Source organism: Panthera pardus, unplaced genomic scaffold, assembly GCF_024362965.1.
Source record: "Panthera pardus isolate Hobbes unplaced genomic scaffold, ASM2436296v1 HiC_scaffold_15, whole genome shotgun sequence".
NCBI classification, from domain to species: domain Eukaryota; kingdom Metazoa; phylum Chordata; class Mammalia; order Carnivora; family Felidae; genus Panthera; species Panthera pardus.
This window is the reverse complement of record NW_026526710.1, coordinates 44,687,875-44,976,232: the sequence shown is the minus strand read 5'-3', so window position 1 is coordinate 44,976,232 and position 288,358 is coordinate 44,687,875. Positions and strand designations below refer to the sequence as shown.

The 288,358-nt window shown below is 38.4% G+C and overlaps 2 protein-coding genes and 1 long non-coding RNA gene across 4 annotated transcripts; 2 read left to right on the top strand and 1 right to left on the bottom strand.

Moving 5' to 3' along the window:
• Positions 1–14,734: 14,734 nt before the first annotated feature.
• On the top strand, positions 14,735–40,993 carry LOC109276454 (uncharacterized). The gene is made up of 4 exons (XR_002084676.2): positions 14,735–14,909; positions 31,621–31,732; positions 33,030–33,208; positions 40,247–40,993. It is a non-coding gene; the product is annotated as an uncharacterized LOC109276454 (long non-coding RNA).
• A 4,401-nt stretch (positions 40,994–45,394) lies between these two features.
• LOC109276455 (serine/arginine repetitive matrix protein 1-like) lies at positions 45,395–55,703 on the bottom strand. 2 transcript variants are annotated; one of them, XM_053902523.1, is made up of 3 exons: positions 54,754–55,703; positions 51,288–51,356; positions 45,395–46,369 (listed from the first exon to the last, which is right to left on the bottom strand). In XM_053902523.1, the coding sequence occupies exons 1-2, from the start codon at positions 55,545–55,547 to the stop codon at positions 51,332–51,334; spliced, it is 819 nt and encodes a 272-aa protein (XP_053758498.1). In that variant the 5' UTR covers positions 55,548–55,703; the 3' UTR covers positions 45,395–46,369; positions 51,288–51,331. The 2 variants fall into 2 exon arrangements, with proteins under 2 accessions (XP_053758498.1, XP_053758499.1); XM_053902524.1 differs by lacking the exon at positions 45,395–46,369 and adding an exon at positions 47,369–50,525.
• Positions 55,704–55,865: 162 nt separating this feature from the next.
• Positions 55,866–270,717, top strand: CDH2 (cadherin 2). The gene is made up of 16 exons (XM_019465485.2): positions 55,866–56,041; positions 84,158–84,269; positions 207,785–208,011; positions 209,727–209,873; positions 211,599–211,754; positions 216,181–216,325; positions 218,937–219,109; positions 226,865–227,002; positions 227,678–227,863; positions 230,300–230,553; positions 231,874–232,016; positions 235,192–235,425; positions 235,718–235,951; positions 238,400–238,539; positions 258,316–258,480; positions 269,313–270,717. The coding sequence occupies exons 1-16, from the start codon at positions 55,982–55,984 to the stop codon at positions 269,517–269,519; spliced, it is 2,721 nt and encodes a 906-aa protein (XP_019321030.1). The 5' UTR covers positions 55,866–55,981; the 3' UTR covers positions 269,520–270,717.
• Positions 270,718–288,358: the final 17,641 nt, after the last annotated feature.

The following is a 288,358-nucleotide window of genomic DNA, read 5'->3' as shown; positions in this document are numbered from 1 at the left end:
AAGTTACTGGCAGTGAAGCGGGGAAAAAAATGGACAAAGTACAGAGATAGTTAGGAAGTAGAAACAATAGAACCTAATGACTGATTATATCAGGTTTTAGTGAAGAAGACTGAGAAGTCAAATTTAATTCAAACAGATTTATAGCTTGAACAACTGAGTGCATGGTACTGCCATTTGCTTAGTTATGAGGAGCTGGTTTGTGAAAAGGGAAGAAGGTAATGAATTAAATGTTTTCTATCTGGAATTTTCTGCATTTTTGTGATAGTCAGGTATAAATGTTCGATAGACAATTGGATATACAGGTCTAGATTTCAGGGGAGAGATATGTGGAAGAGATCTAGATTTGGGAGGTTACAAATCTTTATACAATCTGCACATTTGTAAGAGTTTATACAACTTTATGTCTTTGTTCTTTCCATTCCTATTTATATATCCACCTTTATACTAGATACCAATGCTTCCCAGCTTCTCAGGGACCTATCAATTATCCATTATCCCATGTCTACATCCTCTTCCCTACTGGCTCCTTTCCATCATCACTTATATATGCTAAAGCTTCTCTTATGTTTATCAACAAGTAAGCAAATAAGCAAATCCTTGTCTCCCAGCCAACATCCTGTATCTCTCCTTCCTAACAGAACTGCTTATATGTCCTTTTTTCATTTCCTCCTAAAGTCTGGCTCTGTCCTTCACCCCCATCTCCATCACCATTAGTACACTAAAATCACTCTGTCCATTTTTCCACCAAAATTATACTGCTTGCTTTACAGTGAAGTTCAGTAACTATTCTCAGTCCTTATCTTTGGGGACTCTCAGCGTCACTTGACACTGCCGACCACTCCCTCCTTCTGGGAGCCCTTTCTAGACTCTGTGACTGGTTATTCTCCTGGTTACTTCTCTTACATCTCCTTATGATGGTCCTCTCCTGTCCCTCAAGGGTTGGTACTCTATTCTTGCTACACATATCCCCATGTGATTGTCATCTGTTCCTCTTTATTATTATTTCACATCAATGATTTCCAAATATTTATCTCCTGGACGGAACTTTCTCTGAGGAGCATATATGGCTACAGGGTGAAATTCTGTTGCAAACTCCCTAGCTAGACATCCTCTTGTCTGTCAACAGTTTGTAATGCTGCCAGTCCATCTTGTTCACTGACTATTTCCATGACACACCACAAGTGAGGTCCTTTGTTCTCACCTATTCTCTAATCCAGAATGCCCTGCTCCCTTATTCTATTAATTTATGTCTCACCCCTCTTAGGTATAAGCTCAGAACTGACTTCTCAGTAGAGAACCATTCCATCCTCTGAATTCCTATCATATCACTGTATCATGGAATACATGGAATATAGGAATAGCAAATAGGTTCCATATTGAATGAAAATGCTAATTCACTGGTCACACCAACCTAGAGCTCGGTAACAAGGAAGATTCCCTCTTCTCCATTTCCATACACAGCATGAAAGTATCATGATTAATTATCAATGGATACTATAAGCCCAAGGGAAAAAGGACAGCCTCAAGTCACATAGTTACCATCCATGTTATGGTTCTTGATTTTCGCTACCTTGAATTCTTATTTATTTTTATTGTAAATGTCCTGTCCTCATAACCAGATTTGAAATCACAACAAATTAAAGACTGGATCATACTCTTCATTTTACTCTCTTGCAAAAAATTAATGATCAATAAATGTTTGGCGAAGAAAAGCAGGAAGAGATGCCATAGAGTAAATGTTAGAAGTGGAAACAAATGTGGTATACAGAAAAAGTAAGCTTTCTAAAAAAAGAAATTGATGTCTTATTATCCATTCTTTAAAAATACATTCCAAAATTAAATCACCTTACTGTCTACAGATCCAGATGGGATAATAATATTTTTAGAAAACATATTTTCCATTCGAATCTCATGCAATTTCTTTTTAAAATCTATCCATTTTAAAATATATGCTGTGGTTGAAATGGCTCCTATGAATTTATGCACATGGCCTCTATTAAATCCAAAGTCAAGCTTTATTGTTAAATATCCCTGTTCACTTTCCATTTTACTAAAACAACATCTTTTTTTTTATTTTTCAAGTTTATTTATTTATTCTGAGAGACAGCACAGGAGGGGCAGAGGAAGGGGGAGAGAGAGAATCCCAAGCAGGCTCCACACTGTCAGCACGGAGCCAAATCCGGGGCATGATCTCACAAACTGTGAGATCGTGACCCGAGGCGACACCGAGTCAGATGCTTAACCGACTGAGCCACCCAAGTGCCCCAGTAAAATAATGTCTTGAGATGTAGAATGCATTCCGATTTTTAAACATATCTGAGAAGAAATGAAATACGTAGAAGATGTTATATACTAAAACAATGCTGCAAAAATGAAAAATGATAGGGCAAAAAATACCTGAAAAGGAATATTCTCTCATACCTCCCCTTTCCTGCCACCTCCCAAGACCCATCTCATTACACATACTTTTTGGGAAATGCTCTCACAATTACAAAATACAAAACATATGCTTCATATCATAGATCAAGAAGGGCTCTAGACATACAGGAAACGAAATTCATGAATCAAACATCTAAATATTTAATATTTTAACAGGGTTTTCCAGTTGAAATCCATTGTTGTCTTTAACATCTTTTGTACAGTTTTGTCATATTAATGGTTGATGGACTAAAGTTTATTTCAAGCAACAAATCAGAATAGCTAGTTTCCCAATTTAGCTTTTTAAATTGTTCCTCCTTCATTACATACTGTATTACTTTTCTTGTAACACTGGAGAAAGAAGCATTGTCTTACAGAGACACAGTTCTGAAATAATGCTGAGATAAATATGTATCAAAGTACTGTGCTTGTTTGATTCAATACTGTGTTCCAAAGAACACAGTCTTTGGAATCACACAGGTCAGATGTGAATCACTCTCCAATACTTACTCTATTATCTCAGGTAACTTGTTTAACCACCCCATGACTTTGGACAAGTGTCTCATTTGCAAAGAAGGAATAATACGAATCCTATAGAAGTAGGCTGCCATCAAATGAAATTATGAGTATTGTTTAAAAAGCACAATGCCTAGAGATATTAGCTCTGATTTGCTAGCTCTGATTATTGTTTCCTTCACGATCCAAAATAAAATTACAAGCTGAAAATATGGATTTGGACACCTCTTATTATTTTTTCTTTACATACTCATTAAAGTATTTGCTTGGTTGGAATGGGAAAGGACAGTACTAAATTTTAAATATAAAAAAATTTTATAGTAGTGGTGGTATCAACATATATGATTTAACATGTTTGCTGGGTTAGTACAGATTTTTTTCTCCTCCTTTCTTGCTGCTTAATAGTTAACAGATAAACTGACTAATATAAAAATTACACTGAAGTTATTTACAACACACTATTATAAGTAATATGTGTTGTAATACTTTTATAGCCCAATAGATAGTATATGGGAAGAACACTTATAAAAGGAACTGTGCCATTTATTCTCCAAAGATGTTCATTAAAAAATAACAACGTTTAAAATGTTATTCAATTTTCACAACTCTTGATAAATTCCCACAGTATATCTTTTTTCTCTCTTTTTCTCAAAAATTAATAATGAAATAGGAAGATCATGATTGGTATCGAGTAGATCCATCTTTCAATTTTTTTTCACGTAATTTTTATTTTTTTTTATTTTAGAGAGAGAAAGAGAGCGTGTGTTGGGGAGAGGGGCAGAGGGAAAGAGAGAGGCTCTTAAGCAGACTCCCACACTCAGTGTGGAGCCCCATATGGGACACGATCCCATGAACCTGGGATCATGACCGGAGCCAAAATCAAGAGCCCAACAATCAACCAACTGAGCCACCCAAGCATTACTCAATTTTTTTTAATGGAAATACTTTTATACTTCTATAAGAGGTTTTAATAATCTCCTTATTCCTGCTGCCACTGACTGATCTGGGGTTATCAACAGATGTTAAGTGATGCCAAAAATCTATAAATAGCCTAAGAAATGGTAAAAACAAAAAACAAAAACACTTGGAGCTAAATTGAGGCACTTGGTCATCTGGTATACTGCACTGCCCTTCATCACTTCTAGAACATGAGAAAGATTTTACAGAGATATTTTTCCCAATTATTGTAATACAAATTTTGACAATATTCATTATATAATATAGTGATCTCTGGAGATGTGAGGACTCCCTTGATATCATGAAGCCTTAATAAAGCACGAGACAGAAGATATCACTTCATAAATTTCAAGAAGACAGTAACTTGATATTATTAGTAGTTTATATGAAATAATAATTATAGGCAAATAATTTTATGTATTTTATTGTGTTCCAGAGTACGTATACAAAACAATATCTTGGATATTTTTAACTTTACTTCTATCTAGCCTACCTGTCTAAGAAAAGCTACCATGTTCTAGTTGGTAGAATAACAGAATGGGAGAATGTGGGTTTTGCAATAAATAACCGATCATCAGACCCTGTAGGATTTGGTTATTTCCTGAGCATTAATATTCAAGAAAATCATAAGCATTATGTTTTTTTTCCATTAAGTAATAATAGTGATAGTGATCTCACTCAAACACTATTATAAGAATTAATGTGGCAACACATTGCAAGCCTCTAAAAATGATAGGTTTTATGTAAGACCCAAAATAGTAATAACATGTTAAAAACCTGAAGACTGCTCTTGAAGGTAAAAGACAGGACTTTCTGTATAAAAATAACACTGCATTATGCTCTTTGAAGCTGCAAACAATTTGAGAGGGTGAAATTTTATTTTCTCAGATGTTCCAGTAACACATAATTCTATGAAAAAAAAAAAATAGATCTAGATATGAAAGAGAGGACACCTGGAGACAGATGAATTGAAAAGCTAAATTTGAAATGAATCATTGAACTAATGCATAAAAGCTATGGGTTTAAATGTTTTTACCCATGTTTCCTTTGCTAATTGCATTTGTTTCCTGCTGCTGCCCTTATTGTCATGATGTTTGTTGTACTAAATCTTTGTGTGTGGAGAATGAGTCCTCTTTCATGTTTAGAGTTCCTGGAGAACAGGGACCCGTATTTAGTTCAATGGTGAAAAGACATGTGAATGCTGGGCAGTGCTGATGGCCCAACTATCACTTGCCAACCCATTTTTTATCAATCTGAGGAAATACTGATTGACAATTTGATCTGAGAATCCATATGTCCTGTCCTCTTCCCTTTCTAAGCTGCCCCAAAGTAGAGCAGTCATGTGATGATCTATAATACATCGTAATTCTTTTTTTTTTTTATTTTTTTAATGTTTATTTATGAGGAGAGAGAGACAGAGAGAGAGACAGAGCGTGAGCACGGGAGGGGTAGAGAGAGAGGGAGACACAGAATCCAAAGCAAGCTCCAGGCTCCAAGCTGTCAGCACAGAGCCGACTCGGGGCTCGAACTCACGAGCTGTGAGATCATGACCTGAGCCGAAGTCAGCCGCGCAACCCAAATGAGCCACCCAGGCACCCCATGTATTTTCTAATTCTAAGGTTACATGAAAGAAATAAAAATCTCACCATGCCAATAATAAATATTTGCAAAACCTATGACTTCACTCTGTTGTATTTTTGTACTATCCCAAAGTAGAGGTAAATCCTGGGAACAAAATAATCAGGACACTAAAAATCTAGGGTAAATTAACTTAATGCCTAACTTGAAACTAATCATGAAACTATTTTTCTTCTGGTCAGTATAGATGACAGTCAGACAACTGATACAGTCAATGTAATTGATGTTCATTGAAGCCAATGATCCATATTGTTTCTATAAAAGACTGAACTGATGTTAGAGATCTATTGGAAGTTTTTAAAAATAGGCATCTGGTTTAATCTTCATTTTTACTTCTTTTTCATCGAAAATTTTCAAAGAGACAGAAAAAGTGGCATTGGAGTAAATGTTTGAGGAAGTTGGATTCTAGTTTGCATATTTCTGCAATAAGAAATTAAGGGGCGCCTGGGTGGCTCAGTTGGTTAAGTGACCGACTTGGGCTCAGGTCATGATCTCAAGTTTGTGAGTTCGAGCCCCGCGTGGGGCTCTGTGCTGACAGCTCAGAGCCTGGAGTCTGCTTCGGATTCTATGTCTGCCCCTCTCTCTGCCCGGTCCCCTGCTCACACTCTGTGTCTCCCTGTCTCTCAATAATAAATAAACGTTAAAAAAGAAAAATTAAAAAAAAATTAATAAATAAAAGTCTTTATATTTGTCACTTTAAATTAGAATAAATGTGATGATGATCAAGTGTGCAAGGAGTTTAATATACATCCAAATAATTTCTGCAATTTAACTCACTGAAGCTATAATTAACATGCTATTTTAATGCCTGGACAGGTTAAATCTAACCACACAAAAGGATCCAAACATCTCTCAAATGTTTGAACAAGGGAAAGCTAATCCCCTGAGCAATCTATACCATAGATTTTTTTCGTTAATTATTTTTATCTTTGTCTCCTTTTGTATCCTATTCTAGACTATATAAATCATGCAAGTAACACTATACAACCAAATAGATTGTTAATCCCACATTTTATGAAGTATAATAATCATAAAATGATTTAAAACTATGAACCATAAGTTCAGTACACTTTCAGATATGAAAAAAATTTGAAATGAAGTTTTTAAGAACTATAAGCCCAATAGTTGCACATAGTAGATGTTCTATATGTGCCTTTTGTTAATGAAAACATCCAAAGTATTAATTGATACCTGTCTTAGAACAATACAATATTAATATATTAATCACATTAATATTAACATTAATAATATAAATATACTAACCATACTCATATTGACATTAACAACATAACATATTCTTAACAAGATAATAATATGACATATTCTTAATATGTCAAACTCATGTTATTAATGTTAATATAAATATTATTAGCATATCCATATTATTAATATTAATATGATTAGTATATTTACATTAATGTGTATCATTAATAATACAGTATTAACAGAAATACTGAGAAATCTTGAATTCTTTCTATTCTTATCACATAGCAATGCCTGGTACATAGCAGGGCATTTAACTTTCTTAATAAGCAAGTAATTGGATAAATTGATTCTTAGTAAAATATCTTTTTTTTTTAAGTTTACTTATTTTGAGATAGAGAGAGCAAGGGGCAGAGAGAGAGAGAGAGAGAGAGAGAGAGAGAGAGGGAGAATATTAAGCAGGCCCGACACTATCAGCACAGAGCCCAATGCAGGGCTTGAACTCATGAACCGTGAGATCATGACCTGAGCTAAAGTTGGACACTTAATTGACTGAGCCACCCAGGTGCCCCAACAAAATATCTTATTAAACACCTATGAAATATGTTCATATATTTAACCAACTGAGCCACCCAGGAGACCCAGGAGCATTTGAAGTTTTAAATAATGTTTTATCTGATTGGAAATATGGTCTGTGTCCAATAATATTTATCAAAGCATGCACCTACTTTCCTCTTTATAATTAAATATTTTAGTAACTTCTCTTTTTATAACCATATTACTTATAATTGCTCTTCAAGTTGAAAGGTGACAGATAAGAATTGCTTTTTATTTTATTTATTTTAACTTTTTATGTTTATTTATTATTGAGAGACAGAGTGTGAGCAGGGTAGGGGCAGAGAAACAGGGAGACACAGAATCTGAACAGGAGCCAGGCTCTGAGCTGTCGGCACAGCGGCACAGAGCGGGGCTCGATCCCATAGACTGTGAGCCAAAGTCGAACGCCCCCTGACTGAGCCACCCAGGCACCCCACTTTTTATTTTATTAAAAGATAATGTTTTTAAAGACAAAATAAAACTTTCATGCAAATATAAAATCAATGCATGTTCAAGATCTTATTCGACTCATTAATTAATGAGGGAACCAGCAAGATTCCAAAGAATTCAAAGGATACATGTGTAAAGGCAATTATGAATGCTGAGATGAATTTACCAGTAGATTGTGTCTTCTCTGGGCACAAGTTATTGGCATTTTTATGAACAAAAATCATCTTGTATTACTAATTTTTCTATTATTTGAACAGCTATAAAAATAACTCAAAGACAACTTAGAAGAGTGGAGGGTGCCCAGGAGTGTGTGTGTTTGTGTGTGTGTGTGTGTGCTGCCCACCTCAAAGTCTCGTACAATATTTCCTGCCACTGTTTAACACAAAACAATCTCATTTACTTTAACCACTATTTTTAAGTGTCTGTGTCCATCACTCTTTTCAAGACCTACATACTTTGTGCTTTCACTTTAGTCTACTGATATCTCTTTTATGGAGTGATTATTGTATACCTAAAACAATACTAGATGCTTGCATGCATTATTCCATTTAGACCTCACAAATATAATGTTATCATCAGACGAGGATAGGCAGACTCAGTGCAATTAAGTTGTGAAGGTCGCACAGGAAATGAGAAGCAAAACTAGGTCTCAAACTCTAAGGTTCACGCTCCAAACCTGAACATAGTGCTTACCTATGTCCTACAAATAGTAAAACAAACTCACCTTAAGTTTAGCATGGACATTGGCCTTATCAAGTAAAAGTGTCTCAACAAGAGCCTAATTACCTATCCGTTTCCTGACCTCACCTCTTTCTTGAGGCCAAAACTTTCTTGAAGCAGTTCAAGAAACTTATTCTACTACATCCTTAATATTTCACTTGGATGTCTCATGAACATCTCAAATTAACATTTCCCCAGCCCCATATCTTATCCATCAGTAAATTTCAACATCTTTTCTTCTAATATTTATTCCAAACTTCTCTGCTCTTCTCTGTATTCATTGCTGCCACTCTACTTCTTTAAATTATCATTTCTTACCTGAACTGCTTCAATAACTTTTCTTTGTTAGCACTCAGACCCTACCTGAACAGTGGAAAAAGAATGGACCAAAATAAAATTCTTTCATTGTTTTCAACTGTCTTAGATTATTTGTTCACATTGCCAAGGCAACCAGTTAAAAATGAATAATGAAATAGTAACTCAAATAATTATTCTTTTGGAGTTCTACAAATCCAGATAATGGCTTTTCCCACTGAATAGCATGCATGATTGCTTCTCCAAATGGGTCAAGTGAACTAGTTATCATCTGGAATGTAAAGTTCCCTGAATTTAGGAACAATGTCTTATTCTTAGTGTTTTTTTATTCCCAGTTCCAAGTTCAATGCAGAGCATATATTAGATAGTCATTAAATAGCAATGAATAAATGAAATGTCATATTAGATGCAGGTCGTTGATGGTACATCCAATCAATTGTAATATGTATAATAATCAAACACTGGTGTCAATGAAAAAGAAAACTCAGGGGCTGATTTAGTTGTTTCTCAGGCAGCCACAGACGTTAAGAACTAAATGGTAGGTAATTTTAGATCATTAAAAACATTAATTCACTTTTCCCAAGAATTGCCAGATCTCATTTCTAACCCCCATGATGGAATATTTAAGTATAGTGATTTTATTAAATGATGAATGAAGCTCAAGAAGAATAGGGGCTGACGCACTTTTAATGAGACTGCTTGCTTAAAAATCTGCTGAGGTTTTTGCAAGAAATTAAATTTCCAGTTTCACGCAAAAAATCAACTCTGTCATGAACATTTACATAGCTATTTTGAGCAATGTTATATACCTTCTAGTATGTTTTTATGCTTTTTTATGCTGTTTTATGCTGTTTTTATGTTTTTATAACGGTTCATAAGGTTTCTCCAGGATATTTTGGTATATTTTTCAAATCTTCACAGAAAAGACAAAAACTATTCACAAAACAGGTAAGAACTTGCTAATACTGAAATGATAAACTCCAAAAACTTTTTCACAAAAGCAAACTGAATGGAGAAACAGGAAATCAAGTCAAAATTCAAGGCAAAGAGTATCAGAGTCAAGCCCTTAAATCCAGGAACGGGCCTTAACACGAACCAATGAAGAAGCCAAAAAAGCTAAGTAGTATGAATATACTGATTTCATGTTCGAAACCAAAAAGGGTAACACAATCCAAGTGTACCTCAGGAAGCACAATGGGAGCAAACACTGGAAACTAAAATTGTTCTGGAAGCTCTAAATATATGGCTATCCTGAATATAAAATCAACATGTTAAGACAACAGAAACTAAGTTAAAAGTCTGCAGTCGGCCTCAGGGGAGCTGACAACAGCAGTCTCAGCTTCCAAATGAGGCCTCCTAGAAAGCGAGAAATCTAGAAAGATTACTCAACCCTTATCACTCATTATCTATATCTAAAAGATTAGCCTTGTCAATCAGACGCTGAGGATAATTTAATTTGTAATAATGAAGACTATCAAGTGGTAAAGACACTAAACAGTTGATCTAAAAGGAACACAAGACTTTAACAACTTAAATTAAATATGCATAAGTTACTTACTTACTGTATAAAATGGGATTCAATTGTACTAAATGGTAACCACCTGACTCAGAGTAATTAATGATGGTAGGAGTAACATTTTCATTTGGCCTTTGGTATGGGCCAGGCATTATGGTACCTCCATTATTTGATGTATTTCTTAGAACAACCCTGCACATATGAGGAAACTAAGGCTCAGAGAGCTTAAATAATTTTTCCAAGATGACACGACTATTCAATGATTACTAAAAGAAATGAATGTAGGCCAAACTCAGACAGTCCAACAGAAATCAGGACATGTGGTTACTCTAGAAAAAGGCCTCTGTAAACCTAATTTTCATTCTAATGGATATTATGAGAAATTAAATTATGACTTTTTACAGCCAACAAGACTTTAGGAAGATAGGAAACTACTAAAATGGTTACTTTTATAATTCAATAAAATCATTGTACATGATTACTGAGATGTAACACTGTTTGGCCTGGAATGATGGACTACATTCTTCATTAAAGGACCACAAAACCTTCCACGACTGCTGTAGGATCAGGGACCACTCTCTGTCCAGCATCTGCAGTGTTCACAGCCCATGCCATCCATGCTCCATTTTCCTCCACTCTCCTACACTAACCTCCACCTTTAGGGATGTGTCATCACCTTTTCTCACAAACAAGAAAATAAATATCTAAAAGTAAGGCTGGAACTAAAAACTCCTTAGAGTTCTCCTTCAGAACACAGAATCATAAGTGCTTAATAAATATGTTTCTAAAGAGGAAAGAAAGAAAAAGAGAGAAAGAGAGAGGGACGGAAGGACGGAAAGAAGGAAAAGAAGAGGGAGGGAGGGGTATAGCAAAGAGCAAGAAGTGAGGAGTGAGGTGAGGGGATACAGTAAGGGGGAAAGGAAGGATGGAAAGAAGGGAGGAATGAAGGAGGGAAGAAAGGGCTATAGTTTACATTATTAAGAATTCATCTTGAATTGTTAAACCAGTTCTTTAAAAGACAATTTTTCAACAAATATTTCTAAGGAGCAAGAATCAGTAAAAGTAACTCAGATTTATAGTTAATAGATAATATCAACGTAGTTAATTCTATTCCTTGTTAAGTATTATAAAGATTTAATCTAAAATATAAAAAAATGTAAAGACAGTATAGAATGGCATCAAATCTAATGGAAGAATAATATTTTTTATATTTGCATATCCAATAATATTTGTGAAAACAGAACAAAATTAAGTTTTGTTATTTTAAACTGATCTTGGCAGCTTCAAGTATACTTTCACTTGAGTTAGCAATTATCTTATAATGATAACATGAACTTTTTTATAGTTGTAAATGACTTTTTAAAACTAAATCCTTGTATACCTACTTTTAGGCAAAATATGTCATGAGAAATGAAATAATCAATTGTTATAACAAGGAATTACAAACGGAAAATTATTAATTATAATTTCATTAAAATTTAATGTTTAAATTGGCATGCATCGGTCTTCTGCTTATGTTATAAACCAAAAGAACTCAAATTAAAAATTTTTATTTCTAATTTTTAAGTTTTACTGAAACTTACTCTCTGTATGAATCCATGAAAACCATTAGCACAATCAAACTAATTAGTGAAAATAACTTTGATAATAATCAAAATAACATCTATCATACTCAAAAGTTTTCTCATACCCCTTGGAATCTCTCTCTCCTGCCCAGCCCACCTCTTGTCCTCATTCCCTTACCATCACTGATTTTCCTTCTTTCACCATAGATTTGTTTGTGTCTTCTGGAATTTTATATTAATGAAATAATACAGTATTCACTCCTTTTTGTTATAGCTTCTTTCACTTGCCATAATCAGTTTGAGGTTTATCTACATTTATCCACATTTATCGACAGTTCATTTTCTTCTTCACTAATCTTTTAATTGAGATATAATTAACATACAGTGTTATATTAGATTCAGGTGTACAACATAACGATTCAGCAATTCTATATACATTATTTGGTGCTCACCACGATAAATGTGGTTACCATCTGTCACCAAACAACATTATTACGATCTTATTGACTATATTTGCTGTGTTGTCCTTTTCATCTCTGTGACTTATTTATTTTATAAGTAGTTGACTTTTCTAAGTGCTGAATAGTGTTCCATTGTATGGATATACCACAATTTGCTTATCCATTCATCCATTGATGGACATTTGCATTGTTTCCTATTTGGGGCTATTAAAAAATAAAACCACCTATGACCATTCATGTACAAGTGTCCACAGGGACATATATTTTCACTGATCTCAGGTAAGTACCTAAGAGTGGAATGGCTGAGTTTTATGATAGGTATACAGTTAACTTCATAAGAAAATGCCAACCTGTTTTCCAAAATGATTGTGACATTTTACATTCCCACTAACAACGTATGAGAGTTCCAACTGTTGTAACACCCACACTAAAGTTTGGTATGATCAGCCTTCTTAACTTTAGCAATTCTATCTAATAGGTACATAATGATATCTCATTGTAGTTTTCACTTGTATTTCCCTAATGGTTAATGATGTTGACCATCTTTTTATGGGCTCATCTGCCATCTGTGTATCTTCTCTGGCGGTACCAAGTGTCTGTAGAATCTTTTACCTATCTTTTTATTGGGTTGTTGTTTTCTTATTATTGAGTTTAGACAATGATTTATATATTTTGGATAGAAATTCTTTATCAGATACATGCTTTGCAAGTATTTTCCCTCAATCTGTGGCTTGTCTTTTTATTTTAACAGTGTCTTTCAATGAGCACATACGCTTAGTCTTAATGGAGTCCAATTTAGCATTTTCTTTCTTTTATAATTTCTGCTTTTGGTGCTTAAGAAATTTATGCCTAACTCAAGGTCACAAAGATTTTCTCCTACGTTTAATTTTAAAGACTTAGTTTTCATTTTTACATTTAGGTTCAGAATCCACTTATAGAACATTTGTATACATAATGCAAAAAAGTTCATGTTTTTTTCATATATACATATATGTATATACATATATACAAGTGTTTCAGTATAATTTGCTGATATTCTTAATTTTTTTATATTTCAAATCATTATGAGAGGAATAGTATATATCATATATATATATTATATATATTATATATATATATATAATATATATATATACACACACATAATAATGAAAACTTTTAGTAGGTATTTATATATAAGGCTAGCGAATAAAAGTTTACCTTATATTTCTTTCCTTATCATTCCATGTATCATTCCATGGAAATTGATTTGAAAATACACAGTAATGAGGTTAAATTAATATCGCCTATGTAAGTACATCCTAAAACACTCAAGTAACTATAGAGCTCACTATCTTAGTGTCTATTTTTCAATTGTTAACAGAGGTATATTAAATTCAGAACAGAAAAATTAGAAAAATCAAGAATCAAGTCAATTTTTATAATCTTTATAAAATGATTAGCCATCTGTTAATTCTTTCCCCCTTCTTCCTTGCAGAAATGGACCTCCTTCCTCACAGAAGCACACAGTCTTAGCTATTCAGCTAAGGATTACAATTCCTTTGCAGCAGTGATGGGATCTGGACAACAACCGAGGGCAAATTGACATGAGCAACTCTCAGATCACACTTCTATCACAAAGCTCTTCTTTCCTTTCCCCCTTCTGCTGGCTGATGGAGAAATGCAACCCACACGCAGCGATGGATTCTGGGGTGATATTGAGGAGCAGGGCTGCCTACCTTCCTTCTCACCCTCCTGCCCTTGAACTGTTTACGCGAAAGATAACTTTCCGTTACATTTGAGAGACTTGGTCTCTGTCAGAGCATCATAGTCTATGCTCTAATACTGGCGTTGGTGCACAACCTTGGGATTTTTTGCTGGAACTTGTCAGCTATATCAGCAAGTTCAGTGGGCGTGTATATTCTCTCAGCATGAATGATCCCTGAATTGGGGGCTGCTCCACTGGCTGGGGTTACAGTTGCTTTCCTTTGTATTAGGAGTCAGACAACATGGGATGCTCCCTCCGCTTCCCTGTCAATCGCCACCACATCCTTCCCATCACTCTCCTCACATTTCCAGGGATTCCACCTCTTAGCATCCCAATCAGATTGTGCCACAGTCAAGGCCTTGTCATATGCAGTTGGACCTTAACCCGTGGCATAAGCAGCAGGCTAAGGTCACCCCCCCAAATGATTATCCTGCTCTTGCGCCTTGTCTGCCAGCCAGGAAGCTTGCAGAGTGGCAGACACCCGCAAAGCCTCTTCTCCCAACTTTCGACGTCAGGCGGGGCTGGTGGCCAGCGAAGTGCCCACAGGAGAGGCCAGCCCTCTGCGCCCCCTGTGCTTCCCCTCCCGGCCCCAGCGCGCTCTGCGCACTTCCTCCAACCAGCGCCACGCAGCCCGCGCCTCCGGGGCGTCCCAGCTCACGCGGGGCCCACAGGCGTCCGCGCTACAAGCCCCCCCTCCCCGCCCCGCGCATAGAGGCCTGACGGGCAACTTGGGGGTTCCTCTAAGGTGCCTCCTGCCCGAGGCCCATTTGTTCCGTCTCCAGACTCAGCAACTGTTCCACCACCCGGTGAGTTGCAGGCGGAAGGTCGGAACCTCCCTGCCCGGAGGGCAAGGAGAGAAGCAAGGGAGAGGCAGTCACGCCAGACTGGTAAGGTGGCAGGTTGAATAAGCAGGGGAACCTACCGAGGCTTGTCCGGGGCCGCCGCAAGGGGAGTGCGTTTCCATCCCCGCCTGCAAGACTGTTGAGTTTATACAGGGTCGCTCACGGGGTGCCAGTCACGTACACAGCGCGGACCATTTCCTTAACGCTGGACTCTCTCAAGGTTGCGCCCTTGAAGTGCTTCCGGCTACAGGGATAGTGAGCGGAACACACGTTCGTTAGGAGGCCAGGAGAGGGAGGGAAAAGCCTCTCAGTTGCCCATTCCCCGCGGGGCCAGCTCGCAGGTCAACCAGAGGTCACGTTCCCCCGTTGACCTCTTCCAGCCACTGGACATTTGGTGCTGCCCTACCTGAAACTATGTGGCAATGTTGTTTTGATAAGATCAGAAAGATGGTGACTTCTGTCGTGCCGCAATAAAAATTTGGCAAAACCGTTACCCATGATTCTTGGGGGACAGACCCTTTCCATACTAAGACTATGGCTCTAGGAGACATGTTTGGAAAATGTCAGTGTTGGTGCGGTGCGCTACGTATGCCGTGTAACAAGGTACTGAAAGGAGAGAATTCAAGCAAGAATTCACCGTGGCACGTTTCACAAGCAGAGAAGGAAAGAAAGTTCTGCTAAGGGGCGCCTGGGTGGGTCAGTCAGTTAAGCTTCCAACTCTTGATTTCTGCTCAGGTCAATGTCTCAGGGTTGAGTTCCAAGTCCTAAGAAGGGCTCCACACTGCCAATGTAGAGCCTGCTTGGAATTCTGTCTCTCTCTCTCTCTCTCTCTCTCTCTCTCTCTCTCCCTCTCTCTCCTTGCCCCTTACACTCTCTCTCTCTCTAAATAAATAAATAAATAAACAAGAAAAGAAAAGAGAAAAGAAAATTCTGCTAAAGGAAACTCTCAGTCCATTTGCTGACAGTGCAGAATTTGGGGGTAGGACAGAATTGGAAAAACCAACTGCTCTATTCCCCAAACAAATAAGATGACTCTACACAGCCTTTCTCCAGAAGCTTGGTTTAGGTATTCTCAAATGTGACTCAATCAGTGACAAAAGCAGATTAAGGATTGCCTCCTCACCAATGCTTATTGTTTCAAATGGCCTCAAGGTCACAAACAGTAAATTGAGGGGAACACGGATGGTCAAGAGCAGCAACGAACAAACAAATGAGAGTCTATACATCAACAAGACAGGAAGAGAGCTTTGAGCATGGTGGTTCTCAAATGAAACTTACTGGAAGCACTTAACTAAAAGTCTGCCTATAAGAGACAAGTTGGCATTACAAGTATGCCTTCCTGGGGCGACAGAACTTTCACAGCTTGCTGTCTTAGAGATCCAGCTAGGAAACCTGGGGACTGTTTTATGGGTCAGTACGTTAACCCCTAAAGCCTTTGCCCCTTGTGGCGTCCTTCTTTATCAATGCAATTCCCTTAAAATCTTAGTCAGAAATAAAAAGGCAAATATGGGAACAATAGAAACAATGAGCTACAGAATTTCACCATTGCTATGGATCAGTGATGTCTATGTTTTTCCCGATCTTCCATTTTCCAAACAGAAAAAATTGTATTAGGCTATTTTGATCCTACTCTACCATTCTTTATTGGATGTGGCATAGGAAGTAGAAAAGTGACATTTTTCTAGGTCATAGGGGATCCAGGAGCCACTTCTAAGCCTGTCGAAACATCAACATATCACTCAGAGATCCTGGACTTTTGAGTTGGATGCAGTTTAGTGGATGAGACTTCAGTCTTTCTTTGTTACTCGGGGCAAGATGATGTGGTCTCTGTGGGAAGAAGGGTGCACAAGGCAGATTGGGTGGTCATAGCAGTAGATTTGGGTAAGTACTATTCTCCTATTTCTTTTTAACAGTAGAAACTTCCCTTGTGTTTTAGCTAGGCATGGGGTTGCTTGGCTACAGACTACATTTTCCAGCTTAATTTACATCCATTTCCTTTATTCCTATAAATTTAAAGTTTATTTATTGCACTTAAATATACATTAAGATACCATTCTCAAAGGGCCATCAAAGTAGACTGATTAATATATGAGGCTGTCTATAAGGAATGGTGGAATGAAGAGTTTAAAAATTAGTTGGATAACTCAGGCTGAAATAGTGTCAACAGGCAAAAAAAGACCATTATTTATCTGAAAATATTCAACAAGTTCTTTAGATAAGCCTTCATTTAATTTCTCTGTGAAGCAGTCACTTTAGTAATATTGCATTGGCCTTGATAAATGTAAGAACTGGTCTTTCTGTGTAAACAATAGTCACTTAGAGATCTAAAAATATGTGACTTTCTCAGCATATCTAAACTTTTATTAGACTTGGCTTACTGTGCATGTGTGCATATATGTGTTTATTTATTTTAGGATTATATATGTGTGTACACACACACACACACACACACACACATATTAGGGTTGTAAATGTTTTTTTGAAAGGCAGCAAAATTTTAGCTTGAAAAGATAAGTTCATATATATAAAATAGTTGATACCTCAATTAAGATAAGCAGTTATTAGAAAAGAATGAAAGGCTGTTTGAAATAGATTCATGAGAACTGGCCCAACAATTAATATCATATGCTTTGCTCATAATTTTCCTTTTTGGAAAACAATGAATAAACATAATGTCATGTCACAATTAAGTACAGAAAATCATGAAAGTAACATTTATTGTTGCCACTAAAACAACATTAAGTACTTTGGAGGAAGAACAAAGAAGCTGAGGAGACCCCGACTGCACAGTTCAGATGGTAGTATTGTTCAATACATCTCAAGTACAAAGACTGGGTGGTCTGAGGCTCATGCCTCTGCAATGCTGAAAGAGCTAACCAGTGTTATGTATTCAGTATGAGAGGAGATAGACCGTTTACTTAAAAAAAAAAAAAAAAAAAAGAACTTATATGGACTGTTTTTAAAATGTCTGACATAACAGTTAAGAATTTTAAAAATCATAAGGTTGCGGCTAAATAGAAAGAACAACACTTTTACAAAGACATAATTTTCACAAGGCAAATACATTTTTATCATCTTTTACGTATAATGTGTTCTAATGCTCTATAAATCCAGATGGAATATGGAAGTGTTTGGTGATTCTGATTTTACTAAAGCAATTGTTTCATGAACAAAGAAAATAACTCAGGATTACAAGGATGGTAAACTATTAAGGAGATCTGTGGTTAGAAAATCCATTTTATTAAATATCACATCAGATTTATTCCTTTACAGGACTTCTGGATAGAATATGAAGGACAGCATTTCTAAAACTGATTGAGTATTAAATAATTCACAACTCAAGAGTTGTGATCAAACAGATCTGTAGGCATATGTAAGTACCACTGAGGTGAAAGTTCCAACCACAGCAATTAGACTGCAAATTAATGTCTGGAGGTAATCAATGGAGGAACTGGCCACGGGTCTTCACATCTGCATCATCTTTGTTTATTGCCGTTGCTGGGTATCACAGAAAAACCAACTCATTTTTCAAAGGCAGAGAAGAGATGTTTCCCTCAATTTAGGCATTCCTAAATTAAATTGGAATCTATAGGAAGTGATTCTGTGCTCAGATCTTAAGCTGATTTTTATTAATGTTGCTGGCCAGTAATGAAGATAAATGGTAGGCATATTCCACTTAAGTCGGAAACTACAAATGCAAGGTTGGGACAGTTGGGAGTGATTAATTATATTCTCTCTGCAAGGGTTCATGGGGGACTGGGGTTACCTCTTCTTCTGATGGTGTCTCTTTCCCTGACACTAGCAGCACTGATATAGGAATTGGGTATTTGACATTCTCTTCAGTATCCAAATGTGACTTAGAGGGATCATAATGAATGTTTCAAGGTGAGCCCATCTTGGACATGTTCCTTACATTCCTTACTGTGTATTATTCCCACTGGTAATTAAAATCCCAACAGTACCCGTTTTGGCACTCATTAGTATGATACAAGAACCTTCATTAACTTCTCATAAAGATAATTTTTCTGGATAACTGAGGGGTTAAATAGAAAAACCTGTTTTGTTTCAACCTAAGTGGCTAAAAAAAATCTTTGCAAAATGTATTAGTCTACTTTACAGCCTTGCTAAATAGGTATTGTTAAGATAATTTAATATTTCTTTTATGATTGATGACTTTACAGTGCCTTGGGGTCAGTATGAATTGTTGTTGAGGTAATAAGCTGTAGTATATTGAACTCTAAATCTGAACTGACCAGATATTGGTTTATTTCATTGTGCTTTGCTTCTTTCTTCCTTACACAGAGTACAGAAAAGAAATTCACCGGTGTTATGATTCCAGTTAGAGCTTTTTATTATAAATGTGTGTCACATACTGTGTTTCTTAGGACAGGTGTGGCATGTAAAATATTGAAAGTTTTCAATGTTCCTGCCGTACATCCTGAAATGGATGCACCCACGAAGCTGTTACTGAATGTGGGACGCTACTCCCTGCCCCACTCAGTTTATAGGTACCTCCGTGCTTTTATATCCTCCCAAATTGCCATGATTCCAATCAGTGACGAAATAAGCACAATTGTAATTGAACTGTCAGTATTGCTAATGGTTCCATGGTCAAATTGGCAAGCATGACCGTTTGTGCTCTGAATTCTGATCTTTTAATCTTTTAATAAGGAGATAATAATAATGATTTACTGTCAAATTATGCTATCAATATAAAATACCATCCTCTAGAACAGTGGTGTCCCAATCCAAATACGCATATCTATACAAGCTTTCTCACCTTCTTTGGGAAAGACTGTAGAAACACAGCACGTAAGACTGCTCCTAAAGCTTCTTCTTCAATGGAGTAGGAAGCAGCTGTTTCTGTTTTTGTTTTAGGATCTTTTCATTTTGTTCAGACAAAGGAACCACAACTCTAAAAAATTCTTGGGGAACAAATATAGAAACTACATAATGGAATAGGACTCCTCAAGAATACTATTTATAAGTTTTAAAGGGTTAATTCTCTTTGCACCATTGAAAATCGAAGAATGGAAACACCCATGGGAAATAACAGAATGCTGTGTGGTATTGGTGATGAGAGACATGTGAAGGTTGTTCCAAATGCTTCCATAACTTTTCTAACCTCAAAACCCAAAGTCCTTAGGCTTTCATTTTTGCTAAAATTTCACAACAGCACAACACACTCAAGAGTTAGGGAACTTTTGAAAATATCTCTTTTGAAAGAACAAAGAGGGGTACCTGGGCGACTGGCTCAGTGGGTTAAGAATCCAACTCTTGACCTTGGCTCAGGTCATGATCTCACAATTCATGATATCAAGCCCCGCTTTGGGCTCTGCCCTAACATCGCAGTGCCTGTTTGGGATTCTCTTTCTCTCCCTCTCTCTCTGCCCTTCCCCTGTGTATTCTCTCTCTCTCTCTCTCTCTCTCTCTCTCTCAAAATAAATAAATAACTTAAAAAAAAAAGAACAAGGAAATTCCTACTTTGTTATATCAAGGAATAAGATGTGGGAAAGGAAGTAAGGGAATAAAGGATAAAAATCATGTGTGGATCACCTACTCTGTGAAGGACATTTTGATATGAACTTCCTGTATGTAACTGAATCCTCTTTTTAATCATGTGAATAATGTAATGTTAGCCCTTTATATATGTAGAAATTTATATACAAAGAAATTGAGATTTAATGGTATTAAGTAATCTGTTCAAGGTAATAATTTTTTAAATAGAAACAATAATAATTATCAATAGTTACTATTTATGGAAAGCCTCCTATATGTCTTTGTGCTTTACATACATTATATAATTTCATTTCCACCAGAACCAAATGGGGTAAATATCCCTCACTTTTTACAGAAGCAGACTGAGGTTCAGAGAGTTCTAAGTAACTCCCAATATCAAAGTAAAAGACAACTGCAATTAAAATTCAGATTTGACTGAGCCTAAAGCCTTTTTCATTTCCACTATACCAAACTTAAGTGGGAGAGATCTACATACCCTGGTTCCTGTAAGTATTAAGTCTTACAGATCCAATTCAGGTTGGTGCTAAATGGGAAGTTTTGCCCATCAGTAAAAAATGGGATTTTCAGAATATGTAATGCACAACTTTAGGCATTAAAAGGGATATCAAAGGATGCCTGGGTGGCTCAGTCAGTTAAGCGTCTGACTTCTGTTCAGGTCATGATCTCACCGTCCATGAGTTCAAGCCCTGCATTGGACTCTGTGCTGACCCCTCAGAGCCTGGAGCCTGCTTTGGATTCTGTGTCTCCCTCGCTTTCTGACCCTCCCCCTCTTGCGCTCTCGCTCGCTCTCTCTCCCTCTCTCAAAAGAATAAACATTAAAAAAAGTCTAAAGAGGGATATCAAGATGCATACAGCACAGTCTTTGCCTTGTAAGAATTTATGATCTGTAAAATACCCAGAAAAAAGACTAGCTTAGCAGGTTTATGAACTATACCAAATGGCTTCTAATAATAGCAAACATTTATTGAACACTTATTTGGTGCCAGACATTTGTTCTTAGATTTACCTGTATTAGCTAATTTATTCTATAAGCAAGATAGGTAGGTTGTATCATTATCCCACACCTCTCCTCCCCCATTTTAGATAAGGGAAAACTGAGACACTTCTCTAGCACTTACTAGCACTTCTCTAGCTTCAGAACAGATAAAAAACACAACAATAAAAATTTTATCAATTTCAATAGCTTGTTAAGCCCTTCAGTAATAGTGGGAATTTCCATAATGGAAAAATTCAGGTATCCTTGTATACTAGTGGACAGTAACAAGAAAAAAAGAAGTTTAAATTTAAACTTCTAGTTTATCATTTAAAATCCTACATATCTATATGTAAAAAGCATAGGCAAAAAAATCCATTTTTTTAATATGAAATTTATTGTCAAATTGGTTTCTATACAACACTGAGTGGTCATCCCAACAGGTACCCTCCTCAATAGCCATCACCCACCCACCCTTCCCTCCCACCATCAGTTTGTACCCATCAACCCTCAGTTTGTTCTCAGTTTTTAAGAGGCTCTTATGTTTTGGCTCCCTCAAAAAAATCCATTTTTATTTAAATTTTAAAGGAATTATGGAAAGAACCCTTAGTAAAAAGACTGAACTCTTGGTTAATAGGAGAAAAAAGAGATGGGAGGAAAAGAATATAGATGACTTGAAATCATAATAAAATATCCAGGGGAAAATTTGGATAAGAAGCAGAAGTTTCATTGTTAGAACCTTCTTATTTTACTGAGGGTCTCTGGATAACAGAGACAATAATAGGTAAAACTCTTAAACTCACCCCAGCTCTAAGCAGAGTATCTTTTTTTCCCAACCCTGTGCAGAAGATGGCATAGGGTGGAGCTGAGCATGAATCAGAATTACTCTGCTTTGCCTAATTTTACTGAGTTTCATTGGAGAGCTAAGTAGCACGTATTATCTAATCTAAGAAACTGTCTATTGAATACATAACATTAGCCTAAATGCCACTAAGAAAGAAAAACTAAACTATCATAATCAAAGTATGCCAGATACTTCCTTATCATCAATTATAAGGCCATCCTGATTTCAAAAATGTTAGAATGTAAGCAAATGAGCATATTCTAATCAATGAAATAGTATACAAGCCAATTTTCAACCAGATCTTAACCTCAGTCAGTCTGCAAATCTATTCTGGATTAATGAAAACCTCACTATACCTATGACCAGGCATAATTAAGGCTAGAAAAGTGTAATCAATAATCTACTTGAAAAGAATAATATAACTAGAAAGAAATAGCAAACTGTTGTAAAGAGCATGGATTTTGTAATTAAACATGCTTGGCTTTTAACTCTGGCCCCATGCTGTATATATAAGATGAAAAAAATAATCGTTTAATCTTCAAATGTCTAATCTATAAGATGAGAGTAATAGTTGCTGGGTCATCAAGGTTCTTGTGAGGATTGAATAAATTCATTTACGTATAGTACTTACCACAATTTCTGGCACAGCGAATGATTCACTCAACAGACCCTCAGTAAAATAAGTGAGGATTTACAGGCTATTAAATCACACCATCAGATGAGTTGTCAATATTAATATTAAAGGCACAAGGTTCTCTCTAATCCTATGAGTAAATTCATCGTCCCTTCCTTCCTCACTGATATCACCATATATTTCTCTAGTGATTGCGTGCCAAGGTATGGCACCAATGGAAATAAACATTGAACAAAACAATGAGTAACTTCCAAGCTGACTAATTTCTAGATAAACTGGTGAAATAAAAAATGCATTGATTATATCACAAATGCAAAAGTGAAGTATAAAATATTACAATTGATTTAATGAGTCCAAGATTTATGGGTAATATTTGGTGTCACTATTGGTGGCCACAAATTTTAGTATATTAGTTTTTCTGAAGAATAATCTGCTGTAAGATGAGTTTTGTTTGCTTGTTTTGATTTGTTCACGTCTCTTACAGTTATAATGATCTTTAGACTCAGATTTTGTTTCTCCCTAAGGGTATAACAGATTAAACTTTCTTATAACGTGGCTGATTACATTTCCCTACATTAAATTCATTCCGATCTCTGTTGTACTGGACTGTAACTTAGAAATGCTCTAGTAGACTTGATTTTTTTTTCTTTTTTTGTCAGTAATAGGTGCTGTCATAATGACTTGTAGCCAATATGAATAAGAAAAGTTTTGGAAAATCAGACCAACAAAATTCTGGGATGTCAAAAAACATTTAACAGGCAAATTTCCCTCTCAAAGAAAATGCTTTTATGAAAACAAGGAGGGTAATTTCTTGGAGAAACCAGCTTTGAAAAACAAGACACTTGAAATTTTTAAAGAAATGTCTTATTTTCAATTATATCATTGAAGCAAGGTTCACTTATTATATTTCATATCATCTACCTGGAAACTTCAATGTATGTTTAAGTTTTTAGCACTCTTTGGATAAATTCACATTGCCGTGGTTAGAAATCATAAAAGTAATTTTGTTTATAGCAAGCCAAGTCAATCCTAGACCTAATGGCTATTTCTGGTAGCTGTTTAAAATAGATAATTAATTAAAACCAACTTAATCCAAGCCAAATGAAGTAGATTATGTGTATTGATATGAAGTACAGTTAAGTAAATATTCCATGTAGCCACATCCACAGCCTTTGTAGGAAGTGTGGTGAATCAAAATTAAAGCAACTACCATCAGGGGCACCTGGGTGGCTCAGTAGGTTAAGAATCTGACTCTTGATTTCAGCTCAGGGGGTGATCTCATGGTTCCTGAGATGGAGCCCTGCATCAGGCTCTGCACTGTCAGTGGGGAACCTGCTTGGGATCCTCTCTCTCTCTCTCTCAATCTCTCTCTCTCTCTCTCTCTCTCTCTCTCTCTCTCTCTCTCCCTCTCCCCCTCTGTCTGTATACCCCTGCCCCCACTTCAAAATAAATAAGTAAACATTTTTAAAAATTATAATAAAGAACTACCATCAGATAAAAATCACCTAATGCTCTATTGCTTAGAATTTTTGTCATAATTATTAAACATTCAACATATATAAATAAAACCGGTATAAAATATAGATTGAACTCTGATTCTTGGATCCAATATGACATGTTAATGAAATTGGTGCTTTTGAAAGGATCAAAGAAACAATATAAAACCACAGAGAAATTATTTCAATTCAAGCCTTGCTGGGCCAAACTAGAGTGTTTATGAGCCCCATGCCCCCAGGTACATAAAGAAATGAAGATCAACTATCAGGACCTCTTATTTATTTTTTTAGTGCATTTTTTTTTTTTTTAATTTGAGAGAGAGAGTGAGAGAGAAATCTTAAACAGACTCCACACTCAGTGCAGAGCCCAACATGGGGCTTCATCCCATGATCAAGAGTCAGATGCTCAACTGACTGAGCCACCTAAACATCCCAACTATCAGGACCTCTTAATCAGGAGATAACCTAAAAATAAATAAATAAATAAATAAATAAATAAATAAATGGAGGTAACCTGAGTTTCTGAAAGATGATTCTCCAGGACTTTGCAGAGATCTAGGGTAAAGTTCTGTACTTTATGTTTTTTATTTTTATTTTTTGATGTTTTATTTATTTTTGAGAGACTAAGTGTGAATGGGGGAGGGGCAGAAAGACAGGGAGACAGAATCCAAAGCAGGCTCCAGGCTCTGAGCTGTCAGTACAAAGCCCGACATGGGGCTCGAACTCAAGAGCTGTGAGATCATGATCTGAGCCAAACTCGGCTGCTCAACCAACTGAGCTACCGAGGCACTCCGTTCTTTACTTTATTTTTTAAAAATGTCCCTATGATTGGGAATTATCCAGCAATGCGATTGCTTCTCTCCTCCCCCAGTTAGTAGCTATGACTGGGGGTACTGCTTGGAATGGCCCTCAAACTAGTCTTCCAACAGACTAGTTTAGATTATTCTAATAGAATAATGCATATCTTATGCAACCATCATAGTCTCAAAGGATGGCAGACATGTGGCCTAAGATTATCCAATTGGGTATTTTCTTTGGTGGACATGAATGAGGAAACATGTAGCCCTAAATTGGTGCTAAGTAGCCTTTTCATTCATGCCAATTCATTGCAGGGGGCAGATCCAAAGTGTTAGAGAGATGCAAGACCTTTTCTAAATTCTCCTCTATCTTTGAACATTTTAGTTGCATGGTACAATAAAGTCCATTTAGTATTTAAGCCAATTTGTTATAACTTCAAGCATCCTAACTGAAGCAGAGGGATGGGCTTTTCTGTTCATCCAGTACCTGGCTAAAGTCAGTAAGCATGCTTTCTATTTTCCAAGATCAAAGGTAAGAATTACAGACCCAGAACATGCTGTACCCTGAGAGCAGGACACCCTCTGATTTATCATCCCACTGAAAATTTGGACATATTGAGCTACCAATTTGTGTCCTTCCAGCTTCTGCTGCCTAAGCAATCTGCTTTAAGTTATCACATGAAGTTGTTACAATGAAAGAAATTTCCTTCCTATCCAAGCAGATCTCGATATATTCTCTTAAAACAGCCAGAATGTCGATTTGAAAGTCAGGTTCCCCACCACCTTCTCACACTGCTCTCCCGCACCAATGAAAACCTTTGTGCCAAAATGTGAGCATTCCAGAAAATAACTGAGAATGGATAGGTTAATTCTTTTGCAGCCAAACTCCTGAGAATAAATAGAACACCTGAGACTTGTACTTCCAGTTACTCTCTGCATTTTAAGGAGATCTAAGCTTAATCGTTTTCCAAGTAAGAAAGAATGTAGCCAGGGGCACCTGGATGGCTCAGTCGGTTAAGTGTCTTGACTTCAGCTCAGGTTATGATCTCATGGTTTGAGTTCCAGCCCTGCATCCAGCTCTGTGCTGACAGCTCGGAGCCTGGGGCCTACTTCAGATTCTGTGTCTCCCTCTCTGTCCCTCCCTGGTTCATGCTCTGTCTGTCTGTCTGTCTCTAAAATAAATAAATATTTAAAAATTTTTTTTAAAAAGTAGCCAGGAAGAGAAAAGAGAAGAAGCACATAGACGTCTCCCTCCCTTCAGCATTACCAAGATGGCTGATGCAGTCACCAACATTGGAATTCCGTCTATCCCTCCAACCACAGTCTCCAGGACAGACTGGGAAACTGTAAGAATCTTCTAATAGTCCCCAATAGAGCCACTTATCCCATAAACACAGCCAACAAGGAGAAGTGTGTGCCTTTATTTTCTTGAACAAAGTATACATGGATACATAAATAGCCTCTCCATCCCTTAGTTCTCCATGTATTTGAAAACCATCAAGAGAAAAGTATCCCTCTGTGCTAGTGCACAGAAATAGAATGTTAAATTGAAATTTTCCTGTGGTGCCAGAATTAGCAAATATGAAAATCTCAATTGAGGTGTCAGATGAAGATACACATTTCCAGTAAACATTTAAATAAATATTTAAAACTTTTAATATAAATCAAACTCAATCACAGGGCATAAAAGGAGAGAGTTGTTCAGGTGCCCTGAGTCCCATTTCTCCCCAGAAAGAGGTTGAGGGAGCATCAGCTATTCATCGGCTGTTAGTAAAAGAGGCTTCAAAAAGATTACTGGTAAGGAAAAAAACCAAAATACAAATTAAAAACAAAATGACTGGGAAATCTTGGTATATGTTCACTTTCATTGAGAGACACCATTGCCCCCCTGACTTTTGACTTCACACAAAAGCTTCTTTCACAATGTTAAAGGACAGTTTGCTGCTGCATTGAGCAAAGGGTACATATTTGCCTTGAGCAAAAAGTAGTTCATATGCACAGATGAGAGCTGAGGGTAGCTTATACTCAGTCCATCTAAGAGATGAGCAGTCCTTGACAGAGAGGAGCTGAACCAGATCCCTACCAATAGCACAAAGGGAAGTGGTGAGCCAGAGGAGGGAGGATTGTGTGTGAATTTCCAGCAACCCCTTGATCAAAACCCAGACCGATCAGAAATCAAAGTTAACACTCTAGAAGAGGAGGATCTTGGAAAGAAAGAAAATCCTGGCCGCGTCCTCCTCCATCAATAGCTTTCCAGTTGTAACAGGGCTTAGCTGAGGGAAAGGGGAAATTTCGAGTTTGGGAGTTTTGAATTTTATGTGAGATATGACTTTCTAATTTCAGACTTTAGTAATTAAGAAGGACTCTTGGATATTTTATAGTTCATAAGAGAAATTTTGCAGAATTCTCTACTGGTCTTAATCTTCCACCAGAAGTTCTATAAATAGTATGAATCTTGCTTACCTCCCCAAACATGTTGAGGCTGGAGCAGCAGAAGTAGAACTAATGTTTCTGGTACACGTATTGTGTCCTGGGTGCTCTGATAGATGCCCCTGCTTATGTTACCCTGTGCCGCTCTTGGGGCATCCCTAGACAGGGTAGACCTCTGGACTTTTTTTTTTCTTTTTCCTAAGAATGATTACAAAATTTATAGAAATAACCAAGTTTTCATTCGGAGGACTAGGGCCTTAAAAACTTTTCTCATTGAACATAGTTGAAAGGGAAGATGGACGTCCAGTATAAAGGTATTTAATAATTTTTAAACATTATTGAGGATTTTAAAATACATTCATATAAGATCCTTGAGAAGGAGGAAAAGCTTTCTGTTAAGAACATCTCAGCACTACCAAGAGATCAAGAAATAATGGAAGGAAAGCCCCTTGGAGCAAAAGGTTGTCTTTTATCTGGTGGGGTAAAAGCTGCCTATTTTGGAGCAGCGGCAATATTCTAATAGCTGACGGTAGAATTCAGGTTTGGGCAAGACACGAAAGACAGTGAGACTTTAAACAGACCTTGTGGAAAGAGAAGATTTGTTGAATACGTGAACAATATCCCATATATAATACCTAAGCTTTTGAAATTTGTTGTAATCAAACTGTTTCCTCATATTCATATAATTGGATTTAGATAACAATGAAACCTCACAAATATATAAAGTAGCACATGCTTGTTTACTACTATAAAAGTCTGGTATTGTTATCAATACACATTGTAAGACTATAGCCTTGTTACTTCCAAAGGGCTCAAAGAAAAGTAATTATTTCAAGGTATTTCTGTGAAGTAGGTAAGAGAGCTCATTATTATGAAAATAAATAAGGATTTCAACAGATTTGAAATGATTTTCCCAACTTCACACAATGAATTGACTCATGGCAGCTAAAATTAACTGCCTCTTTCTTGATTTCTAGCTCAGTGCTTAAGAACATTAGTAAGCCTGTTTACCATTTTTTGGTACAATCTTTAAAATGTACAGTCTGTATTCATTTTCAGTAATTCAACAAGTATTTATTTGGTACTTATTCTATCCAAGTGCTGTGTTAGAAGATGTCATGGGGATTTAAAGGTTATAAACTATCAAACACCTATAAATATTAAGGATGCTGGTAATTGTGAGAAATCTCATTAAGTGATTTAATTTTTTACTAGTACATTATTTCAATATTATGTTTTCTAAGGATGGAAGAAGGGAATATGGACCTATAAAAGATTTTGTTGATTCACTTTCAGGTTCTACTCAGCCAACATACACTCTATCTTAGTGATTATGAACAACAACAAAAATGTTTTATTTTGGATGCTAAATGTTTATTCTGCTTTCATCCAAATATTTAATTCTTTATTTATTTGACTATATTTTTTTAAGATAGAACTGAACTTTGCAAAAATTTTAGTTGCTTTGCATTGCTCTTGCTTTTTGTTATTTTTTATACATTAATTTGTTTTTATATCACTACAATTGACCAAGAAGTGGTTCTTTCTGTGTTTTCTTTTCTAATCACAAAATAGCACTAGCAGAAATCAACCTAGAATGGATTCATGTAGTCACTGATGCCTCTTTCTTTGTGTTAGTTGAACCATGAACTTTTTTTTTTAATTTTTTTAATTTATTTTTGAGACAGAGAGAGACAGAGCATGAACGGGGGAGGGTCAGAGAGAGGGAGACACAGAATCGGAAGCAGGCTCCAGGCTCCGAGCCATCAGCCCAGAGCCCGACGCGGGGCTCGAGCCCACAGACCGCACCGACTGAGCCACCCAGGTGCCCCTGAACCATGAACTTTTTAATCAACATCCACTGTGTAGCGTATGGGTAAAGATGTAAAGATACCTTTAGTTGTCCCTTTTTTACAAAATCATTAAAAAACCAAACTCATAGACTATGTCAGAAAGGCTTATTATGCTTTCTGTGTTGTTTGTACAAACCAACATGGTTTCTCCACACTTAACCTCCCCTATTTTCAGTGGCTGAAAGCCTGACCATTGCTTTTCTCTGAATCCCTTGCCAGGTGGATTCCAGATTATATTTTGCCAATGAGAGGCATTCATGAAGGATTTGAAAGGTGCAAGAGAGAAAGCACAATTCATATAATTGTTCCTACATCAAGATGGGTAGAAACATGGTCTTCAGCAGATTTGAGCTTCTGCAGTGACCTCCAGGTGTTTCCTAGTGAATCACCTACTTTAGTATTACATTTGTATAATTACTAGTAATTTTTTGTCTCTTGAAACTCCCTGCCACTCTGTAAGGTAGTGGTGAATCTGAGAGTTAACAGAGCTCTCCCATGACCTTTGCTTTTCCAGGCATTCTAGCAATTGGGAAAGCTTCTAATGCCCTCTACTAAATCCTCTCCTGTCTGAAATATTTCAAGTAGCTGCTCTTGTCCAGTAGGAGCCTCTGAGAAAATATTTGGTACTGAAGTGGTCCTAAAAAATAGACTTTGAAAATGAGAAGGATCTGGGATAGTTTGTGCCTAATTAAATTTGAACTTAACGTAACCTCAATGTCATGGTCCATGGCATTCAAAGACTTTTAAATAATCATTAACTTATCACTATTGTTGTCTGAAATGAAGTGGCTATTAAAGGCAAGGATTTGGGATACAAAGAGGCTGTATAATAAAACAATGGGTTGTAAGTGATGACTATAGAGCCTATAGGGTAGCCTATCTGCTTCTGATGTATCACTTCTTTCTACAAAGAGAAATTGAAAAGCTCAGGATTTTACTTTTTTTATTTTTATCTTTTATTTTTTTATTTTTTTATATAGAGAGAACGTGAGCAGGGGAGAAGGGCAGGGGGAAAGAGAGAGAAAATCTTAAGCAGGCTCCACACTCAGCGTGGAGCCCAACACAGGGCTTGATCCCACAACCCTGGGATCATGACCTGAGTCAAAATCAAGAGTCAGATGGTCAACCAACTGAGCCTCCCAGGTGCCTCAAAAAGCTCAGGATTTTTAATTTTCAGTTCATAGCATAATCAGAAAATAAAAGAGGTTCCTAAAATTTCTCCTATTCTTATAGCCAAATATATGGCTGATATATTTGAAAACTGAACTCAAAGTCTGATGATGCATATTTCAGAATTACAAAGCACATTGAATTCACAGCTTTGCTTGGTATCTTATATGAAAGTTAGGGTACTTATTGAAAAAAAGTGGGGATTTGAGGTAGATTCTGACAGATTTGAGACTTCACATTCTACTGTGCCTTCTTGAAAGTGGAAGAAACCCTTTCTCCCCTGTCTGAAGAAAGCATGAGGACTATACTTGAGAAAATGACCTTGCTCGGGATTGCTGACTCTGCACAAGATATGTCTCATCAACTTGCACTGCTTCCAGACTCATAACTACACTCGGATCACAGAAGAATGGGTATGAAGTCTTACTTCAGAGAAGATAGCTTATCCATCAAAAACATTGGAAGATGTTGCTAATTTATATTGATGAAAACCTGGGGCGAAATGGTATGAATGGATCCTGAGGGTCCTAGAACAGGGAGACAGAAACAAATTGTTGGAATAAGTCATATTTATCACCATGATTGCACTTTCCTGGAATTTGTGGATCAAAGATGTTTGCTGTTTGAGTATGCAATTGTGGTTCACCAGATTACTTGGTCAATAGACTAAAATTTGAACTCCATAGTGGTCGAAGCTAGATAAGATTCAAATGCAAGAATTTCTAAGATATAATGTAGATGAAGGTATACAAAGAAAGACAGAATGCTAGTACTGATTTATCAAGTGTGACCTGCCATTCATCTCCTCATTGTGTTACCTGGATGGGCTCCAAGGACATTCCTTTATCAAAGCACTAAGAAACACCCCATAATGCCACGCATGATTATAACAAGTAACTTAATTGAAACAGGCTTCCTAAGTTCAGTGGGGGATAATGAGATAACTGTCTCCTTACAGAGGCCAAGTGGCGGTTCTTAAGCTTGAAGGCCAGAGACAAGTGGGCATGATTCCCCAAATGGGCAGCAGGTTAAAATCAGAATGAGTTCAGCCACAAGAAACATTGGTGGAGGTGAGTAGACCATAGTGTCCACTGGACTGAAACAGAACTGCTTCTTACTACCTACTTGATTTTTATAATTTAAACATTTTAGGTATCATTTTCAGATTTGGGGAGCAATAGAGCTATGGCCTCTCGCCCAGTTTTCATACTCAGAGGCCTTGGGATGAAGAATATACCAGGTTCTTTTGAAGAAGTACCCTGTGTATGTATAAAATAATAAAATTGAGCCTTCCTAGAGATTCCTCAAAGGGACCTATAGTTACCAACCAGAGTGATTTTACATTATATAAAATGAGGTAATAGCCTCACTTTTTTTTAATGTTTATTTTTGTGACAGAGAGAGAGAAAGAGAAAGAGCACGAGTGGGGGAAGGGCAGAAAGCGAGGGGGAGACACAAAATCTGAAGCAAGCTCCAGGCTCCAAGCTGTCAGCAAAGAGCCCGATAAGGGGCTCAAACCCATGAACTGTGAGATCATGACCTGAGCAGAGGTCGGATGCTTGACCAACTGAGCCACCCAGGTGTACCTCCTTACTTTTTGAATGCATAGTAGGCAAAAATAAAGTCTGCCAATGCCAGAATACCCACACTGGTTCTTTCACTTGTGGGATATTGGGAAGGGATGATTATTAGTCCCTGACACTATCTTCTGTCTTCCAAATTGTAAAGTAAATTGAAGGAGGGCACAGACTCATGCACCAAAACAGTACCAGAGTTAGGCAGACATAGGATTCCTATCATATCTACATTTAACTGAATTCATGGCCACAGAGAAGGACAGTAGATTATTATAAACGTATTCAGGAAGTTACTCCAATTGCAGCTGTTTCTCCAAACGTGATCTCTTTTTTGGCATAAATGAACACCTCCTGAGATCTGCTGTTTAGCTATTGATCAGGCAAATGCTTTTTCAATATGTTATTAAAGAAAAAAACACAGCAAAGAGATTTGGTTTCTCTTAGTAGGGCAGCAGTATATCTTCACTTCACCTCAGGAATAGGCCAACTGTCGCCTTTCTGTCATAATCAAATCCCCAGGACCTGATCATTTACCTATCACATAGGATGTTTTGTTGATCCACTACATTGATAGTGGTGGCTTGCATTGTCCGTGATGGAAAAAGGGTCTGTGTAAACTTCTCTTAACTTGTCATGAATCCTGTCCAAAAGACTTGTCTCCTGTGTTTGAGCAAACAGTGTCCTGGGACTTTTGGTTATGAAAAGGCACTAAAATAAGAGAAAGTAAGCTACATGATTTGTTGTAACTTTTAAAAAATCAATTTTTCTTTTCTTCTTTTGGTATCTCCAGAGAGAAGAGTTTTAGAAAAGTTCTGGGACTTGAGGAAAAGAGATGACAGAGAAAGGCCTCCATAGAGAATGAGAGCATCAGTCAACCACAAAGCACAAGGCACAGAGGCTGTCCTCAAAAGAACGATGGAGTCCATGAAGGGAATCCCTGTGGCTTCGAAAGGGTGATATCTGAAACTGGTATGCAGGAGTTAGGTGTTACTGCTCCCTGCTAGCACCGTCATCCATTAACTTCCTACATTTGAGAAGATCTCCATACTTTGTAAAAATGTACAACATATGGGTATTTCTAGTGCTGCACCCATCACCTGGCACATAGTAGTTAAGAAAAAAGAAAAGGGATAAATGACTGGATTAGTGGAGCTTTGGGGATGTCTACATGACATTTGGACTGTGCCTTGGATGAAGTATGAGGAGGGAAGGCTGTTAGATATGTAGATAAAACAACTATAGGTTAAAAAAAACAGAGAGCAAAAAAGATTCAGAGTTCAGAGTAGGCAGTGTATCCAGCACCATGTATTTAGGCATACGTACCCTGTGCCATTTGAGGAATCCTTAGAAATACTGGGGAAGGAACGACACTGAATTTCCATCAGTGGGTTGGGACGGAAGCTCGTGTAACTGTATGAGAGTATCAAAGGAAAGGTTGGCTTCCAGAGGCTGAAAGACTTGGGGATGTTAGGCAACATGTAATAGATTCATTTCAGCTAAGCCTCATAAATGTGCACTCAGCTTCGCAAGAGTTATAAATTACTGACCTAGCTCTTGTCTGCAAAGGGAAAATGCAAAACGGAAGGTGCACAGTCCGATTTGAGGTCAAACCAGTGTGCAAGTGAACAGAGAAGCCCTACCAGCTGCCTATGTATAAATGCCATCTGACAGGCTTTTACATTTTATGTTGGACCCTTGAAAGAAGAGGATCCCACTCCACTGGAGACTGAACATTGTTATTTGCCATGGGTGCACAAGAACCCGGAGCAAGTCATGAATGGGGCACTAAGTCTGTTCGTGCAGGGGCCCAGATGGAGAACTATGTCTGTGGGAGCAGTGTTCCCAGGCACACAGATGTTCTGCCTTCTCGTAGCTCTCAGAAGGGCTGTCCACTCAGACATAGCCCCTATTTTCTCTGTTCTCCGAGGAGGCCCAGGGGATGAGTAGCAGAATGGTGGTACCAGGGCTATGGAAACATCCTACTCCCATGTCAGTTAAAAAGCAAAATGTTGTATGACAAAGCTTCACTGTAACAAAGGACCAAAACATCCTTTCTGGATGTTTCCTCTCCAAGAGTTCTAAGTTTGTTTTTATATCTCAGTACACAGCTTGTGCTAAGCACTAGCAGACTGGGCTCAAATTTTCACAGTAACAAAACTGAGGTGTACAAATAGTAAATTACTTTATTTCTCCATAACTGAACTGAATTTGGCCCCCGAGCCAAATTTCTGCTGATAGTGGTGAATTTTATGTGGAAATCGAGGCTCACTCTCTCAAATCAGTGATTACTTAGTACTTTCAGTTATAAATTCATGCTCTTTTTGGTAACTTCTCAGACTATCACAATGTGTCCCCTTCTCTTTCACATCTCTCTCCAAGGGCCATCTATATTCTGAGTGTCTGTGTGGCGGGGGAGGAGGGTATACCATCTTAAGTTTGGAAGAAAGACATTTAATCTAGAATAGTGCTTTTCAAAGTGAGGTCCTCAACCCGCAATATCTGTGCCACCCAGGAACTTGTTAGAAATGTCAATACTTGGACCCCATTCCACATAGACCTACTGAATCAGAAACTCTGGATGAGCGGTCCAGGAATCTGGGTTCCAACAGGGAGTCCAGCTGCTTCCGATGTTCCCTCACCGTTGAAAGCTTTGGTCCATAGTGATCAGCATCCACCCACCTTGATTTCTGATGAGAGGTATGATCATGGCTGGCCTTTGGTTTTGTGGCACCCCGCTCATTGCATGCATGACTGAAAATGCCCTTCTCTGCTCATGGGCCAAATATGTGCTCATTCTGCTTCCTCCTTAGCTTGACCGGGTGCCAGACTTACATGTAAGAGCTTGCAACACTCTTACATGCTGTTCTGTAGCCATTTCTACTTTCCAACTTGTGTTCCATGCTCCATATAGAGTTTATCTCAAGAGTTGAGGTCTCCCTACTGTATCTGGAATCTGTGAGATGCATCTCTTTCCTGGATTCCCCCAAACATCAGTGGAGTTTTGATCATCTGTACTCATCAGGGATTGACCTGAGGAGAGGGCAGGATGGAAGCCCTGATTCTCAACCTCCTGAGCCTTAATTTATTCTGTTATTCGTTTCTTTACCTTTCCTCTCCTTCTTCTCCAAGGTCAGGAAGTTGTCTTTTAGTTTGTTTTGTTTTTTTGCGTGTGCTTCTGGTGGAAAGGAAAAAAAAAATCCTGGCTAGACACATAGACTTCTAAACCTACCCTTTTTGATAAGACCCATGCTGTTTATACAAATCTTTTTTTTTCTCTCTCTAATAATGTCCACTTTTATTATTGAAAAACTTAACCTGCAATTCTACTGGCCCATAAAAAGTTTCAAAACCTTAGCATTGACTGGTTTTTTGCATCTTTGTTGCAATAATCCTCATTTTCTTTTAGACAATGATACCCCTAACTGAATAGAGGGAGATAAAATATAAGGATGTGTAGAAAAGCAAATCCATTAATTAAAATTTTAAGATATTATCGCACCACACGTGAATTAGAAACACTGAAAGTTTCTTAAGTATACTACCTGATTCTAGTCACTTCACACTGAAATCCTTCTATTAACTAATTCTCCTAAAACACTCCTTTTAACATATCATTTTCCTCCTTGGGTTCTTTCAATAGGTACCTTTTAGCAGAAGTTATAGACAAATATTGATGCTAGAATTCATTTTCCATGCACATGTACAATATTTGAAAATGAATGAATGAATTCCAAACCATGACTGACCTGGTCTTTACTCTTGTACTAAACAGTATTTCTAACATATCACTTACTCCCACAATACTAAGCCTAATTTACATCATAAAGAGATTTCATATTAAAAATGTAGTCCCCCTTGGTGGGCTCAGCCTAACTCCTGACTCCAGGACCTAGCATCAATCTTCAACTTTGGTAAGGAAAATTTAAGCAACATCAGACCAAAACTCCAGACTCAGAATCAAGTCACTCCAATGGCCCATCACGCCCTGTTACAATAAGGTTTCTGCTTTATTCTCAAGAATCAGTCTTTATCATAATTCCAAGTCATTATATGTTTGGCTTTCTTTCTATTGAAATTCAGCAATGGCAGTAACATTAAGTATTCAATGATACTGTTATAATTCATTGGGGTTTTTCCTTTTTTAAAAAAAATGTTTATTCATTTTTGAGAGACAGAGCATAAGCAAGGGATGGACAGAGAGAGAGGGGGACAGAGGATGTGAAACAGGCTCTGCCCTGACAGCAGCGAGCCCCAATGCGGGGCTCGAACTCATGAACCAAACCGCAAGATCATCACCCAAGCTGAAGTCAGACATTCAACCGACTGAACCACACAGGTGCCCCTGGGATTGTTCATTTTATTGGTGCTATTAAAGTATTTCCAATGACATTTGCAAAATCAGGTTTTCCTCCCTTCACTATAGCACTGGTGCTCTGATGTGACCCAAAATGTATTTCATTTGCTAGGATTTCACAGGGCTAGAAGACTGAGCCCTCTTTAGTAATTTATTCCAACACTATGGATTCAATAAAATGGTTATATCTAAATTCAGAATAATCATAATTTATATACTTGTATAGTGTAATATTTGGCTTAAAGGGTTTTTTTTTTCATTAAATGTAATACATAAAGGTTACAATGCAGTTTCTACATTACATTTCTAGTCTTCTGTATTTCATGTTTCACTGCTATATGAGATTCAAGGGGAGCTATCATAGCTCTTTAAAAATTCCTCATAACAGACAGAGTCAAACTTTCTACAATTCCGGCTGTTCTGTTTGATGACAAAATCATTCCCAACTGTTGTCCCAAGTATTATAGAGTGTTTCATTGTAATGATGTGTCCTCTTCTGTTCTATATCACCACTTCTCAATGCACTTCTGTAGGGGGATTGTGGCAATACAGTAGTGCTTCGTGATTACTTTGTGGTTCTCTGTGACTCCTTTGAAACCCTCTTTTTCTCACTCACTCTCCCTCCTGGCAGCCTTTCAGGTTGGAGAAAGATCCACTTGTTCAAAATTACCCATATAGCCATGCGTTGAATTAGTTATAGAGAAAGGATCTCTGTTAAAATCGAATGACTCCATGATAGCCACATTCTGGTCTCCCGGAGAGCTGCATGAAAAACTAAAGACATAGATTAGCTAACATTCTCTTATAAATATAACGTATGAAATGCACATTCAAATGTGTGTACCTAATATACTTCTACTATGATCATGCTAATTCTTACAAAGTTGTTTTAAAAATCTGAAATATATTATGGTATCTAAAATAATTATAAATAACTCAGATTTTATGTCACAGAGTACCATTTTGAAAACACATGTATTTTAGAATATTTGTATTCAGCACATTTTGAAAAGAATCAAGGCCATTTTTTAAAAGTATGTAAAATAGTATACCTATAGAGAAGCTAATGTGAGACCATTTTTAACCTACAATGATTTTACAGCCAAATAATAGGGCTTTGAATAAAAGAACTACTATAATTAACTCGGTTGTCAATGAAAGCAATTTTTCCAGGGCATCTATTCATACTTTGAAATATTTATAAATACTCTAGACTTTTGTCATTACTATGGCTCTTTAGAAAATAATACCTATTTGCACCTGAATCTTTCTTTAATCCTTCATTAAGGAAACTATTAAAATTATTTATCAGATGTATTATAAGAAAATAGCATCATGTAACTAATATTGTGACAAGAACTTTTGGAGACGTTGGTGCTTTTTATTTGCAAAATGAAAACCACAGTTACAACTGTTCTTATGTCAACAAAATCTATTTCATTGTCTGTCTTAAACTGTTATCTGAACTGAGAGCAGCTTTCTGACCAAAAAGGTCTTTACATTAATTTAGTATTTCGGCTCTGACAAAAAATTTACTAAAGCTAAAGAATTTACTTAAATTTAAAAGTCGCCATCAACACATTCAGTAGATTCACCAGGTATAGGAAAAAGATTTTAATGATGAAAATTATAAATTACACTCTTACACACAGGTCTATTTACCAAATCATAGATTAAGAAGTTGATTTTTTAAAGTTTCTCTATAACGTAGACAAATATATCTTCCCTTACTTATTTTTTTACATAATTAGCTTTAAAAAAAAGTCAAGATGAAATATTCATAGCAGTAAAACTGAAATATGAAAGCACTAGAGTATACTTTAAAGAGATTATGGTATTTTGTATTAAAATGTTTCTAGTCTTTAAGTCTTCAATGAAACGGAAAAGACACTAAGCCTTGCTGAGATAAAGTCTTCTTCATACCCTGCTGTTGAGAAAGAGCTCCACTTTTCTTCACCCCATGCTGCTTGGGATGTAATTGCTTGGGAAGGAGAGACTAAAGAGGGAGAGTGTGCAGAGGGGATAGTAAGGGTTCATGCTCCTGGAGCTTGCACTTTCTGACATACCAACATCACCAGCCCGGCCATACCGCACATACCTGGTGAAGGTGGCCTGGGTCGCACCCAGGAGCAGCTGAAGCCAGGTTATAGGAGAGCATCCAAAGAAGGAATAGAAGAGGATGCTAATGTGGCAATTACATGAGCTTCTAACTGGGAAATTAGCAAGCAATTCAGTCTTCAAAAATAAATCTATGTGAACCAACTAAAAGAGCAGTTTTGTTAAGTGAATGTAAGAACATTTCCTTTCGCTCCAAATGTTTGGCATCATGTGAAAAAAGCTGTTGATCAAAGGTCTAGTTTTATTTTTAGAACAGAAAAGAGAATGTAGTTTGGGTACAGTGTGTCTGAACGAGAGAAAAGAGCCTGGCTAAAAGATTTGACCCCAAACTTTTTCCTTTCTTATAATGCGTATGTACAGCATGCGAAACAATGGTGGAAATAATTAAGCTGGTGATAATTTTTCCATCTTTATACTCTTAAAAGGCACATCAAATTTTTTGATCATGCTGGAGTTAAAAAAATTATTATTTTCTAGCTAAATTTAAGGGTCATCTATCCCCATTTAATCTATAAAGGACACTCTTATTATCACGAGGCCTTCTTTACTGCAAAGAGATGTTGTGAAAAAAGACTGCATGGGGAGATGAATTTTATTCCCTATAGACCCCTAACAGTTTTGCTATACTGATTTCTACCACTTTATGAAGTGTATGTCCTCCGGGCAACTTAGCTATGCAGCTGAATTTCCCAGATGCCAGACTGCAGGCTAGCACCCTTTGCAGCAAATTTTTATTAATTCACAGAATGTTTATTTCTGGGAAGGGATTCAATTTTCATCACCTGATGCAAACTTGTGGCTCTCTGCTCATGGCCCAAGAAATCCTGGTGGTCAAGCAATAAGATCCAGAGTTCAGCCACTCAGGGCTCAGGTCCCTGCTCCTACTGGGTACCACTCCCTCCTTACCTCCTCCACCTCCTCCTCCTACTCCTGTCTCTCCTAGGATTTTCAGGTGCTTCATTGAACATGAGTGGTGTAGTATCTGTGCTTTAAGTTTATCCAACCTTCATTACAGGCTTATTCCGAACTAGACACTGCCCAAGACAGGAAAGTCTCAAGGTAAGTAAGAAACTAGCTCTTGCCCTGAAGAGTTTATGGTAAACTGGAGCTCATCCAACACTAACAGACAAGGGAGAACTATCCACAGGGAAGGACCGCATAGCACTAGCCACCAAGGTTTCAATCATAAATTCCTGGAGGGGGTGTCCTTGAGCTAGTCTTGAAAGATGAGGACAAATTGGTCCCTTGATGAAAAGTGGAAAGGGCTTTCAGGCCCAGATTATAGTATAAATAAAGATCTCAAAGGTTACAGTACTGTTATGTGTCCCCCCAAATTCATATGTTGAATCATTAATTCTCAACATGACCGTATTTGGAGATAAGACTTACAGAAATAATTAAGGTTAAATGAAGTTATAAGGGTAGGGTCCTAATCCAACAGGATTGTTGGCCTTATAAAATGAAGATTGACCTCTCTCTCTCTCTCTCTCTCTCTCTCTGTCTCTCCCTCTCTCCTCTGTCTTTCTCTCCCGAAGCACACACACTGAAGAAAGGACATATGAGCACACAGCAAGAAGACCATTTGCAAGCCAGGAAGAGGGCTCTCACAAGATCCCAATCATGCTGGCGCTCTGATCTCTTCCAACCTCTCGAACTGTGAGAAAATAAATCTCTATTGTATCTCCACCCAGTCTATGGTGTTATGGTAGTGAAAACAGATGAAGACCGGTGCTCCCATGCATTTGGGCTACTTTAAAAAGGACATTTATTAGACTGTGAAGCTTGAGGCCAGTAATGGGTGAGATGATACTGGAGATGTAAGGACATTAGAAAGAGGAGAAAAGAAGGAGAGAGGGAATAGAAACAGACATCACTCCCCATAGAATCTTTGGATCAGGAGGAAAGGGATCATTTCTAGGGCTCCTGGCAGCACATTATGAATTTTGGCATCCATAGAAGGGAACCCTTAGCTTCCCCCACTTCCTTATCATTCTGCATGGTGCATGCAGAAGGGTCAACTTCAATCCATTGAGCTGGTTTCCCAGACCCACTAGAATTCTGATTCACTTCCACCTTGGCTCCATAACACAAAGAAACTGGAGAATTTAGGAATACTTCTCTTGGCCTTCAACCCGTGACCATAGTGTTCCAACAGCTGTTGCAAAATGTGATGGCAGAGAATGAAGCTAATACTGAAAACTCAAAATAATTGGCATTATTAGGATAATAAAAATGCAGCAGCTTAAAAACTCTAATCTCCTGGTAAGAGGACTATGTATAAATATAACACTGGCAAAGTTTACATAGTGATATGAATTATGGGATGGAGAAAGAAATAGATAAAAGAAGCCCAATTAATAAACAAGGTCCTCTGTGTTACTATTTTGATTAATGAAAAATAGTTATGAATATATCTTAATAATGATGAAATATCCACTAACAGAATTAAACACAGGAAGTCTGCTTTCTAAAGCATTGGAAAGATAAACATAAACAAAATAGCCTATAGAACAGAAGCCAAATGGTAAACAAACAAAAACTAGGCAACAAAATTATCTAAGACCAAACAAATTAATGAATATAGTTTAAACAGCTCTATTCAATGTTTCTCTGGAACAAGGGAGAGACATGCTTACTGCCATTTACAAAAGGATCAGGTTCGCTAAACTCAGGGTTCCTCTCCTGTAAGATATCACTGTGTGTGTAGTTGTCATCTAGTCCTCTTTACCTTGTCTTTTGGAAATCACAGCCTGAAAAAGTTACATAAAAATGATGATACTCTAGCCACTGTTACTGCTGTGAGTGATAAAATCCTTTCTCTCTGACCCCAGAGTTGCATATCTTCTCCCCACATTTGTACAACCACGGAAGCTAACTTGTTAGCCATCAAGTGGGGTAAATTCTCAACTTTCCACAGTTCTTGACATTACCAGTAACTTTTTTTCACGTAAAATATGTAAGGAGCATGTATTAAAATTGATACCAAACCAAAAGCAAAGTCAGTAATTCAAAGAAACCAAAATGATGCACCATATTAAGTGACAACAGTGGAATAAAAAATATAAATTTTTCTGTACTGAAAACAAGGCTCAACCCCTTAGAAATGAAAACATACTTTCTTTAAAAACTATTGAAACAAGGAAGAGGTAAAAAGTAATAAAAATGTTAAAAGTGGTATTCAAAAGTGAATTCATATGTATCAGTATTCTCTGTACATTGTGAAGAATGCAAATAAACTAAATTTTAGAAGAAGAAAATAAGATCATTTTAAAATAAGGAAAGAATTAGGTCATAAAATTAATTGAAAAGAAAATAAATAGAGAAAAATAGAATAACAGCAAATGTCCACTAACATTATTAGCAAATATTAAATAAAATTATGCAATAAACACAATATGACAGTACTTTTAGAAATAAATAAAATACCAGATTCTGCCAATGATACCAATAGAAGAAAAAAGTCAACATATCTCCAAATAAATATGACTTTTAAAAATCACAAATAAAATGTAGAACTTGACACTTCATAAGAAAAAGATCATCAAGTAGGATTTACTTCAGGAGTGGAAAAAGGATCAATACTACATAATTTATTGTTATAATACATTAAAGCATTAAGTCAAGAAAAACAAAATCATGAGCACCTGGGTGAGCATCTGACTCTTGGTTTTGGCTCGGGTCATGACCTCATGATTTTGTGAGTTCGAATTCCCCCATCAGGCTCTGTACTGGCAACTCAGAGCCTGCTTGGGATTTCTCTCTCTCTCTCTCTCTTTGCCCCTCCCCCACTCTCTCTGTCTCTCTCAAAATAAATAAATAAACTAAAAATATTTTTAAAAATAAAAACAATCATAATTTTTGAACAAGGCACTAAACATATTCAACAGTCTCACAATTCTTGAAAACACCAATGGTATTATTAAAAAATAGTCACCATAATACACTTCAAATGGTTAAACCCAAAGAAGACTGCTATTAAATGTGGAAAAAAATAATAATGATGTCCTTTTTAGAATGCTTCCTTTGTTCTGTGCTGGAAGACATGACACAAAGCTAAGAGCTATAAATGCAAGACATTTAAATAAATGCAAAATGACATCATATGAAAATTTTATACAATTATTTATTATAAGAGAAAAATACAAAATCAATAGCATGCTTATATGCAGGTAATAGAAAATGTGGAAATAAAATTGTGTAAATAAATTTTATTTATTGTAACAAAAATAGGATGGCAAGGACGTATTTTAATAAAATGCATTTAACATATGAATAACATTACAAATATTTTTGAGATATATAAAGGACATATATGGAAGACTAAATATTTTACAGTTATTACCAAATTAATGCATAATTTAATGCCATCCAAACAAAAAACAACTGTAATTCAAGGTAATTTAACAAAAAATATTGTAAACTTCTCCCAGAAGAATAATCAAGTAAGAAAAACACAGAATTTTTTAAAACAACAATTAGAGGAAGAGATAAGTCTTCCCATATAGGAAGCTTATTATAAAACTGTAACAGTTGGGGCACCTGGGTGGCTCAGTTGGTTAAGCGCCTAACCCTCGGTTTCAGCTCGGGTTATGATCTCACAGTCTGTGAGCCCACATGGGGCTCTGTGCTGAGGGTGCGGAGCCTGTTTGGGATTCTCTCTCTCCCTCTCTCTCTGCCTCTCCCCTGCTTACTTGCTCTTGCTCTCTCTTTCTCTCAAACTAAATAAATAAGCTTAAAAAATATATTTATAAAGCTGTAACAATTAAAGTAGCACAGAACTGACACAGACATGGAAAGACCCTGCTCAACAGACAAAAAAAGATATCTCGAATCAATGAGTGACTCTCCTGGGAACGCTAGGCTGGTAGGTAACAGTGCAGCTGGAGATGGAATTGACTTTCAACCTTCATTTCACACTTTTCATCACTAATAACTTGTAACAGACATGCAGTATGTGCAAGAATTAAATCTTTGTTAATTTAAGCCCCTGAGTTTTAGGCCATGTTTGTTAGCACAGCATAATGTAGCCTATCCAAACCAAAAGTCATACTCCAAGATACAGTTTTTCCTGTAGAGTTTATTATTGACTCATAACACAAGCATAGATTTGAAATATCCTTACCTGTCTTAAGTAACAGGGGCTTCAGTGTCTTATGGAACTAGGGTGCAAAATTCTATGCTGCCAGTAGGTGTCATGATCCACACTACGCAGTGCAGACTAAAAAACAAAAAAAGCAAAAAAACAAAAACCAATAAACAAAAAAGAAAACAAACAAACAAACAAACAAACAAAAACACAGGCGCATAAGATTTACTGTGAGTTGGGTACCAAAAATAGGAAAGTAAAATAAATATGTCTGTTCATCAGGAGTTAACTCCAAGTAATAATATTTTTTTTAATTGGTTCTCTATTTTATTAGTTGTACGATTTTTTTAAATTTTCTGTGTTGGCTGATTTTAATACAAAAATTTGAAAACATAATGTTTCAGTGTCAATGTTTTATTGTCACACTGAACTTGATAACTGATAAGAGATTATTGAAGCCATCCTAAAATCATTTGAGTAATGCATGCACAGTGTTCTAAAAGCTTTTGTATTTGTACAGATAGCTATAACCCATTAACAATAACTTCTATTACAAACAACCAGCCTAAAATCCTTTTCTCTCTCCTCCAAACAGTGACTCATTGGCAAAGGAAGCCTACCAAGGATTCCGGGGGCCTTGCTTGTCTCTGACTCTGTATTGTGCCATGCATGTTCATATCTTTGCTGAACACTTGTCAAGGAGCCAGTCAGTGTGGGTCTGATATAGTAAATAAAAAGCAATAATGGTGGAAACAGAATGGGTAGTTCACAGTCTGAATAGTGTCCATAATAAACAGCTGTGAACCTGCTTTATGAGAGTAGACTCTACCCTGGAGGCATATTCAGGATACAAACGTACCCTTCTACTTTACAAAATTAGATGCTGCCCTTGGGAAAACTTCCTGAAGACCACTGCTCTACACCAATTATCATCAGCTTTATCTGTCTGAAGGTAAAGTAGCTGGAAAGTTGTTCCTTCTCAAATACATGTTTTTCCTTTAATCTGATGTGTTTGTCTAAGGGCCTATTGGTGTTTTGTGGTGATAGATGCCATAGAAACATTTTGTGTTTTGGCCTAATTGGATGACCTTGGTTTCCAGACCTGTCAGCTTGACAATTTTTACAAGTGGTAAGTTCGAGTGAAATAAAATTTCTAAAATTAAAGATAAATTTGGCAAAAAAGCACAAAAATGAGATGACAAGTAGCCTTAAAGGTCTGAAGAATTTGTTCTAAACTATGAGCACCTCCTAATGGCTGGCTCATAGAGCCTGGCCACACTACACCCGTTTGAGGATTAGACTTTTAAAGATAGCATAGAAAAAGTCAGCAGTGTGAATAACTAAGTATCTTTTTGTTCTTTCCTCTCCACCTACTCCCTCCTTACTGCCTTTTTTATTCACTGTTTTGTTTTTAAGATATTATAAGCTGACTCAGATATATACAGATTTTTAAAAATAGCATCAGTCACACAGAGCTAAGAAAGTATATTTGCTATGAATTTGACTCAAAGGAGGACAAAGAAAAATGTTTAGGGAAGAAAACTGTGGTCAATAGCAAATATTTTTAAATGAAAACAGGAATTGGGAAACTGGTAACTAAGGATACAAAACATTTATTTTCATATTTGAAAAATACCATAAAGATTTTAAGAATTTGATTTCTGGAAAAACTAGTAATTATGATATTGGTTGTTTAAAATAAATGCAACATTTTGGAGGACCACACATGAGTTTTTTGCTGTTAGTGAAGACTTTTTTTAATGCAGGGGTTTTTTTCTTTTTAATGTTAACTTTGGAAAACTATAAATAGCAATTGTTTTTTTACTTTAATTTTGGTAATAATCCGATTTTGCCATATTGATTATAGGAGATGCCATCAGCAATTTAAACTTTAGGACTTAAAGAGGAATGCAAAGTGATTTCTTAATGGTGTACAACATGCAAGCAACTAGGTTGATTTTGTGATTCTTTTTGGGTTTTTGTTGTTGTTGTTGTTGTTGTTGTTTCAGTTTATTTATTTTGAGGGAGAGAGCACGCACAGATGGGGAGGGGCAGAGAGAGAGAGGGAGACAGAGAATCCCAAGCAGGCTCCATGCTCTCAGCGCAGAGCCCGATGTGGGGCTCGAACTCGCAAACCATGAGATCATGACCTGTGCTGAAGTCAGATGTTTAACCAGCTGAGCCACCCAGGAGACCCTGATTTTGTGCTTCTTAAAAACAAAACAAACAAACCAAAAAACGTGTACTACATGGAATGCCTTTAGGATTTTAGCCAGATTCTAGGGTTATCTTTTCTAGGTTCTGCTGAACAAACTGAAGAATTTCCTGCTTATTCAGATCCAAGCAGGTTGCTTTCCTTCAGGCAGGAGCTATCTCAATTCATCATCTATTCATTGCTAACTTTTGCCAGGCATGTTGAGTTTGAAACTCTCACTGGAGGCTTCAAGTGTCCGTGTTCCTGCTCACCATGGTTCTCCCCCGCTGCCAGCCTGTCACCACCCCTTCGTTTCTTTTCCTACAAATTCTGGAGTCTGTGCAGAGCAGCTCTGACGTCTTCCTGTCCTCTGTAGAGCTAAGAGTAAAAGAAAAAGATTTGCAGGATCTGTGTTATATTTTGTTTCACTCTCAGATAAGTGATCCAATTTGGACACAAGCTTTTTAAAAGTCCCTTATTTTTTTTTAAAGAGAAAGTATTTTCTTAATAATTAAAAATAGGCTTTTTCCTCTTCTATGTTGCTACTAGTGAGTGGTAAGCTACCCAATTTTACTAGAAGATACACTGGCTATTCTAAGCAGAAGAAATACATTTTTTAGAACCGATTCTCTGGAAATATAACTTCTGATGAAATGGTAAACAATTTCTACACAGCTGTTTAATGGATGTAAATATATCCCTTTTAACTCCAAGCTTGAAATCATCATGTGTATAAAATCTTTATAAGTCACTATAAGGTGAAGTGGTGGCACATTGTTGAACAATAAGGTTATGAAATTCAACCTCATTAGACTTCAGATGAGTAATAGAAGGTTCACACTAAGGGAAAGGCAAGAGGAATTAAATATTCAATCAATGATTCTCAACAGCAGGAACATTAGGGAGGATAGTAGTGATGGGCTTCCCCACTAGGAACTTGTCACAATATTTGGGGCAAGGGCACATATTGATTCACATACATTTATAGGATGCTCTTTTCATTCCAAAAAATGATGCTTTTTCTAGGACATTTTAGTACACACATACTGTGTGACAACAGCATCCAAAAAAAAAAGGTTGAAATCATTGTGGCAGATCCCTTAGTTACTGAAGTCTGTTTTTCTCGACTACTCCAGATTTGAGGTTTGGATTACCAATATTGTAAATTTATATTTCATTAGTCTATTGGAAATACTATTCCATCCATATTATATGGATAAGTACTGCATTCTGGATTGTTTTAGCTAGTGCAAACACAAGTGAACACATGAGGGTGAATACACACCTGTGGATTGCTTCAACAGAACGTGGGACAAACTTAAGAATGGTTTTCATAACTATTATTTATATTATGTTGAGGATAGAGGATTTAGAAGGGTTTTGTTTGTTGTTTGTTTGTTTTAAGCTGCAAACTATAGGTGTTAAAACAGTGAAGTGGGACTAGGTAATATGTGAAGGAAACACTATTTCTCCCAGAACATGGAGAATAACAGGACAGTGGGGAGTGGTGGTGGTGGTGGGGGTTCTTCATGAACTTCAGTAAAGGCTAGATCACAATGGTATCCTAAGCTGCTTCCATGGATAACTTGGGGACTGATGTGTATATATCAGTCAGGGAAAAAGTATCAGCAGGCATCCAGCCTCCAGATAATCACCTAGGGCTCCTTCTTACCTCTGTCAAGGAATAAGTCACAGATAAATCTAGAAAGAGAAAAATAAGGTCAAGCCACCAGCAGAGTGCAGTGTGGCTTGAGCCTGTCTCAGCTGGGAAGTCCCTTTAAATACTTCTCCAGGGCAGAAACTAGTTCCAGGACCCATACCGGCATAGGCATGTACTGTAAGGGGGGGTGGGGGGGGGTGGTAATGACTCCTATTTCATCAGAGTGTGAGAAGACAGTGGTTAGGAGACTTGGTTCTAAGAAGGTTCTTGACATCTTAGAAACAGTCTGTGAACCCATCACCGAAACAAAGTGCAGGCCGGGTAGAATGGCTTAAGGAAAACTGGGAGGATCGAATGAAATTCTGCACACTGAACATAATCCACTTCCCCAAGAAAGCCTCTGACATGAAAGACAGAGACAAAAATAAACACTGCAAGAAAAGCAACAGAGAGTAAACTGAGATAATTCAGGAAATGGAAGAAAACTTTTAAAGCAGTATGGAAAGATAAGAGAAGCTCTTACATTTATGAAACAAGAGCAAGTTTCTATAAAAGAAACTATCAGAGAACAAACAAAAACTCTTGGAAATCAAAAATATGACCAAATATTCAACAGAAAGTCTGGAAGGAAAGCTAAAGAAATCTGCCAGAAAATGTATATAAAAGAGAGAGAATGAAGGGGGCAGGGAACAGAGAAAAATGAGAGAGATAAGAAAATTAAGGATCCATCTGTGAGGTTCTACATCCAGAAAATAAAAAAAATTAAAGAAGCTAACTTATATCTTCTTATACTATCTCACTAACATATGGGTAGGGTTTATTTTGAATTAAAAAAAAAAAAAAGGCTATAGCCTTTTTGGTAATTATAACTACCAAAAGCCATTTTACATAATTTCCAACTTTATAAAAACAACTCAAGAGGGAGAATTTTTGAAGTATAATAGGCTTTTAATATTTCTTGATGTAACAATTTGAGAACTGGGAATAGCAGCACACATCCCCACCAGCAAGCATCTCAGAGTGACACTTTCTTACTGCTGATGATGACGTGGCCTTATCTAGAGATGTGCGAATTCTGGGAGAGAATTCTGAACCGCCCTGGATGACTGTTACTTATCAGTTGTCCTGTTATGTGGACCTTCCTGTCAGTTTTGGATGCTACAAGGCTCTCCCACACTCTTGTCCAAATTCCATGTTCTCTCTCTCTCACTCTCTCTCTCTCTCTCTTTTTTTGGTATGACTCACTTCGAAAACTGAACATTTATTGATCAATTACTAGGATTAAGATCTTGCCCCTAGCCTGTAGTTTAGCCATAGTTAACATTCTGTCTACATCATAAGCCCCTTCTCTCATGACAGAGCACAAACTTCAGATGCTTTGGTTCTTTCCTTCTTCTGATGTCCAGCTGTGCTCATTTGTTCCTGCCAGCTGCTCACCCCTTTCCTCATAGTCCTGAGGACCAGAATCCTTGAAGAACTCTTCCTTCACCTGAAGTCATTTCAGGTTCTAGTAGGCCTCAAAGGGTTTGAAATTTCATATGGTTTGGATAACACAAATACATGTTTATTATTGGCTGGCCAGCTACTTTAGAAGTGAGAATATTCCCATCTCCCACAAATAGATTTTCTAAAAAGCTTCTCAAGGATGATTCAAAATAATAGACCTCCCAGAAAGAAAATGCTTATTTATGATAATCACTCAGATCTTTTGAGGTATGGAAAGGATGAATCACAGTGACATACAGTGTAAATTCTGTAATAAATGGGACTATTGTTGATTTTTTACGTTCACTGTTTAAATGGATAACTTGGACTGTATCTTCCCAGATTGTATTGTAATATAAGAAATCCTCTATGAATGATTATGGTGTGTTTAACTGAATATAATTTTCTCAAATATCTATGGATGAGCATGTGTTGGGCTTTGTAATAGGCAGATAAATATATTATTTTTTAAACTTGTGGGTGAGTCCAGGGGAAAAAAGGAGGATGATTTAATAAGCACAAGGCAGCTTGTTGGTTGTGCCACATCATTAAAATGTGACTTAACTTGGGGCGCCTGGGTGGCTCAGTCGGTTAAGTGGCTTGACTTCAGCTCAGGTCATGATCTCACAGATTTGTGATTCTGTGTCTCCTTCTCTGCCCCTCCCCCGCTCATGCTCTGTCTCTCTCTCAAAAATAAATAAACATTAAAAAAAATGTGACTTAACTTTAGGTACCAAATAATCATTCCTCTTGTGATAGCTGAATCCACAGCCTTAAAGAGTACCACATATTTATCTAAAACTTCTCTCTAAAGAACTAAATAGGCTTTACTGACATTATTTTCTTAGACCACTCAGCATTTTGTGAGGAAAGTGGAACTATTTAGGTTGTATAGGTAAGAAAATATGTAAAGACATTAAGTGGCATGTTTAAGATTATCCAGCCAGCCATAGATCTGGGAAGAGAACAATGATCTCCTGAGTCCAAAAAATACTTTATCAACTGCCTTGAATTTCACTGGAGGAAAGGGCACAGAGTCAGTATAAGTTCAGATACTAAATATGTTTTAGTATCCTCTAAACCCTGACAGTTATATTTTGGAACCTTCCAGAAGGCAGATCTTTGCTTTTAAAAGGACACAAGGGCAAAGGTTTGGCACAACCAATGTTACCAAAGTCTTCAGCATGATTTGTTTTATTTTCTGCAGAAACGTTTATCTTGAGAAATAGGCCTTCTGATTCTGAAGTAATCCCAAGTGCTGCTGTTATCCCATAACTACCTCTGCTTCCCAAGCAGAAGGTGGATTTCTTGACTGTCATGCAAATTATATTTTCTCAAATACAGCTGATGTTCAAGCAGGGCTCTGAAATCAACTGTGAAATCTTGACTCTGGGAACACACAGAAAGTGGTTCGAGAAATGACAAATCAGGTTCTCTGGAGAAAGGTTCTAAGCAAAGTAAGTTTTAGTCCCGGTCTTGCTATTATCAATTGATGAGACAATTAAAAAATGAGTTTGTTTTCCTACATAAAATCAATACATTAATATTTAAGATAGTTTCCTACTAATACTTTAATATTCTTAATGTTTTTATGCACCTTTTAAAGCCACCAAAGATTTATTACTTTTGTCAGTCTGTAGAATATTTATTCAGCCATTATTATCTACATTAGAGATTTTGTGTTGCTTTGTAAAATCTGAGCCTCCCCAAAAGCCTTATTTGTTTGTTTTCATTGCAAACAGTACTGCAGGAGGTGAGAGGAACATTCACTGAGTAACTCCATGCCAAATCCTCAATGGAAATAAGGCTATGTAATACACACATACATAAAATGCCAATGCCTTACTATGTTCCACTGTGTTCATATCAGGCTTTCTTAAGAAATACTGATATATTATCCACATTTTAGAGATCATGAAAAAGACCCTTAGAAATGTTGAGAAACTCAACCAAGTTCATAGAGCTAGATCCCCCTGAATTCAAAATCATAATCTGTTTATTATGCCCTTTTACCTTCCAGAAGGGATTCTTCTGGGGGACGAAGGGGTGCTCCTTGTAATATAAAGGCTGCTTGTGAATTGCTTCCCTGGTCATGGAATTTTATCACTCCCTTATTCACTTACTTGACCATAAGTGCTTCAAGTTACTTACTTGGTTATATTTTCCATGGAAACATTGAGTTTGATTTTCAAATACTAAAAGCACAAAAACCCCAAAAACCTAAAAAAGAAAAGAAAAAAATAAAAAATTAAAATTTTAAATAAAGGAAAGAAAGGGAAATAATATCCCCCAAATAAGAGTAGGTTAAAAAAAATAAAGCCGGGTTTTTCTTCTAGTATTGGGACAGATCGCAACTTCCCTGGTAGAGTGCCAAATGAACAGCCAGCTTGTACTCAGCAGCCAGGTTGTATGAAAGATATGAATCTTGAAACGCCAGAATCACACTAAATATGGTGAGATGATCACACTGAAAAAGGCACCGGAGAACTGAGACCCGCAGAGAGAAAAGCAGTTATGTGCCCCATGTTACATACACTGCAAAGAACAAAATATCTAAGAGAAATAAAGGACAAATCCCCAGCCTCATTAAATTTTCTTTTTCTTGTTTTTGTTAAACCTTCCTCTCATTTCATATCATTGATTTTTCTAAAGTTAAAAGGGACTGTTGAGATTAATGTAAAGAGCTTACGTAGGACAGGGAGTAAGAGAACCTGTGTCTCATTGGGGTTCCCTACTTGCCAGTGGGTAGCCTTGTGAACCTCTTTAAGCTTCAGTGTTCCTAGAAAATAAGGGGGTTGCATAGATCGTCTTTAACTTTAATTAAAACATTCCATAACTCTATAAAACGGGCATTACCCAGGCAAGGTCAGCTTTAATATACTAAAGCTAATTGGGGAGAAACTTGCAACGTGCAGGACATTTCCTAAGGGATAAGGGTCAATCCTAGCTTGCAAAGGAGGTTGAGAGAAGGAGGAAAAGTGAAGGAGTGCCTTCATTCAGTATCTGGGAAGGACCTTTGCAGGGTAAAGACAAGTGTTTGGGCATTTGGGAAGAGAGGCTGTATGTGGGGGGCTGCAGGCAGACTACTACTATTTGTGGTTTGTTTCCAAAGTGAGGACCCTTTTATACGAAAACACTGGCATGATGTATTTGTAGGTTTAGCATCTCCAGTTTGAGAAAATACACCAGAACAAAAAATTGTTACGATTTACTTTGAAATAAAATTTTAAAACTGAATCATCATCATGATATCTATCTATCTATCTATCTATCTACCTATCTATCTATGAAGACTGGCTACGGATGCAGGACACATGGTTTATTCAGCCTGTCCATGATGCTTGGTGCACATATTTATTTGCAGACTTCTTGTAGTAAATCAGCAGCAGCCCATGGACCAGAAATCAAGGGATTAGACTGATTTTTAATATATGAACTCAGACTTAATTTTTGTTATTTTCTTGTCTTCTCCCTTTTTCCCCACCACTTGGCTGTTTCCCTGGGTCACTGCCAAGCCCCCTGCAGCCCTGGAGTTCTTTAGGCTGATGGAAAGTTAGTCTTCTGACTGACAGTGCTGTGATCAGAGGCTGAAAATCTTAAGAGTTCGGTCACCATTTGCCTAGTGAAATGAATGGCCCCATTAGATTATCTTAACTATGGTACAATGGAGGCAAGGATGTGTTGCGTGCCAAAGTCAACACTAGATCTAATTTTATGAACATCAAATGGACGCACAAAGTCTCCAATAACATGATTTTAGACTAGGCTATTCCTTCTTGTGATAAAAGGCTGATTAGCAAGATGTGGCTGACCATGTGATCAAGTTAATCTCAGACAAGATTCCAAAGCAATTCACAACCATTGAAAAAGGAGAGCCATGCAAGTTGGACCAAATTTTTAAAAAATGCTGCAAGTTCTTATCTGTATGATCAAAAAACTATTGGAATCAGAGAATTAGTTAGCTGACAGGCATTCCAAAGCAGATTTTGAAGTCATAGTAAGAGTTTAATTTATAAGGGCATGATGTTTAAAGCTTCTAGCAAATAATACTAACAAGCAATAGAGTTATTCAGGCTGAAATCTGTTCTAACTTTAAAGTAATCAGAACAGCAATAAACATCAATGGCTACTGCTGGGAGTGGGGAGGATGTAAACTAAGGTCTCATGTCCAGGATCAAAGCTTAATTCTTAAGCATGAAGACAGGTTCTATAAATGCCACTTGGTAATACAACAAACAGTATATCCATATTGCTACTGAATGTTTTACTATTATGTACAGTTCCTTGAAATTGGAACTTATAAATATCCTATTGCAAGGAGAACTTTTAGGCCGATTAGCAATGGTGTGACAATAATATTTAGCAAAGAAGAGAAAGAGAAAGAACAAGCCTCACCTTTCATCTTTAAATTGAATTAACATGACCTTCCTTATTCTTTTGAGAGGAAAATCCAGGAAATTTTTTTGAGATCCATTTTAAAAATGGCCTACAATATTATGTTTTAATTAAAATTGAATAAGCTTCCCTATGAATATTAAAAATTTAAAAGCCTAGCCAGCAATTGTACATTATTAAAAGCTGCATCACTCATGTCAAAGAAATTAGTACTTGATTTTTAGAGATCATCATCAAGTTCTTAAATGATCAGTATCCTGAAACTCAAATTCAAATAATGTTAGTACTTCAGTTACCCAAAGCAGAGGAATAATGTTCATTAACTGCAACGAAGTTCGACGACCTCCAGAGTATGGAAACGCTTAGATAAAACCGGTATTTTTATTTACCCGTAATACTTAAAAAAAAAAAAAAAAGTTCTGGAAAAAATGTATTATCTTGCCCAAATCAGTTACTCCTCACCCCTCCCTCCATTTCACAAATGTTTGTGACCCAAACTTGCAAAGTCTCTCACTTTTTGTGTCCCACTCCAAGTTCATGCCTTACAGAGAGGAAGCAAAACTCCTTTCCTGGGTGCGAACTCTGTAATGTCATTTTGTCTTTTAGATAATCCTATTTTCACAGAGAGTTCTGGCTTTTAGATTGTTTACCCCTTTCTTTCTATTTCTTCTGGTTTTCTTTGTTGATGATGTTGGAAGGTGGTGTAAGCAAGGAAGTCAAACTCCGTGAAAACTGTTTGCTAAAAATTGTGAACAGTACCACTAACGAGTAGAAATATAAAACGGGAGACTTCAAATAAAATAACGCGCACTCTCAAATTCCCAGAGGGAACAAAAGAAAACGAAACAACACACAAACTTGGGCTATTCCATCCAGTGCATCTGCAAAGGTGGGAGAAGTACTAGCGCCGTAGAGAAACTGCGGCCTCCGCCCTCCCCGGCCCGCAGGTGGCTCGTGGCAAGCACCTCAGACAACAATGGCCAGGGTGGGCTCTGCCTGCGTTGCTAGTTTGCTGTGTCTGTCCCTACCCAGAAAAACCATCTATCTCGAAAGAATGACAAAACAGAGAAGCGTGCGTTCGGCTACCTCGGAGGCATTCCCCCTCCCTTCCTAATCTCTAATTCCTCACCGCGGTCCAACGATGAACCTGCCAACCAAGTTCCTGTGTAAGTTATTTTATTTCCCGCAGCCCCTCCACCTGCCAGGGCGGTGTTCCACGCACCCCAGACTTCCCTCCGGCGACCCCCCGCGGGCTGCAGCAGAAACGGGGTGCTTCGGCGGGGCGGGGGCGGACGGCTGCCGTGGATCTGGCCGGCTACAGCCGCAGCTCGGTGGCCTCCGATTGGCCACGACGCGGGCGGGGAAGCTCGGCGGAGGAGGGAGGCGGGGGCGAGGGCGGCGGCGGCGGTGGCGGCGGCAGCGGGCGGGGAGAGGAGAGGAGAAGAGAGAGGGCCGCGCAGCCTGGCAGCGCGTGCGGCGAGCGCGGGGAGAGCGGCGGTGGCGGCTGCGACTCGCGTCGGTCGCGCTCGCTGAGGCCGAGCAGGGTGCGCGGGCGGCGGCGGCGGCGGCGGCGGCGGCGGGGGGTGGGGCGGCGCGCGCGAGTGAGCGGCGCCGGGCAAGGACCGGCAGGCGGGTGCTGGCGCGCAGGCACCAGGGGCGGCCGCGGCGGCAGCTGCGCCGGACGGAGCCGGGGCAGTAGCGGCCGCGCCGACCCCCGACCTCACCCCCGCGCGGCCGAGGCCAGAGAACAGTCTCCAACTCTCCGGGGGGCCGGAAAGGGGGCCGGGAAGCGGCCCTCAGCCCCCACGCAGCAGAGGCTCCGGGCGGCGGGACTGCTGCCCTTTGTGGGCGCTGCGCGCACGGCCCGAAGCGCCCTCCCCGCGGCGCTCTCCTCGGCATCTTCGTCTTGCAGAGCGGCCCTGGAGAGGGGACCCAGAGGAAGCAAAGCCACGAGCCCGAAACCTCGCGTTGCGGAGCTCCTGGGGAGCGCCAGCCGCTCCACTTCCACCGCCGCATCCTACACCGGCCAAGGTCCCCGCCGCCTGCATCCCTCCCGGCTTCCGCTGCGCTTAGGGCCGGAGCCTAGCCGCCTGCGCTGCCACCGCGGCCGCCTACACACACACGCACACACTCTTTCTCTCTCTTTCTCCCTTTCTCACACCCTCACACGCACACCCGCCTCCTCCCCCGCCCCCTCCCCAGCTTCTTGATCTCTCGGTCTGTTTTATTACTCCTGGTGCGAGTCCCGCGGACTCCGCGGCCCGCTATTTGTCATCAGCTCGCTCTCCATTGGCGGGGAGAGGAGAGCAGCGGTGAAGGGGGTGGGGTGGGGTGGGGAGGGGAAGGGAAGGGGGTGGAAACTGCCTGGAGCCGTCTCTCCGCGCCGCTGTTGGTGCTGCCGCTGCTGCCGCCGCCGCCTCCGGCTCCTCGCTCGGCCCCTCTCCGCCTCCATGTGCCGGATAGTGGGAGCGCCGCGGACCCTGCTGCCGCTGCTGGCGGCCCTGCTTCAGGTACGCGGCGGTCTCCGCGGGCCGGGCCGCGGGCGGGGTGGGGCGGGCGGCGCCGGGTCCCTTTGTTCCCCGCGCCGCTGCGGGGCCAGGCTGCGCACCCGGGAAGGGAGGTGCCGCACCGCGCGGTCGGGAGCTGCGCAGGCACGAGGCTCGGCCGGGCTCAGGGGCAGGGCTGGCCGGGCCGGCTGGTCTCCCGCGCCATTCCCGGCGGGTCCCGAAGGAACAGATCGCGGGCCCCCACTGCTCTTCACTCCTGGCCGGGCGAGCTTGCAGGGGCTGTCTCCAGGCAGCAGAAGGGTGAGGCAGGATAGCTCCCAGGTTTTCCAGTTTTCTACGCTTCTCGCCCCTCGCTTTGCACTTTGCTCCAATTTTTTTGTTTATTTTTGCAGGGATGGGTCGCGAGTTTGCAGTAGGAATTCTCACTCTCGTGTCTTAGTTACGGGACGTGCCTCCACCCCACCCCACCCTGGCACCCGCGCGCCTCCCGGTGCCCGAGGGCTCCACTGTCCTATTGTCTTTACCCCAGCCCAGAGTTGCCTTCTGTTCTTGTTTTCTTGCCCTCACTGTGTTCTTTGTCGGTCCCACCTGGAAAGAAAACCTCATCCCGTTGCCCCGAAGAGTCTATACGGGCCGGGGCCTCCGCACTCAGCCCCTGGCCCCGCACGCCCCTTATCCCGGCGGGCGGGGAGAAGTTCCGTTACTCGGCTATTATTCCTCTCCCTGTGTACGCTGTCTCTGCCCTGCGTGCGTCCACGGGGACGCCTTAGCGAGGAGCCTCTGCACTTTTCACGCTTTCGGGAGAGCGCCAGACAGCCTCTTCATGGAATCAGTACTAGGAGGCTCCTCCGCGGCAGAAAGCACCTGCTTCAGGCAGGTCGCAGGCTTTTTTGCCACTCCGCGCCATCGGTCTCCAGCCCGGCCGACCGCCCAACTTTCCCGCGGCGTCCGGCTGGGGGATACCCCGAGGCCCCTCCCGTCCGCCGACCGGGTCCCGGGAAGCTACGCCGCGCGCCTCAGCTGCGACCCTCGCCGGGAGCGGGGGCTGGGCGGGGGTACCGAACATGCCCCCGCACGCTATGGGTTCCAAAGCTGCTGCAGGAGAGGGGCGTGTCCACACTGAATGCAGGTCAGGGTCCCCCGGGAAATACACCGGGGGGGGGGGGGCGGGCAGCGCACCCTTGTGGCTGGGGGTGGCCAGCGGGTGGCCGCTCTGAAAAGTCCGGGTGCGGCTCGGAAGTGCCGTGGCGCCGGGGGCGGCCCGGGCAGGGACAGATGGTGCAGATCGCCCTCCTCCGTGGTCTTCACGGGTCAGGGCCTGACGCGCTCCGGCCGCGGGGGGGACTGAGGGCGCCGGGGGCGGGACGAGGTCGGCGCCCGCGGTCTCTCACGCTTTCTCCCGCTTTCTCCCGCCGCCCCCTAGAGGGGTGTGGGCAGAGGCCGCTGGAGCCCTGTCCATGGTGCGCCGTGGAGCGGCGCGCCCTGCCCTGCTCTGCGCTTTCCTCCCCCAGGTTGTGCTTTCCAGCTTTCTGGCTCGCTCTCTTTTCTCTGGCTTCTTGGACGCCCGGGTCCCGTCTTTCCTTTCTCCTTTCTTGGGTTTCTCCTTTTGTTCTTTCGTCTCCTGCTGGTCTTTCTCCCCTTCCCCCACTCGCCAGTCCGCCCTCCTCGGCTCTCTCCGGACTCTGGCGTTTTAGAACTATTAGACTAGTTGTTTTTGGCCTCTGCAGTTTTGGGAAGTGGATGGAATTTCTTTTAACTGGGGGAGGAGACCCGTCAGTCACTTGCTAACAAAAGTATCTCCTGTTATAAAACCGCCCTTTATTCTTGGAGTGCACACTCCTCATTCTTGAACCCTCTTGTCACTTCATTTATTGTTTCTTCTTTTCAAATGGGGTTTGCTAAAGAGGTTAGACTGAAGGGGAAGAAGGAAAAAAATGATACTTCAATTGTTTGAAGTTAGGGAGAAGGCGAGATAAACTTAGGAATCCTACGGACAAAAGACATTTTCCTCCTTCTTCTTCTTCTTCTTCTTCTTCTTCTTCTTCTTCTTCTTCTTCTTCTTTTTCTTCTTCTTCTTCTTCTTCTTCTTCTTCTTCTTCTTCTTCTTCTTCTCTTCTTCTTCTTCTTCTTCTTCTTCTTCTTCTTCTTCTTCTTTTTTTTTTTGAACAGGAAATGTCATAGATCAAAAAAAAATCTTATTTTTAAAAGTATTAATTTTGAACATCATTGAGTGGTCTCACAAATTTACAAAGAACTTTTAATAAATTTTCAGAGTGTGAGTCCAGCAGTAGATGGCATGTTTACTAACTTTTTGATCCGAAAGTAAGTTTTAGTTGAATACTGTGCAGGGAAGTTGTTGGTCATTAATACCATGGTGCTAAATTTGGTACCGCTGGAGCAATCCCATTTCCTCTTAGTCATCCACCTTGAAGTCAGGTATGAATTTTGTAAGTCATTTTCTTTTTTAAGCATTTAAAAAATAGCATTTATAAACGGCAAGTAAAGTGCTTATCTTTACTATTGTATGTCCTTTCTCAGTTTCTTCTAGGATGTTACCTTGACTTTTGTAAACCCCCAGGAAAGGGGAAAGTATAACTTTGTCATCAAGTTATTTGTCAGTCTCCTAATTCATAGGTGCAAGTCAAGCAGTAACATTGAATGATTTGCAAGGTCATTAGGAGTGGAAGCAGAGCAGTTTATGCAACATGAGTTTTAGGGTTAAGTGCACCATGTGGATTGTACAACTGAGATTAGAAATGTCTTTGTGCTAATGGCCTGCTTTACACACCAGAATAACAAAGATCTATCTGCAAGGTGAAAATGGCCCCTCTGCAGTCATCTGCTGTTAAAAGTCTATTCTTTTCTTTTCTTTTCTTTTCTTTTCTTTTCGGTCAGACTAAGAAGACAAGAATTTTAGGAAGGAGAATGAGTAGATTACTAGGGTAGATATAGAGCGATCTTATTTTTTTTCAGACCAGTCAAAAAAGAATCATTAAATAATCAAAAGAACTTCATGCCTTTACGTGTTAACTGAAGTATTTCTTGTTTTACTTTGAACATTTTTTTTTTACTTTCAGAGATGGTTTATTAGTTTAGTTATCCTATTATATTTACATGATTCTACTCAATTTTGCACAGTGTGGTATTCAGCTTTAAGATTTTTCTCTATTCTTCTTCATTTTAACTTATGGCATTAGCATTGTCCTTTACACTCAAAATGAAAAAGCAGAAATTGAGCATTAAATTTTACTGATCAAGGGATATCACAAAGTTATGACAAGCTTCCCTTTTAAATTATACAAGTGACTTTCAAGGCCTTAAATAGATTTATCATCAGACAAAAAAAAAAAAATCAATTTTACTTCTACCTACCCAGTAATTACTAGACTAGAAACCTGTTTTGTTTTTTTCATTCACATTGTTCTAATTTAAATACACTTGTATGGGTTATGAAGCATCAAGGACATCACCTTAATGTTTATAGATCCTCTGGATTCTTAGTTTTATCACATGGGTCCTGCTCTCAATCGTGGATGAGGGTATATGAAAAAAGATGCATAAACCATATGTGATTTTTACCTGTTAGGTGTATAGACTTTGAAGAGATTAATTTTCAACACCTGAAACATATAAAAAGAAACTTTATTTTAGGATGTAGAAAATCAAAGATGCAGTAATCATTTTAAGCACAAAAAATGTTTATTCCCAGTGTTTATTTGATTTTCATGTGTCTTTTAACAACTTCTTGTGAAAGTAAGGAAAATTAACATAGTTGGTGTTCACAGTTTATTCTGCTTAGTGGCTACAGTTACAGATATCTTTGCCCTTTTCTTATCTTGTAGCGTGTGGTCATTACTCATAGATGGCGCATTGCAAGCATACTAGGTGTGATCTGGAAAATAATAATTTGTGCATCCTAAGATATTTTATCCTAAAATATTTTATGGACATATTTTAAAAGTATATATATATATACATGTATATGTATATATAATTTGTTAGGCCCCAATTGCAAGTTCAGGATTTACATACAGATTGTACTTGGTGACTTTCATACCTTCATGGAGTCTGCTCTGACCTTCATTAAAAGTTCAGACTGAGATTTTAAGAGGAAATTCTTTTTAGATTGTATTTTTTGCATATAGAGACTAAAGTCTTCTTTGAACAGATTATTTTGGTGACAGTGTATTGCACCAAACTGTCCTTAATTTCCTTTTTCATTAAAAATTCTCACTTCTTAAATTTGTTGTGCCTCATTAAGCTTTAGCGTTATTAATCGGGAAATGTCAAGACTTAAAGTAACAGTAAATCTTGCTTTAAAATGCCTTAAAAAAATCCTGAGTGAACTCAAATCCCCATCCTGTTTTCAAAGGGATATTCGTAAGTTAGAAGAGTGATTTTTAAAGAAAAATCCTAGCTGTTATTTAAGAAATGTAATGTTTATGTATATACTCTACCGTTTTGCCCAAGTTAACATTATTCAAATTTGTTCCTTTGGCCCAAATACAAAAAGTAATCAGGTTTAAGCACTGCACAGACTTGTGGTGAATTTTGTCAATCATTTAAAAATTACATAGATTTGGAGTTTGGATTTTGTCGTTTGAGTATTTCCTATCTGCCATTAGTATACCTTCTAGAAACCTAAGTAAGCATTTTCAAGTTGGGTTAAGAACTATAAGTTGAAATGTAATTTGTATCAACACATCATTATGCCTCACATTTCTGTCTTTCCTTACCAAAAACTTATTTTTCTTTTAATTTTTTAGCAAATTATATCAATTTATTTGAGCAGATGCTAGTCTTCCTGTATTTAACTAAATGTAGATAAGTTTTGATTAACCCTATTCATGCCAGGGAAGAGGTATATACAGATAAATGTTTTAGTTAGAGCCATATCTTCTCCATAGAGAAAGCGATGTCCTTAAAGTACTCAGAAGAAGGTGAATTCCAGAGCTAAATGGGACCTTTTAAAAGATTTGGATTTAAAGATTACAATTTATGTTATCACAGAGTTTTTGAAAGGAAAATTTAGGTTATAAATACATGCTTCTCAGTTCTTATTTCTTGTTACTCTCTTTCATACTCAGTGCACTTCCTTGTCTGAATTTCCACTGTACTTACAGCCCCTAAGCCCTTGGATTGCATGTATATGTGTGTCTATACATATACATATATATATGTGTGTATATATATACATATACACATATATATATATCTATATATATATATATCTATATATATATCTATGTATCTATATATATATATATATATACACACATACACATATATATGTGTGTATATATAGACACACACACACTATATGTATGTAGAGGATTGCTATCTACATATGTGTCTCCTGCAATATTTATCACAGTTTAGCATAAAGTGTCAGTCAATAGCTAATTAATACCTTTGTGTGTGTGTGTCATCCAAGCTGATTTGGGCATCAAAAGTATAATTTTGCTCGGTGCAAATAAGCTGCTGTTACATAATGTCAAGGGCAAGAGCTAGTGTCAAAGGCAGAAAGCCTGGGGTTCTAATCCAGTCCAGATGTAGTTTACTCCCTTAAACTCTCATGACCTCATTTTCTTCAATAGTAAAATATTGGGCCTGGTTGGATAAGTTGATCTCTCAGGGACTTTCCAATTCTACGACTCTTGAGGCTGCTTAAAAATATCCCCCAAAATGATTCCTTTATAAAGATTTCGGAATGACTTTAATTTTTAACATAAATGGAAATATTTTCATATTATCTGAGTGGTAGAATGTCATTTTTGAGGGTCATTAACAATAGTTTATTATATATGGTAGGTTAGAAATCATCTGTATTTTTCATATGCTTGACCTTTAAAAATATTTTTTTTTCATTGACTGTGTTGCATTTACCACTGAAAGTAAATTATATTTTTGGGTTAGACTTAAAGGAAGGGAGAGTGTGATACTACTAAGAATAAAAATTATTCCTTTTATTCCTTTTGTACTTTTATGTTTCTTTGAGAGAAGATAGCTTCCATGAGAACCATTGAATTGAGTGATATGGGTCAGCACTAAAAATATAGCCCATTGACCTAACAAGTCCTTCTCTAGTTATTTTTCTGCAGGTATGTCTGTAATCATGGTATACACACGAAGCGTTGTTTATACTTACCAAGGATTGGATTTGTTGAACTCTGAATGTCATTAGTAGGAAATGACTTAATGTATTATGTGTAATATGCAGTCAGATTTGAGAACCCTTACTATGTGGAATAAAGCATTTTTAGTTCTAGTTCCAAGGCAAAAAAAAAAAAAAAAATGATTGTTAAACCACCCAATGTTTTTGGCATAGGCACACACCTAGAAAACCTTCAAAGAAGGGCAGCCAAAGTAATCAGTGGGATCTACATGAGATATCGGACAAAGACCGTGATAGAAGTTATAACAAAAGAATAGGAAAGCAAGCAGTGTATGAATAAGATGAATATGACCTAAACTAACAGTAGAATGTCCTAAAGTTTGGCTGAGAAGAACCTATAGCAGGTAGCAGGCTGAGCTTCAAGTAGGTCCAATTGGAGTTTGGCCAAATTAATGGGTAGTTAAATAATAGATTAGTCTCTATGTTGTATCATAAAATGACTACATTGTGCTGTTATTTGTGCCTAAGAGATTTGTTGGTTAAACTATTGTAATATTTCTTACATTCCTTTGACCGAATATTTAATTTTTCATCTGTTCTAATGGTGAAAGTGGGGTCTAAAGTGTAGTCTAAAGACCTTACTACCATCTACAACTTGAAACACAGAAGAAATTTAGTAAGGGAATCAGATGTTTTGGTCTCCTGCCTTGATTAAATAAAACTATTTAACTTGGGTTTTTCTCAGGTAGCATTGGGAAAATTAACTGTGTCAACAGCCTTTAAAGCAGCTAGAGCGATTTAAAAGGAAGTGCTATTATAAATACAATATGGCAATCATATATAGAGGTGCTTGGAGAAGTGGTTGATCCATGATTGGTTCTTAAGTTTTCTTTTACAAAATATACCTACGTATAACAAAAATAAACAAATAAGTACTTGAGTAAAGATATATACTTCTCTGTATTGTAATTTTAATATTGGTTTTTATGTTAATTTAAAAAATTTACTTGACTATTGCATACTTAATACATATTGTAGTTTTAATATGGGTTTTTGTGTTAATTAAGGGGGCACCTAAGTGGCTCAGTTGGTTGAGCATTAGACTTCAGCTCAGGTCATGATCTCATGGTTTATGAGTTAGAGTCCCTCATCAGGCTCTGTGCTGACAGCTCAGAGCCTGGAGCCTTCTTCAGATTCTGTGTCTCCCTCTCTCTCTGCCCCCCCCCCCCTTTGCGTGCACGCTTTCTCTCTCTCTCTCAAAAATAAACATTAAAAAAAAATTAAAAGAATTTAATTACTTGACCATGATGTTTGAAAATATTTATACCCAGATTCCCTTCCTCACATTCTGATGTAATGTTTAATGTTTCAGTGGATTAGTAAAAGAAATTAGTAAAACAAAAAGGTTAACTAAAGGGGCATAATTTAGAATCTGTATTATTCCAGAAATTGCTGGAAATAGAAATGTGGAGTGACCATTTTTCTCCCTCATGAAAATAAATTTTTAGCTTATTCACCTTTCTTCTGTTGTATCAAATGCTGAACTTTTGTACTGCTTTCAGTAAGGATGGCCCTTCAGATTTTTTTCCACATATGCAGTTTAAGACCTCTCACAATTTATTTTATTTTTACTAATTGTCAGTAGGTCATTCATGTATCTCTGAAAAGCACATATACCAGAGAAAATCTTGAAACTTTAGATACTTGCTGCCACATCTTCAAATCTTTCTTTTCTTCTTCTTTTTTTTTTTTTTTAACTAATGTCTGGTGGTACTAAATCTTTAAAATACAATATTTTTAATTTCAGTGAAGGAAACTAATATATTGTCTCTGTTAATTATTTCTGTAACCCTGTGAGAGAGGTGGTTTTATTCCCATTTTAGAGTTGATGAAAGTGGAACTCAGACAGTTTGAGTAGTTATTCTGAGAATCCAGAGTAAAACTGTATCTGTCAGAGTAGATGGAGTTTGACTGCAAAACACATGGTTTCCTCCCTCTGTCAGGGGCCGGGACACTTTTCATATGGTACTCAAAGAATGAACATCACATTAGAGAGGAATTTCAATTTTTCTTTACCGAGTTGATAAGATTTTTTTTTTCAGTCATCAACTTTTGACTTATATTCTCTATTAATTTTGGCCTTATATATTTTTATTTATGTTGGCATCTGAAGCCAAAATGTAATGCTTGGTTTTCACCAAGCATTACAATGTAATGAGGGTTTTCACTCATTTTAAAAATATGTTGTCTTAGAGAAAGAAGAAAATATCATAGTGAAATGATTCAAAATCAGTTTTATACTATTCTTCAAATTGTCTTCATAAAAAAATAATATGCTGATAACTGCTCAAAAAAAATTAATGGGTGAATCCTGGAACTTAAAAATACTTCCTAAGGGCCTAGAAGCCCTCAGACTATGCATGTTTTTTCTTCTTTTTTTGATACTATTTTTTTTTAAGCGTTCTTTTCTGGGAAAAATAAATTCAAGAGACTCCAAGTTTTGAAATATGTTTAGCGGTACATTTTCCATGTTTGGATCATCTGAATTACCTTTTATCCCACAAATGAAATTATTTGGGTCTTTTAAAATATACATGTCCACATCTTGAAAGGACCGGCTGTAAAAGATTCATGTGAATGTTTTGTGAAGGGACCAAGTACAGACATGGATTTGTTTGCTGAAGAGAAAGCCTAGAACTATTTGGTTTGTAACTTGACCTATTGTAACTGGGCGGATACAGTTGGCTTGACTATAATCTCCAACAAAATGTTGGTTGGTTGGTTGGGAAGCTATTAAGTGAACTCTGAAATAAATGACTAAAAAGCCATTAATTTATATTAAGTTTAAAGGGATATAATCCACTCCCTCTGCTTAACATAAATCTTTAATATAAACTAGAGACTGTGACCACTTTAATTTTTTTTTCTTGTCTTAATTGGTTAACACAAAAGTTCAAAGTCTGGAGTTCATTCTTTGTGGCTTTCTGGTCCAGTAAATAAAGAAAAAATGTGTTTCCTGCAGCCAAAATATTAGCATTTTGTGGATCCTTTAGCATCCACCCCCAGTAGAGTCCCATTTGGTGCTAACGTGTTCAAAGTTAACTTCTAACGTCCTGCTTCCATTGTACTGAAGAGAATTCAAAATTCAGATTTGACACACATATAAATATACACGCTTGTACTTTATACAACTATCAAATGCATATAGAAAAGTGCTCATAAGTAGATAGCCTGCTGAATGTTCATAAGTTGAACACTATTGAATCAGCACCCAATCAAGACACAGCATCACCAACACTGCATGGGTACCCTCCTCCAATTTTAACCATTTTCCAGTGCTAAGTATTTACTTGACTTCTGCCTCATAATATCTATTACTTTTGCTTATTCTTTATGGAATCTTTGGATTTTATGAAATCATATACTGTATTCCCTTTTGTGTCTGGTATCTTCCACCCAGTTTGTAGAATTGTCCATATATTTGTGTCATAATGTTTTAATAGCCAGGAATTAGGAAAGATTCATGGATGTTATAGAAATATCCAGGAAGTTAAGGAAGTTGAACATTGATTTAAAAAACAAAAAACAGAGTGATTGTTTCACTGCAGCTGAAATTTGCTTGCATACTTCCGGTTTGTCAAGCCATGAAACACCTTTTGTGGGGTTTCCTGCTCAGATTTCTTCTATAGTTCTTGCAATTTTGGCAGTATTGTCTAGCCAAAAGCCAAAAACATTGGGAACTCAGTAAGTTATAGCCTCTATCAGGAGGAGGGTGGAGGCAAAGAACTAAATGTCTTTTTGATTTGAAGTCTTCAAGCAGAAGGTTTGGGTGTTAACAGAGTCTAATCTTTTCATTGATGCTTCTTAATACCTTCTCTGAGCTTACTAGTGACCCACTTCTCAATGAGGTATTACCCAGATTTATTTTTAATTTAAAAAAGGTTAAATCGGGGGGTTATAATGCCACAAACTGCTAGTTTTCCAGCTGTTTAGTGCATCTTTGGGTACAGTTGACCCTCTTTTCTGTTTGTATAGCTTTTTTAAAGGTCTGAGAGGTTGTCACAAAGGATGCAGAGAGCCATGTTTATGCCAAGATCCTTCTTTCTAGGGACCTTTTCTCTCTACTTAAAATTTATTTTAATGGTTGGTTAAATGGTTGGTTAGTAGATCCAGATTCTAGGTGTAGGATTCCATGCATATTGATGAGGACTAAAGAATCAAATTCTGGAGGTAATGACCCACCAAAGGTTTGTTTGCTTCAAGGCAGCTCTAATTTATTTACATTCTTACACACATGGACTTTATTTTACAATATTTAAAGAGATGGTACTTTTTGCGTGTCCTTAGCTTATTGATATATAATTTGTATTTCACTTGTGTTTTGCTCCTACACATAGTTTTTCTCCTGTGAAAGTAATTGTTTACGTATGGTATTTGTGTTTTTGACATTAGATTTTATTTACAGTTCTGTCTTTTCTGTTTGACAAATACTAAGAACATTTGGGGAGACTATCATTATCACTGATTTAATTTACAAATTGATTTATAGTTAACTTTTTTTGTAAATGAAACTGAGATATCCATGATTTGGGTTAGGGTCTTCTCTTTATTTGAGGCTGTCTCTATGAAGCAATGTTTAAAGGGGGTATACTGGTATATTTAAATGTAGACGACAAGGGACTGTCTGCAGATGGCTTATAACATTTTACGACCTAAAATAAAAGCATCATGGAAAACGGTGAGGTTACTTTTTTAGTATTTGCATTTGTAATGGATATTGTCATGATTCTTATTTCTTATTTTGCAAAGTGCTGGTTCTTCTATACACACACACACACACACACACACACACACACACACACCCATGTGTTTCTGGAATACTATTCTGGTATGTGCCAATATATAAGTTGAGACCATCCACCTCCAAACCCAGTCTTCTCAAACCTCACGCTATATCAAATTGTATTTATTGGTTTATATTTTCCACATTTAGATATTTACTTATCTGAAATTTCTTTTTGTACGTGGTATGAGCATAGTGAGTCTTGCTTTCTTTTCCCCCACACATAAAACACATACACCCTAACACATGAGTGGCCGTCAATTTGTCAAGTAAAATTTCTTCTTCTGAACTGAAATGCCTTTATTAAGTTTAACATTTCCATAGACGTTTGGTTCTTGTTCTTTTTCCTTTTTAATTGTACTGATTTAGTTGCCTAGAGAGGCAGTAAAGCACAATGGTTAAGAATGGGGTCTCTGGAGCTAGTTGACCTGTGATTGTGCCCCAATTCTGACACTTGGTTGTTATGTGAACTTAGACAACATGACATTTTTATGATTGTATCTATAGTAAGGTGTTAACGAAAAGCAAGTGGGTTAATATATAATATATACACATCACTTTAAAAAGTGCTTCCATACAGTAAGCAAGATTTAAGATCTTTAACTGAAGACTTTGAGGCATAGTCATTACCACTGTTTTGTACAAACACAGTTAAGGGATCATTTAATTATTTGAATAAATGTGAGCTCTTGAGATGTTCAAAGATTTGTTCTGTGTTCAGCATTATAGCGAGATAACTTGTAACTCTCCACCCGTGTCCCTTAGACCCCACTGGGAAGCCACACTGAAGGGCACACATTTTAACATTCCTCCTTAAATTCTAACAGATGTTGTCTAGGCTGCTAATATTAGGGAAAGGGGTTAATATATATGGAATGTTATTCTGCCAGCAATTTGATTTGGGAATTGCAGGTAATCGAACAGAAGCTATTCTGGTGTCTTTCAGGTCTGTCTCTTGGCTTCTGTGATTTAATTCTTTAATGTTCTGATATTGGGGGGTGTGTGTGTGTGTGTGTGTGAGTGTGTGTGTGTGTGTGTGTGTGTGTGTGTGTGTGTGTTTTGAACTAGCCTGGAAGGAACCAGAGTAAGTTACTGATCTCTGAATGCTTTTAACATGATGATGCGGACCTAATAGAGAGGAGGGGGTTGAAGGTACTGTTGGTTGATACTGTGGCACAGAATCTGCAAAAACAGAGGGAAGAATCATTGTTCTTATGGATGCTAATGATTTATTGGTGATTACATGCAGGAAATGTTACTTTTAACTCAGTTTCATCCTATCCTAATAATAGCACATCATTTTTGAGTAATTACTATGTGCCAGGCACTGCTCTAAGTACTTGAAGTGTATTCACTCATTTAACTCACAAAAAAATTATACTTATTTCATATATGAGGATACCAAAGCACAGATAGTTTAAAATAAGGTGCCCAAAGTGATTTTGTTAAGGGGAGTTCAAATGCCATAAATCTGATGTCAGAACCTGTGTTCCTAGGTTTGGTATTTATTTGAATGCAGGTAAAAAAATTAAGGCAGGATTTTATTTTATTTTATTTTTAATTTTCTTAAGTTTTTTTAAAATTTATTTTGCAGAAGAGACAGGAGGTGGGGAGGGGCAGAGAGAGAGGGAGAGACAAAATCCCAAGTAAAGAATCGCAGGCTGTCAGCCCAGAGCCCGATGAGGGGCCTGAAGTCATGAACCATGAGATCATGACCTGAGCCGAAACCAAGAGTCGGATATTAACTGACTAAGCCACCCAGGCACCCCAAGGCAGGATTTTAAAGTTTATTTATTTTGTATGAGAGAGAGTGCGTGCGCGCACGCAAGTGGGGGAGGGGCGGAGAGAGAGAACACCAAGCAGGCCCCATGCTATCAGTGAGGAGCCTGACTCGGGTCTCGATCTCACGAACCGTGAGATCATGACCTGAACCGAAATCAAGAATTGGACATTTAACCGACTGAGTCCTGAGGCTCTCCTGAAGTTCAACCTTTTAGAAAAACCTCTTTTTTATTTTAAAATGTGGTATGTGTAGAGGAGTATATAAAGCACATATGCACAGTGTAAAAAATAATTAAAGTACACAAATATGCAGTGTAACTATCAGACTGGTTAAGAAGTGGAATATTGCCAGTACCTTGGAAGTCTCCAGAATACTGTTTCCATTCCCCTCTTCCCCCCAGAGGTAACCACCATCTTCATTTTTCTAATAATTATTCAATACTTTTGTTTATAGTGTTACCATTTATGTGTATATTCCATATATATAAGGGAGAAGAAATGTGTTTATGTAAATGTATATGTATTATGCATTTATGCATTAGTGTACCATGCATATGTGTGTATGTATGCGTGTTGTGTGTATATATATGTGTGTGTGTGTGTACATATATCTAAAATGTATTTCTTATGACTTACGTGCAGCATTCTGTAAGATTCATTCATTTGAGTTAATGTAGTTATAATTTGTTCATTTTCACTGCTCTAGGGCATTGCATGCTAAGAATATGGTAGAATTTACTTATTCAACTTATTGTTGATGGGTTTGTGTGTGTGGTTGCAGAATTTTGCTACTGTGAACATTCTTGTACTTCCCATTGGGCGTGAACTGTCAGGGATACTCCAGGACTTCGTTTCTCAAACTTGAGCTTGTATAGAATCACCAGAAAGTCTATTAAACATAGATTCCTGGCCCCACCCTTTGAGCTTCTGATTCAATAAACTAATGGTGGAGCCTGAGAATTTGTATGTCTAGCAAGCTCCCAGGTGATGGAATGCTGGACTGTTCTGGGATATGTACCAAGGAGTAGAATTGCTGGGTTGCAAACCAGAATTTTTTCCAAATTGGTCTGCCAGCGCCATGTACATTTTTGTTTTTCCATAATTCTGTTTGTGTTATAGTCAAACTTAAAAAATTTTAACAGTCTAGTGGACTTTACAATCATATCTGGTTGGTTTCCATTTTCATTCACCTGGTTACTAATGAGTTGAAGATTTTTCTTTTTATGTGTTTTGGCCTTTTTCTCTTCCTTGAGGTGTCTGAATGAATCCTATAGATTCAGATGAATTTTGTAATTTGTCTATAGCCTGGTCTATTATTAGTGCCTGTTCTTTTTGCCTAACATTTTCCGTCATGGCTCACGTGTTGTGTTGTCGAGGATTGTGAGCCTTCTTGAAAGCTGACTAATGTAATTAAATGTAGTATTTGCTAAGTGCTTACTATGTGCCAAGCCAAGGTCTTCACCTGCATTGTCTCCTGTAATCCTCACATCAGCTCCCTGAGATAGGAAGGCATTATCATCACTATCCATTTTACAAATGTCTGAATGAAGCCTGGCTTAACCCATTCACTCAAAGGCACACCTCTAGGATGTGGCCATTGAGGACTTGAACAGTGTTCCTTGGAAGTCTGCAAGAATAGAGCAGCGGGAACAAGATAAGCCTGTCTATTCTAGATTTTGAAGGTTGCAGCCTGGAAGAGAATTTGGACTTTAGAATCAAGACTTGAAGGATTTTAGTTTCAGGGAGCAACTTTGGCCTTAGGAATGGGAAAATTTAGTAGACTGAGTCAGAATTAGGGTCGTCTACCATGGAAGTAGGCAGTTTCTGTCACTGGTCACATGGCCCCTTGGTGGTGATTTTAAGACATGCAAGTAGCTGAAGGATGGTTGACAGTTCTGTGAATTGCCCTGTTTTTCCTGACCCAGCATTGTAGGCACTGAGTAATTCAGAGGTACATGTGACTTTCTGTTCCCAGCACCTGGGTTACCCGGAGCACTTGAAGAGACTTGGCTGTCTGCTCTCAGACCTTCAGCATTCAGACATTCTGGTGGGCTTGTGACCCTGCTGGTGGTATAAAGATGTTATGAAGCCTGGCCTGGTTTTGATCTTTCAGCCTTGGCCTTTGAGAGTATTCAGTAATATTGAGACTTTGTATGCAATTTGAGTGTCTTTGAAGAAACCTAGTAATTGGTGCTTCTTATCCATCTAAGTTCTGGACTATTAAGGTAAAACAGTCAGCAGATCGAAAGCCAAAATACAACCTTTATCGCTGACAAAGACAAGGGTGGAGAATGTGGATTAAATATGTATGATCTTCGAATTAATTTCCCCCTTGCCTCCCCTCTTCAGCAGTCCTGGGTGAGGGCCAGCCTCCTACCTGGGGACCCTGCTCTTGTAAGTTCCCCTGCAGCATAACTATATCTGCACTGAGTAGGCAGGCTGACTCCCAACAGAAAAGACGTAATGAAGGTACTGGACTCTGTATGCCCAGTTGTTTCACACGAACCTGCCAGAGAGGTCGATGTAGGTCAGGAGTGCTATTGCTAGTGTAGCTCCCTCTACTTGAAAGTAGGGAGTAAGGGTTCCATTAACAGTTGGACTAACTGTTGAACTTATGTTCTTAACTACCAAGCATGTGCTCATCTGGAAGTGTGGCAATCGCCCACGGAGAGGGAGATGGGCCTCTGTCAGGTCAGTCTTACTTCCAACCTCATGAGGCCTTGGAAGATCAATAGCTTTACTTTTTTAAGAGTCCTTAAACCTAATGAGGCATGTGGGATGATCATAGCAGTAATTGCATAGCCTACAAAGTTAGAAGGCAAACCCATCTTGATCCTAGAAGATTCATCCCAGGCACAGTTATGACCCCATGGCCTGTCTCTAAGTGTCCCAAAGACCACAATAGAGAACCCAGGGTATCTGAGGGAAAGACTCACAGTGGGTGGAGAAAACCTTCTTTGGTTCACAGGCTTACCCAAATGCAAATCAGGCTAAGCCTCTTGTCTATAATCCTTGACCTTTGAAGGAAACACAGAGTTCAAAGGGGAAATGAATGCTTAAAGCTATTTAATATTCTGGATGAGAAAGAAAGGCACCTCAAAGAAGACAGGGATTGCCACCATCGGATGTTTCTGAACCTTGCACATAGCAGTATCTCAAATGCCAGCTTTCTCAAAGATAATCCAGAATGCATGGGTGGATCCCCTCTCCCCAGGTAAGTACAAAGTCCTTAATATAACCTCCAAATGGGAACCTCTCCCTGATGAGTTTTGGTTTACAACCAACACATTCAACCTCCTACTTTACCTTTCCCTGTGAGCCTCTTGAGACTGACAGCCTGGTGGTGTCACCAGTGTGGGCTCTGTCGGGTAGGTGGCTGTGGGACATAGTGTCTTGGGAGCAGACGTTTTCACTCTCTTGCCACTTGCTGTGGAGTTGCTTTGGCCAGAAAGGCCATCTGCAAGGCAGGAATTCTCCTTCATTTGTAAAGACCAGTCCGGACCTCTTGGTGGAAACTGATCCTTGAGCCTGTGGACCAGTTATGAGAATCCAAGTTGCGCCTTCGTTTGCGTCTGACTGCAGACCAGAAGTGGAGTCGGCCAATCCAGCACTGCCTTCTAGACCTGAGAGTAATAATTTCAAGTGAGAGCCTTTTGATAGGCTTCTGTAATTCAGTGTCTCTTAAAAATAGCAAATATTTTTCTGCTCAGTAGTCTTTAGGCAGTAGATGTTGAAATAATCTCCCTTTTTTGTGCCTCAGCTGTCTCTGCGTCTTTAGCCAGGGGCCCCTGGACACCTCCAGCAGTTCTGAGCTGCCTCAGGCCTTTGCCAGGGCCAAGCTGCAGGGGCCCTCACCCAAAAGTGTTCATCATCTGGCTAAGGCCACCACATGTCCCGCCTCTTTTCTGAGATCCTTGGCCTACAGCTTTTCCTGAGGTCCACTGTCACCGGCTCTAGGCCCTACCTCTGTAAACAGCCACTTTCCTGGAGAATAACCACCATAAGTTGTGGTCACACAGCAAGATCAAAATACCCTGTGGTTTAGGAATTAAAGCCTCTTGATGTTAAAAGCTACCTGCCCAACTATAAAAACCAGCCACACTGCACAATCAAGGCTGCAAACCATCAAGCTGAAAAACATGCAGGGCCATAGTAAAACATCCTTTCTCCCCTGCCTGGAGACCCAGTACCTCCATGAGTATTTTCTTCCCCAAAGTTGGATTCCTTTTTTATTATTTGCCAAGATCCCCAGATAGTATACCAAGTGCAAGTTTCTGAAGGGGCCCAATAAATAAGACCTCTCCTCCTAAACCCAGTTCTAAACCAAGTGAAATATAAACCAGCATAGTCAACTGTTGGGAAAGGAAAATATCACAGGGTTCTGATAAGGGCTGCACTGGAGGGTGTGGCTTTGGTGGGTTGCTAATGGGGAACCCCAAAATTCCACAGACATGCACACTGAGTTGTAGGCAGTTCTGGATACCCTTCCCTACCCCCACATGCTGCCGGGGATCTGCAAACTCCCAGCATGGAAAATGAGATCACCACCCTTATTTTTTGTGGCCTGTGACTCCCCAGTGGGAGGAGTAGGGAGCAGGGCTGGGCACCAGCTGCCCAGATTGTTCCTTTGAATTCAGCCTTCAGATAAATTCAGTTTCTCCTTCTCTCTAGGGTAGTAGTTCACAAACTTCTTGGTCTTAGGATCCTTTCACACTCTTAAAAATTATTGAGTGCCCCCATGAGCTTTGGCGATGTGGGTAATATCTGTTGGTGTTTAACAAATTAGAAATTAAACTGAGAAAATTGGATATTTAATTCATTTAAAAATATTAAACCCATTATATATGTAACATAAATACCAATTATTATGAAAAATAGCTGTATTTTCCAAAGCAGAAAAGTGAAATTCGTGGGAAGAGTAGCATTGTGCTTTTTTATTTTTGTAAATCTCCTTAGTGTCTGGCTTAATAGAAGACGGTTGGATTCCTGTATCTGCTTCTGCATTTACTCTGTTAAGGTATCACACATCACCTAGCCTCTGGAGTATTTCCATTTTACACTTGTGAGAGATTGAGAATGAAAAGACAAATAATGTTATTTTATTATGAAAAGAGTTTTTGCCTTTTCAGATCACTCTCTTAGAAGGATCTTGGGGACCTGTAGTGCTCCCCAGATCACACTTTGAGAACTGCCACCCAGGGTGGGACTAACTGGTGTATTGGAAAGAGGTGGGAGTGTTAAGAGTTAGCAGAGTTCCTTCCACATGGAAAGAAGTTCTGGAGGAGAGGAAGCATTCCCCCTCTACAGGTTACATGGTGAAACCGTCCAAATGCCAGCCTTGAATCACTCACCATAACCATGGGTGGAAGAAAATGCTGGTCTTCAGCCCCAGAGTTGAGTCCGGAACTGATGATATTAGCTCTGTAACCTCTGAGTTAGCATGCAGGGCTCGTGGGCTTAGTTCTTTATTGCTTCACCTATTAGAACACCACTGGACAGGGTGCTACTGGGGGAATGAGTTCAGGAATGACTTTGAACTCTGATGTTATTGACAGTGCCCTCTTCTCAGTGCAGCACATTTCTGGAAGCTGTGCCGTGAATGTTATTTTCTCACAAGAATGATGGTATAATTGGGTTGGGTTTATCTTATCAAGGACTCAGAGTTAGATAAATCATCACGATGGCCAGCTATTCAAATTAATTCAGAGTTATGGAGACTAGAAACCATTTTTAAAAAGTGAAACTATTAAAAAAAAAAAATGAAACCATGCTCCAGGTTTTATGAAACAGGCCTAACTGTGGTTGAATATAAGAGACTCTGGAATATAGGAAGTGCACAAAGAGTCTATTACTATAGACTGTAATTATTTCCTCATCAGCATCGCGTACTGAAAATTAATATACTAATCATGATATGTATTTGCTGATAGTTTTCCATGTGTACTTTTAGAAGAGTTGGAGGGAGGTGGAGGGGCTTTGATTTGGTAGCTTAAAAGAACACATGTTTACGTAAGTTTGAGCTGATGTCTTTTCCTCTCCCAATTTTTTTCCCTAGTGTACAGAAACATTGGAATTATTTTATTGACAAATATTGTCTTGTATTATTTTATTGTGATTGTCCTATCACAATCATTTAAGAATCATTTTAGGAAAAAACAATTATAATGGTAGCAGATCCACTCAGTCTTAATTCATATAGGACAAGTTCCAGTGCCTAGGCAGTCAAGTATTCTGTGTCAGTGTGTGTGGATACTTTCTGATGTTTCTGTCCCTGATCCAGCAGTGGGTAAGGGTGGTCCCCAAAGCCATTCGGTGCTGGTTTGAATACCATCCCTAAATTGACTAGTTAAGTGACCTAGGGCAATTTCCTTTCAATTTGCTTCCTTGCTTGCAAAATGGCACTATTCTAGTATTCTAGTACCTTCCTCATAGGGTTGTTGTGAAGACTGTTGAGATATAATGCACGGAAAGCACTGAAGTGCAGATCCTGGGACATGGTAAGCAGTCAATAAATATTAGTAATCATCAATACTCAGTATATTTAACATACCTAAGTTGATTATAAACACAGTCTGATGCTAAGTAATGCACTGTTTGATGACGTTTTGAACATGGCACGTGAGCATATTGCAGTCTCTGGTGAGTGTAATGAGCTGATGGGCAAAATCGATGTAAGCCAGGATTGGTCATCTCTACTGAATTGCCTTAGGCACTTGTGGAACTTTTAATGACAGTCTAATTGTAGGACTGCCTGAGCCACTGTCTCTCGATAGTGTTACACTTTCACAAGCCAAGCCCATCAGTACATGTAGTGTTGCTACCCATTACATTAAGTCCACGACACTTACTGGTAAACTCGTCTGTGTTCTGGGATTCTGCTGCACGAAGCCTTGATGCCCAGGAAGCCTCTTCTAGCATGGCTGCTGAGATAGGAGATGGCACAGATCTCTGGGGAACTTGACTTGATATGTGTTTGTATGTGGTCCTAAGCTTTGGGAGGTTCAACTCCTGAGAAGTTGACACTCTACACCACACTTTGAATGTGAAACTCAGATTTTTGTCCACCAAGCTGTTGTACTGTGGTGCTGTCCTCTGGCTGTGAGTTCAGTTTCAGTAGAGTTGTCAGCTTCCATGGCCAGCATTGACACTATAATTTGACTATTTGCCATTAAAAGAAATGAATGTCAGAAAAAATAAAAGTGCTGATGCTAGAGATATTCAAGGACCCATCCTCATAATATAACTGAGGCAACGATGGAAATCACTAGGTGGGTCACGGGGGGGCATTGTGTGGCCTTGGTTGGGGATTCCTTGCATCCAAGCTGGTCTGCATTGTATCATGAAGTTAAAGAGTTAAAGGGCCAGTTCAAAATGCTGGGCTCTCCCTCCAGCGTAGTACCTGGCAAATCAAAAACATCAAAGTGCAGGGTTAAACTTCTGCACATTTCAAGCATGTTTCCAGGGATATGAAATTCAAAGTGTCATCAATGGCATGGCTGACACAGAAAAATCTTGAAAGAGTGGCAGCAACTCTTGAATAATCTTCTTAATGTAGCCTCAACATCATGGGTGGAATCCTGTGAAATGTAGAGAATCTGGCAAATGTAATTGTCTGGTGGTAAATTGGATTAAAAATAAAAAATTAGTCATGCAGAATTGGTCTTGAACAGTCCATTATTCTATTACCATGTACCCCATCAACCACTTAAAAAACGTCTTCACTAGTTGTTTATTTTTGCTTATAGCATTTGGAAGACCTAGCCCCATAATAAAAGTATTACCGTGGTTCCCCCCCCCCCACTTTCCGTTCCCAACACTGCCCACCCTCACCCCACAAATCACACATCAGGAAGAGGGTTCCACTTGTTTTCTCTTGTACACATTTGTGAATGAATTTTGATTTGTCACCTCGTTTTGTTTTTTTTTCAGAATTCATCCCTCACAAAATACTTGAAAAATATTTCTCAGGCACTCACGTAGCAAAGAAATAAAAGTCTCCACCAAAGAAAACAACAATATCATAATAATAGCTAACCCTTGTTTTGTGCTGAATCACGAGGCTGATCCCCTACTCCAGTAGTAGCAGTAGCAGTGTTAGTAATGGTAGTAGTAATCCTGGTAGTATAGAGGAAGGCAGGGTACAGGTGAACTTCTATAGCTTGTTAAACTCACACAGGCAGTGGTGATGGGGTTTAAACCCAAGCAGGTTTGCTCCAGAGCCCTGAGTCTTAACCACTACACAGATTACTGCCTTTATTCTCATAAAAAGTAAGGGAGAAAAACCAAGTAAAAGGAGGTTTCAGCTTTGTTGACTGCATGTAATAATCTACTTCGCAGAACTTAAATTGTTACCAGATTCTGTCTATAGCGTATCTGGAAGGGAAAAAAAATGAAGAGATTGATGCTTTGGGGGAAAACATCCAGCTGATTAAATTTGATAACCAAGAGAGCCTCGGCTTTAGTTAGGCGGTCTCCAGAGCCAGGAAGGAAAGATAAAGTTTCTATTAGGTTTGGGCTGCTCTTGGATGTAAAATTTGTAGCCAATAATCATAGATAATCTTGATCAAGAAGAAGATGGAGAGGCAAGGAGATTGAACATCCACTGTGGCTTCAGTGGAATATTTAAAAGCTCAGATTTAGGAGTGACTTGGAGGAAATTGGAAAGCGCAGCCAGTGACCGAGGAAGACTATAAAAAAGAATCACGATAACAGCGACCTGAAAGAGTAGTGGACTTAGAGCTATAAAGCTCACAGTATTGAGACTACAGGAAAATTTCAACGAGACCAAAAGTGACGTCATTGTGAGTTCAGGACCGGAACAGATAGACTAATACTAAGAGGCAAGCAGTACTCCTCAACTCCTATTACACTTCTGTCCTTTCTAGACAAGGAGGTCGATCTTCAGCCTGGGAAGAGTAGAGCGCATACTTGTAAGAGGAAATTGAAACTCAAGATAGGTGAACTGATTGTGTGTGTACGCAGGGCAGCTCTGAATGAGTTCAGCTCCTCTGGCCAGCATGAATTTCATCCTCGCGGGCCAAGCGGACTTTTGCTGCCTGCTTGGACTCTTTGAAGAATTGTGGAGGGGAGGAAAATCAGTAAAGGATCAGGGATGGAATAATGCCCCAATTAAATGCAAAGGAAAACACAAAATGAAGAAAGTGTCATTTTCAGAGAAAAGAATAGAGAGCCCCATGGCTGACCTAGAGCAGAACTCTGGAACCAGTTTCAGTGTTCACATGTACACGGTAGCTAGGAAACAGCCTAGAATTGTTAAAAGCGGGAAAAACAATTGTTTATTGCTTCTTGTTGCTAGGTTATTAGGCTCGAAGGCTAGGGCAAACAGGTATGCTGTGCCTGGAGTCCGGAAAGGTTTCAGGAGGTAGATGGGGGCGGATGTGTGACCACTGCCTGCAGCACTGGTACTTCTTAAGTGTACCAGCTTACCCATCACTTGTCTTGAAATTCTGTGTGAGTGAGTCACGGTTTGGACCCAGGAATCTGCGTTTTAGAAGAATGTCCCAGATTACTTGCTATGCTGGAGCAAGGTTGGGAACTCAGGAGCTGTAAGAAACATGCCGTGAGTTGGATTTGTGTTGTCATAAGTGTTAATACTGTGACTGCCAGCTAATGCATCAAATAACCATGTGCCAGACACTCTCACAAGCGCTTTACACATACGATCTGTTTTAAACCTCACACCTGCCCAATGAGTGGGCGCTGTCTTTATCGTCCATATTGTCTAGATGGGGAACCGTGTCATCTCTGACAGTCTCGGGCAGTCTAGCACTTTGAGAGGCCGTGCTCCACTCCACTCTGCTAACAGCCCCTCTTAAGAGGCCTGGCTTAGGGCTCCGGGGTGGTGGGAAGGGTGATGTCTGGGCATGTGTCACACCTTGTCTTTAGTGTCTGAGTAGTGTCTTTATGAAGACTTTGGGGTGCCTCAGACTTTCTAAATGCAGAGAGCTGGAGGGGGGGATGACTAAATCTAGGTGGAATTATTAATTTATCACCATCAAATCTAGGAAGATTAAATGTAAATTGCTGCCCCTTAGGGCCCAAAATCAGCTGCAAAGATACTGGAAGCCATGACTTAATCGTTTTCCGGTAAAAAAGATCAGGGTTGTTTGGGTTGACTACAAGCTCAATATAAATCAACAAGCCTTTGTCTCTGTGGCACCTTTTGCCTGGAATGCCCTTTTCCACTTCCTCCTCTTTCTCCTGGCAAATTTTTAATCATCTTTAAAGACAGAGCCTAAATGTCACTACAGCTATGGAGTCTTCTTTGATTTCTACAGGCAGATTTATCATCCCATTCTTTCTGCTTCTTTAGCACTTTGTTCTTGGTGTTATAATTTGGTGATTATCTTTCTTAGTTTGTGCCACCCAAGTTCACAGTCACTCAGTTGGAAACGTGGGGGAAGACATCATTTCCTTTCTCCCTCTCTTCCACCATGAATCCCAGGCCTCACTAAGCCTATCAGTTTTAACTCATATCATACTGATACGATCTCCCTCTTCCTCATTCCTGCAGCCCTGTCCCATTCGTCTGTGTCCTGACTTGTACCCCAGCTGTCACTTGTCAATCCCCCCACCCATTTTCCCACAAAGCATCAGAGACTTCTCTGTCAAATGCAGTCTGCCGGTGCTTAAAATCTGTTCCTGGCTCTTCATAGCCAAGAGGATAACCCCAAGCCCCCAACCATTTATGACCTAACCCTGTCTAACTCTCCAGCCTCAACTTTTGACTTCCTGCCTTGCTTCTTGGACTCCAATGACACTGAACTCATTGTAATTCCCCAGGCAGTATGCTGTTTCTTGCCACCTTGTTCCAGCTCAACAGTGACTGTCTGGGATGGCTTCCCAGCCCCCCACACCGCCTGGCTACTCCTGGGTTCTGCTTGGGAGGCCCCCAGACCCCTGCCCTGGGCTCTCCGTATGTCTCTACCTCCCAGCCGCCACTTTCTGTTGCAGTCACTTTTTATTTTGCTCCCATGTTAAGCCTTGAACTTCTTAAAGGCAGTGAGGGTGTCTTGTTTCCATTGGCAAATGGACACTCAGTACAAGTTTCTGGAAAGAATTGTATTGCATTTGTTCTACTTGGAAAGACTTCTTACTTAGCATCTTACTTCTTCCTCTTCCTGGATATGAGGTCTTCAGTATCTTAACACTCCTCTGAGTGAGAACCTATTTGCACACTTCTAAAATGAAGTTAACTTCACCCCCCACAAGGGGCTATTGTGAGAATTAGGTGAGATAGCAATGTTCTATAACACTATTACAGGGATTGCGGACTACAGCTCTGATGCCCATTTTTGTATGGCGAAGAATGTTTTTTACATTTTCAAATGCTTTTAAAAAATCAAAAGAAGAAAAATATTTTTGACACTTGAAACTGAAATGAAAATTAAATTTCAGTGTCTATATATAAAGTTTTATTTGAATTTATAGAGCTGTGTTCATTCATTTCCCATTGTCTATTACTGCTTTTGCATTGCAGCAGCAGAGTTGAGGAGTTTCGACAGAGATACCAAGGCTTGTCAAGCCTCAAATGTTTACATCTGACCCCTTAGAGAAGAATGTTTGCTGACCCCTACCTTATTCAAATAGTAGGAAAATGCATGTGATTCCCAAGCTCCTCTGTGCACCACAGAGAATGTTTTCAGGGAAAAGTTTCTGTCTTTGAACTTTTAGAGGCTCCTCATGGGTCCGGCAGAGTGATCTGTTAATGGTGAGGCAAAGCCACAGAGGAACTGTTTCAGTTTTCTGAAAAGTTTTCTTACTGGATGTTCCAGTGAGAGTTTGGTGGACTGTTTGAAAGGACAGTGAACTTCCCACTGCTGGGGGTGTTATAGGGTAAATTGACCCCCATTTTTCATGGGTTGCTAAAGAAGAGCGTGTCTCACTCTTGGCCCTATTGATGTCTTGGGCTGGATCATTCTCTGCGGTGGGGGCTGGCCTGTGTGTTGTATGATGAGTAGCAGCATCCCTGGCCTTTAGCCCCTAAAAGCCAGTCGCACCCTCCTCCCCAGTTGCAGCAACTGAAAATGTGTCCTTATGTTTAATAATTCTTGGAGCCCGTCTTTAAGAAAACACATTCTAGAATAACAGAATGTTATGTTATGAATCCATTTTGTCTTAGGGAAGAAGAATTTAGAAAAGTGTGGCTGTTTAAGATGAATATGAAAGTCTCATAAAGTAACATATGACCCCCATGGGTATGAATATTGGTAGTCAGCTGTTAGAAATGTGCCTTACAAACATGGTTTCAGAGATTCTCACAGCCTCCTTCTGCAGGTAGGCCCCCTTTCCTAGATGAGACTAAACAAAGAGGTTGGACAAAGGATAACATGTTGAGGACAGAAATGAAATTCCCTTCTCTGAAATAAGGTGGAGACGGAAACTCAGAAGTGAACATTCCCAGAATTACTGACGGACTTGATTCGACCTTGAGATTCCATTCCTGTGGGTTTGGATGAGGAACATGTTGCCGCTTATTCTCCCACCTTAGAGCAGATCCACCAGAAAACAAGACACTAGCAATGGAGCTAAAGAAAAGGTTGCAGTTTCCCTCTAGTCTTTAGACTTTATTGATCTCTGGGTGTTTGTGTATATACCTGCCCACTGCCCTCACCCCAATGCCCATGTTGGAATGTGACCCCTATTTACTGCACATCGCCCATTGTCTGCCTCCGTCCTGCTGCCCCTACAGAGCTCTGTTCCTACCTACCCTACGTTGGAGCCCTGCCACGGCCTCCCTCTGCAGAAGCCTGGACTGGAGGTGAACAGGCCTACCTGTAACCCATCAGTGAGGCACAGATTTACAACACCTTGGTCCATTTTATATGGTGAACTGGAGTGTTCCCTTTAGTTGTTTTGGTTAACCCAAAGCAAAAGCTTTCACTTAATGAGTGCTGCCCTTTGCCAGGTCCAGTACAAGCGCTTGGATATTTCCAGAAGGCAAGAATGAAAATACCATCCAGTGTCCCTAACCTGATGGGTGTTGGAAGCTTGACTCCTGACTTCCACTTAGTCTTTAATGTTTTCTCTTTCTTAGTATGAAATATATAGAACATACGGGATAAGTAGGGGATAATATAATTTGCACCCATGTTCCTATGCATATCTCCACATCTTGCTCTATTTGATTTAAATTCTTTTTGAAAGAAATGAATTATTACAAATAAAATCAAAGCCACTTGTATGACGCTTCCTGACATCTTTCCTATCTCGCCCTCCCCTGGGTGGGGTAGCTGCTGTCCTCAGTTTGGTGTTACCACTACATTGTGTGTTTTTATATTCCTGCTTGATGTATGTCAATAACTTCACATTATCTTTATATTAAACTTTATGTACAAAAATGGAGTCATCAATCATGCTTTAAACATTTTTTTTTTTTTGCAAGATTCATGCTGCAGAGTGCTCTGTCTCCAGTCTGAGTTTGGAATGTTGCTTAAATAGATTTCTGAACTTACCTAAAAATAATAGTCATCCCTAGGTTGATTTATAATTAAGTTTCTCTTGCAGTCTTCCATGGATGTTAAAGAAACTGTTTGTTTGGAGATGTAACCCTGGGGATAAATGTAGCTCCAATTCTTCATTCTAATGCTGTTGCATGTTTTTTGTTTGTTTGTGTGTTTGTTTGTTTGTTTGGTAGTGGGAGAATTTTGATGGACGTTTAGTTAGTCTTTAGGTCCTGCTGTTACAACCGTGCTGCAGTGAACGTGTGAGCATTCCTGCACACATTGACTGGAGCACCCATAGGAAAGTTTCCATAGGAATATACTCACCGTGTAGGCAAGGATGTATCCACAGTCATCTCTACTAGAGTTTTCCAAGTTGTGCTCCGTGGTGTCTGTGCCAGCTTCCACTAATACGTGTGTGAGGGAGTTGGCTGCTCTGGGTCCTTGACTTGATACAGTCCTTTCTTGCACATGACAAACTGAAACTGCTAATTTGAAGGGTCTGAACTAATATCTCACTGTGGCTCCTAATACTTTTTTGCGATTAAATACTGTGCAATATTGAACAAGGTTCAAATTTACTTTTTGCTTTATTTTCCCAGATCTGAAAAGAGCAGTTTAAATATTAGATTAGTGTGGGTTTTTATGGCTTTCGTATTTGCAAAACTTCTCATGCATAATCCCGGTAGTCCTTTCATGGTGAGGCTGCGCTGTATTGCTTTGACAGCTGCTTTCAGGTCTCTCTCTTTCTGGGGCTTCCCTTCCTCCTTCCTCCCAATTTCTGATTCTCCTCACCAGTGCAGATTGCTCCTAATGCTAGCCTTGCCGATACTGCAGTCCCTCCCTCTGTCGGCTTCTGGAGGCTCTTCTTCCTCCTGCATTTGGATCCCCATCACTGCAGGGTGAAGTTTCCTATAATTAATGTCGACACTGCACAAGTGCTATTGAGCGCCGTGATGATGTCAGTAGGGCTGGAAGACATAGTGAAGCTAACTTGAAGGGGTAAGTGGATAGAACTTGGTATGGTTGAGTTTTAGTCGTGTGGGTGGTTAAAGGTTATGTGATAACAGAGAGGAAGATGGCAAGAGAGACTTTCTAATTTTTTTAAAATTTTTTTAGAGTTTATTTATTTTGAGAGAAAGAGAGAGCACAAGTGGGGGAGGAGCAGAGAGAGAGAGAATCCCGCACTGTCAACACAGAGCCCAATGTGGGGCTCGAACTCATGAACTGTGAGATCATGACCTGAGACGAAACCAAGAGTCAGATGCTTAACCAACTGAGCCACTCAGGTGCCCTGAGACTTTCTAATTTTTAAGTATAAAAAGGAAACATAATTGTATTAATCTTTATTTACATTTTTAATGTATCCTTGCCAAAGTAGAGAAATATATACTTTTGATTAGTTGTTTTTTTTTCCTTGGTGCAGAATACTCTATATCCTGCAGTATGTGGTAGTTTTGTTTTTTAATTATCAGAGTATATTGAAACAAACTTCATAGCCTGGGAATTTGATGAGGATATAAAAATCTATATACTTGAATATACATGTTTCTTGAAAAGTTAAGTTGGCGGTGGTGATTTGTGGAGCCTAAAAACTATTTGGCTGTCCCCTACCCCTGGTCCACTTGATAATTCTTCAGTCACAATGACCATTTTAATGGAAATGTGTGGTCTTTAGAAGAACCTAGAATGTGTATTATTTCGATTTTACTGGACAGGACAAGTGGGATTTGTTTCTTCTACTCCAGTTATCAAAAAGATTAACCCTTTGCCCTCTACATTCTAATTGTAACTGTTCGGAAACAAAGGGGTTGTTTGTACAAGATAGCTGAAAAATCGAGGCTTTATGCCAAGTGGAATGTTTCTCGGTTGAAGGAGGTAGCAATCATTGCACACATTTTTTTCTTGTGTTGCAGGCGTCTGTAGAGGCTTCTGGTGAAATCGCATTATGCAAGACTGGATTTCCTGAAGATGTTTACAGTGCAGTCTTATCGCAGGATGTGCATGAAGGACAGCCTCTTCTCAATGGTACTATCTTAAAAGATATATTTGTACATACAGTGTCTATGCTCTTGAAACAAATTAGCCATTAAAAAGTCTCTAAATCATCTCTACTGTATAACAAGTATGAATTTTTCACAATCACTATAATGAGACTGTAGGGACTTTATTTTAGGATTACAGAAGAGCTTATGAATCTCTTATGTACATAATTGGAAGGCTCCTAATCTCTTGAAAACTTCAGAATTCTTCCATTTTTAATTTATGGTAGAAACCATTATGCAATTAATTTTTAGGTTTTTCTGCACACATTTTACTTATGTTGAAGAATACTATTTGCCAAACATGTGATTCTAATAGAGATTCTTTACAGCAAAAAATCCACTTAATATTTTGAGTTAAAGAAATACATTGTTTGTAGAAATTACTGGATAGCTAATTTAGTTGTTAACATGTGAATTTCAAATATAGACACATCTCCTATTTAAATGTGGATCAAGTTCATTGTACTTATCATGACAGTAAGTCTAGATAAAATCCGAAATAAAACTTTGAGTATCATAAACAAACTTGAAAGCCCCCCTCTTTTTTTTAATCTCTAATTGAAAGCAAATACAATTTTGGTTAGTAGTATTTTCATGGACTTATTTATCATTACATAAAATGTCATTGAAATGTGAAAGCAAAAAGAATTGATTAGTAAGTTGTATTTGAATTGTAATTCCCCCACAAATCGTGCATATCTCTAAGGCTGTTTTAGAGAGCTCTTTTTAGAAAATCCGTGCAACCTCAGCTAATTAATTTACATAAGGCTGTACCACACAGCCTTAATTGAAGTGTCTCTGCAGCACTGACAAACCTTAGTGGTGTAATACTTAAGAATACCATAGACAGAGGACTTTGAAATGTAAATGGCCTCTTGGCTACTAAGGTTCTTTAGTGCAGATTATCGTTTTATTTTCATTTCTATTCTAATGTGATTTGCTCATACCTATGTGATCTTTCTGAAGTTGATTTTTTTTTTAAAGATGTCTTTCTGTTCTTGCCTTATTACCTGGTATTTTAATGAGTAAATGTTAAATTAGTCTGTCTCAACACCGAATTGCTCATCTAATGGGTAATGGTTGACATGTTAGAGGCTTAAGTCAAATCATAATTTTACTCACTATGAGTCTTGGAGTTCTTCCACACATTTGTCATTTTCTTTAAATCTTTGAATTGTTATGTGGTATCCTAGGACCTACGGGACCTGTAAATATTATTTGAATACTGAAAACAAAATGTGTTGATCACGCTTCTCTGGAATAATTCAGCCAGAGAATAAATACCAGTGGAATTTGCTGAATTTTTGCAATTTATTTCTGAGATTCATTTTTAAATGGATAATTCTTTCTATTTGTCTCTTTTCCTTAAAGCTTGCTGAAATTTGCTAGTTACAGATCAACACACGGTCTGTCGTTAGAAACCACTGATTTAAGATGAAGTACATTGGCAGGTTGAATGGTTTTGAAAATGAAAGCCTGTTTTCTAATTATTAGATAATGCTGTTGAGGGTAGAAATTGGGCACAGTTGCCTGCCAGGGTCTTGTTAGTATAGCCTAGAAACTGGCTAGAGTTATGTGAAAGATTGAAACTGCTTTTGACTTTGTGCTCTAGCCATCACTGAGACAAGCGTGTATCATGGTCTCTGATAGAACTTCTGTGCGTTGGTATGCCCAACTGTTACCGTTGTTATCTCTTAGCCTTTTTTAAAAAACTGTTTCTCTCATGCCATACCATTACCTTTTTCCTTGTCACTCATAATTAATGCTAAAGGACACCAGTGTCTGAAAGCTTAAAACAAAGTTCAAGATATTGATTAGTAGAAAGAATGTTTTTGGGTGAGGAAGAAAATTGACACAGGCTTTTGTGAAATATCCACTTTTTTTTTTTTTTTTTTAACAAAAGTGCTGTCACCAGTGAAGTTTCCTTTGGAGAATTGTTATTTAGAAGAATTCTACATTTTTACCTTTTCTATCTTTTTGGATGTTTTAGTAGGATAATGATGGCAAGGTGCATCTATACACTGAACCTGAATACCATGCCATGGCCATGTTCATGAATTCTGTGCGCTGAAGTTCACTTACCTTACATTTACTAAATCTGAAAGGGATCTATTGCTCGGCCAACCAGAGTGATCCTTTTTGCCAGGTTTTGTGATTTATGATGTTTAAGGAAAAAAGCAATAGTCCATAAAATGCATGTAAACAGTTTTCTAAGGCATTTGCGTCCTGGCCAGTTCTACCATATTAAAGTTTACTTTAGAGTCTGAATGCTTACAGAAATCTTAACTCCTGACTCTTGATGCCTCCTTTGATTTCTTATTGATGACATTTGGGGAGAGGGGAGCAATATGTAGAGTATGGTTTCATAGGATACATCCCTGACACACCAGACCTTGTACAAAAGTTTGACATTTTGGTGTAGAGGTGTCAAATGCTGATTATTTTTCAAACAATGAAACAGCATAATCTTTGTGAAAGTGCTTGGAAAACATGAAGCATTAGACGGAGATATAAGGTGGTATTAGTCACGTTAGTGAAGCTATGTAGAAGAAACATGACAATGTAAAAGCTGGGCTGTTGTGTGGAGAGCATTCTCTTCTCCCCATCTGCCTTTTGGGTTTTTGTTGTTGTTGTTGTTGTTGTTTTTGCTGTTGTGATGAACTTTATAGAAAGATTGCACCCAATGAACTAGTTGTTTCCCTCCAGTTTCTCTCCCGGTTGTCATTGACATGTTTTCTATAAAATCATGAAGAAGACAGATGTATTTTGTGATGAACCTTTACATTTCATGTTATACCCTGTTGACTATTTCCACTCTTTTGAAGATGGTTCAGTATTTAAAAAATGACCATATAGGCCTTTGTTCTATTTTGCTAGCAAAACCAGATTTTCCTTAACTGTGCCTCTATTTTTGCACTTACAGGTTGTTTCCAATTTTTCTCTCTTACATATAGTGCTGCTATGGAGATTCTTTTTTAGAGAACTTTGATTTTTCTTTAGGGATATTTTTTAGTGGGATTTATGCTCAAAAGTAGGATTACTAGGCCAAAGGGAATGTAGACTATTGACTTTTTTTTTCTTTTTACATTTTTGTAGGACTCTTCCTTCCAAGGCTAAAAGTATGTTAGTTCTTTGCTACAGCCTCATGACCATTTAATTTTATAATATTTTTCATATTTCTGTTTCCCCTCAAGTGAAGAACATTCCTTTTTTATCCTGTGGTATTCTCTGTGTTTGCCTTTGTAAATTAGGATCAATTTTAAAATGTTGAGGGACTCATTTTTACCTTGCATTTTCCTGTTCCATTTTAAAAGCATTTATTATCAACCTCCCTCATTTTACAGATAAGCAAATTGGAGCTCAGAGAGATTATAGGCTTTTCCTATGATTATACAGCTCTTTAGATGGTTAGCTGGAGATCTGGAATTAGAACCCAGGTTTCCTGATTCCTAATTTAATTCTGATGATGGCGATGATTAACAAACAAAGCAAAACATTATGGTATAACCCAGGAAACAATGAGAGCTAACAACAGCTCGCCTAACTGGCCAGGTGTCTTGTGACAAGTTTATCTTAGACCTGGTCTTCTTTATTTCCACTCGCCTCCGTGACTTATGTGTTACTAGACATATTTGGGAATTGGTGACTATAAGGCAAACAAAGCCCCCATAATTAAAAAATTCACTTCAGTTATTGTCACCATTGTCACCACCATATTGTCACCATTGTCACCATTGTCACCACCAATACATATTGGTATTTTGCACACACCTGTTTACGAGCAGAAAAATTTAGGGCTTTGGAAAATAATATTTAGTCTTTAATATTTAACTTCTCCTCCGCTGAACTAGAAAAATCTCTTGTGGTATCACATTACCCGGAAATAAAATAACTGCAATCATAAATTTTCATTTTGTCCCCAGCAGAGTATCTGACACTATGAAATAACCACCCCATGACATTACAGAGAGGAAGCAGGCTGTTTTTAGTATGGATGTCAAGAGTGATTTTCCTGTGTGTTGTGCATTGGTGGTCTGCATGTTTCGACATTTCACTAAGTAAACTCCTCCAACTCTGGTCAACATAAATAGCAACCTGCAATTACCGAGAATATTTTCAGTAATCCATTTATACTCACCAACTCTGGGCAGGACATGATGATTATTTTCAAGTGGAGGGAATTTGATTTAGATTAGTTTACTTACTGATTGAGGCTTGTCTGCATTAACATGCTCTGAGGAAGCTGTAATGTATGGTATCTTTAGATAACGGTACTAAAATACTTTTTATTAGTTTAGCAGGGCTTTGCAACTGCACTACTCTTTTAATAACGTGAGTATTTTTGTATGATATGTGTTACTGAATGGGGAAGCCATCTTTATTTCAAGTAGTTTGCTGTGTTTGAGGCTTGTGTTGAATTGTTATGAAAACCTAGGCGCTGTTTTAATTTTTTTTTTAATTTTGGTACATATTTTTTTGTTATTGAATGTGAAGATGTTTTTAAATATTTGAAAGGTAGGCTTATAAATATCTTATTTATAAAGTGGACCAGTCCCTTGAACTTAGATTTCCAATGGTTGTGGGAAAAGGCACTAAGTACTGAGATTGTTCTCTGGGATATTATGATAAACTCCAAGGAGCTACAGATGAAATGCAGCCACGTAGATTGTTAGGGGTGGGGACCTTGTTTTAATACCATGTGGCGGTAATAAGATCAACGTAAGAACTAAGAAATTTCATCCTTGTCTTCATCATATCATTTGGACTTTATTTAATACTTGGAATTTTTAATATCCCTTTTGATGTATTTTAGATCCATCTTAATGTTATGCTGCAAACCAAGATAAGCCAGTTTGGGTGGTCACTTTTTTTTTTTTTTTTTTAAATCCTTTACAGTTATTTATAATCTTCAGTAATTTAGAGTAGCTGAGGCCTACTGTCTCAAACTTGCAACTAGGACTGTGTTAAAGAAAGTAAGTCACAGTTCACATATGCAAACACGCTGGCAAGCAGGCACCCAAATGGTTTAAAATCTGTCGTCCTAGGAGCAGAGAGCCCCTTTCTCACTGTCCTTTTAGGCTCTTGAGTAAGCATCTAGAGAGGAGTAGAAAATATACATGAGAAATAAGTAAAATTTACTGTATGTTAGATGGTGTAAATGCTATGGAGAAAAATAATGCAGAGAAGGGAAATAGGGAGAATGTGTGGTTCTGCAGTTTAAATAGGGTGCTTAAGGGGAGGCATCACTGCATAGAAGATAGTTGAGTAAGAACTGTTGTTGGAGATGCTCCTAGAACTATAGCTATCTGGGAAAGAGCATTCAAACTAGAGCAAACATCAAGTGCAAAGGCCCTGAGGCAGGAGTGTTTTTAGAATGTTGGCGAAGCAGCGAGGAGCCTGTTGTGATCTGTTTGTGGAGAGAGGAAAGGACTGAGCAGTAGAAGGTGAGGTCAGAGGAGGTTAGACCAGGTATGGGTCACATTGGGTAGGGCCTTGTTGACCACTGTAAGGACTTTGGCTTTGACTATAAGGATATAAAAAACTATTGGCTTTTAGCCCAGGAAAGACATGATCTGACTGACAAAATAGCATCATTCTGGCTATTGTGCTGAGAAAAAACAAAGGGGATAGGTGGGAACAAGAAGACCACTTAGGAGACTAGTAATGTCAGTGAGAGAAGATGGTGTCTTGGACCAATGGGGTAGCACTGGAGTTAGGAGAAGGGGTTGGATTCTGAATATTTTTTTTTATTTTTTTTATGTTTAATTTTTCAAAAATGTCTATTTTTGAGAGAGAGAGAGAGAGAGAGAGAGAGAGAGAGAGAGAGGGATAGAAAGAGCATGAGCAGAGGAGGGACAGAGAGAGAGAGGGAGACATAGAATCTGAAGCAGGCTCCAGGCTCTGAGCTGTCAGCACAGAGCCCAAAGCGGGGCTCAGACTCACAGACTGTTGAGATCATGACCTGAGCCGAAGTCAGATGTTTAAACAACTGAGCCACCCAGGCGCCCCCTGAATACCTTTTTTAAAATGTGTTTTTATTTATTATTTTGAGAGTGAGAGTGAAAGAGCACATGCGAGCGAGGGAACGGACACAGAGAGAGGAGAGACAGAATCCTGAACAGGCTCCATGGAGCCCAATGCAGGGCTCCATTCCATGGCCTGAGCTGAAATCAAGAGTCAGACACTTAACCGACTGAGCCACCCAGTGTCCCTCAGATTCTGAATATTTTTAAAAATAATTTATTGGTGTGAAATTAATATAAACTAAAATTAGCCATTTTATTTATTTTTATTTTCATTTATTTATTTATTTATTTATTTATTTATACATACATTTATTTATTTTTGAGAGACAGAGAGAGACAGAGCGTGAGCAGGGGAGGGGCAGAGAGAGAGGGAGACACAGAATCAGAAGCAGGTTCCAGGCTCCGAGCTGTCAGCACAGAGCCCGACACGGGGCCAGAACCCGCGAACCGCGAGATCATGACCTGAGCCGACGTCAGATGCTCAACCGACTGAGCCACCCAGGCGCCCCTAAAATTAGCCATTTTAAAGCGAATCATTTAATGGAACTTAATACATTACAATGTTTTGCAGCCACCACCTGTGTCTAGTTCCAAATCATTTTCATCACTCCAAAGTAAAACCCCTTATCCATGAAGCATTTTCTCCCAACAACTTCCTCCCTGACCCAGTTCCTTAAACCTTTTGTTATCTGGCTTTTTTCACGTAGTGTAATGTTTTGGAGGTTCATCCACAACACAGCATGTGTCAGTAGGACTTCCTTATTATGGCCAAATAGTACTCCCTTATATGTATGTATGTACGTGTATGATTTACAGTCTGTCTCTAAACTACGTAACTATTTACTCATTCATTAGTTGGGCTTTCGGGATGTTTTCACCTCTTGGCTATTGTGATTAGAGCTAGTGTGAGTATGTGTATACATATGGGGTTTTTTTGTTTGTTTTGTTTTGTTTTGAGTACCTGTTTTCAGTTCTTTGGGGTATATACCTGGGAGTGGAATTGAAGGGTTATATGGTAATTCTGTGTTTAACTTTTTGGGGAACTGCCAAACTATTTTGCATAGCACCTGCACCATTTTGCATGGCCACTAGCAAATACACCAGGATTCTGGGTTTTGTACATCCTTACCAAAACTTCTTATTTTCCATTTGTTTCGACTGTAGCCATCCTAGTGGGCGTGAAGCGGTACCTCTTTCTGATTTTGATTTGCATTTCCCTAAGGACTGCTGATGTTGAGCTCCTTTTCGTGGGTATCATTTGGGTGTGTTCTTTGGAGGAATGTCTATTCAAGTCCTTTGCCCATTTTCAAATTGGATTGTTTTCTGTCTTTGAGTTGTCAGAGTTCTTTATATATTCTGGATACTAGACCCTCAATAGATACATGATTTGCAAGTATTTTCTCCCATTCTCTAGGTTTTTTCACTTTCTTGATAATGTCCTTTTATGCACAGAAGTGTTTAACTTTAATGAAGTCCATTTTTTTTTCTCTTGTTGCTCTTGCTTTTTGTGTCATTTCTTAAGAATCCACTGCAAAATCCAAGGTCATAAAGATTTGCTCCCGTGTTTTTTTCTAAGATTTTTATGGTCTTAGCTCTTACGTTCATGTCATTGACCCATTTTGCGTTAATTTTTGTATGTGGTGTGAGATTAGAAGTCCTAGTTTATTTGGATCTCTTTTGGAACTCTTGCCAGTAGAGCTGGCAAGAGTTGATGGCTTGGGTGAGTGGTGGGGAAACAGAGTCAAGGATGACTCTGTGATATTTTGTCTGAACCCTGGGAAGGATGTTAGCCACTGTGATGTGGAAGATCAGGAATTTGGTTTGAATCTGTGGAGATGAATGTCAGAGATGTCAGGGGGATATTTAGATGTAGGTTTGGGGTTCAGTGGAGTTAGCTAGGCTGCAGCATGGGGAGTCCTAAGTGTGTAAATGGTAAGTAGAGCCAAGACCCAGGCTGAACTCACTAAGGATCCCCGTGTGAGGAGGAGAAAACCAAGGAAAGTAAAGAAATGGTTTCATATCAAGAATTTGAGCACTCCAGTGTTAGGAAGTCAGGATGAAGAGGCAGAGTGGAGACTGAGAGTGACCAGGGAGGTAGGATAAAAATCAGGGAGGTGTGGTGTCATGTGAGGCACGTGAGGAAATGTTTTAAAGGGAGGGCTTGATCATCTGCGTCTGATGCTACTGTGAAGGATCAACTTGGATGAGGACTGAGAATTCACCATTGGTTCTGCAACATGGAGTAACTGGGGTCTTCAATTTGGGCGTGGTCAACAGTCAGGTGGAGGCAGGATGCTGGATACAGATTGAGTTTTCCTTTAAAAGGAAGAAGAGAAGTTGGGTGGTGGTTGGAGAAAAAAGCAGGGTCAACCGAGGATATTCTTTTTACAGAAGGGAGTGACAGGTTTGCAAAGGGACAGCACAGACTCCAGTAGTGAGGGGAATGGCGATGGTGCAGAAGAGAGGAGCTAATTGCTAGGACAATGTCACGGAGCAGACAAGAGAAATGAGATCAAGTGGGACTTAGAAACCTGTGTTGATGACGAGCTCCACAGATGTTTTTATGTACCTGCATTTGGGAACCACTCTAACACATTCTGTTGAGTCACTCCTAAAATGGTTTAAAATCCTTCATTTCAGCTTGATGATTTCATGTCAGCAGAAGGCTTGCTCTACAGAAATGGCAGATAGGATAAAAATGAAACCCTTGTGGTGTTCGATGATGTAAACAGTGTTTTCATTGCTGTAGCATCCTTGACAGATGGTTATCCAGTTTCTGCAAGAATACCACTGCTGCTCCCTCCCCCCCACATGAGGAGGAGATCACTCCCTTACAAAGTCTGCTCTGTCTTTGGAGAGCTCTAACTGTTAAAAAGTGGTTTCTTAAAAAGTTTAACTGGAGCATATGTTCCTAAAATTTTTACCCACTGGTGCCTGTCTCATCTTTTGGCATCATACAGACCAGCAAGTGTATTCTCTTATGCTCCCAGGTCATTTATTTCATCTTTTTTTTTTCATTCAATGAGTATTTTTGCACATTTGTCATCTGTCAGGCCCTTTTCAAGGATCAAGCAGCAGTGGTCAACAAGACAGGAGAAATCCCTGTAATCCGAACTTAACACGTAGAGATGCTTCACGTATCTAAACACAATCACCTTGGTTCCTTAGATCTTCTCTGCCACAGGCTGAACATCAGATGGTTTCCTCAGTGGTGCTCAAGCATCCTGGTCTACTTGTTCTTTTCAATAGAGGAAACTGAACTCAGATCTTCCGTGCCCTGCCCTGTCTTCCTGCCTTTGATGTGGATGCGGCCCTTCCAGTGCAGCCCAAGGTGGCCTTGGCATTGTTTCCTGCTGCATCGTTCTGTTGGCCCCTGTTAAGCCTGTGGTTAACTAAAACTCTGGGGTGTTTTTCAGATGAACTGCTTACCATCTTGCACTTGTAAAAATTGATTTTTGCACTCAAATGTTAGACCTATAAGTTGATTCTTTTTTCAAAAAAGCCCTCGTTTCAACATCATCTGGAGACCCCACTGGCAACCCAAACACATAGTAGCCTCAGAAATCAATGCCAGTACTTACTTTAAATCCTCATCTGAACAAAGGGTGTACAGTAACATCTACAAGTTTTTAGGTGACATATGCTGCCAGATCGATGGAGTAAACCGTACCCCCCGCCCCCCCACACACTTTAAATTGTTAAATGACCAAAAAGTGGTTGATGAGTTTCAGCCTACAGCAACTTCAAGAGACATGTTAAGACTATAGTTCAGTTCATGGCCTATAATTTTCTTAAATAAGATTTCTTAACATCAGGCAATGGAGAAAAGACCTATTGCAGATGTATGAAGGTATAAATAACAAGGGATTTAGATCATCCCAGTTACTGCTTCAGATTCCTGCAGAAAAATGAATTTCATTAACTTTAACAAAAAAGTAAAAAATCATCTGTTTTCAAGAATGCATATATCTTTTAAAGCATATCTAAGTTGTTACAAAGTCTCTACTTCACCTTGAGAATTTTTATGTCAGTCAATGATTGTCCCCTAAACTTCTAGAACATAGAACAAAGGTGAATCCATTATGATGAATCCATTACATTTTCAAATTGAGGATTTTGTTTGTTTTTGTTTTTTTGCTTTTGGTAGGGGAGGCCTTCAATAACTTTATATTTTGAATCCTGTCTCTGCAGGAATTTAAAGTTTGCTTCTTTAATTGTTCCTTATTGAATCTTTCATAGATCACTCTGGTTGGGATTTGCCCACTTGTAAGGGAAAGTCACTGTCACCTTGACCTATTATTTTTTCTTCTTCAATGTGGATGAGGTTTGTTTCATGGGTACTTTACTGTCGTTCTGAAAAAAAAATTTCTTTTAGTCTTTTTTTTCCCAAGTGGAATCATCTTTGATGCTAATATTCAATATCTGAGCTGTACCAAGAATGAAATTGAGGGGAGCCTGGGTGGTTCAGTTGGTTGAGCGTCTGACTTCAGCTCAGGTCATGATTTCACGGTTTGTGAGTTCAAGCCCCACATCGGGCTCTCTGCTGTCAGGGCAGAGCCCACTTTGGATACTCTGTCCCCTTCTCTCTCTCTCCCTCTCTCTCAGCCCCTCCCCCACTCATGCTCTGTCTCTCAAAACTAAATAAATATTAAAAAAGAAAAAGAATGAAATTGAGAATGCCAGCCACTTGAAGATGTGTGTCCTTACACCTGAACATACATGCCCGGTGCCTCCCTGTAGGAGCAGATCGTACTTTAGGACAGTGCATCATTTCAACTCATTTTGAGATTTCCGGTAGTATGAGGGGGTATCCTTTTAACAATTGAACTCATCAGATTTTAATCACGTTGCCTATTAAATTGACTGTGACATGCTTCTGTCCTATTTATATGCTTTTATTGTTTCCAATTTAACTTTTGTTCCTAGTGTCTATATTCAAATGTACAGGAAATAACTCTTCCAGAGTGCCCTTGTTTTAACTTTTTTTTTTAAAGCCAGTATCCTTGGTTTTCACATTTTGGGGTGCTTGAGAGTTGCCCTGAGGGGAGCTTGTTGAAGTACAGATTCCTGAGACCTACCCCAGACTTTAAGGTCTCAGTCCTAAGAACATGCATTGCTACAAGTGAACTCCAAGTGATTCTATAAAGGTGGTTTTCACCAAACTTACACAATTGGGTTTAGTATGTATTTCCATGACAGAAACACAGATCAGATGGATTTTTAGAGATCGTATACTTTGGAAGTGGTCCATTACCTCTTCTTTCTTGTTTGTTTGTTTTGTTTTGTTTATATAGAAGCATACTTTCTGTCTTTGGACAAATATTACCTGCATTTAGAATAAACATTGACTGGGGTGCCTGGCTGGCTTGGTCAGTTAAGCATCCAGCTCTTGATTTTGGCTCAGGTCATGATCTTGCAGTTTCTGAGTACGAGCCCACTGACAGGGCAGAACCTGCTTGGGATTCTTGTCTTTCTCTCCCTCTCTGTCTGCTCCTCCCCCCCCACCCCCTCAAAATAAATAAACTTAAAAAAATAAAATGGACATTGATGAAACCTTTGTTTATGTTAATGATTGATCAGAATATATCTTTATACACTATTATTACATTTTTGTTTGTTTTTAAACATCTTAACATTTATTTCACCAGATGCTCAAGTAAGGAGACTAGTAAATTCTAATATAAGTGTGAATAAATGGAGTAAGATTCTGTACTTATCTGGTTAAAAAAATTATGGAAAAGAAAATGGCTCATAAGTTCTACTTTCGGGTAATTCCTAGCGCTGAAATCTTCTTTCTCTCTCCTTCAATTACTGATATCATGATTTAACGAAGGTCATTCTTTTCTGAGGGGAAGCACCAATATACTGCATTTGATTTTCCTCTGACATCAACTAGCCTTCCTACTGTTCTCCTTTTACATTGGCATTTGACTTTGTTTTGCAGTTTGTTGAATTCCATTTTAAAATGCTACAAACAAGGGCCAGTGCATTATTACTTGGTCTTTTATTTCAGAGACCCACTTTTTTTTATTTAAAATTTTTTAATGTTTATTTATATTTGAAAGAGAGAGAGAGACAAAGCGCAAATCGGGAAGGGACAGAGAGAGGGAGACACAGAATCTGAAACAGGCTCCAGGCTCCGAGCTGTCGGCACAGAGCCCGACGCGGGGCTCGAATTCACGAACCGAACGGTGAGACCATGACCTGAGCCGATGTCGGACACTTAACAGAATGAGCCACACAGACGCCCCCAGAAACTCACTTTAAATTAACTATTCCAGATTAGCAGGTATTAGCATTTAAGAAAGTATTGATATGGAAGTTTTTAGAGCTTCGGAAGTCTTTGTGTTCTATACGTTTATTCAGCAAATATTTGGTTTCTGGCGTGTGTAAGGAAGTCACTGTGCATTGCCTTGGAAAATGTCAGTGTGCAGCTAACACTTACTAGTGTTAGTAAGTAACTTACTAGTGGGGAAAATAGTCACAATCTGTGGGAATCATTTAAGTTATTAACTGTTTCTGCGTAGAATCTCTGTGCGGTTTTAAAGGCCAAAAGGAATGGGCCACCTTTGTGAAATGATCAGGGAAAAATCTCAACGGAGCTGAATACTTATTCTCCTAATTCCTTGGTGAAATTAAATCTTGTGGATTTTCACATTATGTGTCTATGTAATTATTCCTTCAGTTCCGTCACTTAGATCTGCTATGGCATCTTTTGTTGACTTGTCATCTACTCTGTTGATGCTGAAGACATTTAGTAAAGCATCTTGTTGCATTTATGCATAGGAAAATGGTCCCTTATGAGGTAATTTCACACTAACTACTCAAACTGATAAAGCTCTAGTATAGTGTTATTGCTAATGGTTAGCAAATTAGCCAATAGCATGAGTCCTCAGTCCATATTAGTGCCCCAGTGTCAGAGGTTTGATTGTCTTCCATTTCTTTGTTTTTCTTCTGTTTTTTTAATGTTTACTTATTTTTGAGAGAGAGAGAGAGGCAGAGTGTGAGTGGAGGAGGGGCATAGAGAGGGGGACACAGAATCTGAAGCAGGCTGCAGGCTCTGAGCTGTCAGCACAGAGCCCAACGTGGGGCTCGAACTCACAACTGGTGAGATCATGACCTGAGCCAAAGTCGGACGCTTAACCGGCTGAGCCATCCAGGTGCCCTGATAGTCTTCCATTTCAGTGTCCTAATTGTTTAATGCATCTCAAATAATAATTATAATTAATCATTTTTCAGGCAGCCTAAATAAACTAGGCAATTAAGAACAGATGCATCCTTTGTTTGGCGGGTTATTCATAATGATGTCTAGTGATTTCAACATGGACATTTCAGCAGCGCTACACTGAGATTTGTAAGAATCACCTTACCTTTGGCATTCACGTTGTTTTTTTATAAGTACGTTATTTTGCATAGCCTTTCATACATACTTCTTCAGAAGTTTAGGAAATTTTATCTAGCTGCTGCAAACTCTGAGTCAAGTAGGACAAGGGCGTGCAGTGGGGGTGTGGGGGCATTTCTGTTTTCACATAATGAAACTGAGTTCACAGAGGTGAAGTGATTCACTCAGACTTGTAAGATTAAAAAGTGGCTGCATGTGGTCTGGATATTGTCTTCTGATTTCTGTCCATTGTACGGTCCTTTTCTTCCAGCCCTTGAGGTCAGTGCTTCTTATAAAGACTGGTTCAGATGAAGCATTTCATGTACCTTCAACTTCTCATACCCCACTTGCTAGTACTCTCTTACTTGTCTGGAGTATTAAAATTCGTGCTGCCAGTACATGTACATTTATTTGATCAGTCTTTTTTTTTCCCCCTCAAGAATGATTACAAAACCTTGCTCAGTTTCCTTGAGGTATTAGTAAGTGCACCTAGAAATCTTTTTTTCTACCCTTTTGGACTCTGGACATTCTACCCTAAATACTCCTATGCCATGAATATTTTCTACTCAAGAAATAGCAGTTCATTTCTATGGAGGGTGATAGAAGACGAATGTTGCCCTTGTGAAATAGCATCTTGGTTTTGCCAGACACAGTGGCCAACAGTTAATTCAACATAGATATGGAGATGATGCCTCTTGTTTGCCCCAATACTTGTGAAGTGAAGACCTAGTCTGTGAGAACACTAGGAAGAACCAGAACCAGAAGGCTGCATACAAATAAGTGATTTCATGGTTCTGGGGTTCCTGAGTGGCTCAGTTGGTTGAGTGTCCAACTTTGGCTCTGGTTGTGATCTTACAGTTTGTGAGTTAAAGCCCCGCATGGGGCTCTCTGCTTTCACCACAGAGCCTGCTTCAAATCCTCTGTCCCCCTTTCTCTGCCTCTCCCCCACTTTCACTCTTTCAAAAATAAATCAACATTTGAAAAGGGGAGATTTCATGGCTGAATAACGATACTTTTTTTTTTTTAATTTATCAATTGACTGTATATACCAGGTCCTTAATAAAATGGTGGGGCAAAAGTAGTAATATAGTGTTATAGGTAAGGAAATTCAGAGGTAAGCAGTTTTAACGTGATTTGCCCAAGGCATACTTAGCAAGTAGTGGTACCAAGAGTTGAACCCAGGTCTGTGTGATTTCCATTCCTCTGCTCTTCCTGATATACCATGCTGTCTTCATGGAGTGTGCCTGAAAATTCGGGTCAGTGAAGGACCAGCTCTGACAGGGATGACTCATTGAGCGACACTTTGGAGAAATTTAGATAGATAAGGAAGAAAGATGGATAAGAAGTATGTGTGTGGATTGACATGAGAGGAAGATTTTTATTGGAAATTAGTTCCCTAAAACGTACACTGATGGGGCCAAGTCTTGAAGGTCCTGGAGTGCCAGATTGAGGGATTGAGTTGGCTGATGAGGTGAGAGTTATACACAACTGGGAAGGAGAAGTAGGCAATTAGGGATTCTAGAGAGGACATTATGGATAAAGCTGACTTAAAAGGCCTTAAAAAGTAGGTGAATAATATTTTATGTGAAGTCAGTTATGTAATAGACATCATGGTGTCCTTCTCTGAGATTCCTTCCTCAATTACTCCTTGGATATCTACTCCTGGAAACCCCACACAATTCATAACTGTAGGAAAAGCTTAATCCATCTCTGGTTCTGGGAAGAGGCATCATAGTCCTCATCCTCTGACCGCAGTGGAACTCTTTGGAACAGTGAGCTCCAGTTTAAAGAAATACTGTTCCTCTCAATCTGTCTGTGTCTGCCCCCTTATTCCCCCTGCTCCCCTAGCTGCATCCCTTTTTCCTCCACAGTTCTCACGCTCCCCGGATGGGGAGGAAATAATGTCAAGGTTCTTGTTAGCCATCCATTTCCAGGAAGACTGGAGAGAAGAAAGGAAACCTGGATGCAGTTACTGAACAGCTGAATTAATATAATCCAGACCTTTTCCTATTCCGGGGCTTCTGGTCATGTTAGCTGATAAGCCCCATCGATTGTGTAAGGCAGCATGAGATGAGTTTTCTGTTATGGGCAGTGAGTTGCATCCCAGCTGATAGTGGGTTATACTGAAGGTCTCAGTCAGGATGGGAGCACAGACTTCATAACTTGGGAGAATGTCATTATGGCCAGAAAGGGGAACTATCAAGGTAGAGAAATGAAAGGTATTGCTTTGCTCAGAGGTTTGTGGTTTTCTGCCATGGGACCCGAGATAGTGGTCATCTCTGTGAGGTGGAGACTGTGTCACTTATTTATCCAGTACCCCCAGTGCCTAGCACAATGCCTGACAGATCCTGGCCATAACACTAGTTGACAGATGAAAGGAATGAATGAATGCGAACAATAGTTTGGAGATTTACTAACAAAGAGGAAATGAGGTCAAGGAGAGTATAATCTATTGCAGGGAATAATATGGAAATTAAAAGAAAAATGAAGTGCTTAGTAATTTAGAAAGGTAAAAATGAGATGATAGTGTGTGAATTGGTGGAAAGTATTTGGATAAAAGGAAATTTTAACGAGGCTGTAGATTCACACTGTTTTAGGCTATAAAAAACTGCCTTGGGAACAATTTCTGTATCCTTAATTTTTTTCTCTCTCTAAATGGACCATTTTTTTTTCCAAATGTGTTCCAAAATATTTTGATTTTCTTATAAGAATATATTATAAGATAGAACAGAAAGAAAAATTAAGGGCTTTTTCTAGGTCAGATCTTAATAGAAAATCACCATGGCAGTGATTGATGTTGCTATGTGCAGATTCTATCAAAGTGTTCCTGTAACTTGCCTAGGTGGGAAGTGAGGTGCTGTCATTAAAAACGCACAGTGTGCTTTCATAGGGACCTTGCTATGATCATCTCACTCCTGTGGCCTCTTTTCTTACAAAATAGGGATTCAAAAGTCTTTCGGAGTGTTAGATTTTTAAAAATTGAGAGAAAATTCATTCTCTGAGAAATTTTTTTCTGTAGTCCATTTGGAATGCTGTAACAGAATACCATAGACTGACTTATAAACAACAGAAATGTATTTCTCACTGTTCTGGAGGCTGGGAAGTCAGAGGTCAAGTCAGAGGTGAGGGCCTCCTTCCTGGTTCATAGACAGCTGTCTTATCCACTCTGTCCTTACATGGTGTAAGAGACAAAGGAACTCACCATTATTTTTTTTTTTTTTAATTTAAGGACACTAATCCCCTCATGGGGGCTCCACCCTCATGACCTAACCATCTCCTAAAAACGCCCCTTCCAAATGTCATGTATCAGGGAATAGGTTTCAACATAAGAATTTTGGGTGGCCACAAGTATTCAGTCTATGGCAAATTCCTAGCAGAAAACATACATTTTAGTACTTTTGAAAGAAATGATGATTATATAACACTAGATAACATGAAAAAGGGAGAAGAAACTTAAAAGGAAATTATCACTGTCAAATACCGGAGAATTTAGAATATCTTATTTGAGCTATTTTGTGTAGGTCATTCTGTCAACAAATTAGATGGTATTTATTGGTCCAAAGAGACATTTGCTTTCTCAGGGGCACCTGGCTGGCTCGATCGGTGGAGCATGACACTCTTGGTCTAGGGGTTGTGAGTTAAAGCCCCATGTTGGGTGTAGAGATTGCTTAAAAAAATAAAATCTTTAAAGCAAACAAACAAACAAAACAAAACAAAACAAAACAAAACCAACACAAAATGACATTTGCTTTCTCAGAATTTTGGACTTTTTTTTTTTTTTTTTTGGTTATACGTCTGGTTAGCTTAGAAAATGGTGTAAAGGGCTGTTTTTAAAGGTAAAGATTCCAGGAGCATCCGACTTCGGCTCAGGTCATGATCTCACAGTTTGTGGGTTCGAGCCACGTGTCAGGCTCTGTATTGGCAGCTCAGAGCCTGGAGCCTGCTTTGGATTCTGTGTCTCCCTCTCTCTCTGCCCCTTCCCCACTCGTACTCGCTCACTCGTGCGCTCTCTCTCTCTCTCTCAAAATAAACAACATTAAAAAAAGTAAAGATTCCATTGAATGGATGACTGTGTATGCCCATATATGTGTCTGATCGTAAATTTTTAATTAATTCTTAAAGGGAGCTCATCGAAATGTGGGGATTATTGAAGTCTCAGCTTCCCATGGAAATTTAATTATTTCACTATTCTGGAGAAGTCGTTGCTCTCACAGTCAAATTCCACTTTGGAAGGTATTGGCAGCAGTACAGCTCTCTGCGCCCCAAAGGAGGTAACACAATTTTAGACTTTAGTCACTGGGGACGGAGCCCAAATCCTCTCCGAAGGGGCTCCCTAGAAGAGGCCTGCTCAGCTGTTACGCTCACATCTTGAAGCTCTCTGCTGTCTCAGGACTTTTGCCAATTAATTCTGCCTTATACACCTTAGCTAGGCTTGGTGTGATTACTTCACAGGTGTCCTACTTGGCGGGGGGGGGGCGGCGGGGGGCAGGTATATACCTAACCTGTTAGAGCACTGGCTTTCAGATTGTTAGGACTGGGAAACATTGCCACAAATGTGTTTCACATTATGATTCTGTATTTACATATGTATGTGTGTATGTATGTATGTATGAATGTATGTGGGGACGTATACACACACACACACACACACACACACACACACACACACACACACACATATGTATATGTCACAAGACCATACACTTACTCTTGACTGTGATGTATTCCATTTTCCATTTCATTTCAGATGATACTAATAATCTTTTGTTATACCTGCACTTTGAAAAGCATTGCATTTACCCTGCATCCTAGGATAGAGGAGGTCCTCAGCCTCAGAGTCTCCAGAAATGTTTCTGTCTCTTTTCCAGCAGAAATGGGTCTCTGATGACTGGCTATGATGTGCCTACCAGTGTCCATGGTCCCTCTGTTAGTGTTAATACAATGCAAAATGTTCATAAGGCTTCTAACTGATTTTATGTATTGGAATAACTAACTTTATTTATTGGGCACTGTGTACAGATATGCCAGCGGTTTTGTGTGTGTATGTGTGAATTAGCACGTGTGTGCCTCATAGTCATCTGTTAGGCGTGAGCACTGTGATTGTATATGTATTTTACCAATGGAAGGAGAGGTTTATTATTCTGCCACAGAAGTAGCAGAGCAGGGACACTGTGCTTGATACCACATTATTCCAAAAATTCCGCTTTCTGACCTAATAATAGTTTTCTTATGAAACTCTAAGTGTCCTAAAAATGGGTAATAAGAAAGTTATGTAAATTATGATGACTGACATACAGAGTCATCATTCGGTTTTCATAGTTAATACTTTTGTGGCCAGAACTGGAGTCTTAATTGATGTCCATCTGTTTTACAAATCACTGGCCGGACTTGGATTAAGAAAAATCAAGTTTTGATATATTATTTTCAGTTTATGCTTATCAAAGACATCAAGGCCAACTTCTTTCACATATTCTTTTTTCTTTCACGTTTTTGTGATAATTACCACACTTAAAGTGTATTTGCTTAAGTTTTACATAGTTTTTTAAAATGCATGTAGTTATGTTTTGTTTGTGAATTTAAAATCTTGACAGCTGTGACTTAAAAGTATTAAAGTGATGGAAGTAAATTCTTTTTAAAAGAAAAATATCTGCATGTTAGGAATATGCCAGTTTGGACTCAAGGATGTTTTGAAAGGCAAATTATAATTTTCAGTGGAGTAGCTGTCACCTAGATCACACAATGGCAATCCCAAGGTCTGTCTGCAGGTAAAAGGGACAATAATCACATAATGTATAATGCCTAGTTGTTTCGAGTGAAAGATACATATGAAACCGGTATGTAAGAGGCTGATGTCATTAGAGATTATGGGTTGACCTATCCAGTGCGGGCTGCATGTGAAATTAGTTTACAGATTATGTATTTACTTTCAAATATAAGCAAAATGGAAGTTCAGATAGGCTTTGATTTGGACCACTGGCGTATCTGCGAGAACTGAGGAAATAGTGTGTGTTGAACGTGTGGCAAAGCTCGATGTATTTATTGTGCGTTTGTGTCTTTCTGTGGGAGGCAGCCTCGTTAACAATGGTGGTAATGCTACACCCAGCCTTGAGTTAGCTCCTTTAATTCAGGAATGCCATTGAAACATATTAAAATAACACTGGATATTATAGTTTGGCTGTCAAGGTTCTTTGGAGGGAGGCCAAATATATGAGAAATATATGTACATCTGATATTTTAGGCACACTTATTACACTGTACACATAGAGTTCTTGATGCATAATCTACGAAATAATACAAGTGATAAGATTATGAGACTCAGTTACAATTTAAAAAGTTTTCTAGAACCTAATTATATATTCTGGTGTGACCTATTAATTACCTTTATTTTAAAATTCACTTTAATTGTACATTTGACTATGGAAACAAAACAAAAAAGACTTGCTGAGAAATTTCATGATAACATCTGTAAAGTATATCCAAAGTGTAATAATGAGTTGCATAGATTTCCATTTAGTTGTTGGTGGCGTACTCACCATATTGTTTCACTGTGTCCTTTAATCATGTGTCCTGGGAACAATGGCAGTGTCCCAGGATGGCAGCTAACTCGGCATCAGTCACCTCTTTATCTTTTCATTCACAATCTGAAAAGTTTGTCACTGAGTGTTCTTTTAAGATTGTAAGTTACTAGGTCACAGTTTGGCTTTGCAAAATATTTGAGCGCCATCCTTTTCGGCCAGCATCATCATACACTTTGATGCCTAAGCACATAGAGCTTTGCGCTATATTAACCGTACGATCAGCTGAGTTCATGTGTATACATGAAGAGAAAGAGGAAATGTCACACATTTTTGTTCTTTTGTGAAATAATTTCTAATTGCACGTGAACTGAAATAGCCTTGACGGACAAAGCAGCAGGGCAGAGCTACCTCCAACCACTTTTTTTTTTTTTCAGATCTAGTTCTATCTGTGTGTTTGTAGAAGATTTTCTTTACTTGGCATTGCTGAAATGACTGTTGAAATCAGGCTTGGTGCTCTGTTAATTTATTATTTGCCTTAATAAAAAGTGGAATGAGCGTTATTTTGATAAGGTTATATAAAGTCCTAAGTGTATTTTTGAATACATACTGAATACTTTTATTGTTGTTCAGGAAAAGGTATTTTTCCTTTACCTTAGGGTCCTGCATTGTTGGTTGCTTCCCAAATTTTAGATAGGGCTATAATAACCTGTCACTATGGCCACCAGAATTTGAATTTGCTGTTATTAAGGGGAAGCTTATAAATTCCCAAGCCACTCAAAAGGAATCCATCAACTAAATCCGTAACTGCTCCTCTGGGAACTGGAGGAGAGCCCTGTAGATTTTAGTATTATTTTCTCCATATCAATTTGGTGGATTTGGGTGACTTGACAGGTATTTTTTTTTCTACACAAAAGAAGATGATTTAATAAGTAACATAGTACTTGTCTTTTTTTCTTTTTTTAATAATGCAGTTCCTCGTTAAGCTATCTCCCCTACTGCTGCTGGAATTCTTTACACAAGGAGGTCTTGTGTCTGTCTCCTGCAAAAGGACTCAGGATGGGCCTACATGGGCCCACAGTACCTTGAGGAGAAAGTCTAGCCACCTAACGTGGAAGGCCCTTTCTTGCACGATATGGCCCTGGAGCACACCTCTGTAGTTTCCTCGCTCCTTAGCCCGGACATTTTGGGCTCATTTGTGGAACTGTTACTGGTGGGTCCCGGCTATACCTTTTGGTCACATTGCTATATCTATGCTTGTGCTGATCTGCCTCTCCAGAACCTACTAGCTCCTTCTGCCCACCTTTCAATTCTAGAAAGTTGCTTTTCCTTTTTTTTTTTTTTAATATGAGATTTATTGTCAAATTGGTTTCCATACAATACCCAGTGCTCATCCCAACAGGTGCCCTCCTCACTGCCCATCACCCAGAAAGTTGCTTTTCTAGACTCACTTTGCAGTTCTGTCAGTATGGCCTCTGCCTATTCACATTTCTTCTATCTCCTGTGCCAAGTACAGCACACCCAATAATCTCTGAAATCAATGGTGGATATCACTCATTCTCTTTATTTCAGAGATTTGAAAACTGGAGAGATTTACCCAATAATAAGATTTTTTTTGAAAGGTAATTATTTGTAGACAAAGAGATTAGAAAACCTCTGACTGTGTTTTATATTTATGTGAGCACACCACATTTGCTTGAGTTCCAGTTACTGTTAGGGGGCTTTAGATGTGCTATTTAGCTTAATTATCCTAACAACCAGTTGGGGTACATTTTATACATATTTGAAAGGGATTTAGTAAACAGATTTAGAAAAAGCTAGAGAATTTGCACGAGCGCCCGGTTATTAATATGTGGAAGATTCCATGTTTTTTTCCAAAGGCTACATGCCATCGTCTTCAGGCTAGCATGTATACAATACTGAATTTTAAGGAAACGATTCATTTTGATTTTTTAAAATGTATTATGTAGTCATATTACCTCCCCCAATTATTTTATTTAAATTTTATTTCATATTCCCATTTGAGAACAATATATAATTGAACAAATAGTTAAGATTTCTTTAATTATTTTTTTTACTTGAGAGAGTGTATGCACGTGCACACGCACATGAGTGGGGGAATAGTAGGGGACAGAGAGAGAAAGAGAGAGAGAGAGAAAGAGAATGAGAATCTTAACCAGGCTCCATGCTGAGCATAGAGCCTGACACAGGGCTCGATCTAATGACCCTGGGATCCTGACCTGAGCCAAAAACAAGAGTCAGATGCTCAACCGACTGAGCTACCCAGGCATCCCTAGTTATAGATTTCTAAGGTCCATTTTTCTCAGAATGATGACAATCTTCAAAATAAAAATATTTGATCAGTTTTAAAAACATAGGCATCTAGGTATTTCCTCTAGGGTAACAGAATATGACCTTTTAACAATCTCTTTTTATTTAACGTGCACCGTTTTTCTGTCAGTCTGAGCAGCTCCAAGTGTTAGACAAGGCATTTGACCATAGATTCCATCTCTTTTCCTATAAAGTAGGAACGAACTTAAAGTAAGTTGTCATTTTTCCCTACTATTTTCAGTACAAACTTAAGAGAAAAGATTAAATTATCTCTCATATTTTCAATATCCCCCAAATATTTCTTAAATGTAAATGTGTGTAATTGATAAAGCAAGAGTTGTGAGCTCTAGGTTGTAAATGATACCCAAAATTTAGCCCCTTCAGTTTCCTGAGGATGGTAACAGTCCCTATTTTACATGCCTGTTAGGATGAGTAAATAAGTTAATATCTATAAAGTCCTTAAACCAATGCCCTCCACATAGTAAATGCTAAATAAATATTCGTGGTGATAACTTAGGATTTTTTTCTTCCACACCTTCTTTTTCAACATGAAACATTTTCAGAAATCAAGTCAATTTAGTAGTTATGTTAATACATTAATATATTAGGGTAAACAAGTCCACTTTAATAAAGGAAGCATTTGGGTTCACTTCCTCATTACTGACCCTTCTCAATGTATTTGTACTTAATCCTGGACCCCTTTTGAAGAAGAAAATTAATTTAAATATCATCTTTGAGTTTTACTGCCTTCCACCTCCTGTCTTCCCTGGAATCCTTGCTGGCAGATAATAGTCTTTGTATTCGATGTATTAATTGAGCAGCAGCAGCAGCTACTTTATTAATTCTAGGTACTTTGTAAATATTGGTTAAATGAATCAATGGCTGAATAGTAATGTACTGGGTTTCTGGCTTCTTGACCTTCAGAGAAAGGAACTTGAAGAGTTTTCTCCTCTGTGGTGTACTGAAACAGAAATGTTAAAGTAGAAGTCTCTCCCCTCCTCTTCTCCAACTAAAAAGTCCCTAATATTTGTGTAACAGCTGTGGCATTCTCCTGATAAAATGGACATAAAGGTATTAGAATATAAACCCTAGGTGGTTTTTTAAATAACTAATATTTGTATCTAACAGTGCCCTAAAATAATTATCTTAAAATTTCAGAACCAACCCAGTGAGTAGGCAGTGTCTGCTTCATAAAACTGAAGCTCAAAGGCATAGCAACTTGGCTAAAATACTGTATTGCACAGCCCTTTGGAGGCTAAACCAAGATTTGGATTGCATTCAAGTTTGGATTCAGTCCCTGGGCTGGTTCCCCACCCCCCCACTCCTTCCCCACTGAACTACAACCAATTACTTTATTTCGTTAAATGAGTCATATTTTAATCATTATTAGTCAGTGAGGTTGAAAAGACAAGAAGTATCGGAGAGATTAATGTAATCACTTAACTCCAAATTCTTGCCATCCTCTCTTTTAAATACCAAAATTTTGGAGTAGTAATGGTGGAGTAATAGTGAGTAAATATGGTAGTAGGTCAGAGTACTTAACCCTTTGAATTTGGAAAGAAGGTGGAAAAGCTTTCTGGAAATTTTCCCTTGGCCAATGTTTAGAAAAACAACCAGTTTCTCCTTTTGTTTGTTTTAAAATCAAGAACTTTTTGAAAGTGTAAAGACGCACAGTAACGAAATTTGGAAGCACATGCTTGGCCTGTGTTCTGAAAACCAGGATAAAGGGGGATGGTTTCTATTTTTCTGAGATTAGAGCCTCCTGTAAATTTTGGCAGCATTATTTTATTGTAATAAGATCAGTTCGCAGCACATTCAGGCTTATTTTGAATGAAAATTGAGTTAGACTAAAGAAACTCATGTTCCTCCAAATGAAAATGAGCAGATGTACAAAATGAACCTTAGAATTAATCTTGGATTTGCCCCTCCTTGCATGCACCATTTTACGGTAATATTGAAAGTGACAAGGTGGGGGAGCTGCTGCACATTTAGAGTGAAAAAAGTCAGGACAGATATATTTGGGGGGTTTCAAGGGAACAACCATATTAAGGAGACGAAATTGCCTTTTTGTTTAGAAATATGCAAAGAAAATATTCCTTTTCTAAAAGTCATTTTACCTTTAAGTTACTATTACATCATTTTTAAAACTGAGAAATCTTTGAATTTAACACAAGTTTTATCTCCCTGCCTGTTCTCTAACTGAATGCTGTCTATTATTTTAATCATGTTAATCTACTACTTAGTGTAAAATGCTGCTCTGTGGCTGCCCAAGAACAAAAGTGCTTTCTGTTCTTCCTTCTTCAGTGAACCGGCCTTCACATCGTGCGCGGTCCTGCAAACAGTTAGGGGTTTAATCCAAGCTGATCAATACATTTAGAACCCTTTATTTAGTGAGATCAATACAGTGTAATGAAGTCTGTGTTCCAGTTCCCTTCCAAGCATCACTGCCGGGCTAGGAAGGTGTCTGTTTTCCTGCTCTAAAGCACAGTCAGAATTATGTTTGAGGCTTTTTTTCTTATTACCCAGGACAGAGCAACACTTTGGAGCCCCCTCCAGACAAAGCTCCACGAAGCTCACTCCCCAATCTGTCCAAAGACATGTCCTCCAAAGTAATGCAGAAGGAGTGAAGAGAAACCATGTGATTCAGGAAAGAAATATCGGGTATCAGCAAAATACTGTTTCATTTAATATCTATGACTTAATCACATAAGATGATTGCTGCTAAATGGTTTTGGACTAAAATCTTCTGTTTTATGAAAGTATGCCCACAGGTTAGCAGCGTGGTTGTGGAAAGTATATGGATTATCTTAGCATTGGAGAAGTAATCTGTCAACTGTCATTTTAACATAGATTCATTTGTATGCAGCGTGAATAAAACAAATTGGAATCTATTGTACTTTCTTTTTGTATTTTATGCTTTGTTCAGGATTTGCTCTTAATGAAACTTTATACCACTTTCCATCTTAGTTTTAAAAGTCTCTATGTATTTGGAGTAGTGTTTTAGAGTATTTGGGGTATCAGTTTTCTAACACTTGCGTTGAGATAGGCAGAACTGAGACGTGAAAATCGATTCCTTATATAAGGTGCTAAAACACAGTTTGTCACCTTGTTAGCTATTGTATCTTCATACATGTTTTTTATGAACTCTCATCATCACGCAGAAATGTCTTAAGATTCTTTTTGCTGAAAAAATCTTATCTCAGTAGAGGTTGTCCTATTTATAAGAATTACTTATTTTTAGTAGAAGATAGTTAAATCATTAACATGAGACCCATTGAAGAATTTCTGTTTTTTAGTTTCTATTTAAGCATTGTAGGACAATGTTTATATTCTTAGGCAAGAATAAAGTACATGACTTCTGGTGTGCTAAAAAGAGTTCTGTTTAAGGAAGTTTGCAGGAAAAAAAAAAGAAAGTTTAGAGAAATCTCCTTATAAAGTGTTGATTTTAAAATTTACTTTTCAGTATCTTATAATTAGAAATCTTAACAGTAATCATTTTTAGTTAACCATATTTGTAAGATGGAAGGCTAGAATTCCAGACTTGGAAGGAATTTGGCACATGGCCTAGGCCCCTTTCTTCCATGAAGTTTGTTAATTAAAAAAATAAAAGAGAACTTAGCTAACTTAATTTATGATGACTTCACTAATAGAGTGATATGAGATTGTTAAAATACTCTCCTTAAGAAGAGACAGTGCAAAGATGAGTAGGAAACAAAAACATACTTGGAAAACAGGCAGCACCTTTGAGTACCTGGTGTGTAAAAACACTGTGGTGCAAATACAAATGCAAATAGTTGGGCTATCTGTGAGCTGTCTGCCAAATTGTGGTGCTGAGTGCAAACACAAACATCGAAGTATTAGGGACCCCTGAAGGAATGATTGCTTGTGCCTGTGTGGAGACTGGAAAAGCTCCCTGGAGGCATGGCAGTTGAGGTTGGCCTTAAAACTTAGGCATGAGGGGCGCCTCGGTGGCTCAGTCGGTTAAGCATCCCGACTTCGGCTCAGGTCATGATCTCACGGTTCGTGGGTTCGAGCTCCGCGTCAGGCTCTGTGCGGACAGCTCGGAGCCTGGAACCTGCTTCTGATTCTGTGTCTCCCTCTCTCTCTGCCCCTCCCCTGCTCACACTCTGTCTCTCAAAAATAAAGAAATGTAAAAAAAAAAAAAAATTTAAAACCTTAGACATGAATTAGATGAAACTAACTGGGATTTTCTGCTTGGCATTTGTTGGGCATGAGGTATCAGGAGGCCTAAGCTTTTCAAGATACAAGTAACTAGAAGATTACTGATCTTGTTACCTAAACTAAGGAAGCATGCAGACCAAAGGTCAAGAGTGATAAAGAAAGACCATCCTGCTCTTCTGGCACTTTTACTAATAGATCTGCTGAGCAAAGTGTGTATAATTTCTGCCCATCCTCATCTACACACCTCTGTGTATATCACTTGTGCCTTTCTTGCCCTCTGTCGCACTGTGTCCTGCTAACTTCTCTGCTTGTGACTGTTATAAAACCCAGGTCAAATGTTGTAGCTTTGTGTATCGCCACGGGAATAGGTGCTTTCATGCCCCCAGTCCAACCCTTTATGGTTTACCACACTAATGTGAGTGTGGTTTTATTTTATGGCACCATAGTGGCCTTGTTTTTCTTGGTAACCCTAATCTGAGGCACACAATCAATACTCAGATTTCTGTTGGATTGATGAAACAAAAAGAAGAAATTCTGATTGTTAGAAAAGTAACTAAGGGGAGGACACCTAACAGCTGTGACTTGCACATACCTAGAGGTGGAGAAGAGAAGAGGTTCGAGAATCTAAACTATAGTTAGAGTTGGCACTTTGAGGCCAGAATCTAGAGAAAAAAAAAGAATGCCCAGGACTGAATCATGGGACCCAAATGTGGAGCTGAAGGAGATTAGAGGGAAATCAGTACAACATAAGTTAAGGACAAAGAAGATCTCAAGAATTAAGGAATGGCCAAAGAGTTGAAACACTGCAGGGAAGCCAAGAAAAACGAGACATAATGAAAGGTTGCATTCGGTGAAGGCGCAGTCTTTGAGGCCCCTGAGAATAGTGTAAATAGAGTGGTTACGATGAAAATATGTGTTTCTTTAAGAAAACATTCACATGTTTTCACATGTCATTTGAAATGATGTGCTGGACAATTCCGTTTATTTAGGTGTTTTCTATTGACCCTTCACCCCTGAGTAACCAGAAGGCTGAGGATTTCTTGTGGTCGTTTTTAGTTGATTGAAAGCTGGTTATTGAGTAAAATATATTCTAAGTACTGGCTGTTAGGTAAAACTGCACAGAATAACATTAGTGTTTCACTGCGGTTTCCATGGATTTCTCTATTTGTCCTTGACTTGTAATGAGCCTGTTAGCTATCAGCTGACGTGGTGCCTGTGGGTACAGGTAGATTCCATGAGTGAAAGTTTACACTCGTGGCTGAAGGGGCTTTCTCTTGAGAAGGGCTGAAACCCTTGATAAATTTTAATTTTCTAATCAGGAAATTGTTCTCAAAGGAAATAACAACAATAAGACAAGTTCATGATAGTCTGGGTGATATCTGTGTCCAGGGATGACCTGTGTATGTTGTGTCTGAGTATTTCTTAAATACTGTTCTTTCACTTTTAGGTTACAATTTAGAACAGGATAGATGGGGTCGATGAAGTACCATAGGTTTTCCATCTGTCTTGGGCATAAATCATGCCTTGCTTTTATATCTATCTCTTTTATATTACTGCTCATCTGTCTTCTTTATTATGGTCGTGTCTCATCTTGTAAATACATACAGGCTGTCTAGCCATGTACTGTTGGATGAAATATCAATTTTGGTCATAAACAGGTGTATGTTTGTTTAATGCCTATGACTACATAACAGCAAAACTTTGGGAGAAGACTGATGCGTACAACTTATGTTTCAAAATCTGTATCTTTTATATTATTGAATATTCTGTCATTTCTTTGCTCAGATTCTCAACTAGTCATATTTTAAAGCATCCTGTGCAGATGAGTGCATGAGGGAGAGCAAGTTTAAGAAATATGTTGGGACTTTGCTATAGGCCAGATATGGCCTCTGAAAATGCTTGGGCCCTATACACACACACATACAACAGACATGTGTCTGTGTCTGTTGTTCCAATTGTGTGTGTGTGCATATGTGTGTGCGTGTGTGTGTGTGTGTGTGTGAGAGAGAGAGAGAGAGAGAGAGAGAGAGAGAGAGAGAGAGAGAGAGAGATTATTTAGCCAGAGTACTTAGGGATAATTAAAAAGAGTGGTTTTTCCTCACTTGGTTTATGAATCAGGTAATACACAAATTTGGCTGTGTGGAACAAGAACTTGAAATAACAATAACGTAGGAATAGAAATAGAAATAAGCTTCCTCTCACATGTGATCATTTGGAAGTCAGCACTCGGGGAAGGTAGGGTTGCTTTCTTCCATGAAGTTGTCCAGAGATCCAGGCTTCTTCTTTGCTACTGTTTTGCCTTCCTAGAGTGATGCTCTCATTTGCATTCCAAGATGGCTAACGGTCAAGTTCACAGTCCAAGCAGCTGAAAGGCAGAGAATGCCCCTTCTTTTTTAAAGGCATGATCTGGAAGTTGCACATATCACTCATCCTGGCGTCCCATTAGCCAAAGGTTTCTTAGGAGGCACAACAACCTAGAGGAAGGCAGGGAAATGAATTCTTTATTCTAAGCTTCAGTGTGCCCCGCTAAAAATTCTTTTGCTTTAGAAGAAGGTTGGAATGGATATTGGGTTACAGTTTTTGCCCTGAGGCACAAAAGAGTTAGTGTATATAAATAGTACATGCCATTTTCTATATTTACATTATTATAGATCATTTATTGAATGTCCACTCAATATTACTCAATACTAAGGCATTATTGAATGGCTTATAAATTATGCATAAGATATCTCTTTTAATTGGAAAACTTGATGATCTCAAATTCCAGAATTTTAATCTCTGAGGAATTTGGTTGTGTGGTAGATGGTACTTAATTACTGAAGGAGATTCAGTTGTTTCCTAGCAGGCTAAGGGTGGTCTGTGTCTGATTATGCCTTGAATATTGCTTTATTTATTCATTGATTTCACTTCTTTATTGAGCTCTCTTAAGTGGGGGTCCTGTGTCAGGCATGCATGACCTACACAATGAGTTGGACACAAATTCTAAGCATTAAAGCTTTTACACATGTGTGTACATCCCCTGTGAAAAGCTGACCTTGACAACAATGGCTGTACCTGGTAGAAATCGAGGGAAAATTGACCCAAAGTCTCTAACTTACTCACTCAGAATCTTCTCCATGCCATAATCCCTGAACATAATCCACTGTAGACCTCATTGCAATGGTGGGAAACTTTCTTGAGGGTTCAAATTCTTTACGTATGTTCCTTGGAGTGTTTTTGGTTTTGAATTTTCTGTTGATTATGAAGTTGCCCCCAGTGTTGTCGGTCATGTCAGGGAATAAGGAATATAACTTTATTCATGTCTGTTTAAAAAATGATTTTCTGGGGCACCTGGGTGGCTCAGTCAGTTAAGCATCCGACTTAGGCTCAGGTCATGATCTCACGGTTCATGAGTTTGAGCCCCACGTTGGGCCCTGTGCTGACAGCTCAGAGCCTGGAGCCTGCTTTGGATTCTGTGTCTCCTTCTCTCTCTCTGTCCCTACCCCGCTCGTGTTCTGTCTCTCTCTGTCTCAAAGATAAATAAACATTAAAAAATATTTTTAAAAAATAAAAATAAAAAGTGATTTTTAGGATTTGGAAAATTTCTTTTTTTAATATAAAATATTCTTTTAGCTAGTAATTATGCATATTCTCTTTTCTTAAGCAACTCAGATTTAAAAATTTTCCCATTTAATTAGACTGTAACTTTTGTCCTTTTGGAATGGTCTTTAAGAAGTAAAAAGCCAGGGAGCGGGGAGGCTCCTGGGTGGCTCAGTTGATTAAGCATCTGACTATTGATCTCGGCTCAGGTCATGATCTTGTAGTTTGTGAATTTGAGCCTCACATCGGGCTCTGTGCTGACAGTGTGGAGCCTGCTTGGGATTCTCTCTCTCCCTTTCTCTCTGCCCCTCCCCTGCTTTCACTCTCTCTCTCCCAAAATAAATAAATAAATATTTAAAAATATATTAAGAAGTAAAAAGCTGTGGTGCTTGGGTAGCTTAGTCAGTTGAGCATTTCACAACTCTTGATTTCAGCTCAGGTCATAATCCCAGGGCCTTGGGATTAAACCCCACATGGGGCTCTGTGTTGAGCATGGAGCCTACTTAAGTTTCTCTCTCTGCCTCTGCCCTTCTCCCTCGATTGCACACTCTCTCTATTAAAAAAATGTTTTTAATAGTAAAAAGCTCATTGTAATACACATTAATGGATACATCAATAACCATTAATGTATACTGGCTAAACCTTCCTTAGGTACACTCTTTGTGTTTTATTCTTAAAATACCAAACACAGCAAAACCTAGAGTGACCTTCATACTACTCACGACCTAAAGTCGGAGCGCACATACACACACACACACGTACACACACACACACACACACACACACAAACTACTCATCCAACCTTAAATGCATAAAGCAACAAGAGAACACTGGTTCACCCACGTTTGTTTGTTTGTTTGTTTGTTTGTTTGTTTGTTTTCCCTGTAATTCTTTAGTGAGAACTTTGGAACTTGTTTTATTTATTTATTTATTTATTTATTTATTTATTTATGTTTTTTTCTTTAATGTTCATTTATTTTTGACAGGGCTAGAGCACAAGTGGGGGAGGGGGAGAGAGAGGGGGAGACACAGAATCCAAAGCAGACTCCAGGCTCTGAACTGTCAGCACAGAGCCTGTCGTGGGACTCAAACCCATGAACCATGAGATCATGACCTGAGCCAAAGTCGGATGCTTAACCAACTGAGCTGCCCGGGTGCCCCTATTTATTTATTTATAAAGTTTTTTATTTGAGAGAGAGAGTGAGAGACAGAAACAGAGAGGGCACAAATGGGGGTGGGGAGAGGCAGAGAAAGAGGGAGAGAGAGAATCCCAAGCAGGCTCCACTCTCTCAGCTTAGAGCCTGACAAGGGGCTCAATCCCATGAACCGTGACATCATGACCTAAGTCGAAACCAAGAGTCAGACGCTTAACTGACTGAGCCACCCAAGTGCTCTGGAACTTGTTTTATTTTTTAACAGTTCCTTTGAAATAGGTTGATCATTTTCTTTGATTAGAAGAATTGGGACTAATGTTAGTATTATTAAAAATCATGTATAATAATGGTGCCTGGCTAACTCAGTCTGAAGAGCATGGGATTCTTGGTATTGGGGTCATGAGTTCAAGCCCCATGTTGAGTGTAGAGATTACTAAAAGAATAAATAATCTTTAAAAAAATAATGTATAATAGCAGATGGAAAACTTTACTTGTCTGTAAATACATGTCAGGACATGTGGCACAATCAGCACCTCTTCCTAATCCCTTTTTCCCTCTTGCACTTCTGTCCTTTTTCTTACTCTTCTTCCAACCTCAGTCTACTCCTGTGTCCTTTTAACAGAGAGGTGTGTGAATATTAATAATCATACAGACAGCTCTTGAAAGACTTTGTTTCATGACGTGGGTAGAATCATATCATTGGGAAAAAAACAAAACTCAACAGACAAAAAAACAAAAAAGGAAAATGTCTGTGTTGCCCCAGACTTGGCAGGAGGGCAGATAAGGTTTAAATAAGGATGGAGATGTCACATCGCTATTCTTTGTTTTTTGTTTTTTTTTTAATAAGTCAAACAAAGTGCTTAGGTTGATATATATGAAAGCCCTTAAACTCTATCTCCTCCCCCCAGGATTGCATATATTAGTTAGATGACAGGTGGCCTAACCTGCTAGAAAGCAGTAATCTCAGAGTCTGGAAACTTGGGTTTCTGGGTCAGCTCAGGTACTAACTTCAGTATAATCTTACCATGGCGTGTACTCTCTGTGGGAGCCTGTTTCCTCATTTGTAAAATGCAGGGTTTGCACTGTGTGGTTACTAAGATTCCTCTCAGGTCTGTGATTATCATTTTACTGGTCATTTCAATCTTAAAAATAACACAAAATAAAACAAAAAAAAATCAGCATTTTTTAAAGCCATGTCGTACAAAAGCAGGATTTGTGCACAAGTCTGTGTGATTCATCTTAAGGCTGCATAACTTTCTTGATTAAACTCTCCATGGATAAATTTGGTGACCTACTGATGTTAAGCCTCAGTCCCGGGGTTTCAGCACGGAGCCCTTTGTTGATAGTGTATTCTAGGAGCACTTCCATAGAGTCTCCTCGAAACAGCTCACAAGTGAAGCCTGCTGGATGAGCTCAGTGCACGCAGCCCTGCGGTTGCAAAGAAGGGCCAGCTGGCCAGCCTGGAAGGGATATCTCTGACTCTCTGACCTGCTGGTTGTGAACATTTGTCCCAGTTGTGGGTTTGTTTTTTTTTTTTTTTTTTGGTCCATATTCCCCTCAGATCACATGTCTAGGCATATGGACATAGTTTACTTAATTTGAGATTGGTATTTCCAGTTTCAATTAATCTTGTTTAGACCAATTTAGTTTTTACAAATAGGTAAATGGATTTCTCTCTGTGTGTCATCGCTTCCCCTTTTGTCAGTAACAATCAATTTTAATTTCAGGGGAGTATTAAATATCAGCATGAAAAACCTGAATAAGATAAACATGCCACTTTTCAAACTTCAAAAGTTAGAAGATTAATTTCAAATACACTATAATTGGTACAGCAGGGAGAGTACCAAAACCAGATTGTGAGAGATGAAGCCGCTTAATGAACCCTACTCCACCTACAAAAGAGTGTTGACTCTTTCTTGTAACTCAGTTACCTTTAGTAAGGTCTGGTTTGGTTCATGAGTCAGGAGTTCAGACTTGGAGTCACTCAAACATTGAGTGTCGACTGTCACAGGGGTTCTGTGCTCAGGATCAAAGACAAAGAGGGAAAGAGCGTGAAAACTCTTTTAATAAGAGAGAGAGTTGTTTGAAGAAAGTGTGTAACATGCAGTCTTTGTTATTATTGGGTTTTATAGAAAAACTTTGAATGTCAATGGCGTTTGGTATCATCTTGGTTACCACTCTGACCTTTTGGGAGTTCTTTCTAAAATAGGCCCATGGCTGATCATTCACTCCCCACTTAAAATCATGCAGTGATAAGGAACTCACTCCCTACTGAGATCAGAAAATAAGTTCAAGCCATTTCTATAATTTAAAAAATAATGCAAATATATCATCTATTATCATTCTTCTAGATGCCCAGGTTTCAGAGTCATCTAGTCCAAAAATTCTTTGATTATTAAACTCTCTCAGTAGTGATCTCTCCCGAATAACTCTTCCTTTGTAGGCTAGCAATCTTGGGTCATTTGGATTAAAAAATAAGTAAGATTTCAAAAAAGTTTACCTAGTGAAGACTTTTGCTTGGATTTCTCAACTTGGGCATTATTGACATTTTGAACAAGATAATTCTTTGATGGGTAGGACTGTCCTGGGCATTGGTGTTTAGCAACATCCCCAACCTCTACCCTTGAGATGCCCCAATTGTGATAATCAAAAATATCTCCAAAGATTACCAAAAGTTAGCTGGAGGGCAGAGTCACCCACATTTGGGAACCATAGCTTCAAGTAAACAATCGTTATCACCATTTAATACCAGAAATATTATAGTAAAGGCTAAGCCCTCTGAAAGAGGAATAGGGATGGAAACTAATAAAAATGCAATATTGACTTTTATGAGATTTATCGAATTCAGTTGTTTTCGTGATACATGTTTGACAGATCCAGACCACATTGTACAAGGCGAGATGGAGTTCAGATGTCCCTCTTGTTTTGTCACTTAAGAAGGGTCATTGTAGGAGTGCCTGGGTGGCTCAGTTGCTTGAGCATCTGACTCTTGGTTTCCATCAGGTCGTGATCTCGTGGTTTTGTGGGTTTGAGCCCCATGTCGGGATCTGCACTGGCAGCACTGAGATTGCTTGGGATTCTCTCTCTCTCCCTCTCTCTGCCCCTCCTCCACTCATGCTGTCTCTGTTTCTCAAAATACATAAACTTAAAAAAAAAGTCATTGTAAACATTCAAATTCACTTAGGCGTGCTTGTGTAAATGGAAGTAAACATTTTTAACAGCAGTTACTTGACTCTGAAATATCCTGGGCAAACTGGAAAGCTGGCCAGTAAATTGGTTATTGTGATTCTGGTGTGGTTCTAATGAGAGCTGTAGACTGACTCCCTGGTGACCATCAACATGATGCAGCCAGAGGCCCTGATACCAGGAAATTCTCTGAGAAAGATACGAGTGACTGTTGGGAAGCTTTGTCACCAACTGGTGAGAAATCCTGGCCTGTGTTTGAAAATCCTTAGGTGTTGACTAATTTGATTTCCTCTCCCAAGTCACTGATGGGAGCTGAAGTGGTCACCCCCAGATGAGCATGATGATTCACATTAAGGACCTTCCTGTGTCTTCCACTTTAGAGGGTGTGAAGAATAGGGCAGGAATTAGAATGATATGAATCATGCCCCCTTCTCCCATGGCATTTTTAATGGAAATGACCTGTGGCACATTGTTTGTAGGGAGATCTTTGCCAGGAACTTCCTCTAAGATCTTCCAGCCGTAATTCCCATATAGGAGCCAAGCACTCTATGTAACCCCAGTTTTTTCCAGGATATCAATTTTAATCCCAGGCTTCAAGTAGAGGCTGAAAATTCCTGGCACACGTAGGTTCTTGACTCAGTGAGTTTTAACAAATAAGATACATTCTCCAGGAGCGACAGTGGGGGGGGGGGGGGGGGGCGGGGCGGGGAATGGCACTGTCCCCTTAGACATCATCACTTTGAGTCATCGTTTAGGACGACCTGTTATTCTTAGGGATTTGTCGTATCCCTCAGCTGGACTGGGCAAGAAAATGGTTGAGAACCACTAAGGGCTGAGACATTTTTGACAGACAGGAGCTAACCTTAACACTGTTCATTGTAAGATATTTTCCAAATATTTGCTTTCCTTTATGAAGGCAGCCTACAATTTAGAGGGAAAGTATTCCATTGATATTTTTAGAAGACTAGAAGACGGACAGACTGAGCCAAAGGTTACAATGTGCCTAAGGTCATGGCATATTAATAACAGACTCAAGACCTCAAAATTTAGAAGCCGCATAACTAAAACCTCTCATGACATAGTAACCCAAGTATTTTACTGACACCAAATCCAGATAATGTCAGTGCTGAACTATAGCTTGATAGGGGAGCCATTAGTAAAAACATCTGTGACAGCGCCATGGCATAGAAGCTAAAGCAGAAGAACACAGTTTAAGTGAAACAAAAGCCCATTTTATTGCTCCTCGGTTGTCAATTAAACTTAAAAACAAGTTCATATAAAAACTTAAATAATCCAGATATAAAATACTTAATCACTTACATATATTTTTTTATTGAACACAGTGTTTCTGTACAAATTGTATGTTGGAGAATCAGTGGAAAAAATAATTAGTGGGTAAATAAACAGACCTGGAATAAATTGGAAATATTTTTGGATCTGGCTCTCTTACCCACCAAACGTCTTAATTGTTGGAGCAGAGGATGACAGTACTAAATACTATGAAACCTGATCTGTTTCCAAATGACTGCTCTTGTTTTACATAGTCTTTTTCCTTTTTCCTTTTCAATATACTGTCATTTTTCCTTAGGTGTTTTTTTTTAAGAGGAGGAAAATGCATATCTTCATTATGCTCCTTTGGGATTTGTACAAAGGACTCAGTCTCCTATGGAAGGTAACTTTGTATACATTAGAAGTCATCATTAGAAGCATGAGGGGAATATATAGCAGTAGTTTTCCGTGTTCCCCATCTTTTTTTCAGAGCTGATTGAAAGTTACTTTGAAAAACCATGCTCAATTTATACAGTGTTCCAAGGAAGAAGATTCCATATAAATGCCTACAGTAAAAATGTTTCATTCCCAGTAGCTATGAAGTTCTTTCTAATGTCTAAATTTAAGTCATTCACATTTTGTTTATGCCTAATATCTCTCTCTGTTACCTTCCCTTCCTTCTTAGGCAGCCTCAGGCAGCAGAGAATATTTGTGGCCCATCTTTGGTAAACACATACTTTTTCTTTCTTCCTTCCTTCCTTCCTTCCTTCCTTCCTTCCTTTCTTTCTTTCTTTCTTTCTTCCTTTCTTTCTCTTTCTTTCTTTTTCTTTCTCTCTTTCTTTCTCTCTCTATCTCCCTTTCTTTCTTTCTTTCTTTCTTTCTTTCTTTCTTTCTTTCTTTCTTTCTTTCTATCACAGGATATTGACACTTCTGCATTCCAGGCAATTATGTATGTATTTAACTGTGCTGTTCAGTGATATAGTCTGTAGCCACATGTGACTATGGAGCATTTATAATGTGGCTGCTCCAGATTTTGAAGACTGAGTACAAAAAATGAATATAAAATGTCTCCTCTTTACATTGATTACTAATTGGAATGATATTTTGGATATATTGGGTTAAATATCATATGCTATTTAAATTTTTTTTAATGTTTATTTACTTTAGAGAGAGAGAGAGCACAAGCAGGGGAGGGGCAGAGAGAGAGGGAGACACAGAATCCGAAGCAGGCTCCAGGCTCTGAGCTGTCAGCACAGAGCCCGACGTGGGGCCCGAACCCACAAACCGTGAGATCATGACCTGAGCCAAAGTCGGACAATTAACCGACTGAGCCACCTAGGCACCCTAAATATAATATACTATTTAAATTAAGTTCACCTATTTCTTTTTACCATTTTAAACTGGCTGCTGGAAACTTTAAAATTACACGTGCAACTCACATAATATTCCCATTGGGTAGCACAGCTCTAGACTGTGTGTGGTTTCTTTGTACCTTAGCACCCAGATTCGGTGCATTACTCAAGACCTGATAAATACAGGTGGTGTTGAAAGAATACTTTCTTCATGTTCTATGACTACTTCTCTGTACTTTTACCCACACCTCTAGCAGTCTTAAATTTTAACACAAAAAAAGATGCATATATTTGTGCAGTTTTTTGTTGTTCATTCTGCAGATTTGGCCTCCCTGATTTTCTTTCCTGGGTTGTCTCTGTGCCATTGACTTTTCTTCCTTAAGGGAATTAGTGGACACACTTTGAATGGCTGTGTCTTGTTTGCTTGCCAGACTGCAGAGATAAGGGGTCCTAAAGTGTGGGCTTTGATCTGCATGTTTGAGGTTTCTTTTTTTTTGATCTACTTGTTTGAATTTGTAAACCTACTACTTTGAATGTGGGCAAGGATTCTCAGGAAGTTGTTTTTTTTTTTTCCTTCTCCTCCTTTTAAAATAAATCCTGAGTTACAAATTGGAGAACATTTACTTCATGGAAGTAAAGGTTGTTGAATACTAAAAGATGACCAAATGAACACTACAATTTAGTCTTAAGAAACTTTCTTTTCTTTTTTTTTTAACCAGACTGGTAATTTCTTTTAAGAGTGTTTGCAGCTTTAGTGGAGTTTTCCATAAACTTTGCAGCCTTTTGTGGAATCCATCACCTTGGTGCCTCCTTCAAAGGAATTTGGGTCTGGCCTCTCACTGGCCATTTGGTGTCCTTTCTGCTGAGGGCTGTGTGGAAGACTTTTCTTCTCATTAAGATCACAGTGTGGAATTCTGCAGGCCGAGACATCCCTGACCCATTTGAGGACAGCGAGTGCAGAAAGTCAGGTTTTACTTTGGATCAGCGCATTTGTCTGTGACTACGGGGCTGAAATATGAAACAAACCAGCTCTGGAGACACGGCGTCTTGCATGCATAGTGGAAGAGATTAGACAAGTGGTCGGGTAGTGACACAGACATGATTCATGCTCTATCTACTGATGACGAAACTTTCCAAATACTTTCAGTGTACTGATAGTACATTTCTTAGATGCTAAAAATATCTAACTCTTAACAGCCAATTGTCAGGCTCATTGTCTGTTACCCTTAAATGCTAAGGTCAAACTGTCCTTCTAGTTTTGTAGGTATGAAAATATGTATGTGTGACAGAGGCTGGGAAGGCAAATACGTAAAACATAAGCATACACTTGTAAAACCCGGTTAGCTTAGAATTTTAAAAGTACTCACTATGAATGCACTTAAGCTATTGACACTTGTTCAGTGTGGAACAGAATCACAGAACTTTAGGTCTGGGGGCAAAAACTCGAGAGCTCATCTCTTTCAAGCTCTTCCTCTTTCCATGTTGCTTATTAGTAAGCTGGGTTTAAAGAAAGTTAATGCGTACAGGGAGCCTGGGTGGCTCAGTCGGTTAAGCGTCAGACTCTTGATTTTGGCTCCGGTCATGACCTCATGGTCTTGGGATCAAGTCCTGCCTGAAAATTCTCTCTCCCTCTCCCTCTTACCACCCTTCCCCCCCTGCCCCTCTCCACTCACGTGCATTCTCTCTTCTCTAAAAATAAAGAATGAAATAAAAATAAAGAAAGTAAACGCCTTTTTCACTTCTCTATGCTAAGGAACAGCACAGGTTAAGCCAAAATTTGAATCTCTAACATTGAAGTATAGTGCTCTGCCTGCATTTGACTGTTCTCATTCAAAAAGTTGCAGGCGGACCAAGACATCTAAGAACTCAGTGGTTTTAATTTCAAAGAAACAACACCTGCCTCTCTGATCCTCAGTTACTTCATTTATGAAAAGATAGATCTTGGTTGGATGATTCCGGAGATTCTTTTTGCTCACACAAATTATAGCACAGAGTTGCTTCTTTTTTTAAGGTGGACAGTGTTATTACCTCAAACACATATGCTTTTAATCTTCAAAAAAGCAACTTCTATTTCAAGGTTATGTTAAGTAACATCCAAAATCCAGATGAAACCAAAGAGAAAAGAAGGAATGTGAGATTGGGCCGCTGGGGTGGGGGGGAGTGGCACACGTACACATGCGCGTGCGACTAACACGCTCTGACACGTCTCCATCTAGGTCAGCAGGCGGGCTCCAGGAGGGAGGGTGAGGCTGAGGCCAACCTGCCGAGGCTTTGAGATTTGATAATAGAAGTCCTGCTCCGCTGTTTTCTTCCCAGGCGGTGTTTGCCTTGCCTGTTTTCCAAGGCCTGTAAGTAGGCCAGGCAGGGGAGCCACTGAAGGTCAGCCTTGGGAACTGATAGGAGAATTGATAAGAACTCTCTTCCCCTTACAAAATGAAGCAAGAAGGCCCACCTTCTGGGACTCTGCCCAGACTGTCAGATGGGCATGCTCTTTCTTTATCATCCTCTTTAATTTCTCTGCCACACTAACCCAGTTCAGCCTGACTTACCTGAAGTTCTTCTGCTTCTACGAAATCTACTTGGAGACAGTGTGGCCAGGTGAAGAGAAGTCACAGTTTGGAGAATAGCGATTGGGGTTCCATAGCCAGCTTTGTCCTATGCAGCTGGATACCTTTGACCAAGTCTAGCCACCTCCCTCTGGCCTCAGTTTCCACTGCAGCCTGCATAAGCATAGACATGGCTCCCATAGAACTCTTGGTACAGTAAAGAACACATTCAGCTTAGCACTTAGACTTTGCACATTTACTTCATGTTTGTCACTGTCCTTTTGACAGCAGAAGGGCATCGTCAGACTACCTTTAGGTACCTCGAGAGCATTACATTCATTATCCCTGTCCTGATAACCTCCTGTTGCTTCGGGAGATCGGCCCACCAGCTTGTAGAGCAGAGTCATTATTTTAGGATTGGGGAACAAAGGCGAAGGTTTATTTATTCTCAAGAAATAATTGACGCTGTGAAAGAGTGTGGCTGGTTGGGAGTCCCACGTAGGGAAACATGTTTTTATGTTAGTCTTTGGCTGGAACTAAAACAGAGTAGAATTAACCAGAGGACAGTGCTACACAGTGGAGATAATGGCAGAAGTCCCCAGTGTAATTAGTACAGTGTGAACGTCGTCTTATTTTATATGTTAACATGGGTGGCAGCAAGTCCATAATTCAGGAAGGGAATAAACTCCTAAGTGTGTCAGGTTTATTGCCTTTTGCCTCTTATCTCAAGAAAGGACACCATATGGCCCTGTATTTGTATACTCTTGCCATGACAATTCCTTCTGTCAAAAATGATTTTCTCCAGAAGTATGGTATGTAAATTCTTGGCTGATCATTCAAAAAAGGAAGGGAATTGCATTTGTTAACCAGCATTTTTCAAAATACTGTTTTGACATATGAAAAGAATTAATGACTCCCTCTAAGTGTTGGCACCATTTCTGTGGTTTTAATGATAATAAGACATAAAACATAATTTTATAAGCAGTAGAGGAAGCTTTCCTCCTGATCTTCTGATTATCTAGACATGGAAGTTTTTTGTTTTTTGTTTTTCCTCCCAGAGTTTCATATTCCAAAGTAGTAGGGAAAAGTGTCCAGGAGATTTTGACACCAGTTATTTGTGAAATACACAAATTTGTGTATTTGTGTTTCACAAATATTTGTATTTGTGAAATACACCTTGAAGCTAAGACTTAGTTCTGTCTAGAATGATACTGAAATCTGCAATAATAAATCACTTCCCAGTTCTTAAGAATAACAGTCCAAAGTGTCTCATTTGTATGGTTGTTCCATGTCTAACTTATATGTTGTTTTGTTCATTACTATAATCCTTGAAAGGGGATGTGCCAATATATTCCACTTTAAGTTTTCCTTATGCTCGGTGAGCCTTTTTCCTTAAATGTTTCATGAACTGTGTAAGGAAGAAGAAAGCATGACCCTTTACTTCTAAATATGTGGGAATATAGGAATTTTCCAACTTAAAACTAGATGGCATTCCATTTTTTTTTTTGTCAGTTCTTTGTAAAAGAAGTTTTACGACTTCTTTTCTGTCATAACAGTGTTAAAAACTAAAAGAAAAAGAAAGGTGACTTAGGGTCACAGGCTAGTCAGTCTACCAAAACTGTATGTATTTGGGAGCATAGTAATTTTGTTTCTGTTGCAAAGTTTCTTAATTTGTATCGAGCATTTCAAGAATGAAATCTTCTCTTTTGCTCCTTACTAGCTCCGTTAATAGGAGTTTGTAGATACAGTATTTATGTCATTAGTTATCTAATTATTTGGCCATCACACGGTGGCCATGGTTCAGAAGCTGGTTTAATAAGATTAATCATAATGCTTTTAGTACTGGAGAAGGTGCTGTCACGTTGTCAAAGTATTATTCAATGTTTAATGTTCTGAACAAAGCCTGTTGAGGTATGAATGGATTTGGGTTTTTTTTTTGTTTTATTTTTTTTATTCTGCCTTTCTTGACCAGTCAGGTAAATGGAATTCTACAGACCAAGAGAGAAGAGAGGGAAGCTCTTTTTTGTTTGTTTGTTTGTTTAGACATTACTCCGCCTTCCAGTTAAGGTGAAGAAAATTTGGGAAAATCTGTTCTAATCTAACTGTGACCTTGTCTTTTTATAGAAGTACCTCTGGTGTTTTCACAAAGCAGAGCGTACATCTATAGAAAGTGGCTAGTTAAAACCTTCTGATAAGTCAGTGCCTAATGTACAGTGTTATCAGAGAATAAACTAGAGTTTGTCATTTTGTAATTGAGGTGTGTGTATATCGGGCACGCATAAATGCATTTTGAGGACTTAGAATAAACTTGATTTTCTGGAATTCCTTATGGGGCAAGAGTAGTGTTTGACTGTTAAAGGGACACAAATGTGTCTTTGAGCAGCTGCTTGATTAAAAGCTGAGCCCCAGTCTGTCAGAGTGAGTTAGAATTGGCCAGGACTCAAGTGTATGTGATTGCATTTCATCTATTTGCTATCTCAACAGATGGATCTGTTTCTTAGAATATTTGCAGTTTGTCCTTCAGCAATGACTAGCTATACCAATGACTGTAGATTCTATTGACCAGAGTTAATGATGCTTTTCCATAGATGTTATGTTTCCCATAGTAGTTTTTAAATTTATGGATCAAATAAACAACTGAGAGTTTTCAGCACTTTTTCAGATCTTTGGAAGTTGTCTCCAAAGCCTGATCCAAGGAAAATGAGGCCATTTATCTTTCCAGAGGTTTCCATGCCCTCTCAACACCTATGTGTTAATGGGATAAGTAAGAGTGCTTTTCGCTTCTTGGAACCTAGCAGGCTATCAAATGGAGAGGGGAAAAAATGGAAAGGTTACTGCTTCCTCTGTCTATCGGGTTTTATTATGGAAACTGTTCACCAGATAATTGGGTTTAATTTGTAACAGAGGGGAAGATTTGTATTGTAAACAAGAAAGTTCTTTGAAGATAAATCTTGTCAATAGCTGTTGGAAGGATGCTGGAGGAAGCCTTGATTTTTTTTTTTTTTTTTTAGTGGCCTGGAGTGGGTGTTTTTCTTTCTTTCTTGTTTTTTATTTTTTACTTATTTTTAAGGTTTTTTTTCCCCTTTTCTTCCTTTTTGCTAGACTCCAATGTGTTAGTGGGGCCGGAAGGTGATAATTAGTAGTCCTCACCTGATCTTTCTTTTGCAAGCTAGCTAATTAAAATCCATAAAAACTTTTACTTTTTCTTTTTGTTTTTCCCAAAGGGAACCATAACTTCTTTTGACAGCCGCCTTTCCCAATGTTTGTAGTCTTCTTCCCACACTCTTTGTTTTATTGACTGCTTCTTTATATAAATGAGAAGAACTCTTAACGTGCTATTTGTAAGTCCTCAAATTAGGGGAATTAGTCCTACTTGTAAATGCCAAGTTTGTACCAATATTATTCAGTAATATAGCATAGCACATGTATGATACTCCTATTAAGTCATTCATTTTTTTTTTTACATTGGGCTTTTTCTTATTTAGTCTTGTGTCATTTTAAGTGTCCTAGGGAACAGTATTCCTACAATCTTTTGTATTACAGTATACCACGGATTCAGTGGTTTCTATATCCATCCATCTCTCTTTCTATATTCGTGATATCACACAAGAATCAACAAATCTTTCAACATTTCAAACTCAATATCAGTATGTTTTGGGTATGGTTTGTTATAGATCTAGGTTCATTTTTTAGTTTTAGGCACCTGGCTTCAGATATGTTATTCTTGATAAACTTCAATTTTATAGTCTAAAATGATGCTAGGTTTTTATAAGATATTACAACAGCAAATGTACTATAGTGGTACATTCTAGTGTTGCCTACTTTCAATTGTCAAACTTTTTTTCACATTTTTCAGTTTTATTGGTTCCACATTTTCATCATCAAAGACAATATTCATCATAGAACTGGTAATGAATGTTTAGTTTGTGTGTTTGTGTGTGTGTGTGTGTGTATTTTCTAATCAGCTGGGTTGCTTCTTTGTACATAATTTTGATTTTTGTGCTTATATCCAAAATAATTTTAACTAAACATTTGTGTCACTAGATAAAGTAAAAATATAATTATTTCATGCTACCTGTAATATAAATAACACAATTAGAGATGCTAAGTCCAAATTATAAATTATTTTAAGTACTTGAATTTGATTTTTTTAATGCTGATAAATGATACCGTTATATAGGAAAATAGTTTTAAAAATAACAGTTTACTTTAGCCAGAAAAAAAAAGAGTCTATTAAATGAGACAGAGGCTGGGAAACTCGGAAACTCGGAAGCTCATCTTGTGGACTTCCTCCTTGTTTAATAGTTACATGTGACATTATTTTTTTTTTTAATCTATAAATTTATAACTGAGGTGAGTAATTCCTATAGATAATTTTTTTCCTCTGGTGAAAAAATAAGTTTAAACCATCTATCTTGGAGGAAAAAGGACCATGATAAACTGATGCCCATAAGATACATATAACTAACACTTTCCTACCCGACATTTGCTGATGGTGACTGATGGCAGGAAATAAAAATTTTCAATGATCATGTTCCAAATCTCAGAGCAGAGAACTTGTGAATAGCCCCGTGAGTGAAGTAACATTATGAATATTATTAAAGAGCATGTATTCTACTCATTTCCTATCTATTACAACCTGAAGTTATTGCTTTTACAATAAATTCTTAATTAGCACTAATCCACATAGTGGAATGTTATTGTTGTTGTTGTTGTTGTTGTTGTTGTTGTTGTTGTTGTTGTTTTTTCTGGTGAGGTCATGAAGGTGTTTACCAGTAATCCATTTATATTCAAGCTTCGTTTTTAAACATCTTTAAAAATATGATAGGATACTTTGGCTATAATAACACCGTTAATGAATGTGATGTATTTTTAATTAAGGACTCTTCATTGACCTGGGTGCATATTTTTCTGAATTTGAATTTTTATTTTAGAGTTATGGCCATGCCCCATAGGCCATGCCCCAGAAATTAGAAGAGAGGGAAAAAGGTTTGTTGAATGACTGATATAAATTTGCTCTGTTGTCAGATTGAACTTTTCTTCTAAGACTGGAGTAAAAAAAATAATTTTTATACTTTAAATGTATGTAATTGATGGGCTCTGTTTAAGAGTTTACTGTATTTCTTCTGATGAAAAGCTTATTTTGAAAAGGATACAATGAATTTGGAATTATTCCAGAACTCTCTCAAGTTCATACTTAATAATTTGCTTCATTCAGATTTTTTTTTGATTGGCGTGCGATCCCCATGTTGTGTTCTGAAATATCTGAAATCACAACATCTTGATAGAGTCTACTCTATTTTTGAATTGTTTTAAATAGTAACTTTAACATTTGCATTAATTGAAAAGTACCTTGTCATAACATTTGCTTTGTGTCATGAAAGGTTATCTATATTTGGAAGTAACATTTTGGTAAAAGGAAGATTATGGAATATTTATGAACTTTCTCTCTCACAGATTCATAGGTTATTAGAACAGGATGGAACTTTAGAGCTTTGCAACCACAACCTTCTCAGTTTACAGTAGAAGGAAATGAGGTCCAGAGAGATTAAATGACTTGCCCAAGGACACACAGCTGAAGCGTAGTATAAGAACAACTATAATCCTGGACACCTGGGTCCAGGTCAAGTATCTTTATCATCAAAAATTTGCTCCAGTGAAGTAATATAACTTTTCAGAAGATCATGGTGTAAAGCTGGAAGGGAGTCATTATTATTTTAAGTATACTTTATTATGGTAGACTTATTTTTGCATCTTTGTATATGTTTAGGTGGTTAAGTTTTTCCTTTTAGAATATGCTTAATTCGTTGTGAACTAGTTACAAAAATGAGAATAATTTTACTTATTCTTATGACCTACTTTTAGGACTGTGCTCCTTAATAACACCTTCATAATGGGACCCTGTGTAAAACAGTTAGTTTAAATTCTTGGATTACTTCATGGTATTTAAAAAAAATATTTGAAGAAGGATGCAAATTAAATATGATCTGTTTATGACCGTTGATTTCAAGATAGCAACAGTTACAATCAATTTTCATGTAACCAAAATTTATGGTAGAGAACAATACCTGTGCACTTTTAATTAACTTTATTTTAGCTAATTTCTTCACAAGCAAGTGCTTTAGGAACCTTTTAATGAAAATATATGGTAAATATTTTCATAGTCCTAATATAGAACCAACAGAGCCAACAGAAACTCTTGATAACAGTATTTATAGTCTTCCTTCATTATAAATCTGTTTAAGTAACCAAGATCAATAATATAACCAACTGGAATTAACACTGATTGTTTTCTTGGAGAGGCAGACAGGAAGAAGTAACAGCCAGTTGGCATTCGGAAGGTAGTGCAAGAGCTCAGTGCCACTGGCCACAGCTGGTAGAGTTTGCCAGAAAAAGTGCTGTTCCAGCTTCTTCTGGGCCATTGGTATTCAGAGTGTTCAGCCTGTTTTCTTATTATAGAAACAATTTTTTTAATTGCATTTGAAAATCCTGATTTTGGGGGGGAAGGGTCTATATAACTATGTGATCATAAGAATTTATCAGCTGGGCTTAAGATCCTTACGTACATCACGTATTTATTTTTTTAATTGCTATTTCCTGAGTACCTACTTACCACAAGTATCTACTGTTAAATAACTAGTGAAAACAGGGTGTCCTTTCTAGGCAAGTAATGTTTTGATGACTATAGTCAATTCTGCTGTGTGTGTGCATGCATGTATTTTACTTGATTCAGATTTCCACTCTGGATTTTTTGATAATCTGTAGAACCAGTTTCAACTGCACTGTGAGGGATTCTTGGGTATTTAGCATACTCACTATTAGTATACTAATAGTCTATTTTTGTACCTTACACTTCTTTCTAATTTGCATTTCAGTTTCTCAGATAAGTAGTTTGGGGCTACCATCCCCACCTCTCGTCACCTAGCCCACAGATAACCCAAATAAATAAGACCTATAATGACATTAATTCACTCCAAACCATCGGATAAGTTTTAGGATGTTCTGTATTTAATTTACATTAAGTGCCTAAACTCTCGACTTGAAAAGGCAAATATAAATTTGCATATTCATTTTAAAAAAATTAATACTCTACAATTGCCCTTTCCCAAGGTACCAACTACTGTCATTCACTGTTGGATACTCAGTGCGAAAATGGGCCACCTGTCCCGCATAGGGACTGGATATATAGAACCGGAAAGCAGGAATATTGATCTGTGGTACTGTACTCTGTGTTTCTGCTTAAAACAAGCAAAACAAAACATTTCAAGAAGTGATTCTGCAGAGATGGGTCAGAAGACTGCTTGAAATGTTCATTTCTTGATTTTTTTTAGGCACTTTGCAGTCAGTCACTTCGAAGCACCTGGGATTTCATTTCTTCATTTAATAAAGTAAAAAAAAAATGACAATGATAACATCTTTTCTAATACAACTAACTCATGATTTTTTGGTTTATGGAAAACATAACTGTTTCCCTCAAAGTGAGGGAGGAACCACTTACTTTTACTCTCTCTTTTCACTGGGAAACTAGGCCAGTTTCATAGTAAAAGATGGTTTCAGCTCCATGTTAAAGGTGAGTTGACTCGTGGGCATTTCTATACAGATGGCCAGAGAAAATGGGAACATGCTTTATTTAGCTTCTCACCCTGAACAGCCATCACCAGTTTCCTCCTAAGCAGTTTGAGAAATAGGAAGATATGTAGGTAAAAATGGAGAGGACAGAGAAAAACTGAAACAGGTGCACAAGTGGCTATTTTTGGCTTTGACAAGATATTCATAATGGCCAAAGCTAGAAGTCTTTTTAGGGTGAAGTAATTGTTTTACTTCCGTGTATTTGGAATCCTTAAGCAATCAAGGCAATTAGAATAGAAACCCTTTCACACATAGGGCAGATTTTTGGGATCTATTGTGTGCGTCCACATACACCATTTAGTTTCCTGGTTTCCAGAAAAGTTTATTCTTGTACTTTAATCAGTTCTTTCTCTTTTTAAAACTCTGAATCCCCAAGAACTGCTATTTCGGGCAAACATAACATTTTACTGAAATTAAATTGCACATAGGTATTAAATAAGCTGGGTGAGATTGAATTCCCAAACGTGTTATGGCATATTTGTTTATAAATCACAGGTGTGGTTCCAGTTAAGTCTCCAGGTGGCATTTGGAGAAATGCAAGTTAATAGGGTGCTAGTGAATAAATGCATACAGGTGCAAATGACTTAGGCAGGATAATTTACCACTAACTTCATTATGGTAGATGAAAATTTAGTTGTGTATAGTTAGGAGGGTCACACAAATAGCTACAGGGGTCATATGACGTGGCTAGGGAGGTGGAGGTTATCTGTGTACGTGGAAAGCCCTGGGATGGCCTGGAACAAAAGTTTGGATATATAAAATATTAAGTGGGAAACCAAGTACTAAGGTATTCTAGATACAATGTAACTGGAATTAACAGTTGATGAATGAATGTTCATCACAGAAGTTAAAGAATTGTAAGTTTCCATGTATAAATCTGGGAATACTTCAGTTTTTGCTGGTTAAAAAGCTATAACTTCAGATGTTTGTTTGAATTTTAGTATTCTTTGGCCATGTTGTTTAACATGTGAGCTAAGCTGAAGGTCATTCCTACCTTTGAATACTCCAGAATACTGAAAAGGATCTAAACCTTTTTCTTCTCTGAAATTGTACGTTTTTTCTTACTATTTGCTTCCTTTAATATCATACTGCCTCTAAATTTTTCTTACATTTCCATGGCCTCTTTTTCCTTATCAAGGAGATACTTAATATTTATATTTCATTTCATGTCTTTATTTGTATTTGTTTATATTTAATATTTATCTTCTCTTCACCCTAATGCATGGTTGGTTCTGCCTTTATAAACTTCCTTCTAGCGGCTTTTTGCTAATTGCCTTTATTTTTACTGTGTAGATAATAACGTTTCAGATTTTATTTTATTTATTTTTTAAGTGTTTATTTTTGAAAGAGAGAGAGCACCATGCACACAGGGGAGGGACAGATAGAGAGGGAGACAGAGGATCTGCACTGTCCGTGCAGAGCCCTGATACGGGGCTCAAACTTACGAATTGTGAGATCATGACCTGAGTCAAAGTTGGACGCTTAACTGACTGAACCACCCAGGCACTCCAACCTTTCAGATTTTAATTGATGTAAAGGTGTTTGCTGAAATCCCATGACTGACAACCTCAGTGGTGTGACTACAAACAAAAAAATTGAGATACATCATCAGCATTTTGAAAATGAATTGTGTATTCTACTAGTAACGAGTTTATTTTCTTTTAATCCGATATGTGCACCATAGAATTAGGAACTTTTCTTGACTTGCGCTCCTTTTAGATACCACCAGTATTTAGGGGAGGTGATTAATGTCAAAAAAACTCTCAATATTACAAAATGCTTACTACTGTAAGGTAGTTGTTCAAATATGATGGAAGCATCATAATTTAAAGGATTTTGTTAGCAGTAATCTTCTTCCTGTAATCAAGAAGTTAGGTTTGCTGTAGCAAATTTGAATAGATAATCATGTATTTTTTTTAAACAATTGAAGAATGTTAAGTTTACTTTGAAAGAGCAGATGAGCAAAAAGAAGAAAATATCTCATGTGGCATACCTACTTAGCTGCCACCTGGAGAGACTTCTGTTCCTAGATGAGTTATATCCATCCATTTCTTCCCTGCGTTTGTACAGTCAATCCTCATTGTTCGTGCGTTCCATATCTGTGAATTCACTTATTCCATAAAAATGATTTGTAACCTCCAGATCAGTACCTGCAGCCCTTTCAAGGTCATTGGCGGACATGCGCAGAGGGGCAGAATTTTGAGTCACATACTGTCCCAACAGGTGTTGAACAAAGCAACACTCTGCTTTCTTGTTGTGGTTCTCATTTGTAAATAAGTGCCCTTTTTGCCGTCCATTTAGTACCACGTTTTCGCATTTTTGCGTGCTTTGTTGGTGATTCTGTTGTTAAAAATGGCTCACAGGTGTACTGAAATGCTGTGTAGTGTTCCTAAGTGAGAAAGGCTGTGATGTGCCTTTTGGAGAAAATGCAAGTGTTAGGTAAGCTTCATTCAGGCATGAGCTATAATGCGGTTGGCCGTGTGTTCAATGTTAATAAATTAACAATATATCTCAAGGTGTTTTGAAACATAAACACACATAAAATAAGGTTATGTATTGACTGGTGATGAAAATGTTGTGACCAGAGGCTTACAGGACCCTAACTCTGTATTTCTCCTGGGAGCAAGAGTTAAGTATTTGCTAAATCAGCATTTGCCATAACTTTTCAGAACATAACTTCCTTGGACAATGAAAATCAACTTTAATTTTTTTTCTTTTTTCAAAAATTTGAGTTCCACTTTTCCATTTTTCTTTAATAATATATTTTTAATACTTTCCTGTGTCATTACTCTTCAATATCTTTTTAATATTTATGCAGTAGTACAGCATACAGATGGGATGTCAGTTTATTTAATAAACATCTTTTCAGAGAATACTTACAAGGCTCTCTTCCCCACCCCCAACTTTTTACTATTATGCAATTCTGGAATGAACATTCCTGTAGCGTAATCTTGATCAGATCCATGATTATTTCCTCAGGATAAATTTTCGGCAAGTGAAGTTTTTGAAACACAGAATATGCAAATTGGGACATTTGCTGTTTGCAGGATTCCTTTGTGACCTTTTTAATATATTCCTTTCTGGTTTTCTTTTTTCTTTTCTTTTTTTAAAAAAAATTTTTTTTTTTTTTACATTTATTTATTTTTGAGAGACAGAGTAAGACAGAGCACAGAATCCAAAGCAGACTCCAGGCCTCGAACAAGCGTTCAGCATAGAGCCTGATGCGGGGCCTGAACCCACAAACAGTGAGGTCATGACCTGAGCCGAAGTCGGATGCCCAACCAACTGAGCCACCCAGGCGCCCCTTCTTTTCTTTCTTTCTTTCTTTCTTTCTTTCTTCTTTCTTTCTTTCTTTCTTTCTTTCTTTCTTTCTTTCCTTTTGAGAGAGGGAGAAAGCGCTAGCAGGGAAGGGACAAAGAGAGAGGAGAGAGCGAGAATCCAAGCAGGCTCTGCACTGCCAGCACGAAGCAGGATTCAGGGCTCAAACTCACTAATGGAGAGATCATGACCTGAACGGAAGTTGGACGCTTAACCAACTGAGCTACCTAGGCACCCCTCTAATACATTCCTTTCTAAATAAAATGAAATTAACAACAAACTATCCATTTTTATCAAATTAAAACAATAGGAAATTGAAAAAAATGATTAAAGTTATTTTAATCTTTTATTTCAGTGGCCATTTACAGCAAATGTGTTTTTATGTATTTAAGCTGCAGTGCAGTGCTTTTCAGATATGGAGAGAATTCTAGATTAGATAGATAAGAATGCACTTGCAGGAACGGTTAGGTTTTTTTCAGTCCAACCTCCTCTTTTTTATTGATGAAGTTGGAGGCTGACTTGAATCTTTTCTTGTGAATTCAAGTTTTTAAAAAGCGCCGAACTACAGACCTTTGTTTTCTTCTGAGTATCTTAAGCCATAGGTGTAGAGGAGAACTCAGAGCGTTCACCTCCATTTCCAGTCCCTCTTCAGTTTCTTAGTCTTAGCTCTGTTTCAGATATCTTAATTCATTGTAGCTACCGATGCATAAGTGAAGGAGGTGCACCCCGCCCTCCTCACTACAAAACCAAGCAGGTACTTGAAGACCGTCTGCTGTGAGGGAGATCCTCTTTCACGCCTCAGGAGGAATCGAAGCAGAATGCATTGGAAATACAGAGGTTGGAGCACATATTACTTCCTGCCCTGTTGCCAATCCAAAGAGGTGGCATGTGTGCTAGACGTTGAAAGATGACTTATGTTCATGGGGGAAATCATCTAATGCTACAAATTTGCATACTTCTACTACATTGGCACATTTTTAATTTTCCTTATGATCTTTCTCGAGTAGGGAGCGCGTCTAGCCGATCGTTTATTTTTAGCATTGCTGCTACGAGAAAGCAAATGTTGATTTGTGCTATTTAATTCTTATTTACAGAGTGCATATGGCATTTCATAGTTGGCACATTTCCTCTTAACAAATTCTTTGGTTTCTGCAGAGCCTTTGTGATCATAAATTATCAAACATGTAACATTAGATTGTGTCGATATATTTCATTTATTACCATTCTTCCCTAATTTGATAATTTTGGATTTCGTTCTACTTTTTAATTGTGATGTATAATGCCAAGTGAGCAACTTATTGCTTATGTCTTTTTTTATTTCTTGTGGGGTATTTTCAGTGCATGTATTCCTAAGAGCGGAATTACTTGGAACTACTTTATTGCTTTTGTCATTTGTTTTTATATTGCCTTCCAAAAATGTGTTGCTAATTAATAGTAATCCCTACAAGAGTTACCTCGTGATTGTGTGTTATGTGTGGCATATTAAAAAAAAAAAATCCTGCTTTCTTAGTGGCCAGAAAATGGCATCTCAAGGTTGCTTTAATTTATATATCTTTGATAACTAGCAAGGATCAATCTTTTTCTAATAGTATTTACTTTGGAACTTTGTCTTGTGTAAAATCGTTGTTCATAATTTTTACCCAAATATTTGCCTAAGAGAACCTTTTTTTTGGTCACAATGAAGGTCATTCCATTCTTCATGGAGTTATTCCAAGCTAAATATGTTCTGTGTATGTAAAATTTAAGGCCTATAATGTCCAGCTTTCATAGACCCAGTAGTGGAGAAGGAATAGCACCTCCTGTTACTGGGTTCTCCTTTGGATGTAGACACTTCGAGGAATAAAAACATGTCTGAACCACCCTCATAATGACCTGTGAAAGAAGCGGGGCTGATACAAAACGCCGAATTCCCAAATAGTTCATTTTCTGACATTGTAATGCCCCCAGTCACTCACAGTAATAACATCCTATTCCTTACACAAATCCATTTGCCCCTCTTCTGTGTTGTTAGTGTACCTCTCCATTGTGGCACTTAATCCCAGTACATTGTAATTTTTATGTGCCCGTGTTTTTCCCTTCTGGATTTTTCCTAAGGAGTGGAAACCCAGTCAGCTTCTTTTTTTTAATTCCTCATTCCTAACACATAGCAATGTAGTCCCTCCTAAGTGTGTTTATTCATTCAGCGAGCACTTATTGGATGTCTGAATGCTGTCCTAAGCTTTACTGGGCATGGAGTATATACAGGTGAAAAAAAATTCTGGGCCCTGTAATCTGGCCAGATCATTTACAGCAGGGGGAAAGCTTAGGTCCCTATGTAATTAACAGAGTGTGAAGTCGGAGTTAAGAGCATCGAGTGACTGTTAAGCACTAAAATATATGGGTTGAGACACCTTAAGTCTTCAGTGCTTGGGAATTATTGGGAAAAAACATGTTGTAATAACATGTTATAAATTTTTTAAAGGTTATTTTCTCAAACTTGAGAGATTTTTAGTTAAATTGGCCTGGCCAATTGTAAATCCCCACCCTCTTTCGTTAAAAACTTTGTCATAGAGGAATGTAGTATTTAGAACTGGCAGAGATCTCAGAAATCATCTATTTAAAACTCCTTTTTACAGTCGAGGAAAGGAAACTTTAAAGCAGTTGTGACTTTCCCCAGCCTAGCTGAGGTTTTTTTTCCAAAAAGAAAATATTTCAAAAATGTAGAAGGATATATTTCCTCATAAATATGATGAGAACTTCATGCACCTCTTTGCACATTTGAGCCTGCGAGTTTTTAATCAGATCCAAGAATAGTCTAGATGCACTCCTATGTGGGCTATGAGCACGTGTCTGGCTGGCCTGTCCTATCTCTCTTCATCCTATATGTGGCTCTAAAAATGCCTCAGGGATCTGGGAACTGTGGTGTTTCTTACATTTGTATGCTCTTTGCTTTTTGGAAAGTGAGACTTAAATTTGCTTTTGGGGTTTATTCTTGATCCTCTTTGTGACAAAGACATCTATCAATTACTACAGGATTTTGAGTTTTCATTTTTCAGTATAATATATAATACACAAAGGAATGCAATAGAATATGTCAAGGAAATTGTATTAATCATGCAACTGGCTGGCTATGCTGGTGTTGTTCCCAATGTTTTATCTGAACTCTGTGGTCAAGTGTTTTATTGTTTTTGAGAACAATCCAATGCTTTCTTTTCTTTTCTACTTTGCTTAGACTTTAAAAGATAAAAACAAATTTATCTTAATCATACCAGACAAAGCTAACATAGCGGCCCCCATATGGGATTACAATGGTGTAAAGGACAGAAAGAAACCTTCAAAACTTCGTATTATCTCTTCACTGCATTATAAAAATTTAGAACTCCCATCTTATCGCTGTATTGCATGGAAACTTATTACTTTATTACATGGAAAGTCTTTCCATTAAGATGAGGACTCTGGGGCAAGAAACTCCATGTAGCATCTTATTACTTGGGCTTTGTTTTGATCAGTGTCAGAGACGTTTATTCTTGAGTACTTCTCAGGGGAATATTTGATTTCCCTGAAATACCAAATTTTGTATATATGTGTATTTTTTTTTTCTAGAGAACAGAGTTCATAGCATCATCAACTATATACTCAAAACGGTCCTTGAGCAAAAACATGATGAGGAGAACCATTGCCCCAAACTCTGATGCAGTATACCTTGCTGGAATGTGGTAACTTAGGAAATGATAGCTTTGTTGTCACTGTCTTTTTAAACAGGTCCCTCAGAATGACAGAAATCACAGTTCAGTGTTACCTCCACCTGTAATTTGCCCAATAATATGAAAAATAGTCAAATTCATTAAATGTCTTTGGAAAGAGCATATAACTTAGATGGTGGGGGCGTGGCCTCGGTTTGACCACTGACTGATTCCATTTGATTGCCAAGAAAACTTCTGTTTAATGGGCCTCATCCCTCACTGTTAAAATGAGGGGATAGAGGTGAAGAGCTCTGTGTTTGTGTCTCTCTTCTATAATTTCATTCTTTCTATGGTATATAAGTAAAATTAGAACTAAATACTAGAAGTCTGATTTTGATACCACTCCTGAATTATGGATTTTGTCTGGCTCTGGTTTCTTCAAAGACAGGGTCTCCAACAAAAGAATATTATACATTAGAATTTTCAATTGCTCAGTTTCTGTGAGGATTTTAACATTTTTACATGCCTGTATTTTTCTCTTCTGATCAATATTTTATTCCTATTTCTTGAAAATAGGGCCATTGAAGGAGTTTTGATAATTGGACTGAGGGCTATTTAATGACATTGAGCTTCTGAGTGGTGATGACCAGAATACATGTGTCCAGCAGTTCCTCTGACTTATTTATATTTCATTTTATGATAATCATTTCAAATTCAAACACAAACATAATCATTCCTCCAATTTAAAAAAAGGCTAATAAAAAATTTTTAAAAAATAAATGAAAAAAGGCTAAGGTTATAACATACTGACACCACCCATTGTTAGTTTGGTGTCACAGTCAATAATTTCTCCGACTTTCCCACATTCTTCTTTCCTTCCTTGGCCTTGGAGGAGAGGAAACAATGTTGGGCTGAAAACCTTAAACATTATGGAGCCAGTTGGAAGTAAAGGGTTAATTTCTGGTTAGTGAGGATGTTGTGGGCTGAATTTGCCCCCCTTCACCCCCAAAAGTCATATGTTGACGTCGTAATCCCAAGTTCCTGAAAAACTGACTGTATTGGGAGATAGGGCCTTTACAGAGGTAATTAAGTCAAACCGAGGTCATCAGGGTCGGCCTTAATCCAGTATGACCTCAGTCCCTATAAAACAAGGAGATTAGGACCCAGCCAAACACAGGGAAGACCATCTGAAAATATACGCAGAAGATCGTCATCTATTAGCCAAGGAGAGAAGCCTCACAAGAAACCAACCCCACTGGCACCTTGACCTCAGATTTCCAGCCTCCAAAATTGCGAAAAAATTAATTTCTGTTGTTCAAGCAGTCCAGCCTGTGGTACTTTGTTATGGTGGCCCTAGCCAACTAATGCAGGGGGCCTTTTTTAGAGTGATTAAAACAGCTCAGTTAATCAAACGAAAAAATAGATCTATCATTTTCTTTGGAAACAAGTTTTTATTAATGTCACTTCCTCATAATCCCTTTGAGGGTGTCCTAAAACCATCGGTATTTTGTTAATTAATTTTCCAATGGCAGCTTCTTCAAACAGCAGATCAGTAGGTTGTCTTTAAAGTATCTTTTTTCTGTGAAGCTTCAGGAAACCTATACTTTGAAAGATAATTTGAGTTAATCATTAGGATTAATTGCTTCATTCCCATCAAAATATTATTTTATCTTCTTTGATGTTAACAAAAATTAATGGGTTTTTTCCCCAACACTTTACAAAAACATATGAAGGGGTTGTGAATTGTTTGCCAGACAGACTGAAGGACAAAGTCTACTGGCTAACTAAACTAGAGGGAATTAAACCCAATTAGTTACAAAGTAGGTGACAGGTGTCGGGGGGGGGGGGGTGTTTTCATTTTCTTCCTATTTCTCAAAGTAACTTAAAAATAGTGGGGGGAAATGAGGAAAAAGTGCAATTTTATCATCTCTGCTCTCAATTTGGTCTCTATGTCAATTTCTGGTAGGACCAAGACAAAACAAAACAAAAAACAAATAAACAACAACAACAAAAAAAACCCCACCTCTTTTCACCTTCGTAATATAGGTATTACGGAAACCAGTACTCTTAAGTTTACTTTCTTCTTTTGGCTTCATATCAGAGTATATCTAGATCCTATCATTTTTACAACGTTGTCCTGGAAAATATGGGAAAGTCAGCCTATGCAGTTAAATGCAAAATCAATGTAAACTGCCCAGAGGACTAACATATTGGGTATTAGCTTGTAGAGACAAATGCTTTTTCAGTCCTCTTGTGATTCTACTGCTATTGGATATAGAAATTTAAGGCTTAATCTCTATTATCAGTGTTCTAGTTGTAGGCAGAGTGAAAAGGAATAAAAGAACTTTTTCTTTCCTTCCCCAAACCAGAAAGATACATGCTGCATTAGAAATATTATACTAGCTTCTGGGTGTTTTTAGGCCTTGATAGATACAACATTCTACAGTACAATAAAAGAAAATTTGTCTTTTGCCCTGAAGTTATATTTTTGCTTTCGTTAAATTCTCATCTACCAAAGATTAGAAGGAGGAAAAAAAGCATTTATAGTATTTCCAAGAGATTGCTGGAATGCAGAAGATACTCTAGTAAATGTGCACGGGGTTTACTTTTGAGTTTTGTTGGTGAAGGAGAAATGCAGTCTTTGGCAGGAAGGTTGTGGGAGCACCTAAGCAGATGTTTACAGTTGCTACCTGGGTGGAAGCTTGTAGACCTAGTGTTGCCAAGTCCACTATATTGCTAGCTGGTGGTGTGACCTTAGGAAGATGGTTTAGTCATCTTTGGCCTTCAGTGGTGACATGAAGGAAGTGGATGAGATTTTCGGTTCTCTACTTTAAGGGGTGTAGAATTAGTATCCAATTATACAAATACATATGTCAGTTAATACCACACATTTGCCATTGTTCTTCAAATTAATTTAGATGTTATTGAGATCAGTGTAATAAGCATGTTAAACACACGCTTATTAAAACACATACAAATTTAAAGTAATTTTTTCATTATATATGACCTTAGTTCATGGATGCTATAAAGGACAATTAAGATGTCCGAGGGAGTCCACAGAGTTCTGTGTTTTTGTGTACCTTTGTTTGTAAATTAAAAATTTGTCCTTATATTCAAACAGGAAAGGAAGAGCCAGACTAATTAATCCCCAAGATGCTTACAGCTATGGCATTTAATAATTTTTTTGAAGCATGCTAACTACAATTTAGTTTGTTATCACTGAAACCTCAAAGATACACTACAAGGATATAATCAAAGAGTTTGCAAAAGCACAATTTATGGTATTGAAGATTGTCTATTTACCAGACATGGATCTGAAGTGGGAAGAGCTCCATTAGGTTAGGAATTGGCTGTCTTGTGTCCTGCTGTATTCCTGGCACCTTTTTTATACCTTTGAGGTACTGTGTGCCCAATAAATAAATATGTGCTACTGAATGTATCCCCTGGAATAAGACTGGTAAGAGTACTAAGCATCATTTCAGCTAACTTTACTTCCTCTAATCTTTCTTTAAAAAAAAACAAACAAAAAGAAAAAAAAACAGGATAGAAATAACCAAATAGAAAATCATTCTATTAATTTTAAGCATTTGCTTTAGAAAAGAATATTGGCCTTGAACAGAATTGTAGTTGAAAATGTTTTAAATTATTTCAGTAATTTGAGGGCATTTAAAGTATGACTTTATTTACAGACTAACAATTTTTTTTAATTTTTTTTAACATTTTTATTTATTTTTGAGACAGAGAGAGACAGAGCATGAACGGGGGAGGGGCAGAGAGAGAGGGAGACACAGAATCGGAAGCAGGCTCCAGGCTCTGAGCCATCAGCCCAGAGCCCAACACAGGGCTCGAACTCACAGACTGTGAGATCGTGACCTGAGCCGAAGTTGGACACCCAACTGACTGAGCCACCCAGGCACCCCACAGACTAACAATTTATATGCAACTTTTTGGGGAAAAGAGATTGTGAACAACTAGATATGAATGTGAACAACCATTTAAAAATTTCCTTATATCTTGGATGTGCTGTAACTATAATTATAATGTGAAGAAATGTATGCAGTTGGTTATCCTTTCCAAGTTGAAACTGAATATTATTGTCTGATTTTTCTGTGCTAGTTATTATCTGGAAGGATATTTATTGTATTTTGACTCCTTTATTTGAAGTCCTAAATTTTTTTTCCAGAAAGTTATCAGTTCATGGTACCCTGATCTGCTTGGAGTCAAAATAAGTTTATTTGGCATTTAGGCTTTTGTACAGTTTGTTTCTTGCAGTTCTTTATTATAAAAGTTCTTTATTATATATTCTGAAGTATATAGATGGTTTTGAATGGCAAGTAAAGGGGAACTACTTCTGATCTGTTGTCAAACTCTGTTCTCTTTTCTGTGTATATTCAGTTATGAGAAAGAACAACTGAATAAAACTAAGTCATAGGCATGTAGATTGTTATTTGTTGACAAAGTTCTTTTGGAATAGCTATTTTGTAAGTTATAATACTTAAGTATAATAATCTCTCTCCATATATATATATATATATATTAATCTCTCTCCATATATATATATATATATATATATATATATATATATATATGGAGTATATATATATATATATATACTAATGAATTGGTGTCATTGCAGGAGGACATGATGCCAGTGGTGTTCAGGCTCCGTGGTTTATTTGTGTTGGCATGCCTGCATGTATAGAGGGGCATTTTAAAATACGTTGGCATGTGAGAGAGGGAGAAGGTGCTTTTAGTACTATATATATATATGGAGATATATAGTAGTTTTTTTCTCTTTGAATGTGTACTTTATTCTTTGCCCAACACCTAGCATAAAATGTGTGCTTTCTCTCATGGTACACACTATCTGCTTTCATTCTTTTTTCACTTACACTACTTTGAGTTGTGGTTATCTTTTGATAAGTACAGACAACCCCCAGTTTAGAAACACTTCACTTGTGCTCCAAAGGTGACCACCATGGAACACCCCACCCCCATTCACCCAACCCAGTATGAATCCTTCCCTACCACTGGGGGCGCTGTGGGTGCTGAAAATCTTTAATCCCCTGTCTGCCCACTTTGGGCGGTACCCAGCTCACCAGAGCCTCTAGAACAGACCTACACCCAGGACATTCCTTCCCCATGACTCTGCGTGCCATCAAGTGCATGAGATAGAAGGCAATGTCGTGAGGTCCCTCGTGCTATAAATTCACCGTGCTGCTCTAGATTAGAAAAGAATCTCTGAGCTTGATTGGAGACATCCCATGATTTTCAGTTTAGTCTGAAAAACTTGTGATTCAAGTATCAGATTTATAAATTAACCGTTTGCACGTTCAGGGCTTCTTATGTATAGCTTATTTCTGATACTAGATTTTCACTGTCATTATTCAAGGACAGTTGCTTAAAACTGCCTATAGAGATTCTTATTTATATACCAAAAATATAGACTGTTTTTTGAGTACCAGTGTATTCACCAGTGTATTCAACCCCTCCCCCCAAAAAAGAAAGAAATTCTACTTAATCTGATGTGAAAGTCTCCTTTTTCTTTAACCTATTTTTGTCAGCTTAGCATTATAAATTAGTTGCTTCTTACCCATTAAGCCTAATTAATCAAGGTAGCATTTAATTTTCTCTGACTTCCTGTCTGGTTTAATATTTTTGCCAAGCAGCCTAGTTACCAAGGAGTCATCTTTCCATTTTGACAAATCAGGTGTATCTACTGAGGAGCTTGTGTTTGTAAATTTTATATTCTACCCTCTCTAAGGGGGAGGAAAAAAGATGAGGAGACAAACAATAAAAATCTGAGTATTGGTAACCTGCATTTGCCTGGCCTTCTGTGTAAGGCGGCTGTTTAATTTCCCCATCCAGGGCTCCCATAATGAAGGTTTGGTCAACATTATTTTTGTTTTCTTTTCTTTTTGATTTTTAGATTGGAACAGAGCAGACGATAATGACACTTAGGTGGTTTTGCCACATTAAAAACAACAAAGCAATATTATATTGAAGGAATTTGTATTTGGGTGTGGAGGTATTTGATGTGTAGAGAGAGGATGATTTTTTTCTTTTCTTTTCTACTCCATGTTGTAGAAAGATTGAATGAAGATGGTCCCAGGAGAAAAACCCAATGCCTCGAATTGGTGTCATTGCAGGAGGACATGATGCCAGTGGTGTTCAGGCTCCGTGGTTTATTTGTGTTGGCATGCCTGCATGTATAGAGGGGCATTTTAAAATACGTTGGCATGTGAGAGAGGGAGAAGGTGCTTTTAGTACTTTATCCTGGTTACTGTTTCTGTTAGAACACGTGCTTTTGCTTTCTTCAGGCAGGCTTGTTGTGTTTACATCATTCCATCTTTGTCCCTCATGGCGTGGGGAGAACCGCTTTATGCTTTACCACGCTTCTCTTCACGCAGATGCACAGCCCCTTGTGTGCTTGGCATCAAACTTGTCTTTCATCCTGTCTTTTGTATCTTCTGCAAGGAAATTGATCTCATAAAGAATGCTATCAAATTCATCAACTGGCAAAAAATATCATTTCAAAGTATAAGGAAGAGACAAAAAAAAAAAAAAAGGATGCAATCGTAAGCCTGACTTTCAACAGATCTGCTTAGCAGAAAGTATTAAATCTGCCTCGCATGCCATTAAATCACTCTGGGCATAACTAGCCAAAGAATTTCACAATGTGGATAACCTCCAGCCCTCTGACTGTATGCAAAGTAGGAGGCCTGAATAAGAGCATTGTGTTATAAAACCTTAAGCTGGAGGGAGACTAAAAAGCCCAATCTTTCTGGTTATTTTGGACATTCAAATGCTGTCTAAGAGAAAAGAACTCATTATGACTCAGTTCCGTTAATTAGACGTAAATTACCATCTTTTGTCTGATACAAAAGAAGGTAAAGGGAACTTTGCAAGACCAGAGGATACAGAAATTCTAATGAGATGAGAGCATGGGCTGGGAAACTGACTGAATACAAGGAGCCATTGAACTTGAGGCAAGCCCCTAGTGTGGCTTATGTATGAGCAAAAAGCAAAAACATACATTTATAATTGTCCAGATTCATATACTATTTAGAACCATGGGCTTTGTCCCCATAGAGTATAGAATCGTGATTTTGACAGGATGTGAAGCTGACCCAGGGAATTTGTTCTATTCCTGATTACACTCTGAAGATTTTTGTTGCGTACACAGTCTGTTCTCAGTGAGAGATGAAAGGCCTCAAACGTGATTGAAAGATAAGTAAGTGGACCTTTTACTTAGAGACAATAACAGCTTAATAAATATAGGAAATTAGCAAGGTTTGACCAGGAGACTTAAGGAATTAAGCAGAAGTAGAGGAATTGTTTAAGCATAACAATAGCTGAAGACTTCCAGAATTCTGATGGTGGAAAGGACCGTGGGGTAATTCTGGAACTGAAAAGCTACTTCATTAGGCTGAGAAAATAGTAACCCTATTAATCCCTTCTTTGGAAATGTATAAACACATTTTCTTAATTGCATCAACTTCTCAATTGCAAACCAGGTTGTCCCAGAGTAAATTTAGCCTCACTGTTTTCCGCCTGCTAGAAAGTTGAACTTCTCCCTTGTGTTAGGCAGAAATTAACATGGTCTCAAAGGCCTCGTAGTCTGGTCACTAAATATCATTAGTTTCTAACACAAGATTATAATACGGTGGTGAACATGTTCCCCTGTAGATGATACTTATATTACCCTTTGAGAAGATGGGCACAGTGGGAGTTTATAACCTGTGTCCTATGGCATTGACTGTCATGTTATTCACATGATCCAAATGCTAATTTCGTAGCATTATAATTATGGTATCAGATGGAATTAATCCGTTCATTCATTCAGTGCATTAAGTATGTATTAAGTCCCAAACGCAGTGTTACCCAGTATGGATTCAAGGATTATGATGACTCCCGTGCTGGGAAAAAGGATAGAGAGTACAGGACCAGATTGAGAAGAAAGTTCCCTCAGAAGTTTGACTTTGAGATGCCCATGAACGTAGCAACATCAGGCCGTGCCAAGCAGATCACCATAGTTTTCTGAATATGGATGTTGAGATCTAGGAGCTGCTAGTAGGGACTTGTTTGTCGATGCCATGTGGTGGCAGATGAAATCATAGAAGGTAAGTGAGAAGAGCCATGACATGGAAATGATGCCCCAGGGAACTAACACATAAGGGCAGGTGGGAAATTAGGAGCCTGAGGTGGGAAATGAAGCCTATTCAGAGAAGCAAGCTGGGAAGAAGTAGACTAGATTATTGGGATCACTAGGTAGGGGAGTGTCTTTTTTCAACATGTTTGAGTGTAGGGTGTGTGTATCTGCCAATATGTGTGAGTTGTATGTGTGGGGGTGGTGCAGAGACCGACCTTCAGAACTGCATTAAGATAAAGGCCTGGGGAGAAAAATGACCATTTTTGAATAGGTTTATGTCCTAGGTAAAAGGAAAGTATAAAAACAGAAGTTGAAAAAAGAAAGGCTGCCTCTAGCCGAAGTCAAGGTCAAAGACACAATTGGAAGACTAGCCAGGAGCAGGAAGAAGACTTCCAAGTGGAGTCCTAGAATTAGGAATGGGTATGGATGTTGATAGGTTTGTAAGATGAAGAGTGGGGAATTGAACTTTGACCATGGCTGATAACCTCCATCTTCCCAGGAGAGATATGGTCTTGACAGCTGAAGTTACCTGTAGGTTGAGCCAAGCCTAGCGAAGGTTCGGAATGGTCCCTGAGGGAATGGAAGAAAGAAGGATAACAAGGACAAAAAAAAAAAAAAAATCATAGATACTGGTTACTCAGTTAAGACTCAAAGCATGCATTGGAGCAGATATGCAAGGTTAGAAGATTTTTCTCCAGAAACTCTCAGGTTCCTGCATCTGGATGAGAGATTGTTTGCTCTATTGATCCCAATTTTTGAGGTTTTGCTGGGTGGATGAGGTTTGAAGGAACTAGCCAAAATAGAACAATTGTTTAGCTGGCCAGTTAGCTAGTAAGGGTGGCGTGGTGTGTGTGTGTGTGTGTGTGTGTGTGTGTGTGTGTGTGTGTGGTCTATGTGCTGCACTGTCCCCTTGCTTCCCAGTACCCTTCCTTCTCTGTGAAATGGTACTGCAGCTGGCTTCCTTTCTGTGTAGCTTGGAGAAACCAAAATAGCAGGGAGATTCCCTGGCATTTTTTAGATGAAGACACAAAAGCAACTTCTGGAATGTTGGTGTCTCTTACTGTAATTCTTTGGTACTCCTGACAGACCTTCAGAGTCCCTGCTAGGGGAGAAGGAGTCTGGGAAAAGTAGTGAAAAGTCCTGGGGAAGTGCTGAGTGGTGGGGCCACAGAAGGGCGAAAGCTCCAGTTGGATCAACACTGTTGGCAGGACTCACAGGTGACCTCGCTGCTAACTCTTGAAAGAGTCCCCGTTTGTGCTGATGACCGGAGTGAGAGCCACCCCCTGGTTCCTGGAGGGCACTCTCCCTGCCCCCAACCAGGGATATAGGACAGGAAGCCCAGGCTGGGAATTGCAGTTCGGGATGAAGGCGAGCGAGAAGCAGGTGTTGTGCAGTCTCCAGGAAAGGTCCAGACTCGGAAGGCGGAGCTGCATCCTGTTACACGGGTCTTCCTGTAAAAACAAAACAACAAAGAAACTACAATAAATGATGTGAGAAAAATCTCTCCTGCCTTGTGCTTGAACTAGCCGGATTGCTGTCCTTAGAATTCTGAGTCAGGGGTTAACTTTTGTCTTTAGTGCTGCTGGCCTGTTTTCAGGTGACATAAAAATGGTAGGCACTGCCTTGGAGTGGTATTTGTAAGGCTCAGAGGCTAATATGTATACAGAGAAGTAAATAAATAGGATTCATTTATGCCAGCTGCTAGCACTGACTCGTGTATTGTTGGTAGTTGGTAATTCAAATTTGTCAGACAAAAGTCTTCATGGCTGATTTGCTTACTGGCTACCCAGGACAAGCTTCAGATTATGTGTGAACCAGGCTGGGGACAATTCTCTAAGCTCTGCAAGATTGCTGTCTGCTGAACTCTGCATGGCAGATAGACCTAGAGCTAACTAAATTGAAATAGGTACCATCCCACTCCCGTGTAAAAATGGGATTGTGAAGAGTTGATCACATACGCCAATGTCGTGTACTGAATTTAGCACAGTGATTGCCAACCCGTGACTTTGTGATACGTGTGCTTGCTTCCATCGCCTCAGAGAAAAACATGGTTTGATTCATTTGACTATGGTGTGTGTACGTATATTTTCAGTCAGCTTTAAAATGTATCATACCTGTTAGGAATGAGAGACCACACTGAAATAAAGGTTCACTAAGGTGCATAGACTCAGTGGGTAAACTTTGGCCTGAACATAGGGATATCTGGGTTCTTGTTCTTGTTTAGCAACTAACCAGCTTTGTGACCTTGGGTGAGTCACTCATATCTGCGGTCTTTGTTTCTTCACCCATAAAGTGATCTTTAGTTTTTTTCCCTAGTTTTTAATACATTATGATGCTTTAAGTTGTGTTTAAAAGGCTTTAATTTTTTTTTTTCCTTACTCTTTTCTACTTAGGCCAAAGTGGTCTTTTTTTCTTTTCGTGTTACCACAGTGCATATGATCAAACTGTGAATAATCCAGGTTTGTATTGGATGAAACTGCTTCCTTTTCGAATTCTTAGTCTTCTCTGTACTGTGTGACTTTTGGCTATTTGTCTCTTCATTAGCACCTCTAGCAGAAGGTGGGCAGGGACGATAAAATATGAAATTTAGGCAAGATACTGCTGTAGTCTTAGTTCTGATGATGAAAATGAGTTTCTTGGGGGATGTTATCTTTAGTTAATTATATCATCTGTGTCTCCAGGAGCTAATTGAGGCAATGGCTTTGCAAACCGATCAACAGCAACAAACATGTTTTACTAGGCCTTCCCCTGTAGGAAGTCCATAGGCAGGAAATTTAGTATCAGCATTCTTTTCTGCTCGGTTGGCATAAATTGTTAACTTGCTTTTAGGCTGCTCACAAAGTATTTTTAGACTCCTTTAGTTTAGTTCACTGTGAAGAAGAAGAACAAACCTAACCCTGTGGTCATAGAACAAGGTGAGAAAGAACCTTCTAGTTGGTGCAGACCAGCCCTCTACCAGTGCTAAGATAACTCCCGTTAAGATAGGATGTTCACTCCTTCCTATTTTTTTTCCCTTGTGTCCTAAATAATGAAAAAAATTTAAAGTGTATTTGCATTAGATTCAAGAAACTAAGTATAATTAAGAAAACAACCATTTAAGGAACAGCTGTGTGGTCATAAAACAACATGTGTAACACACCATTTTATAATCTAATATAAAGTAGAATTAATGAGATGATAAGAATTGCTTTGTGAATCTTTGAACAATTTGCAGGGAAAAATGTAAATTAATTTCTAGATGGGGGTGCCTAATAAAATCTTTAGTGTGATAAAAATACTTAATAGGAATGTGATCCACTTTGGCCAGTCTACATCAATTTACACGATGAAGTCTCCAGAGAAGAACTGTAACCATGGCTATAAGTATTGGTTGCCATTTTAAGAGCTCTTTTAAAACTCTGAGGTGGCTGTGATCTTTATTATAAATAAGCACAAGATATTTACATCAGTCATTTGGTTACAGTAAAATTATCAGTAGTTCATAGCAAGATTTTACTAGGCTGTCATCCTACTCTTGGACTTGATTATGTTGTTCGAGATGCTGATATGGAAAAAGTGCTATTTAAAGAGATGACAGTGAAGAAATCTATAAACTCTGCTTATGCTATGTATTTTGATCAAATGAAATACCCCAATTCTAAAATGTTTCACCTTTGGCAAACCTTATTCACATATATTTCATTACCTTAATGCTGAATTGTATGTGATGTTCAATAGCCACTAAGCCAACCATTTAACCATGCCGACAGGTGCTGATGCTTGTAGCATAGAAAATAATTAATCTTACAAATGCAACGTAATCATTCTTCAGGAAAGTCTTATGAACAGTCCTGAAGCCAGATGGTAATTTCCTCACGAAGCACTATTTTACATGATAGTGAAATAATACAATTAATGTTGGACTTGACTTGTATAACGGAGAAAATTTACTTTTGCAGGATGATCTAAGAATTAAGATTCATACTATTGGAACTTGCAAAACATTAGCAGATAAAATACTAAAACTTGTTTGTTAAAAAACGTAAAAATGCCTGTTCATGAAGAATCCCTTGTAAGTTTAAAACATTTCCTAATAGTTAATTTAACATCTAAACTCTGCTTTTTGAAATAATCATGTTAAAAGGCTCTTCTCCAGGCTTCAACAGTAAATGCATCCATGAATATTTCTTTTAACTAGTTCTGTACGAAGTACTTCCAGGTATAAGATGGGACCTGTCATAGAGGAATAAAATGTATCTGGGGAGAATTACTAACTTAAGTAAACAGCTAAGAAACTGTGAGAGATGAAGGATATCAGAAAAAGAGAGATTATCCTGGCCTAGATGGACAAACAGCATCTTGGGCTGGATCTAGAATGATGAGCGTATGTGTGAGTGAGTCCTGTGGCATATAGGCAATCAGGCTGGTCCTCACAGGGGCCTTTGCTCAATGAGGAGGCCAGGCTCAGAGCCTAGTCTTTTATCCTTTATCACAAAGCTGCTTACTTCTGGGATAAGAAGACATTCAAGGAGGAAGCAGTGGTTGAATAAAAGACAGCAAGAGTAGGCACAGCTATGTTTTCCTGGAGTTAGTAAGTGCTAAGCTTATAAGGAGTCTGTGCATTACTAGAAATCTGATTTAGGTATGAAGCGTGACCTTTTTGATTACTGTTAAATATTTTTACTTGTATTACACGCATGGAACATCCATGTGTTCAGCCAATTGAGTGAAGGAGAATTGAGAAATTTCCCAATTTACTGTACAATACTTAGGTTGGTCATTGGGTTAAATTTTAGCATGAACGTGATTTCACAAATATGCTGTATTAGATGAACAAAATAACTTTGAACTCATGAAAATTTGTTTCAGCATTCTTTGATCAAGGTTTCAGGGTTGGTTGGTTGGTTTGTTTTTAAGTATTTCCTTTGTTGTCCTGCACTAAGTTCATTTCTGAAAGACCTAATTATTAAATTTATGGGCTATCATCTAACAACTTCAAAATTTAGAAAGTGAGGCGTTTTACAGCACAAACCAATTAGTTAGAATTATAAACGTGTGTTTTAACATAACTTCTGTGAAATTTTAATCTCTTTTTGAATAGGAATAGGAGAGATTTCAAGTTGCATTATTAAATAGGAAGTAAAAACCAAGATTTCAGTGTGCTGGTGTTATTTGTGGTTTTCAGAATATCCCTGAGAGGCCCAAGTGTCTGTGTTAGATTTCAGGTAGTGACCTTCGATATTCATTGCAATTTCTCTTTTCTCTTAGAGCAAGTGTTGTTTTGGTTTTTGCTTTGCTGTCAGGGTCTTGTGTTTCCTTCACCTTCTGGTAAATTAATTACCAGAATATTCTTCTGTCTCTTTTGAGTATCAGCCCTTCGTCCCCTTTCTGAGGAATCTGTCATTCGTCACTGAAAGCTCCCTGAATCAGACACTGAGTAATGTCATTCTGGAGAATTTCAGTTTGCATGTTAGATGTAGGAAGGTATTTTTCTGACCTCAAGTTTTCCTTTGCTAATTTGTTTTATTACTTATATATAATGGGCCAGTTTTAAAAAATGAGTTAGGTCCCTATGATCACAGGGCACATTTTCTCTGGGAAAAAAAAGCTCACTTTTCAAAAAGACTACCCATTATATCTGCTAGAATTAAAGTCTCTTTTGTAGGGCATTGCCCTAGCAGTGCAGGCCTGCGGTTTCAGGACAGTGTCCTGCTTGACAGAGCTCTCTCCTTCTCAAGGACGTGTCATTTTGCCTTTGACTTAATAGCCAGACTGGAATTGGGAAATCTTTACCACTTTAAAACACTGACCAGGACATCCTTTCTTTTTCTTCTTCCTTTTTTTTTTCTTCATAAATTGATCCTACAAAGAAAAAAGTCATTCATTGGGATTATGAAACTTAAATCTATGATCTCTGAAGAAGTAGAATAGTTTGCATCAAAGGAAAATACACAGCTATAGAATCACAGATAACTGGAAAGACCCACATAAAGCTGAATATGTATTTTGATTGTATACAGACAGGACTCCGATCTACACAAGAATGCAAAATAAAGTAAACCCTCTGCTGTGCCTCTGCTGTAAAATATCATTTTCTGGATATATCACCATATTTTAAGAACTAATGGAGAAATTAAATAATAGAATAGAATGAATGATTAGGGAGAATGGATATTTACAATGTAGAGCAAGGATGAAAAATGTTGCTCGTCCCATCTATGGTTTATGAAGAAGAGAATGACTTTTTGATTGCAGCGTTATTTTGAGAAATTAAGATAAGCATTGGAGGGAACCGTAGGTAACTAAATGTTAGACTGTTTTATTTATTTAGTAAATGTTTGTAAAAGCTTACTAAGTTCCCAGATGCAATGATAACTAAGAAACATTCCTTTAAGCTTAAGGAATTAAAAGTCCATTAGTAAAACCAGGTAAGCAAATAATTACAGTTTAAGGTGGGTTCTACCCTCTAATTGGAGTATAGGGGAATGATGTTATTCATGTCCAGAGGAAAAGTTCCATTTTAGTATCAGCAGGGATGACATTCAATCTCGTTTTAATTTCTGACTTGATAATATCTTTCTTTAGAAGTTTTCATTTTGTTCAATTTGAAGATTCTGTAAATCTCTGATGTAATTCATTCAATATTTACTCCACAGACTATGGCTTTTGCCATTATAAAGAAGTAGAATTGTATGCCATTACTCACTGGTTGGGTTTTACCAGATTTAACTTACGTAAAACAGCAAACCATGTTGTCAGTGTACCAGAAAACAATAATTACCTAAAATAGGAAAGATAAAATTAACACAGGTTGCCAGTTTGTCTATTTGATACAAATAGCACCCAGGTTTCATTCACAAAATAGAAGATGGATAGATGCTTCCGTAGAATGTGATGGTGATGATGATGATGATGATGGTAGTGACAATGGTAAACCTTTATGGAGGGCGAGAGAGAGATACTACGTGGAGTTCTTCTTGTGCGTTAACTCAGTTAATGTTCACAGCTCTCTGCTTTCTCATCTATCAGTGATTGGCAAAGATGGTTGGGTATAATTTTGTAAGTGATCTGATGAACGAATCAGTGCTTTCCCTAAAAACAGTGTTTCTCTTGAGAAATAAAAGGGCCTCTTTCATTGAAAATTTAAATTGTATCTCAGCAGTTACACCCATGCAAAATATGAAATCAGTTAAACCTATCTTATAATATGTCTCATATAATTGTAAAAGCAAAGTAACTTTAAACATATACCAAAAAACCCCCCAAAACCATTAAAATTGGAAGTAGAGTATTGATTCACTGTCTTGGATAAAGATGCTTTGTTGAAACTATCATTGTACAAAGTATGTCTGTGTTATGCCAGGGGGTTCAATATTCTCATGTATTCGTGTGTCCTGTGACAGCCAACTTTTCTTACTGCTTTCCTTATTCAGACTATTTCAGAACGTCATACAACATGGTATGGCATCATTTCACCTTTGCTTGACGAGAGTATCATGTGCATATTAAGTTCATTTTTCCATCACTGCCTTGTATCTTTTTGTACATGTGGACACGAGTGGGCATCATGTACTCTTGTTAACTTCAAAGATTGTCGTGTGAGGGGCACCTGGGAGGCTCAGTTGACTGAGCGTCCAACTCCTGCTCAGGTCATGATCTCATGGCTTGTGAGTTCAAGCCCTGCGTCGGGCTCTGTGCTGACCGCTCAGAGCCTAGAGCCTACTTCTGATTCTGTGTTCCTCTCTCACTCTGCCCCTCCCTCGCTCATGCTCTGTCTCTCTCTCTCTCTCTCAAGAATAAATAAAATACTTTAAAAAATTAAAAAACAAAGATTATCGTATGAATAAAAGCAAAAGTTTAATTTAAAAATTCCTGTAGAGTGAGAATTTGTAGTTTCCCAGAATTTGTTGGCCACTTCGCCCTGCCTCTCCTCCCCGCAACGTGCTAATGAAATTAATGCAATGGAAATAATAAGATAATGAATGTCTAGGTGCTGTGCTAAGCTCTTTATATGCACTATCTTGTTGAATCTTGCAGCAACTCCGGGAGCTAGGTAGTCTTATTACACCAATTTTGTAGGTAAGGACATTGAACCTTGAGCATAATAAATAAATTCTTCCCAAGGTCACATGATAGAAATTCAAACTGATTTTGCACCCAGGTGCTCTCGTTCCAGAGCCTTTAATACCCTCACCAGAAGCTTTATTTCTTCACCAATTCTATAAATGTGCATAGTGTAATTTCTAGTGCACCAGATACCAAGCCAAATGCTTCCCATGTATTATAGCCTTAATACAGTCTCAGCAGAGTGATACTGTCATCTGCCTTTAGAAAGGTAGGAAGGCTCAAGGTCACCCTTTTAGTAACAGTCATCCCTCCCCACCTTAAAAGATATAAGCATTTCAGAACTTGTAAGGGGCAATTTTAAAAGCAGAACTTAAAATAGTGTTTTCATTTTCTAGAGTTTCAGGAGCTTGATTTATATTTTTCAGAGAAAAACAATCAAATAAGAGCTCCTATATTTATATTGATTTTTTAAAAATAAAAACTTAAAAAAAATGTCGTTCGAAAACAGGGCCTGTTAAGCTTTTTAAAGGCCTCCATTGTATGTGAACCTTGACAAAGGCTATGAAATAGCCTTGTGAAATGAAGTTCTCTACATTAAAAACATTTTTGGTCAGCAAATTTTGTGGCAAATTTATTGATGCAGTAAATATTTCATTTACTAATAGGGCTATTTGGGAGAAGATTTGTTTACACTGGAGAACTGGAGGAAATGCAATCCAAATTACAGGCATAATGATTCTCATTGATATTCTTGCTGTACCCTCTAGCTTATATGCATCTATAAAATCATTATTTTTTTGAAAAAAAAAAAAACTGTGTCACCATCTATATAATTCATGTAAGATTATTGACAATTAGTATCCTGATAGCTCAGACATAGGAAGTCCAGGTGTGTGTCTATGGGAGTGCATGTGTTTATAGGTAGACACATAAACACGTAAGTGTGCGTGTAACCCACAGATCCAAACAGGGTTCATGTGCTTTTGAACACTGATGGATTTTTATTTTGAGTTTATGATAACCACTAATGTGTTCAAATACTACTTTGCATAGAGCAGAAATTGCTGCCTTGGGCACAATTATTTAAGGTCTTTTGATTACTTTTGTTTGGAGAATAATGCATTGTAATAGTAAATACATCATAACGCTCAGAAAGTCTCCCTGTGTTACATGTAAAGGTTTCATGGAAATCTGTTGGTCTGTTTTGTTTTCAGTCTCTGTCATTTGGATATGACCTTCTAGTCTGTTGTATTACTCAGAACTCTGGCTTAGTGACTTGCTAACTCCCAGAGAAATCTGATGCTTAACCAGACGGACAGAGTCCCGGACCTGGTGGCCTGGTAGAAGTAGTGGGTGAGATGGACATTTAAGAAGTACCTGGCTCCAAATTGTGGTGAGGATGGAGACCCGTGCCGGGTGGGGTCTCCCGGGTTGAGGAGGCCTTTGTCAGGTGGGGTGGAGATACCAAAAAGAAAAGAGAGCCACATATATGGAGATGCTGTTCAGAAGCCGGAAGGCATGCAGTGTGGCAGTCATGTAAGGCCACTATGGGGGGCACGTGGGCCATTAGCTCAGGCAGGAAAAGGGCTCTTTATAACAGTTAAAAGACATTCAAACCAGGAAGCCCTGGGACACACCCACTGTCCATAGAGAGATAGGAGAAAGAGACTGATAAGAAAGACACAAAAGTGGGAGAGGAACCCGACAGAGTAATAACCAGAGCTGGGTTGGTGAGAGGTGGGGCGGGTTCCAAGCAGAAGGAATAGGGGATCCAGGGTGTCAAATGTTGCTGTTTCTTTCAAGACAGGCACTCTACAGTGTCACTGACTTTAGCAATTAAGAGTCTTTGGTGGTCTTACCCAGAGCGATTGCATTATCCCTATTGTCTGTTGAATTTCTAGGATCTCAGAAGAGGAACTGTATGATGAGGAAGGCTCATAACTGTAGTCATTTCTTCTAATGATGGTGGAATACTATATGCACAATTATTGCCACTCTTACGGTTACTAGCGTCATCACTGAGTGTGAAGAGTGGCCAGATTGTGGACTGGAATGAAGAGCGATACTGGGAGAAAGCATTTACTCAAGCTTCCTCAAGGAATTGGACAATGTACATGGGCTCATCTAGAATATTTAAGTGACAGGATTTATCTTAAGTAGCTTATAAACTAAGCTACTTGGGTAGGTTGCTGATTAAGAAAATGCATGCCAGCTTGTCAGAATGCCAGCGCTTTGTTAATTATTTAGCCATGAAAAAGGTTTAATTCTTCCCCTGCTTCCGGGCTAATGGGGAAATATAAGAGGTGGGGGAGGGGAGGGTGGGTCAGAGCCCTGCCGTCCCAGGAAGACTGAGGTCAGCCTCCTGTTCTGGGTTTCTGTTGTGGAGGCATAATGATGGAGTGACAGTGGACAGAGGTCCCTCCTGCCTGCCTGCCTGCTCCTTGTGCTCACTCACACTTGCCCTTGTTACCTTCCTGCTTTGTCCTCCAAGGAGCCAAGAATGACCTTCCAGCTGGTGCACACCTGCGTTTTTGCTCACTAGCATTTTTACTCTGTCCCTTTAGGAACCAGGAGAAACATACTTTCCCAATTTCTTCCTCTTACTTAAAAGAAGAAAAGGGGGGGCAGGGCGAGGAAGGAGGGAGGGAGAGAGAGCGAAAATTGGCAGAAAACCCTGCAAGAAAATGAGTTTGACAGATTTGTTCAGTTTTGGATTTCTCTCTTCCTGTTTCCTAAATCTGTCAGAAAAGCTAAGGCCCTGCCCCCACGATGAATAAAATCCCTAAGGCCACTGTCTGAAAAGAGGGGAGATACACATCATTTTCTCTCCAAATTATCAGAGGAAGATCCATGCAGACAGAACCAAGACAGAAATCATTATCTTCAAATTATTGGCGGGAAATCAAATTAATGCTTGAGGCTTTAAAATGGGTGGGCTAATGTGGAGGAGAAAAAAAAATAATTGAAAAACAGAATGTCTCATGAATAATAAATAAGTAAAATCTAGTTGTAATTTAATCCAAATCCTACCACTAATGGATTGCTCGTGATTAGCGGTGTGGTATGCTTTTTACCATTTCCTGATATTTCGCCTCTCTACCTCTGCTGTCTCTCCTAAAACATTTATCTTATGACATTTAATTACTTGTTTACACTTTGTTGTCTCCAGTTAGGCCTTGAGCCCTGTGAGAGCTGGGACCAGGTTTATTGCATCCCCAGTGCTCTGCTCACAGTAGGTGGTACAGAAGGTTCTCCGGTGCACCATAGAATGTCACGCAGTTCTTATTTTGCCGAGATCGTCTGATCCAGCAAGGAATGGAGGCTAGACTAGCAGTACTCTCTTCTCAGATGTACTGACTCAACCCTTTGTCTCTGCATCCTGTCCCTCGCTGCTTTCTTGACTGGTTGATTGTGGTGTCCTGCCGCCGGAGGGAACGAGCACCTGGCGTGTAGTCAGGGAAACCCCGGTGCCAATCCCACCTCTGCTCCCCCCGAAGAAGGACCTTAGCAGGTTTTGCCCACTTTTCCCAGGCTTGGAAATTAAATCGGGTAATTATACCTACCTCTTTCACTTGTAAGCTGACTCAAATAAGATAATAACCATGAAAGCACTTTATAAATTATAAAGGCGGTGGTTGTAGTTGGACTTGTAAGAGCAGAACAAGAGCTGCAAATATCATACTTCCTATGCAACTTTTACTCCTGGCAAGATGCCTTATATAGACAAGGTTTTATGTATTTGCATGTACGTTTAGAATCAATTTTCTTGGCCTCCAGAACTCCTGCCTGCTTCAAAGCCATGTCCCCAAACCACACCCTGATTTCCCCCCATATCTGATCCTGTGCAGACTAGGTTTGCTGTCTGGCTGATCCTCATGTCTCTTATTCTCCTGACCCACCCCCTGCCTACCACGCTTCTTGTGGTTATTGATGCACTGGAGGCCTGTAGGTAGACCTTTCCTTTTTCACATTATTCTCTGTTGGGAAGCTGCTTACATTACAGTTTTTATAGAGTTCTCAAGGAAATGGAACCTTGAGGGCTAGGGATTGTTCAAGTGGGGTCAAGGTCTAAGCAACCAGTCCCCGAGACGCATGCAGATGAGTTGAAGGGTCAGCACGGAATACAGCTCAGGCTCATTTTGGTGGTAACTCCACCCCAACATAATCCTGGTTAATGCCTTCCTGTGTCTCCTACTCTGGTGGGACAGCTAATTCCTTCTGTGTGTGCTGTGTGTGCACCAAGTAAGCCTGTGAGAGTCCAGAGACTGGGTGCTGATAATCTACAGGTGAGACACAAAGGTTGTCTTTTATTCTTATGATCTCAGGGAGGGGTGCCTAAGGTAATACACGTGAAAGAGGCCATAGTACCCTGGAAAGTAGCATTGAGGTGACTTAGTTGTCACTGAGTCTCTTGGTTCTGGACACATGAAACTCAGAATGAAAAAAATGGTGTTACTATTACAGAAAGTACACAATAAGGAGAGTAGTTCCTTTGGGAAGAATGAAATTCAATATCCATTGCATGGGAGTAATATTGGAGGTTCAGAATAAAATTGATTCTTTTTTCCACTTAAAGAGTAATCATATAGACCTTTTCAGATTGCTGCCTCGAAAAATTTTGAAGATTCTAGATTAACAGGACAAGCAAAGGTTAACACCACAGTGTCATCATACTTCCAAAATTGTAAATACTCTACTGTACTCCAAAGATATGTGTAAAACGTTGTGCATCTGAAGTAATGTGCATCTTCCCAAATTAAAAATAAAATGTGTCAAGATTGCTATACTTTCAAAGTGGTTGAACTGAATGAGTTTTCATAATGGTTCTACTTCATAATGGTAAATAAAAATATCCTCCATCATATGTAAGGGAATCTTGGAATTAAGGGAGAATCCAGGAATGTGCCCTTGTGTAACATGTGTAACAATACTGTGCCTTTCTGTTCTCCAAAAATAGTGAAAGAGAGAAAGAATAAAGATGGTTTATTATATGGTAGGGAATGACTTGTCCTTTTCTTATTTAATCAAAAAATTTTTTATGTTATTAAATAGATTTCAGACTGAATAGCTTTTTACCAGCATAGCAGCTATCAGGTTGTGTCAAATTAGTCTCTAATTTGGAATTAGTCTTCAGTTAATGGAATAGCATGGGATCTAGTTCACCTTGATGGGTTAGTTCTTGGTTCTGCAGCTCTTCTTTAGCTAGAGGGCATTTCTTGTCAGCCTTTTTGAGACCAAGTTTAGTCTTAAAGCTGCTCATACTGATTGATAGTAGCTAACGTTATTATCTTTATGTATGGACATTAGGTGTCATAACCTTGCCTCAAGACTTAATGAAGCTATTTTGGTCATGCCGTTAACACTTCTTCCACTTTTAATACGGAGTACCTGCATCATCTGCCGTAGGAGTAAATTCAGCTTATCTTTAATTTGTTGATAAGCTTTATACTGGGCAGAAACATTTATCTGTGTGTCTTCTCAGACTGTTCAAAACGGTCTTTGTAGTGACGCTATGAGTGTTGGTATGTGTGCATTGGTTAATTTCGCTCCCTTAGAGCTTCAGAAATACATACTGATTACTAACAGGTTAGAATCTCTGGAACACTCCTTTATGTATGTTAATAATGTTGAGACCTTATAGCTAGCAAGTCTTGTATTTTTATTCCCTCTTTTACTCTTAGCTTTTAAAATTTGAAATGCTGTTTGTAGTGCTTGGAGATCAGATGTCTTCACTTTGCCCCTCCAGATCTACGCTCAGCTCCAGGAGGCTTACCTGTATGACTACGTCAGTAGGCTCTTTTGCCCTCTGTATCTAGGTGGATTTAGTCAATGAAATCCTTGGCTGAGATTGGAGGGAGAGAGCAGGTGAATCATGACATTAATACTTTCTCTTCCTGTGGAATAGCTTTAGACCACAGTGTCATTATACTACATTTAGGGTTTTATACCACTTTATTTTGATAATTCTTCACAGTGCATTTTGAGCATCAATTTCTAGGTTCCTAAAATTTGAAATTCAAAAATAACCTTTATTTCACTTTAACTAGAGATTCCATCATTTCATAAGTGAGGAAAATGATATGGTGGGTCTTGCTCATGAATATCACCACTTGACTCCCAGGAACATTTAGTACATCTATAATCTTGAACAGAAAGTAAATTACTTTATTGTGAGGAGAGGATGCTTTCTTGAAAGAGCTTGATAGGATGAATGTCTTTAGTCAAAAAAGTAAAACTAGGTAAGAAATACTAGTCTTTTAACTAGGTAAAAAATTAGTCAATTTGAAGTAACCCAAATGTCCATCAGCTGGGTGAATGGATACATAAATTGGGGTATATCCATCTAATCTAATATTATTCAGCCATAAAAAGAAATGAAGTGCTGATACATTGCTACAGCATGGATGAACCTTGAAAATATCATGCTAAAGTGAAATAAGCCAGTCACAAAGGACCACATATTGTAAGACTCCATTTGTATGTAATGTGCAGAATAGGTCTATCTATAGACATAGAAAGTAGATGCTTTCTACTAGATGCCTAGGGTTGGGTGGTAGGGAGTTAGGATGGGGTTGGTAAAAGAGGTGGTGACTTAGAAGTGTGGGGTTTCTTTCTGGGTAATAAAAATGTTCTAAAACTTATTGTAGTAATGGATGTACAACTCTATGGATATACTAAAGCCATTAACTTGTACACTTTAAATGGGTGAATTGTATAATATGAGAATTATATTTCAATAAAGGCGTTGAAACAGTATCACTAAAAATAAACAAAAAACAAAACAAAACCAAAAACATATATTGCATAATCAGTATGAGCGTGCAAAGATTTGCTTTCAGATTGTGTGAATTTTTAAAATAAGTTTCTGATTATTACTACTTCCAGGAAGTATATAAATCTATGCAATCTATTTGTTAGTTCATTCATAGAGTTTGTTTTCCTCTCTAGCTTATGAAGTTTTGTTTTCATAGGTTTGCTTGTTTATGAGGAGAAAGATCCAAGTAGAAAACTAAATTTCTACAACGTTCTTATTTTAGGGCTTTTATTTCAAGTGCTACTTGAAATTTACTTCAGGTTTTTATATTTTGTGGGGTTTGCCAGTTCTTTCATATTGGAGGAGCATATACATAAATACTCCAAGAATCGAGTCTTCTTCTGAATGCTAGATGTGCTCATATTGTGGATTTCAGATTCTGACAATAAACATTTGTGTAACTTACAGATTAATTTTTTTTTACCATCTGATCCCATAGTAAAACTTATCCTTTGTACAATTCAGATTCAACTCAGCTATAATAGAAATCATTATTCAAACAATAGAGTAGTACCAGCTTTTCAGTGACACCTAACCTAAAAAGAGAATTAGTAAAATGGTTTTAATTACATGCTTGTCTGTTTGATAGGCAGTTAGAAAAGGAGAGTTTTGCCTTTGAAAAGTGAAGGGGTCTATTTGGAGAAGGGGGTTGTCAATACAATTCCATGCCTTGCTATCAAGAATTATTCCAAAAATTGTTGATGCATTAAACATAAGAGCCTTTGTTCGAACTCTTGCTCTAAAGGTGATAACCTTAAAATCTAAAAATAGTCTGATGAGAAACCTTAGTTTTACTTTAATAATGTAAAACCAGTGTATCTCTTTATAAAATATCTGCATTTATGAAGTTCATCTGTAATTAGTTTTGAAGATAAAATTACTTTATATTTAGTAAGCCTATGCCAATGTTAAGTCCTTTCTTTTTCCTGTGTGCAATTCAAATATGCTGTCCAGTTCAAGCCAGTTGAGTTTTTCAGATAAACATTTTGAATTTAAGAATAATTATTATAAAAGCTATGATTAAGTACTTTTCACATGATTGTTAAAAAAAGAGAGTTGTGACATAAATTGACATCCAAATCCTGAAACAGGAGGCTCTCAAATACTTGATGGACAAATAGGAAGAATGGGGGGGATTATAGCCTGAGCCCTATCACACTCCACCCCCACTTTTAACTAGAAAGCCTCCGGAAGCCTTTTTTTTTTATTTCTTTTTTGTCAGATTGGGTACCTATATGAGTGGATAATCATCAGAACCTAGGGAGAGTGAAATTTAATCTCGTGATCGTCTTCAAACCCCTAACATTTAAGTCCAGTATAGCCTATAAGAAATAAATAGTGGTGGTTGTCCTGCTTTTCTGAGTCATTAATCATTTCATCACCCAGGGGACTATTATAAGGATCTTCCTATACCTCTGAGATCGCCTTGCTTATAGTGTTCTACAGAATTTAGTATTGGAGAATTAAGACGACGATGATAATGATGACAGTGATGATGATGGTAATGATGGTGAATTAGGCAGGATGATGATATTGATGATGACCACAATGATGGAGGAGTAAGTGGCTGATGTAAGATTTCTTATAATGTCAGCACCCTGGGCAAACAAGGAACCAATTTGATAGCAAGTGACCACGGGTTTCCTTAGAGGTTGACAATGACTGGATTATCCATGTAGCAGCATTCTTAGCGCTTGAGCCAGTGTCTGAGAATGTAGAACAGTAATCCCTTTTCCATATTAGGAGACAGAAGCATTTGTAGTTGAAAATAGCATTCCTTTCAAAAGATTCCTCTATTACATTTGCTCTAGAATGGATTCTTCTTACCATATAACTCAAGTGCCTTTTTTGAGAAGACATCTTCTGTAATCAAAATATTATTTTGGGTACCCTTTAAGCAGCCTACTACCTGCATCCTGGTACATGGATGTTATGTTGTATAGGTAGTCAGTTGTGAAGCCTAATGAGTTGAGATCCTTGCTTAAGATCTTGGCTTGGATCTTGTCACCTTTCTGAACAATGAAGTGTCAACAGGTGATAAACCCCTTGGTGATTGAGTTTCTGGCTCAGCTCCCAAGAGCTCTCTTTATAAAAAGACTGAGGACTGTTGAAGTGAGCTACAAACTGGGCAGTCACTGCAATTTATAGTTTTTTAGTAGCCACTGAGCACAGTACCTGAATTGTAGTGTACCTTCATTTGTGACATTCTTGGGTATGAGGAATCTTATGGTGAGCAGCTGCTGGGAAGGAAGGGACCTGAACATTCATGGTTCTTGGAGAAGACAAGTTGATGGAATAAGAGACAAGCAAAAGCAGGTTCATCAGGAAGCCAAGGAAACCAAAAGTTTAAGGCCTTTCACTTTTAGACCTCAGGTGATGGCTTTGCTGGGAGTTACTTCCGAGCCTCCTAGGAGGGAGAGAGAGGCCAGGTTGTAATCTGGAAACACTTCTGGTAAATTGCCTAAAGAGATGTCAGGAGAAAGAGACCTGAATCTCTCAAGGCTCTAGTAATTTGGGCAATTTGTTTTCTCATTTTAAGTAAATATTCACCTTAATTTATATTTTGCACCTTTGTGAAATAGGGCTCCCGTTTTCTGAATACTCTGGTTCTGGTTTATTTGCTCAGCACATTCATTTATTTGGGGGAGGTGGACGGTTACATTCATCCCTGTTTTTTTATTTTAGTTCCTTCCTCCCTTCCTTCCTTCTTTCCTTTCTCCCTCCCTCCCTGCCTCCCTCCCTTCCTTCCTTGTGTCCTTTCTTCCTCCCTTTTCTTGTATTGGCACCCTTCTGCGTCCCTCTTACACACTCTGATATATCCTCATATGCTATGGTTAGTGCTTCTTGGAAAAATTACTGGTTTAAGGATGAGAGAAACTGTCCTAATTCCCAGGAATTGCTTCCATACAAATATCATCTTCAGAGATGGGGTTCCTTTTGACACAGGAGAGAGAAAATCTCCCTCCGCCCCTCTGTTCCCCCACCCCCCTTCGCTGCCTTTGAGGAATTCATAGTTTTAAGAAATCTCCAGATGTTTCTCATCCAGACATGTCTGGAGAAATAAATGAAGGACAGCATATATTTTAAGTTGTTTTGGCTGTTAACGCCTCTCAGGCAGGCAATAAATATTATATTACTTTTTCCTTTGCCTAAGTCGATCTTAATGATAGAATAAATTGGGGCTGGTTATATGCAATATACTGTGCCGCCAGTGATTTTTGAAGATTGTAGAATATGGATGGTTACCAATAATAATCTGAAGCTCCTTTAGGAAGAAAATGTAGAAAAGCCAGTTAATGCTTTTTGAAGCATGAAAGAGGATACTTTTGTCTACAAATCCCAGGGATGTGTAGCTTAAACGCTGTGAAGTTTTACATATACACAGTTATGCTGTCAGATCTGTCCTAGCCAAGTAAATTTGTCTCCATAGACATCCTGCTGCAGATCATTACTGAGTTCAAGCTTCACTTTATGGCTTCCTAAAGCTCTAGGCCTCCTGCTGACATTTAGTTTTGCATGTAGATGAGAAAGGAGCCCCTGTGAAAAGTTTTTATTAGGACGTGTTAATGATGCTTTCGCTCTCAATACAATGGGTGAAAGAGATCTGCTGTAGTTGTGGGTATGTGCCACCGTAAATAACTTGCTAGCTTGCCCCATTTTTCTTTGCTCCAGTAGAGAAAGACTACTTCTCCACCCCTCCCTCCCACACAAAAGGGCATTCTTCTACCCTCAGTCAATGGACTTCCTTCGTGGTTGTTAGCTGTTGACTCCCTTGCCCACTTTCCTTAAACACACACACACACACACACACACACACACACACACACACCCCAAATAGTGACTGTGCTATAGTAGTAAGATCTCCAGTAAAATGATTCAGATTCAAAATACAAGACAAGTAATGAAAACGCTGCTGTTGCCCCATAATAATTTGGGGGTGTGATTTTTTTCAAGTACTTTTTAAAGAAAAAAGAATTTTACGAAGCTGTATGCTTTTATTTTTCCCAAAATCACCATAAAAATGACTTAGGAGGGCCGTGCAGTGCTACTCAAATCTAATAGTTAAGTAGCTACTTTCTAACGTACTATTTTTTTTAAATATAATATTATAATATAGTTTTAACAGTCTGGGAGGCTGTTAGACTTCTATGAAAGATGCATTTCATAATTTGTGTTGTTTCATTCCATTTTTCTTAATGTTGTACCATTAAAATTTGAAAAGTTTTTATATTCACATCTGCCTGATTTCATGTTAATGTCATGAATATTTGCATTATTAGCTCAGTTGCATGACAGAAACTACTTGATGTACAGTATCAGGAGCTGTTTTAGAAATGGTTTTATAATTTTTAAAAAGCCTAGGAATTTTAACAGTTTTCATCTACATGCTCTGAAAATAGTGAAAGCACACAAAACGGAGACTTTGTTGACCCAAGTTGAATACATTAGATTAAAATTTGTGGTCAGTTAGTTGAATAAGTTATGTATTCTCTGTTGGTAAAGTTGATAGACTCTTTCATTAAAAAAATTTTTGGGGGGTGCACCTGGGTGGCTCAGTCGATTAAGCCTCCAACTTCGGCTCAGGTCATGATCTCATGGCTTGTGAGTTTGAGCCCCACGTCAGGCTCTGTGCTGACAGCTGGAGTCTGGGGCCCCGCTTCAATTCTGTGTCTCCCTCTCTCTCTGCCCCTACCCTGCTTGTGCTCTCTCGTAAATTAATAAATGTTAAAAATTTTTTTTTTAATTTTTTTAATGTTTTTATTTTTATTTTGTGTGTGTGTGAGAGAGAGAGAGAGAAAGAGAGAGAGAGAGAGAGGGGTGGGGGGGAGAGACCGAGCGGGGGAGGGGCAGAGAGAGAGGGAGAGGGAGATACAGAATCAAAAGCAGGCTCTAGGCTCTGAGCTGACAGTGGAAAGCTAGATGCGAGGCTTGAACTTGTGAACCATAAGATCGTGACCTGAGCCGAAGTTGGATGCTTAACTGACAGAGCCACCCAGGTGCTGCATAGATGCTTTCATTTTAGTGAACAAGAGCGTGAATAGTAGTCTATCCTCTTGCATTATATTTCCTTCCTTTGGAAATATTTGTAGCCACATGTAACATTTTATCTCACTTAATTTTTTAAAATGTTTTATTTATTTTTGAGAGAGAGAGTGCAAGCATGATTGGGGAGGGGCAAAGAGAGAAGAAAACAGAGGATCTGAAGGGCACAGCCCAGTGCTGTGAGTGCAGAGCTTGACGCTGGGCTCAAACTCACCAGCCATGAGATTATGACCTGAGCCAAAGTTGGACACACCCTACTGACCCACCCAGGTGCCCCCACATTTTAAGTATTAAGAAGAAATAGAAACATGGCTAGAAAAAAATATTAAATATCACTTGTTTATTGCAAAGAACAAGGCTGTTCATTGCAGCTGTTTGTAAAATTTAAAGACAGGAGCAAACCAAATGACCATGAGTTGGGAACTGGTTGAATAGATTATAGTACAACCATCTACAGATTAAAAAAGAACGAGAACTATCTATAAACTGCTGCGGAGAGATCCCCCCAATAACATGGTAAGTGACCACAACACAGCCAAGGAAACTGTACTTAAATCAGCATGGTTATTGTTTATCTTACTGTTTATTTTATGTAAGTATAAAACAAAACCAACAAAATGAAGACAACCATTAATGATGAAATAAATAAACTTCATTGTATAAAGCAGTTGTTGGCATAACCAGTTACACAGAGAAGGATCATTTCTTTTTTTTTTTTTTTTCAGATTTTTTTTTTTAACGTTTATTCATTTTTGAGAGACAGAGACAGAGCATGAGCAGGGAAGAGGCAGAGAGAGAGGGAGACACAGAATCTGAAAAAGACTCCAGGCTCTGAGCTGTCAGCACAGAGCCCAACGTGGGGCTCGAACCCATGAACTGCTAGATCTGACCTGAGCCGAAGTCGGATGCTCAACCGACTGAGCCACCCAGGTGCCCCAAGAATCATTTCCAATGGCACTAAGGCACAACAATTTAACTGTATATCCTTACTGGGATATACTCTGAGATCTAAAAGAAAGAGACAAAATTTTAAACTGTCTCACCATCATATTTGGTAGTCATGTTATACTTGGAAACTGTTGTCTGCCTGTACTGTGGGGGTAAAGCAAGTGAGTAACCATGTTTTTGATTGGGAGGAAGGGAAAGCAGGTGGAAGAGTGAGATCAATGCTATGGACATCCTGACATCCTGAATTTGAATGACCAGTATCCAAATGATTTTCTTTAAGTTTATTTATTTATTTTGAGAGAGAGCGCGCGCAAGTGGGGTAGAGGCAGAGAGACAGGGGAACGAGAGAATCCTAAGCAGGCTCCACACTGTTAGCGGGGAGCCTGACTTGGGGCTCCAACTCACCAACCATGAGATCATGACCTGAGCTGAAATCAAGAGTCAGACGCTTAACCAACTGAGCTGCCCAGGTGCCCCTTAAAATGAATTTTTTAAAAATTACAGATTTCTTAATATCTATCCTTTGAAGATGCCTGAAAGCAATGACCATCTAGTAGCAATGAGTAGCCCGGAGGTCCATATTGAGGTTCAGCGGAAGGAACCAGGGTTCTGAAGAAATGGCTGATTCCATGTCTGCGGCAAGAAGTATACTAGGTGGCCTGGAATATCATGTTGTTCTACACACAGCAACATAGATATCAGCAGTGACCTGCTTTATCAAAAGGTCTCTCCATGTTGGGTCAACTTGGGCATTAACAAGGTTAATAACTTCAATGGAAAAGAAAAACTAACCCGTTTTGATCACTGTTTTGGAAAGTGTTAAGTAAAAGGGAAATAATGTACTTATATTATCCTTTCCTTGATGAATATTTCATGGTAGCCCTGTATATGGATAGATGATGAACATGGGCTCTTTTTTATAGAATTATTGCAACTAACAAATGAAGAAGGAATTCTAAAAATAGATCATCACTATCTTGTATCTCCTGTTGAAATAGTGAGTCTAGGGAGTAATCACCAATGACTAAAAGAAAGAAAATCTAGTATGTCCTCCTAATAGGAATACACAGCATCATCTGTAAATTACTTTGCACCTTTCCCTACTTCCGCCAAAAAAAATAGTAACCCTGGATCTGATCAAATGGAAATTTGATTACTGACTGAATATTAAGTAATTTTAATGAATTATAGTTTACCTTTAGGTGTGATAGGTATTACTATCTTAAAAATGTCTAATACTTAACATTAAAAAAATTAAGGTCCTGGGGTCCCTGGGTGGCTCAGTCGGTTAAGTGTCTGGCTTTGGCTCAGGTCATGATCTCACAGTTCATGGGTTTGAGCCCCACATCGAGCTCTGTGCTGACAGCTCAGAGCCTGGAGCCTGCTTCAGATTCTGTGTCTCCCTCTCTCTGCCCCTTGCCTGCTTGCGCTGTGTGTGTGTCTCTCTCTCCAAAATAAATAAACATTAAAAAATAAAATTAAGGTCTTACTAACTTGCCTGATTATAAATGAAGGCAAGGACTAATTTTTAGAGTTTTCAACATTGCATAGTGTATTAATTTTCTAGGGCTGTCATAACAAAATACCACAGACGGGGTGGCTTAAACAACAGAAATGTACTTTCTCATGGCTTTGGAGGCTAGACCTCCAAGGTCAAGGTGTTGGCGGGTTTAGTTTCTGTTGAGCCCTCTCTCCTTGGCTTGCAGGTGACCACCTTCTTGTTGTGTCCTCACGTGGACTTTCCTCTGTGGGCCTGTACATCTCTCTCCACATTTTCTCTACTTACAGGGACACCAGTCATACCGGATTAGAGCCCACCCATATGACCTAATTTTACCTTCACTACCTCTTTAAAGGTCTTATCTCCAAATATAGCCATATTCTGAGGTACTGAGGGTTAGAGTTTGAACATATGAATTTGAGGGTGACAAAATGCAGCCTATCACACATAAAATACTGATCCAAAGGAGAGAGATTAATTTTTTAAACTACAAAAAATAAGTCAGCTGGTTTCAGTGAACTATTTCTTGGTGTTGAACAAGTAGAAACACCCAGAAAACATCTGGCCACTTCGCCATGGCATATATTTTCACTTCCAGTGCTTTGCCAGCTTCTGCTTTCTTCTCGTGTGCTTCCTTTCTGTTTTCTTTTGCTGCATTGGTATCCCTGAAGTTTGAATACTATTCAGTCACTTTGAAACACTTCTCTATGATCTTTGGAATTTCCCTACCTTTCCAAATAAATATGAGAAAGACCTTAGAGAGAAGCAAACCATTAAATAAGATGTTAGTTTTTCTTTAACTAAACTGAAGAGTTCACTTGTGTATGCCTTTTTAATGGCAATGAACACTGAGAAGTTTAAATATTTTGCTGTTGTTAGAGCCCAAATATAAACCCCTAATTCAAGTAATGATTTCTCTTCCTCTATCTGTTTAATTACAAGTCTGATATACATATTGATACTATGTCTTCTCTTAGTTATAACTCCCTTACATAAATTGCTCTCCATGTGTAATAAATTGAAAATGGAAGTTACGATTTTACTAATCACTTTTTCATTTCTTCATTTTTCCTTTTGGAAAACAATTATGGTGTTGGGAAATAGAAATAATTTTCTCTGTAAAATACATCACAGTGGAAAAACAAACTTGCTTTACACTTCGTGCACTGGTTATTCTGTGACACCTGGCAGTGATCACGAATTGTGTCAGGTCCGTAATGTCATTGAGATTCTCTAGGAAAGTGTTCACATTTTTTGAGACACATACCAATGTGATTGGGATCTGCTTTAAAATACTTTACACAGTAACAAAAAAGGGACAGATGAAGCGTATGTGGTAACATTCTGGTAATTGTCCAATCTGGATGATTCGTATGAGTCCATAAATACTATTTTTTTGTGTGTATTTTGTGATTATTCGCAGAAAAAAATGCTATGGCAGAGTTATCATTGTTACACATTGATTTCATAAAAAAGCACATAACAGTATTTACCTCTTTGCATGAGCCATGTATTTGTTTTCCTATAGACATAGAGGCCTTCCTAACAGGACTCAGCTAATTGTGTGCTGGGAAACTTACTCATAAAGAGTCTTAATGTCAAGGGCAGGGCAGTTCTGCAGCTGGTAGGAAGCACTTTTGTGTATGATCCACCTATAGGCAAAGATCCAATTATTCTGTATTTATTGAAAATGTTTGGCGCTGGATATCTTAATTTTTAAAAGTCACGCACTCCTGATAGGTAGTGGGATGATTCTGACGTTGAGTGTATCATCTTACATGCAAATCCCTCCTTTTACTTTATAGACTCATCTTAGGATGAGCAGACATTTTTAATTGCAAGTCTGATATTACTGTCTGTAGAGATAACATCACTCTATTAATTATGCAGGGGTTATTTTTGTGTATGTGCATTTGGCATGTTCCCAAGGTCATTGTTACTCCTCACCATAATATCTAGTTTTACCGTGTCTTAAAGTTCTGAAAGATCTTTGCCCATTGCCATGTTAGCGATACTCTAGTGTCCACTACCAAGAAATAGAGGTAGCCTAACTACCCTGACATTTTAGGAAATCTCTGATAAAAGCTTATATGAGCAACAGAAATATTAATAATAATTTAGTATAACGCTTGGAAGGACTCTGCTTCAGCATCTCGGGATGCCTGGTTGGCTCAGTCGGTTAAGTGTCCCACTTCTGCTCTGGTCATGATCTCATGGTTCGTGAGTTCAAGCCCCACAGCAGGCCTAGCTGCTGTCAGCGCAAAGCCCACTTCAGATCCTCTATCTTCCCACCTTCTGCCCCTCCCCTGCTCATGCTCTCGCTTTCTCTCAAAAGTAAAAACATTAAAAAAAATTTTTAAAAGCAACCTCAAGAAAAACATTAGTAGAAAAGTATTCAGAGTTATTGATTTTTGAAATATGCATAGGGTTTAGAATTGGGAAAGGAAAATTGTTTGAGAGAATTAGGTGTTTTCAGTTCTTAGCATGGCTCAATTAGGAATATACTGGTGAGGGAGATGTATGTTTAAATAAAAACAAACCCCCAAAAACAACTCTTGATTTTTCTTTTGCGTAGTCCCTATCAAGACTGAACTACCCTAATGGTCCGAGATGAAAAGAAAAACTTTTTTTTAAAGTATCCTCTTGAGCTAAAACTTATGGCTGTCTTAGGAATTTTCTAGGCTCCACTCCTCCTTTGCAAGAAGAGAGCTTTCAGGCATCCCTAGAGGCCTCTCTTTGTCAAGTGGACCATCTGGGAGCGGGAATGGGAGAGCTATTTCAGTGCCAGATGAGTCCCTACAGAGCAACAAAAGTGAAAAAGACATTATATCTCCTCTGTGCAGTTGGCTTGTTCCTCCGTTAAACATTTTTAAATAGAAAAAAAAAACTTTGCTGAAATATGGTAAGTATTAGGGAAGCACCTACTTGAAACCTGAAGCTGCCACCTATTAACTCTGTGGTCTGAATTACTTAACCTCTGTAAGTCTTGATTTCCTTATCAGTAAGGGGGGTAAAGTTACATTAAGGGAATTGTTTTAAGAGTCCAATGAGTAGAAAATGACTGTTTTAGTGCCTGTGACGCTGAGCCATAGTATTTAATAAATGGCAGCAGCTAATTTATGTGGCTGTTGGAAAGGTTGGAGGGGGCAAAACTAAGAAGGTCCACTCTTACGAAGGCTTATAACTATACTGAATATTCTATCTGCAGTAACGAAATCCCTGTGCTTTCATTTCATCCTATGTCATTTACTTACTATACAGGCACAGTGTATGATGATATATGAGCGATATCATTATTGATATTGCCCATCTCAGTTACCTGTTGCTGAGGGATGCCGCATCACAAGCCAGTCCAAAACTCGGTGGCTAAAAACAGCAGTCGTGATTCTTGCTCGTGCATTTGTGGACCGGGTAGGGCTCAGCTGATCCAGGCTGGGCTTGGATACAAGCTGCAGCCTGAGTTTCGATGTGCTTCCCCACTCCCTTCATCCTCCTTAACTAGTGAGTAGCCAGTATACATCCCTTTGCTGGGTGATGACATCCCCAAGAAGGCAAGCCTCACAGTACAAGCACATCTCAAGCATTGGTTTGTGCCACACCCCGTGGCCAAAGCAAGACACATTTGCAAACTCCACATCAATGGAATGGGAAAGTATTTTCTGCCCATTGGGGGAGGAGTGAATATTTGCTGTACAATACTTCAAATGATTTAAATGACTTCCATCATCATAATAATAACTTATTGCATCCAGGTTAAGTTATACTGGGTTTCCAGAAGCAGTGAGCAGGTCTGTAGGATGAGGCTGGGAAGGTTTTTTTGTTGTTTTTGTTGTTGCTGCTAGTCGTTTACTTTTTGACATTTAATGTGCATGTGGCCTTGCCGTGGATATCACTCAGTAATGACTTAATCTAGTCACTTAGCTTCCTTGTGGTTAGCACACCACAATGCATATAAAAATTTTAAAGCACATTGGTGCCTTTCTACCGTTTTTACCAATACGCTTTATTCCATCTAACTTTCCCTTCCGTTCCTACCACAGTGTGTATTTGTACTGTTCATTTCATCTCTGTGTGAAGAGTTTCCTTTCGCACAGAAGGTAGAGTTTTAGGAGTGTGTTTAGCATCATAACAGGTGAATTGTAAGCAGCCGTGTGGCAACAGGCGACTGTTGCTTTGGTGTGAGTACTACATGCCCACAGCACGTTTTCCTGCGTTCATCACAGAGGAGGCTTTGGAAATGCATCCGCCTTGCTGGTTGGATTTGGTACTCACCACTTTTAAGTGCTTCTTTTTTCAAACTTTTCCTTTTACCTCCCCACGACCCCAAACAAATCAATCCAAAGCCCTCCGGTTGAAAACTTTTCCAAATGTGTGATGTGACACCAGCAGAATCTTTTGAAGAATTGCTGCGTATTCCTCTGAACATGCGATAACCAGGGGGTCAGGCAGTGAAACGGAGCCTAAACAGACATGTATGACCGCTGGCGTGTGGCAAGTGGACGGACAAGCTTTGTCCCTCTACTTGTATGCAGATGGTGTTGTCTGTTTGCTTTTTTTTTTTTTTTTTCCCATACAGAAGTGGGAGACCAGTGCTGCTTCAGCTACCATTGATGAAAACGAAGGCTCCCGAAGTCTGATGGCAGGCTGCTATTTCACGCTCTGCCGTTTTTGTTCCAGCAGAAAATTTAGGTTGTCGTTTTTGCTGGCAGTGTGTGCCTCTTCTAAAGTGCAAAGACTGCTGCATTTAGTTAGGGGCTCGGCATTCTTTGCTTACATTCACATTCATGTCATGGTTATGGTGCTCCAGATTTATTAAACACAAACACCTTCATGCGCACTGGGAAATAGCATCATGAATAACATCGTAGTCCTGAAGAAATGCCAAAAAACTTTAATGTCGGTCTCTCGGTACCCACTTGGAATGCTTTGGGGGCATTTGACCCACATTACATATCAAATACAGTTATTCTTTATAACAACCAGAATCGTTATTTATCACTGTGTGAGGAAATTTGTGCAGGGTTGTGCCTATGTATACATTTCATGTAATGAAATCTCTGCCCATAATTTCAAGTGAAAAGCAGGTAAGTGAAGCACAGATGTAATGGGAAATTTTACTTCCACTCCCCTCCCTCTTTAGCTTTTAGCACTATACCCTAAATAAAGGTTAAAATATATCACAGTCCAAATTTACCAAGGCCTTATTCTTCATATGGAAAAAAATCTGTTTATGTCAGTATAAAATCTTTTAAGATAAGAACTTGAATAATTGGGTGAAAACTTTGTTTTTTTCGCTTTCCTGATACCCACTGAATTCAAGTCTAACATGGCTTCAGAAGGCACGTTTTTTTGTCTTGTTTTTACTTTATTTTAAAGAGGTAATCATAAGTATTTCAATCTTTTGGTCGCATGCTTAGCAGGCTAATCTTAACCTCTGGTCTTAAAACATCTTGAGGTGTAAAATGAAGAGCATTTTGATGTTCTCTTGCTCAGCTATGTATATAAAGGCCCAAGGCTTTCTATGATAGATAATCTAACGTTTATCAACATCTCATTCCTTCTTAGCTCCTAGCAAGCTTCTAGGTATTTAAATCTCTGTGCTTTTTTGTGACTCAGTTGCTTTTCCTACAACTACGAATCCACTTCCTAGGGAAGGGATGATAATTTGCGAAATGCCTGGAGCCCGGCCAATCGCAAGGCCACAGAAGATCTGAAGTATAAAAGGATCCCTGTAGGAATCACATCAGATACAATCATTTGGTTTCTAACACATCCCAGTAAAGCATGATGGTTGAAATACATAGGCTTCCTTTCACAGCCCTTCCCCTTGATTTCACAAAGAAAATACTGTGTACCTGCCTTAAGGCTACTTTGAAAGGAGAAATTTACTTCTACGTAATCACTCATGGCTCCTGACGCTTTTATCCATTTCTCCAGTTCAACAGAAGTGAAATTTTACATGCAAAATTACCATTGTAATCTGAGGGAAGTTCGTTGGAAAATCCAAACAAGTTTTTAAAACACTATTGAAGTTAGAATGTGTAGCATCTAAAAATCTATTAAACCGTCTCTCTTCTTTTCCTTCAGTTTTTTTTTCTAATTGATTAGGTTGAAAATTAATGGATACATTACATCAATTTTATTCTGGTCCATGACAATATTTCATAGAAGATCTGTTACTTGGGATGCATTCTGCATGCTTGCAGAGCATTTTTCTTAGCTCTAGGCCTTACGTTAAACTTAATTTGATTGAGTAGAGTAAGATTTTCCTCGAAATTGTGATTTATATTTATATCCCTTCCCACCTGAATCACTGTATATCAAAAAAAAAAGTCCTTATATTTTGGTTTCTGACAACATCTTTATATATACTCTTAATGTTTTAGTATGGCCTAGCTATCAACATTTTTTTTAAGTTTATTTATTTATTTATTTTGAGAGAGAGAGAGAGAGAGAGAGAGAGAGAGAGATAGCTGGGAAGGGGCAAAGAGAAAGAGGGAGAGAGAGAATCCCAAGCAGGCTCTGTACCATCAGTACAGAGCCCAACACAGGGCCTGAACCCATGAACTGAGATCATGACCTGAGCCGAAACCAAAAGTCAGAAACTTAACCTACCAAGCTACCCAGGCGCCCCTAGCTATCAACATTTTTGAAGAAATCACTCTCTATTTTAATCCACTATTAAACAGATTCTCCCAGTGCATTTTTGTCTCCCAGGTTTCTTCTAAACATTTCATTACCCACAAAGGAAGTTATGTGCAAATTTATTAAAGTTGCCCAAATTTCCTGATAATATAGAAGACATATTATTGGTCACAAATTACTAGACAATAAATAGTAAGTTATTTTCTGGTGTTACTCAGTAATGCATCATTCTTAAATTATTTAGGCCTAGGGCATTTATAACTCAAAGTGTCACTCATGGGCAATAGCTATCTTACAAAAATGAACATTTGACTCAGCCCCTTCTGAAACAATGTGTCAACTTCATCACATACTTGATTACCTTAAATAGGGTATTCTGAATAGCTGTGACAGAACGTTATCTTAATTAGTAGAAATCATAATTGCGAACACTTAGCATTTGCTATATTCTTGTGGATCCTAGGAGACACTGAATGTCTACAAATTCCAAAACATACTCTGAACTTTGAGTCTCATTCTTAGAATTCAAATTGCAAATACCCTCAACTGTCACTTTCTGTTTGTTACTTTAATTCATTCACCAAGCACATATGAAGGGCCTGCTATGTACCAGGCCTGAGCTGAGCTCCTGAGCCCCTAAAGGAATAAGGCACAGCTTTGCCCTTCAGCTTGGGAAAATACATACTCAAGCATGTGAAATACAAGCGTGAGTGCTATGACGGAAGTATTTAAGGGTTATAGCTGGAACACAAACATGGGGCGTGCTATATCAGCTGGGGCCTCGGAAAGGAGGTGATCCTGGAAAGATGCATAGCCACTTGCCGGGTGTGGTAGCACGGGCGTTCCCACTCAGATGGATCAGCATGAAGAGGCAAAGGAACACCTACACAGTCTGATGGGTGCAGGTGGATTTGATTGGAGTTCACTAACAAAGCATGGCCACGGCCACGTTGTCAAGGACATGTGTAACAGTCCAAAGAGTACATCTTCATTCTCCAATCAGTGTTGAACTATTAATAGATTTAAATTTGATCAGCTTTGAGTTTTAGAAAGACTTACTCATTAGCTGTTAAGAGGGTAAATTTGGTGAGTGTAGCAAAGGCAAAGTTTATCTGTTAGGAAGCTCTCCCTGGAGGCCTGATGAGCGGTAGAGAGGGTCTGTGTGCCGGGGAGAAGCAGAGAGGATGTTATCTAGAAGATGTTGAAGCTAAAAGTCCACAGGACGTGGAGACCAGTTGGGTAAGGCAGGATTCTAAAATTATCATACTTGCAGCTCTGTGACCAGCAGATGGGATCATATTTCAAGGTAAGGGATATAGGAGGACCCAGGTTGGGAGGAATATGGCTGTTAATTTTTCTCTTGTACAGATTGAATTTAGGATTTGAGGTATGTCCATGTGGGAGGGTCATACAGACACTTAAGTCTGTGTCTCTGGGTGGCTCAGTCGGTTAAGCGTCTGACTCTTGGTTTCTGTTTGGGTTATGATCTCATGGCTTCGTGAGTTCGAGCCCCACGTTGGGCTCTGTGCATGACAGTGCAGAGCCTGCTTGGGATTCTCTCTCTTCCTCTCTCTCTGTCCTTTCCCCACTCATATTCTCTTTCAAAATAAACAAATAAAAATCATAGAAAGGATAGAAAATAACTTTCCTGTTAAAAAAAATTAATAAATATGTGTCTCTGAATCTCAAGAAAGAGCTTTAGGTTAGAGAGACAGATTTACGTTGTAATGAAATAAAAATGGCTTTCATAATGAAAGAAAAATGGCTTTCATTTATTGAAAACATTCTATGTGCTAGGCCCTGTTCTAGGTGATTATATATATAAATATAAAAGTATAATATAAAATTTACATATTTATTTGTAGTATTTTCAAATCTTTGATGTAACTCTAAGAACAAAATATTATTATCTTTATTTTATTAAAGAGTAAGTAAGGCTTAGAGCAGTAAACTTGTGTAGGCTTCCACATCTAATAATTTGATGATTTTCTTTGATTTGCATTGGATCGCAAACATATCATTAAAATAATGTTCACTGACCTTTTCCAGTATCATTTTTAGTATGGATGGGAAGCAAGGTATGAACATGGTGGCAAGCTATATGTGCACGTAGACTGGGCTTTGAAGGCCAATAACAATATCATACAGAGAATATCGGAATGTTGGTAGATTTCATTTTATCTTATTGGCAATAGGAAATATTGGAAGTTTTCAGCAGGATGATGAGAAAAAAGGAAGTGAATTAAAATAGACCAGTGGGAGGGAATATAATATTAATGTTCTTTTGGTTGCAAGTAGCAGAAACCAACTTAAGCAAATGAGATTGTTTATTGGAAGAATACCAGGGAAATCTCGGAGAAAAAAAGAGGTTAACAGCCAAGAATGGAGCAGTTTCTGGAATTTCCCCTTCAGGGTGCAGCCAAAAATTAACACGCTATCAGCGGGTCCCTGTGTTTCTGTATCTCTGCTCAAAATACCAAGAGGCTGAGAAACAGATGAGCAGTCCAGCCGGGTGTGGGGCCTTCACTGCAGATCCTGTCAGTTGTGATCATTCACATGTAAACATGGCCTCTCTAGGTCCAACTTTTGACCTTAGGGAAATCATTTCTTCTCTCTTTACTTGATTTGTTAACAATGATATTTTGCAAAGGTGATGACCATAACATAGTGCTGTTGGGATATTTATTTCATGAGGAAAAGCCATGAAATTTGAAGTAAACTGAGATGTAATGAAAACTCAGTGCCATCAACCACTAAGGAACTTATTTTAAAGGCCCTTAAAAATCACATGTCTCCCTCGGCTTCTCCAGATCAAACCTGTTTTCCACGTCTGCACATTTTTTCTCTTGAGCGGGAAGGAGCTCTGACCATCCTTCCATTCCTATGTCAGGTCTAGTTTCCTGCTAGAAGTTATGAGTTCTCATTACTATTTTTTTCTTCTCCTTTAATGGAAAATGGTGAAATCCTTTCATTTCATAAACCAAACAGAAAGAAGGCAAGATTATACATTAAGCCCTTAATTTCCTGTAATAATTTGTCTTTTTTTAAATGTTTATTTATTTTTGAGAGAGAGAGAGAGAGAGAGAGAGAGAGAGAAAGACAGAGCATGAGTGGGAGAGGGGCAGAGAGAGGGAGACACAGAACCTGAAGCAGGCTCCGGGCTCTGAGCTGTCAGCACAGAGCCTGATGCAAGGCTCTAACTCGTGAACCATGAGATTATTACCTGAGCCGAAGTCCGGTGCTTAACCATCTGAGCCATTCAGGCGCCCCTATAACTTGTCTTACAATGTAAATGTTGCCTTAATTTTTCTTCAGTGTTGTATGTGTATATATTTTTGTTTTGTTCACTTCTGTATCCCTAGGGCTTATAGCAATGCCTACACATAGTAGGTGCTCAATTGCTAATTGCTGAATGAATGAATGATTTTATAAGACAAGTGAAATGACAAAAAATAGAAAAGAATTTATCAAAGTTTAAGATCAGCAAATGCTTTGGGAGTGTTATGTCAGACTGTCACTGCAGTGCACCAACTATAATACTGTCTGTAAAGAGTGGGTTTAAGTATCAAAAGATCATCTTAGATGTCATCTGAGGCAGGGTAACCATGGAATTGCTGAAGAACTTCTAACTTAAGATACTCTTAAAGTAAAATAATAAAGCATTATTCTAGTAATTCCAATGTTAGGTTATTAGGTATTATAAAGGCAGAAAATCTTATTTTTGAATAAACAGGAAAAATCAATTGCTAAAGATATAATACCCACAATTTTAAGATTCCTATATACATACAGTCAAAAAACTTAACAGTAAAATGTATTAGCAGAATTTAAACACACCTACGTTGTTAATAAAAAGCACCCCTTAACAGTTTAGTATATCAGATTTATCAGTGTTGGGTTTCGTATTTCTTGTTTTTATGGTGATGATTGCCTTCCTAGTACAGAACTATGTCTCAGTTCTAACTCCAAAAGACATAACAAAAGTTAAAGACAAGTATTTAAAGGGAAAGTCAGGGAGGTGCCTGGGGGGCGCATGTGTGGCTCAGTAAAGTTAAGCTTCCAACTTCAGCTCAGGTCATGATCTCAGTTTGTGAGTTCAAGCCCTGCCTCTGGCTCTTTGCTGTCAGCATGAAGCCCGCTTCATCCTGTACCCTGTACCCTTCATCCTGTAGGGTACATCCTCTGTACCCTACTGTCTCTGCCCCTCCCCTTCTTGCACTCTCTCTCAAAAATAAATAAAAACATTAAAAAAATAAAAACAAAGGGAAACAGGTGCCTGGATGGCTCAGTCGGTTGAGCATCCGACTCTGGGTTTTAGCTCAGGTCATGATACCAGAGTTGTGGGACCGAGCCCTGCATTGGGCTCTGTGCTGAACATGGAGCTTGCTTAAGTTTCTCTTCCCTCTCCCCGATTCTAGCACTCACGCTCCTTCTCTCTCTCTCTCTCTCAAATAAATAAATAAATAAATAAATAAACAAACAGTCATCTCTTGCTTTAATTCATTGTTTTCATCAATAAATTATATTTAAAACTTTCATGTATGAGATAAATAAGGTCTGAGGATTTAATGTATAACACGGTGACCGTAGTTGATAATGTTGTATTGTGTAATTGAAAATTACTAGAAGAGTAGAACTTATTTTCACCAAAAAAAAATGCATATAAATGTGTGTGTGTATAATATACATATATGTGAGGTCGTAGCTGTGTTTATTAACTGGATGGCAGGAATATTTTTACAATGTATACATATATCAAATAATCACGATGAACACTTTAAATATCTTAACAGTTTTGTCAGTTACACCTTAATGAGCTGAAAAAATTATATTTAAATAAAATCAGGGTAAAATGCTTAAGGTAATTGGGAACATCTCAATGGAATGTATACTTCCACATATCATTTTCAGAAAATACATTTCTCTTTTTAATCATTTCATTCATACTTACCGTTAGTGGGAACTTTATAAGTTGTTTATGAACTACAAGAAAATATGTCAAGTGTAGGATTGTTGAAAACTGCCGGATGGGCTGGACTTCGCATGCAAGCCTTGCATCAGTTCAGAATGGAGGACATGGAGGCAGGTCCGTGCTTCTTCAGTGCTTCCTAATTCTGTTAAGAATGATTCATGTAGAAGAAGGAAGGGAAAGAGGTAGATTGATCTCTAGGCTAATTCTATTCCTAATCTCTCTGAGCCTGCTAACAGTGTTGGTTGCACTGCTGTGGCATTTTTTCCTGTTGTCATGGACACTTACCCATTGAAAACACACAGACGCCTGCTGACTGTCCATTTTTTCACATTGCCTGGTGAGTCTTGGGTCTGATTCAGGCTTTGATGAAAGCGGAAAGTACTCAATAGAAATTCATTCTTCTTATTTCATGTAAAACTTGATGTGTGATTCCAGTGAGAAATTAAATGAATCCTGATTTTGTCTGTTAGAAATGTCAGAAACATTTATGGAGCCCATGGGGCCAACGGATACCTTATTTTAAGTAGAAGGGGCAGATTTGCACTTCAGGAAACCACTCTTAGAAACATGCGAATTAAAAAGATGCTGTTTCAAGAATGCACCAAGTGATAAAGATTTCATTATTTTATTAATGTATAATCTAGTGCAATTTCGAAGAGAAAGACATTTTTATTCATAAAGATAGTAATTCATGGCTCATGCTCACTATGGGCTCCTCCATAACTGAAAGGCAGTGAAGCATTTTGAAAATGCATACTAGGCTTTGGAATCACACAGCTGTGTTTAAATACTAGATCTACCCCTGATGCGTGACCTTGGACCTGGTACTTTATCACCCTGTGACTTTTTTTTCATCTCTAAAATAACACCTCCCTCTTATAGTTGTTCTTAGGATTAAATGAGATAGTGTGTAGAGGCATATTTGGAATAACTGCCGAGTCAATGGACCAAAGCTCTTTCACTATGAGAATAATGAATTAAAATCATTGGCATTTGTTTGTCCTTCACTATACTGTGAGTCTCTGCAGGGCCAGGACTGGAGTCATCTATCTCGGTATTCTGTGTTTAAATCTTGTTGCACTTAGTAGGGCAGCATTTACTATAGTGAGGGTTTGCAGTGTTCTGCATCAGAGGTCAGCTGGATTCTGTTGATCCTGGCCACAGGGCCAGGACTGGAGTCATCTATCTCGGTATTCTTGTTGCACTTAGTAGGGCAGCATTTACTATAGTGAGGGTTTGCAGTGTTCTGCATCAGAGGTCAGCTGGATTCTGTTGATCCTGGCCACAGGGCCAGGACTGGAGTCATCTATCTCGATATTGTTGTTGCACTTAGTAGGGCAGCATTTACTATAGTGAGGGTTTGCAGTGTTCTGCATCAGAGGTCAGCTGGATTCTGTTGATTCAGCTTCTGCTTCTACTTTTTTCTCTACTTCCTGCATCTGATATTTTTCAAGCAGTCACCAGGTTTGCTACCTATGGATAATTTTGTTCCAGATACTTTTGTTAATAGGAGGTAAAACTAAGAGTTTTTGTGTTGAATGCTGTTGTAGGAATACAGGTTTTATCAGGGCACTGACCTAAGAAAATTAGCATAATCTGTCCATCACAGAATTTTAGCTGCTTGGAAGAGAGTTAATTATTTTGCTGATGTGGTGGCCCTGTGGTACCATCCATTGGTACTCAGTTTTTGGAATACTGCCATACCAGAAATCATACGTGGCCTTCTGCTTCTGTGAAGGCAGTTTTGTAACTGTTACGGTGCTATAAAGCTATAAGGTAGTGGTCTTATTGTTATCCTGGACAGTTAACATAGTTATGTAGTTCCCTGTGCTAAAGAGCAGTGTCTTAACTGTATAACAAAGCAAGTGGAAATGACTAGAGTGTGTCGCATTCTTGCTTAGACATGTAACTCCAAGGCTCTGTGCACAAATGCTCAGTCAACTGTCAGTAAGCACTCTGGCTCCATCTAAGGAAACAGTTATTTATTCTTCAGTAATACCATTTAAAGGTATTATCAAAATAAGAACCACTCACAACTTTTATTTGTGTTTAATTGGTCAAAAAGAGGTTTACTTGTGTTTTTGGCATTGGCAATCAGTTGTTGCCAATCTTACAACGTGTGTTATCATCAGAATATAGTTTGCAAGACATTGTCTCGTTGCTTGTCTCCATACTCTCCTTTTTTTGAACCATAAATGTTGACAGACCTTAACTTTGCCTTCTTTGTGTCTACAGAATCACTATAAAATGTGAAGATCCATTTCATAGTCACACAAGGCTCTAAATTTCGTGGATTTTCTTATTCCCACAACTAGTAGAATTGGGAGAAAATTATCTTTACAAATTAGTGGTGAGAAGAACTTGACAAAAAAAAGAAAAAAAACATGTGATACAGACTGTGAAATCCAGACATGGCAGTGGTAGAGCAGAAAATAGGTAATTATAACAAGCCAGAACGTAAATGGGAGCTAGAAACCTATCATTATTTGTAGTTCATTTGGTCCCTAATAATGGTAGTTTGTTCTCTTTGACAGTTGTGGGACCTGGGCAGGTTGCTTAATCTCCCTGAGCCATAATTAATCCATTTATAAAATGGAAATACAAGTTGCTGAGTTGCTGCCTACTCGGGCTGAAGCGAGGATCAGAAATGATCATGTCCATGAAATCATGGAAATATCAACACCAGTCTCCTAAATCTAAGAACACATTGGAAGGAGCACTGGACAAATGCAGCTAGCAAAGAGTGCCTATGTGCCAGCAAGCCTAGAACTCAGACATCCCATGCATCATAATATCCCCACCCTCAACCAGGCCTCAGAATGCTCAGATGTCAGAAATGTGGATTCATGCAGGAGGACAGTTAGTGTACGTTATGGATTTACCAGAGACAACTTTCAATGACCTCGTTCCAGTGACTTCAACAAGATAAATGACACGTGTGTCTCCATCATGGGACTGGGTACTTCTCCAGGGATGGTCTGTGGCGGTCATGTATGAATCTTCTACATCTCACACTGTGTTAGACACTCGGAAGATGCATAATTCATATATAAGTTGGGTTTTTTTTAAATTTTTTTTAATGTTTATTTTCGTGTGTGTGAGAGAGAGACAGAGAGTATGAGGAGGGGAGAGAGAGGAAGACACAGATTCCAAAGCAGGCTTCAGGCTCCTAGCTGTCAGCACAGAGCCCGACGCGGGGCTCGAACCCACGAACCACGAGATCATGACCTGAGCCGAAGTCAAGCGTTTAACCAACTGAGCCACCCAGGCGCCCCTATATAAGTTTCACTGCTAAATTAAGTCAGCAGTTCTGACAAAAAATCTTCCACAAAACTGTTTCCTCTTTCAGATTTAATTCATTTCCATTCATCTTTCCACTAGTCAGTCAGACTCAGAACACTGGAATCTTTTTTTTTTTTTTAAGTTTATTTATTTGTTTTGAGACCGAGACAGACAGCATGAGCGGGGGAAGGGCAAAGAGAGAGGGAGAGAGAGATTCCCAAGCAGGCTCCAGGCTGTCAGCACAGAGCCCGAGAGATCATGACCTGAGCAAAAACCAAGAGTCGGACGCTTAACCAACTGAGCCCACCCAGGCGTCCCTGGAATACTATTTGACTTATTTGCCATTCATAGGTAATCCTCATCCTTACGTCAGACTAGTTATCAGTTCCTCCTCATTCTGTCTTCACGATCCCTGTGGGTATAGGTCTCTTCTTTTGAGGTTCCTGGTTGACATCACTCTGGCCCAGATCCTTAGGCTCCAACGCTGACCTCTTTAGTGCTCTGCCAGTCTTTGGGTTTCATTCATACTTCCAGCCTTTATGTTTAAGTTAGGTCATGTGTCCCAAAACACCATGTGCACTTCCCCTGCCCAAAAGCCTTCAGCATCTTTGTCCTAAATGTTTGCAAGTCCTCTCTGGTATGTCCATACTAAATTTAGAAATGTATCTTCCACTTCCTCCTTATGTGAACTATATTTTAAGAAACAACTGGCTTTCGCCTTTCCTTGGACTTGTCATCCGCTCTCTTTATTCTGCTCGGTGTTGTTCCTCTACTTACTGGAATCTCCTTTCTTCCTCTCTGTGCCTCTCAAAACCCTCCATGGTTCAGCATTGTCTCCAGAGTATTTCTGTAGACTTACTGCAGGTTCTCACAATATTCTTAAGCTGTCCTAGAATATTTAGTGCATGGTGTGAACTGGAAAGTTAATAGTTGAAAAGGGGATGTTTAAGGACAACACAACATGTGACAAGCCATTGTAAAAAGCAGTTGTACCCTCATGGAGGAAGTCAATCTGAAACCCCATAAAGTTTCATGGTGTGTTTAATGTCTATAAAAATCTGGGAAGAAAAGCATCCTTTAAGAATCTTGTATCTACCCATTAGTAAAATTATTTTAAGGTATGTTTTACACATAGAACATCTTTCATTTTACATGGGGTGCATGACTTTAATTATGAAATTTTGTATTTTAGCAAGCATTCACAGATAGATTCTTTTGACGTTTAATCTCAAATTCGTACCCAATTTAAGGTATAAAACCAGTGACTCCTTACCAGTCCTAATTATCTTATAAGCACTTTGAGATGCTGCTGGGTACACAAAGCACATTTATATTGACTTTTCATTTAAGTTGCTTCTTTAGAGAAAGCTAGGAGAACAACAGATTTTTTTACAATAGCAGATTGCCAAGTAACAGGTGATGGATAGTTACAAGCCGAAAAAACTAGAAAGAACACGAATCTTAAGGTAACCAAAAGGGAGATAATTGTCCAAATAGAAATGCTGTTTTACCCCCTAAGAGTTTATTCTTATGTTGTATTTTGTTTTGCAAACAGACAAAAGGACCGGCAGAGCTCAGGAAGGTTTTGTGTTGCTCCGAGGTTGGGGGCAAGAATTTGAAAGGGATCAGTGAATCAGATGTAATATGGGCTCTGTTTGAGCCACCCAATCTCTGTTTTGCTGACGGTCAGTATTCCAGTTATAAAAGGCTGCATAGGCATTTCCGTCAGCTCAAAAGAACTTTATCCCTGTTTTCATTCTGACATACCTATTATGACTTTGTTCACTAAGCAGAAGGAATTATGGGAAATGGAAACTCAATGGCATGTTTTTATTAAAGACCAATGTGTGTATCTTCACTGAGAAAGTAAAGAACCAAGCAGAATCATATGTTTTCCTTTCAGGTAACAAAAATCGCCTTATTTATTCCCTCCAACAGTGATTTAGTGAAATTGGAAAACAAAGTAGCATAAAATGAGAAAGCTTATGTACAAAGCATATTTTTGTATTTTAAACATTCAGTGATACTATGAATTTCCGTTACTCTAAAATCAAACTAAAACATAATCAGAAGAAAACTGCGCATATAATCTTATGGGGACAGGAGTGGTGGTTGAAGGAAGGAATATTTAAAAGCTGTGTTTCCACTTTGCCTTCTTTAAAGTGGTAAGTTTAGAGAATTGCACATTTACATTTCAAAATAAGATACATGTTTTCAAATTCAGGTAGCAATACTTTGCAACAAACTGCATTTGTCCCTTTCTGTATATTCCAGACATTTTCCTGCAAACTGCAGGTAAATTAAAATTTTACAAACCAAATATTTTTGTGGCTACTTTCTACCTCTTGTGATACTCTGTTTAATCATGTTATTAAATGTCAACTTCAGCTCTTAAATTTCTTGACCTAATTTCCCTAATCCCCACTCTGTAGCTCTTCATTTTAATTCATATAATTCGCTAGAGAAATTTTTAGATGAGACTTTCACTTCTTGATGGTAGATCACTTGCTCTGTTCACTTTTATATTTCTAGCTCGTCTCCCAGTACTTATCTTGTAGTAAGACTTATATTTTCAGGCACAATATCATGCAGCTACAGAAAGGAACCTTATAAAGTGAAGAACATTACTTTGTCTTTAAATTTCAGTTCAGATGTCTCTCTTTTCATAAATCTAATTTATTTTAAGTGGGATTACTCTGTATTTAGTTGCTTAAATGTGTTTAAGAAAGTGGCCCATAGTTGTCTTTATTAGGATCTACTTTGAGCTTAGCAGATTTTCCCAAAAATAAAGTCAAACTTAAAAGTCCTTGACTGTGAGTCATCTTTAAATAAGAGGTCTATGGTAACATAAAGTAGCTCTACAAGTCTGGAAAATGAAGGTTAACCTCATTAATTTTGTTAAAATTTGCCAAACTTCAAGGGATTTGAAACCGCCTAGAAAAACAATAAGGTATTCAACAAAGTTACTTGTTTTAAATTCTGCACTGAAATCCATTAAAGAATTATCAGAAGGTACTGTGTGCATATAAAATAGGCTGCTTAAAGAAGATGACTTTGAACCTGAGAAACAGAATGCTACTCATTGTAAACCAAAACTTGCTGTGGAATGTTTACATGTGGCCATTGTGATATGAACCGAATAGACAATGCCTCTCTTATAACAACCAGTGAGTTTATTTTATTAGAAACTTTTATATTCTTTTAAGTCTATTTATTTATTTTGGGAGGTGCGGAGAGAGAGGGAGAAAGACTCCCAAGCAGGCTCTGTGCGGTCAGTGCAGAGACTGACGCGGGGCTCAATCCCATGACCGTGAGATCATAATCTGAACCAAAATCTGGAGTTGGATGCTTAACCAACTGAGTGACCTAGGCACCCTCTGAGTTTATTTTATTAGAAATTTTAAAAAGTAAACATGACATACAAAAGTTAAAGGAGCACCTCTTCTGTTGTAACTTAAGCCTGGAATAGTCATGTTGGTTTTCTCATCATCTATCTCCCAAGGAATTTTGTAGGTCTTCAGTTCATCTTTCATGAAAAACATTTACGCCATCAAGCCTGGAAACTTTGGAGACTGTAGCCTTAGTTCTCTCATGTGCATAATTTTATTTTCCAGAGTTACAACAGTTTTGTGCTCCTTACTAAATAGTTCTAAAGAACTGTTCCACAGAAGTTTGAGTTTTACCTTTCCTCATTGACATTCATTATTTAAAGGGAATGGGCCACAGAATTTGTAGCTTGAAATACTGGTAGTATCTTTTGATCATCAAGATTTATACGTGTTGTGACACTTAGTGCTGCAGTGACTGAAATCTGTTTCGTGCAGAGAAGTCTCCTGGTCTATTCCGGGAAGAGTTGTGTTTCAAACAGAATAACTTGAGCTTCTTTTCTTTTTTGTGAGGACATACAAAGTTTAGCGAAAGAAAAACAGCTAGATTATAAATTACAGTTCATTAACACCAATGTAAATTGTTAACCTAATGAAAAGAAGAGTGACCATTGAATAATCACAGTGAGTTTTATCACTGTACCTGTTACTACCCCTTCAGCTGTAATTACATGGAATGTGATATATGGACTTTAACTTTGCTTTGGGATTTGTGGCTTTTTAAAAACTAGAGAAAAATACACGAAAAAAATAACTTACTCCTGTGTGAGTTTTCTTGTCCTTTTTGTCCAGAGAAGCCATTGTATTTTGGTGAAAGCCTGCTCAAACAACAAGAAAAACAAAAACAAACCAAAATAACTGGAGTACCACCTTCAGTGGTGATATTCACTCTGGAACTTGTTGTGATCCCAAATTTTAGATTATGTGTATGCATATTTTTATGCTGTAAAAGATATTAGCAGTCATCCAATGAAACTCCTTCACATTACAGCTGAAATGAAAATTCAAAGCTGTTTAGAGAATTATTCAGTATTAGTGGAACCACAACCAGGACTTAGTTTACTGGCTGTAGTCCACTGCTCTTTTTATTTTTTGCACCAAACAAGCACAAAATTATAAAACTCTCATTATCAATGACATTTGTTCCTATTGAAGAAAAGTACACTATGTCAGACTAGTTGAGGATATAGTTCAATTGAGTATAAAATGGTAATGTTTTATTGAAGATTACTTATACATGAGATTAGATTGGCTTTTATACAAGCAGATTTCTTTTAGTATCTTTTAGCTTCATTAATAATTCATCTCATTAGATAGTAAAGTTACTTCTGTATTGTACTCTAAATTAAAGTGCATATTTAGTGCCCTTGTTGGTTGGACTATAATTTATACAAAGCGTGCTTATTATGTAATGAATCTGATTTTTCTATGTGACTTGTGGAATCAATCCCATTTCTTTATAATCACATCTTGCATATTATATTGTGTGTTTTTTAATAATTCCTGTATCTAAAAAATACCACTAATGGTCTTCCTCATATAAATAGATCTAACCCATGGCTCAGGAAAAGGGGAAATGCTAAGCCTTCATATAAAAACTACAATGACATTTAAATTTTAATGCTTAATATTACTATCAGATATGCGTGTTACACACACACACATACACACATACAGTCCCTAAATTCTGTGAACCAATTCATGTGTGTGGGTAATTAGATCTTTAATTTGTGCCTATGTTGACTTTTCTTCTTCAAGCCTCATGTATTTCAGCCTACCTGGAGACTGCAGTAAGGGACTTTAGTCCATAAATATTCCTCCCCCACAAAGATAATACATCCTACAAACACCATGCCAAACAAATTTGCCCTAGGAAAAAACCCTTTATACTCATTTTTAACAAAGACATTGAGTGAGGAACAATTGTGATCCAGGCACTGCTCGTAACACAAACGTTGATGCCTCTGTGAAGGCACCATCACTGGGGTTTCCAGGCCCCATTGATGCTGAAGCCATCACCACGCCCCTCTCTCCACGCAGCCTGTTGGAATCCCGCACTTCCTTCTATGTTCAGATCAAAAGCCAGCTGCCATTTCCATTATGTCTTCAGTGATCCCCTTCCTTCCCCTCCAGATGTACTTGTCAAGAGCTTTGGCTTAGCCCACCTTGTTATATATTGTTTTACTTTGCTGTTAGTTATTGAAGGCCTTTCCTCCTAAATTTAAATGCCTAGAGGTCAGGGACCTTGCCATATCCACCTCTGTATTCACCTTAGATGACAGAGTGGGAATCATTTGGTTATTTTTCATTCAGTGGTGGCAATTCAACAAGAGATGGAAATACCCCTTGGTCCTGAAATACAGCGGGTGCCTCCTAGGCTGTCACCAAGAACTTCAGACAGCTGTGTCCCCACTTTCAATGTGACCAGGTAACTTAACACTCTGTGGCCTTTTGTTTCCCTGCATGTAAAGGTGGGGAACTGTGGTACAAAAAGGAAAAGGGAAAAAAAGTACATGAAAGTATTTGGATCATTGGAGGTGATTTCCAAATGAGATATTAGATCTCACATTCTGAACCCTGGGCTCCTGACTTAGAAACAGCAGTAATGAATTATATGGTTGACTGAGTACTCCATTCAGAGTATAGTGCAAAGCACTTCACTTTTATATGTAGATAGATGGATGGATTCACACATACATACAAAACCAGTTAATGTGATATTATTAACTTGAGCTGTTGGATCTGAGGAAGTGGGTGCAATATCCACCTTTGTGCTTTGTTTCCTTATATTGAGAGTGATGCTGTACACATTCTCATTGAAGCAGGATTATAATTGGTGGTTGAGATGCTGTGGCCACAAGTTTATCTTAAGGGTTACGAGTCCCCAATTTTGAGAAGACCTAGTATACACATGAGTGAACGCTGGCTCAACACTAGACTGTTGTTACTGTTGACCTTGTCCTTTACTACTAAAGAACTAGTTGGAATTTGTTCATTCCTCCTGCAAGTTTTCAAATAGTGTTGTTTGAGAGGCTACGTGATACAGTAGAACACAGACTCTGGGTGATCCATAGCATCTCATCCACAGCTGCATGTTCTGGTGGTTAGATCAGTTATTAGATTACAGACATCAAAACATTTTTGTTTTCCCCCTCTCTATTTGCTTAGCTCTTCCTAAAGTGTGTAATATGCTACAGCCTGCCCCGTGCATTCTATGATTCATATTACTTATCTCTAGTCAAACCAGCTAATGAATGAAAAAGGGTCTCACATTCCTTTTATTCATTAATTGGTTTGAATGAAAAAAGTCCACTCTAATTATCCACTGGTACCAGTGACATGGAAAGAAACAACAAAGAGAAGAAAGTTGGGAAAAATTAATGAAAGGTAACTTTCTTTAATAATAAAGCCTATAAAAAGACCAAAATAAATCAAATGATCTGTTATCTGGACAGTTGGCTTTCCAAGTTTTCTTGCTTCCTCTCCACTTTTATTTTTCTTCTCCTCTCTCTTGCACTGTGTGATATTTCAAATATATAGGAAAGGACTTGAGGCTTGTTGAGGCTTGTTGCTAAAATGCGTAATTAATATGCTACCACGAGACTGGTGGCCCTGTGAGCTCGGACAACAGGAAAGGAGGATGAGGTTGCAGGGCCAGGGACCTTTGTGAACGGTTTTATTCTCTGTGTGATAGGAAGCCTTTGAATATGATCTAATTTATATTTTTAAAAGCCCACGGTAGGTATCATGAAGAGTGGAACGGATAGACTAGTTAGAGGCTCTAGCCACGATTCAGCCCAGATAATGGCTGGTGATGAGATGGTAGTCATGGAGGTGATGAGAAATGGCCATATTGGAGATATATTCTAAAAGTAGCTCCTGAGTGGCTCAGTCTCCAAGTATCTGACTCTTGATTTCAGCTCAAGTCATGATCTCATGGTTTGTGAGTTCAAGCCCTCGATTGGGCTCTGTGCTGACAGCAGAGCCTGCTTGGGATTCTCTCTCTCTTCCTCCCTCACTGCCCTTCCTCTGCTCATGTCCTCTCTCCTCCTCTCTCTCTCTCTCTCCCTCTCTCTCTCAAAAAAAAAAAATAAGCATTAAAAAATATAGAGCTGACAGGACCTTCAGGTTGATTCATTTGAATAAGACAGGAGTCAAACTCAACAACTAGACTTGGAGTCAGCATTTGGGTGAGGGGTGACATTGTTAACCATGAAGTTCATTTATTGGGGGCAGGAGTGAATCAAGAGTTGGTTTTGGCACTTGCTTAGTTTGAGTTGCCTTTTACATGTCCAAGTGGAGATGGCAAGTTGAATGTAGGAGTTTAGATTTCAGAACAAAGTTTATACATACATATTCACTATTCATCTTTGTACGGGTGGTTTTTAAAACCTTGGGGCTAGCTGAAATCCTCCAGGGTGAAAGTGTAGAGAAGTAAAGGTCCTGGGCTGCCCCTTGAGACATCTTTAGAGAAGGAGAAGAATGGCCAGTGGGATCTAGAAAATCAGAATGGTCCATGAAGTGAATTCGATGTTAGATTCTGATGTCCCAGGTGCTGTACCGTCTTTCCCTTACATTCAAGCCCCTTTACCCCACATACACTGAGCTTCTGTGGCCCCTGCTTGCTTCCTATCCAGGTGACAATTTACATTAAGTTTATTTCTGGTCTGCTGGAAAATTCATCTTGTTTTTGAGCCTGCCTAGGTTTTATGTCATTTTGCTTTACTTAATATATTTTATTATTATGGTTGTGTATTTGGAACAGAGGTAATACACCAAAAACATGGACCCCCTGCCACACCAACCTATCTGGAGTCTCTTTCATGCCTTGGTATTTCTATCTGTTCTTGGTTTTTATATCCCTCCTTTTAAAAAAATGTTTTTTTAAGTGAAAAATATGCATTCAGTATGTCCTTCATTATTACTGTAAGAGGTGTGTGTGTGTGTGTGTGTGTGTGTGTGTGTGTATTTCTGTCATTGCCCCATTTATTTACATCTATTGTTTTACTTCATTTTCATGCCTCTGGTAGTCAGGTATCTAAGTTAATTTTTTTAAATAGGGTTTTAATATATTATCCTAAAGCATTAGTGTTGCTGGGGCTTTTAGGCAAAAAAATATAATTCAGACTAGTCTGCTTATTGCATCTGCTTATCAGCACAGGATAAGGATATTGTTTTAACCTAACTTGATTTATTGTAACTAATACATACAGATTGGGAAATGGTAAAGTTGGAAGCAAACGATAGGTGCACAGGATATTTGCCTTGACATCATCGTGGTTAATGTAATGAAAATCCTTTAATACATGCTCATGTATTTTCATAGGGTAAATTAAATGTGCAAAATCTTTATCTCTGTAAAATTTTAAAAATATCCCGACCCTTCATAAGTGTACCTAAGAGCTGGACCATGAGTGCTGTAGTGGCGTTTGGGGAGGGGTAGGGATGAGATTATTGCTCCTAGACTGAACACTCCCGCACCTACGATGTTTCTAGAGAAGTCACACAGAGTGGAGTATACATGAGATGGCCATAAAGTTACAGTGTATGACAATTAATCCCATTCATTTTGATATAATTAATGAGAATGGTGAAATAGAAGTGTAATCATTTCTCCAAAAGAAAACGTCAACCCATTAATGAGGATAAGGCTTATTATTGGCATTTGAAGCAGGAGATTTTTGCCCAGACTGCTGAGTTGGTGTGTTCACAGAAGTAGATGTTCGTTCCAGGCTGTGTAGAGGGAGGGAACACTTATGAAGAGGATTATTTTATTGTTTGTTTGTTTTAAAGCAAATAGCATTTTGAAATTATTCCAGTTCTGGACATAATAATAAAAAATTTAATAAGAATAACATAATTCCTAAATATAAGTAATTGGCATTTAAGAAGACTGTTACCCCACTTCAGTATTTATATATTTGTGTAAAATCATAATCTTCAAATAACGCTTTATTACTTTCCTTTTAATGCATCAAAAGTCATAGGGCATTTTTTTAATTGTATGTCATAGATTACTTGCCCTTGTTTTCCTGATGGCTATACATGACGGGCCAAAGTGAGTGGAGCTGGACCTAAGAAATATTATCTAGGTGGGTTGTTGGAAGAATACTTTTGTGCCACTGGAATAGCTTTCTAGAGTTTATACAATAATTCTCTAAAAAGTTGGACAGTGCAGGGGCGTGTGGGTGGTTCAGTCAGTTAAGTGTCCAACTCTTGATCTCGGCTCAGGTTTTGATCTCACAGTTGTGAGTCTGAGCCCCACATAGGGCTCCAAAATAAGTAAGTAAATAAATAAATAAATAAATAAATAAAGTTGGACAGTGGGTTACTAAGACAATAATAATAGGATGGACTAAAAGATCATGGGTTTTTTTTTTCCAGATTATATGGTGATGTTTCCCAAGTAGAAACACATTAATTGAATTCGTATTAGAATTCGTTGTTTTACTACTTCAATTTTGTTGTCAACTTAGGGATGGATTTTATATAATTTTTTTAATAACTCATTGGATTTATGAAGAAAAGTAGTTAACACGAATGAATTTTTATGGAATGTTTCATATATTAAATACTTCATACATATCATGTTAGTTCAGAAAGTATAGGCAGCCTTCAGAAATAGCGTGTGTTAATATTGTGTGAGTTTTGGTATGGTTTTGTTATATGTGCATAGTTTGCATTCTGTAGAAAGCCCACCTTTACTGTTGATACAGTTCTTTACAGTGGCTGGTGAGCTGACATATCTTTTGAGGGGGTTGGCAGTAATTATTGGGAATTCAGCTTTTAAACTATTAGTTATGTGTTATTATGGTATATTTTCAAGAGCTTTTTAAAATACATTGTTATTTCTCCATATGTGACCATGATCTTTTTCTCCTAATAGCCAGTAAAGGAATAAATATTTCTTAAATTGTTTTACATGTTTAGGGTGAAATCTTATACTCTGTTTGTTTTATAGCTTTACTATCAGCAAATGGTTTTGGATTTAATAGTGTAATAGTTCAATGGACTTTAATTTCAGTTAATGTGATATCATGTAATACTGGTAGGGCTAATTTAGTTAATGAACATAAGTTCTATGTACCTCTTTCTTTTATTCAAGTTTCATAAAACATATCACATCCTTTTGTTCCTTGGCTTAGCAAGCTGGGCATTCTGGGGAGACATTGGCTCTTTCTGATTTCTGTGGCACATTTGGAGACTGCATTGTCGAAACTAATATAGACACATGATTAGTTTAGTTCGGCTTTTTCCTTTTTCAGTGGTGTTTTTGAAAATTCCAATTAGCAGGAGCCTTTGCTTCCGGTAAACCTTATTATGAAAACTCTATTTTCTTTAAAAATTAACAAAAACCTGTCACAAAAATTAGGAATTAAGATTCCTTCTTTGTTGACACAGTAGCCTGGTAACTAAATTTAGGGGAACTAAACTGCATTAAGTTTCAGAAACTAATAATCATACAGTTGAGAAAAGGAACTTCTACACAACCTGTGCTCTGTCAGAGTAATTTAATTAGAGGTAGTGATATTTCAGTGTAATTTGTTAATGGGCACATTCTGAAAAAAAAAGAAGAATTCTGCTTGAGCACCGATAATTTTATATATTTTAGGTGGAATCTGCCCAAAAAAGGGGGGGGGTTCATTGAATTTCATGCAGAGAGATGCCTGGAGGAAGACTATCAATGAAGTGAAAAACAGCTTTAAATTTGTTAAGTTATTAGAATGCATACAAGGGAGAATGCAATAATCTTACTGCTTTTCCAATAGTTTAATACATAAAATTACATGCATATCATTATCAGACTACTGAAAATCTAAATTTCATATTTTTAATGTCATAATCATTCTTCTATATCATTCCTACCTCTTGTTTTGATTTTTTTTCAATTTCATATCAAGGAAGAATATCGTAGCTCTGCTCCTTTCTTTCATTTGCGGCAACTTGTATATAGATGTTCGTTAAATATTATGTGACTTTACCTAGACAGGAAATGAAATAACTCCTTCTCTAAGAGATTGATTACGTTTTACAGAACATCATAATAAAACTTTTCTCTTTTAGTGGGAAAATACCAAGAGTTTTAGGAATAAGAAATTTTGTTTGTTTTGTTTTGTTTTGTTTTTAATTTGAGAGAGAGAGAGCCTGAGTGGTGGAGAGGGTCAGAAGGAGAGAGAGAAAAAATCTTAAGCAGGCTCCACACTCAGCATGGAGCCAGTTTTGGGGCTTGATCCCATGACCCTGGGATCATGACCTGAGCCAAAATCAAGAGTCGGATACTTAAGCAACCGAGCTACCCAGGTGCCCCGAGAGATATTTTTGTTTTATTCCACAATACGTTTGATTCCAATTTATTTTATTTTATAGACACTTCACCCTAGTTCTACTGTATTGAGAGTGTTTTAGGTCACTGAAGTTGAGGCTGTATCATACCTGATAGGCTGGAACGTGCTGCAGGAACAATTCGTCAATTTCTGTTTCGCCTGAAGTCCATTTTGGAACAGGTTGACCCTCCAGGAAAGCTCTCTATGGGGTGACTCCCTCATCCTGGGGGTTTCAGTCTTGTATTATCCACGTTTAACACCTTCTTTCTTAATTGCCACTGCTGGGAAAGAGGATGTCCACTTTTAGAGGTTTCTGCTGAGAAGTGATATCTGTCACTTCAGTCTTCAGATTTTATTGGCCAAAGCAAGCCAGACAGTCATAACTAAGGTCAAGGGAGATGAGAAATGTCATCTTTCTGCATGTCCGGGAAGGGGAAAAAAAACCGAAAATATTGGTGACCGTTAGTAATGCCTACCTTAACCTTACTATTTCAGAAGTATGGCAAAATAAATCAGTGTTTCCCAATCCATTGTCAAAAATGGGGTACAGTTGTGCTACAGGTACACATGGTTGAACTAGTTTATATTGTTAACAAATGTGAAGGCGTTTTTATAATAAAACAGTTCACAACAGTTAACATTATATTTGAATGCTCTTTTATGGCTTTCTCTAAAAACTTCCTGACAAGTTTTTATTACTTTTATCATTTTCTGCTTGAGTAAGACTCGTGTAGACCCAAGTCTACACATAGCATCTCCCCAGATCTTTTTTTTTTTTTTCAACATTTTTTATTTATTTTTGGGACAGAGAGAGACAGAGCATGAACGGGGGAGGGGCAGAGAGAGAGAGAGACACAGAATCAGAAACAGGCTCCAGGCTCCGAGCCATCAGCCCAGAGCCTGACGCAGGGCTCGAACTCACGGACCGCGAGATGGTGACCTGGCTGAAGTCGAACGCTTAACCGACTGCGCCACCCAGGCGCCCCTCCCCAGATCTTATTGACCAAGAATTCGCCAATGGAGCTAGCACCAACGTGTCCCCTTTCCCACGGAATCCTCCCAGTTATCTGGCTATACTTTTGAATGTTTATTTATTTTGAGAGAGAGAAAGAACACACACATCCGAGTGGGGGAGGAGCAGAGAGAGGGAGACAGAGAACCCCGAGCAAGCTCCATACCCAGCACAGAGCCTAACACAGGGCTTCATCTCACAAACTTTGGGATCATGACCTGAGCCTACGTCAAGAGCCGGATGCTCAACCGACTGAGCCACCCAGGCGCCCCCTTTGTAAATGTTTATTTATTTATTTTGAGAGAGAGGGGTCATTACTCTTGTATCAATGTGTTTATCCCAAGTGAAGATTTTTATATGACTGTTTATTTTTTTGCAAGTATTAATTTAATTATCTTTTCCATTTCATGTGCTTTTATTTTTTGTTCATAGTTTTCCCTGTTTAATTCTAAAATAGAAGGTATGAATAAATTTTTAAGGTACCAAAGAATCATTAATTTTATTAATTTTCTCAATTATTACTTACTCTCTCCATCTTTTTCTATTTTTCCTCTTTCTACTTTTGCTAATTTTCCTTCCTTCCTATTGGATTTCAAGGTTAAAAATCAAAATCTTATTTTTGATGGAAATCAGTAATTTTGGGGTCATTTTTAGAATTAATGTGTATATACTGTGTTAAGATTTATATAAGTTTTTAGAAACAAATCCCTTAGAATTAAGTTAGGTGTTTTTTCTGGACATAAAATTTACTGAATTATTAAAGAGGACTGTAGTTTCCAGACATGGATTGTTTTCAACATATTTTTTGATTATCTAGAAATATAATGAACAAATTTTTGTACACTTTGTATACCCTTTAAATGAAGTGAAAGTGAATATATTCCATATTGTAATTTAAATTATAGTATGTTTAATTATTCAAGTTTTTCATATATTTATTTTAAAGTACCTTAAAAATGCAGACCTTACATAGAATGCATATTATATATATTTATTTGTATATCTTTTATTATTTTATATAATTAGATAATATTAATAATTCACTAAATTATATAAATATTACACGTATATTATATGTTATTTTACAAATGAATTTCTAAAGCTGAACATGCCACAGTCTGTTTTTAGATGTGATTTGTACATATGCTTACTTTCCCAGCCCAATGGATAATTTGGGATGAAAGCTGGAAAGACTTCAGAGTCACAAGAACCCCCTCAAATGTGTAAGATATTAATAAGATAATATAATAATGATTTCCTCAGAGAGGTGACTGGGTGGCTCAGTCGGTTGAGCATCCAACTCTTGATTTCAGCTCAGGTCATGAACTCTGGGTTGTGAGATCGAGTCCCATGTTGGGCTCTGTGCTGGGTGTGGAGCCTGCTTGGGATTTTCTCTCTCCCTCTCTCTCTGCCCTTCCTCTGCTCTCTCTCTCTCTCTTTCTCTCAAAATAAATAAATAAATAAAGATTTTTAAAAATAATGATTCCCTCGGATTGGGATTCATGTGTTATAATTATTCTCACACTTGGTCTAAACATTTTACTTAATGCAAAGAGATCAAGTGAAGCCACACGCAGGACACATTTTGTGAGAACTGTATCCCCACACAGCCATTTTAGGCAGATGAAATTTTTTACTCTCTTAAGCAGAAAGTAAGAACATTTTTGATGAGATTGAGTGCAACACTATATGATCAAGCTCTTAAAGTCATTTATAACATTTCATATTAAATGCTTTAAGCCAAATACCTTACACAGATGCAGAATTCCTTGTTTTACCAGCCTATATATCCCTCATCGACGGTAGGAGAAATAGAAAATGAGTCACTTTTGAATCATACATGTAGGAGGGGTAGTGAGGACACGTCACACATCGTAGTGACAGCTCTAGTCAAAAAGATTATTAAATCAAAAAGGTTATCATTGCATGTTGATGCCTTTAAGGAGTTAATAAATATGTTAGTTAATAGCAGTGGTTAGAATCCTTGAAGAGCATTATTTATTCTGGAAGAAAAAGGAAAACAAACTTCCATAAATTATATATTCAAGGAGACAAATAAGTATTTTACAGCAAGATGTTAAGCAAATATTACGTGAGGCCAGTGTCTTGGCCCTGATGCCTTGAAGGTTATAAAAGCTGTAAATGGCATGGAGATAGAAAAACCAAAGGGTTTAATCTCAAGATTCTGTTAGTTTTACTCACATAGAAGCTCTTGTACATAAAAGATTGCTCATAAATCTTTTATCCACATAAATTGGAATTATGAAAATAAATGGCTATAGCTCTGTGCAAAGATAAGGGAATACCATATTTGCAGATCTCTACCAAGTTCACAAGCTATCCAAAAGACCCCTTTTTTTTCCAAAGGTCTGTCAGCTAATAGAAAAATGATTGTGTGTTTGAATGTTGTTCACTGCAGATTTGTTGAAGGAGAGTTATTCACTTGAAAAAATAGCTTACTTAACTGACATTTTGGAGCACCCGAATGAACTTAATTGAAAACTGCAAAGGCCGTGTAAAAAATATTACACACAGTCACAGAGTTTATGGGTTTGAAGCGAAAATTCACCTCCAGAAAAGGATTAAAGTGGCTCATTTGTGATATTTAGTTGGTGTTCTATTTTAAAACCTGGAGAAAAATTATTGAGACTATTAGAATACACCATACCTGTGTATTCTTGAAGTAAAGCTTTTATCATTATTTTAAAATATTAATATGAAAAAAATTTTTGAAAAGCTTTTGAATTTCCACAAGGAATTTCAGTGTCATATCTGTCAGTGCAAGAAAAGGAAGGACCATGAAATTTAATAAACGTGGGGCGCCTGGGTGGCTCAGTCGGTTAAGCGTCCGACTTCAGCTCAGGTCACGATCTCGCGGTCTGTGAGTTCGAGCCCCGCGTCCGGCTCTGGGCTGATGGCTCAGAGCCTGGAGCTTGCTTCCGATTCTGTGTCTCCCTCTCTCTCTGCCCCTCCCCCGTTCATGCTGTGTCTCTCTCTGTCTCAAAAATAAATAAACGTTAAAAAATATATAAATAAAAAAAATAAAAAAAAGAAATTTAATAAACGTATTCCTCATGGTTCACGACAAGAAAGAACTTTCTGTCAAGCGGAGAAAAAGTGAGGAGTTCGTTGCTATCATTTGCTACCACCAACTTTTGTGAATAAAACTTTCACTGCTGGTAATTATCAAGAGTCTGATATCCAAATCATAAAACTTGTTACAATAAAGGTCTTCCATGAAAACAAGCTCAAATTTGTCATTAAAGAGTTTTAAAGTATTTTGGAAGTGTTATGTATATTGAAGAGTCAATATGTGTACTAATATTGACTCGATATTTCCTTTTTCTTACTATAATTGTGTGTTATAAAGAAAATGTAATGACTTTTTCCGCCAAGGTGCATATGGACATTCCCGCACTACTTTAACTGGATCCCCATTGTACAAGTGCGGAGAGCGTCAGTTCGCTCTGAAATGGCTACTCAAGTGTTTAAGGAAGAATTGTTCCTCAGAATGAAACTCAGTAAGGGCCTGGGGTGACAAAAGAATATCTAAGCAGGTTTTTCAGATTTGTAAGTGAAATCGCCACTTGGTAACCATTCTCTGTTGCAATCTGTAAGTAAAATCACCGTGAAAATCCCTACTGTTGAGACATCTCCTCCCTACCTTCCCAGCTCTCATTTATTCATTTAGATGTTAAGTTCATTAATTAAGATTGCTCTTTGCCTGTGGAGGGAGAACTTTTCTTAGCACTTTGAAACTATTTCTGTGTTATTAGTATGCTTTCAAAAATAGCAATTAATGTGGAAAAAAAGCAATTTTAAAGGCAAAGGCATATTTAGCCTCAAAAATATTTTGCAGAGTTCTTTTATAATTGTATTCTAAATATGGCATGATGTTTTACTTGAACAAAAATTATAAGCCATATGTGAGCATTTTGCAACTTTCATTTATATGGTTTATGCAGTGCTATTAAATGGTAATGCATTTAATATATAAGATCTGTGGTTTCCTGTTAATATTTTATAAAGATATTATGGCTTTATGGTTAGCATTAATTTGAGGTACTGCTTTAAGAGTCAAAAAGTACTTTAAAATAATTATTTCCCTGATGTTTAATTTTGTATTAACCATGTTAACAAAGTTTTATGGTGGCTAGAACACAATAACTACATATTATGTATGTAAACTATGCAATAGCTCTAATAATAAATTTCTCGTTTAATATTGTAATGTTTTTAGGCACATTTATTTGTGTATAGAGTTGTTTTAAATTTGAATAATCCTGTGGATCAAGCCTGTTTTTTTAGTTGTCTAAGGAAATTTATTTCCTTCTCCTACATTATGAAATTCTGTTATTTCTAATTTGAGTTTTTTGAGCATTTAAGGAAAATTAATGTTTTAACGTAAGGAAAATTGTCCTGTCAGAAAAATGAAATTTCCAAGTTCTTGATTGGTCTTAAAATAATAGAATTTCTGCTTTATTACATTGCCTAGTAAGAGACTATGACTTTTGTGAAACACCACCTCAATATCTCCATACCTAAGGTGTTTATGTCAAGTATCGATTCAGTTCTAGAACTCCAACTAATACCACTTCTTCCAGTGATACATTAAGAGTAACTAAAGCCCATAGTTTATGTTAGGATTCACTCTGTGTTGTGCAATTCCTTGAGTTCTTACAAATGCATAATGTCATGTATCCACCATTAACACGATTGTAGAAGAGTTTCACCATTAAGGATATATTTTAATTTAAAATAAATGTATCATCACCTTTGTTTTAAAACCCGTATGTTAAAAAATGATTACACTGCTGCATGTTTTGGAAGATAAAAGTTGAAAGTTGTACTCGTTACGCTATTTGGAATTCTTTTACTTACCATTTATTAGGAGAACAGGTTAGTTTTTAAAGTTTATGTATTTATTTTGAGAGACAGTACATGGGAATGGGGGAGGGGCAGAGAGAGAGGGAGAGAAAGAGAGGGAATCCCACACAGGCTCTGCGCTGTCAGAGTGGAGCTCTACCTCAGGCCTGAACTCACAAACTGTCAAACTGTGAGATCATGACCTGAGCCAAAATCAAGTGTTGGATGCTTAACCGACTGAGCCACCCAGGCCCCTCAGGAGAATGTTTTCATAACAGGAACAGTTTGGTTCCAGTGAACTATGTATTTCTTCTAACAGCAACATGTCTATGATATTTGCCTTATTTTCCTCTTCTTGAAACTGAAATTTTAAATCTAATTTTAGTAATTCAGCCATGCCCCTTGAATATCTATCTCTTTCTTCTTTCTTCCTTTCAAATGGCTTCTAACCACTCTCTTTTCTATTTTCAACCAGTTTTTCTGTACATGTTTTGTCATAGTCCTCCTGAAAACTCCCCGAAATGCTATATATTAGAAGTAAATTTAAGAATTTAATTTAATAATTTAATTTAATAATTAATAATTTAATTTGTAAATGATATTAATGCTGTAACTAAGATTCTATAACATAGCTATTGTCTACTGTTTTTTTTCCATAATCCTCTTGAGTAAGTTTCAGTGAGTGGTTGGTTCAAGAAAATTTTGTCAAATTTGAGAAAATATGCTTAGGTGCATCTAAGTTGTAAGTGGAACAAAATAACAGAAAATAAACACTGACCAGTGGTTAAGAGATGAAATCCATGCAGGGCACCTGCGTGGCTCAGTTGGTTGAGCATCTGACTTCGGCTCAGGTCATGATGTCACAGTTCATGAGTTCGAGCCGCGTGTTGGGCTCTGTGCTGACAGCTCAGAGCCTGGAGCCTGCTTCAGAGTCTGTGTATGTCTCTTTCTCTCTCTCTGCCCCTCCTCCGCTCACACTCTGTCCCTCAAAAAGAAATAAAAACATTAATTTTTTTTAAATGGAATCTGTGCATTACCCATTGTATAAGACCACACACTGCATGGTTTAAACAACAGAAATTTATTTTCTCAGAATTCTGAAATTTAAGTCCAAAACCAAGGTGACAGCAGGTTTGATTTCTCTTAGGACCTTTCTCTGCTTGCACATGGCCACCTTCTTGTTGTGTCCTCACGTGGTCTGTCCTCCCTCGTGTCTATGTCCAAATTTCCTTTTCTTATAAGGACATTAGTCATATTGGATGAGCTTTTTTTTTTAATCTTTTTTTAAATTTTTATTTATTAATTTTGGCAGTGCAAACAGGGAAGGGGCAGAGAGAGAGAGAGAGAGAGAGAGAGGAAGGGGGAGAGAGAATCCCAAGCAGGCTCCACACACAGCATGGAGCCTATTGCAGGACTCAATCCCAAGACCCTGGGATCATGACCTGAGCCAAAATCAAGAGTTGGACACTTAACCAAGTAAGCCACCCAGTTGCCCCTTAAATCTTAATTACCACTTTAAAGACCAGTATCTCCAATTATAGTCATATACTAAGGTACTGGGAGTTAGTGCTTCAACATATGAATTTTGGGGAACACAGTTCAGTTCATAACATCCATTGAAATTGGTAAGCCTTTTAATTCATGTGACTTGAAAAGAGTGAAATGTGGTTATCATTGATTAAGCATGTCACCGTGCACTAGGCACTCCTCATGCATTAAGTCAAAACCACAGGATGAAGTCAGGACTAATATTTCACCGAGAATTTTTCCAGTTGGCAATGAACTTATTTTCAGTTAAGGTGTTGATTCTAATGGTTGAATGCACAAAGGAAATTATGTAATGAAAAACATCTCTTTAAACCTGAACAATTCCCCCAAAAATGTTGCTTAGTTTAGTATTTGAGCAAATGCAAATTAACACTTGTTTTTAAAACCCAGAAGAATCTAATAACAGATTTATTAAACCAATTCACATTCGTTATAGGCGAGGAGCAGGGGTGATAGAAAACTAATTGACTTTAAATAACTCGCCTTTACGCAGCTTCCTTCAAAGTGTGTTCCCCAGTGTCAGATTCTCTGAGGTCAGCCACTTCTCATTCATAGGATATGCAGTGACCCTTTATAGGAAAAGACACATTTTCCCTTTCTTTGCCAGTGCATTTTTCTTTAAAGGCCTTCTTTCCCTTCCCTGCATCATTCTGACACTGAATCCAAATAGGTAGCTGAGTACCTATTTTTTTAAATTTAATTTATTTTTTTAATTTACAATCCAAGGTAGTTAGCATATAGTGCAACAATGATTTCAGGAATAGATTCCTTAATGCCCCTTACCCATTTAGCATCCCCCCCCCACAACCCCTCCAGAAACCTTCTGTTTGTTCTTCATATTTAAGAGTCTCTTATGGTTTGTCTCTCTCTCTCTCTCTGTTTTTATATTTTTGCTTCCCTTCCCTTATGTTCATCTGTTTTGTCTCTTAAAGTCCTCATATGAGTGACGTCATATGATATTTGTTTTTCTCTGACTAATTTCGCTTAGCATAATACCCTCTAGTTCCATCCACATAGTTGTGAATAGCAAGATGTCATTCTTTTCGATTGCCGAGTAATAGCTGAGTACCTATTTAACAGAATACTCCGTCATTGTAACAGTGAGCATGAATTTTCCTCTTCTGCCTGCCTCACACTTGCACCCCACCTTCAGGGGCTCCAGCTACTCCCCTATATGGGATACGTAGGGTCCACTCCAACTTAAGGACTTCTTTTTAATAATACTGGTTACTTTGGTACATTTGGAGATCCAGATGTGACATTATTCTCTTCACGAGCATTTGTTAAGCCTCTTTGTCATTTCTCCACTTTTATTGTTTACTAAAGCTTTAGGTTTCAATAACTTACGCGTCATGAATTTAGTTAGATTCCTTTGTGCTTTTGTAGAGGAATCACTAGGAGTCAGACACCATGGGCACAGATGCCTCTCTGAATTTTCTGTCTCCATTTGTTGAACAGAAATAACAATTCCCACTTCAGGAGGTTCTTGCTAAGACTAAAATAGCTAACCTAATCGTCAGTATCTTGTTCAGTGCCTGGCATACAACAAATATTAATTCATTTTCTTTCACTCCCAGCAACCTAAGTACATAGTCCAATTATTTAAAGTCCCTAGGTTTTGTTGTTGTTGTTGTTGCAGAATGCTGTTGCTATAGCAGGCTGGACCTACTTCTATTTTCGAGTGTTTTGAAAAGTTGTAAGATATTCATCTATACAACTGGCCTGTGAATATTAAATGATCATTTATACAGTCTCTGTCACTGCTAGGTGTCCCAGGAAACAAAAGAACCTAGACTCATTGCCAGGAAGCCAAAATGAGTTTATAGTCTACTTACAGAGAGAAGATGTAGTCACATGAAACCATTAGTAACTAGACATTATTTATTATAATCACCATTCTAATAAAAATAAAGTGCTCATATGTGCTTCCATGGACACAAAATGTAAAAACAAATAAAGTTAAAATTAAATTAAAATTCAAAATGTGAAGCCTTCCCAAATGAGGGCATCGGCTGCCATCTTTGAAAGGTCATCTAGTAGACCCATTAACCCCAAGTGATGGCCTGGCTCTGGAGCTATGGCATGGAGAATGGGGGTGGAGGAGCTTTCTAGAAAAGATAGTGAACATGGGGTGTGGGCTGCAGTGAGAGGGGGGAATGACTGAGAAATCTGATTGGGCAGAATATGTCTTAGAAGGTAATGCATGAAACACTAAAGACACCAAGAGTGAGAAGAGCATTATATGATGAAAGCGTACATATAATACTACGGATATTAAATGGGGAGGACACATGACTGAGCAACAGAGGTTTAGTCTAAGAGTAGATGCTCAATGACCTGGAACAGGAAGAAAACCTCTAGGAGGCAGATACAAAAATCCAGGTGTGAAGTGATGAGGATCCACGCTAGAGTGGTAAAAATGAACCAAAGAAGTGCCGAAGATCTGATCAAGACTCTGCGTTTTTAAGTTCACAAATGCCTTTTTTGATATAAAAAGCTACTTTTATAAAGAAAGATGATAAAAGTCTTTTGTTTCGGCATCTCAGCAGGATTCCTCCAAACAATTTTACTTTGCATTTTGTCTTTAATAAAAGATTAGCAGTCGATGGCACTGCTCTGTAGAAGAGATCCTGTTTTTCACTTTTAAATCACATGGCAAGTAAGATAGGATAAGTATCTTTTGGGATACTTCTACTCCAAAGACAAATATTTGGGTTTAGCATAATTTAGCAGGAGATACAACTTTTATTTTCATTTTCAGATGTTTGTAAAATGAAGGATGATATATGTGGGGCTATGTGGGAAATAATATATTCACTAGTTAAAGTATTTTATTTCTGGGGCGCCTGGGTGGCGCAGTCGGTTAAGCGTCCGACTTCAGCCAGGTCACGATCTTGCGGTCCGTGAGTCCGTGAGTTCGAGCCCCGCGTCAGGCTCTGGGCTGATGGCTCGGAGCCTGGAGCCTGTTTCCGATTCTGTGTCTCCCTCTCTCTCTGCCCCTCCCCCGCTCATGCTGTGTCTCTCTCTGTCCCAAAAATAAATAAAAAACGTTGAAAAAAAAAAAAAAAAAAAGTATTTTATTTCTGTTATCAAGGATTTTATGGTTACTAAGGGAAATAAGCATGCATGTTTTGGGGCTGTGATCTTGTGCACATCTCAGTGAATTTATATTAATGGAAACAAAAGAACTCATCAATATATATATATGGAGTGGGAGTTTGGAAAAATTTACTTAGATACTTAAAAATGCAAGAAGTAGTATATGATTATATTTTGCAATGTGTACGAATTTTTTTTAAGTTTATTTATTTATTTTGAGAGAAACAGAGAGAGAGTGCAAGTGGGAGAAGAGCAGAGAGAGGGGGCACAGGGGATCCGAAGCAGGCTCTGTGCTGAGAGCAGACAGCCCGATGCAAGGGCTCAAATTCACAGACCTAAGATCATGACCTGAGCTGAAGACAGATGCTTACCCAACTGAGCCACCTAGAAACCTGTAATGTGTACCTATTAATTGCTTTCTAAAATGTATCCTATGTAATTGTGTTTAAGATCTAACATTGTATGTTTACAGAAATTTAAAAAACGCTTTTTCTTTGATCCCTTCATGCTATTCCCATAGAACTTTTCCTCATAAAGAATGATTTAAGAAGTTCAAAAGAAATGATCTTCCTTAGAGAATATTTTTTTATTATTTTATGATTTTATTTTGGCTTGATTATGTATACTTCTACATTTCTAAGTATGTAGTATAACTTCTGTGTTGGTATCCAATGAGACATAAGTTGATTAACCTTGCTTTTAAGAAAGCATTCATTTTTTTTTCAATTTTAAGGCATTAAAGATAAAGATAAGTTACTAAAATCTTTTTGATTTTTTATTCTTAAGCCATAAGTATTTTTAGTTAAAATTTATTTTGAGATATATCTTTATTTTTGTTTGTTTGAAAATTTATAAATTGTTACTGTTTCATAGAACTATTCTAAGCACCATGAGGACTAGAAATTGCAAATTATTCCCCTTTTAATTACTACTAAAGTCTTGTAATTTTAGAGCAAAGTGAGCGTTCAACATTAATCAAAGTAATTGCTTTCTTCCTTTAAGAATTTCTTCAAAAATTATATAAAGACTAAGTGCCAGGAAATGTGCAAGGTATACAAGATAACTAAGAAAATTTGTCCTGAAGTACCTCTCACAGTGAATGTCAGACGTAGCTATAAAACTGTGACAGTAGAGGGGCATCTGGGTGGCTCAGTCAGTTAAGCGTCCAACTGTGGCTCAGGTCATGATCTCGCAGTTCGTGGGTTCGAGCCCCGTGACAGTCTCTGTGCTGACAGCTCAGAGCCTGGAGCCTGCTTCGGATTCTGTGTCTTCCCTCTTTCTCTCTACCCCTCCCCCCCCAAAAAAAATAGATAAACTTTAAAAAAACTGTGATAATAGAGTTCAGATTACTACATGAAGACTGAGAACAAGAGATTGTGCCACTTTCAGTGACTCTGGAGCTGGGTGCTGAAGGATGAGTAGGAGTTTGTTAGGGAGTAGCAGATAATGTCATTGAGAGGCATGGGGGGAGAAAGCAGCTATAGCCAAGGGCCCAAGCTCCTGGGGAATGTGAAGGGTGGGGGAAGGCTTTGGAACAAGGAGATTCTGGGGTACAACTCAGCCCCACAATCTGATATTCTATAGTATGAGAATTCCTTTAATAATGTAAAAATAAAACTTTTGTGTTTTATGCCTACTAAAACTACTAAGCGGTTCATGGACTTAGTTAGACGTTAGGTGTTTCTGCCTTTGTATTATTGCTAGACTTACATATTTATTATCTTTTACAGTAAAGTTCAGCAACTGCAATGGGAAAAGGAAAGTACAGTATGAAAGCAGTGAGCCAGCAGATTTTAAGGTGGATGAAGACGGCATGGTGTATGCCGTGAGAAGCTTTCCCCTCTCCTCCGAGCATGCGAAGTTCCTGATATATGCCCAAGACAAAGAGACTCAGGAAAAGTGGCAAGTAGCAGTAAAATTGAGCCTCAAGCCAACCTTACCTGAGGATGCAGTGAAGGTGGAGTATCCAAATATGGCTTCGGAGCCATGTTCAAAAATCTGATGTATTCAGTTGGAACTAAATATGTGCCTTGCTTTATACGTCACCTTGGCCAGTATTTGAATTTTCATCAACTTCAGTCACTTCAACAGTATTTTGTGGGGTTTTTTTTAATCTTACAAGATACTTAGACTAAATGTATATTTAAGCTATCTCAAACTGTGTTTGAAAGGGTTGTTTATACTTTGAGATTTAGAACTTAATTTAAAATTAGAAGTAGTTGTTTGCTTTAAATTTCTCAGAAGCTTTACAAGCTGTTAAATATAACTAGAAAATAAATAGTTCTTGGCAAGATGTCACCAGTCAAGTCTATTAAGTGGGAAGTACAGATACACAGTACAGTAGCAATAGGAAGCATTTCTAGCTAGGAATATTGGGTTTTTGTCTTGCCCCTGAATAATCAAATTGGGGAGTATGAATTATTTAAACTACGGACATAACTTTTAGGAATGATATACTCCCTCTGGTGGAAGCTGCTATAAGCCAAGATAAAATAAATAGATACACTTCCAACAAAAGTACAGTTGGATTAAATGCAACAGACATTTATTGAGCACTTGTTTTGTATAAGTCACTATATTAGGAGTTTTAGTAAGACACAATAACTTCTTCAGTAAAGCTATGATAACATTATTAGTTTCTGAATATTCTAGTTCGTGTGGAGTTAATTTGAAACAAATGAGGGGGCACCACAGTCATCTATTTTGAAGTCCATAATTTCATGAAGTATAACTATTACATTTTGTATATTTATTGTACTTTGGGAGATAGGAATACACACATTCACTTCTGTTTAATTGTAAATGTCTTATACACACCCATAATCAAATAGGAATAAGTATATCAGTGGAAAAGATAGCATTTTTCTCTTGCACCAATGCTCGACTTTCATTATAGGAGATGTAATTTATTAATCTCTTAACTGTTAAGGGGAATCATGTCACTTGGGGAATACAGAGTGAGAAGCTGGTAACTAATTGAGTGAAAAAACGCTTTTGTTGTTGATGATTCGCTGTGGTCCAGCAAACTAGCGTGGATATTTGCACTGAAGCAGCAAGGGCTAATGGCTAAAGTGTCTACAGATATAAGGGAAAACAGAAGAAAATGTTGACATCCAGCAGAGATTAATACCCAATGTGCAAAGTGGGTCATCTACAGCATCCATCATGGCTGACATAGGTTTAGAATAATTACAGCATTAATTCTGTGGGATTTAATAGGGTCATAAATATTTGAGACATGCCTTAGCAGTATGTATTAAACTTCTCCTGGAATTCAAATTATATTTTAGCACATCAAGATCTAAATTTAATGTACAGTAGCACATTACCTGAACTGTGGTTTAAACTAATGAGAGATATATAAAAGGGTACTATTAAATTGTGCTCAATATTAACTCCTATCTAAGATGGTTTATAGAAACTGCAAATAGTTTACACAGCTGTGCTACATAATAAATTGTTTGGAATTCAATTCTTCAATCGTCATGGTAGCCCCTAAATTTTATGGTGTTTTCTATTATTTTAATAGAGGGATGAGGAGAGGGCCTCCAGGCATATTTTCTTGTTCCTGACAGTGAACCCTTCACTGTCAGGTATCCATTGATATTGCTGTCCTTTCAGAAAATGTTTTTCCTAGTACTCAGCAATGTCTTGTTGTATTTTAATGGAAAGGAATCACAAGAAATTGAAGAAATAGTATTCCCAAGACAAGCGACTAAGCACAATGGCCACCTACAAAGGCAGAAGAGAGACTGGGTTATCCCTCCAATCAACTTGCCAGAAAATTCCAGAGGACCTTTTCCTCAAGAGCTTGTCAGGGTAGGCTGGCACAATTTTAATTGTCTCCATGGCATGGGTCAAGTATACGTTAGAAATGTTTTTGTCTGTTTTATCACAAGATAGAGTTAACAACATGTATTAAAACTGTATGTTTGTGTGTAGATGAAATGTCTATAGTGTTGCAGAAAGCCTCTTTTTTTTAATTGCCTCAGATTACTTATGGTTAGAGCTAGCTCTCTGTGGGTCCCATACACCACAGACGATGGAGTTTGTTGAATGTGTGAATACATAAGCCCTAACTCCAACATGTATCCACACCCGTACCATACCCTTTCTCACAACACATACACATCTTCGCTTCCGTGTCTGAAAGCCATGCTCTCCATGATGATCTTTGCCCTCTATAGATAGCTTTTGAGCCAAAGAAGAAATAAAGGGACAATCATTGCTAAAAATGCCAGCACTGAGTGCATTTGAGAGTTCTTTAAAGAAAAAAGAAAATGACCTCTGATACCATTAACAGAATCCCTGGGGCTGTGCAAAAACATAGGCTTTTATAAATCTGAGAAGTAATTTTTTTTCCGATTACTCTAAATGCGTACCATCAGATGTAGAGAAAAAGAAATCACAGATATTCATACATGTTTAGTAAAATTAGCAACCCACTATTTATTGCAAAAGGAAAAGGACAGAGTTATTGTATATCGATTTATTAGAATGTACATTTGTGTGTGATTAGTTTAGCGTTCCTATACCTACTTACTGAAAGTTGTACTTTTAATAAGTCATTTATTTGTATTGCATATTTTATTTTAATGCACATTATAATTTGATTTAACAATGAACAACATAGCCCCCAAATAAAGGTGTTTTTTTTTATTTTTCTACTTTAATGGACAATGAGTTGAGAGAGAATTTTGTCTTCACAAGAACATTAATAAACTGGATTCTGCTATTGGGTTAAGTATATTTACCTAATACATAAAGATCTGTTATTATCACCTGCCAAGGTATTGCCAGTTGACCCTTGTCTGTGCTATTCGTCATACTCCCTTTCTATATAGCCTGTTCCTGTGACTGCTCACCTATAAACTTGTTTTTCCTGAGAACTGTTATATTTGGAGGAGAAAGCAGTGGGCCTATAGTGGGTATAATTTTTGAGAGTACAAAAACGCATTTTAAAATCCTTTCTTGTATGTTTTGGTATTTAACAAAGAATTTTGAGTAATAGGTACCACCTTAAAATGACTTGGAAAGCTTTGGTTGCAGTGAATAATGTCACTATAATACAAGTGCAGAAATCTGACTCCTAAACTCAACCATATCAGAGTTCTCACATAAGGCTGTTTCATACTGTGGCCTAACACAGTTCTTTCTTCTCCTAACTGATACAAAAAAGTAAACAAGTTTTACTTTAATTAAATTGGACGCCTGTTCCTGTGTTAACTATTCTAACCTACAAGCTCCCTGGATAGAATATGATTCAGTTCAAACACTGACACTCCTTAATTTGGACTTCTTGCACTGTTCCTAAGCGAGTGTTCTTTTAGATGTGAATGTTGCCCTCAGTCTTCCTGGTGATAGGTGACATCTCTTTTTGAAGCCTGTCACCAAGAAGCAAGGATGAGAGAAACAGGACTGGTTTTCTGGGAAGAGATGCTGTAAATTTGTAACTGAAAAAGGGCATAAGGTATGACAGGCCCTGTCTCTGATAATGAGCTCATTTAGTCTCTCATTTAATATGATTGTCTTCTTGATCCTCAGATCAGGTCCGATAGAGATAAAAACCTTTCACTACGGTATAGCGTGACGGGGCCAGGAGCTGACCAGCCTCCGACTGGTATCTTCATTATCAACCCCATCTCAGGCCAGCTGTCAGTAACCAAGCCTCTGGACCGTGAGCTGATAGCCCGGTTTCATGTAAGATATCAGCCAGCTGATGATCTGTTGTACTAATACTCTTCTGACTGTGTAGACTGTAACATTTGCCTCTTCTATTGGTCTTCATGCTTTGGTGCTGAGAGTTCGCATACCAGAAATGTGCTTTGTAGCCTTTTCAATTTGTTGTAATAATTATTGTTTTATAGACTTGATGTGTACCATGGTAAAGAACAGTGCAAAGAAGAAAGTAAAATGGCGTAAAATATCATTACCCTTTACAAGTCAGTGTGGCTAAGGACTTACAAGAACAAATTCATGTGAAGGAAGTCAAAATTGTTGCGTGTAAATTATATGGAGATCACTTTTAATTACTGCATAATATTCCATTAAATGTATAGACTGGGGGCGCCTGGGTGGCTCAGTCGGTTGAGCGTCCGATTTCGGCTCAGGTCACGATCTCGCGGTCCGTGAGTTCGAGCCCCGTGTCAGGCTCTGGGCTGATGGCCCAGAGCCTGGAGCCTGCTTCCAATTCTGTGTCTCCCTCTCTCTCTGCCCCTCCCCCGTTCATGCTCTGTTTCTCTCTGTCTCAAAAATAAATAAATGTTAAAAAAAATTTTTTTAAATAAATAAATAAATAAATAAATGTATAGACTGTACTTTTTTTAAGTATTTATTTATTTATTTTTGAGAGAGAGGGAAAGAGAGAGTGTGTGCAAGTGGAGGAGGGGCAGAGAGAGAGAGAATCCCAAGCAGGCTCCACGCTGTCAGCAAGGAGTCTGATGTGGGGCTTGATCTCATGAACTATGAGATCATGACCCGAGCTGTTACCAAGAGTTGAACGCTTAACCAACTGAGCCACCCAGGTGCCCCTATCTTATTATATGTCTTATGTTTGTTTTTATGTTCTTTATTTTTCTGTTTTATTCATTTTCTTACTGGGTTATCACAACTTTTTGTATACAATTATATGGTCATATTTTTAAATATCGTATATGTATATATTTGAAACTGATTTTTAATCATTTTAAATATTAATTGTAGTGAGTATTTTGAAACTCAAGAATTGCCTAATATTAATATAAATTCCACAAGGCATTTTTCATTTCTTTTTTTTTTTTAGCCATGCTTGCACATTTCCTAGAACAAGATTTCAAATATTTTTTCATGACTTTAATATAGAAAACTAAGTTGGTCTTTATTACTTCTCCAATTTCTGCATGAATAACTAAAACTTTTAATGAAATTATCATTTTTAGACAATATATGCACATTATAAAAACTTTTAAAATAATGCAGTATTAATAAGAAAATAAAAATGATTTGTAATCTCAGTACGTGGAACCAACCTTTTTCTTTTTTTTTTAACACTTTGGTGATATGCTGCAAGATTTTTTCTTTGCATAGATTCATAAATGTATTTCGTTGAAATTGGCATCATTCTCAGAAACCCGCTTTTGTCACTCAGCAATCCTAAGATTTAGCATCTTTCCATGTCAATAAATAATTATCTATTTATGTCATCATTTTTGATTGCTTTATATTACTTTGTTGAATGAATGTAATGTAATTTTAACTAATTGCCTATTGGTAGATATTTAGGTAATTTGGTTTATTTTATTCTATTTTGTAACTACAAATAATGTGGCAATGAACACTTTTCTGTACATTTTCCCATTATATCTTTGGAATAAATTCCTGAAATTGGAATTATTCTGATAAATATTGTGAAATTGTTCTCTAGAATGGTCGTATTATGTTGTAGTACCTACCCATTACATAGGAGATATACTTTCTCCATACCATTATCAATTCTAGGCATTTATTTATTCAATATTATTTGAAAAAAAAAGATCTTAATGCTTTAAGTTGGCTAAGTTGAATATCTAATCGTAGTGAATTCCCTACTCCTGTGTTGAAATTTCTTTTGGATTGTTTACCTTTTTTTTTCTTTTTTTTTTTTTTTACTGTTAGGAACCTCTTAACAGTAAGGGATATTAATATTTAATTTGTCACATATTTTCCCCTTTTGTTGTTTGTTTTTAAGCTTTGTTAATAATTTTTACCCTACTATTGTTCATAGTTCTTGCATTGCAAAATTGTGTTTTTCAATTTTATCATACAATCTGGTTTTAGAGATGATTGTTAAAAACCTTCTCTACCCCAAGATGTTAATCTACCCAATTTTCTCTTTTGTATGTATGTATGTATGTATGTATGTATTTAGCCTCTATATTTTTAACCTCTGTCGGGTTTATTTTACTAAAAGGAGAGAGGTATATATAGAACCACTTTGTTTTTCCTTTATAGTCAATCGTCCCATGTATTGAATTAGTATTCCCAGGAATTTATCATCTACACTTAGTCTTTCAAAACTTTTTATTCCACATATGTATGTGTTTGTTTCTAGATTCTTACTTTGCATAGTAACATATGTGTTGAATTTTTGCACTAAAAACTTTTTAAATTTTTTTAATGTTTATTTTTGAGAGAGAGAGACAGAGCGGGAGTAGGGGAGGGGCAGAGAGAGAGGGAGGCACAGAATCCGAAGCAGGCTCCAGGCTCTGAGCTGTCAGCACAGAGCCCATCGCAAGGCTCGAACCCACAAACAGTGAGATCATGACCTGAGCTGAAGTTGGATGCTTAACTGACTGAGCCACCCAGGTGCCCCTGCACTTGTAAAAACTTTTTAAATGATTGAAGTTTTGAAAATTATTAAAATATTGGTATGTAGTAGAGCAGGACTCCCCCTGATCTAAACATGTGAATAAGTGTATGAGAAATTTAAAATGTTTTCAAGGGGCACCTGTCTGGCTCAGTCAGTGGAGCGTGCAACTCTTGATCTCAGGGTTATGAGCTCAAGCACCATGTTGGATGCAGAGCATAAAAAAATAAGTCAAATGAAGTTTACTCACAAAGCGGAGGGTGGGCACCTGGCTGGTCCAGGTGATAGAGCATCCAACTCTTGATCTCGGGGTCATAAGTTTGAGCCCCACATTGGGTGCAAACATTTAAAAAAATTAAACAACAGTGTTTTCTGCCTTGAATATTACTCAACACTCCCTTCTTCCAAAGGCCTTGATTGTTTCATCAACCAGTTCTTTTAAAATCCTTAAAGAAAAAATAAATAAATAAAATCCTTAAGGAACATATAATGCTGACGCTTTTTATATTGTTCTAAAGGTTTAAGAAAGGAGTCAAACTTTCAAACCTTCCATAAAAACAAAATCTCATTAATACAGAAACTTGATAAAGATAGCACACAATAGACCAGTCTCTAATTAGACTAGTCTCAAATTTATGAATATAAATAATATCAATACAAAACTTCTAAATAATTATTCCTGAATGAATTCTCATTATTTGAACTCCTGTGGTTAAGACCAGGAAATAAATATTTTCAGGTCAGTTTTGGGGCAAATTCTTCCTCTGCAGATTCTTACTGCCACCACATAATTAAGAGATACTCATAAAAAAAAAAATAGACTCAATTATAGAATTGCAAGAATGTTTCAGTATTAAGACTCTATTAATGTAATATATTAAGTGAAGGAAAAAAGGATTATTTTTATTGGTGTTGAAAGGCAATAATAAAATTTGCATTGCTTCATGCATTAAATAACTTCTAAATGAAGAAAAGGGGGATATGTTGATGTGTCTTTAACTTGAAGCCTGCCCAACAGAAACCAACAGGCAACATCACCAGGAAAATCACAGAAACATTCCAGTTAAAAAGAAACAATTCAATGGAGCACTACACAGCTATTGCAAAGAATGCAATGGATCTCTATGTGCTGGATTAAAAGATTTTGAGGATATTCTGCCAAAAGTAGCCAAGTGACTCTATTTATTTAAAGAGAAAAAGAAATGAAATATTTAGAATACCTGTAAAACTGAGAACTCGGGCTTGGGAGAGGAACAACAGTCTTATATAATACGCAGGCACTTTTAATGTTTATGAGTGATTTAACAATTAAAACAAACAAACAAACAAAAACACCCAGTGTCAAAATTCCATACGCGCACCAAATTCTTTCTAAATTCTGTTCTATTCTCTTAATCTTTACAACTACTCTGTGCCAGTACATTGGTAATTACCCGGACTCATATGTACGGATTTAGCAAAAGGATTTGGGAACTGGACAGAACTGGCTTTTTCTGAAGCTCAATTTCTTCACCTTCAAGTAGTTATCATTTCTGCCTTACTCTTTCATATGTGGAATAAATGAGTTAAAATCCATACAACTCTGAGCACAATGCCTAGCAGACAGCATTTGCTGGCTTTTTACTACTATATCTATCCTAATCATATGAAGTTTGGCTAACTTAAATTTTGACGGGGAGAGTAGCTTTTTTTCACTTTCTTGGTTCATCCTTGCTATTTTGGTAGTGCAGTCATTGTCTGTTTTGTCTTCTCACTGGAGACATAAACCTGTTAAATAGTTTTGTCTTCTAATTACTTTTGCAGTTGAGGGCACACGCAGTGGATATTAACGGGAACCAAGTGGAGAACCCCATTGACATTGTCATCAATGTTATTGATATGAACGATAACAGACCAGAGTTCTTACACCAGGTTTGGAATGGGACAGTTCCTGAGGGGTCCAAGCCCGGTAAGTTTGAAAATCATAACTCAGAGATTCAGGAAATGCAGTGTAATACAGCACTGGGGTATAAGCAAAAGGAGAAATCATGTGAGCCTTTTTAGTGTTACTTTCTTTCATGCAAAATGATTTTAGGGAAAAAAGAAGGTAACTTAGGAAAAAACCCACTGAAGAGAGAAAACACTTCCCACCTTTGAAAAAGTACACACTACAGTATTTTTGGTTCTATAGTATAGGATCTATGGGTTCCTTTCATTTGGCTGTGGTTCATAAAGTCAGGGCAGGAAAAAGTGAGCACCGGAATACCATTGGCTTTCCATTCATAAAGTACAGATTTTATCATATTAGTCGGAGCAGCACGTGAAACACAGTCAGAGAGTCTGAAAGGTAGTTTGTATTCCTGGGACCAGGCAGTGAGGTAAAGCCAAAAGCGGAAAGGGGGCTGGAGGCAGCTGTGATCACTGCCCTGTTGACACACTGGTTATTTACTTGTGCATGACCCGAATGTCTTCTGCAGCCTGCGCTTTTCAGCTTAGTGTCATGGAAAGTGTCCTAGCCTAGAAGCAGCGATTGCCAAAGCTTCTCACCATTGTGAAGTGGTGTTTGACTAAGATTTTCGATTCTTGTACTGAAAACACTGTAGACTTCAGAAGAGCAAGCCTAGGGGGGGCCAGTTTAGTTTGGAAAACTAGTGGACATGAAAATCCGTTCAGAGAGAGATGGGAAAAGGAGAGAGGGTTTCTCCAACCTTCCTGAGATGATTTGGTGTTTAGAGGGACTTCATTAGCTATATTATTATTATTATTATTATTATTATTATTATTTTGATTTTGTATTAAAAAAAGCCTCAATATTTAAAATTGTGCTACGTATTATCCTTGTCATCTATATCAATTTATACCAGTAGCTCTCATGCATATGCCCAATTTATGCCTATAACTGAATATGCTTTAACTGGCATTTTTTTCTCAATCCAAATGCACTTGTCTATATCCTCAGAAAGGAAGAAGAGGTGGGGGTGAGGGGAGCCACAGGGGAGGACAGGACTGTGCGGGAAGTTCAACCATCTGTGGCTCCTTCTGAGGCACATTCTGGAGTAGCTTTCTTTGGTATTTTAAAATACTATAAAATCAAAGAATATTAAACGTATCCTTACTAAAACACAAGTCTTGTCCACATATTCTAGAGATAAAGTTTTTTTAACATGGGGAAAATTTTTTTTGGTTTAATCATTTATTTTTTTCCTCTGTTATTTCTAACTATTAAAAAGTACTGCTTCACAAAAATTGTCAAAAGTAAACCATTAAAGATATATTTATTATGCATTTCATCATGAATTTCCATTAAAGCCCCCCCAACAAATAAAAGACTCAATCTTCATGAGAAGTAGAGACGCTTCATGCATATATTTCTTGTGGTTGTTCTGTAAGAATCTTGAGTTAAACTGCATTATAATCAGTATTTTGGCTCAACATCTGGGAACATATTTTTTTTTTAACCATTCATTTGTTCATTCAACAAATGTTTGTAGGGTCTGTGCTGTGTGCTGGGCACTGTTCCAGCCCTGTGGGTAACAGCTCCGACCCTACTGGAGCTTACATTCTAGGGGAGAAGAATAAAAGGAAGCAAGGAAATATGCAATGAAGTTTTTTTTTAAAAAAATAATAAGGGTGTAGAGATGGCACATAATAAGAGTGTCTTGCTTAGAGGAGCAAACTCTGAAACGAGATTTGAATAATGTGGTCAAGACTGTGAATTCTGGGGCAAAACTATACCATGGAGAGGTTCTAAAGCAGAACTGGGCTTAGAGCACTCGTGAAGAAGGTAAGTTAGAGATGGAAAATTTTTTACTCCCGTTCTTCTAAATTTCCCATAGAACAGACCTTCCTAAATAGTAACTACTTTGCTCTCTGCTTCTAAATTACACAATTTGTGTAGCTAGTTTGAACTTATTTGGTTCTGATGCTTTGTAGATTTCCTTTCCAAAATATCTAATAAAGTTGAAGTCCCTGAGTTTGTTACAGTGCTCTTGTAATCTCCTAGGAAATAACGAACCACAATGCCAAACCCCTATTCAATGTACCAAAACAGTAACGCATGGAATGATTCCTTATGACCTGAGTAAATGGAGTGTGCCTCGTTGTGCACACAGCTTACTTTCAGAAAGTGACTTAGGCATTGAGGAGAATCATGCTCAGTGTGTCATTTCTGATGTTACTGTATAGCAGAAGAAAATATGACATAGGAAAAGGTATCAGTGGTCATAAAATACGTTGCATTCTGTATTATTGTTTGCACTTTATATGAATAAAGGTCTGAAGTGATCCTTTCTTTGAGTCGTAGAGTGAACTTGTCTTCTAAGTTATGGAAAAAATGAACCTTTATAAATGTATACATTTTTAATAGTTTTCCTTTCAAGAATTTAAACCGTGTTTTATATTTTTTAAAGTGAGTACTGTTCTTATGGGTAGCATTTTTAATCAAGTCTAAATGATTAAATGTTTGTTTTGAAGAAGTAAAATGAAGATTGATCAAAAAGGCAAATATACCTTTGAGGTATATCTATTTAGGAGACCGAAGTGAAGGGTGACCATTCATTTTCCATGTATACTGTGTCTAGGGACATACGTGATGACAGTCACTGCTATTGATGCTGATGATCCAAACGCCCTAAACGGGATGTTGAGGTACAGAATCCTGTCCCAGGCTCCAAGCACCCCTTCGCCCAACATGTTTACAATCAACAATGAGACTGGTGATATTATCACCGTGGCAGCTGGACTTGATAGAGAAGTAAGCCAACCAAAAACTATTTGAATTTGTTTTTAATCAAGGTACGCGGTATCACATGCAGTTTATCTCCAGGTAATAACAAATCCACAGTATTATTCAACGTCAGTTTTTTTAAAGAACTCTTGTGCTATTTTCTGCTGAACTTCACATTAGTTGAATTATGTATGCATACGGGATAAGTCATTGTTAGTCCATATAATAAATAGTGTGTAATCAACTAAGTTAATTAGATGCATCTGTATTTAACTTTTTTTTTAATTCTTGGCATTTTCTCAGTTTTCCCTCACATTCAAAGGTTTTTGTGAAGAATTAAATTAAGAATCATGCCCAAATAATGTGTGCATGAATTTAGGATAAATTTTAACATTAATATTTTTGAGAGGCCACACATAACATGTGTGTGGTGGAGTGTTTGTAGTCTCTGTGGATAGACTGGTTTTGTTAAAGGAGATTATCCCCTTTATTAAAACTTGCCCCTTAACTTTATGATTAACTTACTGAGCAGGTTTGAAGACTAGCAATGACATTAATTCCACTGACAAGGCTTTAAAGTTGTAAATGGAGAAAAACAGACTTCTGGCATAATTTTTGTTGGAAAGGCATAAAATGTTGACAGCAGTGAAATACCATGTAGTGTCACAGTCTGAGAGGGAATGGGTATTTTGGTTAATTCCAAATGTTCATCTCACTGTGACAGACCTCAACCCACTGTCCTCTTACACACCTCGACGTTTTTTGTTCATGTGATTCCTTCTACCAGGAATGCCTTGCACCTTTTTTCTTGATTTGGAACCTTCCAGTTCTTCATCTTCAGTTTAAGCCCCACTTTTATCCTTTCCTGAAAACTCTGCCCCTAATGAATCTTTCACACTCCTTATTCTGTTCTGCCCATTTTCTTAAGAGATTCTCAAGGTCATTATTGACCATTAGTAGTCATTGTTTGAAGAATTATCAAAGTGCTAACACATAGACATTTGTGCTTTGTAGATTTCTGGCTGAGCCAGCTTTTATAGTAACGAGACCTCAGATTATGTATGTCAAAAGGAAACATTATACTTACCACAATAAATAATATTGACAAGGATTTTAGGAGTTGGTTTTATGATGCTTCATTTGCCTTAGTAGCATTCACTTGAATTGGATCGAAGAAAACATTGCTATTGCAATTAATTATATATGCAAGATTGTGCTAGAAACACCTTACTAAAGTAGTACGAACAATCGAGATTACTTTATTCACAACTGAACTTAGCTGAGAGCCTTACTTAGGCGTTAGATGTATGCCTATTACGTTGCACCTGTTAACTTCCAGGTATCAACGATTCTTTTTCCAGGAATCTTCTGGGTTGGAAACGGTTGAAATTTAGTTTTTGCAGTAGGACTTCTGGTTCAGTGATATTTGAAACACGTATGTCTTTTCACCTCTTCCATTACTGTAGGACGTGCCATTCTTAAATGCCAGTAAACTTAGCATGGATGCATATTTTGGTATGAGAACATGGGGTATTTTTTAGTATTCTGTCTTGAGTGCCAAGTTGCACACATTCTATGTAGGTATAGCTCATCCCCCCAACATAAGTATTTCTCTTTCATCCACACTCTTCATTGTGAAATACAGAAATGGGTCTTCATCTTGTGTGCACACAGCCGTATTCTTACCTCATTCAGCCTGGCTGTTTCATGACAAGAAAGAGGCATCGAGAATTAAAGATAGTTTTACTAAAGCAGAACAACCAAATTGAAAAGCCAGAGAGACTGCGTTTAGTTTAGAGAATGGAAGCCTGAAGTCCTATGTCATCGTGGTTGAATTTATGTTGCAGTGGACAGAAGCAGCTATGCACCACCCCCTGATGAGATGGATGTGGAAATGGATTCGCAACGATAGAATCATGTGTGAGCAATAGCTTCTTGACAGTGAAATTATTAAACACAACAATGAGTTACTAGGGAAAATTATGGAAAACCTTCCATTTCTGAAAGTCATTTAACAGGAAAAAAAATGTATCTATCTCAGATGGTTTATGGTAATTCTGCCTGAGGCCAGGGATAAATTACTGTGACTTCTTCAGGCCTCGTGCAGGCCCGAGATTCTTTTATTTCTATTAGAATTCACAGTTTTCTTTCTGTCAAAAGTAATTTCAGTTGTCATTCTCCCAGGATATATGACACCTACAAGCGATTGAACTCCTAATCATTGAAATGCTTACTGAGATTCAGTTTTTTATTTTACTTCAATCTGTGGGTTTAGAAAAATATCCATTGTTCAGGTTTTCCAGGCCTAAAGCGGTACCTACCACATCTGCCAGGCTTCAGTGTTTTACCTCCACCTGACTTCTTTTTGCATCACTCGGTGGTGCCTATTCCTGGTATTTTCTTTTCTCCACTCCTTTCTCTTTATGGCCCATCTCGTGCCTTTCTCGGGTAGGACTACTGATGACTCACACTCTACTTCAGGAGGTGTAAATCCTGGCACTGCCCGTTGTGGGCTATTTGACCTTCAGTGTATTAAGCTGAAACCTCAGTCCCCAGATCTGTGAACGGGCCCAATACTATGACCTCCCTTATGGGATGGCTGTACGGGTTATGTAACACGAGGTATAAAGCATGCAGCACTGTGCCCAATTCATATTAGCTATTGTTTTCCCCTGTCGCCATCGTAAATCCAGCCTCCTGGGTCCACCCAGTCTACTGGGTGGGCGCTATCACTTTTACTCCTCCTCATCCTTTTCTCATGGCAAAGAAAGAATTCTACTTCTTGTTTTCCAAGCCTTCCTATTTTTACTTGTGCTGTCAGCAACATTTTCTCCTGTGTCCCTCTGTCTTGGTCTTCCCTTCTCTACAGGTTCCTTTCTACAAACCCCACAAGTGTCTTTATAAACATGCTGTGTGTCCCCTGGGGTAAAATGGCGCTCCATCACCCATAGGATGACATCAGAGCCCGTTAACATGGCGATCCAAACACTCCGTGACATTGGTCTCAAAGCCTTCTTTGGGTCTAACCTCCTGGGATTCCTTGCTTCCTGCTGAGGAGCAAAGATGCCCGGCATTCATACAGCCACGTGCAATTCCTTGTACAAATCTGAAGCTCTGTGTTCTTCTGTTCCCGTTGTTTCCTCTGCCTGCAGATTTCCTTTCCCACCTCTGAATAGCAGGGCGATCCTCACTCTTTGAGAGTCAGTCCACAACCCCTCCCTGGTCACCCATCGTAGTCTCTGCCTTCCCTGAGATATGCAAAGACTATGTTACATAGACAATATATCTGCCTTCTTGCTCCCAATATTTTGTGAGGCTGATGTGTTCCTCTTTACCCTGAACAGGAACCCCGAAGGAACCTTCACGTTCCAAGATTTTCTTCTTCGTTTCAGCACCATACTCCTCGAAAGAACAGTCCACATTCATGCTCAGCTCCCACTTCTTCCTCATCTTGAAGTATGGCTTTCTGTCTGCCTACACTACCTGGATGCACCCATGTCATGCACATATTCGCATTTTCTTGGAAGGTCCTAATACAGTGGAGCAGTTAATGGTACAGACTCTGGACTCCCGAGAGACCTGGGTTCAAATCTTGTCTCTGCTACTTATGGCTGGGTGTCAGTGGGCAAACTTCCTCACCTCCCTAAGCCTTGGTTTCCTTATCTGGAAAATGAGGCTTAAAAAAAATCCACCTGCCTTATGGGATTACTGTGAGGACTGAATAAGATAATGCATAGTGCTTAGCAGTGTGCCTGACACATAATTAATACTCAATCTCAATAAATGTTATTTTTTTCTCATCAAAGCCCTCAGAACAATGTCGGCATACAATAAACATTCAAAACAAAATTTTTATACTCCAGACACACCAGGCAGATGGTGCCATCAGCCCCATTTCACAGATGAAAGAACTGGGGCTTAGCATTTAAGAAGTTGAACAGGGCCACAAACCTGTACTTCTCCTCTAAGTTCTCATGACATTATTACTTAACAGTCCATCCCCTAACCCAGTGCATCCAAAGCAAGCTGTCATTTCCTTCAACCTGCGATTCTTGATCAAGGTCCTATTTCATGGGAGCAGGGCCACGTCCCCACTCTCCCCAAATCATGGTCTACTTGCCTTCCCGTGCCCTCCATCCAGCCACTGATAGGTTCAGTTCTCAGGTTCCTCTCATTTTACCTCCAAAATGTCTCTTGTATTCACTACTCCCTCCCGACTTTGAGGACTGGACTGGTTTGGATGCCCTTGATTCACTTCTTTGTACTCTTACTACAGTTGCTTTGTACATCTACTCCCGTGAACCATTAGTATCTGCCTCCATCACCTAATGATATCAAGGCCATCTCTGGGTTTGTTCATTATCTTTTCCAAGGAAATACATCACCAGGCATCCAGTAGACCTTCATGAAATGTCTGCCAGATTGAATGACTGAATGCTCTCACTTCCTCATTCACTTCTATCTCTCCAGCTCAGTGTTTCAAAAGTGCACAGGTACAATGATTTCAGTTGATAATGTAGGGAAGCCTCTAGAGAAGGCTAGAGACCACAGTCTTTAGATGTTCCTCCATCGAGTAGAGACTGCCAGAGTGCAAGGATCCTGTTGTGTTTATTTTTACAGTTATATTTATGGCAGGTGATGCTGGCTTTCCATTTACAGTACTTTTATAATAAATTAAGTTTTTTAAAAGGGAGTGAATGTCAAGATAAATGTTAAGTGACTCATGATATAGAAATATGAGGATATGGCAGCCTTGGAAAGATGGTGTATGAATCACTGTAGTTTGGGAAACTGAGCTAGTTTATACTCCCAGTATATGATTCAATGGAAAAAAAAATAATAGCTACCATGTAAACAAGATGTTTTTCTCCAAACCTGGAATGATTTTTATAATGTGATACAAGGTCGAGGGTTTCTCATTCATTCACTCATCTGACCACCAAGTCAAAAGCATTTATCGCTTGCTTGCTCTGTGTCAGGCATTAGACTGTATACCAGTGACACAAATGTTGACAAAGCAGGGCCCCTGAGGAGGGGCGTGTATGTGTGTCCACAGCCAGGAGGACAGACATATGGACCAATAGCAAGCCATATAATTCTGGAAACAGTGCTAGTGGTGTGTCCCGGACCGGCCAACAGCTCTGCCTCCAGGACTTTCAGAAGTCATCGAAGGTGGCTTTTCCACTTCGTGTTTTCCAGGTTCAGGACGAAGGGAAAGGTATTCAAGCCCAGAGTTTCTCAGTGTTGGCACGCTTGATATTTTGGATCAGATAAATCTTTTCTGCGGGGCCTATCCTGTGTATCATAGGGTGTTTAGCAGCCTCCCTGACCTCTATCCATTAGAAGTCAGTAGCACTTCCCAATTGTGGCAACTAAAAATGTCCCAGGAATGGCCAGATGTCCCCTTGCGGGGGGGTGGGGGGGAGACAAAATTACTTCGGTTGAGAACTACAATTCTAGCCTGAGGGGAATGCCAGATGCAGTGGCATAGTGTCACAATAGGCACCTGAATGTAAATACCAACAGCTCAAGGTGTAGGGTAAGTGGATAAAAAGGTGATATAAAGCTTTGGTAAGATAGGTGAGTCACAGGGAGAGAAGGATGGATAGATAGCGAGCAGGTGAGTTGAGATTTTACCCATCTAGAAACAGGAAGTAAGGAAACATTCTTAAGCAAAATCCCCTCAATCAGATGTGGGATTAAGGATGGGAAGTCAAGTTCTTCTGAAACCTAAATGTCAGTCATTCCGAACCAGATGCCCAGGGACTAAATTAGTCAAGAAGCCCTAAATAGTTTGGTTGTCTAAAACAGGCTGTCATGTCTTCCTAACTAAATGTAAGAACATTTTACCAACCGAGCGTATGAAAGTGGAGATTCTATTATTTACCAAGTTGGAATTTATTTGGAGAAACATTGTATTTTAGAAACAACAATGGTCTTTTGTAACTTAAGGATTCTAAAACGAACTTGAAGCAGTAGGAAATTTCACGTTTTAGCTACTGATCCCAATATTTCAGCTCAGTGGAAAATTGTATATATTATGCTTATATAATTTTAAAGTAGACATTATAATTTAAAGAGTAGACATTACAAAGAGTTGTATTTCCATACAGTATCTGTGTGAGATTTTTATCTTCTTTAACCAAAACCAAAATAAAAAAAAAAAAATTTTTAATGCTCATCTGCTTCTGCAAATAGCAGTTAACAGAAATGGCATTTCAAAGTCATAACAAATTTTTATTTTCATGATTTTCAGCTGGGAAGCTGAACTGAGTGCCCTACAAAATTCTCTCACTAACCATGGGAGGATTAAGCTGAAATGACACTTGATTGGGAAAGGAAATCATTGAGAAATATTTTAGCCTACATAAACATTATGGTGAGGTGTTATGGGTTAAGAAAAATTTAAATGGTTCAAATATCACTATGCCTCTGTTTTTTGTTTTTTATTTTAATAAGTATGGTATTTTCTTTTTTAGGAAGACAAATAAATAATTAACTGCTAGAATTTGGCATTTGGGTGGACAGAGACTTAAAAATCAAATATGTGGGCTTTGGCTTTTTCTCCTACTCACTTCTTCCTTGTGCTTCCCACTAACAACTAAATCACAAGCTACAATTTGTGTCTGTTCTAGCCAAGCTCCAGAAATCCTTTAAGAATGGCCATTCATAATGTTAGCTATATTTAGAATCAGGGAAAACTGTACTTTGCAGTGACAGTTTATTTTTGTATGAAGAAGTGAGTTTTGTTGTTCAGAGTGTTTTAACATGTATGAAACGACCTATATTTTTTATCTGTGTTAATTTCCACAGAGATTTCAAACGACTTTAGTGAATCATTTTGGTTAGGTTGTCCTAATATAAAGTATATTTGTCAGCTAGTGCTGTAGACTTCTCAGTCTCAAGATATTCTCTTAGATACAGTGCAGCTTAATTTGGCTCCCCATTTAGAGGTTCAATTAGGAACTTGAAAGCAGTGATATTTATTTGGTAATAATCATGTACGTGCAGATGTATGTGCATACCATCATAGGTATGTGGGCACAATGAGTATTAGGCGGAAATGGCAATCTGTTGAGTATGCAACTATTAAGTACCACTGTGTTTTGTAGTTACGACTAAGGACATAAACATAAACCCTTTAATTAGTTTTTAACTTCATTTAAGAATATATCTCTTCTATATAGTTGTGAACAGTATGTGCTAATGGGGAGTAGGACAAAATATTCTATCAAGACTTTTAAAATAGAGAGAACATATATGAGAATATATTAAAAGAAAGCATATGTATACCCTGTAAAATAAAATATATGTATATACGTGTGTGCGTGTGTGGGTGTATATATGTATGTATGTGTATGTATATATGTACTTACACACTTTCAAGATTTTTCATTATCCTAAACTGGGTAGAAACTAACATATGAGAAGGTAAACAAACCAAATGACTGGAACGCTTGATCGCAATGTTGCAAAGTTCCGAAGAGGGGAAGGTTGAGACCAAGTGGAAGTTTCAGCTTCTCTGTGAATTCACACATCTGCAATGCATCTTTTATCTTTTCCACAAATAGAGGTGAAAATATACGTCACATCTTTCTAGACAAGAACCAGACCTGTGCTTCTCAAGTTAAAGTCAACGCTATGGGAAATTTCAAGTAATGCTAATCAGAATGAATGATGCTGTGCTTTCCGTGTGTGTAATAAAGAGCCATTTACAAAACAATTGCTATGTCTTCTTGAGGAATTAGTTTCATTTAAGGTGTTATCTTTTTGTCTTTTTAGAAAGTGCAACAGTATACGTTAATAATTCAAGCTACAGACATGGAAGGCAATCCCACATACGGCCTTTCAAACACAGCTACGGCTGTCATCACGGTGACAGATGTTAATGACAATCCTCCAGAGTTTACTGCTATGACAGTAAGTACAGACTGTCATTCACAGAACTTAGGTCTGTGGTCCATTACTGAAAAGTTTTGTCATGAATTATAAATGCGTTAAATAGAGGTGTGACTTGCTCAGCCTAATTATAAATTGACCACTCGCTCAGACGTTTTCTGTCACCAGGGCTTTTAAATGAGGCACCTGAGTGATTTGTTCCTTCCTAGCCTCCAAATCCACTGATGAAGTTGTTGAAACATGCTACCCGGAAGAAATGGCCTAAAAATACTTTGTGCTGTAATAACAAAATATTTACAAATACTTTGAGGTACACGAAACTGAATGGATATTACCTGACTGATTTATACAACTTTGGCAGCATACAGACACTATCTCTTGAGTAAAATGATTTCCCTCAGACAAATCCTTTTCTCCAACCCTACATGAATCACCCAGGGACTCACAAATGGACACTAATTTTAATATTAATGAAACTATAACATGATTTGGAAGAAATTTTGTCTGCTGAGAAAAGTTATAGTATTTTTAAAGTCAAACATAAATGCTGTGATTACCTGCATTACTGATTTCCTCGTTGACTGTGGGTAATAAAGCTTTAATGGGGCAGTAAAATCAGGGCAGCAGGGTCATCAAGACACGCTGTCCTTCACCGGTCCGCATCGCTCGTCTAACTGAGGTTTGTTTTTCTTGTAGTTCTATGGCGAGGTCCCTGAAAACAGGGTAGATGTCATAGTAGCTAATCTAACTGTGACTGATAAGGATCAGCCCCATACGCCGGCCTGGAATGCCATGTACAGAATCAGCGGCGGGGATCCTACAGGGCGATTTGCCATTCAGACAGACCCGAACAGCAATGACGGCTTAGTCACTGTCGCCAAAGTAAGTGCTACTTGGGTCACTGATCTCTCTGACAGGTCCATAGTTTATTATTTACTCTTAGGGTTGTTTTTTTTTCTTCTTTCAAACATCTTCAAACCTGGAATTAACATATTTTGGGGAATCACATTTGTTATTTTTTTTTTAATTTTTAATATTTATTTATCTTTGAGAGAGAAGGAGAGACAGAGAATGAGCAGAGGAAGGACAGAAAGAGGGGAAGACACAGAATCCAAATCAGGCTCCAGGCTCTGAGCTGTCAGCACAGAGTCCGACGTGGGGCTCGAACTCATGAACTGTGAGATCATGACCTGAGCTGAAATCAAGAGTTGGACACTTAACTGACTGAGCCACTCAAACACCCCACATTTATTTTGTAGTTTCTGTTGAGGCTAGGTTGAGATCAACATAACTGTTCTCACATTGTCTCTAGAATATGATTGCGTTTAAATCATTTGGGGCCAGTTTTAACATTCTGAAGACGGGACTGCCCTCCACAGTGTTAACGGAGTGCGCTTAGATATGTTAGTGATGTAGCACATCCTCAAGTATTAATTGATCACCAGTTGATAGCTATTAGGAAAGAGGCCCCATGCCTATTATTCTCAAGTTCCCCTTGGAGCACTGGCTCAGAGAACAAACCAGAAAATATCACAAAATTAAAATGGATTGTGTAGGCAGAAAGAGAGCCTACATTGCAAAAACGTTGTGAATTTGCACTGCTGTTTTTAAATGCTATATTCAAGACTTAAAGAAATTAGTTCTTCTGATCTTTAATTGTCAAAAACAAAACACCCTGAGTGCTGGAAGGAAGGGGCTGTTGACTGCAAGTGTAATGCATAGCTGTAATGTAAAAGGCCTTTAAAGTGAACATCTCTTCCTTCAAGCCCCCAGTGAAGAGATCTGTTCCCTTGTCTCTCATCCCAACTCTGTTAAGTGAACCCAGATGTGGGCCTTGTGTAGGTGCACCAAGGTGTCAGTTGCCTAGAATTTATGAGTGAGTAGAAGGGGAGTTTCCCCCCAGGAGGTGGGCATTGGAAATTTCTCTGAACACCCCAGAGCTGGGCCATGTGTTCGAATCCCAGGTCTGCTTTTGGTAGTGGTGTGAGCATGGCAAGTTGTTGAACCTCGCTAAGCCTCAGGTTCTTCATACAGAAAGCAGGGAAGATAATAGTACCTAAGTCATACCATTCTGAGGGATAAATACACTTTATATGCATTGAAGGACAGAACTCTGCATGAAAATGTTAGGTCATAGACTTCTCATGCAGCAAATGAAACCACTCGAAAGAATTCTGTCTTACTTTCTGGCTTCTCCACTGTCTTGTTTAAAATAATTGACAATGGGAAGTTGAATTGGTGATTTTAGGGTGCTAGGAAAACAAACTATGCGTTTGAAGGCTTGAGGGAGTGGTCTAGGGTAGGAAATGGTGCCGTTTGTGCTAATAATGTGGCTTTCTCATTAGCTTCAGCTCTTAATCCTTCTTAGACCATCTATGACAGCATGAGAGCTCTCTAAGCTCATTTTTCAAATTCTTATGACACGGTAATACTTATCTGCACCTCCACTAGAAGATGATCGAGGGAAGTCAGGAGTGAAATGAAAGTCCAGTCTGATCACTTGACTCCTGGTAACTCTTCTATTGACAGTAGGATTCAATGGAACTTTGAAACTTAATGTTTACATTATGGGTTATTTGTGCATTACCTTCATCTAGAGTGTTGTTCTTAGAGCTGAGATTTTTACAGACCAGTAGAACACCTAAAATTCTTTTGGGAGACAGCCAGAGTTTTAGTTTGCTAAGTAAGGAAAAAACAAAAACAAGAGAAAAGCCCTTCCACATACAAACACTATTATTTTTCATAAGTGTGTGTATACATGTCTGTACTTTAAAATGTTTCAAATTATGAATGATATGTTTAAATAGAATTAAGTTTTTGCTTTATGAAAAAATAGGATTTTAATGGTTTCTGATTTTGGTTTTGGTTCTTTGTACTTCATCACAGATATAAAAGCTTTCTTGGATGAGACATGGCCTTGATACCAATGTTTGAGAATATAATCTAGACCATTGGGTTCTCACTTGACCTCAGATTATTTAGTATTTTTGATTCACGGTGCTGCTGTTAAGAATAATCAAGTTTTTAGATGTAGTTGAATAAATGCAATCAGTGCAGTAGTAATATGCATTATTTTGTGAACATAAATCTTTGAAGTACCCAAGATTTATAAATATCTTATATAAACAGGCTCAATTGTGATAAATATTTTAATCATTGACCATGCTAATGCGTGTTTTCCAGAAATTTGAGACGAACCTATGGCGTTGTGAATGAAAAATTAATGTTTTAGAAATGGAGTCTTAAAGAAGAATAAACTGCAGAATGCAAATATTCTTATTTCCTGCAAAAATATGGTTTCCTTTTTTTTTCCCCCAGCCAATTGACTTTGAAACAAATAGGATGTTTGTCCTTACTGTTGCTGCTGAAAATCAAGTGCCATTAGCCAAGGGTATTCAGCACCCACCTCAGTCAACTGCAACCGTGTCTGTCACAGTTATTGATGTGAATGAAAACCCTTATTTTGCCCCAAATCCCAAGATCATTCGCCAAGAAGAAGGCCTTCATGCTGGTACCATGTTAACAACATTTACTGCTCAGGATCCTGATCGATATATGCAGCAAAATATTAGGTATCAAATGCTATTTGTGGCATTCTTAAAAATTTACTTTATGTTGTATGCTGTGCACAAAATTTACTTACCATTTGAATAAAATATTTGAACTGGAACCCAAACTACTTATTACAAAATTTTTTTTAATTCCTTGATGAAGCTTCCTCTCAGTAAATAGATCAATGAGTATATTAGATAGGAAATAGAAGAATAGATCTACTCGTGTAATTATTTGGAGAAAAAAATGTTCTCTGCCTCTTTTTTTTGTCCACCCCCTTTTATCTTTGTATATTTCATAATCATTTAGCCTGTGCTATTGTACCAAATACTGCAAAAAGTTTTCACTGTGAGTAAACAGGGGACTCTCAGAAGCTGTAACATTTATCCCTTCCGCATACGTCAGAAAAAAAAGAAAACCCATGCCAAAAACAAGATATAAGAGCTAATTATTTTTGCCTCTTACCTGTACGGTAGTTATAGGACTTATAAAACATATCTGTAAAGATTTCCAACCTCAGCACAATCTAATTTATCCTTCCTGATGAGGGAGTAGGTCGTTGGCAGAGCACAGCCCACATGACTATTATCCATTGCTGGTGATGATAATTTTTTTAATTAGCTCATATTTTATTTAACTTCTTTCAGAACTGCTGCTAACAGATAATTGCATATCTTCCACATTTCTCTATACGTTGACATCAAGATAGAGAAATAGCTAATTAATAATAGGTGTATTGAACTCCTACAACTTTTTACCTTTCAACACGCAGGATATTTTTTCCAATCTGGATATTGGTTATCTGAGCTTGAAAATCTTACTCTCCACCCAGAATAAAAAAGGAGTTTAAGTTGATAAACCTACTGATACATATAAATCTACTTTATATAGACTCAGATGGTGGGACTTTTCTGAAGAGTGTAGTTCTGACTACAGTTTGGCCCCGTGGGGAAGGTCATGATGGGGATAGGAATGTAGGCGTGTCTCCACTATGACCTCATCAACACCGTGATGATTTGGTGTTTTGGGTGTGTTCCATGATAGAAAATTCAACTTCTATTTATAATGTCTCTTAAGTCCTATACTTTAGGGCTACTGTTTAATTAGAAGGTATAGTTGAACTATTTTATTGGGATCATTGTTATCCATTAAACTAGACAAGAGACAAGAGTTTAACCACTGCAACAGAAATACTTTTCCATGCTAAAGCTGTATTTTCAACCAATATCTACAAAAACGCAAATTAATGGGCTGGTCGACATTTGGAATTAAACCTGTAAAATAGGCATTATTTCTTACGTATATTAAAATATTTACTTACTAAAGCTTTCCTTTTGTAGATACACAAAATTATCTGATCCTGCCAATTGGCTAAAAATAGATCCTGTGAATGGACAAATAACAACAATTGCTGTTTTGGACAGAGAATCACCAAACGTGAAAAATAATATATATAATGCCACTTTCCTTGCTTCTGACAATGGTACGTAATTAAACATGGTCATTGTATTACCCTGTATGTTGTTAAATAGTGCCTCATCATGAATGCATCATCAGGAAACGAGCTTTTCTATGAAACCCGATTGTCTAGAAACTGACCTTTTTTAAGCTAAGGCCCCTACTTCTATTTTTTGTTTCCACTGGGTTTTCTCACATATTCCTTGTCTTCTGTAATGAATGTTCCCAACATCGATATGTCTTGCATAGTGCCTAGTACTGTGATGACAAATGTTTGTATTTCTTCTGCCCTGCTATACAATGATGCCTCGTTGCTACAAGTTGAGGGTAGCCTCAATGCCTCCATGGCATTGTTTTTTTTTGAGGTGATCTTTTTACGCTTCTTATGGTCAGTCTGTTTGCCGACATCAGTTGGCCTGTCTCTAGCCTCTTTGTAATTCTCTTTGTAATTCTCTGCCTCTCGTCTGCCTTGGCGTAGGAAACTCTTAATTTCATGCACAAATTGAAATAAGTGAGTACAACACGTTTTTGTGTGTTCATTTTGGAACATATAGTCTAGCACCTTTTTTTTTTCCCCTTTCTGGGTTTCTGCTGGATTCTAAATGATTGAAATTAATAGATAGCTGCCTTCTTCTTCTTCTTCTTCTTCATCGTCTTCTTCTTCTTCTTTATTTTTTTAGTTATATAAGACAAAAATGGCTTACATAAATCTGGTGATGGATTTGTTTTGCTTTGTTAGCTCTCAATATGACATGTGTTTAAGAGTGCAAGCTCTGAGAGTCTGCCTGGCTACCTGAATCCAGACTCCAGGTCTACCACTTTCTAACTTTGGGATTAGCAATAAGATTTTAAATATATTCAATTTCCTTTTTCTCTTTTTTTTTATTTTTTAAGTTTATTTATTTATTTATTTATTTATTGAGAGAGAGAGCACATGCACTCTATGCAGGGGAGGGGCATCGAGAGAGGCAAAGAGAATCCCAGCTGTTAGCACAGAGCCCAATGTGGGGCTTGATCCCACGAACTGTGAGATCATGACCTGAGCCAAAATCAAGAGTCAGATGCCTAACCAATTGAGCCACCCAGGTATCCCTCCTTTTTCTCTTAAATAGGGATAATGGTAGCAGCATCTAACTCCTACTAGTGTATGGAAGAATATAAAGTGGCTTGTACCCGTAAAGTCTTTAAAACAGTGCCTGACCTTGTTGGGATGAGCACTGGATGTTGTATGTAAGCCAATCTGACAATAAATTATATTCATAAAAGATAATAATAATAAAAAATAAAACTGCCTGACATAAACACTCAAGTAAATATTTCCGTTACATGTTAATAGTTTTAAAACTGAATCATAACCATATTTTAAAATCATTTAAAATATGTGTGCTATACTGTGAATGCGAGCATCTCATAAAACTAGAAGGCTTCAATTTGGTGGTCAAGAAGCACAGTTTGAAAAATGTTACCCATCAACACTTCTGATAAGAACAGTTTTGATGGACCATTCTGGATCTTACATAATAAGATTCAATGAGATTGGTATCTATCACAAATCCACATGGTGACAAGCTCAAAGCAATATTTCTTATCGTCTCTAATATCAGACCCACTGTTCACATATTTAGAGTTGAAACGTAGTAGGGACAGCTTTTGCCACCGCACATCAGAGCTCGGCCTTAGTGTCTGTTTTATGGTCTCACTGCACGTAAGGGGTAGCTTCCCTCCATGAGGGAACTTAAAGCGATATATCTTGCACTATTATGTTGAGATTTAAAGGGCTATAAAATTATATGTATGAATGTTAGTTGTGAGTTACAACAAGATTTGTCATTCACCAAGGTGGATTTTTTCTAATTGAAAGGGTGTTTGGGATGCGAGAGAAGTAGTTGGTTGCATCTCTGTGTAGTTCTGATGCTTTGCAAATGCACTTGACTCTAAATCAAGGCTGGATGTGGAGCCCCAGGTCCACTCCTTAATGACTGGGCAAGGTTTTATACTCTCTGTGCCTTGGTTTCATTACTGAGAAGTTGTTTTTGCGTCTTGCCTATTCTATAAAGTTGTTATGAGAGTCAAATAATAGTACACGTGATAATGAGTGTGAAAGGTCTTCAAACTGTGGAGTATCCCAGAGCTCCTGGTGCTATGGTCATTATTAGAATATTGTCCGCAGCCCCCGTGTCCCCCCACCTCTGTTCTCTCTGCTTTCAGCACCATCTATAGCCTCAGACAGGTCCATAGAGATTTCTCCTTGCCTCTTCCTCAGCATGTATGTGTGCACCTTCCTAATTGCATGTTCTTGGCTGGGTCACTTAAACCTCTGGGTGTCTGAACTATAATCTTAACATTTTTTTTATATTTCTATTTTACTATATTTAATGTCTATTATGTAATTACACTAAATGCAATAATTATGTCACTATATATAATAATATAACATCATAAATACGTATAATCTCACAGAGGCTAAATTATCACAAAACGTAGTAGAGAAATCTTTAGGGTGGGTTTAGGGTCAGGCAGACCCATCTTTAGGAGCAACCGCAGCCCTTACAGGAGTGTGTGACCATGAGCAGTTGACACAGTCTTGGGTTCCCAATCCATTCAAATGTACTTCATAGGATTACAATGAAATAATGTATATAAAACAGCCTAACACTTGGTCAGGCAGGTAGTACCATTTCTCTTCTCCATGGCATTTCTTCCTGAGATGAGGTCTGTGGGTCTGTGTTTCCTGTAGATTAAATATTTCATGGCTGTGTTGAAGCTTTAAAGGAAATCTCATGCTCTTTCATGCGTATGTCTTAGTCCTCCATCAAGAGTAGGGTCCAAAAGATCATGAGCCCCATGTTCTGCTTCTCTTGTGTTCCCCACAGCGCCTAGAGGAGCGTGGTAGACAAAAGGCCCAGAGTTAACGGACAGTGACAGCAGGGCAGGTGTAGAAGCACACTCTGCAGGGGTGCCATGCATTGTCACAGGGCTCAGTCCTGCACCCCAACAGTGGCAGCTCCGGGTCATGCTAGGAAGGAAGCAAGAAGTGGCCTTGTTGGAAAAACAGTGTGCCAGAGGCTGTGGCTACTAGATTTTTCCAAGGTTATACAACAGTAAGGGCAAGCAGGCTAGAAACTTGGAGGATTCCACCATAATGGAGACTCGTGGGAAAGAATTGCTCAGTATTGGTTTGTGATTTTTCTCCTTTTAAGGAATCCCCCCTATGAGCGGAACGGGAACCCTGCAGATCTATTTACTTGATATTAATGACAATGCCCCTCAAGTGTTACCTCAAGAGGCAGAGACTTGCGAAACTCCAGACCCCAATTCAATTAACATCACAGCACTTGATTATGACATCGATCCAAATGCTGGACCATTTGCTTTTGATCTTCCTTTGTCTCCAGTGACTATTAAGAGAAATTGGACCATCACTCGGCTTAATGGTAAGAACAGGTTAATTATTTGACTATATGTGCAGTTGAGAGGTTTTGAAGCCTGATATGAAAAGTTAATTTTAGGTGCCTTATAATCTTCTCATTAAATATATTTTAAAAGCTACTTAAAGTTAAATAAGATATTAAAAGCTTCCACAGCTTTAAAAAAACCTTCATAATGCAGCATAGTTGTATTGCTCACTATATGCTGTTACGTAGTAAATGCAGTTCTCGAATATTCTGCGTATTTTTATCGTATTATGTATTAACTACCAACTTTTTTTTTCCTTTTTTCGTGTAGGTGATTTTGCTCAACTTAATTTGAAGATAAAATTTCTGGAAGCTGGGATATATGAAGTTCCAATCATAATCACAGATTCGGGTAATCCTCCCAAGTCAAATATATCCATCCTTCGCGTGAAGGTCTGCCAGTGTGACTCCAATGGGGACTGCACCGATGTGGACAGAATTGTGGGTGCAGGGCTTGGCACAGGAGCCATTATCGCCATCCTCCTTTGCATCATCATCCTGCTCAGTAAGTAGTTGTATTGTCTCTTGGATTTTATTTTATTATTTTTTTTAATTTGGTTTTTTTTTTTTACGTTTATTTTTGAGAGACGGAGTGAGACAGAGCACGAGCTGGGGAGGGGCAGAGACAGGAGGAGACACAGAATCTGAAGCAAGCTCCAGGCTCTGAACAAGGGTTCAGCACAGAGCCCGATGCGGGGCTCGAACCCACGAACCGTGAGATCATGACCTGAGCCGAAGTCAGATGCTCAACTGACTGAGCCACCCAGACGCCCCAGGATTTTATTTTTTTTAATGTTTTTTATTTATTTTGAGAGAGAGAAAAAGGGAGAGAGCAGGAGAAGGGCAGCAAAAAGACGGAGAGAGAGACTCCCAAGCGGGCTCTGCGCTCACAGCCCGATGCAGAGCTCGAACCCCTGAACCTTGAGCTCATGAGCTGAGCGGAAATCAAAGAGTCGGCTGCCTAACTGACTGAGCCACTCAGGTGCCCCTGTCTCTTGGGTTTTAAATTCTTTTCCCACCCTAGATGTTTTGCAAAGTAACTTTTTGCTGTTTACCTTTCAAAACAATCTAACCACTCTCTTCAACCAAGAGCACTTTCTTGCCAAGTTGTATGTGGGGCAGTCAGGTCCACTTCCGAGGGAGAAAAACCCTGAGCACTGTTTCAAGCACTTACATGTTTGCAGCAAACCCAGCCAGTGCACCCCTCTCATGCCCCGTTGCCGTTCTCTGGCACTGATGGCTTGGTGAGCTGTAGCAAACTCTTTTCATAGGAAAATGTTAAACCATCTTAGCTAAGTTTGAGCACTCATGATTTGAGTATGAATTTATGACACGGAGTTGATGATTTAAGAAAATAAGTATATTGCTCTCCTTGGCTTTCCTTTGCATAAAGCGCAGTCAGCAGCTAACTCCAGTCATGCAGGGATCAAGGTATTTGTTTCTGAAGGGCTATGTAAAATAGTGAGAGATTATACTTCATACAGCACATTTGATAATAGAAATGATTACACAGCTCAATAAATTGTCTGTCTTTAGAGCAAGTCTAGATTAAGGAACTGCTCCTTTTTCAGATACTTTGCAATCTTTGGTTCAATGGAATGCAAGAAATTAACCACTGGAAAGTCCTTTAGGAGCCCCTTCTAAGCATGCAGGTTAAAAGGATAAATTGCCTGGCCCTGTGTTTTATTGTTAAATAGCAGTAGGACTTAGTTTATTGTGTGATCATGCTACACACCAATCACTTTCTTGAAAATGTTGGCCATTTCTTTTATGTTTTCTCCATTTACAAGTGTTCTGGTAATTTAGAATTCTGTCCCTTTATTCTAAGCAATTACCATAGAAGCCTGAGCATTTTTTACTTCCTGTGTGGAGACTACTTTGACTATAATTTGAAACCTGCATTGCTGTACTAATAATCCACTTGCTAGATTTAGCCCTGGAACAATGGCAAATGAGATCATGTATCTGGCTTTAAAAGGAGGATATTTACTTTTATGGCCAATAATAAAAATGTGCTCAAATAGGAGTCATTAAATCTCTTGCTTCAGGATGTAAACTGATATCCTCAGATTTTAGAGAGAATGCGCTCTTCGATGTGCACTTAGGGACATGTTTCAATTTGAACTAAAATGTGGCATATATGCCAACCTTATCAGGAAAGACTTCGACATGACGGACTTTGGCATAAGGGGTGACTAGCATTTTGAAGGAAAATGAATTGGTGCTGATTTTAACGTCAACCCTCTGGAAGATTCATGGTGCCAGATCTGGCACAAAAATGTAAAGCCTGAAAGCCTGATGTTACTTCAGTGCACCAACGAATCCCGTCGGCTTCTTAACCTGAAACGTGCAGTTTAATAGGAGCGGGAATGCAGAATGGTGTAGTAGAAAAGCACAGCCTTTGGGAGCCCAAAATCCTCAAGTTCCAATTGGCGATCCAGTTCCGATTTACCCCCCAAGTCATCCTGGCAAGCACTTACCTTCCTTGGGGAGTACTGTTCCCTCTGATTTCCGAGGGTATAATGATGGCCCGAGCAACCTCAGTGAAATAGCAGTTACATAACAAGTAACAATTTAACTTACTATTGTTTGTTGGTTTAGAATTTACAAGCCCTTATATTAGGAGTATCCTATCCTCCAGCAAGCAGAAGGGAGAGATGGAAATGGTTCTCATCCCCATCTGTAAATGATAATATTGAGGATGGACATTTCGCCAGTGAGTTCAAAGGACACCAGGTTCTGGAACCCAGGGTTTCACACTCAATACCCAGTGCTTGAACCCTGCTTTGTCTTCTGTCTCTTCACGGGAGGCCAGAAAGAGATAAGAGAGAGGAAGCTGCATTACAAGCTTTTGACCCATATAAGTGTGTTAGTGGTATTAAAGGCTATGATGAGAAAGGTCATGTTTTAAAAGCTATGACATTATGCTGTTTTTTACTCTTTTTCTACCTAGTCCTCGTTCTGATGTTTGTGGTATGGATGAAACGCCGGGATAAAGAGCGCCAGGCCAAGCAACTTTTAATTGATCCAGAAGATGATGTAAGAGATAATATTTTAAAATATGATGAAGAAGGTGGAGGAGAAGAAGATCAGGTGAGCTATATTTTAAACCTTTAAAATGGAATTTTGTGATCCTATAATCTCAGTGGTAGAACAGATGTTAATATGTGCAGTAAGAAAATGGTATCAAGGTTCCTTTGCTTATCACATTATCAAATACTTGGTGGGAATTCTTCCCTAGGTGTCCTTCACATTTCTTGAATTTTTTTTTTCAAAGTGCCAGATGTCACTGTATTTATTTTGTAAGAAAATCACTAACATTGTTTCAAGGAGCTAGGACTTAAACCCAGCTTCAGTTAAAATAATGCTAATAAAAATGTGTCTCTTTATATGTCCCCTTCATTGGATACCCAAAATAGAAGTAAAAGTGGCTTCTACAATGGGATTTACATCTACTATATACACAAGACAAGCTTCTACAATGGGATTTACATCTACTATATACACAAGACAAGCACTAGATAATTCATTCTACAAATATTTACCAAGCAAGTTCAATATTCCGGACACTATTTTGGTCACTGGGGATATGGAAGTGGGAAAAGTCAGCAAATATTTGCCCTCAAGAGTCTTACATTCTTGAGAAGTATTTGAAATTAGAGACAATAATTTCTAGTTCATCTTTGTATCTGTAGTGTCTTTCATGATGCCTGGCTCATAGTAGTTGCTCAACAAATGTTGAAGTTCCCATCTGGCTATAAAATAGCATGAGCTTCTGTATCACTGTGTACATGGGGCACCGTATATGCATTCAGAGTTGAGAGTGACCAGAAGGGGAAACACAAAGATCTTTATGTGCAGATTTTAGGTATTATCCCAGCTAACACTTAGAATGCCTGCACATACCAGGCATTCTACCAAGTACATTATATGCTATTATCTCTTAAATCTTTGAAACTTGTGATACTGTTCTATGAAAGTCTCTACTTTTGTGATAGAAAACAGAGCTAAAGGTGATGGGACTCTCAAAAACAAGTAAGAAGTGATAGATACAGGATTTGAATCCAGGTCTGTCTGATGTCACAGCCTAAACTAACTGCTCTGATATAGCTCCTCTTGCAATTAGCTGGAAGATACTAATGTAATCCACAAGACATCACCATGACAAGCATTTTTTTTTAAGATACTTTGTTAATTAGGTTATTTCCTTGTACAAATGCAAACTCTGGGGCTGTGGTCAAAAAAGGAGCCCAGAGGGGCACCTGGGTGGCTCAATCGGTTGAGCATCCGACTTCAGCTTGGGTCATCATCTTGTGGTCCATGAGTTCGAGCTCCATGTCAGGCTCTGTGCTGACAGCCCAGAGCCTGGAGCCTGCTTTGGATTCTGTGTCTCCCTCTCTCTGCCCCTCCCCCGCTCACGGTCTGTTCTGTCTCTCAAAAATGAATAAAAGTTAAAAAAAATGTTTTTAATAAAAATAAATAAATGAATAAATAAGAACCAGAATTCTTGGGTCTTGGATCATTATCAGTAAATTCAAATCTACTTTGTCTTAAATATATATGTAGACATTTGTGATACGACTGTTAACTTGAATAAAAGCAAATTTTCGTGAACATATTTTCTCTTCTCTACTCATTTGAGGAAATGATGTATCACTTTTTGTTTTACAAAGCAGTTCACATCCTTGTTGTGTTCAGTCTTTATGGCAACCCGTTAGAGTTTTCTATTTTACACTTGTAGCAAGTTGTGTGATTTGCTCTCAGAGTTTGTAACTGGCAAAGCCAGAACTGAGACCCACGTTTTCTGATTCCAGATTCCATGCTTGGTTTACAGAACCTCAACTCTTGCATTTAGAAGAGATGCTTATTAAAATATGTTGAAAACTTGACTCATGTGTAAAGCTGCTTTGAATACTGACTAATTAAAGTGGCTCTATAAATATGCCCCAGGGTTTCTTGCTTATAAATGTCTTCGGATATTAAAATTCATGTTTGGCTTAATCCTTAATTAATCTATCCTTTCACTTTCCTGAGCTATGTTCAAGATCAGCAAACGTGTATCGATCACGTTACCTCCTAAGTCTACTCTCTGTATTTTAATTTTTTATGTCATTGTGCATAACTTTCTAGGCATAAATCTAAACCCAACTCCGTGAAGCTTCAGTATAAATAGTACTAACTGGAAGGCCAGCAGTCATAATGGGATCTTGCGTAGAATTGGAGGCCCAGAGGCAAGAGGCAAGATCGTTCTCTACATCTGAGAGTTTGGATCAAGGCACTCACTGCCACCTGATCTGCCTCTCTTTCTCCCTCCTCCCGTCCAGTCCCTTTGAGAAATTGTTCCATGAGGTTTTATTGTTGTAGTTATTTTAGGAAGGACTGATTTCCTTTATTGACTTTATCCACATAGATTGATTCTTGAGATCAAATAGTCGAAGTTATCTATTGCCAGATTTATTAAAATCATCACCATAAATCTTCAGCCTCTTCTTTTACTGACCTCTGAAGTTTTCTTTGCCCCTAGCTAAGCTTTTAGACATGAATGTTTTGTTTCCTACTCACTTCCCCAATAATCCAAGGATTTTTCTGGAACTTTCTCTATATTGTCTTCTGTGTCTAGTATCTTTATTTAGTATTGGCCTTGCGATGGTATCTCTTGGTAGCCACTTGGTTCTTTGGTGCCATGCTCATCTAGATCAAAAGCCTGTGTCCATCGTGGTGTCTGTGTTATGATTTCCACTTGCAGTCCTCATTATAGAGAAAGCTGTGAGAAAGTTACGTAACGGGCTTTTTATTTATTGTATGATTTACCTCATAACAGCAGAATAAAATATGCCCTGTAGGAATGCTACACCGAGGGTTCTGTCTCTTCTACCTCTGAAGTGGTTCGTGAAATCCATTTGCTTATCTCCATCACCAAGGCCACTGCCTTCACTTAGAATCATCACTGTTCCGCAATAGCATCCTAATGAGTTTCCTGTCTCTGGTGTCACACCCCCATCAGCTCTCTGTCATTTATCAAATCCGGACTTTCTCTTCAGCCTGACAGGGCTTTGGCCCTTTGGTGCACACCCTTAGCGAGCAGATAGAGGGTTGTGGAAAGAGTTGTAGACACTCCCTCAAGATGTGAATCTGTCAAGCTTGTCCACTCGTGGCCACTAAAGTTTTCTTGCAAGTCTGAATGATTTGTCCTCATGTTCCTCTCCCTACCTTTCTTGTTGTTGTTCAGGACATAGTTTCTAAAAATATTTTATTTATTGGCTTTAGTGCTTCCTTTTTATTGAAGTGTAGTTGACACAGAATGCTATATAGTTTCAGGTGTACAACATAACGATTTAACAAGTCTTTGTGTTCTACTGTGCTTATCACACGTGTAGCTGCCATCTGTCACCATCCAACGCTGTTACAATACTATTGACTATATATATTCCCTGTGCTGTAACTTTTATCCCTATAACTTATTCATTCCATAACTAGAAGCCTGTACCTCCTTAATCACAGAATCCACTCTCTCCTTCTCCAGAGATAAAAGCAACAATAGGTCTTATTTTTCTTAGAGCTTGTTAGTTTCTTTATTTTTATTCAGTGGACCTCATTATGTTCTCAGTTATCTTATGGTTTCAAAAATCTGTGATGTGGTAACTTACCTGGCTTATTCTTTGTATTAGAATGTGAATAATAGTCCCATGAGTTCCTATATCCCAACGAGAAGCAGAAGGCTTCTTATAAGGGTTAAGAATGTAACCAACCATGCATATCAATAAAAGCATTTCCAGCACCCGGGAGCCTCTCTTGTATCCCCTGCCAGGAAGGATGCTGTCTGGCAAAAATAACCAGTATTCTTTATTTCCATCACCATGGAACAGCATAACTGGGCTTTATATTTCATTATGTAAATGGATATCGTATAGTAGGTACTTTTTGTTTCTGGCTTCCTTCACTCAGACTTCTATCTGTGAGATTCATCCATGCTATATACAGAAGTAGTTCATTTTTATCATTGCTGAAAAGTATTCTTTTGTAGGAATTAACCACATTTTATTCATCCATTTTACTATACTTGGACTGAGTTCATACAATTGAATTGTTATGAATAAAACTGCTATGAATATTCTTTGTGCGCACGTGTGTGTGTATGTGTGTGTGCATTTCTGTTGGTATGTCCTCAGGGATTGGAATTTCTGTATCCTAGAATGTGTCTGTGTGCAGCTTTAGCACAATCTTGCCACTTTTCCAAAGGGACAGTACTGGTTGGCCCCTCCCCTTGCCATGCTGGTGCATGATGATTCCATTGCCCTATGTCCTCACCAGCACTTGGTTTTTTTCAGTCTTTAAATTTCAGCCACTAAGATGGCATGTGTCTCTGTATGATCTAATCAGGATGTTCCTACTGACTGACTTACCATTTTGATCTCTTTGTGAGGTCTCTGTTTGGCTTCTGTGTCCCCTTTTCTATTATGTTGTCTGCCTCTGTCTTATTGATCTGTAGGAGGTCCTTATATATTATGGATATCATTTCTTCATCAGATAGATGTTTTGTCAATAGCTTTTCCCATTCTGTAACTCGCTGTTTTAGTCTCCTAATGGTGTCTTATGATGAACAAAAGTTTTTAATTTTAATGAAGTCCAGTGTATCAATTTTATTCCATTATGGTTAGTACATTTATGTCCTTTAGTTTAAGAAAACTTTTCCTACCGAGGTAATGAGTTCTCCTTCTGAAATGAAAGGTAAATAAATAACATAAAACAAAACACAACAACTTCATATTGTCCTCTTGAAGCTTTATTGTTTTACCAGTCATACTGTCTGTGATCTATCTCTAATGGATTATTCATTTGGTATAAGATATTTATCAGAGCTCTTTTTTGTTTTCTTTCTTGATATGCAGTACTGCTTACTACAGAGATAGCTCTCTCCACTGCACTGTAGGGCCCACTCGTCAGAAAGCAAGTCATTCTACACGTGTGGGTCTGTGGGTTGGCTGCCTGACCCCGTACTATTCTACTTGTGCCATCTGCCTGTTCTTGGGCCACTACCACCTGTTTTCATTGCTGTCACTTAGTAGTGTCTTCATATCTTTTTGTACAGATTCTCTAACTGGATTCATCAAGATTTGCATCAACGTTCTTGGTGGAATTTATCATTTACCTTCTTTTTCCATAAGGAAAAGAAACCCTTTGTTTAATACTCTTATTTTCTTTACTTAAAAAAAAAATTTAAGTTTATTTATTTATTTTGAGAGAGAGTGTGTGTGTGAGCGAGGGAGAGGGAGAGAGAGAGAGAGAGAGAGAGAGAGAGAACGAGAACCCCAAGCAGGTTCCACACCATCAGCACAGAGCCCAAGGTGGGGCTTAAACTCACAAACCATGAGATCATGACCTGAGCCAAAACCAAGAGTTGTGCGCTTGACTGACTGAGCCACCCGGGTGCCCTAGTACTCTTACTTGTTTTGCCTTCCTTTTTTTTTTTTTTTTTTTGAATGTTTATTTATTTTTGAGAGAGAGAGAGTGAGAGAGGGAGACAGAGGATCTGAAGCAGGCTCCGTAGTGTGCGCAAAGAGCCCGAGGTGGGGCTTGAAATCACAAACTTGTGAGATCATGACCTGAGCCAAGGTCAGACAACCAACTGAGCCACCTAGGCACCCCCCAGTACTCTTACTTTCTGAGTGAATTTAATCCAAACACTTTTCCATTTTCTAAATAAGATGTTATTGCTTTAATGTTTTTCTTTATTTTTGAGAGAGAGAAAGAGCTTGAGCAGGAGAGGGGCAGAGAGAGAGGGAGACAGATGATCTGAAGCAAGCTATGTGCTAACAGCAGAGAGACCAATGTGGGGTTCAAACTCATGAACCACAAGACCATGATCGGAGCCGAAGTTGGACGCTTAACCAACTGAGCCACCCAGGCACCCTGCTGTTGCTTTAAATCTTAAAAGTATGCTCAGTTCCTGAGAAGTTCAGTTTTGTGAAATACATTCTGTTTCTATTTTCTGTAATTCACATGTGACCCCCTGTTAGAAAGTGCATTTCTTCTTTTTCTTAGTCTAGTTGAGACACAACGTTCCACTAGTTTCAGGTGTATAACCTCGTGATTCAACGAGTCTGTACGTTATGTTATGCTCACGGCCAGTGTAGCTACCACCTGTCACCAGAGGACACTTTTACAATACCATTGATTGCATTCCATATGCTGTGCCTTTTATTCCCATGACTTATTTCTTTGTAGTGTGTATTAAGCCTTTTTAGCAACAGAATATGATTCATACATTTTTATTAGTTTTGGGGGGCAGATATTATCTCTTTACCAGAGTAAGCCTCAGAAATGGGATTACTGCCATGTTGCATTCTCGAGGAGTTTTAGTCGATTTTTATTACACGGAGGTAGTATTTTATGGAGGATGTGGTGCTGCCTCAAGATGTGGATGGGGACCGTGCCACACCAGGCAGACATGGCTTGTCCTAATCAGGCAGTGGTCTTCTCGATGTCTCAGCTGGGCAATTCCAAAAAATTACCAGCGTTTTCAAAGGATGGGCAGGTCTCAGAGGTTAGTTGAGGCAGTTGGTAAATGCCAGGTAACCAGTGTGGTGACAGGTGCTGGGGATCCAGAAGACCTAGCCTCAGGCTGGCTTGGCCAAGATTCCTATTTTTCCTGCCAAGAGAAAAGATCCTTCTTAAAGAGCTAACTGATTAGAAAGAAAACAACGCAAAGCAGTCCTTTACAAGGGTAGTCCTGACCTTCCTAGCCGCTGATTAGCATCTCTAGCTGTCTAAGCTCTGTGCCAAGATACAGGTTGCTAATTTCTTTAACAAAATAGCTAAGAAGCCCAAGAAAAACGACAACAACTCATCTGTGCCTTTTGTCTTGTGTGTGATAGACTTTGACCAGTGCTTGTAGATCCTCTGCTCTGGTTCAGGTTATCAGGACCCTAGGTTGGTCCCATATTGGAAGCGAGTGTTAGATGCCCTCTGAACAGGAGCATCTGTTGGCTGTTGGACAGACAGACGCTTTTAGTATAATGTCTGCTCTCTTTTTAGAGGGTGAGGTTCCTTCTTTATCTGCCTCACTGCCATAATCGGCAGGGCTTTTGGTGGTTATCAAGCCATGTTTAATTACCCCCATTAGTAAATGTTCATTGGTGCACTTTTTGGCCAATGGAGCTGGTTGCAGTTACTGTGTAGCTTTTGATGTTCTTTTCAATGAGTTCCGTCCATATTAGCATCACTAATAAAATCTGGGTGAATGTACAATATAGCCAGTGGCTCGCTTTTCATGGAACCATCCCTTTAGCCGCAGGATAGGAAACGGAAACTGTTAGCTTTCTGCTCTTTAAAGCTTAGACTTAATTACAATTGCTTCTATATTAAACAAACATTTGTGGAGTGTGTGTTACAACACTCACTCGTGCTCGCTTTAAACAACCTCGACCTAAGTCACTTACCATTATACAGTTTCATTCTCCATAATAATAGCAAAAGCTATTGTTCGGGGTACCCTATGAGTTAGGCGCTATACTTACTGCTTTATATATATTATTTCGTTTGACCCTCCCACAGCACAGCAGAGTTGGGACACACTGTTGGGAAGTAGTGAAGTGGGGATTAAATGCCTGTCCAATCTGAGTCCAAAGAAAGTGGTTTGTTTACCGGATCCTGTCCCATCCTTGGCAAAGCTCAGGCTCAGCCAGGCAATTAAAACAATGCCTTCCTAAATGCCATTTGAATTTATCAGAAGAAGTGGGCTCTGGGACATCCAGCAGCTTCCTCTGCCCTTAAAATTTCACTTGAAAATTTTCCCATTCCGAGTTTGGGGCCGAGGGACTCCTATGGGGACTCTGGATCTGTGAGAGAGGATGCCACTGTCCATGTTGGGAGGTTTCACAGGTGACAGTGAGTGGTCACAGGGATCCTTTGGACCATGGCTGCTGACTCAAGGGCAGCATTAGGGGAGCAGGGCTTGCAAACTCAGCTGAGATTAAAGCTGACACTGGTCAGAGATGGTCATTACAGAAAGTGAGAGTGGCCACCTAAAGGTTCCACATTGGTTTTCTCGTGATCACTCTTGGACTCTTGGCCCTTACCATCCCCTGCCTACCTGGTCTGTCTTCCCACACCACTGCTGCTGAGTGTTAACACTCCAGTCGGCTAGAATTTTGTCTCTCACTTTCTTCACACAAGACCCAGCACCTCTTGAGCTCAGGAGCTTTTTCACATCCCAGGCCTGTGAGGACTTCTTCTGAATTCCCAAATTTGGTTTCTTAAATTTTAGCATATTGTTCTAAAACTAGAGTTTTTCTTTTGCATCAGAGATGGTTCTGAGCTCTCAGAGAAAGTACCTGATGAGCCCTGATGATTTGAGGGACGTTTCTGAAAGCTGGATTCTGTGTCATTTAAGAATCACACTTCAGGAGTGTCAGAGTGGCTCAGTCAGTTAAGATTCCGACTCTTGATTTCAGCTCAGGTCATGATCTCATGGTTTGTGAATTTGAGCCCCACATCAAGCTCTGCACTGACAGTGGTGAATCTGCTTGGGATTGTCTCTCTTCCTCTGTCTCTCTCTACCCCTCTCCCACTCGCATGCACGTGCTCTCTCTCTATCTCAAAATAAATAAATAAACATACAAAAAAGTCACACTTCATAGACCGTGCGTGGGGAGGGACGGGCATGCGTTCATAAGATGTCCATAGCTGTGTTTTCTTCAGCTTGCAGGGTATAAATTTTTTTTTTAATCACATAAATTTTGGATCTCACAATCCTCTCGAAAAAATTGAAAGATCTAGAAACATGACTTGCATTCTGCCTTGACAACAGTTACTGGAAACCAAGTAGAAGATTCTCTCTTTAAGCAGGGCAAGCATGTTCTATCATTGTTTTTCTTTTCTCATTCTCATTCCAGACCAGCTTTATTGACTTATGTTATAAGCCAATCCTTTATAGAAATCTATTTTTGTTGACTCTGATTAAATTACATAACAATTATTAGGCTTTGGATTAACAAAAAGCAGATTTCTACAAGGAGGAGGTATCATAGTGTTCTGAAACCATGCGACAATTTTCTGTTATACTATTTTTTTTTAAGGAAAAGAAAGTGGATTGTCCACAAATATATTTAACCAGATGAATTAGTTAAAATAGGCTAGCTGCTATAACAAACTAAAATTTCAGTGATCTAAGCGTGGTGAAATGTATTTCTCACTTACTTAGTGGTAATTGGGGTTAGGTCATAGGAGTTGGGAGTAGGGAGGGAAGGTCCATCCCACTCCACACAGTCATAAGGGACCCAGAGGATCAGAGACTCTCCGACTGTCCACATGTTGCTTTCAGGGTCACCCAGCCATACCTGCAATCCCTGAATGACCCAAGGGCAGGGAGGATGATTTGTGGAGACTTTTATGGGCTATGCCTGGCACACATCACTTCCACTCCCCATTCCCTAGGAAGTATCTGTTGGCTGTGTGCCTAGTAGGTAGACGTAATGGGTTCTGTGACCAGCTGGGAGTCTCTGCCCCACCCTGTTAGGTATTTGAGCGTACAGAATCTTTTCTGAGACTGAGAACAGTTTTCTCATAGGACCCACCCACACTAGATTGCTAGCTCACGCGCATTGTTTTGTGACCCATCCAGATACGTTGGAAGGAAGTGGGTCCCTGGACACAAGGGACACACAAGAGGTGCAGCAGCTCATGAAAGTGAGACACTGTAGGTAAGGCTCTTAAAAACCAGGGAGGGCACCTTTACCTTACCTGGTGAATGCTCCTCGTATATCCCAGGGAGATACTAACGTCTTCTTGATCAGGGACCAGCACTTGCGTGTGTAAGGGATCACGTGTAACTTCAGGGTAAGGTATCGCATGCAGTTTCATGCTCCTAGTCCTGATAGGAGCTCTTTTTAGTGGCCCAGGATTTCAAAACCCAAAGGATCCAGATGTAATTGCTGTATGAGTTACCATCGGCTTTTTTTTTAATGAAATTGATTTCTTATGTGATTTCTGGAAATTAATGTCAGTATTTCTGTAACTGAGATCCTCAGAATCTCTTTGACACCACTTTCAGTGGAGCTCAGGTGCCTGAGGTGAGGTAAGATCCCACAGTTCCTGTGACCCAGGACTTGGCTTTGAGGAATGGGGACTCTGAGGGTTGCTGACTTAGTTTCTCCTCATATTGCATGTTAAACTGCAGTAGGATTGAACTACCTGTACCTCTATACCTATGACATGTGACTTCACACTTCCATGGCATTAGTCTGTGGTCTTCACCTGCCCGACTCTCTTTAGCCACCAAGACTCATCTCAAAACATCTTCCCTTGGAATCCCAAGCTGCATCAAGTGTCTCTGCTCTGTGACCTGCAGCCTCCCATGTCTACTTTGTTTTGAACTTTTGCGTCTAGTCCTGCCCCCGATCCTAAGCTCTGTGAGGGCAGAGATTTGTCCTATTCATTGTTTTTCCTGTACCTAGGACATTTCACACCGGACGTGTGCTCACAGAATGTATGTGCATTGGGCCTTCTTCCTGAACCTCTTAGTTTTTTTTTTTTTCTTTTTTTTTAAATATTTTTGTGATGCTTATTTATTTTGAGGGGAAAGAGAGAGAGAGAGAGAGACATAGTTTGAGCGAAGGAGGGGCAGAGAGAGAAGACCCAGAATCCGAAGCAGACTCCAGGCTCTGACCTGTCAGCACAGAGCCCGATGTGGTGCTTGAACCCACGAACCATGAGATCATGACCTGAGCCGAAGTCAGACGTTTGACTGACTGAGCCACCCAGGGGCCCCTGAACCTCTTAGTTTACAAGTCTATCTACACAGTTAATTGAAGCGGTACACTGATGACGACTTCACTTTCGTTATTTGAAATCTGATGTCTTCAGGAAAGGATAGTAACATTCATAAATGCTAGCACTCATTACATATGCAGACTTTTGTGTCAGGCTCTGTGCTGTGCCCTTAGTTTGTTTGCATTTCTCTTACAATCCTCCCAGCAGCTCTGCGTAGCAGACCTGTTCAAACCCAGGTCCACATGGCTTGAGAGACCAAACTCCTAATGCATTTGCTGGTGGCGGTGTGATACATGTTGTATTTAGTGGTGCTGATTTGTAGCAGGCAGGTGTTACTGGTAGGACCAGTGAGGCTGGGTGCTTAGCCACAGCCTATCAGAAGACCACTGGTAATCTGGCTTTAGAAAAGACAGAGAGTAAGACTCAATTAATTGATTAAGCATGGCTTGCAGTATTGAGCACATTTTAGCATTAAGAAAGGTAGAATCCAGAGAATTCTGAGCAGCCAAGTTATTACAAAAAAAAAAAAAAAAAATCCATGTATATAAGCTGTGTGACAGGAGCTAAAATTTTAAATCCAGGCTGGCTGCCTAAATAGCAGGTTGGAGTACAGGTGTGAGAAAGCCCCTTGAGACCAAAGGAGCCACTTCTCTGAGTCAAGGGATCTTTGCTTGAGCCAGTGGTCTCCATGGACTTCCTGCCAATCTCAGGAACGCGCCCCAGTAAGAGCAGCCAAGCCAGACCCTCCGACCCAAGCAGAGAATGACATTATATAATTTAACGCTGGTGTATTTGATTCTTTGAAATAACTGTTTTACAAAATCTTTCTGCTGTATAAGCAAACTGACAGATGGCTGAATCTGGACGTAACAGTGGAGGCCGCTTTCAACATTTTTATTGTTGGCTAAAGCACACTCTGTTATGTTCCCAAGTTATTCGTCCATTTAGACCCACCTGCAAATACTAGTATAAGTTAGTTATTCAAAGACTGATAGTGATTTCCTAAGAGGAAACTTTCACCAGGGCTTGGATGAGTACATTGTCATTCCCTTCGTGTCATTCCCTTCAAAACACCGACAGGTGACACGTGTTGGTAGGCTACAGGCAGCATATTCTGAACTGGTCAGGCCCATTCATTCCTGACCGGGCATTAAGTATTTTTAATGTGCACGTGATTTGCACATGAGCTTTTTATTTGCTATTCCTGTCACTTTGTGGGAATGAACAAAATATTTATGTAATTCACTTTAATATTCATTCTTCCTGACTGATCATAAATATAATACATTTAATTTTATTGGAATAGAAAATTATCAGTATCCCAGTAATAACAGTGATAAAGATATTGAATGCCAACTATGTGTTCATGCTATGCCAGGGAAACAACGCTAAGATACTAAATGGTATTTGCCAAAGTTGTGCCAGCTGGCCAAATCCACTGACTTCTTGTTTTTATAAATAAAGTTGTATTAGAACCCAAACCATGCACTGTGTCCATTGTTCATGCGTTATCTGTGGCTACTTTTACACTGTAGCAGCAGCAGGGTGGAAACAGTATAACGGAGATTATACAGCCCCCAAATCCTAAATTTTTACTCTCTGGCCCTTACAAAAAAAGCGTTGCCAACCCCTTTAGTGGTTAGGAAATAGGGAGCCCTCATTAGTGTTTTGTCCAAAGTTTGAATACTCTGAAGGTCAGCATAGGAAATTTATGAAACCTGCCTAAGGTCACACAGTTAGATACGGTGAATTCAGGATTTGAATCAAGGCATTTTGATTTCAGAATCTATGTTTTTCAGTCACCATACTATGTTCCCTTTGTATGTACATTGTCTTAATGATTATGTCTCTAGGAAGTTCCAAAACAATGTGACTTAAAGCAGTGAAGGATTTTTGATGCTCTGTTGCCATATTCCCGACCAAATATTGTTATTTCTTTATTACCTATTTTTAGGTTTCCTCTAAGATAGAATACTAGGTCAGGCTAACACAGAATGACTTTGATTTTATCTGAATGGTGGCATTTGTATTTTTCGTAAGAAGAAGTTGGAGCTTGGGGTGGGAATATGGCCTGAAGATACATTTAGAAAGTACTGTCTATGTCTCCCAGACAGATGTCCTTGAACAGGTTAAGAAGTGCATTCATCTGGGGCGCCTGGGTGGCTCAGTCGGTTAAGCGTCCGACTTTGGCTCAAGTCATGATCTCGTGGTTCGTGAGTTCAGGCTCCTTATAGGGCTCTGTACAGACAGCGCAGAGCCTGTAGCCTGCTTCAGATTCTTTGTCTCCCTCTTTCTCTGCCCCTCCCCCCTCTCAAAAATAAATAAACATTAAAAAAAATTTTTTTAAGTGCTTTCATCTTTATAGGGCTGTACCTGCATTGTGTGGAAAGGGTGGGCAATGACAAACATTAGTATAAAAAACGAATTTCAGATGTGAGGAGAAACATCTTTCTGAAGCCTGATTACTCTGCTCAATCCTACAGGCCCTGCATGGTCACATGCTCACTTCTCCAGAAGCTTACACTTTCACCTTCCATATTTATATAATTGTTTATATAGGTATTCTATTAAGTGTCATCATTTTTGAAGGGATTCTTTTAAAAGACAGTAGACAAAAAGCTCTATGAATATCTGCATCTGTGACCCAACAGACTCTCCAGAATGTATTTGTTGAATCAAATCCAGTGGAACTATATTTGCAACCTTTTCCCAAAAGGATACTCCCCATTTTACAATTGGAAGTGAGTTGTGATAAAATTTCCACAATGCCAGTGTCTGCAACAGAACCATAATTTTGCACCAAAGAGTGAAACCGGCTCATTCAAAATTCTGAAGACAACAGTTTTGAAAGAAGCTGTGACAGGGCAGCATGAACAGTAAACGACGGAGGTAGAAACCGTGGATGCATTCGTTTCCCTCTTAATGGGGACTCGGCTACATCCCTTGTGGGAAGTGGAAACTGGCTTTCTGGTGAGATTACAATGCATATGAAAGCAGAGAATAGAGGTCCTTCATCTGTCCCCAAGTTATTTTATCTCTATTAGGTTCATGATTCCAATCAGAAAAGCTTTTAGCAAGTCTTTTGTTTTAGGGAGGGGGGCTTTAATAATCCCAAGACTCTACTTAGTTTTCCGCCTCGTTTCACCTGCGTAGTCACCATCATAACTGTATCTCGCAGGGGAAGAAAATCAGGTCTTAATCTAATTTACATAAAGCTTGCAAGGGTATTTGACTTACTTGTCAGCAGTTGTATGGTAATGTGTTGACACCTTATCACTATTTTATTCAATTATTTTAATGCCAGGAGCTATAGGGGTGAGATAATAAAGTTCTTCTCTTCCACCTTCCATTCCTTTTTGGGTCTGTCTCAAGTTCCTTGCCTGTGCCACAGTCAGCTTTTTTCCAGATAACTTTTTTTCTTTCCTTCAGAATTTTGTCCACTTACTTTCATGTTAGTAGTTTTATTTCTAGCAGTCACTCAGTCTTGAAACATTAAAAATGTTTACCTTATCTATATGGGAATTTTTTAAGTTACTTGCCTTTGCTGCTATAAAAGGGAAGCTTCCCACTTGTACCAGCCCTTGCCTGGGAGATAGGGAAGCTGCTGTTGTGGTCCTCCAACGTTGTCCCCAGCAGAGGCTGATACAGGACCAGGAACTTTCAGTGCCTCCCTTCCGGCTCCCCGTCTCCTACACAGGCCCATCTGTTGGACGGAAATGAAGAATCCTAGTTCTGACTAAAAGTTGGTGAGGCACGTTTTAACCAACTGTGCACAGACCAGAGTGCTAGATCCCAGCGCCTAGTTAGCAGAACCACCCTGAGCTCGTCTAGCACATAAAACCCCTCATGTTTTACCCCTCAGCAAACTATTCTGTACATTTCTTCACTGGCCCCTTGGCAACAAGATGCAGCTTTTTTGTTTTAATCTCGCTTGCTCTGGTGGTCTCTGTTTTTATCCTTCCACACTGCTTAACATCCGTGACCTTGGGCAAATGATTAACCTCTCTGACCTGTGGTGATCAGTGGGACGGAACAACACCCACTTGGAAGGATTTGTGATTGGAGTATATGAGGTTCCACTGAGAAAGCACCTCATGTCATTCCTGACAGTGAGGGGCACCAGAGGAAGGCTGGTTTCCTTCTTTCATACATACTCAGAGCTGAAAATGGCATCTGGCACCCAGTAGGTTCTCCTTAAATACTTGCAAAACAGTAAATGAATATTTTCATCACTCTCTAAAACAGATTTAATTACACGAGTCTACAGATTTTTTCCAGCAATGTAGCTTTCTAGATTTTTTTTTTTAGCTTTTTGAAATTTTACCTAGGTACCAGAATTTCTATCTATACCGAGACAGAATTTTAATTTATTTAAACATAACCAAATGCCTTTGGGTGGATTCGTGGTGTCTTTACTGAACCAATTATAAATCGTTGCAAGTCAGTGGAATTTTAACAAGAAAAGCCAAAAGCAGGGTGTTAGCTGCTAGCTAGCTTTTTACTAACTCTCCCATAATTGTATCACCCTTATAACATTTTAAATCATAGATGAGGAAAAAAATATTTTTGTTGCTTGCGATGTTAATATTCTAAAAACCGTTAATTCCATGCCTACCACAAATGGTTGTTGCCCAAATAACACGTGTTCCAAATATTAGTTAAAACAAGATTTTCCTTCGCTTTCATTTGAAAATTAAATTTCTTTAGGAAGTTAACATTGCAAATAAAGGTTGACAATTGTAAGAGAATTTTCAGATCTGCTTTTTCTCTAGAGAGCTTTAGGAACCAAATAAAGATTTCTTCCTGGATTGTTTCTTTATAATCTTCAGAAGTAAGACCATGAACCCAATGACCTTGAGCATGTTTTCAGTCTCTGTAATTCTCTTTATAATTCTCATCCTACATGTTGTAATTTGTGTGTTTAAGTAAAGTATTATGGGATTGTAAAGATGTGTAATTTAGGAGGTTTGCATAGAGTGACCCCTTATCAAAAGGCTTAAAATTGGACGCTCAGATCAGGACCTCTGCCATATAACACAGATGGATGTGGACAGAAAAACCCGTCCCTGTGACCTGAAGACACTTCTGCCTACTTCCTACTATTATCAGATTTTTTTATATATCCCATATTTGTAATAGACAGGGGAAGCCATCTCAGAGAAACGTTAAGCCACACGTTTTAACCCAGTTTCTAGCTTCCTGTAAATCAGTGGTTTCCTGCCTTTTTTCGAAAGCAGCATAGCTGAGGAACATGACACGTTTCCATCATTACAGAGGACTCATCAGGGCAGTGAATCTCATTGATGGGATGGGGGTCTTTCCCTCCCTCCCCATTATGAATTACTGCCATGGAGTGTGATGTGATCCAAGGCACGTTTCTTGAATCAGTTGCTCCTTTGAACATCTGGCATGAATATCATCACTGAGACCTTATTCAACACATTTTTTTTAACGTTTATTTATTTTTGAGGCAGAGAGAGACAGAGCATGAACGGGGGAGGGTCAGAGAGAGGGAGACACAGAATCTGAAACAGGCTCCAGGCTCTGAGCTGTCAGCACAGAGCCCGATGCAGGGCTCGAAGCCATGAACCGTGAGATCATGACCTGAGCCGAAGTCGGCCGCTTAACCGACTGAACCACCCAGGCGCCCCACTCAACACATTTTTTAATGAGCATTTCCTATGGGTTTGCCATTTTGATGGTGAGAAGGACCGAACAGGACCACAGACCTTTTAAGACTGTTCCTGCTCTCTGGTTCTTAAGATGGTAGAAAAAAGCTATCAAAAGAAAGATAAAAACTTGTCAATCAATATGCTGTTATATGTATCCCTAATAAAGGAAGCAGTCCAGGCAGAGATGATGTCCTTGTCCAGAGGAGACAGCTGCAATCAGCTTTAACAAATGACATCAGAATTTAACCTCTGTTTTGCCAGATCGTTCCATTTTCAGGTGAACTATCCCTATGTCTAAATGTTGGCAATTTATTAGAAAAAATTTTACAACACTGCTGGCCTGTCAAAATGCATTCATCTTTGTAACATTTGGGTATAGTGGAAGCTGTATAAGAAATCAGGGAGTACACGGGGCGCCTGGGTGGCTCAGTCGGTTAAGCGTCTGACTTCGGCTCAGGTCATGATCTCGAGGTATGTGAGTTCAAGCCCCGCGTTGGGCTCTGTGCTGACCGCTCAGAGCCTGGAGCCTGTTTCAGATACTGTGTCTCCCTCTCTCTCTGACCCTCCCCCGTTCATGCTCTGTCTCTCTCTATCTCAAAAATAAATAAACGTTAAAAAAAAATTAAAAAAAAAAAAAAAAAGAAAGAAATCAGGGAGCACAGGTTCTTTCCAGGTAAGAAGTAGCATGAGCAAAGCCAACATGTCCATTTTGTCTCCAGTTATGCCAAGGAAATTCCTCCATATTCTTGTACAAAACTGTCCTATAAAATACTGAGGAGTACCAAGGAGTTTGTCACCAGGTAAAAGACAGTCCTTACCCATAAGATTCAATTACTTAATTTCATGTAATTCATACTTCTCATAAAGTATTTTACACCCTCAGTGTAAAAATATTTAACTGTGATCATTATACTTACAATCTATTTTTTTTAAGTTTATTTATTTATCTTGAGAAAGAGCGTGTGCAAATGGGGGAAGGGCAGAGAGAGAGAGAGAATCCCAAGTAAGTTCTGTGCTGACGGCAGGGCTTGACACAGGCCTCAATCTCATGAACCGTGAGATCATGACCTGAGCCAAAATCAGTGGCTTAACCAGTTGAGCCACCCAAGTGCCCCTGTTTTTCCCTTTGTATATAAAGCTTCGAGAATTGTCGCTCTCTTATGCTTGGTAGTTCTGCAGTTAAACGTCATGCAGAAAAACATGCTTCTTGGTGTGTAAGCATTCAGAAGTCTCTAAATAAATCCCTGGTTTTATTTTGTATGACATTTTAGCATTTCAAAGGCCTTTGCATCTGTTTTGTCATTGTACGTCTTCAAGATAGTCTATAAATCACTCATAATTCTATAAAATTTAAAGTGGAGCACATTTGTGCATAATCGAGATGTTTTCACTGAAGTTTTGTATAGATAATCTGAGGTATTCTATCCTGACAAGAGAAAACAGCATCCCCATGCCTTTGCTCATGCTGTTAGTAATCCCAGAAAGGTCCTTTCTCCCTAGTGCATGGACTGCTCAGGGTTCAAATCTAATGCGAGTTTTCTCCTCCGAGCATTTTATACTTTGCAGTTTACCAAGTTGACATCCCACGGTGGCTTGTCTTGCCATGTGTACCTGCTTCACCCCCCGCAGCCCCCTGCAGACTCCTGAGAGGAGGGGCTTTTAGCGGTTAGGGTAGCTGAATCTCTCGGTAAGGAGATTTTTAGGAGAGGGTGGTCAGAATGGGACTGCCTCAAGGAGCAGACAGTTACTTTGTGGATTGACAGTGTGAAGTCGAACATGCCTGGTTTTGATTCCCATCCTAATCGCCAGACTAGATGTGTGACCCTGGGTGAGTTACTCAAGCTCTCTGAATCTGTTTCTCCACCTAAAAAGATGATAATGAAACATGCTCCACAGGTTTGTTAGAAAGTATCTGTGAGAACACATTCTCAAGAGGCTGGTATAGTGAGTGCCTGGGCACTCACATAGCAGACATGAATGCCAGTGACCTTCCTTCCCTTGGTCTGCTTTGTTATTTTCATCATTCCTCACGTTCCTGCCTGCCACACTTATCTGTCTAGTTTGTCACTATTTAACTCTGGCCTTGTAGCTTGGACTTGACTCACTGTCCTACAAGACTGTCAAAGAGCTACACTTTGAAGTAAGTCTAACATGCTTGGAGTCAGAACCTGTCTCTGAGTCTTAGTAGATCTGGGACCATGGACTAGTTACTTGGGTTGTTTGAGACTCAATATCTCAACTCTTAAATGGGGATAATAAAACTTAACATCAAATAGTACTGATCAGAGCATTAAATGAGCAAGCACATGTAAAGTATCTACAACAATGCCGGTACCTGGTAAGTATCCAAGTGTTGAATAAATCAAAACCACTATAGAGATAATACAAATGGTTCTAAGCTGGTTTTAGACCAAAAGATGAAGCCTAAACTATGAAGAGCCCCAGAAAGTCTGCCATCTCTGTAAATGTCAACATTAAATTGGAGAATTTTATATCATCAGAATTTAGGGGTTTGAAAACTACCAGGTATTTGCCCAATTAATATTAAAGATATTGTAGGAGAGGAAAAAGTCTTCATCCCCATCCCCGATTTGGTTTGAAAATGAAACTAACAAAGATTAACAGGAGAAAAGCATACACATCCTATTAAACTGTTACATGTACATGGGAGCTTCCCAAAGCGTGAAGACCAAAAGAAGTGTCCAGAGTGGGAACCTTTTATACTTTGAGACAAAGAAACAATAAATTTCTAAGGATTGAGGAGACCGAGGGTTTGGGCTAGGGCTAGTAAATGGTGAAGAAATAACTAGGGAGATTAAGGTTAGTTTAACAAGGTTTGTTTGTACAGATTCCTTAGCCCCAAATTCTCTGTCTCTGATGATAAGAATGCCTTCCCTCCTCCTGGTACAGGAAGGGGACCATTCACATGGGAGTTTTATGACCTGTTTCAAGGAAGAAGGGCAAGATGAGGGGAGTTAGAGTGACCTTGCAACTCTTGCTGTTGGGCTTTTGAATTCCTTCAATTTGAGATACCTAACATGCTAAGGTGCTGTAAGTTAGGATGCCCTGAGCCCCGAGCCCCACCCACCTTAAGTTCGTACCTTTGCTTCTATGGTACAACTCTATCTTCTAGACAGTTTTTCCTTGTTTTATAGTGGAGCCTCGTCTCACTGCTGTTTTCCATTGGAAACTGATGAGAAGCATAGGAAAGCAGATGGAGCACAGACTGCAGAAATGAAAAGCACAGAAGAAAGAGCTGTGTGAAAGAAATATTTAATCATAACATGAAAAACTCATGGTGGCAACTTTTCCATTATGTTAAATTTCACTCATTTCTATGCATTCTGGGTATGTGTTTAAAAACAAAGGTTGTAATTTTCCATCTTTATGCCCATCTACCATGGGTTTTTGATTTTGTCTTTTGCAGGATTACGACTTGAGCCAGCTGCAGCAGCCTGATACCGTGGAACCTGATGCCATTAAGCCTGTAGGAATCCGACGACTGGACGAGAGACCCATCCATGCCGAGCCCCAGTACCCAGTCCGATCTGCAGCCCCGCACCCTGGGGACATCGGGGACTTCATTAATGAGGTGCACAGACGGCTCACTTTCTTTATAAGGATGTTTATTTTATGCTAATTGTCAGCCATACATAGACCACACATTGCTTAGAATACAGCTTTGTAGTTCGTTAAAACACACTTGATTTTTTCAAGCTTATCTTTGAGTTAAAGCGAATGTAGCTTCAGCAACAGAACAGATTTAATTGCTTTGGTGGGCCAAAAACCGATCTACCAATTGATATTCTGTATTTGTAAATGACATTCGTATATATTGTCAGTATCCGTCACACTATCTCCAAAAGGTTTTTTTCCCCTAGATTACAAGTAATAAATAGACTAACAATATTCTAGTGTATTCTCATTTCATTTATCAGCACTGATGAATGTAATAATAGTTCACTTTCATCTTCCTGACATTGTACCCTTTGAATCCCACAAACGTTGAGAATCCAGTGCCTACCCAATGACTAGAGAGTTCCATCAAATGAGATTAGTAGGAAGAGGAGCTAAATTAAATACTATGTAAGTGATTTAAATACTTGTCTAGTTGAGGAGTTTTAAGAGCTTCTGAAAGAGGCAGCTAATTCTCTGTTGAATATAACAGATATGATTTCCACCGTCAAAATTATTATGGCATTCTTTTATTTCATTACTGACCAAGAGTTCTGTTACAGTTAATACTTAAGTTTGGAAGTAAAATGATCTGTGCTGCTGCTTTTGATCATGTCTGTAGTTTTACTGCAATTCTCCTTTTGAATTTTTAGTGTAAGAGAGCAATACATATTGATATCGAGTGTGAATAGAGGGCAGACTCAGACAGTCTCTGGCCATGTCCTGCAGCTCAGTATTTCCAAGACCAGAATAGGTCTCCGTGCATTACAAAGTGGAACACATCTGTCATCTGTCGCCTTCAGTCGTGTGCTGATAAGACTCATATGTCCTGTGCTTCCTTGTAGTCATATATATATAATATATATATATATATATATATTATATATATATATCTCCACTTCAGTTTTTTTAGATGCAGTTGTAGTTTGTAAAAAAAAGTTTTGAAACAAGATTAGAGTATTTACCTTCCCTTTACAACTATTCATTGCTGTCTATTCCTGAAATACATGCTGCTTTCTGAACAAATGCTTTCGCTTCTGTTAAACAGGTAATAGGTTAATTTGCTTTCATCATGGTTTAAAAGCAGATGGAAGGCAAAACAACAGAGTGCCAATAACTCCTTTATCTACAAAACTATGCCCTGACTTTTCCAGTTTATTTATGTAGAGACCTGGTCAGGGGGTTTGCGGGAATTTATATTTATGACTAGATCTTTTTGAATATTTAAGAGTGCCTGATGATTTTACTTCTGAGTTAGCATTTGTGGTCATGAGAAATTTCTTAGTTATCCCTGCGGTTGTTGGGTCAAGATACCGTGAATCTTTTGAACAGCGATGTCGAAGCCAGACTTTTTTTCAAGCAAGACATTTTTAAAGCAAGAATTTTAGCTTCAGTGTGATTCAACAAGTACTTGACTGTTTCTGCCTTTCACTGAAGTGTCAGTATTCCGTGGGACTCCGTGCCATCCATAACACTGTTCTTTCCTCAGTGATAAGACTGTTTTCCTAATCTGACTCCTCCCCTCTTTCCCCATGACAGTTCCTTCCAGGGCTACAGACCCGCTGAACTGTTTGCAGTTCCTCAAAAGCATCCCAGCTTTGACTATGTATAATGTAACTTCTGCAAAGCCCTTACTTTCTCAACCATCAGGGAAACACCCACTTAGCCTTCAGATTCACCTCAAACATCCCCTTCTCTGGGAGGCCTTCTTTGATACCTCCGGGAAGGGTTAACAAGACCCTTCCTCCATTGTCGCCCTGACCACTGAGGTATAACTGTCAATGCTTCTGTCTCCCATGTGAACACGTGCCTTCTCTCCAAGATGAAGACTATTTCTTGTTCATCTATGCATAACCTAAGCATCTGGTGTGTGGCCCAGCTCCTAGATTTCGTTGTTTTAAGGAATCCAAGTGCTGTGGCAAGTGGTGTAAGGCTCTGAGCACTGCCCGACGTGCAGTTGATTGGGATTCGTTGGGGCCCAGGTCTGGGGCCTTTCACTCTGCTGGAGCTGACTAAATTCAGAAAATGAGGATACTGGTTATTCTAAGTTGTGTTTTAGTGTATGCTTTGTGTTTGTGTCTATGTGTTTGTGTCTACGTGTGTGTTCATTCATCATTTGTACAGGGACTGCATTTTCTTCAGGAGGTAAGGAAGTATATCTAGTTTATTCACTAGATTCAGTTACCCAGCCCTTCAAATGCCACGGTAGAAAGAGCTACAGTCAGAATTTCATTTGGAATTCCTTTTCCCAGAACAGTGCCTAGCCTAAAAAGTACACAGCCTAAAAAGCAGCTCAGGACCATAATGAACATGTTTCAGTACTTATACAGAAAACTTGGTGCCAAACGACTGACTTGCAAATTAACTTCTAGAATGCAGTCAGTTCATAATCTGAGGATTGTCTGCATTTGCTAAAAATGCCTCATTCTGAAATGATCTTGAGCTTGGTTTAGGACCATTCATTCAGCAAATAACTATTGAATGCCTACTGTGTGTACATATCTGCACTAGTCATATGTGGAAAGACAATAAATTAAACCTAGATTCTCTTTGTGTTTACTCCCTACTTTGCTGCAAGCATGATCTTTATACCAGGCAAACATTCCACTATCCGAAGCCTTCCTTTGCTAGACATGGGAGGCCCACTGGGTGTAATCCTTACTTGGCTTCACAGTTTCATCTCAGCCCCCTCCCCCTGCATCTTACAGGCCAGGGCCAGGGACTCTACTTGTAGCTTCCAGGCTCAGCTTTAATTCCATGTCAGTACATGTTCCCATGCTGTGCTCTCTGCCTGGAATGCCCTTCCCTTTTCTAGATATTAGTTCCTCCACTAAGTCTTTACCAAGCCAAGAAGGGTCAAGCACATAGTTGGGACAGGCACCGTCCAGTGGCATCCCACCATATCCAGGACTCACCTTCTTTCATAACCCCTCATTCAAGGTTCTGTTCTGCCTCCAGGGGAAGAGGTGCTCATCCCTGAGGGGTGGTGTAAGGCACACTGCTTTGGCAAGTACATGAACGGGCAAAAGAATCACATTTGGAAATGTCTCTCCAAATGACCACAGGATGCGTGACAATGAATGCGATCGTAAGATAGAGAAATGTGGACAAGATGGAGAACCAAATATTTACACCTAGAAAGGCCCTACATTTGGACATAGGAAGGGAGTCTACGGAGGTGAAGGTGTCACAGAAAACAACTAAAACAGGGGTGTGGGGATGAGATGATCAGGTCTGTGGGGAAATTCATGGGGATGAAACTGTCAAATGGCCTAAGTCATAACATACAAATACACCTTATAGATTCTTCCAAGACACCCATTAAGTCTTATTCAATATCTTTCTATAACTGGACAGATAAAAATAAATTTAAAACAGTTAAAGGCACCTAGAAAAAATTCAAGCGTATTTTATAAACACATATAAAATGCAAACAGATTTCTTTATCCCCAGATCTTATTCGATTTAGCACAGTACTGAATGTTCCAAAGGAAGAATAGTATAGTGCAATTATAATTAGAGTGTTTTTATAATGAAAGGAATAAATAAGCTCATGAGAACATTTTCTAGTTTGTTTATTTAAATAACCAATGAATGTTGCCTTGAATATAAAAAAATGTAATGTATTTACCGTCTGGTAGGTAGAATAAAACAAATCACACATTTTTGAATTTCAGCTACAGAATTTCATTCTATTTTGAGGTTTTAAATATGACCTTCAGAGGGTGAAAAGATGAAACAAATTCATTTAATCTCAGCCTGACAGTAGATGTTAGCATACCTCTAATAACTTTACTAATCCTATATATTTCTTTATCTCAGAAATATAAAAACCAAGGGCATATTTCTGTTAAAAGACCAACTTTTGATTGGTATTTAAAAACTTATGAAAAGTGCTTCAAAAATAACTTGCAAGAAACTACTAAAGTTTAGAACTTGTACTTTTTGTCTCCTCTTAAATTTATTTGTCGTCCTCAAAATATCTCTGTCCACTCTTATCTTTGAGTTCATATCCAGCTACCACACCTAACAGCTCTGATATCTTTGAAATTCTTGGATTTTACCCCTTGGATTTCCAGTTTTCATATGTATACATAAAATGAGGATAATAATAAAATCCTCTGTTAAGATTTCTATAAGGACTAAATGAGATAGTCCACATTATATTAGTTATTATTACAAGTTACTTTGCAAGAAGAACACTTTTCTACTGTTTTCTAGGTATAAATTTAAAAAAATCCTCTCCTTCCAAAAAATTTGCTTTAAGTAAAATGAAATTCTCAGAAAGGGACGTAGTAATGTTGGTATTAAAGTCACAGAATTCCACTGTAATGTAAACCTGGTATACTTTTATGTCCACATATATTTTAAGCTTAAATCCTAGTTTCTTTTTTTTTTATTCAGTTTTATTTATTTATTTTGGAAGAGAGAAACAGTGCATGAGCAGGGGAGGAAAGAGAGAGAGGGAAAGATCATCCCAAGCTCGGACCCTGATGCGGGGCTGGATCTCAGGAACCATGAGATCATGACCTGAGCCAAATCAAGAGTCAGTCCCCCTGGGGCGCCTGGGTAGCCCAGTTTGTTAAGCATCAGACTCTGGCTCAGGTTGTGATCTCACAGTTTGTGGGTTTAAGCCCTGCATTGTGCTCTGTGCTGCCAGCCCTGATCCTAGAGCTTGCTTCGGATTCTGTGTCTCCCTCTCTGCACTGCCCCCACTCGTGTGCGCTCGCTCTTGCTCTCTCTCTCAAAAAATAAAAAATAAATTAGCAAAAAAAAGAGTAGGTTGCTTAACCGACTGAGCCACCCAGGTACCCCTCATCCTAAATCCTGGCTTCTTCTAAAAGGAGTATATATAAATATGAACACGGTGATAAGGTGAAAACCCAAGCCCAGGACAGTAGTGCAAAGCTACCTTCTAGTATACCTGCTGGATGTCAGGGACTGTGTTGAATAGCAGGATATGAAATGAATATAAACATCGTTGGCAGAAAAGGATGTCACAATCTAGTGTAACCAAAACATGGCAATAAAATTAAAAGGGATCATGGGAATGACTCTCAGTCATGATTGAGGGAAAAATCCATGTAGCAGAGGTAACATTTTTAATGGGCTTTAAAGGATGGATGGATGGATGGATGGATGGATGGATATTAATCAAATGAAAAATTTTGAGTCAAGAAGTTTCAGCCAAAGGAAATCACATTTCAGCCAGCAGGAAATGAATATGCATATAACATAGAGGTACACAAAAACATCACATTTTTAGGTTCGGAGGGGCTTTTGGTGAATAATTTAGTTGTGGTTGCTGAAGCCAAGAATAGCTGAGACAGAAAAGGTACATGAACCGTCCAAGTTCACTGACTCCTCTGCTAAAGAGTTTTAACTCTGTCCTGTAGGTTACCCAAACAACAGGCATTTGAGTAATAATGCCTTCTAGGTTTTTCCAGGTCCACATACCTCTTCTATTATTTACTTAAACTTCTAATCAATTTTTAATTTATCTGTTTAATAAAGGTAATTGTTTTAAAGTGCTCATGCACCAATTAAAAATTATCTTGCCTACCCCCCGCCCCACCCGGGAAACTTCTCCCTTATTTGGGAAACACTGCAATAGGTGATAGCCATCAGTTTTACTTGGGGGAGCAACTTCAAATAATGTCTGAAAGAGGAACCAGGTGTAGTTTGTAGAAAAGAAGTAGGAATAGTACTGGGGGACTGGGAGACCAGTTAGAGAGGCTTTTGCTATGGTCCAGGCAGGATATAAAGAGGACCTGAACTAAGGCAGGGGCATTGAGAGAACAGAAGACGGAATGTAAGGGAATCAACAGGACCTCTTTCCTCTCAGATCCCTCATGCGTTCCCGCACTGAAGAATGTGGGTTTTTATAGCTCCTGTAAAAGCATATCTCCATCCATAAAGCATAGGATCAGAAGTCTATAAATACAAGCTCAGCAAGAATTCAGCCAGAGACACAGGCTTTTTCATTTTACAGAGACACCTCAAACTATAGAAAATAGTTCAGATTTATCCAGAGTTCAAGATCTGCCTCTCCAGGAAAGGCAAAAAAGGCACATGCTCTTCTAGATTTAGTCAGACGTAGGCGGAGAAAGAGAAACACACGCAGTTCACTTGTAGATTTGACAACAGCCCGTTACACATCGTGTGAAACAGTGTCTACACCTAAGAAAAAAGGAACCCCATAAGGGAAGACCCGATGGGTACGTGGCCCACCGGATTTCTTCCGTACATTCTCTCTGGTTGCATGTCTGTCATTTTCAGTCTCTCAGAACTTGGCTGTGATCTTTTTAGAATTACCAAAATAGTACCCAGAATTTATATAATACCTCATCCACAAGAGTTTTTATTCTCAGATAAAAATCAGTGCTATCCAAGTGGAAGGGACTTAAGGTACTCAATCTTCAGGCTAGAAAGATGGCTTGCCTAAGAATTCTTGAAAAGTTGAGTGATTTTTTTTTTTTTTTGCCCTTTTGTAATTATTAAAACCTGAGACTGTGCAATGTTCTGGCATAGCACAGTGATTTCTAATGGATTGCATGGCCTTAACTTTGGAAGGAAGGAAGGAAGGAAGGAAGGAAGGAAGGAAGGAAGGAAAGGAGGGAGGGAGGGAAGGAGGGAGGGAGGAAGGAAACAGATTCAGAAATGACCAGGATGATCTAAAAACCAAAGCAAGAGATAAAAACAATTTACAAGAAATGAATATACTTTAGAATCTCAGTAGTGAGTAGGGGTCTAGATTATCAGCAGTATTATACTTATTTTAAGGAGTTGAATTAGATGGTTTAGGAATACAGTGAAGGGTCTCAGGTCCTTTTCCACACCAGTGAATACCAGACAGCTTCCCACGTTTGTCCCTAAGTCGTGGTAAATACAGGCCATTGCTTTCCTCTCCACTGAATCCAGTCACACTTGACACCCTGCCATTGACTCTTTAGAACTAATTTTAGTCTTAACCTTTTCATATTTCCAGTTTGGAGCTGACACCATAAAGATTGGGCAGGGCTCTGCATGTATTTCTATTTAAATTTTGAATTGTGATAAAACAGATGACCTGAACATGGTGACCTTGGTCATTGTCTCTGTTCTCTGTCTTACAAAGCAGTTTTACTCAAGGTCATAATGAAAACTTAATACAGATATGCCCTGCTTTTCAAAAGTTCACTTTCTACCACTTCACTTCTATGGAAGACCTACATCAGTACTTGTTTTCACTAGCCGAAAGAAATCCAAAGAGGGGTTTGCTTTTATGAAAAAAGGTGAAAAGCAACAAGCAGTGTGTAGCTTCTGTTGTATGGGAAGCCGTTATAGAGACATGTGCACCCCAGCAGAGAGAGCAGCCTGCCAAGCTCCTTCCCCAGAACTACACTCAGCATCTCAGCATCCAACTGCAAAGCTTTGAACTGTGTCTGTGAACATCTCTGCTTCATCTCCATTTATTTTGTGCATCCGTTAGCAACATGTGTCCTGAGATATCAGAAAAGCCTAAGAGGCATTATTTTTGGAGTCTGGGAATACTCAAGAAATTTCCTATAGGAATGAATAGTAATTGCCTCCTTGCTTTCCTCCATTCCTCCTTCCTTTCGGAAGGTTTCATCAGAATGTTCTTTTGGATAGCGGGGGATACCTGTATTTGTCTTCAGAAACTTATTCTCCTTATCAGGATGTTCTTTGTCTTCTTGATTTCCTCCCAGATCTTTGTTGGGTCCAGTTCTTGTGTGGACCCAACTTAGACCACTCCGGACTAAAAGAATCATCTCTTGCTTAAATTTGCAGTTGCTGGATTTTGTAGGGAAAAGGAAAAGGGGTGCATGCTAATATTTGAATATAAACTCCCTGAGGACAGGCGTTGGATCTAGCTTATTAATAGCTGTGTCCCCACCACTAAGCAGAATACGTTTAATATACATACTCAATAAATACATCTTGAATTGAATACATAAATATAAACAAAATGAACAAAGGTGCATTGTTTGGCTTTTATCAACTAAGGCTGCAGTAATTAACAACTCCAAAGTATCATCTGCTTACAATAACAAAGGTTTACTTCTTGCCCAAATTCTGGGTTAATTGTGGGCAGGCAATGTCTTCATGTCTTCTGTGTTTCAGGATCCAGGCAGAAGGAAAACTCCGAGCTGGGGCAGACCATTCTCCTGGGAGAGGGGGCAAGAAGGAACTGATAGAAACACATTAGACGGAAAAGACCTGAGGTGTCTTCTCTACACCACTGCTTACGTTGTACTGGCCAAACCCAGCTCATAGCCAAGCCTGACAATGGGTTTGGGAAGTGAACTCTGGCTCCAGAGAGGCACTTGTGGTAGTGTGGGCATGTGATCCACCTACAAAGACAGGATAGTAAATCATTGAGGACAGTAATACGGTCTACCACAGAAAGGAATTCTGACTTTTGAGAAATTGTAGTTTGTGATTTTCAGTCTTAGCAAAATTGCCTTGTAGTTTATTCTATAAATATGGTAAATAAAATCCTTTCTAAAATTACTTATGTTTTATACATTGAAGTAGTTTGCTGAAGATGTGCTTTATTTTATTTTACACTGGCTTTTCTGGGTTATATGTAGTATAACCAGATATGAGGGAAAATGGTGTTTCATTAAAATGGTTACAATGGTTGGTAAGAGAGACTTGGGATAGGAAAACTGGTAGTGTGTACTTTTCTCTTTTTTTTCCTTTTAATTTTTTTTTAATATTTATTTATTTATTTATTTTATTTATTTTTTTTTGAGAGAGAGAGAGAGAGATACAGAGTGTGAGTGGAGGAGGGGCAGAGAGAGAGGGAGACACAGAATCCAAAGCAGGCTCCAGGCTCCAAGCTGTCAGCACAGAGCCCAACACAGGGCTCAAACTCTTGAACTGCGAGATCATGACTTGAGCCGAAGTAGGATGCCTAACCGACTGAGCCACCCAGGCGCCCCAGTTTCTCTCTTGCTTTCGATGGAAGTCCGGCAGCTGCCATTTGTTTCTCAAAATACCATGTCTTCACATTTCTTTTTCTTCTTTCAAGTCACAAAGCAAGAAATTTTTCACTGAACCTAAAAGTGGATTTTTTTAGGCTAATATTCATTGAGTGCCAACAGGCACCAGACACTGTGATGAGCCCTTGGGTGCCTTTATTCCATTTAGTCTCCATAATAATCTTACTGTTGTTATTACACCTGCAGATGAGGAAATGAAGCCTGGAGAACTTAGCTGAAATCCCTCAGCTAATACTGTGTAGCGCTGAGCTGGCAACCCAGGGGATAGCGGTTAAGAGGTCTGATGTGTTAACCACTAACCACTCTACATACTGATTCTGACCTTAATTTTCATGTTCTTTTGTTCTCTTCCTCCCCTGTAAACTTGGAAGAATAAACAGATGATCACATACCTATTAAAAGGTCCCACATGTACGTACTCATAAAATACATGTGGATGGGAAGGACTGATCGACAGGACAGTAAGTGAGGCCACAGCCCACTAGCGTTTAAAAAGCAGAGTTGTAGGAAAAGAGAAAGATTGTTTGGAACTGATGCTGGTGTATCTCAGTGTACTAGAATGGAACTGGGGAAAATTTAGAGAAAATGCCATTTTAAGTATTAAACCTTAAAGGTTTTGTAGGGCATAATTATGAATTGGCTACAGGTACATGAATTCTAGATTAAAAAGCAAGAGTTAAGTTTTTAGATAATAATTTCATTGGCTCTTATGGTTTTTAAATAATCTTTAATTTAGATTTGCAAAATTTCCCCCTGCCAATATTAACACTGTATATAGACACTGGAACATGACTTTTCTGAAGCTTATAGGAGCTAGAAGTCACTCTATTCTTAAAAAATAATACCTGATCATAGTTTAATGATTAATGTCAATTAATGTCACATTTTGTGCTTCATTATGAACATAAATGATTTAATGAGTATCTTTCCTTATAATCATGTCTGGCCAGTTTTCCTTTTTTTTTTTTTTTTTTTTTTTTTTCATTTTCCTTTGATTTCCCTTCATTTTTCCTTCCAGACCTAGGTCAAATATGCCACTTCCTCTTTGAAATCCTAGCTCTCAGTGCTAGTCCTGATTTTTTTTTTCCTTTTTTTTTTTTTTTTTGGCATTCTAATGATTTTTTTGCCTCGACTCTGTAGCTTTATTACTTATTTATCATTTATTTCACACAATAGTAATGCCCGTTACGCTAGATTACGAGCTTGTAGAGGGCAGGGACCATATGACATTCATTTGTATATCTCTCTTTTTGCGTTGCATTTACAACCTGTTCAACGTGTTCACTGTCAGAATCCTTTGACTCTGACTCTTAGGGTTCACGTATGACATGATTTCATAGCCCTGTGTGTTATTTCATATAACTTATTCCAGCAGTAATTACTCAATGCACGTTTATCCAATTGCATTACCAGACTTCATCTGAGATCCTTCTCAACCTCTAGCAGTTGGCCATTCATTTCTGCCACCTGCCAAACACATTCTCCAATTAACTCCCCTTCCATTGTACATCTTGGCCTCACTGAGCTAGACGTCCTAGGGGTCTTTCCTGCAGAGGAAAGATGTATTTTTGTCTAACTTCCAAACGTGGTGATAACCCCAATTTCTGTAGGTAGAAAATGTTGTGGTCTGCAAGTGGAAACTTACAAACAAGTGTTTGATTCCATGGGACCCCTAGGATCTGCTTGTGGTTTGCACATCGTAACCCTCTCTGCGTTCTTTCTTTGTCTTTCCAAATTGTAGGGCCTTAAAGCTGCTGACAATGATCCCACCGCTCCGCCATACGACTCCCTCTTAGTCTTTGACTATGAAGGCAGCGGCTCCACCGCTGGGTCCTTGAGCTCTCTTAATTCCTCAAGTAGTGGTGGCGAGCAGGACTATGACTACCTGAACGACTGGGGGCCACGCTTCAAGAAACTTGCTGACATGTACGGTGGAGGTGATGACTGAACTTCAGGGTGAACTTGGTTTTTGGACAAGTACAAACAATTTCAACTGATATTCCCAAAAAGCATTCAGAAGCTAGGCTTTAACTTTGTAGTCTACTAGCACAGTGCTTGCTGGAGGCTTTGGCATAGGCTGCAAACCAATTTGGGCTCAGAGGGAATATCAGTGATCCAATACTGTTTGGAAAAACACTGAGCTCAGTTACACTTGAATTTTACAGTACAGAAGCACTGGGATTTTATGTGCCTTTTTGTACCTTTTTCAGATTGGAATTAGTTTTATGTTTAAGGCTTTAATGGTACTGATTTCTGAAACGATAAGTAAAAGACAAAATATTTTGTGGTGGGAGCAGTAAGTTAAACCATGATATGCTTCAATACGCTTTTGTTACATTGCATTTGCTTTTATTAAAACACAGAATTAAACAAACACAAAACAAAAACTCATGGAGCGATTTTATTATCTTGGGGGATGAGACCATGAGATTGGAAAATGTACATTACTTCTAGTTTTAGACTTTAGATTTTTTTTTCACTAAAATCTTAAAACTTACGCAGCTGGTTGCAAATAAAGGGAGTTTTCATATCACCAATTTGTAGCAAAATTGAATTTTTTCATAAACTAGAATGTTAGATACATTTTGGTCTTAATCCATGTACACTTTTTTTATTTACTGTATTTTTTCCACTTCACTGTAAAAATGGTATGTGTACATAATGTTTTATTGGCATAGTCTATGGAGAAGTACAGAAACTTCAGAACATGTGTATGTATTATTTGGACTATGGATTCAGGTTTTTTGCATGTTTATATCTTTCGTTATGGATAAAGTATTTACAAGACAAAGTGACATTTGATTCAATTGTTGAGCTGTAGTTAGAATACTCAATTTTTAATTTTTTAATTTTTTTTTTATTTTTTATTTTCTTTTTTGTTTGGGGAGGGAGAAAAGTTCTTAGCACAAATGTTTTACATAATTTGTACCAAAAAAAAAAAAAAAAAGGAAAGAAAAGAAAAGAGAGGGGTGGCCTGACACTGGAGGCACTACTAAGTGTGTGTTTTTAAAAAAAAATGAAAACAAAAAAAACCAAGCTTTTAAACTGGAGAGACTTCTGACAGCAGCTTTGCCTCTGTATTGTGTACCAGAATATAAATGACACACCTCTGACCCCAGCGTTCTGAATAAAATGCTAATTTTGGATCTGGTGACTGGTTTGAACTTTTTCTTTTCTACCTGAGCTGCTTTAAATGTTGCAAAAACCCCAAGTATCGGAGTTTCGTTGATAGAACAGCACTACAAAAGTATGTATCTGTTCTCGCGCTGTTCACCGTTGAACCCCCCTTAGCCTGGCGGCCTTGTCCAGCGAGCAACAGAGAGAATCGCCACGGATGTTCCCGTCACAGGAGAAAAACATCAAGAGACGCGGGAGGAGACTGTGCGATGATGGTATACAGATCACTTCAGTGAACTTTGTGTAATTCTTAGTATCACTTGTACTTTAATTCCTTTCCGCTCCAGCTTATGGTTACACTGACTCTAAAGGGCCTTTTTCATTAGAGCACCAGCATAAGGAAAACCTTGGTAAAAAGTTACAGGACTGGCCCTGAAAACTGCACTGGACACCTGGCATCTCAGGCAATTCATTGAAGCCATTTTCTGTACCCCGTGCAGTATATATACTCTCTGGTACTTCCGTTCCATGACTTGACCATTTTTTTCTGGCTTCATTGAGATATGATTGATAAATAAAATTGTATGTATTTAAGATACATAACACGATGATATGCCATCCGTATAGATTACAAAATGATTTCCACCGTCAAGTTAATTAACATATTTATCACCTCACATAGTTACCTTTTTATGTGTACGAGAACACAGAAGATCTACTCTCTCAGCAAATTTTAAGTATACAGAACAGTATTAGCGCTGTATGGATGGTCACGGAGAACAAAAAGGAGAAATGATCCTACTAAACTTTGTGAAATCATTGATGTATCTTACTATGACTCGTGAGTTTTAAGAGACCTGAAGAAAGTCTCACTGTATTTTCTATTTTCTTCGTGATGATTATCACACCATATTTTCTTTCTTTTTAATGTTTTATTTATTTTTGAGAGAGACAGCATAAGCAGAGGAGGGGCAGAGAGAAAGGGGGACAGAAGATCAGAAACGGGCTCCCACTTACAGCCACCAGGCCGATGCGGGGCTCGAACTCACAAACCTCGAGATCGTGACCTGAAGTCCAACAGCTCGGCCAACTGAGCCACCCAGGCTCCCCGCCCACCATATGTTCTTATACTGTCCAGTTCAGAAAACATTTATACAACACACCTCCTCTAATTAACTCCATGTCTTTTTGCTTCACATGAGGATTATTTTATATTACGGAAATTCACTTTTCTATTGATTGACTCTGTAAGTAATACTTTCTTGTTACTTTTCTAATCACTAAATGCCAGAGATTGCCTCTGGGAATTTCCGTAATGAAACTTAACTAAATTTTCTAATTGGAGTAGTCTTTTTAAAAATGGATTCTTAGACTGTGCCACTGTGCTGCTGTATATCCAAATGAAAACAACTATTCTTTTTTAACTCAAACACAGAACTTAAATTTGCATTATTTAGGTAAACAAACACTCTCAATTATTTATTTATTGTTGACATATGGTCACAGACCACATCTAATATATACAAACTTCAAGCATTACTAATAAGCATTTTGTACCTACACAATCAGTAAATGTAAACAGCATTTTTCAAAACTTACCTTTTTTGCTAAAATACATGACTCTTTCCTTTGTGAAAACACTTCTCAAAACAAACAAAAAGGAAACCAGTAAGTGGAAGCCCCGGCCCTGCCTTGCTACAGGAATAACTTTTGTTAGCTATTTGATGTGTAATTTCTGGTCTTTTCCAATAAGTATTTTTCCACACACATTTCCATTAAGATTTTATTTTGTTTGGTTTTCATGAAAGTGGGATTGTATGTTACATGTTTAACTTGCCTTTTTCTTTAAGCCATGTGCCTTGGAGAAGTTTCCTTATTAGTATACCTACATACATCTGTAGGTGTATACCGAATATATCAGTCTTTCTAAATGCTATATAGAATTCATTAAGATGCACATATGGTTAATTTAGCCATTTCCTGAGTAATTTGTCGTTTCCAATTTTTCACTACTGAAAACAGTGCTACAGTTAACATTCTTCCACATGTCTCTTCGCATGGGGTATTTCTCTGAATGACATACTTGGAGATAGAATTGCTGGATTAGAAAATGTGGAGAGAAATGAATTAAATATAGCCAAAATTATAAATATTTTAATGTTATTTCAAATGGACACTTAGCCGAAAGTAGATGAAGCTCTCTAAAAACCAGCCAGTTCTTTCTTTGGCAAAAGGACTTCATGCAGCCCAAAATAGTAACCACAAAATGTAAGACAATCTAGCCAAGGCCTTATTCTTTTTCTTTGCAAGGTAGTCTTTGAGTCGGGCCACAGTACTAGTTTAAAGTACTTTGAAATGCCTGTAACCATGTGATGTAATAAAACCTTGAAAACTATATTTGTGAACGTGGTTTATGGGCCCCAGCCAGAAACATGTTTCACTAGGTTGTTCCTAGTGACGTGGATCTCTTCTGCAACATTACTCCTCCCCCAAAAATGCATGCAGAGTGCTAAAATCTCTGTGAAATGGGTTGTTTTCCATGATACAACATGTGCATTTTACATTTTAATGAGACACAGTCAAGTTGCCCTAATGAAGAGTAAGCTAACTGAAGACCTGCCAACACCTTATACAAAACTCTGCAGATTTCCATCCTCAGCACCCTGGACATTACACGTTTACCAATATGACTGATGAGCAGCAAAGATACCTCGTGCTAATTATGACTTTCCTGATTACTAAGGAAACAGAATAACGGTGACTTTTTTCTTATGTTTTTTAGCCATTTGTGTTTCTTTGAATTGCCTGTTTCTATTGAATTACTTAGCTTTTCCAATTAATTACTAAGAACTCCTTATATGCATTTTTCTCCCGGTCTTTCGCTAACCTTGGCAATTTGTCCATGGTGTTTTGCCTACTGAAATTTTTGTTTTACCTGGTTTACTCTCTCAGTATTTTCAACTGTAGATGTTTGAGGTCTTCCCATCTCTGAATTATAAAGTTAACTATTCTATATTTTCTGGGGTTTTTGTTGTTTTGCATTTATTTAGCTCTTGAAGTCACCTGGAAATTACTTTGTGTGAGGTAGAAATCTAGCTTTTTGGGGTGCCTGAGTGGCTCAGTCAGTTAAGCGTCCCACTTCAGCTCAGGTGATGATCTCACAGTTTGTGAGTTCAAGCCCCACATCAGACTCTGTGCTGACAGTGCAGAGCCTGGAGCCTGCTTCAGATTCTGTGTCTCCCTTTATCTCTGCCCCCTCCCCCCAAATAAACATTAAAAATTTTAAAAAAAGAAAGAAATCTAACTTAAAAAACTTCTAGATACATGATCTATTTTCTAAACCCACTTGTTAACATGTTCAACCTTAACTCAGTTATGTGAGATAACACTTTCATCATATATACAACTACCATCTAGGTATGTGTTTCTTTCTAGATGATTTATTCTGTTCCATTGATCTTTTATTTAATTCCTGCACATACTAAATCGTTACTCCAGACCGTTGACTCAACAAACCACTCTTCTGTTCAAAATTTTCTGTATTCTTTTCCCACATTTTCATTTGTGCATAAATTTTAGAACCATCAAATTCAATAACAAATTTTGCTGGAAATTTTTATTAAGTTGTGAAAAGTTAGTAGTTTCATCTATTCTCCCATGCAATACTATGTAAATCTCTCCATTTGCAGATCACATATACACTTTCATAGAGTTTCATTAAACATTTTATTACACTGTTTTATCATTTTAATTGCTATAATGAGTGGGATCTACATTTCACAGCATTTTATTGAATAATTCTTTTACTGCTGTATTGGAAATTTATCCGCTTTTATTTACTTATCTCACTTTTGTTTTATTTTACTCCCATATTAGTTCTAATTGCTTTTTGGTGATTCTCTTGGATTTTCCTGACAGACAATCATGCTGCAATTCATGACAGTTTGTTTTCTCTAATATGAAAACTTAGCTCATTTTCTGTATAATTAACAGTAATGATCATAAGCATGTTCTTGTTTCTGACAATCGTGGGATGGTTTGTATATTCCATCATTATATATAAGACCTACTGTAGATATAAATATATTTCAAGGTGTAACTGGATTACTTTGAGATTTTATGAGTACACATGTTGAACTTTATAAAAATTTTCTGCATCTACAGAGGTGAAAATATATTTACACATCAATAATAGTGAATTATGCCATTGATTATCTAATATTCAACAAAACTTTTTATAATAAACCCTACTTGGTCGTCATAATGTTATTCTTTTTTTAATTTTTTAAAAATTTAAATTACAATATAGTTAATGTACAGTGTTATATTAGCTTCAGGTGTACAATATAGTGATCCAACAATTCTATTCATTACTCAGTGCTAATCATGATAAGTGTACTCTTAACCCCCATTACCTATTTCACCCATCCCCCCCCCTCCGCCCCCCAACCTCTCCTCTGGTAACCATCAGTTTCGTTTTCTATAGTTAAAAATCTGTTTTTGGTTTGCCTTTTTTTTCTTTGTTTATTTGTTTTGTTTCTTAAATTCTACATGTAAGTGGAAACATATGGTATTTGTCTTTTTCTGACTTATTTCACTTAGCAATATACTCTTTTTTTAATTTTTTTTAATGATTTTATTTTTATTTTTGAGACAGAGAGAGACAGAGCATGAGCAGGGGAGGAGCAGAGAGAGGGGGAGACACAGAATCTGAAGCAGGCTCTAGGCTCTGAGCTGTCAGCACAGAGCCCAACGCCACGGGGCTTGAACTCATGGAGAGTGACATCATGACCTGAGCTGAAGTCGGACACCTAAATGACTGAGCCACCTAGGCGCCCCAGCAATATTCTCTTTAGATCCACCTATGTTGTTGCAAATGGCAAGGTTTCATTCTTTTTTGTGGCTGAGTAATATTCCAGTGTGTGTGTGTGTGTGTGTGTGTCTGTGTGTGTGTGTGTGTGTGTGTGTGACATCACATCTTCTTTATTCATTAATCTATCAATGGACACTTCAGTTGTTTCCATAACTTGGCTATTATAAGTAATGTTTCTATAAACATAGGGGTGCATGTATCTTCTTGAATTAATGTTTGCATATTCTTTGGATAAATACCCAGTAGTGGAATTACTGGATCATACGGTAGTTCTATTTTTAATTTTTTTAATGTTTATTTTCGAGAGAGAGAGAGAGAAACAGAGCACAAGCGGGGGAAGGACAGAGAGAGGGGAAGACACAGAATCTGAAGCTGGCTCCAGGCTCTGAGCTGTCAGCACAGAGCCTGACATGGGGCCTGAACCTGGGAGCAGTGAGATCATGTCCTGAGCCGAAGTTGGATGCCCAACTGACTGGGCCACGAAGGTGCCCCAATTTTTAATATTTTGAGGAGTCTCCATACAGTTCTCTACAACGCTTCTACAGTGGCTGTGCCAGTTTGCATTCCCACTTACAATGCACAGGGATTCCTTTTGCTCCACATCCTGACTAACACTAGTTGTTTCTGGTGTTTTTGACTTTAGCCATTCTGATGGGTGTGAGGTGATATCTCATTGTGACTTTGATTTGCATTTCCCTGATGATGAGTGACTTTGAACATCTTTCATGTGTCTGTTGGCCATCTGTATGTATCCTTTTGTGAAATGTCTATTCATGCTTTCTGCCCATTTTAATTGGATTATTTTGTGTGTGTGGAGTTGTGTAAGTTCTTTATATATTTTGGACACCAACTCTTTTTTCAGATATGTCATTTGCCAAAATCTTCTCTCATTCAGTAGATTGTCTTTTAGTTTTGTTGGTTGGTTCCTTTGCTGTGCAGAAGTAGTCCCAATAGTTTATTTTTGCTTTTGTTTCCTTTGCATCAAGAAACATATCTAGAAAATGTTGCTATGGCCAATGTCAGAGAAATTACTGCCCGTGCTTTCTTCTAGGATTTTTATGGTTTCAGTTCTCACATTTAATTCCTTAATCCATTTTGAGTTTATTTTTGTGTGTTTTATTTTGTGACAGCTCTGAGCTGTCAGCACAGAGCCTGACGCGGGGCTCGAACCCACAAACCACAAGATCATTACCTGAGCCGAAGTCAGATGCTTAGCCAACTGAACCACCCAGATGCCCCCCGCCCCCGCAACATCATTTTTTGAAGAGACTGTCTTTTTCCCATTGCATATTCTTGCCTTCTTTGTTGTAGATTAACCATATAATCATGGGTTTATTTCTGGGCTCTCTATTCTATTCCCTTGATCTATGTGTCTGTTTTTGTGCCAGTATCATACTGTTTTGATTACTATAGCTTTGTAGTATATCTTGATACCTACAAGATATCTTACTGTGATACTTTCAGTTTCTGTCTTATTCAAGATTGATTTGGCTATTCAGGTTCTTTTGTGGTTCCATACAAATTTTAGAATTTTTTGTTCTAGTTCTGTGAAAAATGCTATTAGTGTTATGACAGGGATTGCATTAAATCTGTAGATTGCTTTGGGTAGTATGGACATTTTAACAATATTAATTCTTCTAATCGATGAATGTGGAATATCTTCCCATTTGTTTGTGTCATCTTCAATTTCTTTCATAGACGTTTAATAGTTTTTAGAGTACAGGTCTTTTATATCCTTCATTAAGCTTATTCCTAGCTCTTTTCATTTTTTATGTAATTGTAAATGGAATTGTTTTCTTAATTTCTTTCTGCTACTTCATTATTACTCTATAGAAATACAACAAATTTTTGTACATTGGTTTTGTATCCTGTGAACTTACTGAATTCATTTATCAGTTTTAGTAGTATTTGGGTGTAGTTTTGGGGGGTTTCTTTAATTTTTTTAATGTTTATTTATTTTTGAGAGAGAGAGAGAGCTAGCAGGGGAGGGGCAGAGAGAAAGGGAGACACAGAAACTGAAGTAGGCCCCAGGCTCCATCTGTCAGCACAGATCCCAACGCAGGGCTGGAACGCACGAACTGGGAGATCATGACTTGAGCCAAAGTTGGACGCTTGACTGAGCCACCCAGGTGCCCCTTTAGGGTTATCTATATATAGTATTATGTCATCTGCAAATAGTGGGAGTTTTACTTCTTCCTTACCAAGTTGGATGTCTTTCCCACCCACCCCCCTTTTTTTCTTGTCTGACTGCTGTGGCTATAACCACAAGTATTCCAGTACTATGCTGAATAAAAATGGTGAGAGTGGGCATCCATGTCTTAATCCTGTTCTTAAGGGGAAAGCTCTCAGGTTTTCACCATTGAGTCTGATCTTACCTGCGGGTTTCTCATAAGTGGCCTTTATTATGTTGAGGTATGTTCCCTCTCAACGTACTTTGTTGAGGGCTTTTTTTCAAGAATGGTTGTACTTTTCAAATGCGTTTTCTGCATCTATTGATATACTCATATGGTTTTTATTTTTTTTCCTATTGATGTGATGTATCACATTGATTGATTTACAAATATTGAACCACCCTTGCATCTCAGGAATAAATCCCACTTGATCATAATGTTATTCTTTTAATGGGCTGATGATTTTGATTTGCTGATATTTTACTTAGAAATTTTAATTTATATATGATTTTCTTGTACTTTTCTATTTTTTTCATATATTTGTTCAGTTTTAGTCTGAGATTTATGCTGGCCTCAAATAAAAAATTAGGAAGACTGCCATTTTTCCTGTGCTCAAATCATTTATATAAACTGATTATGTATTTGTAAAAATTTATTAGAATTCTCCTACAATTTTACCACTGTGGGGTTAGGTTTTCCCCAGTAGGAATTGGTGTATTCAGGCATTATGCTTCTTATTAACCAATTTTCACAATTTACATCTTCCTGAAGAATTGTTTGTTTTATCTAGCTTCTAAAAAAGTTGATAGAACATTATGTACACGATTTAAAAAATCCGTTGTGTAATTTGTTTCCTTTTTTCTCTTACTTTTTTGTTTCCTTTTTTTCTTCAGCAGAGAAGTTAAAAGCAACTATTCTGTTAAGAGAACTAGCTTTTGGGGCACCAGTGTGGCTCAGTTGACCAAGTATCTGACTCTTGATTTTGGCTCAGGTCATGATCTCCTGATTGATGGGTTTGAGCCCTGCATCAGGCTCTGAGCTGACAGCACAGAGCCTGCTTGAGATTCTCTCTCCCTCTCTCTCTGCCCCTCCCATGCTTGCTCACTCTCTCCCTCACGATAAATAAATAAAGTTATAAAAAAAAGAATGAGAGAGAACTAGGCCGCCTAGGTGGCTCAGTCAGTTGAGCATCCAACTCTTGATTTCAGCTCAGGTTATGATCCCAGGGTCACAGTATCAAGCCCTGCTTCAGGCTCCACGCTCAGTGTGGAGCCTACTTGGGATTCTCTCTCTCCTTCTCTCTCCTGCCCCTCTCCTCTGCTCATGCTCTCTCTCTTCCAAAATAAATATATAAACATTAAATAAATAAATAAATTCATAAATAATAAAGAAACCATCCTTTTAATGTATTGATTTACAATATTTATTCACTTGCTTATAGGGCACACATTTGTCTCACCCTATAACTGTAGTTTTTCAAATAATTCGTATTTTACTTATTTTTGATGTATGAGTGCCTGAGAGAGGTTTACTAACATTTGCCACTAGCGTTTTGGATTTGTGTATTTCCAGGTCATATTGATACGTGCTTAAAACTTTTCTAATCTGAAGTTTTGATTGTAGCTTTTATCAAATGGGAAATATCTTGCTTGACAACTTCTAGTGCTTTTGACTCTAAAATCCATTTTGTCTGATATTAATATTTGCATAACCATGCCTGCTTTTTTTTTTTTCTTTTTTTAGCTTTTGCCTGAGGAAACTTTGTCCGTCACTTTATTAAGGACTTCTGAATAATTTTGCTTTTTATAGCTTTGGAAACAACATATAAATTAAAATTTTTTATTTCACTGCCATTTTTCAAATAGGCACTGTAACAGAGGACTGACCAAAACATCAATCTTCATGATGATTTGGTTTTTGCAGTTCACTGTCTTTGCACCCACTAATCTCCATTCATGTGTTTTTAGAGGTGACCTCAGTGAAGAGGGCAGGTGAGGAGTCACTCACTGATCGTTCGCACTGTCTTCGGGGAATCTCCCAGCAACCAGCATGTGAACTGCTCTCCATGATGTAAAAAAACAGAAAAGACACTAAAACGCCAGGTTTCTTCCCTCCTGCCCTCATTTTACCTCGTAGTTTTACAGTTATTTAAAATTCACTGTATTATTTTTCCTCATTAGGAGAAAAATAGTGCCATTTTCATATGTAAGGAAAAACTGGAAGACCTAAGCTAAGAGATTCACTTATACTATCCTGAACTTCAGAATAAGAGTGACACAAAACAAATATAAAATAGCTGATGGTATTTTACTATGTACTCAACAATAAGAAACAAACAAAAACCCTTCTCCTCAGAAAAGTATCATTTGGTTGACCCTGGTTAATAAGGCATTTGAAGGGAGGGCAGGAAGACCATTTTTCTTTTTCTTGATACAGCAAATTCAGTCTTACTATAGATGCTCCTTTTTAATTGATCATTAGTGCTACTGTAAGATTGGTCATAAAAGCTCCTACATCACCATTTTTTTCTATTTATTAGCCAGTCTGATTAAGAGTTCAGTGGTGGGGCCCCTGGTGGCTCAGTCAGTTAAGTGTCTGACTTTTGATCTCAGCTCAGGTCTTGATCTCGGGGTCGTGAGTTCAAGCCCCACACTGGCCTCTGTGCTGGGCATGAGGCCTACTTAAAAACAACAACAACAACAACAACAAAGAGTTCAGTGGGTGGAAGAAGAGTTGATGGATGCTGCAGCAGCTAAAATGAGTTTGGGGGGAGATTATTTGTAGATTTAAAGTAATTTATAGTCCCTTAATTTCTCTTACAACAAATGATTGCGCTGACTATAAGTACAGCTTAAAGTTGGAGAACATATTCACTCTATAGATTGTTTTAGCAAAACAGATGCACATAAGAAATGTGATACTGGGGCACCTGAGTGGCCCAGTTGGTTAAGCATCCATCTTTGGCTCAGGTCATAACCTCACAGCTCATGAGTTCAAGCCCCACATCAGGCTCTGTGCTGACAGCTCAGAGCCTGGAGACTGCTTTGGATTCTGTCTCCTCTCTCTGTCCCTCCCTGCCGCCTTCATGCACTGTCTCTCTCTCTCTCTCTCTCTCTCTCTCTTTCTCTCTAAAATATAAATAAAACATTTCTTTAAAAAAGATTATTTTAAGTGCCTACTCTTAGATGGGGGTGGGATGGGGTGGAGCAGATCTCTCAACTCAAAATATTTTTGTGAATCAGAAATGTGATGGTGGACATCTCTGAGGTATTCTATTACCTTAAGCCAATGGATATTTAATATATTGGATTTATTTATTCAGTTTTTAAAGTTTGAACATGTTGGTCTTAAGACCGACTCTTTTCTTTACAATTTTTTAATGTTATATTTACTTTTTGAGAGAGAGAGAGTGAGAGAACATGAGCGGGGGAGGGGCAGAGAGAGAGGAGGACAGAAGATCCAAAGCAGGCTCTGTGCTGACAGGCTGTTAGCAGCAAGCCCAATACCGGGCTCGAGCTCATGAAATGGGAGATCACAACATGAGCTAAAGTCAGATGCTCAACTGACTAAGCCAACCAGACGCCCCTCAAGAATGAATCTTAAGAGTATGTACATGTTTAGGATTGCACGATGAACTGAATTACTAAATGGCTGTCAATTTCTACAGTAATTTGATTCTTGATCTTTCGCTGCAACTAACATACTTTGAGTAAGAAATCTCAAGGTTAAGAATGTTGACCTTTATCTTGTATGCCAGTACATATACATTTGTCAGTGATAGTTTATTTTTTTCAGTTTCTACTTTGTGGGAAAGCTAGTTTGCATGACACAATTTTAGAGTTTGTTGCCTCTTTCTAATAGGGTATTTGATTGTGGTAAAGAAATTTACTGTAGTAGCATCCAGGGTCAGTGGACAAATATGAGTGTATGGATAAGAATATTTCCTAATTTAGTTTATTTTATAAACTGTATTTTAAAATATTTTTCTTGTTTCATTAGATATTTTTCTTTTCTTCCTGTATTTTTTGTTTGTTTTGCAGAGAGAGAGAGAGCAGGGGAGGGGCAGAGAGAGAGGGAGAGGGAGAGAGAGAGAGAGAGAGAGAGAGAGAGAGAGAGAGAAAACCCTAAACAGGCTCTGCACTGTCAGCACAGAGCCCAGTGCTTGAACTCAGGAACCATGAGGTCATGACCTGAGCTGAAATCAAAGTCAGACACTTAACCGACTGAGCCACCAGGCGCCCCTCTTATCATCCTGTTTTGACTCCACCTTGATTATTAAGTATCAATAGAGGCATCAACAACCACAAACTAAAAGAAACTTTCCCATCTCCCCAGAGTTTTCACCTCCTACACTTAGCTCGTATCACTGCACTAAGATCTCTGGGACCTTCAGAGTAAATTCCACTGAATCAGTGCCCTACTTTCCAAGCCCCATTATGAACATTATAAATTGAAGTTGACTTCTTTTGTATTCAAAGAGAACATGGCCTCATGGACTATACGAACTAAACTGCTCCCAGCATCAAGTAAACCTGTATGTGCATACATATTCAGAAACATGGATGGATTTCAGTAATACTGGGTTCTTTTTACGCGCAAAGATTCTATTCTCTTCACTCAGCCTATTAGCTTATTTAATCCTTACAGTAATTACCTTATTTCATCTGCTCTCACGGGCTTATCATTTCCCCCCACAGTTGAACGATTCTAAGATCAAGGAGCATCATACACTTACTGAGTCTCAGCCAGGTAACGCAGCGCTGTTGTATGAAGCTGTGTGAAAATTTCACATCAGTGCCTTTCAGGAACCACAATAAAGCTTAGCCTCAGCACCTTTGAGTCTGGAATATGTATTAAGGTCATGTAAGATGACTTCCATTTTCCCTAGTTTCTTCAGATGGAGAGGCCACAGCCAAAGCTATGTGGCTTGTCCACGGACACTCAGCTGGTAATTGGCAGAGCCCCAACTTAAGCCTACCTCTCTGGCTCCCGAAACCACACACTTACGTCCCTCCCAGGCTACAATAGGCATGGACTGAAAAATCACAGGGCTGAGTGAGGAAAGGAGAAAGTCTGCCCGCTATCATTTTGATGTTAGGCTGAGCCATATATCATCGCCAATCTTTCGGTGTCAACACAGTCAGATATTTTAATTCACATACCTAAGTGAAAGTTTTGAATTGGTTCAATCTAAATTTTAAAAACAAACAGTGTACGTTACAGGAAAACATACATATCCTATGACACACAAAGCACCTTAGTGAGGATGCATGCGGGATGCAGGAGAATCAGAGACCCTACGAGGAGAGGAAATTCTTTTTTTTAATGCAATAATTTCTTAGGCTCCCTGAATCCTCTTCTCTCACTGCTGACGCCAAGACTGGCACATTCTTAGCATTCTTACTCATCAGTCTCTCCCCAGTCACAGGCAGACAGCGCTGTGCTCTATTGACCGGGGGCCTAGAAAACTACTCAAAGCATCTAGCCACTACCTGCCACTATCAACAATCTCTCTCATTCATACATACAGCGGGACCTGCCTGCCATCTCTGGCCCGAACGTTTCATTTTCTACTTGTAAGCTGAACCGTTTCGGAAATCAAAATAACATTTCCGGGCTCTAGGGGAATATTTAGTCCGCTAGCAGAAACTCATTTTCTTCTCCACTAAGAAAGATGAATCTTTTATTCTGTTTCTTTATCCAACACAGCCGGTTTGTTTTTCCAATATACTAACTTCTGGCCTGCCATAATACTGCAGCAACCCCAAGTGCCTGGAGGGAAAACTAAAGTTTACCAGAAGGCACAGATTGGTTCCCTCTGGGTGCATATTCCCCTTCTGCCCTTAACTGGCTGCGTAGCCTCTGATGATTTGTTTGATCTCCCAGTTTCCTCGACTGTAAATTAGGGGTACATCACAGGACAATTCTGTAAAAGTTAGCTATCTGTATCTACTGTTATTAAAACACAGTCATATTTATCTCCATAACTCCTAAGTCTTTTTATAATTTACAACAGAAGGAAATGCTTTCACTCTCAGAAACCTCTTTCACTTTAAGTTTAGTGTAATTTCTTACTTTTTCCAAGATGATCACCAAGGGTTCAGTCACAACTTTTATAAGAACTTTACAATTCTGTAATACGTATTCTTTTCACACTTTCAGTATATACACTTACCTTGATAGGAGACTTTATTTTACTTCTTAAAGTTGAAGAAAATCTCTGTGTTAGTTTTGTGTTTTGTGTTTTAAACTCCTCCCATCATTAAAAGCAGTATTAAATGTGTTTCATAGAATGTATTTGGCCCTAATAGGGAAGCTTATTGAAGTAAAATAGTGCATGATTCCAGGTCTCAATGACCAGAATGATTTAACACCTCCTTGATCACCAGCTCTGGAAGAATATCCAAGTATATCCAGGAAACTTGGAAATACAGGAATTCTAAAAATTGATTAAATTGCCTGGAAGTGATAGATTCTAAAGAGATCAAACTTTATTACTTTGGAGAGTTTCCTTGTGGACCTGGGCATGAAAAATGCAGACTTAATAACTCAGCTATGTGAGCAGAATCATCCCTTTTAGCTGGGCTCACCTAATTGTAAATCCACATTCTAATATTTCCCTTCTTAATAGTACCATTCCTCTTAAAGCCTTTGACTGCATATATAGGGATCTTTTAAAAAATTAGGTCATTGTGAAACACTAAACTTTAATAAGTGGATGTACAGGGCATAGGAGCAAATATATCAAATGGCTTTTTGTTCATCATGATTATATTCCTTATAAGAACTTAATGCTGGTATCGCCCAGTTTATTAAATCACTCAGCACAACTAAAGAATGACAAATGAGATAATTGACGTGAAGATACTTTATAAACTGTAAGGGGCTGTATAAATGTTAGGTTTTAAATATTAAATTAGTAACTTAGGGAAGCGGATGGCACATGTATCATCAAAAAGATACTAAGATTGAAGCCTCAAATACGTATCTCTCTTATGGACTGACAGCTAGTACTTAGCTATCCCAGAATGTCTTGATGTCACGGTGCAGACAGACAGGAAAGATAGAGAGTGATTAGTTTCTCCATTTGGTCCAGGATTTGTTTGTTTGTTGATTCTATTTTTCCCAACTAATTTATTGTAACTACGACTTCTTTTGTAATCAAGATCTGACATATAAAATTATATTAGTTTTAGGTATACAACCTAGTGATTTGATATAGATAGATATTGTGAAATGATTACCAGAATAAGTTTACTTAGTATCTATCACTACACATAGTTACATTTTTTTCTTGTGATGAGAACTTTTAAGATCTACTCTTTACAAATTTCTTTTTCTTTTTTTTTTTTTTAACGTTTATTTATTTTTGAGAGACAGAGAGAGACAGAGTGGAAGCAGGGGGTGGGATAGACAGAGAGGGAGACACAGAATCCGAAGCAGGCTCCAGGCTCTGAGTTGTCAGCACAGAGCCTGACGTGGGGCTCGAACACACAAGCCTTGATGACCTGAGCTGAAGTCAGACGCTCAACCGACGGAGCCACCCAGGCGTCCCTAAGTCTCTTTTTTTTTAAGTTTATCTATTTATTTTGAGACAAAGAGAGAATGAGCTTGAGCAGGGGAGGGGCAGAGAGAGAGAGAGGGAGAGGATCCCAAGCAGGCTTTGTGATGTCAGCACAGACCCAGACTCGGAGCTCAGCCTCACGAACCATGAGATCATGACCTGAGCCAAAATCAAGAGGTGGACACTTAAACAACTGAGCCACCCAGGCGCCCCTACAACTTTCAAATATACAACACAGTACGGTTAACTCTAGTCACCATGTCGCACATTATATCCCCAGAACTTATTTATAACTGGAAGTTTGTACCTTTTGGCCCCCTTCACCCATGACCCCGCTCATGGTGAGATGAAATGATTAGAAGGTATGAAAAAATGATTCCTGGTCCTTTGATGGATACTTTCTTTTGCTATTTTTGTATGTTAGGTTGATTCTTCTATTGTCAAACCATAATCTTAGCATGACTACACCAGTCCTCTAGGAAAGATGGAATGTGTCAATAAACTGGAATTCCTGAAGAATGGAGGAGCCTGTAATTTCAGCTAAGAAGACTGGAGTCCCCCAGGAGTCTCAGGATGCTAAAAACATGGCTCTGCAGATGAGCATTAAAACAAACGATTCTGCAGGTTTGATTTAATCCTGCTCTCTCTCTTTTTCTCAAAATAAATAAATAAACTTTAAAAAAAGAAAGAAAGAAGAATGAAGAAAGAAAGAGAGAAATGCAGCCAAGGAGATAGATTTGATGAAGAGTCGTGGGGTTCCTAAATGTACCTACACATTACTATATCTGAAGATCTTTAAAAAATACTGATACCTGTTTCCTAACCTAATAAACCCAAGGCCACAGCCTGAGCAAATGAACCTATCATGCAGATTAGCAGGATAGCCCAAGAAAAGAACCTGTCCTGCTTTGCTTAAAAGCACTGTGGGCATTGTGAGGGAGATACTTCGTAACCACATGGAGAAATGCTAGTTAAGAACATGGCCCAGGATGAGTTCCCAAGGAGGGAGATTCTGAGCTAATTGGCATGCAGAAAGTTTATACTGGGTTGGGGGATGGGAGGGGTTGGGAATCAACGTTTATGGACGAGAAGGGAAAGAAGCTGGATTAGGCAAAAGTTGGGCTGCCATACAGTCTCAAAGAAGACCTTAGCTGACATCTCAGGCTGCTGTAAAGCTACAGTGGCCCTTTAGGGTAGCTCCAAATTGAAATGAGGGGCACACCTACCTACCTACATAGACCAGTCATTGAATGCATGCCACCCTAGGAGGGTTTTCAATCTTGAGTAAGTGGACCCTCTTCAGTGGAAGCATCTTGCAAGAGCAGTCTCAGTAGGGCTGTCTGACAGCAGCAGTCTCAGCCGCTGTGGAAATATATTCTTTGGTTCTCCGGAAGGTTCCGGGAGGCACTCCATATCGAATGCTTATTACTTTGTTTTAACTTTGGTAACTTAGCCATTTTATTATGTGGTATAATAAAAACAAATTCAAGCACCCGGTATAAGAATTCCCCTTATAGGAAGGAAATCTCTGTTTAGGTAGATAGATTCTTGGGATTGAGACTGAGGGCAAAAAGAAGTGAATAAAGAGTGTCACATTCGACATGTACAGGAATGAGGTGGGGGTGGGGGGCAGGGGGTCGGGCAGAGCACAGAGGTAAAGACGAGAGAAGATCTCTGATTAAGTAACATTGGGGATATTTGATATTCAATTTCCATTTGTTTGCACTGTTGTAAATAAGTCACCCACTCCATTTCCAGCATAAACGACATGGACACAGGTTTGAGGACTTAGCTTTGTTTTCTGTAATATTGTGTGTTTCTGGGGTTTCGTGGAAATCAGGCAGAGTCAGCAGAAATGGTGCAGTTGGGATAGCAGACTGAAACAGAAGTAATAGAGCTCTCAAGGTCACTGAGACCCCAGGAGACATCTACAATTACAGGGTTTTGGTGGGGGTTTTTTGTTTTGTTTCGTTTTTTCTTTTCTTTTGTTTTTACTATGCCCAGCTTCTGTCCACAGCAATTAGGTCATATATGGAAAGACTTGTATGTTTGCTCTGTGGGCTACCAGAAAGAAAATGGAGAGAAAAACACTATGTCTTGTTTCTTTGTTTTTTTTAACGTTTATTTGTTTTTGAGGGGCAGACAGAGAGCAAGCAAAGGGAGAGACAGAGAGAGAGGGAGATACAGAATCCGAAGCAGGCGGCAGGCTCTGAGCGGTCAGCACAGAGCCCTATGCAAGGCTCAAATCCACAAACCTTGAGATTGTGACCTGAGCTGAAGAAAAGCCCACATGGGCTCCTGCCATTAAAACAAACAAACAAACAAACAAACAAAAAATCCTAGAGATTTGTGCTTTCTCTCTCTCATTAAAGAATACTAGAGGTTGGTTCCAAAATAAAAGAAATATCTAAAGAGTAATAAAGTATAATTTGTTAGAGTAAAAGGGATAGCATATAATTAACTCCTACTTAATAGATTTTAAGTAGCATCTTCTAACGTAAATTTAAAGCTTACTTTAGTCTCAGAGCTTTGAAAAAACTGCTTTCAATTGGGAAAAGCTCATCAAAGATTGATTCATCTCATTCCCCTCTTACAACTTATCACCTTAAGAATGTCGGCATCAGATAAAAACTATCCATTATAAAATTCATCAAGATGCAAATGTGTGAGGATACACATGGTCTACAAATATTGACTATTGTCAAATTATATATCCAATTTATGAATGCCATGTGTGATTTTCCAAATGTGTGTCTATACTTTTAAAGAAGGTTAAAAAAAATGATGTTTTCAAAATAAATGCAAGCTGCAACTCTCCATTTCTAGCAGATGTTTTTCTTCCTTGACTATCTTGATTCTACATTTTCTTGATTAACCAAAGTACTGGGCTATTAGTTCAATTTCTGTCAAGAAAGCTTAAAATGTGGTTCCTACATTTTTTACTCCCTACTAAACCTATCATTGTGTTATACACACCATAGGTATTTTAGAAAAACTAACGAACAGAATTTTGAGAGAAAATTAGATCAGAGGAATATGTAGATTTTCATGTTTCCCGGGGA

Coding starts and splice junctions, on each gene's coding strand:
- LOC109276455 (XM_053902523.1), bottom strand. CDS start 55,547: ATGCGGCGGTGGAAGTGGAGCGGCTGGCGCTCCCCAGGAGCTCCGCAA. Junction 51,357..54,753: donor TCGCCGGAGGGAAGTCTGGG/GTGCGTGGAACA, acceptor TTTCTTTTTTAG/GTTTTTGGGGTTTTTGTGCT.
- CDH2 (XM_019465485.2), top strand. CDS start 55,982: ATGTGCCGGATAGTGGGAGCGCCGCGGACCCTGCTGCCGCTGCTGGCG. Junction 235,952..238,399: donor TTGCATCATCATCCTGCTCA/GTAAGTAGTTGT, acceptor TTTTCTACCTAG/TCCTCGTTCTGATGTTTGTG. Junction 258,481..269,312: donor TCGGGGACTTCATTAATGAG/GTGCACAGACGG, acceptor TCCAAATTGTAG/GGCCTTAAAGCTGCTGACAA.